Genomic DNA, 233579 nt, shown 5'->3' on the forward strand with positions numbered 1-233579 from the left:
TGCCAAGCAGGTGTTTCTTACCTGCCACAGGTGGATGGGGCGCGCATGCGCATGAGCGATCTGTGAACATTTCTCAAAAGTAAAAGGATATGGGTTGCAGACCATCTTGAGACACCAGCTCCGAGGCCGGGTGGTTTGTTTCAGGTAGAAGAAGACCACGGGGGCCAGAGTAGGGTAGGGCAGGTTCTCCCCGCCGCTCGCCGACGCTTCCTCCCCGGCTGTAGAAATCCCATCAGGCGCTGGGGACGCCGGCTCCACCACCACCTCGCCGCGATCCCCGCCTCCTATCCCGACCCCGGACAGGTCGTTGAGCCGGATGAAAGTCCTCGGCAGAGAGGAGCGACCCTCCGAGCCCCTGGCGTCGGGGACCCCGGAGAGATTTCCCCCATCCTCGGCCATCATTCACCTCCTGCAGACAATAAGCGATCATGAACATACGATCAGATACAGTAAATATAGCTGACAGCCATGGAAATATTTAAGTGTCTGCATCAGCTCAAACGCACTATTAAGATTCGAGAAAATACGAAGGCTGCGTTTGAACCTGACCTTTTCTATTTCGAAATAAAATTTACCAACTTTGCATGTAGTGAAAACATCGCGCTGCAATTAAATGCAAATACTGTAGAAAGCGGCAAGTATGGAGTAATGGTGATGGAAGGTTTAGGCTATTTTAGGAAAATATGCGCACACCTCATCGAATTTATTTATTTAATTTGCATTAAAAAATTAGATGGTCGTATGTTTTGTAAAAGCATCCGGATTCACTTGGTAACCATACATATGCTGCCGTAAGCTGTTAAATAGAACGGAGCCTCCAAAAACTGACGAGGGGCTCGCATTCCCTTTCATCAAAAACAATGCCAAAATCTCAAAATCATCAACAGTAAGCTGCGACTGTCCTAATTCTTTTCCAAACTTCGGCTTCATCAATTAACTATCCACAAAACATCCATTTCGAAGTGATTTGATGCAATCATTTCTCTAAATGAGTGCAGGAGCATCTTTCCGTTGGATTTATTACCTGTAATGGACTCGGTATGCGCCCAAAGCGCGCTCAGTCATCGCATGATCAGTTTTTGCCGTGGCTGTAAAGTCCACACCAGCCTGAAGAAAAAAAAATACCCCGATTATAAGGAGAGACGAAGGGGGAAGCGATAAAGAAGAGAGGAGCAAGGGGGGAGAAGGGAGAGAGAGGAGAGGGTCTTGTGGGCTTGGTGCGTCTGGTGGATCGTATAGTTTCCAGGTGGTGCGCTGCTGCGCGGCTCCGTCTCAACAGACACGGTGCGCCCAGGCCCCGGTCTCCGATGTCCAAGCCTCTCCAGGGGCTCAACAACACTTCATAACTACCCCCCGTTAAATATATATATGAAAAAGCAACAGAGAGATGATTCTAGTTTTGCTGCTTTCAGCCTCAGGTAAAATATTAACGCCGCGCACAAACTTCTTGATGTTTTCCTCCTCCTCCGGAGCTGATGGACAAGCCCTCCCGAAAAAGGAGAAATAACAACAATTAGCAATCTTGTTGTTTCCCCGCGTTTTCCTCCGCTGTTCCCACCTTCAAATTAAGAATCCAGTACTTTTCATCCACAGGCAGTTTTCAGCGCATATCCCGCATCAGTGTTTTAAAGATCCATGGAGATGCTGCTGCACATCCTGTCGCTGAGCGCAAACAGGCGTCAAAGAGGCAACCTTTGATATTTTCTAAATATCACACAGACAACCCCTCTCCATTGCTGGATTCATGAACGACCGGGCGCCCCTGCTCTCACTCTTGTCTCCTCTAGACTGTAGTCTATTCGGTCGGTTCCGTCCATCAGCAAAGCTCACACAGCTGGATGGGGGATCCTAACTTCTCACTCCCCGCCCAACGAGCGCCCGCTCTGCACCAATCACAGCGGGGCCTGAGTTGGAACTCCCTCCTTACTGGCTGGGCTACATGTCAATCTATGTTGTACAGCAGGGAGGAGGGGGTGAAACAGCTGGAATCTTATTGTCAGTTATCAGCCAATGAGAAGCGAGAGAGCGATGCTATCCAGCAGTTTTGCTGTGTGATTGGTACAGAGGTTTATTATGAGGAATTTTGAGTGGGAAAGTTGCCAGATTATCCAATTAAGCAGAGAATTAACAGTTAGTATTAACTTTCAGTCATTATAGATATTCGACAGTAGTAAGGGAAAAGCTTCGTCATTTTTATGTACTCATAGAAAACTGAAATGTAATATTATTAATAAAGAGATTAGTATTTTTAATTTAGGTTCCCAGATATGGGGACCCTGGGCCCTGGAGGAGTGCTCTGCAACGCAGGTGGCCACTAGGGGAAGATGTTTGCCCAGGCTTTTCTGCTATTTACACACACACACACACACACACACACACACACACACACACAGAGAGAGAGAGAGAGAGAGAGAGAGAGGAGAGAGAGAGAGAGAGAGAGAGAGAGAGAGAGAGAGAGAGAGAGAGAGAGAGAGAGAGAGAGCGAGAGAGAGAGAGAGAAAGAGAGAGTATCCACAACTAGTTTAGCGAGTAATTCAGCCTGAGGCAGAGCAAAGAGTTGTGCTCTGTAGTTTTTAAGTGACATAATGTCTCTGAATTAGAACGCTGTTCCCTGTTGCACCTGTCTTTTTATTTTGTTCTTTCTTATCTTAAAGAAAAAAGGTAGCGGTACTGCTGCACATGCACACAAACATACAGTCTCAGCAAATTACTCACCGCATCACAGTGGCATAGTTTATTTTCATTACAGTGTGTGATCATTGATCTGAACACAGGACCAAATCAATGAGGAAGACCAATTTCTTTCTTCATAGAATCTGTCGCAGCTAGCGCTTGTGTGCAGAAGCAGATATTAATCACCTGAGCTGTTCGCACGGCTCGTTGTGAGAGCATGAAGACTGAGAATCACATGAACACACATGATCTGAAAAAAATAAAACAAAACACCTGCATGTGCACACAGGAGGAGGAGACAAAGAGAGAAAAAGTGGATGCATAACAGCAGGGCAGCAGGGTAGCTGGGTGGTGGTGGGGGGCACTCAGGTTTAATCTGGCCTTTGATCTTTATAGAAAAATAGCAAAAGAAACTAAATAAAAATTGGTCTAAAAATGCATGACATGGATCACTTTTTATGCTGTTGTTTTGGGGTTTTTTTTTGTGAGGTAAACAAATGTTCTTTAAAAGATCCCTAATCATTAATTTGATTTTTCATAATCTGAGCACAGCAGGCACTTTGCACAGCAAACACAGGATTCTTGTACCAAATTTGCATCTCAACAATACAATAAAATACAATAGGCATTTGCTGCAGGCCTGTGCCCCATGATTAAGTTTCAGTTTTGGCTTTGTCAATAGACCTTGTTTAGGCTGATTACTTAATCGTGTTCCATCTTAACAAAGAAGCCATTAAAACATATTGATCCAGCATTGCTTGTTCCTATTAGGCAGGAATGGGGTACTTCTATGAATACATGAGAGAAAAAGTAGAACGCAGTTAAGAACAGATTCTGGATGAAGCATAACTAAAAGTATAATTACAGCATTCATTAATAATAAGCAATACAATTATGTATCTATTATTCATAAAATAGAATAAAGCAGTGGCAATTCAACGCTGAGTGCTCATGAACACTACCCTAAGGCGTCCTTTTATGAGTGGTTGATGAATGATGTTTGTTAGTGCTGGCCAGTTCGAGCTAAGACCCCAATTTATCAGAGTGAGTGATCTTAGCTCTCCGAGGGAAAACTTACTCTCGGGGCCACTCTGCAGGCCTCCTGGCCAGCAGCACTGTTTACACCCAGCCCATACATTACTGCTCACCTTCAGCTGACGGTGACAGACCTTCCTGACAGAGAAAGCACGATACAGAAGAGGTGAATAAATCAGTGACTCGCCTCTCTTCAGACAGGAGGCTCCAATCCGAGCTTATAACATTTTATGAAAACATCTGATCCACAGAGAAATATTTGTGCCTGGGGGAAGAAGTGATATCACAGTTGACACAGGAACAAATGATTGTACGTTACTGAAGATACTAGGTAATGCAATGTAGGTAGGTTGACAGACACTAAGATTACACTGTTATTGTCTTTGTTTTTGTTAGCATTGTGAGTAGCTCTGGGAACCCACAGTTGGTATGTTTTTCTGTCATTAACCACCTTTACACATTTCCATTGTTTGTCATTTGGCACACTCTTCTCCAAAGCAACGTACAAGTGAGATACAGTCCAGTCACAGGATTTTGTACAGACATTCATGTACTGATTTATGTGATCCTCTGAAGGTTTATCTGTGATGTCACTATGAGGTTGATTTTTTTTTTTAAGTGAATTATCTCAACATCTATTGACACACACACTCACACATCAACCTGGAGCTTTCACAAAGCTTTCCTGATTGTCACTGATCTTCGCAGGAGGCAGGGGTTTCCCTGTCTTAGAAAGACTACAAGCATTGATGTCAGCGAATGACACTGAATCCAAACCAGGATCTCTGACCTGAATCCCCTAAGGTATGCCATGGAAGAGAGTACAGGAACAAGCGGCTAAAGAACCATAAACTGATTGTTATTTTGAATGATCTGTTTCATAATTACTAATTATCATACAATGACGCACTGTTGTTGGAATGTGTGTGTGACTGCTCTCTATCCGTTTTATCGAACCCTCATTAGTCCTCCCCCCTACAGGCTCTAGGACTGAGAATTGTCCAGAAGAAGTAATTACAATATTGATCATTCAGTCATCCTATCTGTCCTCCTTCCAATATTGTTCTTACAGTTAACCCTTTACACTACAGGAGAGGAAACTGTGCCGTCACTTAACATGTTACTATACCTCCACCATATACAGGACCTGACTTCCCTTTGCAGATCAGAATCCAAGAAACAGGCTCATTCTCTTCATCCTGTCAAACAGAGACATTAAAAACAAATGGTTAGTGGTGTTGTTGTCACGAAGAGAACCAGCATAAAGCCAATGATTCATGGGAGGTCACAATCCATTAAAAAGGAATGTGAAGCAGACCTCTTTTTGTTTCTTTTTAAAGTGATGCAGTGAAGTTGATGCGAGGGTGAAGTCAAGTTTAATGTCACACTAAAAGCATTCATCTGTCATGCTTAACTATTGCAACATGACTGCTTAGTAACAAACTGGGAATAGTGATATAAATATCAGTTTAGGAGAATCAATAACATGATAATTAGAATTGGTTGTTTAAATCCCCAAAGGTGCCAAAGGACATTTCATGGTTGCATTTCAGCAAGCTTTTGTAGCCTCATAGCAACGAGAATCTACATTTAAAAAGGTAGTCAAAGAACATTTGAGCTTCTGTCTACAGCAGAGCTTTCTCACCACAAATAATGACAAATGTAGTATTGTGGTGCATCAGAAATGGCTGGAAGTTGCAAACACAACATTTTACATGCTGAGATATGTAGTAAGTAGGTCTACACTTTCCAAAGCAGGGGAAGATATCAACAAAGCAAAATGGAAATAAGGACAAAAACAGTTCAATTTAACTGAGTGTTGACATATGTAAAGCTGGTTCTATTTAATCAATAAAATCAGCTGAGGTTGAATATGATCTCTCTGGTCACTGTGAAATCCAGGAAGTTGTTATGCACATATGCTGTTTAACTTTGTGGTATTCGTTTTCTGGACAAGCAAGCCCATTCCTGTATTTAGTGCCAGCGATCCTGCACTCATTTAAAGCTAGCAGTAGATAATGTTTTTGATTTGGAACTTGAAAAATAGTTTAGTATTGTAACTATTTTTCGACAAAAAAAAAAAAAAAAAAAATATTATTATCAAGTCAAAAGTGCTTTACCAGTACTGTGTGGGTGTGGTTTGGATTTAAATGACACTGCAGGCAACTCAAGCAAACGACCCCACAACTGGCATTATGCTCTGATTCAAATGTTACTCAACTCTGATTGGAAATAAAGTTAGTGACATCGTGTTTTCCAGCTGAGCCCCGCCTACATGAATCCAGTTACAAAAACGAAGAACAAAAACAGAAATACAGAAGGAACCACAACTGACTCCATCACTCATAATAAGCAGTCAACTGACAGCTGTCTCTGACTCGACTGACAGGACGTCTGCCTGGCTCCACCCATCAAGAGTATGCTGGAAATGGAAAATGGGGAGTAGGGAACGAGGTGTGGGCAAACTCTGGTAAAGAGGCCTGGCAATGTTGTATCTGTCAACACAGGGGCTTGGGGACAGAGACAAATCAATATGTTGCACAACACCAACCACTGCCCATCTCCACCTAACAGGATCTGGATGCCACCAAAATACAGGTGACCTAGAGACAATATTACTTAACTGCTAAAGTTCAGAAGTTGCTCTGCTTGTGGTGTTTGTAGCTGTCACCAAACAGCGTGCATTACCACCTCCGAGATCCTGGTTTATAAAATGGACTTAGGATCAATTTTGATCTCAAATAGAAATTAAGCCACAAATAAGTAGTTCTTTAAGCTTACTTTGATGTGGAAATGATTTAATCTCAAGGCAAACCTTTGACTTTACTGAAGGGATTTCCTGCTGGTTTTGTAGGGGTATTACAGATCTTGGTGTGAGCAGTTCCATGCAGGAACTATTTCCTTTCCATCCAGCAGATGAATGCAAGTGCTCTCAATGCATTAAAGAAAAAACTATTCTGGTCCTTCCAGCAGTTTGGGTTTAGTGGTTATTTCAAGGCCACAGTGGCAAACTGTCTTCATTCACTTCCCACTTTATTCACATCTTAACTAATTAAGACTTACTTCTGGATTATGATAAGTTCCATTATAAAGATAGAGATAAACCACTGAATTAGACTACATCACAAGAGCACATCAGAAAGTTATGGCAAATGGTCTGAGCTGTTTCTCTCAGCCTTTTGAAGTTATGAACATTTCACAAGATTTGTGCCTACAGAGGCCATCTTCTCTCCAGAATTTTGCTTTATATGAAAAGTGAGGCACAATAAAGGTTCAGGTAAAAACTGAAGATGTGTGTTTGCATTCACAGGGGCTGCAAACTCCTTTCCTCTGACTGAAGGTTGTGTGTGTGGCCCAAAACTCAACCTCAACTCCTCTTGGGACTTTCTCACTTTGTAAACTAAGTTGCGTTGTGTAGTTGCTTTGATTGTATGATACTGACACGGATGTGTTTATACTGGAGGCACACTGTATCCTGCAATACTGCAAAATGACATGCTGGGAATAAGACCAAACTCTCATTGCACAATCAGACAAAATGTTCTGGTGGAAACTACCAGCTGACGCTGACAAAGCTAATTCAGCTAACACTTCCAAGTAAAGTACTAGTACATTAAAACTGTACTTAATAATCTTACTAGAGTAAAGGTATGCAGTTAGTTTCCACCAATGGTGTGCACAGCAATGTGACTCAGAACATTGCATACATGCAATCCATTCTAGAATGGAACTCTAACAGTCTATATCTACTGTGTACATTCACTCAGAACCAACACACTCGCTTCACCCTCAGCAGTCGAACAAAGAAAACGTGTGTGTCTTCAGAGGAAATTATCTGATCGACCAAAGAAATCTTACTTCTAAAACCTATCCTGCGTCTCACGTGCTCGTTGTCAGTATCATCCACCACCATGGAGAGAAGAGACAGCCAACCCAGCTGGGTGAGATGTTCAAACCAGGAGACACTTTACACATTTTAGTCACTACTGCTCTTGGAGAGAAACTTCCTCTTGTTTAACTGTTTGTTCATAGTTTTTTTCCTCAAAAGCTTCAGCTGTTAAAACTGATTTAATTAATGATTAATGATTTGATGAATGAGATTATGCTGTATTTCATAGTAGTTTGTAGTTCATAATGTAAAGTCTTTTCACATACAAACTCTTTCGCTTTTGGTGTCACTGTCAAATAAATGGACAAAAAAACAAACACCAACACTTTTCTTAATCTGTGAAATGAAGATGTTTTCATGTATTTCTTCAAATGTATTTCACACAGGCGGACATCATGGAAATGGAGGACATTTCCTTTGATGAGGAAAATAAAAAATTAAAGGCTGAGCTCCAAGAGGCCAAAGACGAGATCAGACGCAAAGAAAACAAAATCAGCTCTCTTCAGCGCAACCTCTCTGCTCTAGAGGAAAATTACTACACAGCTATCAAGAAAGAGCGTGAGAAGGCAGAGCATGAACTGAAAAAGAAAGAAGAGGAGATCTTCTATGTAAGAAAGAGGCTCCACGCTCAGAGCAAAGAAACAGAGAGGGTGAGAGCATCTCTTGATGAATGGAAAAAGTCCACCAAACTGAACAGTGTGGAAGAAAAGTGGCAGAGGAAAGTCAGCCAGCTTGAGGAACTCCTCCTACAGAAAGATAAGCTGGTCAGGCAGGCTGATAACAAAAGAAGAGCCCGTGCTAAGGCTCACATTGATACCTTGGCCCAGCTGGGTGTCACAGAGTCAGCTTTGAAACAGAGCAGACAGACCTGTGAGGCTTTGGAGCAGAAGATCCAAAGTCAGTTGGCTGGAAGTAATGTGAGCCACCAGAAGAAGCTCTTAGAGCAAGAGAAGGGCTTCAAGAAAGAGCTTGAAGAAAAAGTGAGGAGTTTCCAGAGACAACTGGAAGAAAAAGAAAAGACCTTCCAGAAAGAGATGGAAGAAAAAGAAAAGACCTTCCAGAAAGAGATGGAAGAAAAAGAAAAGACCTTCCAGAAAGAGCTTTCCCAGGCAAACCAGAGCTTTAAGAAGGAGCTCTCAGACAGTCAGCTTCAGTCCTCAAAGGAGCTCTTCCTATTGTCTGAGACTTGGGAGATAAGAGCCCAGCAGTGGAAACAAGAAAAGAGAGATCTGGAGGAGACGCTGCTGGTGAAAGAGAACATACTGAAGCACAAAGAAGCAGAGGGGGTGAAAGCATCTCTGGATGAGTGGAAAAAGTCCACTGAACTGAAAAGCGTGGAAGAAAAGTGGCAGAGGAAAGTCAGCCAGCTTGAGGAACTCCTCCTACAGAAAGATAAGCTGGTCAGGCAGGCTGATAACAAAAGAAGAGCTCATGCTCAGGCTCACACTGACACTTTGGCCCAGCTGGTCGTCACACAGTCAGCTCTGAAACAGAGCAGACAGACATGTGAGGCTTTGGAGCAGAAGATCCAAAGTCAGATGGCTAAAAATAATGTGAGCCACCAGAAGAAGCTCTTAGGGCAAGAGAAGGGCTTCAAGAAAAAACTGGAAGCAAAAGAGCGACATTTCCAGAGAGAGCTGGAAGAAAAAGAAAAGACCTTCCAGAAAGAGATGGAAGAAAAAGAAAAGACCTTCCAGAAAGAGATGGAAGAAAAAGAAAAGACCTTCCAGAAAGAGCTTTCCCAGGCAAACCAGAGCTTTAAGAAGGAGCTCTCAGACAGTCAGCTTCAGTCCTCAAAGGAGCTCTTCCTATTGTCTGAGACTTGGGAGAGAAGAGCCCAGCAGTGGAAACAAGAAAAGAGAGATCTGGAGGAGACGCTGCTGGTGAAAGAGAACATACTGAAGCACAAAGAAGCAGAGGGGGTGAAAGCATCTCTTGATGAGTGGAAAAAGTCCACTAAACTGAAAAGCGTGGAAGAAAAGTGGCAGAGGAAAGTCAGCCAGCTTGAGGAAGTCCTCCAAGAGAAAGATAAGCTGGTCAGCAGAGCTGATGACAAAAGAGCCCGTGCTAAGGCTCACACTGACACTTTGGCCCAGCTGGACGCCACACAGTCAGCTCTGAAACAGAGCAGACAGACATGTGAGGCTTTGGAGCAGAAGATCCAAAGTCAGTTGGCTGAAAGTAATGTGAGCCACCAGAAGAAGCTCTTAGAGCAAGAGAAGGGCTTCAAGAAAGTGCTGGAAGAAAAAGAAAGGAGCTTCCAGAAACAGTTTTCCCAGGCAAAACAGAGCTTTGAGAAGGAGCTCTCAGACAGTCAGCTTCAGTCCACAAAGGAGCTCTTTCTATTGTCTGAGACTTGGGAGAGAAGGGCCCAGCAGTGGAAACAAGAAAAGAGAGATCTGGAGGAGATGCTGCTGGTGAAAGAGAAAATATGGAACAATGAAGAAGCAGAGAGGAAAAAGGAGCTCCAGCACCTCACAAAGCCCTTCCAGCTTCAGGTAAGCAGTCACATCTCATCTTTTTGATTCTAACAGTATTTTTCATTGGACTTGTGGACGTGAAATAAAACACATTGTTTTTCTCTTTACAGCAACTGACAAAAGCAAAGGCAGAAAAGAAGCAGAAGAAGAACTTCTGGAGCTGCAGGCTGCAGAAATAGAACAGCAGCAAAGGCAGTTTTTCTGCTACTTGTCCTTTTCAGGACGACTCGCCTCCCTCAACTCACCCCACCTCCTCTTCTCACCCCTAACCCATCTCCTCGTCCTCTTTCCCAATCCCAACTCCCTCTACCCTTCCTCATCTTTCTTCAACCTTTATGAATTTCTTTAAAGCATTCATCAAAATAAAAATGGAAAAAAAATCTTATTTATCTATGTGTCTTTCTGAGTAGACACATAAATGTCACATGATACGGCAGCAGATTTGTTTTCAGTTTCTCATCATAACACAGTCAGGAATGAAAATTTACTCACTTACCACAAATTTATGACCAGCTATTTTTGGAGGGCAGGATCTCGACTTTTCTTACTGCCGGTTTTTCAGGGATCAGTTTTCTCTTGCAGGTCAATTGTTGTTGAGTGCTAATTATCATGGAATAATGTAAGAATGTATGGGTAGTAAGGCTGAATGGTGATGCCATCTCCAAAGCACAGCTGTTGATCCTTAGTTTTACAGGTATTTCTTCACAAATTGAACACTATTTCAAAACTTAAAATGTTAACCGAATAGTTGTGCTGCTCTTAAAGTTTATGGTTCACATCTTTTCCAGTTGATCGATAAACAGTCCTGATATGCCAACTTTTGGTTGCAGTTATTCCCCTTTCTGTCCTTACTGGTCATAAAGAGATCACGTTCAAGTTTCAATGTAAGAGATGTGCACATCTGTGCACATCACACACTGTGCAAGTTTAGATAAAGCGAGTTAGACAAATGGATATCTTTACAGTTACAGCCGTTTTCTCTCAACCTTTCTCTCTCTCTTTCCCTGGACACTGATTCCTCGTAATGATCACAATGGGGGCGTCTTACTAAACAGACTGTAACTTAATAGCCATTTGATTTGATCTCAAACCACTGAAGCCTCTTATTAGCTTATGAACTTCAGAATCTTTGAACAGAATCAGGACTGTGGGTTTTGTCCTCTAACTCTTCCATTACAAGAAAAGGACCTCTTACAGATGGCAGGAATGATTTCAGAGACCATTAACTCCTTAGGACAGTGTATTCTCTAACCAAAGCTAAGTTGAAGATGTCTGAATATACAATGTATTATTTTAATTTTTTTTTCATGCAGGAAAAAAGATGTCCATGTCCTAAACAAAACCAGAAAACAACTTCTTTTAGTCATGCCTTGAAATGTTCATGTATCAGAAATTTTGTCAAGGTAATCTAAAAATTCAGGGATTTTGATGGTCTGCTCTGTACTTGGGACATCGACTGTATGTCTGTCCATCCTGGGTGAAAAATCCCTCCTCCGTGGTGCTGAGTCTGCTGTCTTCGTCCTTCGGGTTTGTGACATCCATTTCTTTGACTCTGTTTATTAAGTAGGAATTACAAGAATAACAGTTAAGGGTGCACAATATCAGTTACGTATCGATCGCTATGGCTGATAAATACAGCCACTCATACAAAGGAAATTTTTTTCAATGACTTAACAAGCACGACACCTCCACACTCCAAAACAGAAGCTGGTGGTAAGCACCTTTAAAATTCTGGTAATCAACACAGAGACGAAGAACAAGATGAAGAGTGGAAGCTGTTACAGCTGTGAAGCTGTCTATAGATTTAAAATGCAATGTCATCAAAGTCTCTGCTGTTGTATTGGTCAGGTGTCCCAATACTTTTGTCTATATAGTGTAGTTCTTAGTTGAAACTGCTCACAACAAGGTCTGTGCATTACCTTGAGTAACCAGGTCATGATTTCTGGAAAGAGACATTACTCTGAGTTTTTCAGGTGTATGTACGTATGTATGCATGCACATATGCATGTGTGTACTGGTGCACTGAGCATCCCAAGTGAATTGCTAGTGAATACCACTAAATTCAAGAGAATTCAGATATTTCAAAATACATACATACTGTTACTCTGCTCCACCTTACCGCAGCTGTGACACACTCCCAAGCTGTGCGTTTGGCTTTGTTTGTCAACCCACTATTCAGTCTATCAAATAACAAACACACTCTCCTTTCGGTCTCTTCTAATGCCACATTATATGATGACCCCTGGACTGGAGCAGGGCTGACCCTGATTTGTATGTGGACTAAGACAGATTGCTACTGGATTTGTGAAATGGCCAACACGTATATGTGACTAAATGTGAGTTAAAGTGTCTTAAATCTTATTTTGATTTAATCTGGATATGAGACAAGTGACAATAAGTGACAATTGTGAATAAGGCCTTTGATAATTGAGGTTTGGTAAAACACATACTGTCATACAATATAATCAAAGCAAATCAGAAATGTAGGAAATATGAAAACAGCACTTATAATAGACAGGATGCAGGTGTTAATATATCCTGATGGTGTCGTAGCTGAACTGTGGCCTCGTGACCCATGCACAACCTGTACAGACAACAAACAAAAACTCACGGCAAGCTTCTGGACAGAACAGGACTGGTCTGGCAACCAGGCCCAAGAGGTGATTGCCTCTCGTCTCCCTTCTCTATTTATCTGCTGCATGATAAATAGAAGAAAATGAGCATGTCAGTTTATTTTAGCCCACATGCAATCCAAAACAATACAGTAATACAGTGTGACTCATGTGTGTGTGTGGGCATGTTATGGGAGCCCAAAGAGGGTCAACAACAATATCAGTCATTTATAAACAAAAATCACTTCTAATTGAAAAATGTTAAACACTAGTCTCTAGACTATACAAAGCTTGAAGCTTTTCCATTCCTCCTTGCCCACCTAAAAATCACACAATTTCAGCGATACTGATTCACATGTTGGTAACCTTGGTTACAGAGCAGAGCAGCTTGGAGAGGAACATTTTCAACACTTCATAAATTATATGCCTGTAATGACATGGAGGCAGAAAAAAAAAGGAGGAGGAAAGAAGGAATGAGAGGAGACTGGAAGGGCAAGAGGAACATGGTGCATCAGGAGAGATAGACATGAAATAAAGAAATAAAAGGAAAGAGAAAGATGCAGAATGAGACAGACATAGGATGGAGAAGCAGCGAGGAGTAGCTGGAGGATGACCGGGAGGAGTGCAAACAGAAGGAGAACAGGTTTAGGAAGAAGAATAAGCAGTCGAACAAGAAGCAGTTGGGCAACATTGTGCCATGATGACTAATAGATAGGTGCTGAGACGGGAAATCCACACTCTACTTTTGTTTTCTCTTTGATTCCCACCCCCTTCCGCTCTCTGAGCCTAATTAAAACTGCCTTTTTTTTCTTTTTTTTTTACAAAAGTAAATTGACAACAAGAAGTTGCTATTGCAACACAACAAAACACAGACAGAACTGAGAAAAAGTTGAGACGAACAAGAGGGAGAAACAGAAGGGGCCCTCAGCGCTTCCCTCTTTGCCTCTGCCTTTCATCTTTTTCCTCTTTGAGCGTCCTCCAGCTCTGTCAGCGTCGGCTCCCACAGAGCTCTCTGCGCTCCCACTGGGGACCTTCGCGAGTCAGCTCAGGACGAGCTGCGGTCCCTGGGGTGAGGCAGGCTTGGGCACGGCCCCACTCTGATGCTTGTGCTACTAATATCTAAGGGAACAATAGGTTTAACACGTGTGTACTGAGACAGCCCTGCATTATTATTGTTAGTATTATCATGTTATTAAAAATACCTATGCAAATTAAAAGTGTATGCGCAGGAGTGCTGAAACATGTTGTGGATATATCATGTTTACACCACGCAATATTGTGTTATGTTCTGCATAATCCAATTGATGACTGTCACTGCACACAAATAAACTGAATATTATTGGAGATTGTGAATATAACATCCTATGAGTGGAATATGCGCCGGGGTTACACAGCTACAATATTATGGATTCTGATAATTACTCTATTATCCATTATCTGTGGATATTGTGTACCATTTACAGCACACAATTGAATCACAAAGCAAAATAGAAGACTAGGTGTGTAAACACAGTCATAACTACACTAATCCATGTGAAAAGTCAGGGGGATCAGTGTTAGGGACATAGACAGACTAAATTTTGCAGCAATCCACCCAGTATTTGTACAGATATTTGACTCAAAACTGCAAATATTGACCTCATAGTGGCACTAGCAGAAACATCAGGATCATCAGGACACATCATCTGGCAACCATGAATATTTGTGCACTCTTTTGTGCAAATCCATTCAGTAGATGCTGAGATATTTGTTTGGATATGTGTAGACTTTGTCTTGCTGGCATCACAAAAGGAAATGTCAGAGATGATCGTAAGTCGATAGACTTCCTCTTCTGGGGACCATGAATGTTCTATTCTATTGTTGTTATTCAGTTGTTGTTATCATAATTCAATAAACAACAAAAATATAAACCGAATGGCGTCTCTGGAAGAAAAGTTAGCTGGGTGAAAAAATCAGTAAGCATCATCCTGGAGGGACCAGAATATTTCATCCTGGGCCAAAGTGTTGAACCGACAGTGACATCCCTAGACTGATAGATATATTCTAGTTTTACATATTTGTGTGATTATCTTGTTCTGGCCCATCTGGAGCACTGCAACAAGTCACGAATGCAACACAACGTAAAGCAGCTAAAGCCATTCATGTCCACAGCCAGCTGCTAACTGATGCTGTCTCATAGGCTGCATGAGAATTCACGCTGCAAGTATGAGCCATTCAGACTGATGGTCATAGCATGGCTATGTGGGTTAAAAGCTGGCTGTGCCTATTCACACAGGAAAAGGAAAAGCGATCACAGCCATGGATCACTCCCACAGGGCGAATGTATTGACAGACAGACTAACCCTGGACACCCATTTTTCATGCACAAAACACACACAAACTTGCTAAGAAACACATTTGATCTACTGAATGCTGTCTTTGTTGACACTTTCTTCTCCTCTCTGTCATTCACACAAGACTTCAAACTTTTAGAACATGCACTACTTTCCAACATCTACTTTGTTAGTTTTGTCAAGACATCTGTCCGAACAGAGTCCCTTTCGGATTCCTTCATTACTGGGACAGTACGGATAAGGTGCCCTGACATTTGTGTGTGGGGGCATGTGTGTGTTCTGAAAGTCTGACCTCAAAAATGATCTACAGCTGCTACCTGCCAATTTCACCTGACATGCAGTCTGTTCACCTGTCTATCATATGTCCACACACGCCCACACAGTTAGCAGAGAGATGAATACACACAGATGGCCATTAATAGACACAAATACATACACAGACACACACGGATACGCACAGGACAGGCAGGGGAAAGCATCCGAGTACAAGAGATGACAACACAGAGTCTCAAAGAAGTACAGTGCATACAAACTCGCACACAGAAGCTGAGAAGAAACAGAAAACACACTCTGCGATCATGTAAGCACAATTTCTCTGCTTCACCTCAGCTTCACAAACAGGCCAATTACTCTTCATCGTGAAAGAAAGGAAAACAAGACCAAAGTGTTTACGTACCGTACATGATTGAAAAGCCTCTCGGTGGCCTGCCCCACAGTGCCGAGTTTTGAGCGAACGCTCATGTTTCCAGTGCACACATCAGAAATGGCAGACAGCCTTTTTGAATGTCTGCTACCCAGTGAAGATTAAATAAAAGACCGGGGCCTTCACATCTGTCTCAAGCCATTTCCCCAACCGAAATGAGCGCCTGAAAGGAAGATCAATATTTCCATTCTCGTGATGGCTTGGGTGGGTGTTTTGAATTATTTGAATGATGGAAAAGTGTAAGGGCTAGGGAGGAGAGTGTGTGTGTGTGTGTGTGTGTGTGAGTGAGAGAGAGAGAACCATGAAGAGAAGGGGGGGGACTGCTTGCTTCAACACAGCATCTTTGTTGTCTGCGGACATAGAAAAATGTTATAATTCTTCTGTAATTAAGCTTCCATATGTCTTGCCATTTCACCAGCTTCCTGTTATTAAACTGCAGCAATACCTAATTTATTTCTGACATCTGTCACTTTTTCTGTTGTGTTGACTTGGGCCTCTATTAAATGATGTGACCTAGCCAAGCTGCTGCTGAAAAATTAGCTAAGCTTTAGATAAGCTTTCTAGCTAGTCGTGGTTTCTGCAAAGTTAACGTATATCACAAGCCGGGTGCCATCTGTGCCATTATATTCAAGCAAAGGTAAACAGCTTAGCAGCAGATTTCTCCAGACTTTGAGAACTTAGGATAAATGGATACAAGTAAGAGAAAAATGCTTTGTTTTGGGGTGAACTGTCCCTTTAATATCAGAGCTATTTCACTCATTCATTCATTCATTTTCTATACCGTTTATCCGGCAGGGTCACGGGGTGAGAGGCGGGGATCACCCTGGACTGGTCGCCAGTCAATCACAGGGCTCACACACAAAGACATACAACCACATACACAACTAGGGGCAATGTAGAGTAGCCAATTAACCTAAAACCCACGCAGGCACAAGGAGAACATGCAAACTCCACACAGAAGGGCCCAGACCGGGATTCGAACCTGGAACCCTCTTGTTATGAGGTGAGAGTGCTAACCACTGCACCACCGTGCCACCCCCAGACCTATTTATTACCTCAAATCTTAATGGAAAATGTAAAACTGGATAAGTGTACAGTAACAAGCAAAATATCAGGCCATACAGGCATATAGCTTGTATGCAGTCGCACATTCTCTCTCAAAAATAGCTCTAGGCTAATACGAGGCTATTTTAAGTTCAGTTTTGTGGCCCATATTCTCTATTAAATGACATGGCAATTTTGGGGGTAATAAACAGCATTCTGCAGTAAGGTTATCAAACCAGTTGGTGTGTATCACTGCATCTAGACCCCACTCTATAAGCTGAAACTTAGCAGAAACCTGGCTTACTGTGTATATCTGTGACATGGCCCAAATACTAATAGGCCAAAGTACTCCACAAACCACTACACAGTGTTAATCAAGTGTGGGCCCTATGTACCACATTGCAACTAACAGTGAAACTGAAACAGGCTGAAATTTACCTAAAAAGCACCTTGCTTCACCTAGGCCATATTTCTCTATCATTTCTATTTCCAGAACTTTGTGTGACCAACAAATCTAGCCAATATAGCTAAATATTTTCATCTAGTTTTATGGTAAGAAGACCTGCTGGCAGACGCTGGGCTCCATTTGCCTGATCATGGGGCATGGGATAACATGGGGATTTGTCTTCTTCGGATCATGGATACACACTGCTAAAGGCCTGTTGGTTTTAAGATATTTTCTCAAGAACCATGCACTCATCAGTTGGCATGTAATGTCACAAGGTCCCTAACATTTTTATCTACACTCACAGCACCATGAGTTTACTTTTGCAGTTTTATCTGCTGGTTGGTCCACCACTTTAGTCCAGACTGAAAAATCTCACACAATAATTGGTCCCTTGGGATAAAGCCTGCTAACCGTACTGATGCCCTCACCCCTTCCAACTCCAACATTGTGGTGACTTTTTACTATGAAATTTCAACAGCTTTGCAGAGCTGCTAGCATGGCTGGTTGTCTGTCTGTCTGTCTGTCTATCAGTGACAGCTGAACACGTACAGGAAATGTGGAGAGAGACAGCATGACAGGCAGCAAAGGGCCCAGGCTCAGCTCCAGCAGGGGCCTTTCAGGCTGCCATCAGTGGTGCAGATGAGCAACCAGGGCACCCCAAGCCAGTTACTCTTATGTTCAGAATCATCCTCTGGGGACCACACATATATATGTATATGACAGATCGGACAAAGTTGTAAAGGTTTAGGCTGCTGTTGCGGTATAATGGGCAGAATCTGATTTTAAACCATAATTTTGTGTAAATGTGGCCTTCTCACCCCAAACAGAAAAAAAAATGTGTCTGGCAGAGTTCAGATGGGTGTCCAGAGTTCATGCGGGTTTCCTTTCATTCCTACATCTCAAGCTCAAGCAGTATTATGTAAATGAGGCTGTTTCATTCATCATGGGACTGTGATGAAATTGGCCAGACAGGAATGTCCTCTGGACACAGATCAGAGGAACAGAGGGGAGTGGTACCCGGGGAACAGATGTAGTGTCGTAGGTGGGAGAACATTTCCATAAGCCTGTAACACACACACACACACTCCAGGACCTATGCCATCAGATAGAAGGACTGAATCAAGGTATACTTGGATGCCTGAGTGTGTGAGTCACTTTACTTCAGAAATATGGAGGGTGTAACCTGCTCCTCAGTGGGTTTTCTGAGCGGGTCTCAACTGTCAGAGCGGTCACGCTTCATTAACCTGAGAGAGGGATACAGAGATATGTGAGTGTGTGTGTGTTTGTGTGTGTGTGTGTGTTGTCAATTTGGCCGGCCTTCGGCTTTTTATTTTTATTTTTTCAACCGTCTGGAGAGAGTTACAGCCACAATAGCGAGAAGCCACGCAAGTGTTCGTTCTCTGCTGCAAAATGTCCAGAAGAAAAATGATCTGCAGCTTTTATCCATGTTCTTTGTGGTCACAGCGCTGTTTAGAGTTTAGATGTCTCATCAAAAAGGAATTTCACTTCCACTTTATCAATCTTATTTCAAGGGGCCAGGGGCCTGTAAAGTAGCTTGCAGATGTGACATGCCTACTGAGGTTTAAGCCTTGGTTTCTGTCATTAAATATAACAAATATTATGCAATGGTTTGGCCGTGAAAATAACTGCTTGTGTAACTTGGTAGAACAGTGCAAAAGAATTTAAAGGACAATTTCAGTTTATTTACTAGGCACACTGTTAGTCTGTCAGTGTGTGAGTTAGTCATCTCTAAATGTTTCTGATCTCTTATAATGTGTTTTGCTGCCACGCAGGAAATAAACTGGTGATAAGTGACCCAGCTGAAAGCTTCTCCTGATGTCTTTACTCCAGAAATGGACCGGGGACTGAAATGTCTGTCATGTTACAAAGATAAAACCTATCAGCGACTGCTGTGATGAAGAGCTAAAACAGACAAAAAGACACAGTCTGAAACGCGCTGATTGCCAGTAAAACTAATTCTGACTGCTTCAGTGAGCTTGACAAAGTGTGAGAGTATGCGACTGAGAGACAAACTCCACCTTCACGTCTCACCTACGTTCGTCAGCTGGTGGTGCTGCACGTGTAATTTATGGGCAATATCATCTTTTAAGGTGTCACTATATAACTGTGCTAATGTGTTATGTTGTGTTTGCAGCTTGTTCCACTGCCCCCAAGTGGCTGATCACCCAGGCAGCTGGGTGACAGACCCCCACCTTTACATCCTCTTTCAGTTTAGAGGAGGCTGACAGAAAGAGGGCTCTTTGCTCTTTTGCTATGGAGACACTGATCTCTGTATGCACTTGGCACTTTTGCATGTGCTTAAATAAAGTTACAAGAACTGCAGATTGTGTTTTGACAGGCTACTGACTTCCATGACACAAACCTCCACTGAACCCTATGCAATGAAGTGAATGTATCTGTGGAAGCTACAGTATGGGTCATCTCATGACAGAGGCCATCCACAGCTGACAGCCAGTCAATGGAAATGCAGCAGTAATCAAATCATCAATACACCGCGCGCTATTTGCAGGATATCATGGTTGTTATTTGCATGTGTATGAGCAGAGATTAATGCAATAAATCACAGACGGGTTCAGATTTAATGAGAAGCTGTTTGCTTCAGTGCAATTCAGTGCCCTCATATGGATCATACTCCGTCGATTTATGTGTATGCTCTCTTTATGCAGGTACCACTCATTCTCCTGCAACACCCTTCTTCTGGCCAGTATACTCTTAGAAAATTTAAATGGAGCAGTTTCTTCAGTTTTTTGTTTTTAAGCATTCATCCATCCATCTATCTCCTTTATCTTTAGCAAGAGCCTAAAGTCGTACTAACAGACGTATTCAGGTGTGTTGGGACACTAATATTTCCCGCTAGCACTGAAAACATAGTTTAGTAAGTTTTCAGTCAAACAGTAGAGGACAAATTGAAACTAACTTAAAGATGGCTCCAGAAAAAGTCATAGATCACAGCTACAATTTGTAATCCAGCCAGTAGTTGAGACATTTGATTCGAAACCACGAATGTCAACCCCATAGTGGCAACATAGATGGCCAAATTTATTCGAGTAAATAGGCTGGGCATAGGCTGAGTGTCTGAGCAAAATTTTGTGCCAAATTTTGAAGGTAGATTACAGGAAAAGTGTAAAATTTGATCTTCTGGAGGGGCTACATGAAAAGTAAGGGGATCATCAAAGTCAGTAAGATTCATCCTCTGATGACCATGAATGTCTATAGAGGTTTTTAACAACAGTTCATCCAGTTGTTGAGATAACTAAATCTGGTGCCAGCCCTCATGTGATGCCAATAGCTTGAAAAAAAAACAACAACAAAAAACTGTTTGTTCCCTGTCCATATTTTTTTGATACCCCATCACTTTGCTCCAATGTCACTGCTCCATCTTACCATATCTAAGCTTTAATCCTTACTCTTATGAGTGGGTGTGAGGCTGTTGAAGGATAAGGACATTTGGCGAATGCTGAGGGTCTATATTGGTCTTCCATTCAGCTATAGCAGCACTGAATCATGAACCACCATATGCTAACAATAATCATCTTTCTAGGCATTTGTCATACAGAATCTCTTCATATCGTTTCCATCAGAGACCTGGTTGCAATTTTGTCAGCAGTGTAGGAAGAACTCTGGCTCTGAGATGATTTGCTCCTGATAAGGAATGGGAATTGCATCCAAGGTTACGGTACATTAACTTCACTACAATTAAAATTAATTCAGCAATGAAAAGTTTAAAAGAATGCCAAGTCATGTAACAGTAACAGTTATATTCCTTTGGCTGCTTGAATTTTGATTAATTTGATGGCTCTTTCTTTCCGTCTTTCCTGGTTACTCAAGCATTTTGTGCTTGCTCAGGGATTTACCTTCTCAGGGTTTGGTCACGAAAGCATATACAACTCCAAATTTTTCTAATCAGTTAATTCAGTGCAATAGCCACAAAGTGATTTCCTTTAAGTGAAGTAAATTTGTGCTGTGCTTTTACACTCAACTTTGAAATCGATCAGTGGCATAAGTTCACCAAACCCTCTTAACAGTGCTGACACTTGAAAAAGTAGAGTCCAAAACAGTACTTTTCCAACTGAAGGGGGCAGAGTTTAATATATGGCCAATCAGAATTGAGAAATATTGAAACAAAATGATATTTGTGTTGTTGGCTGCTTATGTTTCATTCAAATCTGACCAACTAATCTGAAGCAGATTACCTGACTTTCTGACTTATAAACTAATAGATGATATATGAGGGTGTTTGTTTTTCAGACTTTTACTTTAATTGCCACTTACTGAGAATTTAGCTGTAGAAAGCTCTCAAGACTTGATAAAGACGGCTAATATTCATCAAACCGTGATTGTCCCGTCTATTCGCGTCTTCAGCCATAGACTGGACACCTCCACACCTCACCCCTGCCAAAGCACCTTGACTCTGAACCATGACACAGCAAAAGTGCCCACCGTGACACTGTCCCACAGTGCACTTCACCTTGGTGCTGGAGCCAGAACAACAGATGGACGGAGCCTGTTGACATTTGACCAGCACTATTCTCCTTCCTTTTTGTTTTTATAAACTGTCAAATCCTGCAGTTTACATGTGTCCACAAATGTCATCAAATGTCGGGGAAATGTCAAGGGCTCGGACATGAAGACGGGTATGGATACTTGGAGTCTGTGCGAGTCTGTGTATGTGTGTGTATGTGTGTGCGGGCAGGTCATGAATGCAAGTTACAACAGTGACTTCAGTTTACCTCTGCTGACCGCATGAAAAAATAGACCATTTTAACAGATTTTATTCTTTTCACCATAAAGTCAAACTACACTAAAGAATACCATAAAGACTATACTGATACATTCAGTTACCCGTCACCTTGAAGGGTAATTTACGTTAAATGACCAATCTACAGCAACTTGGTTCAGCAAATGGCAAACCAATATTGATCACACAAGACTTCAGTGATGACAGATTCTACCTTTCAACAATATTGACAATGATTATAAGGACAAAATAAACTGCAATAAGCATATAATTAACAATTGTCTTGCCCATGTTTCTCTCGCCAAGCATGACGCAAAACTGTGACACCGAGCAAGAGGGAAGAGGAAGGAACCGGGGAGGAAAACGGGGAACTGTGGAGTTGGGCTGAGGGGAAGGAGGAATTTAATGAGCATCCCTCTCTCTCTCTGCTTTCATCTAACTAGGCTAACATGATGAACTAGTCGTCCTGTTCCCCCTCAGCCTCCATCGCTCTAGTTACCTCCCTATTCACCACACAAACCGGGTCTGGCAACACATGATAAATCAATGGGAAGTGCAGAAGAGAGGGAGATGGAGAGCGAGTTCACTCTGTTGTGCTGATGAAACGCTGATTAGTTCTCTCGTGTTTCTTTCCCCACTTTTTTCCTCTTTTTTCCTTGTGTTTTTGCCCATCAGCAGCTGTAAATGACATCTACTTTTACTGTCCTTTAAAAAAAAAAAGAAAAAAAAAAGAAAGTGAATCATAACCTGGATGACTCACAGCTACAGCTGGAGTACTCTATTCCAGTCTAGCCCTGTTAGGAATTTGTTTTTCATCTAATAACAATAAAACACAAAGATTGATGGACTTCAGTTTTACGGTGGATGAGAAAATATGGGGTCAATTTCCTCTCTTGATAGAGTAAAATTTCATAACACACATATGACTCACTCAATTAGTGCCTTGCAGTAAAAGTGCAGGCAAGTTTTATTTTTATTTATGTTTTAATTTAACTTACCTAATATAAACATCTAACCCAGGTTTTCAGAGGGACTAAACTTTAATGAATAGCACCTCTAATTAGCTGGCTGCGAATGCAAAGAGCTGGCTGATGATGATCGAGTAACTCTAGCTAAATGACCTTGGTGCATATGACCTAAAATGCCAATGTACTTTAATTCAATGCCTTTCTAACATACTTTCTAACAGACTAGTGGTATGCTCGCTGAAGCTAATTTGTGCCAGGGAAAAAAAAGAAAAAAAAGCTAGGAATGAAAAAAATAATGTTCTGATCATTTATGTATGATCACAGTAACTCGTGTAATTTACTAAGGTTCATCTTCTTCAAATTTTGACACAAATGAATAGTTTGGCATCTTGGGAAATAAGCTTATACCCTTTCTTGCTGAGTTGGAAGATTGATCCCTCTCTCATATCTGTCTGCTAAATACTGCAACAGTCAGCAAATATTTATCTTAGCTTAGCATGGCATAAAAACTAGAAAAGGCTTGTCTGTCATTGTTCAAACATAACGAGTGTGAAAAAATGTCAAGAGTCCAGGAAGTCACTGTTCTTTTGTGCAACTCTGTCAGAACTCTAATATTCATAATCAGGTTTACATTAGCATATAAAGACATGAAACTAAGAGTTGTGTTTCCATTACTACAAAACAGCCCTTAATATATACTGAGGGAACTAACCCCCCACCCCCCACTGAATCCACCATGTTGCATGTTTCTACAGTAGTGGAGAACAAACAAACCAAAAACTAGCAGAGGCCCGTTCGCATTTTTGCTACCTGAAGGACCTCGTAGGTTCTTCTGTGTGTTTAAAAAGGGAGCCATCCCATGGGGTATTTAGTTCCTAACTAAGCTAAACTGACCCTAACTAGCTTTACCATGAGCCTTTTCCAATCTGCTATCAATATGCATACTGTAAATTCAAAAACTTTTTAATGATGTTGTAAAGGCTTTGGAGCTGAGGTGTCATAAACTGGAGATCTTCTTATGTAACCGAGGGTGAAATAATACACCATTAAGGAGGAAAATATTAATTCCTTTACCTGCACAAACACATCAGCGGGTTTCTCCGGTGCACCTGTCGCAGTCGGCGACAGCTGTCTCCAGCTGTCATATATGTTGATTTGGGGGTCACAGGCAGATGACCCACTCTGTCTGTGATGATGATGATGTGTTGGTGAGGACGTGTAGTAAAAAAGAAAAATACACTTGTGTGAGAAACACTAGTCTTCCTGGTATAATTTAAGGACTGGTGTAGCGGCTCTGAAATGGTTTTTATACTCTCATGAGGAAAACGGAATCTCTCCTTACACTGTTTAATAATATCTCTACTGGAGCAGTAGTTTATATCCGCTGGGCAGCTTTATGGTGCAGTGTAGCAGCTGGAAAAAGGCAACACAACAACAGAAGGGTGGTGATAACGTTCACACAAAGTGACTGAACGGGGGCAATAAAACAAGTTACAGGAGCTCCCATCTCTAAAGGAAGACAGCTAGTATTCTACACAGCGCTAACACCATAATAACCTAAAGTAATAATAAACCATACTTTTCTTTGGCAACTGACCTCATTTTTTTTTTCTTTTGCCCGTTTCACTCTAAATACAGTAACTGACCTATTGACTCTCTTCTTTCATTTGCCCCATTCTCCTCATCTTCCTCTCTGTCTTCTCACATACATATTCTGTCTCTGGTGTCACCTGCACACAGTGCAGAGGGAAGGGAAGTGACCCGAGCTGCTACTAACCCGCATATCATGAGCTGTCCGATTCAGTATTAGTGTTCATGAGGGAGGCATGAAAAATCACACGGATGCACACCGATTTTTCTTTCCACAGACATTTTAAATCGGGATTTCTTCACCTTAGGGGGAAAAACACTTAGAAAACTACTTAGCAAAATAACAGAGTATATAAAATAATGAGCTAAAAGTAATAGATAAATCTGCTGAAACAGGATAGACTAAAAGTGATGCATAAATGTTATGAAACTAAACCAAACAATGACAGCTCAATTGTATGAAAATATTGTGGCATCCCTTAATATATTCAGATTTTTATATTACCAATAACTACGTAACATCCAGTTTGACATTAATTCAAATGAACACATTTGGAACACAACCGGTGGTTATCTTATCTGACAGGGCTGTGAGTGCGTCTTACAAAAAAACGGTTGGGAATCACTGGCTTATAACACCTACAGGACACATGGCAAAACGCTGCAACACACGAGCAAAGGCCACGCCGGTGTTTTTCATCTGGACTGTGACGATAACTCTATTACCTGTCCACCTCCACCCAGGAAGTCCGCTGGCCCAACAGCGTCTGGCTGGATGCACTCCGCTGCTCCTGACCGCCTTCTGACATGCTGCTGCGGCGGATACAGTCCTGAGCCACGACCCAACACTGGTGCACTCCCACCTCTCCACCTCTGTCATGTGGATGCAGTGCTGGCAAAACATTAAGACAGAGTTTAAGACGGGGGGGGGGGGGGGGGGGGGGGGCAGACAGACAGACGGAGAGGTTAGGACAATGAGAAACAGGGACATATAAACACACTGTCTTAGTGCTGTGTACTGTATGGTGCTGTAAAGTGGCAATGGGTGGTTTTATAGCTGTTTATAGCTGTTTATGCTGTGTCTGTTTCCGTCTGTCTAGCCCCCCCTCTGCTGCCTGCTGAGAAAGTGATGATGAATGTGAATAGACAGATCTTTCTTCACCTTCAGCACCACCTCCCATAATAACAGCCTGGGCATTCTGACAAACTGCGCTTCTGAACAGGTCTCAACAAACAATCACAGCAATACAACAACAGTTTTAAAGACTGCTGATTTAAGGGATGGAAAATGCTGTCTAAAAAAAAAAAATCTCAACAAAATCAATATCTAGAGGCACAGGCAAAAATCCCATCAAACTTTTATATCTTGATGGCTAATTAAGGAGGATTAAGGAAGTGAGAAGACAATTCTACTCCAATAATGAGCAAAATCAGCATCCAGTAGTTCCAGTTTTTTGATGATCAGCTCAAAGTGTTGCTGGCCACAGCTTTGGACCAGACACCAGACTAAGGGATTATGGTGCTTTAAAGATGCACTAGTTGACACACATTTGACCTATTGTTACTACGAAATATATACAGTAACAACAGGCTGACAATGGTTGCTCATAGTGATCCACAGGTTACAACAAATGTTTAGCTAATTAAACAAGTAATTAGCAAACAGTCTGTTCTTCTGTGATCACTATTGAAAATTCAGGGGAATTCAGAGGCGACTGTGATGAGACTGAGATTGCTGTGGCAGGCATGGGAAAACAACACCACTGAGGACCTGTGGAGTGGACTATTGTAGCTTATTTGTTAAACCTAACCGCAATAGAAACTGCAATGTAACCTGTATAATCTATAATGAAAAGCAGTCATGAACAGTGATTTCTTCCTCCTCTACTTAAGTCTTGAAATGTAATAGAATAATATATTACATTACTGTTGGAACTGTTACTACAATATCAGTCAGGACATTTTATTGCATTATTGATCAAGTTATTACTTTATTTGCTTTTTTTTATTATGGAGTGCAAATTTTAGTGCGTTTTCAGTGAATTATTACTTTATTAGGTGCTACAGGGAGCATAAGCGAGACTTACAAGATCCTCCAATCATGGTGTCTGAAACCACACTGAGCACATCACATATCGCAAGGCACAAAATGCTCATTTTCATTCCAGAGGCACCACGTCTGTTGGCTCAGGCTGATTCTGCGTGGCACCGTGCCATCGCTGCTAAAACAAAGAGGTGGCGAACATGTCCTCTTTGCGAATGAGCACTCTTGCAGCCATGGCCGATCAACAGCATCATGCATCATTTGTATTGGGAAAGAATGGTACATTATGACATTTTGGATTCCAAGGAGGCTCTCCCTCCCTCTTTTGTCTCTATTTTGTGTGTGGTCTGAGTGTAATCACAAGGCCTGGATAGATGAGCAGCAGTATTGATTTTCCTCTTGGAGTTTCTTGGGCTTATCAGAAAGGCACTGGCAGTTATACCTACGTACTTATTCTGACTCGAACAGTGCCACACACACACACACAAATCAAAAACCCACTAGTGTGATAACAGACCATTGACATATGACCTCAATGCATCTTTGCAAATAATTAAAAAAAAAATCAGAAAAGCTTTTAAGAAGAGACAAACTTTCTAATTGAAGTTAAGAAAGTTGTGTTTGGGAAGACAAAACCAGAACAGAGAGGAATATTTAAGATGCATCTGGTCTTTGAGCTTGGTGACAGAACCCCCCCCCCCCTCCGCCTCTGAATGTTCCTCCGCTCTCCAAGTTAGTGTGTCGCTGTTCTCAGCCCCCTGTGGCCTCATTATCACACAGACAGACTGAAACACAGCAGCCACATCTGATAGCAAGCTCAATTGTGCACACACAACCTTAGATAGCCTTACTTTACAGAAACTTTCATCCAAAACACATTAGGATTGTTGAGCGCACACACACACACTCACACAAACTTGTGGCATGACTAAACAATGTTCCAATCCAAAACCAAAATGATGAAAATAAACACACAAACACACACACAGAGCAATAAACACATCATACAGACATATTCAAAAATGTACAACACTTCACTCCTCCAATACACAAAGAAGAATGTTGAACTTGGTAACTTAGACTTCCTCATCTACAAAACGTAGTTGTGGTGTACCTCAAGGGTCGATACTGGGCCCAGTACCTTTTCACATGCTGGTCAGTTCATTTTTAGCAGTCTGTCCTGTGTGTATTTTTGGATACTCACAAATCTACATTTGTTTGTTGAGTTCTGAGACATTTTAAACATCTCCAGCTCCACACAGATCAGTGAAGACATGCTAAGTTTAAATGCGGGTGGAAAAACAGGGACATCTGGGCTTTCCGTGAATTTGTGTGCAATTTTAAATTGGGAAGAAGACATAATATCTCACCAATCCTTGATTAGAGCACACACTCTGTTCTTCTGCTGGAAATACAGCCAGTCCAGAAAGCAAATGCCAATGTAGCGCAGATCACAGATGCAGAACATACAAGTGCAATCCAAATCAAACTTGGAGAAAGTTACTCATGCCTTTATTTTATCTCATCTTGATTATTTTAACTCTCCATATTCAGCACTTTGTAAATAAAAACAAAAAAAAAAGTCAATTAGTCAAAAGCAGCTCCTTGGGCTTTAAACACAAAAACTGGGCTCTCACGACAGCCACGATAGTCTAAAATTGAAAATACACCTATAATACCAATCACCTATGAGGTAGCGTATGTATTTACTCTACTGCTTTATTTTATCTGTTCATCTCACACACTAAGGTTTGTACAATTTGATTTGCAAAAATGTGACTAAGTTTTGATCATCTCATCTATCTTTCTTACTGTATAATTTCATTCTTTTGCTCAAGTATGATGCTTGCTGTTTGTATGTTGCTATGAAAAGTGCTAAACAAACAAAGTTATTAATATCTTCACTTATCTGTGACATGAAGATTAAAGCTTCATTATTAGCAGGCCAACAGGTTCGTCTGGGTCAACCGCTAATCTCAGTGCTAATTAAAATTTTGCTTGTGAAGCTCATCAAAACAATTAGTGCAGAACAATAATGAGAGGAGTGACAGAATAAAAAAGGAAGGGGGAGGGGTTGACAAATGGTGCATATACATTTGTGTGAGAAGAAGCAGCGAAGCAGAGGCACTGGAAGGGAACAACACGAGTGAATCCGTGACCAGAAGATAGAGTGGTCCCAACCTGTTAGAAGATGATAGGGTGAGACACAGGGGGAGGGAAGGGGGGAGGGTGAGAATGTGGGGGAATCTGGTGGAAACGCATAAAAAAGAAGCCCAAAAAAGTGCCGAAAAGTGACCGTTCACAATCTGACAGCTAGGTTAAGAAAAGAGATGTCGGATCTAAAACGAAACAGAGTGATCCCTCTCTGTCTCTGTGCCTCATATTCTTCCTCCTGGCCCTGTTTCCTGCTTTTCCACTCTTGGCAATTTCTACTTCTTCTTGTTCTTCCACAGAAGCAGTTGCCTGCCAAAATGACTTCCTTCATTCTTGAGGCGACAAGGCCCCTGCCATATCTGAAAGGGAGAGGAGGGAAGAGGAGGTTGGCAGACAAACGTAAAGAGAGAGAGAAAGAAAGAGGAGGGGAAAGCAAAAGTAAACAAGTGCAGATGGTCTAGGTGTCGTTGCCATACGTTGGTGGATGGGATGTCGATTTGTTTCACCTCTCGAGCAAGGTGAAGGATAACAAGGCTGCCGTTGTGTCATCACGGAAACATCAGGTTTGCTACGTTTCCCTTCCCGTCTTTTCTTCTCCTCCACTTCCAGAGCCCTGAGCAGGACCCTCCGAGACAAACTCCCTCGCCTCAGCATCAGCAGTCCATCTGTCTCTGGCTCTCTTTTTCGCATACACACACACACACACACACACACACTCCCATGTGCCTCTTCTCGCTACAACACACAGTGACACAGAGTTTACATTACCTTCATCCAGCCTGCTGAGGAAAGAGACGAGGAAATGAAAACACAACTGATGAGTGTGAAACAGTATGAAAAGTATTTTTCTGGGGCACATTTACTCCATTCCTGTTGAAGGTTTCACATCTCTGACAAAGAGAAAGGACATGTTATAGAATGTCACTAAAATACCCTACGTTATGTTATTATATATTATAAATTCTTAAAGCTTCAAAAAACAACTTTAAACAAAAAAAGAGATACCTGTGCTAAAAAAGAAACAGCCACAGCTTATAAGAGAAATATTTTTATTTCTCAGTGTTGTGCGTATACAGGCTGTGCATTGTTTGCTGTCTAAACCTTAAAGTAAAAGCCATGAAGACACGAGTCCACAGCAGTGGAGAAGGATCCTCTCCCATTGAACGCTAGATAAGACAATGAACAAGGGGTTCGCGAGCAGACGGTGCCAGGGGATAGTAACAGAGCAGCTTGTTCAAAGTGACGTTACTACAAATGAAACATGCACAAGTGACACAACTTCAACAGCGCATGAACATACAAACCTACTAACCACCCTTTTCTGCACAATAAACACACACACAAGCAGGCTTCCTCTGTCAGATCCATGTGACATGAATGTGGGAGCTGGAACACAGCGCTAGGAGAGGACAACGGGGCAGACTGGTTCATCAGCCAAATATTCTCGGTCCAATTCTTCCAAGTGGTCTTAGCTTATGGTCTAGTAAGAGTCTGTAGTTTACTTTTGGGCTAACAGTCAAGCCAGGACATTTTGTACAAGTGCTGCATATTTTGAGTCGGCTGCCACCACTACTGTAAATATTTCTTTGTAAGGACTTTCGTACACCTGAATTTCAGTGTGGCGCCACTGGTCAACTGCCTCTGACAGCCTGCTAAAAATATTGAACTTCAATGATCATCAACTGACGGCACGCGGGCCACATCTGGCCGGCCAAAGCCTCCCATGCGGCCCCGTAGAAGAGGATGAGTCTGTCAGTTAGCTTACAAACTCCAGGCAACAAGCCAGCATGTAAATTTATAGTTTACCTGATCTACGGCAACTCTCCATCCTCTCTGCTCTGTGGATCCACCATCAAAACGATTAGTTACCAATCCGACCATCCCATGGGAACTGACAGCAGCGCAATAGTCGGACTACAGGAGGTAACTGCCAGAGAATCGCTAAGATTGTTTATGGGATTTATTTTTATTAGTTAACCGTATTTAGTAGTATTTTGGTATTAGTATATTTTATACTATATTTAGTATTAGTATTTTGGTTTGCTTCCTGAGAAGTGTGGTTTTTGTTTTTTGTTAAGACAAGAACTCATTCATTGGTTGAACTGCTGGTTTTGTACTGAGTATGGACTGCCATCTTGGTGGAGGTCTGAGAACATTTTCTCGTCAGGTATCTACTTACTGTTATGGATTTTCCCTGTTCCTTTTTTTTTTACAAGCCCATTCATACTCATGTAGGCTAAAAAGAACATTAAAAAAAATAATTTGTAAATTGTAAAAATAATTGGGCCTAAATAAATGTATTATAAATATTTGAAAGTCCAGGGGTGGACTTTGGAAAATGGCTTTAGCTGATACTCGAGGTAATACTGAGCTGGTCTTGGAGTTACAGGGCTGGAATGAAGGACAGAAGTCCCAGTTATCTCATGGAACTTTAACTATTCCTACCAATGTAGTGGACTCTTTAAGCATTGGCATTCCTCAATGGCAAAGCCAGACTCACTAGCCAAAAACAGCAAAATCAAGATAAGCTGAGGCTACGGACTGGAAGAGTGCAGCCTATGAAGATTCCAGCCTTCTTGTTAAACTTCTGTCAGTCAGATCTTCGGTCGTCAATCCGCCCGCGTCTCCGTGGTCCCGTCCAGAAGGAGCCTGCGCAGTTCCTGGGGGTCAGTGACAGGAAGAGAACAGGTGAAGTCCTGGCAGACGTAGGCCGTGGGGACACCTCCCTGCTGGGACATGGAGGAGAGGACAGGCAGACGCTGGGACAGGAAACCGTCTGCGCTGTCGTCAATGAGCATCAAGACCTGTCGGAAGGAAAAGGAGTCAGTTTAATATGTCAAAAATAAACACCTCCTAATTTGCTTATTTACTCTTACATTACTGAGCTCTATAGCTGCAAAAAGAATGTAAAGAGACAAAAACGCAAGTGATCCTTGATCACCAATCAGTCAATAAAATTAAAAACTTAATTTCTTTAAATTTGATATTTTTTCACATTAGAAAGATTTCAGATTAGTGTATCTGACCTATGAGAATAGTTATAAGTCATAATGTCAAAGTGTTTCCTGTAAAAAAAAACAGAGGTGCAACGCATTAATACTGTCAACAGGCTCACTGGGATTGCGAGACACTGGACTGTCAGTCTGATGTTTGTCTGTATGCCTGCAGTCCAGTCACCACAGTTAATATTCACATCTTTAAAAGGATTTGGATCAGTGGAGCATCTCAGTGAGGGAGCGATCCGTTTAGATGGTGATGATTCTCTATTGTTCAATAACACGACAATTAAGTGTCATATGCAAATGAACGGCCTCTTAAAAGAACGTTCACACCAGTGTCCACACAAACATCTTTGCTCCTGCTGATGACGGGGTGTGCACAATGGTTGGTGCTTGTGGACAGGCAGCAGAGCGAAGTTAAAGAGGGCTGCCTCGTCCGTCCCTGAGGCAGCTTCCTGTCAAACACGTGTCATTTCCTCCTGGCCCTGCACCACCCCTGGTTCACAACGGAGCAAGGGATGACAGTATAAACAACGAGGCGCTGACAGAAGAGATAAAAAGGAAGGAGAGGAAGAAGAGACAGAATAAGGAGGGAGTTCAGATTCATCTCAGGTGGAGTTTGGCCTGAGAACACGTCATATGTGTTAGTTTACGGTGGACTGATGGCCCATCAAAATGCATCAGAGGGTAAACAAATGCTGAGGACTGTAGGCTTGACTGATTATAGGAGCTAGACACTGCTTGCAGTATACATACTCTTCAAGCTATCTTCCAGCAAAGAATTCAGGCACTTGATTTAATCAAATATTCTGTGTGCCAGTTTAAAAAAAGAAAAAAAAAGTCATATTCGCACCAGTATCAAAAAAAATTATGATACTGAGTGTATAGCTACATGTGAGGCCCTCAGACTGCATAAAATATCTTAACAATGAGAAAAATGCCGATCAGTGCTTCACAGAGCTCAAGATGGTGTCCTCAAGCTCTTTGGTTTGACCACAAGATATTCAGTTTAGTGTCACAGAGAAGTAAAGAAACCACATTTAAGAAATAAGAGTCTGAGAAGGTTGATTTTTTTTCTTATAAAACTACCCAAACCAATTATACATATAGCCATATACACACAACTAAAAGCGCCGCGCCATCAGGTGGCCTCGCCTTCACCCTGAATCTACACTCAGCCATCTGACAGCGCTGTCCATTACAGCAGACACTCCTCCTCTGTCCCCTGTAGGACTGCCAGCCTGCGTTCACCCCTCGCCATCATGTAGAACTCTTTATGTCCTCTCCATCCTGCCTCAATGAGTCTCGTGTTCTCATTCAGAGCCTCTTTCTGTGCGCCCCAAGTGCTCTGCTCAGCCATTTAGACGCTCATTTGTGCCGGTAGCCATCTGCACTACCAATGCCAAGAAACTATCGGTGAGTTACGCTGCCCGTCTCCTGCCATTGCAAACCGTCTCCACAGCATTGAGGTATGTCTATCTCTATTACTAAGTGTGCTGCCTAATGAATAGAAGTCCTCCTTATGGAATGATGGAGTGAAGCTGTTTCTATCTCACCTTATTCTGTACAGAGATGCTGCAACACCTGTTAGCCACAGCTCAGAGCATAAATGACACAAAAACACAGAAACTATGGATTCACAGAGGGGCTGTAGAGGCTTGGCTGTAAACGTTTTTAGGGAGCTGAGATACACACAGACACACACACACAAACACACACAGGGGAAGACTGGCAAGAGGTTGTGATGGAATGTGGTCATAACGGTGTAACTGTTGCTATGGAGACAGGAGGAGGATTTCCCCGCAAAGCTGAACCTTCTCCTCTCTTGTCCTGACTCTTCTTCTTGCTTGTCAGCCTCATGCAGTCCCCTCTCTGGGCCCAGACCACATCCAGCCGCTCGCCCCCATCTTGAAGGTCATGTCGTCTGTGTCACAACAACACTGTCCGCACACACCCCTGGGGACTGGACAAGACAGGGTTGTGTGTGTGTGTGTGTGTTGGATTGATGGAGAAAGTGAGCAGCAGTGAGAGACAGGGAGACAGATTACGTGTGAATGTATATACAAGGTTTTTGAATGTGACGCAAGTGTGTGGTCTTGTATTCTGTGTTCTGCAAAAACTGTATGTATGTATGTATGTATGTATGTATGTATGTGTGTGTGTGTGTGTGTGTGTGTAGCTGTAACAGACAGCACAGTTGGCTGCACATGAGAGCACAGTCAAACTCCCACAGGGTTAATCCCTTCATACACTGGGCAACCCTGAAACAAACACGCGCACACACACACACGCATGCAAGCACACATGTACATGCGCATATATCCATGCACACACACACCCGTTAAATGTCCCTACACTGACAGCTCCCTCCCACTCTTCTTCTCTCACTCTGCCAAACAAGTCGAGCTCAGACACTTTAAAAGAACACAGTGTACCTGTGTTGACAGTAACACACACACACACACACACACACACAAATACAGTCTGAATGTTTTCCCTCTATTCAGTTTCTGGCCAACCAGCGTTGTGGAGCGAGGTGGAGCCAAGAATCACCATGAACGCTTTGGAGGGCTGCTGTCATACCTGAGGAGGAGCGATGACGGTGGCTGTGAAAGGTACTGCATGCAGCCAAGCATGACAAGATTTACTTCCTCCCTCTCGCGGCATGCGCGCGCACACACACACACACTGACAAAGGGACCCACTCAGTCATCATAACAACCTGGCATCTGGATCGCCGCCCCAGGACAGAAACAGACACACACGTTCACACTCAGACACATAATGTTGCAGCAATGGAGGGAGGTGGTGCGAAGACGCTGCCAAGTCGTCGGTCGACACCAACTTCACCATCGGCTTCACTCTCTCAACTGAGCATTCGCCGGGAGAGGAGAGGATGGGGAGGAGGGTGAGGTGAAAGCACAGGAGAAAAAGTGTGAAGGAGAAATTTGGAACATTTAAACAATCAGGCTGAGGCTGCCCTCTTATTAGACACCACACATCTGCCTTTCAGTCCACACTTGTGATTCAACAGTTATTATTCACTATAAGCAAACCACATCAATATCATTATTATTATTTTATTTCTAAGTATTAATTTACTGCTGTATCTGACATTAAGAGATGAGGGTCCTGCTGACTGTGGGTGAGCTTCAGCATCCAATGTGTGACAGCATGGCCTGGAGGCCTAACCACAATAGAAACTGATTTTAATTTACTGAATATACAGACAGGTGGTGAATTAAATTTTAATTAATTTTCAAATCTCAATCTCTAATGATCAACTATGATTTCTGAAGCAATGCTTTTACACTGAAAAGGTTTTTACACTTAAAGCAAAAGCTCAACACCATCACGGGTGGAGCTCCGTTCTCTCACGCTGCTGGCATGCACACTCGACTGATTTTTTTACTATATTTATCAGCTCAACTGATCTGAACTAAATTACCTCCAAAATGCATGTCTAAATTGGATTCTGTTGCGACAAAAGGTGGTTATGGCTGCAGAAATTTGACAGAATAAAAGAAAGGATTAGTTTGTTGTGTATATGTGAACTGCTGCAGCTATACAACAGTACTGTGCGATCCTACTGGGACTTCATAAAAATCATATTTTGTATTGGAAAACTGATGTATACCACCAATCGATCATCAATCATCAACTGAGAAACTGTTTACTGAAACTATAACCACCAGTGAATATGTATGAAACGCAGTGAATTCACTACCTGATAAAAACATGAAACCTGAAGTTAAAATCATGCTAAAAACCAATTTGATCAATACTGATTGTCAACATTGTCCACAACGACCCAACAGAAATATTAAAAAATGAATAGCCATGATGGGATTAAAATGCACTAAATACAAAAGTGATGACAGTGAAAATAATATAACCATTAGAGTGAGATGAATCTAGACATTCCTAACACTTGCATGCGCAGTTTACTTCCTAAGAGTGAAACATCCTTGCACACAACCTATCAAACGCATGACTCACTGCAGCCCAGACTCTTTAAGTCACCTTGTTATCAGACTCAAGTTGTTCCAAACAAAATTACGAATGCAATTGCTGTTGAAATCATCTCTATCTTTCACGTAAACAAACAAAACCAAAATCAAAATTATGTTTTCACATGCCAAAAACCCTTCTCATATGCTATTATAATTACAAACACACAGAGATATGCTCATGTGTCTTCCGACCTGAGCGAGAGTGACTGGGCGAGACTGTTCCGACCCTCTCCACTAAATCACTACTGTCTGCGGTGAGATGTGAGGAAGCCTTGGTGCCTCAGGAGAATTTACGGCTTCTCTCCTCAATCAGGCTCTGACACCGACAACATACTCCATCAGCTTCTGTTGCATTTAAGACGAAGAGGGATTCTCATTTGCTCGAGTCATAAAAATCATGTCAAGTTAAAAAAGTTCAGGAGATCAAGTCTGACATATGAGCTCCATATATCTTCAAATATCCTGGATGGTAAAATCTGTAAGTAAATATAATGCCTTTAGGTACTACAGTGAATACAGAATTAACCAGTTAGCAGTGATGTTGTTAGCCAATGCCAATTCAATGTTTTGTTTTTTGTTTTCACTTGCCTGGTTGCGCGAGTTGGTGAGAAATCTATCAAAAAACAACAAATTTTTACTCTTATGTGGCTTGCTCTCAAACTGCACAACACATAGGTGGAGTAACTGAACTCCTTTTTTACAAGATAATCAAAATGTTAAAAATAAACAAATGTTCCATTCATGAAGTGAATGTGCTTCAACTCTTAAATGTAATTTAATACATAAGCGTGCGTACATGCAATAAGCGTGTCAGAACTGTACTGTGCATGTACAACAGAGATTCAGACTGAAGCAAGATGGCTCACTCTTTGGTTATTTCCATCATCAGCTCTAAAAAAAAAAAATCTGCCTGAGTGGTACAGTGAGCTGCTGGATTTACTCTTTAAGACAAGCAATCCTTATGGTTAAGCCCTGGGTAGACCATATAACACTTTCCAGCGAGTAGCGTGGTAGAAAATGCCCACGTCAGGCGCTTCAGAGGCCTTTAGCTTAGACACAAAAAAGTTTAGTGTTTAGAAGAATGAAGAAGAAGAAAAAAGATAATTCACACACACATTAATCACTGTAGTTCAACTTTCTTATCCAAAAACTGAGGAAGAATTCAAATTTTAGTTCAGTTTCCTATCTAAATCATTCAGCTGGAGACTAGTAGCAGTATTTATCTTGTGACGTCAATACGCCAAAAGTGCAGGGCCACTACTGAAATGAGGCCTGGAAATGTTTTGCTGATATTAGTCCATATCGACACCTGCGACAGCCGCAAAAATCCTGCAGCAGTCTGACTGGAATAGACCTATCAATCTATATTGTTATTGACTACTACAACAAAACAAGACCACTTACTTGTGATTGATTTAGTCATTTGAAGCAACAAAAGACATTTTAGTTAATGAATTTCTTGCTTGGACCTTGTTCCTTGTGGTCACATTTCTACAGTCAGGGTCAACAGTGAACAGTAATGACCCCTAAGAACGACTATCAAGTGTCCGTATGTGTGAGATTAAACAGTGCTGGACTCCATGAGAGGTGTTTCATTAGCTCTCAGTCACTCAGCGGGTCTGACGTCCGAATGGGACATAAGACCAGAAATTCTGCTTTCTTTCCAACTCTTCACAGGAACTTGAACTTAGACAAGTAGAGAAAATGAGTCTTATGTCACGAGGATGATCAGCTGTAACACAAGTACTGTTACATCACACTGTAAAGTCGTCCGCGTGCTAGCCCACATTTTATTTCATGCTACAGTAAGGTATATGTACACAGGCATATGCTGTCTTGTAATGACGGTACAATGCAAACCAGTGAGTAAATGATGCTTCATTTACGGAGGGAGATAAAAATAACCGAGAAGTGTGAGAAGAGAGAACAGACGCTGGAGGAAACGTAGAGAAAGTGAGAGCTGTGCCACGAAAATATTTACTCCAGTATCACAGACCGGCCCACAGATTAATTATAATAATAATAAAAAAGAAAAAAAAAATTCATTTTGCAGTTTTGGGGAAAGACAACTGCAGTTTCATGCGAACAACTCCAAACATCTGTAATAGTCTAACTATAAATAATTTCCCATGTACTGGCTTCAACTATTTAGTCACAAATTTACAGATGAATGACATAAAACTGTAAACAGCACATTTTTCTGAACAACACAGCAATAACAGTTCAAAGTGTGGTCATTCTACGCAGATTCCTGTTTTGGTGCTCTCTGTTGCACCAAACAAGATTTTATCAAGCATTTTTATAAGAAAATAATGAAATATAATGAAGCAGATGCTTGTTGCCAAGGTCGTTCCAGGGCTCTTCAATAACAACTTCACTTCAAAGTAAACATGGCTAGTTTTACATGAACATTTACACAGTCTACAACACAGTGTACATTTACATTTAGTGAGTCATTACAATAGCAGTAAAGCTATGGTTATTTAATTAAAATTAAGAATCAAATAATAAAATTAAACAACTGAACTGGATTTTTCTAATAAAATGATGGCATTTTAAATCCCCTTATGACCCCTTATAGCATTGCTGAAAGTGCTGCAGGATACTCATAAACATTATGTGGAGGATACTCATAATACATTAAAAAGACACAGCCAATGCTTCATATTTTCAAATGCAGAAATCTGACAGACTGGAACATTTTTTTCAATAAAACCAAGTAAAAGACTAAATTTGGTGGCAACAGGTGTCATTATTGTAAAATAACTGACGGCTCTCAAATAATTCTTTCACCTCTTTAGCTCGATAAAGCATATAATAACAATGTAAGTTACAGCATTAAACTGCAACTTGCATCATTTGAAAACTGAAATCAATAAAATTGTGATTTTTATTTTATCTTTTAAGCCAAACTGGTTGCATCCTCAGAGATATACAGTAAATTCAAAGGTAACAGGAGGGAGCCTCAGTCAAGGTTTTCTTGTTTCACCAGGAGACACTTTTTGGGGATTTGGCTCTAGACTGAAATCAAAGGCATGCTGCCTACACTCTGGGATCAAGTATAATTACGCGGGGTTATTTTAGTCAACATGTCTGTTTGCAGTTAAAATGACATTTATCCTGCATTATGAATTGAAGTTTTACAGTGTTTTTAAGAGGTTTTATTTTGTAGCAATTTGGAAACTGGAAACATTTCTATTCCCAAGAAACACAGTGTCTAAATGGGAGTACTGCAAACCACAATTGTTTTTAAGTTCTCTGCAATCAGAAAATCAATAAAACTTGGAATGCTGTTTTAGTTTTCCTTTTTTGTCATTTAATTCTGAATTAATCAAGGAAAAAAAAAGATCCTTTCAAGAATATCAAAATTTTTCTATTCTCCTTCTTTAAAGGAGAGATCGGATGAGGAAGATGGAGAGGATGAGCTTTAGCCAATGGCCACAGTAAGAGCAACAACCACAGGAGCAGAATTAGCACAGCCAACACTGACTTCCATGATGAAGCAGATGATGGACAACATTAAAACAGGATGTGACAGTATACACGGGCAAACAGTCAGGAAGAGCATTTTTTACATTTATTCTGAGTATAAATAATTTGACGTAGTTGGACCATACTCACTGAACTACATGTACAATATCTGTATGTTGTTCAGAGAAAAACTGATGTGGGATCTTCTTCAGTGAACTGTCTTCCAGTGTGTGGAAATGTGCAAATTGAGTCCTGGCACTGTTAATGAACAAAATGCTCAGAACTGCTTTCCCTACTTTCGACTGCCAATAAGATTCTGGCTTAAGCGTTTCCCCTTTTTATGGCCACACAAACTGTTTAGTTAGAACAGTTTTGTAAAGTGTACTTTTAAAAAGCTTACAGGAAAGTTTGAGACCATGTTTTAAAGTTCAACAATCTTCCCTCACTTGTTAGAATCTGTACCCCAAATAGACAACGTATCCAGGGACAACAAAAATATTATGAAATAAATTGTAAAATTGAATTCTAAAAGCACTGAGTTTGGAAACAGAAATTAATTTCTTAAAAATAATTGAAATGTTAATATCATATATACTATTTTTTGGGAAAAAAAACCCTAAAATTCCATTTAAAATAAAAGTGAGTCCCCCCCTTTTGTAAAAACGCTCCTTCACACTATGGTTAATGTACAACACTACAAAGACTACATATTTAATCTTAATCTCATCTCAGTTTCATTGATTTTTGTAAATACAGGCCCGCACTAAATTTGACAGACACATGTCTCAAGGTCTCTGGGACAGGAGGAATAAAAAACTGGGAAAGTTGTGTACTGTTCACACAACCTGGCCCGAAGTTCACCACTTTGTCACGACAGTATAAATGATATTACTACTTGGGCTCAGGTAAACTTCTTCAAACTGTTGTGGTAAACACAGTTTTCTTATAAATGACTGCTTTCTTTTTTTATTTACATTTTACACTGCATCCCAGCTTTTTAGGGATCAGGGTTGTATATCAGAAGAAAACATTCACAGCCTATACAGATAAAGAGAGTGACAGAGGGTGGAAAACACATAAGCATCTGCAACTGTGTGTGCATGCATGTGCACAGGCAACTTATCTGTTCAGAATGGGTTTTATTTACCAAGCTGAGATGTGGATAAACATGGAGTGTCAAGCAGAACCACAGCAAACATACAGACAGGATACAACCACAGGGAGAGGATTATATCTCCAACAACACAACACAGCTAAAGCTGTCCACACTCTGCTGGATCCTGAGTGTACATGCACCTCCCCCATAGCTTTATGGATGTACCAGCACATGCTGGAATTACCAGACAGAAGGATGAATTGGGGGTGGGTTCAATGGATGATATGTAAAATGTCAGATTAACAAATCTCAGAAGAATGGAGTGAGATAAATGTTGGACTCCATGTGAAAGTGACTGTTAAAGCATAATGGCATGCAGAAAAAGAGAGGGAAAAAAAAGTGGGAGAAGGAGGTGAGTGGCAATCTGAATGCGTAACAATCTGCCTGGGAGACACTTTCCTGCAACAGGGACCATCTGAGACCTCTCCCACAGCTGTCAATCAACCCGGGTTCTGCTCCCTGACTGGTCATTGGGCTTAGCGGATCATTTGGAGAAATCAAAAGGAGAATCAATTCCAAGAACACAATACATAAGGACAAATACACACACATACAGCGGCTGATGAGAGAACAGAGGGATTGTGAGGGAGGCGAGAGGGGAGCTGTGGGGTAATGAGGCAGCGGACTGAAGTGAGGGAGGTCAAAGGTCACTGAGGAAGACTCTGGCTCTAATCCTCCTCTGGACTGTGTTGCTACAAGAGCTAGTTAGCTTCTGATTAAGCTCTCAATCTCCACTCTTCTCCTTCGTTCCCACCCTCCTCGTGCCCTCCCTCGTCACCCAGCTGACTCTTCCCCTTGTCTCTGAGGTCTTGTTAGGGATTCATTCCCCTCCACAGGCGCTTTCAAAAGCAAGCCTCTCTCCTCTTAAAGGCCATGCCGCTCCCTTCTTTCCCACTCTGTCCCCCTCTCTTCCTCCTCCTCACTAGGGAAAGTGATCAAGAAAGCTGCAGAAGGGCACAGAAGCAGGACTAAATGGGAAACTTATCTACTAACACTTAACTCCCTCCAGGAGTTCTAAATCCAACAAAAATCCCTGTAACCATATGTCTGGATATGGTTGTCACAACAAGCATATTGTGTTGTTTATTTATTTTGTTTTTTACTTAATTTATTTGCGCTTCAAGTTTATACTTTGTGTGCAATTGTAAGGCTGACAGTCATCTGCATTGTCACAACCAATTTTACTGCAATTATACAACTATCAAACTATCTCAAATTATCAAATTATCTTTATTCGATTGATTCGGGATTGCGAAGTCCTTATTTTAACAAGTAAAAGCACTTCAGTTGTTGTAAAGTGGAAAACAAATTTATTATTATTATTACAGTTTTATTATTGTTTTCACTATTACTATTATTGTCAGTTGCTTCAGTGTCTTCATGTGAGTGTGATTCGGATGTGACCCTTCTAGTTTAGACACGGGGCCACAACGTCTGCTCTCTGCGGCCCTAAGAATCTTTCACTAACACCAGCCACAGACACTTTCCTCTTTTCCCAACACTCTCTCGAGAGCACTTAACTCACTGAAGTCTACTCGAGAGAGACAGAGACAGAGCCAGTGAAACTACCTGCTCCCTCGGATGGCTTCTTGGGGCAAAAGCACAGTTGACGGTGATTAATAAGCAGGGCTGACAAAAAGGGATTCAGGCTAACAACAATGGGAATTATAGTCCTTGTAAAATATTATTCAACTCATAAAAGACCACACACATAAATCTTGCACCGACAGGAATTCATACTTTGAAGCACCGTTTGAACAGCTTTGCTTCTGCCCAGATGCTTCATTGCTTTATTACCAGAACAACCTTGAGAACAGAGAAAAACGTGTTCTATTAATGTGAATCGTTAGGCTTATTGCTGAATGGTTTTCATTTTGTGTAAATGCGTTCCACAGAGCGCCAGCAGAGGAAAGGAGAAGTAAAAAACCGAAAAGAAATGCAGGGGGTTCTTGAGAATGTAGTGCCATTTGTTAGCATTGGTAAAAATTTTAAGGTTGTTAATTCAACTTGGGGAAAAAAAAAAAAATCTCCCAACATGCAGCCAAGGCAAAAATATAGCTGCTTATTTTTAATGGAGACGCCATTAACGACAGCAGGTTTTTAAGGTTAGGCTTAATTTTTTTTCCAGGAAAAATGCTCACGATCAAAAGAAGAAGACGATGAAGAAGAACAATAATGACACCCACACCCACCTCAAAACTACATCTGGTGAGCCACAGTTATGGCTTAAAGTACAAATAGCAATGCTAATACAAACATAACAGCACCCAGTCACACTCACAAGAACAAGCCAATGTAGTCTGATAAAGTCCTTTCAAACGCTTCATGTGCTGAGAAAATGTGTAAACAGACTGAATTATGTCGCCTTGCTAGTGAACATAGAAGGAAAAAAAAACCATGAGGCAACACGAAGTCGTCGATAATTTGTTGTTTCTCATTGCTCCCGGTATCATTCTGAAATGTAATGAAAATCAGCCAGCAAGCCCGCCAGTCTCAGCAGATTTAAATTAATTTGCCATATTTAGCTTTAGGTCTGTGATCACAGTCGTGCTGCCACTTCTCCAGTAGACATTTTGACTTGTGTTTCGTTTAACATCAAAAATGCTCTGTTCTTCTATTCAAATGTTCCCAGTAAGCCATGGCAGTGTGACAGTGAACCAACATACACAACACCTGAAGCTTTGGCTGTTAAATTCAGCCATCGTTTTTGCCATTTACACTGGGCCTTTCTATCATACGTAGAAATGTACTCTGTAAAAACTCCTGACATCCTAACTGGGGGAGCACAGTATAAAAAAAGCCCCCTTCAGTCCTCATCCGATATTGATGTAAACACAGCATATTATTGCACTGGTACTGTTTGACAGCAATGTAGTTTATTTTTGCCTAGCAACACTTCCTGCCCTTTGGCCAGTGTTTCTCCCATAATGATACAGGCTTGGCAGGAGGCCAGGCCAAAAGAAAACTTTTTCTACTACCGGAAAGATGACACAAAATGTCCAGTCATTCCTTTAGTTTGTTTCTGCTCCCTGTTCTTTCCGGTCTGTGCTACGTGTTTCTGCCGTCATTGGCGCTGCAGAAGTGTCTGCTACAAGGCTCCGCAACATACTGCAACCGGCTAGTCCATGTCACATGTATTTACTGTACCGCTGCAACGTTGTTTCAATAATTAGCCTGTTCAGACATTAGTCTCACTCAGTGTTAAGCTAACTGGCTAACCCAGCTAGCTTGACCCTGTAGTATTATAATGGACAATTCGTTACATTACTGTAAGTGCAATTTAAAAAAAAAAACAAACAAAGGTAGCAGAAAATCTATCTAAATCTATAGTTGTGCTTCTCACACAATTCCAGAGCCTTTACAATCAACAAACCATGACCCAATGCTAATCAAGCCATACTTCTATGTAACAGAAAAATTAACCAGAATTTATTGCAGCAATTACAATCAACAGTGATGTTTCAGTATGAGTGTCAGGGCCATAATTGATTCCAGCAAGTAAAAAGTGCGGCAGAAGCTCTGAGTGGCTGGGTGAATTGAGAAGCACAGAGTCTCGAGTTCAATTTAAATAGTAAATAAATTAAATGAAGCGAAGAATGTGTGTGTGTGTGTGTGTGTGTGTGTGTGTATTTAGAAGCGAGAGCTGGGCTCTGAGCACCTCATTCAGCACAATCAGAGCACGCTGGCCTCAAACCAGGAAAACAGGAGAGGAGTAATGAGATTTAAATTAGACATGTTCTCTGCTGCAACATGGAGCTCCATCCCCTCACTGACTCTTCCTTTTACCTCTTCTGTTTATCTCATTTAACATCCCTCCACCTCTTCTCACTCTTAAAGCGTACATAATTCACCCTCTTGACTCCATCATACACTTTATCCTTCATCTTTCTCTAATACTGACTCCCATCCTACACCAGTCTAATTGGTTTTCTTCCAGTTCATTTTATCCATTATTTAAATGTCAATCTTCTTCCTGCTGCCCTCTGGGTGTCTGTTTGTATCTTTTTTAATTACTATCAGGACATAATGGAAAAGTACTTTTTGACAACTAAATCTTTCAGAGTATAAAATGTTAATGGTCAGAAGCACCAATTACAATTTCCCAGATCCCTTGGTGATGTCTTCAAATACCTTATTTTGTGCACAAAAACCCCAGAAGAAAAACCTCATATTTGAGAAGATTAAACCCACAAATGTTGAAAGCAGACTGTCCAATCACAGCTTAGCAACCACAAACGCACACAACAAATACTTTAGACGTCCATACCTGCTAACGCAATGAACCAGAGGTATGAAGAGGTATGAAAATTTCATGTCACTGTTAAAATGTGCGAAAAATAAACAAACAGTTCCTCAACAGCTGGATTTTAAATGAACAAACTACATGTGACTGAACTACATGTGCGATGGGCAACGCATACGGCAGCAGTATGCGTAGTGTAGTGTTCGTACCAGAATAGGCAACGCTGAAAGGTTCAGTTTACATTGTTGGCAAGCTACTGGCAAGTTATCCAAACAAATTACGTTTTCTTCATTCTGAAGTCCTCACGTCATGCACAGAGTTAAAAGTTAGCTTGTGTGTGTGTGTGTGTGTGTGTGTCTGGTAGCTGGTGCAGGCAGGGCTGCTATTCCCCTGGGATGTTTGTGTCTCATCCCCAAGGATGTGTGTACTGTACGTGTGCGTGTGTGTGTGTGTGTGTGTGCTTAGTCTTGTGCTGCATCATCACATCTCAGCCCAGCCAAGATAGTTGCTGTTCTCACAACATCTGGAAAAAAACACACACACACACTCTCCCTCCTCGGTCTCATTTACTCTTACTCTCCTCCTCCATCTCACTGTGAGACTCTATGAAGGCTCATTAGAACTAAATCTGGATCTGTCATGTCACTCACAGACCAGTCTAGAAGTAGAAGCAGTAGTAGTAGTAGCAGAAGTAGTTTTTTTTTTCTTTTATTGGCTGGCTTCTGGACACACACACTTCTGGATACTAAACACTCACACAAACAGCATTGTTTGGTTTTAATATTCAAGCTTCTAAAATAAAAATACATCTGAAGTCTGCTTTTTGTTGAAATACTGATTTCAAAAATTCTGAACATGAGTTTTAGTAATAAAGAAACGCCATTGCTCCCTATCTGTGACACACAGTCCATTTCTAGATTAACTGAGAATCTCTTTCTCAATTAGTATCTTATTGACTCTGGTGGTTAAAGAGCAGTATGTTTCTCTGGTCACTACCATCTCTTTTCTCATCACTTCACCGTATGAGGCCTTTAAAACCCCATTCCTCTTGCATCCTCAGCTTTACTGTTACTGCACTCATTAGCAGAGGCAGGCCGACACCCTCAATCAGCCTCAAGCCTTATTAGTTTCAATTTGATCCACAAACTAGCTAACTGGAATATGACAATTAGACTCAAGCAGATGTACACAAACATATGTACATAGCTGCAAGTTTATCTTTAATTTTATATTTGCACCAGAAATCAAATGTGCCAAAATATTTGGCCATTTTCTTACAGGCTACAACAATGCCCTCCCCCTTCAGAGAATCCCATGTGATTAACCTGACACTAACATGGCCCAGCATGTGACTGGTCCTGGCTGGTTGTGATAACGTACAACACCCTTAATAATAGATCCGTCCGGATAAAGGCTCTATCTGGTCACTGTCCCTGCAGGGTTCTGGAATGTCCTGATGTTACTGCAGAAACAGCCTGATACTGCACAACTCATCTATATTTCATTAGGGGTGTGTGTGTGTGTGTGTGTGAGTGTGTGTGCACGAAAAAGGGAGAGGGGGAGACAGATGGAGTGTGTCACTGGACAATCACTGCTTTAATATACTGATCTCATTTGGGTTATAGGCTGGTCAAATAAACAAAAGTCAAGAAGTCTTCGTGAGGCTGCACGCTTTAACGCTTCATTGATGAATTCTACATTAAACAGTCATAAGAGAAGCACAATGTCAAACACTGATGAATCTAGTTTACTCAGAGGTATCATTCTCATCCTTCCCTTACTGTACAGAACACTTAATAAAAGTCAACACAAGTCTGAATCTCAGTTAAACCGGGCATATTTTGCTCTTGTGTTGAGTTTTAGTGAGCTGCACTAGCCTCTTGGCAAGATTGTGTGACGTGTGCTGGATGAAGGGACTCTGACTTAGGAGTACATTCGTAGCCTCAGACCTATTTCCATACTCTGTTTAATCGCTGCGCTGGCAATGGATAAAGGAGGACAGTGGATTGCATGTGCCAGTCAGCGATGAAGTGACAGGTGCACTAAATTTATACAGACAAAACATTAACGGCATCACATTCTAAATACACTGACAGCTTCGCAGCTATAACAGCCTCCACTCTTCTGGGAAAGTTTTCAACAAGATTTTGGAGTGTTTCTGTGAGAATTTTTGCACATTCACACAGCAGGGCATTTGTGAGGTCAGACACTGATGTTGGACCAAAAGGCCTGACTCACAATCTCTGCTCCCGTTCATCCCAAAGGTGTTGGATGGGGTCGAGGTAAGGGCTCTGTGTGGGCCAGTCAAGTTCCTCTACATCAAACCAACCATGTCTTTATGGAGCTTTGCTTTGTGCACTGGGACTTCTTCCCCAAACTGCTGACATAAAGTTGGAAGCATTGCATTGTCTTGGTATGTCTTGGTATGCTGGAATAGCATTAAGATTTCCCTTCACTGGAAGGGACTCAGAATGAAGATTGTAAATCAAGGTAAAAAGGTGAGCTTGGCTTTCTCTAAAGGTTAACATCTGCCTACCAGAACCTCTAAAGCTCACTAATTAACACATCATATGGCGCTCATTTAATTTCATCCATAGGAAAGCCAAAGTGTAAAAAAGTGTTGTGATTTTAAAGGAAGTGAAATGCAGGACTATCTTGTCCACAAGTCTTGCTACTTAAGAAACAGAAGTGCGTGAGGGAAAAGTAAATCCTCTCCAAATATTAAACAATGGATGTAATTTCTGTTAGAAATACTTTCACATGAACCCAGTAGTTAGAGTACATGATGAAGGTGAGGACTTTAGGAGGTCTTGGGACTTTGTTGCTCTCAAGGGGAGCACTTACAGGCTGCAGATATTATAATCAACAGCAATAATGTCAGTGTGTGCATTTAAATACATAAAAACTTTCATGAAAGAAGCAGACAGAATTCTAAGCAGACCGCCTGCTGTCACTATATTCATGTTTATTGAGAGAGTGGTATCTTTCTATTTGCCAAACTCCCTGCAAGAAACATAAACAAGCAAACTTTCCGAAATGTTGAATTATTCCTTTAAACTACAAGCGCTTGTTGATGAGAATCAAAGAATTCTCTTGAAAGTTGAAGTTCGGGTTCAGGAAGCAAAATATGACAGCCTTGGCTATTCATACAGAGATCTAAGTCTGACTCAGACTGACAGCTGACGAAATCATAACTAACAGCCTGCGTTCGCTGTGACAGGAACACAAACACGCACGAAGATTCTCTTCTACTGCAGAGTTAAGATTTAGACCCACTAGGCATCTCAATGTTACGAGTCGGCTTTAAAGTCTGCCTGAGAAAAACAGCAGGAAAATTAATACACTGAGGAGGGGAGGAGAGGAGCTAAAGTCTGACCTTTAAAGAACCAAACTCCTCAGGCGCTGTTGTAGTTTGGTCCCGCTCTGCATCTGTGCCTGCGCGTGTTTGTCTCAAAGGTTACTGCGAACCTGCTGCCACTGTTAAGGTACTGACGTTGGAGTAAATTAGCGCACTTCTATGTCCTGCAACTTGATCTTTGCTCTTCAGGTTTGCTTTAGGGACTGATGACACATACGTTTGCAGAGGCGATGCGTCACTCTTTCACACACTCTTACCTTGTGTGGGAGGAAGAGGGAGTTGACTATTGCTAGAAGGCTCGCAGTGTCCGGGGAATCCCTCTGGCCGCAGATCACAATCTAAAGCAAAACAAATGAAAAGTATGGAAGACAGTGGGGGGGCGGGGGGGATATGAAAGAAAGGCATGAAGGGAGAGGACAGAGAGATAATGAGATGAAAGAGTATGAACAGAGTGAAATAAGAGGGGAAAGGTGACACAAAAGAGGAGTGGAGAGGGGGAGGAAGTGATAGAGGTCAGTAATGTATTTGTAGCAGTAACAAGGGAGGCAGGTGTTTTCTCTGGGACTGCCTCACCTATCCTCACCCCTGTGCTCGTTACCCTCTGCCTGTAGCCGCGACTCATCCTCCACAGGTCACATGTGACCGACAGGAGGCTAACTACCCCCCTCCCACTGTGACTCTGCTGCCGTTATTTCATACATGCTGCTTCGATTGCACAGCACACGCCTTCAGCTAAAAGTTTTCTTAGCGTGGTCGAGAAACTTTGTGCTGTGCTTTGCTAGTATGCTGGTTTCAGTGGTTTGAGGCTAACTGAGGGTGTTAATAATTCAAAACCGATTACATAACTGAGGCTGAAGAGCTCAAATAACCCATTAAATGTATGACGGCTGTTAAAAACAGGGGAAAAAGATTTCTGAGAGTCAGTGTGTCTGGGGATTAAGTGTGCATGTATGCAGAGAGCTGAGACGACTGTCCCCACATGAACAGGCTTAACCCAGCAGAGGTCACAAAAAAAAAAAAAAAAAAAAACCCTATCAACTCATTATCTTCTTGTTTTCAGTTGGCGTCTTGGAGTCTCTAGCTAATGCTACAGAATCAGAGTTTGTTCAGTTGCTGTGTATTGTTTGTCACAGCTGCAACTTACATAAAAAGCAAAAAGTAGTAGATGGATAACCTGTTTAAGCGTGTAGTGCTGGGCCATGAGAGCCCTGACCATTTCAGGCAGCGCTATGGGGACCCGGGTCAGACGGTCAGAAAAGGCTGCGAGCAGCCGTTGGGACCTCTGGAGCCACTCCTGTCTTCCGGTGTAGTGGGACAGGCGCAGGAGACTGGACGCAGACACAGAGTTAGCACTGGGCTCGGCTCCATCCTGATCTGACACACACACACACACACACACACACAGAAAGATACACAACATTTATTTACAAGGTTTCAGCAGTTACAGTCTCGCACCTTGATTTCCTCCAGGCGTGGCTCTATGACATCACTTCTACAATGCATTTTTATGTCATTATCTGCATGGCTTCATACCACACTGCAAGGGATTTAGAAGCGGAGTGTTTTGTTTGCTCGATTTTGTTGACTTCCTCAGATTTCATCAATTTGGTCATGTTTTACTTGATTTTTGAGCTTCTAAGGCAGCTCTATAGTTAAGTGGTTTCTTTATTTATGTAATATACCATGAGGAGTCTGCTCAGGGTGGTGATGTGGCTTGACAATGCTTCCATCAAATAAAAAAAAATGCTAAGCATATATTTCAAGGAGAGCAGAGCGGAAAGTCACTACTGGTACACTTCTGAAATGCTCTGCGGCGAGCCTGGTGGAATCAAAAGTATTGTCTTTGGCGGCCACGCAGCATCCAGGATACCCGACGGAATCAGTAGGCTGGCAGCAAACGATACTGAATCTACCTTTATGAAGAGGCAAAACATTTCAAAAAGCAACTTATTGTCTGTTATAATTTGTCAAACCAACAGGAAAGATGGCAAGCTATTAAGTTATAACACAGACCATATTTTCCCCCATGCCAGAGTGTGGTGTGATCTGATGGGACTAACGGATGACCTCACGGCTTAGTCCTGTTAAGTGATTGGTCCTTATCTCTTATCAGTGTCCAATGAGAGCCTGGAGGTGATCTTCTCATAACCCATGACCTCGCTGCATGTCTGTATCTCAGCGATGCTCTGATGTCTGCGTCTGTGAGTGAGTGTGTTGAGTCTGTCTGTGAGACTCTTTCAAGTCAAACTGCCATACGCTGCACATAAAATCACATACGGATGATCGTGAACACCCACGCATGACTGAACTGCAGAAATAATGTGATTTTATCCTGTATGTATGTTTCAGCTCTCTCTTGGCCCTGTGGCAAGGAAACTTCAACACACACACAAACACACACACACACACAGTTAAGCGAGCAAGTCCACGTTCCACATTTCACATATCTCTCTTCTTAAGAGCCCCACGGAAAGGAGGTCATATATCCATGGCACATATATATCCAAACATACACACACACACACACTGACACAGAAAAAGCCACAAAATAAATAACAAATAAAAAATGACAGAATAGCCCAGAAACGCACACACCCACACAGGGACAAAAGTTCTCTAAAGTAAATAAACAAATACAAAATCAATAATCACTAAAGTATATTTTTTAAACTCAACTCATCATGAAATGTTCAAAATGTCTTTATGTTTTTGCAGTTCAGACATGACACGTATCACAGTGAAATAAATATACACTATCAAACAAGGATTAAAGATTATTTCTTTGATAATGTCTGTTTTGAGTTTTGAACATTTTTGGATGTATAAAACACCATCTGATGCTTTTGAACTGAAGTGACCCACAGCTCTTTTGGATTTTAGTCAAGTGAGAATTCATCAAAGTCCAATTTAGCCACTAGGGACATAAAAATATTTTAACAAGCACAGCTGATTCCTTTGAATAAAAGTTAAACAGATAGTCTATGTGGTCCTAACCCAACTTATCCAAAACAAACAGACACAGGGAATGTGGCAGGGCTGTAAGAATGTAGAGTGGCAGTGTGGTGGGGTAATCCGTCTTGCTGTGACAGGCGTCCACACTGCAGCGGCTGTAGCGTCACTAATGGGCTTCAACCCTACACGGCACCAACACCATAATGGCACAGTCAATCCTCTCGGATGAGAAACCTCTCACATGTCAGCTCTCATAAACACACACAGATGTAGGTGTAACGGCTGTCGCGTGCACACACACACACACACCCACGAGCTGAAAAGCGCATGCAACCATCATCTACGATCTGTCAACAGTTCTTAACAAGAATAACTATTAGCTCCCCCCGTTCCCCCGCCCATCTGTGGTGTCTGAACTACTCGCACCATCGATCTGTCATAAGCAAAAGAGCCTGTGTGTGCCATTATTTTATAGGTGAGAGAAAATATCAAGCTGTGGCATCTGGGGCAAAGCTGACAACCTTACAGATAAAATTCTCATTTCAAAATTTTTGTTATTTGTTTGTTTGTTTGTTTTTTTATGAGGAAGTTAAAAGTTATGAAGACTTGGATTTGTGCTTGTGTCAAGCTTGGCAGTCTGACCAAACAGCTTAGGAAGTCTTACCCTCTGGATAACATCTGCACCCTCACAAATGTGTGTCTAACCACATTACAACAAAAAGAAAGAACAAATTCAATCATTTAATAGAGCTTAAATAATGAGTTTTCTTTGGTAACTCTTGCTACTCTATACAGACAAAAATATTGGGACAACTGATCATTACACCAATGGGGACTTGGATGACATCATATTCTAAGTGCATGGACATTGGTGTGGAGTTGGTCCGTGCTTATTGGCTGTGGGTCACGAGAAGTAAGGGAGCTAGACCAACCAATGAAATAAAAAAGCCCCACTTTTGTCTATATAATGTGCCTGGATTTATGCACCTTAGAGGTCAAGTGGGTACAACATACTTGCTTCCCTTAGACTCAAAACCTGCAAAGCCCTGAATTTAAAAGAAGCAAACATGTAACCTGCAATGGAAAGAAGAGAGGCCCAGTTTGAAATCTATCAGGATGGTGGAAAAGAGCAGCCTACCTGACAGCCCATGATATAGTATAAGAAAGATATCATCCTGAGCACAGATGAAAAGAGAATAAGAATTAAAATACAAATGGGTTAAGCAAAGCTGTAAAAATAAATAGTGGCTGTCAGACAGAGTATCTCGAGAGCGAAAACAAAAGGAAACAGGCAATGACTAGATCCAGACTGGAAACTCTGGGCTGACAGATCAAAGGTAAATGTCTGCATGTCTACAAGGCGTCAGCTTCTCTGAACTGCCAGCGGCCATCGGTGGAAGGAGTGGACTGCCAGCTGAAGAACAGCCGCATGCACTTCAAGGTCATACCCGTTTATATTTTTATCCCATCAATCCTGTGGTCCAAAAACATTATTTTGACCAGACTTTGTGAAGTAATGCAGCTCTGCAATATTAAATAACAAACTGAATAAAAGTAGTTATTTCAACATTATTTTGGTTCACGGTTATGATATTCTCATTGCTTTGACACATTGCTTTTTCACAAATATAATGATATCAACGACCAAGGTTGTCGCGATTCCAAAAATTCATACAAACGAGCTTTCAGTTTTAATCATCAAAATCAAACCCAACACCCAACCCAATGGCAATTCTCCAAGTATTTTTCTCTTACTGCCACACAAGTTTGAAGAGAACAAAAAAAAAAAACAACAGTTAAAAGACCACACAGCGAGTCAGCTGGTGCCGTCACAGACACAAAGTCCAAAAGCCCCAGCAACAGAGACGCTGGGTTTATTTTCTTTTTCAGAGAATCCTGATTGATTTGTTTGAGAACTGTGTTTCTTCAAGAATGATTTGAGAAGAGGGATGGGTATTTTTTGGATGAACTCTGGATTCCTTATATTTAGTAAATATTATTTAAACCCAAAAAGCTACCAGGATAAGGTCAACCGTTTGTTGTATTGAAAAAAAAAAGGAAAAGAAAAAAAAAAGAATGTTGTTGCATAGTTTGCCCAACAGAGAGCGCTGACAAGCTTATTTTTTTGAATGTAAAATGTCAGATGTCCTGCCACACTGCCAGACTATGGAATTTATCCTCCACATTCCACTACAAAAAGTTTATTTTCGTGGCTTGATTTGTTATTTATTATTTATTATTAGATTACAGTTTTTCTTTAGTTTGTGTAGTATGTGGAACTATAGCTGGAGTTTTATTACACAACCTAGTGTTGTATGACAGTCAAATGAATCTTGAAGATCCTGAAACCGAAACATAGGACAAACTGAATTACTCATTTGACGGTAGTGCAAGAGGAAAGGTTAGGGAATCACCAAAGTTATACTTTCTTATTAAGTATGTTTATGTGAATACCAAAGTTAATGGCAATCGAGTCTAACCAACAGCTGCGACAATTCATTCAAAGCTGTAGCTGTCAACTTCATCATGGTGCTAGGGGAAAATTCTGAGATCATCACAGTCTGTAGGAGTTATCCTCCGGGGAACATGAATGTGTGTACAAAATTTCACGACAATCCATTCAGTTGTTACTGTCCTGTCCTGAATGGCTGTCCTGAGTCATAGTCCTTTCCAGATATGTCAGTCTGGACCAAAGTAGTGAACCAGTGACCAGCAGTCTGATCTACATTGCCATCCAAAATTAACAATAATGTTTTACTAACATTCCAGTGTTGTTGTCTGTGGTAAGATTCCTCATACCTGAGCTGAAGGTTTTAGAGCGGCAAAGGGCACACAGGAAAAAGTGGTCAGTAAAAAAGAAAAATTAAGAGCCAGGATGTAGTGAAGATGTAAGTGAGGAAAAAAACAGGCAGAGACAGAAGGTGGATTTCAGACTCCGACTACACATTGTCCATGCTGTTTCACTCTGTCAAAGGCAGGCAGACTAAGAGACAGAATGGAGACAGATATGACAGGTGTGGCGATCAAAGCAGCTGAAAAACCAGAGCATCAGTCTTTGAGTGCACTCATGGCAGAGAAGTTCAACTATCCACCTCAAGCGAAGTGCTCGAGGTGAGGTCAGTATTCTCTTCCTCTCGTCTTTTATCCTCTACCTACTCATCCGTCCATCTATCCTTGCCTGTCTCCTCTCCTGTTCTTCAGCTGTAGCAAACTGGCAACGGAAGCCTCTGTCTCGTTGAGCTCTGCGTCCGTCAATGAATTGAAAGACACAAAAGGCATGCGGCAATACTTTTTCACCTGTCCATCCATCCTTCCATGCATCTCTCCACAAGAGCCACCTGTATAATTTGATGGTTATGTCGGTCTGTCTGTCAGCCACATTGTTGCAGACTGAAATGTCCCAACTATTGGATGGCCTGTCACGAAATTTTGCTGGGAGATTTGTTGAGATTATGCCTGGCCACTTTGGCGGCCCCTCAGACTTTTCTCTAGCGTCACAATGAGGTCGATTTGTAGTGTTGACTCTTAACCACCAATGAATGGATTGCCAAAAATTTAATGTAGACATTTGTGTCCCCTCACAGGCTGAACAGTTATAACTTTAATAGTGAAAATTTGATTTTAAGAGGTGAGCCTACGAGCTAGAACAGGGGTCGGCAACCTATGGCTCGTGAGCCAGATGTGGCTCTTTTGATGACTGCATCTGGCTTGCAGACAAATTTTAGCTGACATTTCTTAACACAATGAGTAATGAATAATTCTACTGTCGTTTTAAAGTAAAACATCCATCTTCTACCGCTTATCCCGTTCTGGGCGGCGGGTGGCTGGAGTCTGTCAATCACAGGGCGGTACAGGGGGCTCGACACCAAAACTCTATTTTCATTGGATAATACGGTAGCCTACGACACGGGTCGTTGTAAGGTCAAGAAGTAAACTTCCCTCCTTTTAATCAGGTAGTCAGCTAGCTAGTTTATGTGAATGAAGATTTGGAAAGACTTGCACGACGGCGAGCAGAGCTGGCGAGTAAACACAGGTGGACTACTGGACAAGTGGAAAAAACTTGGACCCGAAGACCTGATTGTCAAAGACTGGAACGCGTTCCCGGTCGCGTACTTGACCACGTTTGGCTCTGCGTATGTGAGCAGTCTTTCTCACATCTGAAAAACATAAAGACTAAGCTACCATTAACGGACGGAAGCCTCAACGCCTGCATGAAGCGTAACCTCACCACGTATCAACCAGACTACAAGGCCATCAGCAAAACCATGCAGCCCCAGAAGTCGCATTAATGGTAAGAAGTATTTCATTTAGAGACGCGTTATACTTTAAAAACGTTGGTCTTACTTTCACGCATTAAGTTGTATTCAGTATTGATAAATATTATATGGCTCTCACTGAAATAAATTTTAAAATATTTGGCTTTCATGGCTCTCCCAGCCAAAAAGGTTCCCGACCTCTGAGCTAGAACATCGCAATGAGTTTCGAAGTCAGTTTTGTTCCAGTATTCAGCATACGCAAGTGTGATGTGGAAACCAGAAGCCCAAGAGAATGAGCTTTACAGTCGTGTAGGAGACATGTTGTGTGGAAATGAAAGGTAATTACACATTCACAGATTTGTGGAATTTTAACTGAGGGAGAAGAAATCCATTTCATTTTAAGGTTAATTACACTTTTTTGTAATTAACATATTAAAAAAGTAGAATTTTTGATATGCATCTACAACCATGTTTGCAGGGAATCTTTAACAAAAGAAAATTTAACAAAAGAAAATTGAAATTCTCAGGGACTCAACAATAAAACTGATAATTAGCAATACGGATGAGACGGAGGGCATGGTAAATATTATAGCAGCTAAATATGAGCATGTTAACATATTGTTACCATACTAACATGTTACTGTAAACGTGTTAGCACAACTTTAGCATTTAGCTGAAGTACAACTGTGCCTACACTCTTGCAGAGTGCGGCTCGTCTTGTTTGTTTGACGACCGCCACTTCACAAATGATTATATGTGATTTAATCTTCTCTATTAGTATAGACTGATTAAATAGAATCACACACATTTCACATTATGATGTCACTGAATGCCACACAGAGGGCTCAGTATCAAAATTAGCTAAAGAAAATTATTTTTCTCAAAACAGGCTAACTTTCAATGCCTGTAGCTGAGTATAAGTAGCTGAAATAATTAATGTGAGGGGAATTGTTTGTTTGAAGATCTGGACTGATAGAGAGATATTTATTAATACATCAGCGTATCCATCCCTTACCCTCTTTGAGCTGCAGCAGCACAGTGTTGTCACCGGGGTCGCTGCAGAAGTAGCCGCCGCCCTGGTCGTCCCAGAACAGCTCGTCCTGCCTGAGCTGCAGCTCCTCGGCCCACTTCAACCACTCCGCCTGAAGCGTGGACTCATACAGGTCCAGCAAGCCGCAAATGATGAAGGCGTAGTCGTCGAGGAAACCAGAGATAGGCGGCGATCTGGAGGAAAGACCAGGAGCAGAGAGATGAGAAGAAAAGAAAAAAAAATCAGAAAAGCGAGAGAAGAGTGAGAACGAGGACCGTTTTCATTAAGAATTTATTGAGAGATAAGTGTGAGAAGTGTAGTGATGGGTTTCTGCTGGTGAACTAGTTCAGCTTATTGTTGTTTTTCCCCCTACCTCATCTTTTATATACCAAATGCTTGTTTACAGTGCCTAAATAAAATCAAGCTTTGCTTTCAGTCAAGCCAGTACAGAAGCCCAGAAGTATTGGCTTAAAAGAGACTATAAAAAAAAGAGTCAGAAGGACTCATGTGTGACAGTGCAGGGCTACATTACGATACACATCACGGGATGAGTATAATCTCTCCCTAAAGCATTTTTCCTTTTGTAAAATTACTCATCTAACTTCCCTGTACTCGTCACACTGAAGAAGGCACCAGAGACATACAAGTGTGAACACACTGTCTTTGAAGTTTTGAGAAAAACAGGACAGTAATTAGACAAATGTCCTCAACGTTAAACGCCCCTCTAGGCTAATGTACAGCCTTTCCTTTCACCTGTCTCTCCCTCATTCAGGTAACTTGTGCAGCCTCTAAGATGTTTATCCCACAGCATCTTTTCATTTACTTACTTTACTCCACTCTGAAATCCTCTCTACCCCTAGAGCTGTTTACCATACAAATATGTCTCAGATTTACAACCTATTCTGTGTCGCTAGGTTCTCACACCCAAACAACAGGATCCCCTCTGGGCTCCCACTCCACCACCCTCCCCCAATTCCCACAGTAGCACCCCGTCTGGGTGAGTGCCCGAGGATGGATGGTGACAGGAAGCCAGATAGTGCTGCGTCAGGTGAAGCTGGCGGCTGGTGGTCAAGAGGCTGAAAACAGGAGGAGGCTTTGGAGGAGATGAAGTGCATGAGAACTATTAGAGGTCATGTGGAGGTGAGAAGGCATATCTGAGCCAGACAGACAGACACAGGCTGACTCATAAGTTGAAAGGAGACAGAAAACACTCTTGTCCTGGACAGGACGGGGCCATGTAATGTAAACCCAAAGGCGAGTAATGTATTTGGTATTTGAAGTCATGACAGACAAGCTGCGGTGACCGTAGAGCTTCTGCAGCAACGCTGATGGACCTGTGACTCAAATTTTAACGCAACGGTGGCAGTAGGCCTGTCACGATAATTATGTTAGTGACTTACTGTTTGTATCTTGTATTATTGTATGTCTCTTACTGACTTATTGCTCAGTAAGAGACTTGGCCATAGTTACAAGAATGTCAAGAACATTTTAGCCAACATGATGCCATAATAAACAGCAGGGGTTTTCCTACCATTACAAAACTCGGCCACAGCACCTAAGCATTGTTTTTTTTCCACATATTATTTTTTACTTTGGTTTGGTGTGGTTTTATCATTTATCAACATTTTAATAGTATCTAAACATTAAAACTTCTTTGAAAGGGTGCGCTTACATCTTCTGCTGTTACATTATCATAATATCAGTGCCATAAGAAAAAGTCATGGCATTAATATTGTTTAGGCCAAAGCTCAACTGATAAATCAATGGAGAGGTTTAGGGAGGAAGCTGTAATGAGCCCAACCCAACCAGTTAGTCTTTATCCATGAAGTCTTTTCTTTTGTAAAACTGACCTATATAGACCTATATTTCTGAAGATGGCATCCTCTGCTGGGTCATCCTGTACTAGTCCCATTACTGCCTCCATGTGGTCGGAGAGCAGAAAACCCATCACACCTGTAGCTGGTGAGAATTGTGGTCGCAACAACAAGTTTAGGTTTTAGGAGATCAAGAGGAAAACTTTTCTACCTTTGGTAGTCGCCAAGCTCATCACAACTCTTTTCTTATAAGAGAGCTGTCACACAGCGACCTGTCCTCTGACTGAGGTGACTCTTGCCATGGGGATGACAACTCGAGACGAGACTTGAAGAGGTCTACACTGACACACAGCACTGCAAAAGCCTTTCAGAAATACTCAACAGCCTTTTCATTCACACCTTCAAACAGCGCATGTTAAATGACTCATTTTCTAAAGAGCAGAGATAAAACGCCTTGTCAGTCTCCAGTATCATAGCACTCAGAGACAGTTTTATAATAATAGCTCCATAATGGTTCTCTCATACACTAGCTACTTCACTTCCCCCTGAATAATGCTCAGAGGGAGAAACCAATCGGGGCGATACGGTTCACGTCAACGCATCGACTCCCATCATTTTTACAACAGCTGTGACCTTTATGTTGGAGAATAATTTAATATGGCTGCTCGTGCTACAGAATGTACTGTTTGACTATTACACTGCGCCATTACATATGAATTAACACATAATAATGTCACATAGAAAAATAACAGAGGAGGTGAACAAGAGAAAGAAAGATGGGAAACAAAGAGAGGAACTAGTAGATTTCCCTACTCGACTCATTAATCAGAAAACATAGCCAGTGTTTGTTTTCCTGTGACATTCTGCAGACCCTTACAATTCAACTCACATTCCAGTACCTCTTCTCTAATTGCTCTTTGTGGACCTTCGCGTGTCGTGACACCTAATACTTCATCTTCTGCTTTATGTCACTGCATTTCTCTTCTCAAACCACTTACTGCATCTCTTCAGACCACACAACAGACTGCGAAGGCAGTGTTATGACTGAATTCGTATTGTGTATAAAGTAAGTGTAAATGTAAGGCAGGGATGCGTAACAAAAGAGCATGATTACTACACCACGGGAATACAGCTTGGTTTGATCAGGTCTGCTGTCTACTGGGGCTAGTAGTATTTGACACGCTCTCATAATTGCTGTTATGGAATAGGTCTAGTGATGTTATATGTCATTTCAATTGTCAACAGATCCAAAGAAAAGACAACATCCAACAATGAATTGATCCAACTGACAAGTACTGTGTGTTTATCTAAAGTCTGGTAGTACATCACACAACATACATCACTGAGCAATATCATTGCACAGGGTGACATGTTCCTTCACTATCATTAACAAACACACACACACACACATACACACACACAGTGGTTTATGTAGACTCAATCCAACCTCTTGGTGCTGTACATACTCGCTAAGATATCAAATGTATATTAACTCACATCCCAACAAATTCACTGCTATTCAAAACACTACTATGTGATGTGAGATTGGTCTGCAGAAAAGTTTTCATATTTCTATTTATGTGTTATGTCAAAGCCACATCCCATAATAATGTTTGAAACAGAAGTGTACTTCCAACTTGGTGGCAACAGTTTGGTGAAGGCCTTTTCCTGTTTCAACATGACAATCCCCCCCATGCACAAAGCCACATCCATAAAGAAATGGTTATTCCAGTTAGCTTGTGGATGAACTGGAATGCCAACATCAGTGGCTGACCTCAGAGATGCTCTTGTGGGCCAATGGGAGCAAAACCCTGCAAACAGGTTCCAAAATTTTGCAAAAAGCATTCACAGAATAATGGAGTCTGTTCTAAAACTACAATACTGCTTTTGGCTTTAAAATAACGCGTTCGACAATCACATGTAGTTGAAATGTTCAGATTTCTTTATACTTTGTGCAGCCGTTCCCACACTTTCCAGCACAAACAAGGGTTTGTTATAATAGAAGAACTGTGTATTTAACATACTGTGTTGACAAATCTAGTCAGAATGAGTCAACATCACCAGTGCCCCAACAGGACTTCGCCATTGTTTCACTGTACCCATTCTCAGGCCCCTCTTCTGGTCCCCAGAGACAGGAGTCAGACTCAATCATCCAGTGCCTTGAAGGGGGCCACAGAAAATGTATGGCATCAGCACCTCCACAAAGCCAATTAACCCAGTTAGTCTCACCTACCATTCCTCCTGGTAAATTAGTCCATGGCCCATTTGTGTTTTAACCATGTACAGAAACTAAACCAGGCTTGAGAAAAGCGCCTTGGTAAGCAATCTCAATGCTGATACCGTCCTGGATTGGACAATTATGAATGAGACCGAAGCTGTGGAACGAGGCCAGGGTGTTTCGGCACGAGCGTGTGCATGTTCATTCGCATGTTTAAAACTGTATGCATTTCATCATGCATGTTGTGGGTCTCCTGGCATATTTTCCTGCTGATTCGGTGGCATTTAACACTCGCTCATTCCCAAGTAACTAGGGCACGGGGCTGGCCAATGGAACGAGGGCACCTGCAGTGTACAATCTACAAAGTAGTCTGTGTTTATGTGAGTACGTGTGTTTACAATATGCACAGTCCCAGTCGGTGCCACCAGCCAATCAGGGAGTGTATGTTATTGGTGGCTATGTGAAGTCACCTGACTTCTTTTGTGTCATGTAAATGAGAAGGAATATTTTGTTAACACAGCTACATTTCAGCTGGAGGAAACTGATTTCCCATTTGGAGTTTTACCAAAACTTTACCTAAAACCACAGTTTACATAAATAATTCTCCATAGTTGAATCACTATGCTAGAAATCAAACACATACAGTCAGGATCGACATATTCTCTAAGTACAGAACCTCTCCTCTCACTGTGCTGTCAGTCCAAAACATCTGACCAGGAATAAACTCTCTAATGTCACTCCACAGCTGGCAGCTGTAATCCACTTTAGATACATCCAATCTTGTTTCAAATATACAGCATAATAGGGACTAGAAGAGAAATCTAATTGCTGACCTGTACATGTAAATGCAGTTTTACAGTAACCAAGTTACTGCAGTGCATGTGAACATGTTCTGATTTCCTGCTATAATCTGATTTTATTCCAGCAGCCTTGGTTCCTGTTTGTGCAGTACAACTGAACTAAAAGTGGAACTCTCTCTCACCAAGTTTGCTATGTTTTTTCCTTCACCCTTGGATTTAAGTGAATATTTATACATGAATTACTGTCCCAGTGTTAGAAAGGGACAAACACAACACAACAGCATAAATGTTCATTCTAATTGTAGTACTTGGTAGACGAAGGATACAAAAGATCCCTTGCTGGGTTATGACTATTGGTGACACTATGGACCAGTGTTTTGCTGAGTGGGTCCATAATTTGTTTGTATGTTGCTGATAAAGACAAACTTGCACTGCCAATGGTTGGACAAGTGGCAGTCATGTGCCAGGAAAATTATCACTGCACTGGCACAATCAAAATCAAAAGCGGAACACTACAAGCTAGGAAATATAGATTTAAAAAAAGCACTTAACCTTTAGATGGGGAAATACTGAATGTAAACAGAACTTTGTTGGTTTAGAAGAAAAACCCTGACCTGAGGGGGTTTACTTGAGGAAATTCTGTACTAAGAAGACTCCAACTGTTATCAACTTCATCTGTTTCAGACTACTGAAGACACACTTTAGCTTCAGCTAAACCTTAGAACGAATTTTCAGACAGAATGAGGTTATTATACTCCATTACTTATATTGAAATTTCTTTTCTTTGGGAAAAGATTTCTTTGCAGCAAGTAGGGAGAAGAATGGGGCTAAAGATACGCTTAGAAACATGCTTTAAAGACCCTGGAAAAGTATTGTTTATATTTATTAAGAGCTTAAAGCTCAAAACTATCTTCTTACATCTGTTGAACCTCCATCTCGTCTCCACGGTAACAGGATCGGAGGATTGTCTTCCGCTCAGCATCCCACAGGTGCTTCTTCAGGAAGTTGCCCGTCTGCACCGCCCTCTCCAGCAGCACCTTGTCCCCAAGCACAGCTCCAACACGAGCATAGGCCGAAAGCATCAGACCTGAGGAGAGCAGAGAAGAAGTGACGTGAGATGATTACGTATAAAATGACCATTGCTCATCTTAAAACACCACACCCTCTCGAGTTCCAGATTCGTTATTTTTCACACTCTTTGAAGCCTCCTTCTTCCCCCTCTATAGCCATTCCTTCCTCCGTCTTTCCCTCCACTCCTCTTTCATGTGGTGTATCAAAGCTTGGCGAGTGCACAGCCTGGTCTTCAAAGTGCTGCAGCGGAGGACAGGTGATTAACGGAGAGGCTTCTTCATTAGAGAGAAGGGGAGCCTTGCGTCTAATTGGAAAGTTCTCAGGATCTCAGAGCCTCATTACCTCACTAACACACTCTGTCTTGAGTTGCCAGTCCTACGAGCTAAATTTTTGGTTGAGTGAGTGCGTTCGTGTATGTGTGGTGGCCTTTTAGTTCTTGTAATTAATCACAAGTCAGACAATATGCTTGACAATGTTGAGGGGTGTCTAAATTGGCCTCATATTAATGCAAAGTGACAACTAGTGTCTCTATAATAATCTACACCCATTTTCATACTAATATGATAAATGTTGGTGAGAACACTTGAATGTATAAGTCTGACCATCAACTTCTACACTAGAATATGCCTAAGGTTAGTTGACGGTTTGTTCTAATTTAGAGAAGAAGAAGCACATGGCTGTTAGGTGCTTCCGCAGGTGACGGAGCTCGACACAGCACCTGATGTGGATCACTGTCAACGCACTTCCTGAATGTGGTATGGTTGTTTTGGCTCTGCAAAAAACTGGACAGCACTACGATGTCATGGAGCACAAGATCGAAGCTTTAATTTCCAGTTACAGAGGACTTTAGGGGATCTAGGGATAGAAGACGTTGAATGCCATACAGATCGTAAAGCAAATTTGTGATTTTGAGCTTTATAAATTATAAAGATTTGATGATTGGATGAACAAGAAAAGGTTGTAGAAGGGTTTTATTCAGCCTGTGTCTAAGTATCAAATCCATATATTGCGTGTTAGCAAGTTATGTAATACTTACTTTCACACAACATATATACTTTGTGTTTAGAGTCCATGGAGAAATCAACACTCACCTGGAATGAAACATGAATGCCTTTAGTCCTGTTTAGAGCATTAGCCTCTTGTGGCCAAAATTAGCATTACAAAAACAAAAACACTTCAAAAAGATACAGACAAAACTTTGTTTTTTGCCTGTTTCTACAAGAAAAATACAAAAGAAACTTTATCCTGGAAGGATTATCCTGGAAAAGAAATAACCTGTTTCAACTGCTCTAAAACCATAAACAAAGAACAGAATTCAGACCAGACTTTGAAAGTGAATCATGAGAGTTCTTTTCACGTCACTCTTTTCACTTGCCACAGCGTTACACAGAACATTAATACTTTTATTCTGACTAGCATGAGATGAAGTCAGCATAATAAGACCTTACCATTCCAAGAGGCCAACATCTTGGTGTCCAGGTGTGGACGAGGCCGACTCTTCCTTACTTCTGCCATTTTGGCTCTGGCGGAGGACAGGAGCTCGTTGACTTTCTCAACGCTGATGCCAAAGTGAGCAGCCGTTAACTCGGCCGAATAACGCACGATCAGCACATTCTGGCCCTGCAGCTCTCCGTGGGGGTCCTGGCAATGCACAGTACAGGGAATAAGAGGGAGTTCAGAAATGAACTCATACTGATGGCAACAGATGTCACGTTAATGCCTTAATGGACCTCGTTTGCCACCTTAAACTGCTGTCAGAATTATATAAATCAAGTGATTAAAGAGTCTACACTACCTCTTTGATCAACATCATTATAACCGACTTTTTGATTTATTTGTCCACATGTAACTCCAGATTGACTGAGTTTACTTAAGAGTAATTTTTCAGTCCATCCATCCACATTATCACATCTGCATAACTGCACTCTAATACCTGTTCTAAAGCGACATTGCCTTGCACTTTCACGCCATAGTGGTGCATGAAGATGTCTGCCACCGTGGCAGATCCAGTGGCACCCTCCACCACATCTGGCAACAGTTCCCGAACTTCTGAGGCTGTCCAGACACAGAAAGCCCCTTCACGCTTTTCTGGTCCCCCCGATGGTGGGACAGAGTCTGCATCCTCTGCACTGTAGAAACCTCCAGACTGTGTCGCACAAAAGACAGGAACAGAGAAAACAGAAGGAAGAGAGAGAACTGCTATTTAATGGCAAGCTGATCTGAAATAAATATAGGGCTTATGAGGCATGTAATGCATATAGAGCAGATGTCACAGTAAACATCATGGACAGTTAAATGGTACTTCAGTGACGATCTAATTGCATGCAAATGCAACTTATGCCAAAAAAGCCTTTTATAGATCATATCAGTTCAGATAAGAACATAATTTTCAATTCAACTCTTGGTACCTGAAGGCAGTGGAACAGAGGAAAAAAGTCTCAACCTACAGACCATCAATCTAAAGAAATGGCTTCAGCAGGTCTACAATGTCATGAGAGGATCTTTTAGCTGGTCTCTCAATTATATTTACCCGTCAGGCTAACTGGTAGTTCACTAGTGAGATACTGCTGGTAGACAACAGCTGGTGAATTTGGCCTATTAGCTTATGCTCTGGAATTTTTGCTCTGCACATGTAGGTAGCAGATATAAATATACTATTTTGATAGTGAAAGTTATTGTTTGAGCAGCATTTTTACTTTTTACATTATGAGAACTCTACGTGGCTGAGGCAAGACCCCAGCCATTGCAGCACAGAAGAACCCATACAGTCTATAGTAAATTATCTTTGCAGCGTTAACTCATTAGTGTATAATTATATAATAAATCTTGGGGAATATAATGATTACAGCCACTGTGGTTTTCATTGTGTGCCCCATTCGCTGCTATCGACTCATTAATCAAAAGGAAAAAAAGGTTGACCCTCAGAGGAGAGCAAGGGGGTTTAAGAGGCTATTTGTCAACTGGGGCTCACCCCTTGCCCTCGAGGATGTACGAACACACTGATCTGCACAGGGGCACACACACCCGCAACACACACTTATTAACTCCTGGCAGAATTTATAGTTAATGTTCATGCTTTTACAGACATTGTGACCTAACAATCTGCAGTTTATATTACTCTGTCTTTAAAATTACTTTCTTTTGTCAACATGCATTCCCAAACACTACATTAATACTAACCTCAACTTAGATTCGAAACCCAAACCTTAACCTTATCCTAACTTTTATATCTTCTTAATGCTTTAAACGTCAGAATAGTTTGGAATATTCCACCCTTGGTGCCCCAGTGAGGACATCTAGTCCCCATTAAACCAGTAACAGAAGCCCCAACAAGGCTGTAGATGATTCACCTTGTCACTCAGGTCCCTGGAGACGTAGAGCAGTATGTCCTTGGCCACATCTGCAAAGAGCTGCTCGCCTGATACCTGCAAAAGCACGGAAATATAGCACACACCTGCTTAGAATCATGATTCAACCATAAAATAACCTTAAAGACACGGTCACGTGATTCATATGCAGGATAGTTACTACAGAATTCAGCACAAATGCTGAGGTGGTTGCTCATTAAACACAAGCACATATGTGTGGACAGTATGTGTCTGTATTTTAATTTGCCTGCCTGCTTGCATAATTAACTTTTTGATTCTTTCTCTGATCACATGTAAAAAATAGGCCGGCCCAGCACATACTTGTGAGAAAGCTAAAAACTATGGCATTCAGAATTCACCTCTTATGGCTGACTGCAGCTCAGTGCAGTGAAAACAGGCTCAAACCAATGTGAATCTATCTCATCCTTTTTAGAAATACAAGCAGACTTGTACGTGAAAACTGCTACATACCGAAAACAAAAGCCTCACAAATTACCCAACTGTGATGCGTGTGTGCGTTAGCAGCTTCATTGTCATTATGAGCCTTTTTACTATGCAGCAAATGTGTGCCGAGTCTCACATCAATGACGTTCTCTGAATGAGTTATATGGCATATAAATTGGCCATAAATTACTTCAATATGAGAGACACAATGATGGAGGGATAGTCTGTGGGCAACACAAAAAGACACACACACACACACACACACACACACCTGGGAAGCAGTTATGTAGGCTACAGCCAGTTGAGCCTGGTCGTACAGCATCTTTTCAAAGTGGGGAACATGCCAGGAGGAATCTGTAGAGTAACGGTGAAAACCCTACAGAAGAGAGACATAAAGATGGAAACAGGACACACTTAACGAATACTACATTGTTCTTGCAACATAAGCGGCTCTCCTTTCATCTAACTTGCTAAGGACATCTGACCTGAACTGAGAGAACAGAACACAAAAATCATTACGTTCATACTTGTACTAATCACATACTCTGATGATAATATTAATTAACTTATTAATAATTTTATCAATAGAGAAAACTGTGAAAATGCTTAGTTTAACTTCTCAGAGCCCAAAATTACGATTTCAAATTGCTTCTCAGTTCAAACGAGTGAGAACCTTTGCCACATGGTCGTGGATGCCACCCAGGGCCATCATGCGAAGTGTGTGCAAGGCCATCTGAAGAGCCTCCACTCCTTCTGTGGTGGAGGGATTCACAAACCAGTAAGACATAAGGAACATCAGATTCACTATGAAAGGAAAGAAAGACAAACAGAGACAGAGTCAGACAAATAGCGTTCAATGACACGCCCCACTGCGGTTCCTGCTGATTCTACCTGGTGTGGGGAACTTGGGAGCGTCTCTAAAGCCACCATACTCGTCTTCATAGGAATTTGCTAATTGCTGAAAGCAGCGATTAGCAACATCCGGGGCCAGAGGAGGACTCTCTTCTGCGTTTGCAGCGACAGCAGTGCCTTTCTTCAGAGCTTCAAGGATCCTCTCTCCACTGGACTCCAAAGCAGGACGGTTATTCTGCCACTGAGGATCATAGGTCACGCTTGTCACTTATAGGAATGATGAAGTCAATTCACAAGCACTACAACTACAACCTGAATATGGACCTCTACAACTTTAAATCTTGCACTACAAACATGCAAAACACTCATTTATGACTTAGATTTGGATTTTATTTACTCTGTCTTTGGATATACTGAGAGAAAAACAGGGCTTGACGACTGCAGCAATTATATGTATTGATATGCATCGTTTAAAAGGGTCAAAACAGAGTGCGACTGAAAACATAAACCACAACTTTTAAAGCTGTAAGACTCAGGAAGAAAATTCTACAAGTGTTTAAGCCAAGTCCTGTTCTACCTGTTCAATGATTCTGTTGAGAACTGTTTTGAACCCCGGTCTTAAGCCTTGGTCCCTGGGAGGGAAGTAGGTTCCTCCAATGAAAGGTCGAAGATCAGGGGTCAACCACACACTCATGGGCCAACCTCCACCTCCACTTGTTGCCTGTAGATGTTAGGAACCAAAAGTCATGACGGAGGACTAGCAAAGAAAAAACTAAAAGAGGCCTGTTGTAGAAAATCGAAAAACGAGCACACACCTGTACAAAGGTCATGTAGACCTTATCCACATCAGGTCTCTCTTCTCGGTCCAACTTGATGCAGACAAAGTTGTCACTCATGATTTTGCCAATTTCCTCATCTTCAAAAGACTCTCTCTCCATAACATGGCACCAATGGCAAGTCGAGTACCCCACTGACCGCCAAAGAGAGAGATTCACAGAAAACATTCAGGGACAAGCAAACCAAACGAGACTCAGAGTAAAGTGGCCCCAAAATGACAAAATGAATTTTAATACTGAGTGTGTGAGCAGCTTCTTACCTGATAAAAAGATGGGTTTGTCTTCATTTTTTGCTTTGTCGAAAGCCTCTTGACCCCAGGGATACCTGAAACAAATATGAAATTAGTTTATAATATGAGACTACATCAGCTTTCAGGGATGTGTAGTTTAAGGCACTCACCAGTCAACAGGGTTGTGTGCATGTTGTAGCAGGTAGGGCGACATCTCCTTGGCTAACCTGTTGGTGTGTCTGCGAGTGGGGGATGATGGCCCTTCACCCCCTGACGCCATGCTCATGAAGACAGAAGAACTGGACACACAAACATATTAAAATCTTTAGTCACTGATTGACAGAAACATTGTAAAGAAAAGTAGGGAATTAAGAGAAAAAACAGGCTGCTACATGAGATTGTTACATTGTTCTTGTGTTAAAATTTTTCATCCGTAGTCCTTTTGCTAATTGGATATGGATACCCTGATGGCCGTGTTATTAAGCTTCAGTAATGTTAAACACTATGAGTTGGTATTCGGAATTCCAGCGCTGAGAAAGGACGTGTGCAGAAGGCCACTAATATCTCACTTAAAGGATCTTTTGTACCACAGCTTTTGTCATGTCATGGCACGGAAAAAAAACATTTGTAATAAATAATGCTTGACTGGACTGCACCCATCGTTAATTAATATTATTATTAGTAGTAAAAACTCAGATTTTTCTGCCCTTGTTAAGTCAAACTGTGCAGTCAAAAGGTGTATCGTAGTGCTGCAACAAACCTAGAAAGGGTCAACATTTAATGCTGGTTTAATACTAACTAATTAAAACAATCCTTGTTTAGACAACTGAAGACTAACTGAAGCTGACGCTTAACTTTACGACGTTTGTCAGTCCTAAGTTAATTAAACCAGCATGCATATTATTAAACCGAAATGTTATCACACTGCCAGCTACAGCTCCCGATAATGAAGAAGCTTGTTACAGCTGCAGTAGCTGTCAACCAATATAGCTCTTATCCAATGGACAAACACGTCGACTCCCTTTTGAATATTCCATAATTTAGTGCGATTCTGCTTATAGGCAAATGTCATTCCTCGGGAAGCATGGCTGAACATATTCCAACATGTTAGACCATTTCTTAACATTCGGCCGAAATGGTTTTTACCCTGATCTATGTGATTATTTAAATGCATCCCAAGAGCACATAGCTTAAATGTACTGTTAGCAAAGGGTGGCCGTGGAGTTACCAGTCAAATACTTAGAAAAGCAAACATAATATTAGACATACGTGCTACTTGGGGTTAATATAATCATACCGATTTAAAATAAGAGGAATTCGGACCTTCACAAATGTCTTTACTCACAGATGAATGGCTCGTGGGAACAGTTAACGTGAGGTATACGTTTATTTGCGTGATTTTATAATGGAGTTTCGCTTTACTTTTCTACATATCCCAAATTACACGCAAAATCGTGACAGCAACTACCACTCTGCACGCCACATAACACTTACCAGCATTTTATATGCCAGGAGTGTTCTTGCTAAATTAACTCTCGGGGTGTTTGTTGCAACTTGTCAGAGTAACGCACAATTAGCATTAGCATTAGCGTTAGCAGTTTATTAGCCGTGCTAGCTTTACCTGAGGGAGTAGGCCGGCAGGGGACGGTGGAGGAGCGGTGACCCGTTGCTTGGTGGGTGGTGAATTTGTCTGAAGCACCTTCTGTTTCCCCCTGAGCTCTGATGCCGACTGTCCGCTCCACAAAACGCTGCAGTTAAAAGGCGTGCAGGCTCTACGCGGCTATTTTTGAACGCCAACTGACGCCATGCGAGTCTAATCATTCTAATCCACGAGGTGCGTCGCTTGGTTCATTTAGCAAGCTAACGTGATGTATTTGGTGACACAGACTAGCCAAAACTTTCCGGCATGGGATTAACACTTTATTGCACTACCATAAATGTGCACATGGTGGCGCGCCAGCGGGCTGGGACATTTCAAACTTATAAAAATGTGTGTTTATCTGGTAAATACATCATAGGTTCGTTGAGGTGTAAAAGTTAAAGACAGTAAGAAGATAGTTATTATTTTTTTAAGCATGAAACAGGACGTGTTTCCACTATGCTCTCACACATGTTTTGAGATATTGAGCTTCACAATTGTTGGGACAAACTCGTCGCGTGTGACCAAGTCTGAGGCGATAATGTTCATGGGCGTCTTGACTGCTTGGTCCTTCACCCAGTGCAGCAGTCTTGGCAGACTTCTCTGTATGACGTTGGTGAAGTTGTCACAACAGCGAAGGATGTACTTGAGTATGCTGGCATCATCTGGCAGTGTCAAGTTTAAGCCACAGACAAGGAAACCTGCAGAAAATCATTTTTAAAATGGCGCTTCTCATGAATCATAATGCAGAGGATTATGCGTGAATAATTTGTATTATGTGACTTGTGCGTTGTTACTCAATAGACATTATTTTGTGAGTAGACCATTCACAGTTATTAGCCCTGATTGCCAAAGTAGAAACCCCTTATTGTTTGCAACATATATACAATCCATTGAGCTGTAGGAAAACAGAAAACTCACCTTTGAAAGGTCTTGGTGTATTTTTCAGTTTCTCAGTGAGGTTTGATTCAACTGTTACGGGGTCCATACTATTGCCATAGTAATAGGTTATTTTACTCCATAACTGATTGTCCTGATTGGCCTTATGGTCATATGAAACAATGACGTTTCTGCCTGTGTCCCAGCAAAGCTTAAGGGTAGGGGTGTCCTGCAGTGATAAATTGAAACATTTTGTTTTGAAAGCCATAGTAGACTACATTAGGTAATTATAGACCTGTTTTTACTTGATTTTCATGTAAAAATTCAGTATACTTTACATTTCTAGGGAAAAGTTTGGCTCCAAACAAGGTCTTGATAAAGTTGATCAGATGGCTGTGGAGTTGCATTTCAATATCTTTGTCAAACCCTTTGAAGTGGGATAAAGCCAGGATGAGGATCTCCTTGGGGTGCCTCACTGCCCACTCATTTATGACCTTGAGAACAGTCTGATCACAATGCAAGAACAGTAGTAGTTAATGCAGTTGGCTTCAAATAAAGATGTGCTCTACCTCTTTTTTTACACATTTTAATTTGGTTTTTCTCATCTAAAAGGAAAAAACGACTTGGCTTTAGTGGATCATTTAAACTTTCAATTGCTCTAAATAAAAAGTGAACGTATTATTATTAGTATTATTAACTAAATGTATTCAGAGCTGTACTTATGTCATTTTATGTCATGAGTTCATAACCCCCAACATCAAAATGTAAGCCTCTAAAACGCCGTAAAAAATGATTGTTGTTATTGCTGTAATCTTTACCTTCACATCAGTGTGTGTGCACAGACCATGGTAGAAGTACAGCCTGGTAGGGTCAGTGTCATTTGGCTTGCGAGCAACCCTCAGGTCAAAGTAGCGAACTCCTGCATCCAGCTGCTTTGTGATGGGCTCATCCTGCAGTACAAGTGACTACAACAGTTAAAACAAAGTCTCCCCTCTCTGTTTCTTATGCACAAGTAGACTGGGTGCTGACTGAGGTTTTAAACACTCTTTACCTGAGTGATCGCCCATCTGCGTAATATCATACGTGCGCAGTAGATCTTGCTGAGTCTTTTCAGGTTATCAGGCTCTACTATATAGGAGTTGATGTCTAAGTCATAACTCATTGTGTCATGGCTGCCTAGAAATTACCAAACACAGAAGCATCTATAAAACTGTTGCTGTTCAGGGAAGATTTCTAACAAATATTCAGGACACACAGAGGAATTATAACATTGGTGGTCAATTACATTAATTTATCCAGTAAATACTTTCCATTAAAACTAATTGCTAAACTACTGCCATTCTCATTAGCCAAGTTGTGCTTTCTGTATAGGGCTAATAAGCAAATGGTAGCATGCTAACATGCTAAGCTAACTGCTTAACATTAGCATATTAGCATTGTGACTGTTAGCATGTTAGTAGGCTGATGTTGGTACAGCTCAAAGCAAACAGACCTGTTAGCATTTCTGTAAACTGAAAAAAGAATTATTGATTAAATTAAAATATATAACATTATAATATATATATAATTTAAGTACATTCATAAGGCAGCTTGCATTATTTCAGTCCATCAGCAATGTAAGGAATTACTTTATTTCAGCTACCTGGTATGGTCAGATCAAAGAGAGGAATCGTGTGAAGTCCAGGTGGTAGCTGCGACATCCAGTCACAGTAGCTTTTGATTTCTCCACTCCTTTTGCTATTTTCTGCAGACATTGTCATCTCAAATTCTACGTAAAACAAGTAAAAGTCAACCCTTGGTCTCTTACAAGTGAAGTAGTTTGGAGCTATGAATAAATAATCATAAAAAAAGTAAAGATATGAGAGTCAAAAGTTCAGAGGAACTCCACTTACCCTATCACAGCTGCCTGACTAGTAACCACTGTAAGCGAAAAAAAATGCATCTAATGTAGTCAAACAGGTTACTGTCATCAGGAAGGCCACACTATCAGGAAATCTAAAAATACAATCAGCTTAGAATGCTCACTGGACAAAATATGCAGTTGGTGAAACTTCCTCATACCAATATGTATAAGTGTTGAATAAATGCAACACAGTCAAATTCTGTTTTTGTGACAGTCAGTCAGGTCAAGTTGTCTTAAGTAAACCATGTTGACTAAAATGACAGCCAACTAAAGTCAACCAACTGAACTGCTTCAAGTGCAACATTTAGAAACAATCAGACATAGAGAAAAACTTGACAAAGTCTTGAAACCAGATTGGTGGGTCTCAAGAATGTTGCTTGTGGCAAAAAGAAAATGTTTTAGAAAGAGAACAGAAGAAGAGAGACAGATCTGTAATAAAAAGAACCTCCCCCTCCCCAGAAAAAAAAGTAGGGACAGTGAACTTGGAGGTGAATGGAACAGTTGCAAGGCATTAAGAATTAAGCACACAATCTTTTTGCCGTGTTGACTGTTAAATATATCATCCTATATGAGGTTATTGCACTTTAAAGCAAAGCTATGTCAGTGAGACAAATTAATCGAAGCTAAAAGGTTCACACTAACTCAGCTTATAGAGAGAAGTGCACTGTTTACTTAAAGGTACCCATTAATGGGACTTCCCTATATACACCTACAACCAGTTGTTATCATACATCTGAAGTTCTGCATTGTAGTCATGATAAACCCTGTGCTAGCTGCATTCACTGAAGGAAGGCCATGAGATAAGGTTGTAACCTCTGAGAGCTAGAGGGCCCCTTTGACCGTGGTCATACCAAGGAGGGTATGTTTTTGCTTGTTTGCCTGTTTGTCGGCAAGATTTTAGAAAAATTACTGACCTGATTTACATGAAACCTGGTGGAAACTTGGTTAAATTTTCAAACAAATCCCGATGTGGATATTCAAATCAAACAGACTCATTCAGCTCTTTATGACAGACAGAGCGGAGGAGACAGAGATAGCAATGTAACCTGGTAGCTATGTTTTTATACTATAGTCCCACATCACGCTTTGTGCACTGTTGTTGACTGGGGGCTACAAGCCCACTACCCAAAGGCTGATACCCATAAACATCCCCAACAAAGCAAAAGAAGAAGAAGAAAATGCAGGTACATGCAGGGACTCCAATCACCACGCACTTCTTGTAGGTCACAAGTGATGTTTGAGATACCATCACTTCAGCTATGCACAACTGTATCCTGAGATAATTCTAAAACTTTTGAAAGTATATCCACACAATTAAGTTGACCAAAAGTCAAGAATGAACTCTTTACAGCAGACACATTAAATTCTGATAAAAATATAATTAAAAACAAAAAAAACAAAAAACACTTTCATAACTGTTTTGTTGTGGCCACTAGCTTAAAGCACACAAAGTTTGGATAGATCTTGCTGTGTAACTCTCATTCAGTCAGTTGAGTGCAAGTTTTGTATGTAGCATGTTACCACTGAAGACTGTGTTCCTATGGGTTGTCATCCTAAATGAGATGGAATAGTAGCCTTAACAGAGATTTAGAGTCATATGTGTTTGCTGTGCAATAAAACAACCGTTAAATTAATTTCACAGTTTTTTATTGGATTTAGGGAAATGGAGTGAGTGGCAAGCCTCACACATCATTGCACTGGCACTGAAATTCTACTATTGAACTATAAAACAATATTGTTGAAAGGCTCTTGGCCGAGATGCCTTCAGGCTGACTATTTAGCCTTGGCCAGACCCACTGTATTCTGGGCTCTGTTGAAGATGGAATAGTACTGCCTGATGAAGACATCACCCAGGATCCACAGGCTGTTACCTCCGCTGCTGAAGCCAGTACTGCAGCCGTTGTATGGAGACTGCAGGGGGGATTTAGGAGAAGAATTCCAGATGCAGAGTAAGTGTAGTAAGATGAGGAAATGCAAAGTCTGGCAGAAAACAAACACTATCACTTACTTGACGGACATAGGCAGAGGCTGGGAGGGTAAATTCCTGTCCATGGATGTGGAAGGTCACATCTGGCATTTTGGCAATATTGTTGCAGCTGACAATATACTGAAAGTGCAGAGGCGAGGGGAGGCAAGAAAGTGAAAAGAAAAAAGATAACAGAGTATCAAAAGTAGGTTCTGCTGTTCAACTTTAAACTCATTTAACTCGTGTTTTACTCTTTATGATTTGCTTTAGCTTGACCCACACTCCAGCACTTCTTTTTTTCGTTCTTACTTCTCCATTCTGGCTGTAAGCTCCCACCCAACCATTGATGTTGTTGATGCTACTCAGAGGTCCAATGATCAGAGAGGTGCCGGTGTCCACAATAGCCTGGCAACTTTCACTGCAACCCACAATCTGACCATTTATAGTAACACTGTAAGGAATACAAAGAGCAGAATGGATCAGACATATATCAAACGCTGCAATATCAGTTTGGTTTTAATGCATTTCAGAAGACCTTTAATGCTGTGTCCATGGCTGTACCTCTCCACTGTGATCTGCCAGTATAGCTCACTGGAGAGGGGAATCCAGGTGATGGGACCATCGTAGTGGTTAGGGTCCACACCACCAAAGGTCACTACACTGCCTTGAGAGCTACTAAAGAGGAAAGCAAGAACATACTGATGGATAAAAAACTTGTATGTTATCAGTTTGCAGAGATATTTTCCTTTCTTTGTGTAGGATACTGCATAGCTATTCGCCCTTACGAGCTCAGGTACACAGAGAAGAGGTCCTCGTTGACCAGGCCCTCCGCCATCATGTTGTCAAAAACAGGTGTAGCACCAGAAGCAGCCAGGGCTGGGTATGCCAGGCCAAGGATACCATCTGCACTTAAATATTGCATGTAAGTAGCCTCAGTCTGGCTCAGGCCAAAGATCTGGTTCCTCACAGTGAGACCACCCACCTGGCAGAAGAGCACAAAGATGGAACAAAGAATTTAAACTGTCTCAAATTACAGTGGGATCATTGAAGTATATACCCCCTTCATTTTGAGGTTTCTGTTTTTATGACATTCTGGTCCCAACACAGTTTCACTTCAGAGGGATACTACAGTATATGCTTTTATTTCTTACCATGACAGTATCGTATCCAAGGATTCCAGTCATGCTGCCAGTGCCGTATTGGATACTGACAGGACTGCCGTTCTGTTTGTAGGTGCTGCTCAAGCCAGGGTTAAATTTGTTATGGTTGTCTGCAAATGTCCACATGAAAATTTGTTTTACACAGGTAGATGACCTCATGACCTCTCAGGTTCATATCTCTTCATCCAAAGCTAAATATTTGCTCTAACCTTAACTATACTATATGCTCTCTCTCTGTTCTTATTCATGGTCCTTAGGTGTCATCTTCTTGTTTCTTAATATTTATCAGCTTGAATGCTCCCATTGGGCTTTTAATGACATGCACCAACATATATCTTTCATGCAGTCCTGTATTAATTTCTGTAGATGTCAGTCAAGGCGTATAGGAAAATTGTAACCCTAACAACCCTAACATGAAGCTCACAACTAACCAGTGCAAATTGTTAATTTTGAATATATGTCAGAGTAAGAGAAATAAGATGTCAAAACTTCATCTGTCTGTTAAATGAGTTGGGTTTTACATACTGCAGGCTGAACTGCTGCAGTAGATGGAGGGCACCCACAGGTTAGCGGAGCCAGTGTCAAAGATGACTTTGAAGGACTGAGGAGGAGTCCCAATGGAGATGATTCCATAGTAATCCAGCTGGAAATGAAGGAGAAACACTTAGATTGTTCATAAGCAATATGAAACTTTTCTCAAAGTCCCTATTTATCTGTCTGTTCTACCTTTAGTTACTCACATCAGCATCATTTGTCATTGACTCATTGCCCACAGCAAAGCGCTCATCAAACTTGGCCATTGGGTTGTATGGATACTTGAGCCTGTACTCCTCCCACAGACCCTGCTCCTCCAGGATCTCCCTGGCTGTCTTTCCCTTCTCCAGAGGTACACTAGGATTCACCAAAAGGAGCAACTTATCGTTTTGCAGCTACATTTGTATACCTTTGATTGTCTTTTAAAGAAAATTTTCCCCATATGTCCTTCTACTTAAACCTTTTACTATTTGTACAGAAAACATGACAGAGACACAGCAGTTTTCACTTATATTCAGGTTTACATTTGAGCACAGTAAGTAGTAGGAAAAAAAAATTGGACAAGCACGGTTACTGCTGACTTACTGAATGAGGCACTCAGATAGTACCACCATGGCACATGCTGCAAAGACCCACTTCATCGCATCAGCTCTGCTGTCAGTTCTGCAAGAAAATAAATTTCAGTCAAGCAAAGTCAAGCTTGTGCCATCGAGGTCAATCACATTACAGAAGTGTTCACACCGAAATATTGTAATAGCGATTTTGTAGGTATATAATCCTGTAGCATACTCACCTGTAGACTTCAAAACCTGAGCGCCTGCATCCTCTTTTATACAAGTGGGCTAAAATTTTACAATTACACAATGATAAGGCAATGCACATACTCACGCACGCATGCACACACACACAGTGATAAGATAAGTAATGGACAAAATAATCTTCGACCTTAAAACAATGTCAGTTTCGTGATTAAAACTGCAGTATAGTATTATATTTGTGTTCAGGTTGAACATGCTTACCGGGAAATCACAAGGTTTTCTTAGCAAAGTCAAAGGCTGATATAAAATAATGTTCAAGATAAATTGATTGATTGAAGATAAAGTGCTGGTACACATGAAACTGTCAATCTAGTGTTTTATCTTGGTTAATGTTTCACTTTTATGCATATTTATCTATTTCATGCTTTTTATATTTATATACTTTTATATATACTTATTTTTTTTGTATTTAAAACTTTTGCCTTTACACATATCCCAAACTCTGTTACTCAGTTAAATCTGCCTTCTCTCTTTGAAATATCTTCTTTTTCATTTATGCATTATTTTTACAAGCATGGTATGTATTACATACAGTAACAAAATGAGGCCAAACCAAAACTCCATGTCATCAAAATATGAATGCATTGTGCATGGTCCATTCAAGTCAAACATCTTGCATATTTATTTCATTTATCCATTTCATTTTAAACTCACACCATTGTCCGTCACTGTGTTTGCTACTACATTATGATGTGTTTACTCTTAAAAATAATAAGTCTTTTCATTTAGATCACTAATAATGTGAATTACATCTGTGCGGTCGATGAAATATTCATAAAGCTGTGTTTTCTGAACTACATATTCATACAAACACTGTGTACACACCACAGTTATAGTAGGATGCAGTTCCCCAAAATAAAATGTTTGAAGAAACGAAACTTACACCCACATTCAGACCATAAACCACTTGTTTTTATTCTTCTGTACAGTAAAACATGCAGTGTCTTACAAAACTATACCAGCATATAACTCCATTTGCAAACAAGTGCTATTATAAGGAACAACATTTTGTACAAAGAAAGCTGACTGTATCCCGAGGAAACTGTTTAACTTTTACGAATATTACTCTCTGCATGTCGCTCTTCACTCAGTATAACAACTTGGCTTATCAACTATCTGTCTAATGAAAAAACTCAGTGCTAATAATGCTAATAATTGGTCCCTTCTGTGCTAATGAAGTACAGGAGGTAACACAAGTTAGTTTCATGGACTGAATAGTGACAAATTACTACTAATCACAACTTCCTGCTTGTTTTTCTTTGGAAGACTGGCCCTTGGCCAAAGTCCCCATGCGCTGTACAGTGGCTGTCCACTGTTCCTAACACTTATGAAAGGTTAAATGCAAAACAAACTAACTAAAAAATAAATACATAGTAAAAATAATACTAAAAAAATGAGGAGGATCAAGAGAGGATAACTAAAACTCACAAATGGCACAGTTTCAGTTCCCAAATGGTGTCAAACTTAAGCACTATCTTAAATACTCCAGCTATTAAGTATTAAGCTTCCATGAAGTTATGGGGCTTCCAGCAATAGTTTGAATCAACAGAGTTTGCAGTCTGCAGCAGAGTCCAAGATATCCAGACTTTAAGTCCTTATGTGGGTCAAGCAGCAAAAGCAATAACATGACTCTCTCTGGTAAATGTCCACATCTATCAAACTCCACTCTCCTTGTTTAAACAGGCTTTGTTTTAAATGGCAGTGGTTTCCATGTCCAAGCCAAGATACCTCGAATTACATCATCTGTGATTATTTTCTCAGACTTGGCAAAATTCCTTCAGAACCACAAAAGACATCACACAAGTATTTTTTAACAAGCTGAGCGGTAGCCCCCATGATGAGTAAGTTGACCTTCATGCAAACTAAGGGGCCCTTTAACTTTCACTTGCTTGCAAACTACATGAACTCATCAAACAAGTGTTACATCATGCATCACCAAAAGCAACTAATGCACTTTCTAGTTGCAAACCCCTACAGAGATCCACTCAGAGCATCTGCACAGTTATGGTGAGAATAACATCTATGAACTCGTTCACTTCCTGCATAAGCACATGGTTAGTCTTGCTCAGCCTCCGATCCATCAGAGATCCAAGCCTTCCTCTTTACAGGGACTCCTTCAGTGATATGCCTTCTTGCTCCTTCTTCGCTCCAGGGTCTGGTGTAGGTGAATGTAAAGCTTTCTCCTCCACTGCCATATGCAGCAACTCCACCTTGGGTAAATAAGATCCTATGAGCTGCATCAGCTGAATGAGAGCTTCCAGAATGCCAAGCTCTTCTCTTAGGGAACCTGCCAAAGCCAGGAGAACCTGCAGGATACAAACCATAAACCCCAGATGCAAGTTTGTCTGCTTCAGAAGTATGGTTGTTGCTTGATGCCTGAGGCTGAAATGTTACTGCTTCAGACTCAGAATAGGTGCTACGTGTACGAGGAAGGATGCAGATGGACGTAGGGGAGTGGTGAAATGCAGAGGGAGTGAAAGAAAATGATGATGGAAGTGAGATTCGTGGCTTCAGGTGAAGAAGACCTGTTCTCCTGAGTCTAACATCTCCCGTTTCCCATCCTTTTCCTTCCTCCTTTGACTTTAGTGACCCTTCAAATCTTTCTTCACCTTTGTCCTTGTTACTGATCCACCTCTTTCTTCTTCTTGTCTGAGCCTCTTCCAGTTCCATTTCCAGGTTGTGAATGTTCTCAGTAATCTGATTGACCTGATCAAAACGAGAGAGCAGCGCACTGAGACAGGGCAGCAGGCGATCCAAGTAGGGTTGAACGTCAAACCCAGGCTCAGGCACCAACAAATCATCAGATTTCATAGAGAGAGCAGAGGACAGGGGGCGGGGGGATGAAAATGAGGAGGATAGGGAAGGAGAGTTGGAAGAGGGGAGGGTGGAAAACAAGGTGGAGAGACAGGATTCCTGTGAGGACCTAGAAGGAGGAATGTCCATTCCTTCAAACTTCACCCTGTGCCTGAACTAGAAAACAAAAGAAATGAGAAATCAGCGATATGTGTTGACTATGGGAGTTTCTCATTTACTCTTTCAGTGACATGCACCACAACTAAGGCACTACCTCTTTAGCTTTGGTGAGTCCCATCCACAGTTTGAGTCTCTTGATGAAGAACTCCACCATCTCATAGTCCTGAGGTTCAATGGTTGGGCGGTACAACTCTGCCTGTTCTGACCTTGAAGACAGAGTAGTAGTTGGTGATGAATCCTATTTAATTCAATATTTACTCTCAAAAATTCTTGCACAAAGCACATTTTGGCAAAAGTACTGATCTATTCGTTCTTTTGAGGTCAGTCAGCAGCTTCATGTCCTTTCATTGTGTGGATGTTTTGAAGCAACATTTGCAGTATGCTGTCTGTAGGTCTCCCACTTTGATCTAGACTAAAATATCCCAAGAATATTTGATGGATTTCTATAGCATATTCATTGTACCCAGAGAATGAACCTTAATAAATTTAGTGATCCCCTGACATTCCATCTAATATCAGTAAGTCAAAATATTCATTTATAAAGTGAAATATAGTTTGTCAACATCTACTGGATAGATTTTGTACACATTCATGGCTCCCAAAAGATGTGATCCAGTGACTTTGGTAAAACCTTTGGTGATCACCTTTCCTCAAGGTTGACCTTGTGGTTTTTAAAAACTATTGGATGAATTGCCACAAAAGTTCATGTTCTCCACAGGATGAATTCAATTACTTTGGTGACCCTCTTATTTCACATAGCTCCTCCACCAAGTCAAAATTGAGAGCTCAGGGAGAATCTAGGTCAAGCTTGCTCAGACTTGTTGCAAAGTAGAGCCATATCACAGAACTAAAATTCTTATTTCATGCTGTATGGAAAGTGTCCATCCATCCATTTTCTATACTGCTTATCCGTCAGGGTCGCGGGGGAGCTGGAACCTATCCCAGCTGACTACGGGCGAGAGGCGGGGTACACCCTGGACTGGTCACCAGTCAATCGCAGGGCCAACACACAAAGACAGACAACCACACACTCTCACATTCACACCTAGGGGCAATTTAGAGTAGAGCAAAATTTGAACCTGGAACATCTGACACAAGGATGGACACTGGAAGTTGAGGTTATATCAAATTTTTAACATTGCAGAGTTGCAGGAATTTTTACCCACATAACAACACATTGTGTACCTGTATGTGCGGATGAGAACAGCTCCACAAAGTCTGGCCAAGAGCCAAATAGCTCCCCCCATCAGTAGTAGCCCATAGACAGGGCCCAGGACTGGGTGGACCCTGCATAATCTTCGGAGAGCCATCCGGCCACGCAGAATGGACAGCACAGAGACACCAGTCTGTTGCACTGACAGGAAACCTTCCACTGAATGGGAGAAAAGCTGAAACAAAGGCAGAGGCACATCAAATACATTTTTCTTTATGAATATTCGATACTGCTGAACTGATCTTACTGTGTGTCCAAGGTGAGTGCAGAGCAGCAGCAGCAACAGCAGTAGGACAGTCAGAGCCCACAGCTCCCTCCAGACTCGCTGTAGGACTCGGCCTAACACCACCCATCGCCGCACAAACCTCAAGGTCCCCAGTAGCTGGAACACATGGAAGTCAATTGATATTCAGTGGAGAGGGAAAACTGTGGACCAATAGAGATTTTTATAGTGATGAATCAGAGCTCTCATTTACCTTAAGAACAAGTAGAGTGAGCAGGATGGCTGCACACTGAGAACACCTCTGTGCCAGAACAGCAGCACTGTGGAAGTGGATGAAGTTGTCTGGGTGGGACTGAAGCTAAATGGCACAAACATGGGACTGTAAAATCATAAAAGCAACACAAAGAATAATATTTTTCTATTTTTTTCTATGCAATTGTAATTAATGAATATAGGATTTGTGTTTTGGCTTAGATACACCCATGAGCTGCAACATTAAAAACACCTGCTTGATTTTGTAGGTCCTTCTTTTGCTGCCAAAACATCTTTGTCCTGTCATGGGAAGGGACACAGAACTTCTGGGGGTCTACATTGTCAGACCATCACTGGTTAAATTTGGACTCATTAATGCATAACTAGGGCCTGCTCAGATAACAAGGCAATCACACTGGATATTAAATTTTTATTTCTTACCTTGGAAACACAGGAAGTGGCTTGGAACAGGAAGCAGAACTGCAGGATAGACGTTGTCAGGGACAGCAAGGCCAAGAAAAGCTGGAACCAGTGTCTCCATTGACGCAGGCAGTGGGCACGCTCATTAGCCATGGACCACAGTTCTCCAAACAAGATGAGGAGAGCAGAGATGAGAAGAAGAGCCTGTCATATGAAACAATTGGATTTTATCACTGAAAATATTTTTCAATTCTGTGCTCGAGAATACACATTGCTTCTAATTTTGATTCTTCATGCATTTGAAAGCCTTGCAGGATTTATTACCGCAAGTGCCACCTGGAGGTCCATTCCAGAGAGGGATGAAGGGATGAGGAGTAGATGTACGTAAAGAAAAGGTGTGACTCTCTGTTCCTGAGCCCACTCCAGCTGTATGGACACACACACAAATAAACCAGACTCTCTGTGGGAGTGTGTGAAGTCAACGGAGAGAGTTTTAATCCTGGGATGAAAATGAGATTAAAAAAAAAACAAAAACCACACAATTAGAAACTATCAAGTTAAAATCAGTATTTTAAAGGAAATTTTTAACATATCAATTTTTTAATGTATAGAAGTCAATACAACATCCCTGTGTTTCTGAAAGAGTAGATTTCAGTTGAGAAATAAGATGATACAAAACAATGTGTTTGATACAAGACCAAAGATTCATGTGTTCTCAGAGGAAGTAACATTTCTTTGTTTTATGGAAAGTTTTAATAAGGTTTTTATTTCCTAAGAGTAAGTCAGTCTTTTCTTGCTCTCAGATGAGTCAATAACTGAAGAATTCTTAATAAACACACACTCAGCATTTCTTGAGAAGAAGCAGCAGAAGACGGCTGGAACAAATCCACTTACTGTGTCTTCCTCCAGTCTGCCATGCGCAGGTCAGTTAGAAGCTGGTGTGTTTTTACAATGCTGTCTCCCAGGAAGACGCTTGTCAGATGACTGAGAGTGTGTGTGTACTGCAGCCGTGGCAATCCAACAAGGCCCAACGTGGGGTTCTGGTGTAGGTGTGGAACCAAGGTGTGGATCATCCACTGCTCTGCATCTGACCAGCTGGATGAACAGTGGATAAACATAAGCTTAGGATTGTGTGTGTGTGTTAGCAAAAAATTATATGACTATTTTTCAGATGACACCAAATTGATAATAAGTTGGCTACATTAAGTGAGTTGACATCATGCACATCAAAAAATGTTTAAAGAGTTAACTCCTACAGGCTGAACTAGAATAAAAGTTTAGTGCAGTCTGTCGTTCTTTATTAAAACAAAAGATGTTACAGATGTTACAATTCCACATGTTTAACAACCAGAAAAAACAGACTTGTTTAATGTTAAATCTAATATGTAAGAAAGTGGAGCTGCTGACCCAGACCTCAGACCCATCCAGGGTTGTGTCACTTTGCCAAGTTATCGAGCTTTAATAGTATAACATCTTAGGCCTTTTGGCTTTATTAAGTATACATAGTTTTAATATATGCAGTCATACATAGAGTTCAATATATTTCTCAATTATCTAATGATCAGATAAAGGTTATATGTAAAACAGCAGTGGTTATGTGTTTTTTTTGTTAGTAGGACTGAACAGCATGCAGGTAATGTATAATGTGATTATTCTGACTGATATTATGTACAATATGAGTCCCACTTTTAGTGGGAGTGGTCATCATTTCATTTTCAGTTTTTTTTTCCAATGAAAATAAATAAATAAATGATGATTATGTCATTTTTACTGGGTCTCGAACAAATTATCCCTTAGATCTAGAGAATAGCATTTTTAGGCTGGGGCACCACAATGCTTTATTTATAATGGTATGTTGTGACATATTTTATCTTTATCAGAAAATTTGCAGCTACTGTGATTTGGATATTGCACTTACCAAAGTACAATTTTAATAATATTTCACTAAGTTTTCACTCCAGTTAGTAGCATTATGCAGGATTTGAAAATTAGTGGTGTACTGGTAGTGCTGTTCTCATGTGCTAAATACATCAGAGATCTACATTTTCATAGAACACGTCTATGTGCAGAACTAAATTCACTGTTGGGTTGATGAAAATCATCTAAAGCAAATAGTAACATCTCAAAAAGACACACTGGGTAAACAAGAAACTTTTTTTTCCAGGCTTAAAAATTATTGTAATGCAGTAATCACTAATGTTGGACAATGCAAGTTGTGTGTGTGCACCTGATGAGTGAAAACATCATAAGAGTCAGAGTTAGAGTCCTATACTTAAAGTTTTCTCCCCAGATCGTGCAATGTGTGTCTGCGTTGAGTACGCTGTCGTGTTTTGACAGCAGGAAGCTGAGTGTTGTCCTTACTCTCTGAGTGAGGTGAGGTTACGGACCCCTAGGGGTGCTGTGTGAAGTCGTCGTCTGACAGCGGAGTGCAGCAGCCTGCCCTGCTTCTGTTCTGAGCTGTCCTGGTAGTTCACCATCAGCAACAGCAACAGAAACAGCAGCTGGCACACACAGTGCTATAGGAGAGATGTAGAAGACAATTCACAAATGAAACGGGTACAAATTGCCACAAAATTTTAAAGTTTGTTTGTTCATTCTTACCCTCATAAGTGATCGAAGAGCCCTGACTTTGCGGGCCTCCTCTTTAGCCTGCAGCAGCCCGTAGCCACACGGTGGCCGAACCTTCCTGCTGTGTTCTCCAAATGTCCTCACCACGGTGATCTCCTGAGCCAGCTGGTCCTCCACCTCTGGGTCCACAGGCCTCCACAGTGCTGTGCAGATCAAGGCCTGCACACACACCTGACGGAAATTAAAGAGGTTATCCCCCAAGACTCTGCAAATTCTTCCACAACAGACAGTTCTGTAGCAATCTAGCTAAGTGTGCATTCAAAAAAATCCACTTCTATGTGAAGTTTGCATGTTCTCCCTGTGCCTGCGTGGGTTTTCTCCGGGTACTCCGGCTTCCTCCCACAATACCAAAACCCTGCACATTAGGTTAATCGGCTACTCTAAATTGCCCCTAGGTGTGACCCTGAGTGTGTGGTTGTTTGTCTTTGTGTGTTGGCCCTGCGATTGACTGGCGACCAGTCCAGGGTGAACCCCGCCTCTCGCCCGTAGTCAGCTGGGATAGGCTCCAGCTCCCCCACGACCCTGACGGATAAGCGATATAGAAAATGGATGGATGGATGTTTCTACTCACCTTGAGAGGCTCCAGAAGCAGAGCAGAGGTGAGAAAGGCAGAGAAAGCTGATACCAGCCACATGAATACTGCTGTTTTGGACAAGAAGCTGCCGTAGAGTCCGACCACAGCCAGGCAGGCTCCTAGCACTGCAGCCACCAGGGGGTAAACCACACACACTGCCCATGGAGGGAGCAGCCAGCTGGGCTGACCTCGAGCGACGCCTGGGATTGAGCAACAGATATCCCAAACACTAATCAGATCACCAGATGTGAATAAAAAGACACCCAGTATTTACTAGGGGTTTTCATCCCATATAGTCCAGTTGCCAGGGGACACATGGTGTCACACCGCGGTGAGATATTGTCTTGTTTTGGGTTTTTTGTCTCGTCATTTCCTGTTTTATTTTGAAGTGTAACTCTCCTCTTGTTTCAGGTCACTTGCCCTTCCTCATGTCTCCAGTCTGATTGTCTTCCCGATTACCTGATTGTTTCCACCTGGTTCCCATTACCCTCATATGTTCAAATAGTCTGCGTTTCCCTTGTCTTGTGCCAGTTTTTTGTTACGTAAATTATCATAGCCAGGTTTTGTTTCTTCGTTTCTTTGTTAATGTTTCATAGCCGTGTGTTCTCTTCTAGAGAAGAACTCGCGTCAGGTTATTTACATAGCCTCTTTGTTTTACCACTCTGCCAAGAGGTATTACCTCAGACTTCTTTAATAAAGGCTGATCTTGTGAACTCGAGTCCTGCTCTGAGCCCCAGCTTGACGCATGGTAAGATTGTAGAGTAGCTTATCTATAGCAATAGAAATTCATATTTAAAAAATACATCTACATATTCATCCAGTTCTACCTTAAGGATTGGTTACCGGCATCTCATAAAAATTGGTTAATTGGTTAGTGAGTGGAGCAGAAACTGTTTTCTCGAGTTACATTGTTCAAGTGGATAATTTAACATTATGAATAACTACGTTTGAAATACACAAACTAGCAAAAAGCAATGGATCATTTGCCGTAATAATTAACTTAAAGTAGAGGCTAACTGGTAAATATGGCTTAGTTGGCTTAAATTAATGGATGGCTGAAACTACTGAAATACTTTGTTAAACATATCCTAATGGATAAACTGTTTAAATAAATGGCTAAAAGTAAGTGATTGAAACAGACAAGCAAACATAGTACTAAGAAATTCCCTAACTCTAACAATTAAACATCAAAACATTAATGTAACTGTATCTATTTTTACATAATTAACAGTGTTAAATAACATCCAGTTTAAAATTCAGTTCCATCCTCACAATTGCAAAATCACATGTCAGGTGGATGAAGGGATATTTGAGTTCATGCTGCAGAGCTGCATGGGCACATCTGAGTCACATCTGGTCTAGTACCTATGCGCGTGGTGGAGGGCGAGCGTGTGGAGTCCGGAGAAGGACTCGGCAGGAAGGTGCTGGCCACGGAGTCTACGGATAGCACAGAGGGACATTTGTAGAGTTCTGGTTCTGGCTGGTGGATTTCTGCACCATACAGGGACTTATCCTCACTCTGCTCTGTCCAGCTGCTGCAGGAGGTGCTCCGGCTAAATTAGCACACAATCACAGTAGGATACACTCAGCAACACAGAAGTGCACGACATGGCATTTGCATGGTTCACAGAAGCGATCCCTACGTGTGTGACAGCGAGGAGGAGTCTCTGGGGGAATCCCGGCCGCTGTCTGAGTTGCTGTTAGTTATATCTGCTGTGTCCTCTGCTGCTGCTGCTATAGACATCAGCAGATCCTCCTCTGGTTTTGAATACAAAATACACAATCAGATCAGCACACAGACTGTATCTATTCACATATTTATAAGGGTCTACGCTTTTCTTAGACTACTATTAGTTATAAGCAACAAGGAATGCCATCATTAGGAATGAAGTGGTCGCTTTCAACCTTCAGAGGATAGGCTGGAAATATTTTCATTTTTGGAGTTTATTTGAAAAGTTTCTCACCAGACAGTGTCAGAAAGGTTGTCAGATTGTGGTTATGAGCTTGCACTGAGTGGGCATTCATGGCAAAGACCTTTTGGCCTAGTGTATCATGGGACTGTTGGGAAGTGGAGATGTCTTTTGAAAGGGGAGAGAGAAGAGCGGAGGTGGAGGGTGAGGCCAGGCGAAGCTGTGTGAGGGCCTTTTTTCTCTTCAGCTGGCGTATCGGGCCAAGAGAAGGTGAAGTCCTGCACACGTTTGTGGCTGGGGTTGGACTGATGAGGTATGAGCCCACTGGTGGATTGAGGAGGCTGTCACAGGACGGCCATGTCCTTATGCCCTCCTCTCGACATGCTCCATCTGTCTGTGGAACCAAGCCAGACGCTGCCCAAAAATCTAGGATGCTGGAGTCAAATGCTTTGCTCTCCAGAAAAAAAGAAAACAGAAGAACACTTAATGAGAAGGGAGGAAAATAGTAATGTGTGTTCACATCTGTTTTTATGTGTGTGCTCTCACAGATGAAGGACTGTCCCTGACTGGGCCAGAGGACTCTGGCAGAGACATGAAGGAAGGTCTGGAGAACTCTGATTGACCGAGGTGGACGTCCATCTCCACAGAGTGACAAACAGGAGAAGGAGGAACTGACATGTCCACGGCTGCCTGGGTCACACACACACAGTATTCCTTGGTATACCATCAGATACATGGGAAACACTTAAGTTGTGTCCACACTGAGATAAGACTGTTTGACAAGCAAATCAAGCTTGGACGCAAGTCAAATACATCACGATAGTGACCTTTAATCAGTAACACAAGAAGGCAGGTGTAAGAACAAAAAAGAACAGACAAGACTAAAACTCCATCTATGCACCTTTTTAAAAACATTAACACAAGAATATGTTATGACAATTTATATCCAAACGATTTATGTCATATGAGGACAGAGTTTCATTTAGCAGTAAAATGTTTCATGAAAGTAAAATGACTTTCCGCTGTACTAAGTTACCTGACTGTGAGCTTTCCTGAACAGGAAACAGAGGAAACACTGGAGAGGAAAAACCAGTACAGCAACAGTCATCCCAACAGCAACCGTCTCCATGTTAACCAGTAGTCGGGCTGACACCGGTCCACTTGTGGCGAAGGGACACAAATCAGTATTATGTTATCAACTGTGTTTAAAATCTAATTGTGGAAATTGAATTGAAAGGACACATAATGTCCAACTGAATTAGCCAAAAATATTCTAAACCATTACATGCTTTAATTATGGGTTCATACTGAGGCCTATAAACCGTACTACCTGTGGCCCTTGGTGCCAACAGCCCCATACCACAGAGCGCCCAGTGCCAGGTACAGGTGCAGCATGAGGGCACTGCATGTGACCCTCTGACCCCTGGTGAAACGGCTGTGGGCAGGGCGTTCCCACAGCGACAGCCACAGGTGGCGCTCAACCATCCCAAACATCAGCTGAGAGGCGAAGACACGTCGGAACTGAGAAAGCTCCTCGGGACCTCGGGAGAAAGAAGTCATTATAAAACAGTCAGTATAAAACAAAAAAGTGGATGTAGCTGAAGGTGTGCATGGTGGTTGTGCTTGTGTAGTGTTGTTACGGGTCAAGCCGTAGTGGTGATGGTTTGATAAATAATCTAATCTGTGAAACATCTTCCAGCCCTAACCCTGACAAATGAGAACAAGAATGCCAAGAAAGTGTAAAGATACTTCCTTGTTTCCACTGCAGAATGAAATGTTTAAGGAGGAAGTTGATAGTTACTGAAAACAAACTGCATACCATAAAATCCATTGTGAATTAAAATCTAACTGCGGGAATAAACTATGAGAATAAATATTAACTAATAAAAAGCTTGGCATAGTTTTTGTTCCAGTAAAAAGAAAGTCTTAGAAGCTTACATGAGGCTAGAACTTCCTTCTCCACAGAGCCGTTCTTCTGATTCTCCACAGAAAGCCAGTCCTCCAGCAGGAAGAAGAACATGTGGTCTGTCTGGGGGTCCCAAACCACCACATGCTGAACGTACCAGGATGGGTCCAAACCTATATGTACATACAGTATGTGATATTCAGACTGCTTACAATTTGCAAGCATCACACCTGCATGTAGCCACAGGAGCTGTATATATGTCAATACACACACATACTTATGTCAGTTTGTATTCATGTATGTATTCAACACATCAGATTCACAACTAATTAAATTTGATTTTTAACTTTTTTTTTTTTTTTTTCAACTCTTCTTCTTCGTACCGGTATTGTCGTGCCAAATGCAAATTTTCCAAATTTCTCCCAGGTTGTCATCTGTTTCCAGGTGAAACTGGTCCAGGCTGCCACGCTGAAAAGCTCCATCCCTCTGCAGATGTCGAGATCCACTCTTGTTCACACCGTACAGACTGATGCCAACATGTGCTGTGGTGCCTGATGGGTCATACTTCTATCATTAATCATTCCCATGTATTTAAAGGTTTCATAAATTTCAAAATACATTCAGTACTTGTACTAGTACTTGTTGACTTGTCTCTGTCTGACCTGCTCCTCTCCTCCAGCCAGTCTTGACCAGCACTCTGTAGTGGTACAGCCCTGGTCGGCCACACAGAGGGACCTGGCTCAGTCTCAAGTTGTCCAAGTGGTCCAGTTTATGGGCAATGAGCGCCACCAGCAGGTGAATCAGAACCAGGACAGCACACACAATCCCCACCACCATGTTTTGCACGGGACCTCCTGACTGCACATGGATGGAGGAAGAAGAGCCTATTGAAGAATATCTTCTTTCCAATGTTGACTTTGCATTCAAAGAATGGATTAGATATATTTATTTGTCAAACTATTCTAAATAATACATATAAGTGTGCTTTGTGTTCTCATATACCGGTGGCAGCAGAACAACAGCCCCAGGATGAACAAACAAACTGGCCCCAAACATGGTGAGGTGGTGGGTAAGACAGTGTGCTGTGTGAAGTGTGCTGCCCTCTAGTGGCTGCAGACCCTCACTGCTCCAGCGCCTGTGCTTCACACTGTAGTACTGGCACAGGGAGCTGAAGACGCACACTGACACATGGACCGGACCACCGTCGCCCAGAGATGAGGACAGGCTGACAGAGAGAGTCTTGGCTGTCCTGTTTAACCTGTTATACAAGAATATTCAGTTTTTAAAATACTTGTTAGTTTGGCAAAGCGAGCAATCAAACTGAGTTACAGAAAGGAGCTGTGACTCACAGTGGAGACAGAAAGATGGATTCCAATGTGGAGGTGGTTGGAGCAGAGAGAGTGAGAGTCCTCTCTCTCACAAGGGAATCCTCAGATGCATTAGTCCCTGGCAGTGTAGAACTCACTTCAATCTTGACATGTCCCAGACTCACTGGAGTAGCTCCTACATATGCATAATGTATTTTAAAACTGCTTTTTAATTTATAATTCATGCAAAAAAAAACCCAAAAACCATCACAGACATACAGTAAAGCTAATTAATAATTATGCAGGCGCTGCATGATCGAGCGTAAAGATACAGTAGCTCACTCTCATTATTCAACAAATGACTGCACACATCCTGAAATGTCGTGTACACCAAAACCTCCCAGAACTGTGGCGGCCATTGTCAGTCCCTCATGAAAATCTATTCATACTCAATGTTACCTTCTTCAAGACTAATAACAAGTTTTTATCTGTCAGTTTTTAAATTTTTTTTTTAAGTTTTAAATGATTAATTAAATGTAGTCTGATTTTTGATGTGTAAACATTTAAAGCCATTTTGTGTCTGCCCGTGATAAAGTGTCTGACTTTTGCTGCCCAGTGGTAGTAAATTTCCACTGTAATCAGCCCTTTTCGTTCTTCAAACCAAAACTGATAGCAGCTTAGATCAATATATTTATAATAGCAATCTATCAAAATGCAGCGTTAAAAATAAAGGACGATGTGAACGAGGGCACTCAAGATGATTCACCTACAGAGAACTATCACCAAGCTCCCCTTGCCTTCACAAAGCTTTAGAGTAAGTTTCAGGTCGTTGTTCAGCCGTTCAACCCACAACTTTACTGTATTGGTTCATGACATTCCCACAGCGTAGATTCAAACTGTAGCAGATAGTGAAAAGACTCTAAAAGCCTACTGTTCACTATCTACTCAGCAACAAACAGCTCAGATAAATTTAGCAAATAGCTGGTGAACACATTGGAGCATTTAGCAGCTGAAGAGACATATTTTTCTCAGAAGTTGGCGAAGCCCAGAAATAGAACTTAATAAAAGCAGTGAATACTAGACTTATATTTGCCATTTTATCAGAAATTAAAATGAAGGATAATGTTGCTCTGCGTCTGCTGGAGGTGTAAGCAACTGCTCACTATATTGACTATATCTTAGTGTTGTGTTCACAGCCTGTTCCCACTGACCACCGAGTCGTCAGATCAGTTACTGCAGGTTTGAAGGTGTGAATTGTAAGATAGTGGATTCTGATTCTGACTCTTAAGCCACTGAAATGCTATCGAGGATGCCAAAATCACATAAAAATGCCACAGACGGTGGCGTTAAACATTTAAATTGAAAGTAGCATTAATTAATTTTTTGGCCATTTGGGGCAATGAAAAAATATCTAGACATACAGTACACTGACATATTAACACCTTGCCACAAAAGTTCTGGCAAATCTGTTAGCAAACAGCTGTCAAAACAGTAAATTTGCAGTCCATTGAAACAAAAAAATGAACAATGGCATTGTCATTTGAGCTATTGTTTAAAATAGAAGTTACTGCAACTATCTGAAACAGAGAATAGGTCTAAATAATGTACAGTACCTGGGTCCAAGCTGAAGTTGAAGGAGATATATAAACCTGCATTTCCTGCAAGTCCATCCACAGCTTTGACTGTGAGGTTCAACTTTCCTTCACTGGGGAGAGTTACAGTGAGACATGTCCCATTCCCAGCTTCATCTGCCCTCTCATCTACACCCCCACTGTCTGGTCCCACAGGGTACTTGTTGGGCAGAGTGACCCTTATAGCCTGTTCAGAGTGCAGATCCTGGATGGGTATGGGTTTGCCTTGAGGTGTGGAGAGCTCCATGGCAACCAAAGCAGTGGAAATTGGAGGGTCAGCTTCAGCTAGCAAAGGGCTGGAAGCCAATTCTGCATCCACGTCAAACAGCACCTGCACCACATCAGACACCAGACTCTTTAGGTGAGCAGTAAGGGAGGTGGGGATATGAAACTGACATGGGAGAGAACTCTTTGATTCGTCAGTTGATGATGATTGAGAGGGGATTATCTGGTTTTGGTTGGACTGGTAAGTGCAGAGGAGGTCGGAGAGTTCTCCTTGGAAGCCCAGTGCATTGATATAAGGTGTGGAAAACAAAAGGGGTTCCTCTCTAAGAGCATGTGAATGTATCAGAGCACGCATTAGAGTCCCAGCATGACCCAGTGCTGACAGGGTGAGTGTGGAAGCTGATTGCAGAGTGCTTGAGTAGGCTAGATGAGAACTGGAAGCACTGATGGACTCAGACATAGCAGCCAGAGTGTTACCTGAAAATACAGAGAACACAAAATATTCACCTTTTACCAATCAACTTCTGTAAAGGTCACAATCAGCACAAGACTGTTTCATGCAGGTGATGGCGTTTCATTAACACCTATAATGTTGAGGATGTTCCTTCCTGTTTCAACAGCTGACAAAACACCAGGACTCATCTGTTCTTCCAGTACATGGATCATCTTCCCCACAACTTCCAGAACCTTTTCATGGCAGTTTTCACATACCAGTTCACTCGGAACAGCCTTGGGAAAACAGAGATGAAGACATTTCTCAACAGAATAAATACATAAAAAGTGTACGATGGTGAGAATTTTACTGTAAAAGGAAAAGGGTGGCACGGTGGTGCAGTGGTTAGCACTGTCGCCTCATAGAATCCCGGTCTGGGCCCTTCTATGTCGAGTTTGCATGTTCTCCCTGTGCCTGCGTGGGTTTTCTACGGGTACTCCGGCTTCCTCCCACAATACCAAAAACATGCACATTAGGTTAATTGGCTACTCTAAATTGCCCCTAGGTGTGAGTGTGAGAGTGTGTGGTTGTCTGTCTTTGTGTGTTGGCCCTGCGATTGACTGGCGACCAGTCCAGGGTGAACCCCGCCTCTCGCCCGTAGTCAGCTGGGATAGGCTCCAGCTCCCCCGTGACCCTGACGGATAAGCGATATAGAAAATGGATGGATGGATGTAAAAGGATAAGCTCTATAAATGTAAACATTTTTTTGTGGTCTTTTTGTGTGTATGCATGAGTAACTGTGGGCATCCATGAGAGTATTCCCCATTCAAAATATTCTGCAGCTGTGTCCTCTTTTCATTTTCATTATTACTGATATATATTTATGAGCTGAGAATGACAAGGAAACAAACAATTACTTACAGTACAGAGTGACAACGCAGAGCTGATCTGATCAACATCCAGCAAGGAGGACACAGGTAGAGAGGCAAGGACCTGGGTCACATTTTTCCGGATCTCTTTTCTGTCCATGTGCCCCATGGCAGTCCGTCCAGACTCCATCTGTGGACAGATGAGTCAAACTCATTAGTCCACATTTTGAGCTATTCAAACCTGTTGAACTTTTATTGCCTGTTATCCACAACCAGTCTGAAGTGTCCTTCCATGCACTTGCAAATGAGATATATTGCTAACACACTACCTGATTGAGGTGACTGGTGAGGGCAATGGAATAAGGGATGATCTCTTGAGGGTTGCCACGTTGGACTAAAGTCCACAGTTCTGTCTGGCTCTTGTTTCTGAGCCACTGACCCGTATCTTCATTCCTCACAGGAATTTGAACTGTTAATGTTCTGTAGATGACCAGACGAGATATTTGGCATGATGTTTACTGATCTAAATAATTTTTCTAACCTTTGAGTGAAAAATTGCAACAGTTGTTGAGCATAACAACAAACAGGATTGTAAAGTTCATTTTGTTTGGCTATCAAATCCTGGTAGCTATACCTGTTTAGAGCAATGACCTTAGACCCTTGATGGTTCTCTACCAGCACTGTAACTATGATAACTGACATGCTTCTTTCTTGCCCAGGACTTCCCATTGGAACCAGGCTACTAAATGTTGAACGAGTACCCCTAGGGAGAGAAATTAAGACATATAACATAAAAAATGTAAGTATGCCAAAAAAAAAATCCAAACCTTCCACTCAGGTCAGGATCACACTTCCTTATATATATATATACATATATATTAACTGTAAGTTGAGACCTGTATTCACCTATACAGAGTGAGTAGGGGGCAGAGGGGGCCAACCGGCTGGCATGGTGCTACCTGTAAGGTGTAGATCAGCTGAGAGCCCATGCTTTCATCATCCTGCCACCCTGCCAAAAGAGAACAGATGTTCTGATGAAACACAGACAAATTGTTGGAAAAAAAGTATTTACTCTGTTTACATTACTTTTGACCTGTCAAGTCAATATGTTTGCCACCTTTTTGTCATCCAAATATATTGACACAAACTAACTCATAATGTAGAGTATTACCTGAGCAGTTGTAGGTGATTATGGTCTCCAGCAAACGTATATCTGGCTCTGGAATGAGATCACACAGCCCTCCGTGTGGTGGATTGTCAAGTAGTATTGTCATGCTGGCACTGCCCCACTGTCCTCTGTCAGGCTGGGAAACACTAAGAGTGAAGGTATAACTCTGTCCCGGCTGTAGGAGACCTGAACACATCTTCAGGTTCGGAGAGTGTCTCACTGCAGAGGTCGAGACCTTGTTAAGGTCAAGGGCCATGCCAGTCTGGTCTACAGCACTCCATTTGTACTGTGAGAAGACACTGATGTGAATCATAATAATACTGAATGTCTTCTTCCCTGTGTGTATTTGTGTACTTCTTGTCTGCAAACATTAATTTAGCGACCTTATTGAACACCGCCAAGATTGAATATAGATTAAACTGTTCAATCACAAATTAATTCTCTGAGCAGATAAACACCAAAATGAAAAACATAATCATTAACAGACTGTTAGTTTTTCTCTCCACTTATACTTCCATTACATTTTCACACCATTTAGCAGATTTTTTTTTTTCACAAAAAATTATGAAATTTGAGTTAGACTTTAAATGTAAGGTGAGAATAATAGCAGAACCATTACCTGAGCCTGATCATCACACTGTCCACATTGTCCTGAGAGGATGATGTGGGAAGTGTAACTAATGTGGTGGACAGAGGACAGGGGTACGCAGGATACACATTCCACCATCACAGGAAGCACAGGAGCTTCACACACAGTCACCTAAGAGAAGAGAAAGAGGTATGGGTGATCAGGGCTTTGTTCAACTGAATTCATTGATGTTCCTAAGGTAAATTTTTCCAGAATTGTAAAAAAAGGTCTCTCTATTTATTTGCAAAAGACACTTAACATGCATTTGCATAGCTTTTCTCAACTGAACTCCTAAACAAGAAAAAGAACAGTGAACAGCGATAAAGCATGCTTTTGAATGAGAATAGAGTAAGACTGTAGGTAATACTCACTGTCTGGTTGACAGAGACAGGTCTTCTCCCTGCTTTGTGTACAGTAAGAGTAAAAACGTGGACTGTGCCCGGGTGCAGCTGTGTACTGAGTACAGTCATCCTACTGCTGTTACTCCCAATGGGCTGCTTGACCGAATGAGACTCTGTGGAGTTCTGTAAGTACAAACGCTCAGGTGTTAGTCACACCTACATAGTTCTCAAGCAGGAAGATGACTGCAAAGAATTAATGTTACTGTTTTTGATGTTTTCAAAATGTTGTATTCATTTCTTATCAAGTACTTCCTGAATTAACAATTATCAATTAATATAGCTTTCACACTGAGGTTACTGAACATCAAGAGGCCTTTACCAATATCATGAAGGTCCAGTCATATTGCAGTGTATCATCCACTCCTGGCTCCATGTCTAGGTCTTGGGACTCTGATCCATCCAGGACAAGATCACTGAGGCTTGACCATAGTCTGTGTGAGCCTCCCTTGATGACTGCTACCAGCGGGGAGTGTACCACAGAGATGGCAGTTTTTCGTTGGACTTGTAGAGGGGTTCCCTGGAGTGAAACAGTGAATACCAGGCAATACTGTCCCACATCAAGATTATGCTTTGGGATAAAGAGAATTGGTAAAGATGCATCTACCCGACCTCCTAGAATGACTTTGTTTCCAGAGAATTTAGGGTTAGCATTGGTACAATTGGATTCTTTGAGTATCTCCCACAGATATGTAGTTTTGTGAGCAGAGCAGTTAAAATCAACGCTTGCTTCAAAATAACTTGGTCTTGACCTGAGGATAATAGACTGGTTCTGGACAAGATAAGCTTGTGGACTGTAACACTGGGGCTCCTCGACCTCCAAGTATAGCTGTGTGGACACATTGCTGACACTGTTGAGAACGTTGACTAAAATACTGTATTTCCCTGAAATACAGTAAGTATGATTGACTGTGCTCAAGTCTGTCACCAGTTCTTCAGTGGAGTCGCCAAAGTCCCAGAGGAACCTGAGGTTGCTCCCTCCATTCACTTTTGCAGAAAACATGACAGGAAGTCCAGCGAATATTCTTTCCGAATAACAGAATAACTTGACTTTCTTAACAGGCCACTGAACGATTGCAGTTTCATTTACCACCTTAGAGCAGATTCCATTGCTGGCTAGCACGCTAACAGACAATGAACCACTTACTGATGGAGTAAAGATCACTTCTTGTCCTATGAGCAATGTGGGTTCAAACCCCACCATGTGAAATATCCAGCTGTAGTTGACTGGAAGTCCACTTTGAATTTCCGCCTTGAACCGGATTCCTTTCAGAGCCTCCAGAACAGCAGAACAACAGTTCACAAGTCGCAAACCTTGAATATCCGCATTGACCAGAAGACTGGAAGATGCCTCTACAGTACTGACTTGGTTCCAAGCTTTCACTGTGACTAGATGGGTCCCTGCTGGAAGGCTTGATGTGGTGAACTGCCCTTCGAGAATATCCTGACTATAAATCCAGTCTTTGTTTTGAAATGTTATAACAAATCTTCCATTGCTCCCACTAGAAATTGTTGGAATAAAAGTAACTTGTTCCTTGGTGCACAAAGAAGTCTTGGTGATGTTCAGCATTAGGTCGTTGATTGCATCCTGGACTATGACACTGTGTGAAACCATCTGCCAATTTATCCCATTAGAGACATTCAAAGATATTTCATAGATGCCTGCATGTGGAAAAGAGTACATAAACGTCTGCTTAGTTACATTAAAAAGCCTGCTTTCAGCACCTCTGATGTTCCAGTTCCAGTGCAGATCACTACCTTTCTGAGTAAGCCCATGGAGTTGAACCTCAGAACTTGTGGGAACAAAAATTGGATGCATCTTTCCTTCAATTTCAAAGTCCACCTCTTGGATTTCTTCCTGAACATTAAACTCTTTGGTGACATTGCTATGATTGAGGACATTCTGAACTAAAACTTCAACCTGACAAAGACCCAAAGTTGTAAAAGTGTGGAGAAGAAAGGGTTCATGTGTCAGCAGGGGTGAAAGGTCAGATTTCACATACCAAAGGTAATTTAGGTCTGACCCAGCAATAACAGACACAGAGATATTCACTACTTTTCCTAATGCCACAATGTTTGATTGTGTTGCAATGTGTGCACCTGTTACACGCTCTACTGCCTGTAAAAAGAGAACGGTGGTGGCCTCACCTAACTTGTTAGAAGCTTGCAGATGAATTGAAATGTTGCCAGGAGTTTCAGCTAACGTATGAAAAAGCTCTCCATCAACAGTAATTTGTTGGTTTATTCCGTTCTGTGTAGCAAGCCAGTGATAAGTGACATTGGAGCCTTTAGTGACTGAAGCAATAAACAGCAGTTCCTCTTGAGTGGGTACATATTTCATGTTTGTCAGGCTCTGACATTCAATATGAAGACCCTCTAATCTTTCAAAGACCTCAATTAAAATAACTGCCTCCTTTCTACTTACCAAGTTCTGTGCTATAACCCTAACTTGATATACTCCTTGTTTCAAGAAGATAAATTTGAACTGATTAGTCCCCTGTTTGGTTGAGGTCAAACCGTCCACAGTCCAGGAGTAGTTGGTGCTACTGACAGCACTACTAACTGCTGAGATAAGAGTTTCCTCTCCTACTACAGCGTAAGGCTGATGGGTGTGAAGTGAAAGTTCTGAAACAGGAAGTAAAACATTCACTTTAAGGGCCACAGAATCACGACTAACAGCGTTAAATGCTGTGGCGATGACTGTGAATTGACCCATCGAGGTAAAGACATGTGACACATTTTGTTTCTGCACCACCGGAGAGCCATCTCCAAAGTCCCACACTACTGATACATTGCTACCAACACAACTAGCAACCCAAAATGATGCTGATGTATTGACCGTCAGTGTGTCACTTTGACTATCACATGCCACAGACAGCTTACTTATAGGGTTTTGAATGATAATACTAACATTTGCTCTTTGCTTGCTGACCATGTTACTTGCCAAGACTGATACTTCTTCAACACCTTCATCTTTAAAGATTAAACACTTTTGAGTGCCTTCTGTCCTAGCAATGAGACTTGAGGGGCTGCTAAACCACTGTATTTGGTAACCTGTCATCTGTTTAGGGAAAATTAACACCCTGAAGCACACCTCTTCTCCTATTGCCACTATTTCCTGTGGTGACTGCACCGTCATGTTCGTTATTGCTTTTTCGACACAAATAGTTGTATTTAATTTTACAGATGTAACCAAACTAAACACAGTCAGGCTACAGTGAAAAATTCCTTGACTTTGAAACTTGTGCATGGCTGTTGACTGCCCCTTCACCACAGTTAGGGGTGATCCATCTCCAAACAGCCAATGTAAAGTCAGAGTGGATATGTTTCCATTCACCAGAGCAGTAAGCTTTATGTCTCTTCCACTCATGACACATTTTGTAGGGAGAACTCCACTTACAACCAATCTGTAGACCTCTACGCTGATAGACTGATGAGCTTGGCTGGCAGAATTCGAGACTGTTACATCTACTGTATAGTTCCCTGGTGACTTATAGATGTGGGATATTGAACCATTTGTAAGGTTTCCTTCCATGCAACCATCACCAAAGTTAAAAAACCACACGAGACTTGTACCAGTGGTCACTGTAGCTCTGAAATCTGTAGCATAACTTAGTTCACTGGGTCCACTGCAGCTGACAGTTAATCCAGAGATTTTCTCCATGACTTCCACCATGAGCCAGGTGGTTAGGGCAGATAAGGAGTTGTTTGCACAAACTGTGATGTTATAAATCCCTGCAGATTCAAAGGTGTGGCTGATTTTACTGTGGATATCTTGGACAGATTCAGAGCCATCGCCAAAGTCACATGTGTAGGTGACAGCGTCGGTGGAGGGCTCTGCGAAAGCATCCAGAATGAAGGTCTGTTTGACAAGGGGTACGGGAGGGGAAGAAGAAATGAGGAGGTGATTTAATTGAGGCCGGATGCTTATCTTCATGGATGCGTCAGTGTTGTCATATTGGTTGGAGACTTGGACATGAAGTGTGTAGTCACCTGCAAAAAACATATAAGAACATGGATTTCACCTCGATAGGCTGAATAGTAAGTACAAACTAAACTATAAACAACACCTTTCACATTATACACAATCATTTGATTATTTGACCCATTGTAGGTAGAAAAACATCAATTAGCACAGCTTCACTAGCTTTTGTGTGTGTTTACCTGGGACTGAATAGGTATAGTTCACTGAGTTCTCGACATAGACTTGCTTTTCTTCTCTTTCCATAAGCCCTTCCATGGTCTGACAGGGAGCAGATTGGGTGTGAATCACCTTGCTATTTCCATCTCCAAAATCCCATCTATGTGACAAATATAAATTTATAATAACCACACAAAAATCAATTTTACAAGGAGTTAGTCTTTGTTGTAAAATCAAGAGAATACAGTTTGACATCCTGGTAATTTTCACTCAGATGTTTGAGGGCTATTCTTGAAAAATGCAATGTCTTACATGAAAGTGACTGGCAGGGAGATGTCCACTTTGACCCTGAGGGCGTAGTGGTGTGTAGCATTCACAGCTACAACATTCCTGAATAGGAACTCTGGCTTAGCCAATGCAGTCATTTCATCGGCATTCAGGAGGATTTGTTGGCTCTGGGAGCTCACTGGGTTGGAAGCTGTTACCTAGCAGAAAGATAAGCTCTTTTTATTCTTTATTTTATCTCAAAATTTAACTTAGCAATAAATTATGAAGTTGAATTCTTCAGCTTTCAACCACAGAGTCAAATAAAGTATTTTACCTTGAGCTTATACTTGGCAGGCTTCTTGAACACTACACTGTAAGATTCTCCTTCATGGGCAAACTTCTCCAGGTTGTCAACCACCCACATGAATTTTACAGAGGAACCACTCTCCAATTTGGCTATAAATGACTATGATGTAAAAGAAAAAAATCAAAAACTTATCAATATATAACCAAACTCATTTTAATTTATATATCTGTCAAAGAAATCTGAACAATGAGTCGTTTTTAGCAGCTTTGAGGTGTAAGCACAAGCAGTGCTTCACTGTCTAAGTGTTCACAAGTGATACATTTGACTGGTTGCAGTAGGTGAGTAAGTAATCTCCAAAATTACTGGGATCCCACTTTTTGGGTCATGAATGTACAAAAATCTAATTTCATTCCTTTGGATAGTTGTTGGGATTTTTCAGTCTGGACTGACCAGCCACTGTCATCGGTAAGGCTAAGGTCGCTAGAAATATTTGGTCAAATAAGCAGGATGTACGTGTTGTGAAGTCCTTTTTGAATTCTCACCCGTGGGATTTCTATGGGCATCCTCAGGCATCCATGTGGCTCAACACTAAGTCCAGTCACTGCTTCATAACCACAAACCATCAAACTCACACTCTGAGAGCTTACTGCATCCATCACACTGATGTTCAGTGTTTTAACCCCCACTGAAGGCAACACCAGAGTCACAGAGGAGAACCAGTCATCACTGGACCGTCTTTCACAGACAGGCCTAGAGCGAGCCACCTCTTCAGGGCAATAGGGAAGGAAGGGGACTCCTGTTTGAAGAACTGGAGCTGACCACGAGCTCCTGGCTTTCTGGCCAGACAGGACCTTGACAACAATGAGTGTTGGGACATTGATTTGGACATGAATCTGGTTCTTTTCATCTGGCACAGGATGGATGATATGAAGCCCAAATTTAGATCTCAGATTCTCAGTAGGTCTATTTGTTAGGGTCCAAGTATTTGAGGCTGTAGTTGTCTGTGTGTTGGTGAGGTCAAAGTTATCATCATGCTCTGTACCTCTGTGAAGATTGTCCATGTACAGCATCCTCAGATCACATACCACCTCATCCACCCACTGGCCTCCTTGGGGAAGAGAGGTGAGGCCTCCCTCCCACCAGCCTCCCCATGCTGTCCTCCTAAAGGACATGTAACTCTGGCGCCAAGGGGAGTTTAGAGAGGCTTCACTGTTCAGGCAATGCAGAAATGTTCCAGAGTCACGAGTGTGTTGTATAGCCACAATATCATCAGGGTAGACCATGATCGCTCGATCTGGAAGAAGAACCTGTTAAGAATAAACAGGAATATGCGTGACAAATCTATTTTGTATTCAATAGTCATGGGTCCATAAAGGCAGCAGAAGAACTCAAAAACCTGGAACAGAAGTCAGCTCACGTTTATAGTTTTCAGTTCAGAGGTAGGGTTTATTCTCAGTGGCATGTCCGCCACCAGGTGGTAGAATGGTGGTAATGCAAGGTATCGAGGAGGTAAAACAAAGCCACGCGCCCCTGCTGCAGAGTCGTAAGGGCTGCAGGGACTGGTGGTGTCCACACAGGCCTCCATCAGGTGGCACCAGTACTGACCCATGCTGCAGCCACCTGTAGTGTTACACAGTGGTAGTGCCGAGCAGCAGCTGAATGGATTAAGGAGAGAGCTGCAACCTGAGGAGGAAAGATGAGATTATTACTGATAGTATCAAACAGGAGGTTTCAGAAAAACCTCACAGCAACTATTGCACTGTACCTGGAGGAACCAGGTGGTGGTTGGGATTGCAGTAGGGTCGGAGGATTTGGACACGTGCCAGAGAGGACACAGGGCTAGGCTGGACCACGAGTTTTACTGATACCAACTGACCAGCATGACTGAACCACATCCCTGGGAACAGCTGCATCTGTGGGTGTTGAAGGAGTATAAAAATACGAAAACACACATTTTGAAATTCAGATAAAAAAATGCACTAGACAGTGATGATATGCATTTGTGTCAATTACCACCTCTTTAAGCAGGCAAACATATACAGTCATTAAATCAATTGTCAAACTTTTTAGTTTCAACATACTCCCAAGCTCAAATAATCATTGTATGTTCAAAATGTTTTCATTTTAATTAAGCCATGCATGGTAGTTAATATCAAGTCTAAATTAGTTTAAGCCATTTATCCAGTATTTTTAGCTAACTACCATTACGTTTACCATTACCATTACCTTTTTCTATCTGTTGTCTGCTTTTAGCTGGTGATTTAAAGTGTTATTCAACATATTTTGCAAGCTATTAGGCAAGCACAGAAAAAGTGTAAGTAGCTTCTAAGGGACAAGTGAGGAATAATATAGTCAAAGACACTTGAACAGGCACAAAAAGAGTAACTAACAATTAAGTAATTAGTAATACATGAGTTGGTACCAGTTTGTGCTATTCAGTGGTTGATTCACAGATTCTCATATTATGATTTATTTATCATTAGTTAACTACTCCTAAGTCTTTTCATGTACCCCGTGATAACTGCAGAAATATAAATATAAAGTCATACAATTGCCTCTGGTTGGAATCGCTGTTTTTGACCGCTGGTTCCCAACCTTTATATTTTCTGACTCTGTACGGCCAACTTGCAACCCCTCGTTAGAGATTTCAAGGTGATTTATTCAAGAAAGGAGTGATGTTCTTTTGTAAGATTGTATTGATGTTTTAGACCTAAAAACTTTACTAACCTCCACTGTGAGTTGTCCAATGTCTGGAACATTGGGAATGGGGTGTATCTGAGTCTGAGAATAGATGCCGGTCATGAGAACCAATCCAGTCAGGTAGCTGTCCACAGATGGTAAAGACTCTGTATGAACAGGGATTACCAAAGATAACATCGTCACAACAAATTTCTTATTGTGTTATACATGAAGGCACAATAAAGCTGACCCTGCAAGTTTCACTCTCTATCTCTGGCATCAACACGTGAAGAATGTTTTTCATGTGCCTCTGGGTCTTACCAGTCACTACTTTTTCACAGAGGAAGAGGTATCGTCCAGCACACTGAGCTTTCCTCCACTGTCCCCGTGTTCCCAAGGCCATCTGAGTACACAGTCCCTGACTGTCACTGCCTTTGGCCCACCATGCAGGACTTCTTGACTCCACTACCCCAGCCTGGTCAGACCCTTCTCCCCCTGATCCCTTCAGCCATACCCACACAGTGGTTTTTCTAATCCAACACAAATATAAAGGGAGAAGGACATATTAACATATTTAAGTATATACAGAGACACTAAAGAAGACATATTTAAAGTCTGTTGTCTGTGCTCACAGTGGAAAGGAGCTGTGGATGAAATTTTGCAGTTCAAGGCTTTCAGCAGATGCCAGATCTCCTCCCTGAGTGTCTCTGCAGAAATCGTGTGCCTCAGGCCATGAAGATATCACCTCAGAGAGCCAATAGCATCGCCAGCTAGCCAGGTGGATCCGACTACCTTTTGGACATGGAATGTCCTCTGGAAGGCAAATAACCACAGAGTCAGTTAGCTGACTGACTTCAAGACCAAGTCATGTTCAGAGAGTCAGTTTGTACAATTAAACTGGTTGGGTTGATAAATCACACAATGAGCTCATTATCAAGAGTCACATGAGTTTAACAGGTAGACCCAACAGACATCACAGGGCACATGTTCCACATGTTATTTCACCTGTAATGTTTAATTCTGGGATTATGTTATTAATACCCAGTTTACAGTTGTTACACACCTGTTGGTCTCCCTGGGAAATCTGGGCTAAACATATCAGTAGTACAAACAATAATGTGATAGACACCTGACTGACTGTTGAAATGTTGCAGAGCCAAAAACCATAAAAGTTTTAAGTGGGCAGAATTACCTTCAGAGAAAACTGTAAGACAATATTTTCAAAGTAATCAAACGCTACTACACTGAGCCAACCAATTAGCACAGCTGTTAAATTAACATGAGCTGAACTGTGGTGGAGTAGACACATGAAAACAGAAAAAAACAAAATCAACCATCTTTTACCCCAAAGTTTATATTTTTCTGACTTAAGTTTTTTTTTTTAAATTGAACAATATGAGAAGGAGTTATAACAATGTCTGATGATGGTCAAAAGCCAAAAAGTGTGCATGTTGCAAGGGAACCACTAAGTTATCATATGCATTACACATTACCTGCTGCAAACATAACCACCACCACCCCGCTCTTCATTCCACTCTATTTAACCCACATTATCACTCATTCCAATCGTGGATGATTTTACATACCAGTCAGAAGGCCAAGTTAGTTAGTTAATAATCTTCTGAAACTTCTCACCTTCAGCTGCAGTGATCAAAACCACACAAAGAATCCACAGTCTCTTCATTTGTGATGCGGCTGTCATCTTGTGGAGCTCATCATATCCTCCTGCAGGAAAAACTTACTCTGCATAATCCCCACTGGAGCTGAAACCAGTGCACTCACATTAGTGAACTTCTTTTCTTCATTTTTATCTGGTCACTGCCCCTCATTTTCAGTATTTTTGCACAAGCTGAACATTTTGCCTTCCACTCAGTCCCTCTTCCTTATCTTAAACCAGACTCTGTGTCCTGTGCACACTTTCTCATTTCCCTCCGCTGACACCCCCCCTCCCCTTGCCTTGCAGGAACACGATGAGTTATGGCGGTGTCGTTGTTTTAAAGGCCTCTTCTGCTCCCTGCGAACGCCTGGGTGACTTCTACTTTGTCTCTCAGCAACAGCTATAGAAGCAGAGTGGACAGAGGAGGCCGGCGCTGCTCATTACCATGTTGTAAAACCCCTGGAACTCAATAGAAATAGTCCGACTCACTCAGGCAGGATCTGCTAAGGGTCCTGACAGAAACAAGTCTCAGAGACCAAAGAGTCAATGTAGTGTCAGCGTTGCTGGCCAGTAAAAGATTGCTTTTAATGTATTTTAGAAATTAAGGGGATCAGGGCTATCTTTTGCTGGGTTGTCAAAGCCACCCCACCCCGCTAAATAGGAAGACGTTTCAATTAAACTTAAACTTTTTTTTTTCTCCTGCTGCATTGTGCCGACTGCCCATTGTCTACTAACACCAAGACCTCATCACCAACCAAACAATGGCTCTGTGACGCACATGCAGAGGAAACAGAGCTACTTATAAAAGAAAAGATGCCATCTGGGTTGCCTGGAGAGGGAACAGATAAAGCAAGGGGCTGTGATAAGACAACTAAAGCTGAGAATTTTCAGTCCATTACTATGGAGACTATTGTATTTCTCTTTGTGAGAGAAAAATATTCCCCTCACAGGAGCAGCAGATTCAACAGGAGGAATTGTTCTGGTTGCACTGAACAGCATGTGTGGTGTGCATTTATTCTAGTACTGAACTCAATTAGAATTGTTAGGTAGTCAGCTTCAGTACTTCATTTTATGCTATACTGTATATCCATTATGTTTCAGAGGAAAATACACTGTTTACTCCCCGTCTTTGTTATTTTAGAGGTTAGGCTACATGCCAGCAGCTCTGCGGTGTTGAGCAAATGTCACACTAACATGCTGGATGGAAAGGCACAAAACTACTGAACTCTTTTCTCAGCGGGTATGTGACTAACTGTACCAAATCCAGTCCATCCAATAGTTTAGCAAGACTTTTCACTCAGATGTCAGTCTGAAGATTGTGTCAAAGGAAAAGGCAGGAGCGGTAATTTAGCAGTATAGTTCAGTCTGTATCAAAGTGGCAGACTGACCAACACATTGACTCTGCCATGTTTTAGAGCCATGCTGCTGACATAGCTACAGAGAGAGTTACCAAAAGCTACCAAAAATTTCACCTGTTTTTTTAAAATGTGTTCACTTCTGCAGGGGATACGCATTCAAAACCAACTCTACTTTGACTTCAATACGAAACATCTGATTTGAGGGTTACCTGAGCTTTTTTATGAAGGCTGGAGTGTGCCCTCTTAAATGATGACTTAACACTAATAATCATACATACTTTAACATTTACCTTTTAGTGCCATATGAACAGTGTGACACCTACAATTCTAACCCACCAGTTAGCCCTCAGTAAGTTTTGTATTGAACACAGATTGTAAGTAACATAACAACTCAAGAGAAAAACCTGAATAAATTGTTCGAAATGCCTCACAATATCAAATCAAAGATCAAATATGTGATAAGTCCAGTGTAATAATTTCCTAAAATTGGATCACAATTGAATGGTTCACTTAAACATTTAATACAGTTTATTCAAATGATTTTGTCTGTTATTTCGTAGTTACTTTCCATGTTAAGTTGAAAACATCAGATCAAGGAGTACAAGGAGTAATCATTACTAATTTACCCGCTTGTACTTTAATCTTACCGATTTATTAACTCGCCTTATTACATCACTAAATGATTCACTATTGTGGCTAATTTCCATTTCATCTTCCCTGAGAATTCCTTTGGTTGTAGCCTACTGTACACTAACACATGTGCTTATGAAAGCCTATCACACACAGTAATAATATAAATACACATATATATTATAGCCTAATGTAAATAAACTCATTCTTACTCATATACTTTGCTTTGAAACTACCAAACCCACCCCACAGTGCACTTTGTTCATGTCATGGTCCACTCCTCTGAATCTTTTCTCTTACTGAATAATCTTGTTATCTCCTCAAATGGGCCTCTTGTTTTCTTGAGATAACAAGATAAATGAACTCATTATCATGAGAAAATCAGGTTTGTCACCTCAAACAATAAAATAATTTACTCAGGATCTCAAGATAAGAGAGTTTAAAAAAAAATATTGAAAGCACATCTGTTCTTGGCTCCAGTTGAAATTATTTGAATAAATAGTAATTTCAGTCTGAATGAATTCTTTCACAATTTAGTGGTTCATTTATATATTTTACAGTGTTTATTCATATTATTATTTGTTTCATGTTTTTATTACCTCATTATTGATCTTGTTTTGATTCATTTGACGTAATAACTAATTGCCTGATCAGTCCACTGTTTTTTTATATGATCAGCTAATTCGCTGATCATAACTCAGCACTTTGGAGGTCCAGCTGCAGACTCCAGGCTCCGGTCTGTTGTAGCAGTTGAAAACGCTAGAGGGCACCAGTGCGACATTAAACTGAATGTGTTCCATAACACCAATACGATGAGGAAGAACAGCAATCAGGAAAATGAAGGAAGCAGCTGATGGTGGTATAGACAAGGTAAGACTGATATTAAACGAAGAAAACGTAATGTTATATCCACTTAATGTTGCCATAACTTATCTAAGAACAAGGAGACGCTAGATCAGCAACGCTAAATTTACTGTTTACGTATAGGTTTGAGCTGAATATTAGCGAAAACCTTCCTGCTGTGGGGTCGCGGATTAGCCCTAATACGTGACGTTACTGTGGTGTTTAACGGAGAGTCAGTAAACAGGCAAACATTTTCAGGCAGTCGCAAGGACAGCATTTATTCAGTAACGTTGCACCAAGTCATAGGTAAACACGTTGGACTCCTCCATCCTTCTTCTTTCGGTGCACCACCATGTTGGGAGACTGTTTAGAAAAGCGTATTGCAATTAGCTTATTATTCCGTATCATATGGATGTGAGTGTGCCGAATTTTCCAGAAGACTTTATTTAGTCGAAAATAGGCTATGATTGGCTGCTTGTGTATTTTAGTCGACAAATAAATAAATATTAAATTATGAAACATTTTGAAGGGAGTTTGTATAGTGGGATTCTCTTAAGGTGGCGCAGCAGCGTGGCTCCTAAATAAACTCATGAGTAACGCCTACACGTAGTTCAATGACAGCCGCAGGGTCGGATGTTACAGTTGTCAAAATGAGTTTTTAAATGGTCGCTTATGAAGGTCATTTTTATGGCATGACTTCACAAAAAGGACCCAGCAACATTTAAGCCTCATTCAAGAGCGGAATTGTTTTCTTTTCAGTTTAAAATATCTCTGTTGTTGGGTACTAAGTCAGGGTGTAGGTACTGCACGCGTCTTAAAGTGATCACTTTTCAAATAAGTATTTGGTGTCTAGTTCATTTTGTCTGTTTGTCTCACATTTTCCAGCAGGTTCTATGCTTCAGCTAAGGACCCCTGCAGAAGAGCAAAGAAGTTGTGAAATTTCCCAGCTCAGACAAGCTGTTTTACAAAACAATGACAGACTACTTGATGAGATGCTCTGTCAAGAAATCTACAAGAAGGTCATCAACTGCAGAGGTGGCTGGGGCATTGCAGGCACTCCCCTACATGCTGCAGTGTCGAAAGGCCATCTCAGCTGTCTGCAGGTTCTGCTAGCCCACGGTGCCCTGGTAGACTGCGTGGATGTCAAGGCTCAGACGCCTCTCTTTGCAGCCGTTCGTGGAAAATACCTGGACTGCGTCTTAGCTCTCCTCAGAGCTGGCGCCAACCCCAACGGGAGCTCGTCCAACAACGGTTCCCCTGTGCTCACTGCTGCTCGGGAGGGTAATGTGGAGATATTAAAGGAACTGCTCAAACATGGCGCAGAGGTGAATTCTCGCTCCAAAGTCTTGCTCTGGACGTCCAGCGCCAGGGTGTCCAGCGGGCCGCTGTACCTGGCTGCCGTTTACGGACACATGGAGTGTTTCAAACTGCTGCTCCTCTATGGAGCAGACCCAGATTACAACTGCACAGATGCAAAACTGCTGAGTTCTATCAAGCAGCCCAAAACTGTGCTGGAGATGTGCCTCAGGCATGGCTGTGGCGTGGAGTACATCCAGCTTCTGATCGACTTTGGTGCTAACGTCTACCTCCCCACGCTGATCATCGAGAAGTCCACCAAGCAGAACGAGGCTGTGGAGCTGCTTCTGCAGGAAAGAGGTGCTCACAATAACATGCGGGTCATTTCAACAGGTTGAATCACAGCTAAATAAGACTGAAAAATACTGCATATTTGTTGAACGTGTACAATATTGTTGAGACTCAAAATAACTTTTTAAGTAAATTTGGACTATAATGGTCTAAAATTTTTGAATAATTTCTTTCAAGATACAACACTACCTGTTCAGGATTGTCCTCGATTTAAAAATCATGACAAAGTCTGCAGTAAGTCTTTTGCTGGTTGTTCCATCGGTTTAATCCAATAGTAAAGAAAAGACGATTGGATTAAAAATCATGGTGAAGGAGCTGATGTTTACAAAGTAGTCTAGTGATATGTTAAGCAAGTCAGTATGTGCTTTTTTTGCCTCTGACCGATCTTGTTAGATAAAGTAAATTAAGAAGAATTTATGTATTATTTTGAGTGACGATAACTTTTTTTTCTTGTCTTCTCCAGGAAATCCAAAGGCCTTGACATCCCAGTGCCGACTCGCTGTCCGAAGATACCTCAGAAAGATCAACAAGATCCACTGTATCGAGCAGCTGGAAATGCCAACAAGTCTCATTAACTTCCTACAACACAAGCAAGTCCCAGCGACTGTTCTGTAGCCCAGCGAGCCTCCGACACATGAAGTACGTTTTCATTTGAACTAAAGCTTTCGCTTGATTTGTAGACTATGGGCTACGTTTATCTTTTTTTTTTTTTTTTTAAGGACTGTTCATGTGCTGTTCTCTTAAGATTGATTATTAAGTCAGAACATTAAATGTGTGTCTAAGTGGTGTGTGGTTTTGTTTTATTATTAGTACGTACCCAACAGCTATTGGCAGTCTTCTGAAGGAAGATGTTTATTGGAGTTACATTCTTTGTCACATGTTCATCACGTTTTTTCTTTTAGAAGAGCTGTTTGCTCTTATGAAAACTAAAAGGCTTGTCTCTGTATTTCGAAATACATGCACAAGATCCTCCAGAGAACCACGGCCAGTACGTGGAAAGCTGCTCGTACAGAGTGACATTTTGCTATTGACGGTCTAGAGCTGAACGTGATGGGAATAGTGTCAGTTCATCAGCTGTTTGCATAAAACAGAGTATTAGGTATTAATCAACAGGAATGAATCCTCTAGTGATTATGAATGGCTGTAGCAAATTGAATTCAGTAATTGAGATATTACAGTGTGGACCCAAGCAGCAGACTGACCAGCAGTATTAATAGTACTTAATACTGATTAGTTTATCTAGCTAGATTTAAAATAAGTTGATATGTTGTGGCTTATTTATGCTAAATGCCTGACTAAATTCTTGGGACTCCATGAGTCAAAGTTTAAGTTTATTCCTTACAACTTCTAGACAACAGAAAGAATAATTTCAAGATAAAAACACAGGGGCTTATTTATGGGTTTCATCGTGGCATCTGAAAACATTTATTTATTTTAGAAATTAATATGTATTATGTGTTTCTAGAAAAGGCAGACAGATGGACAAAACATACCGCAGACCTTTAAAAAACAAAAACAACCACGACAAACAAGTTGAACAAAGCTGAGAATCACTTGGTTGTTTAATCATATAAATACTTCACATTATTCAGCGTTAACTTCACCTGCATTGAAATAATTAGACATGGCCTACAACATGGTTCTTCAGACTGACCTGTAGGTGGCAGGAGACTGTGCCCTGAGAAGGAGAGGCACTCTACATTGAGCTGTATAACAGGATAAAGTAAACTATGCCAAGTATGACTTCTGACTTAGCGGATCCTCATAAAAGTCCAAACTGTGTAGGCATGTCGCCATTACCACACAGTACCAGGATGTCCTTTCAGTGATAAAGATAAAGCAGGAGTCTGAATGGAGTAAGCAAAGCCTAAAAATTCCTCAGTGGTCCCATAAATGACCAAATCAAGTATCGTCATCACTAGGAATACACAAACCAGTTGCAGTTAACTACAAAATAACATTCATTTAACTTTTAGAACTGACGATTTCTGTTTTTAAAATAACGTTTTTGAAAAAGAACTCAAAAAGCTGTCCCTTAACGTGAACTAAATTCATTCCTAAATGAGGTATCTGCCATTTGAAAAAAACTGACAGCTGCTCTTGAATGAATGCGAGCATGAGAACAAAAACTTGAGTCCAGCCATCCTCGCGACTCATATTACAAAATTTCTGTATCATTTCTGAATTTCAAGTAGCAACGATTCAAACAAAATGCATGAACGGCGTTTAGAATAAAACACTTCATTTGGTCCCCTTTTGTTAAAAGCTGACGTCAGCTGGACTGTGATGACGTCCTGGCCTGTCTGGTTCTGCTGGCCTCAGCCCAGCCCCACATCGAGTGACATCATCACTATGAAGCCCAGGATGGAGGTCCAGGATGCCAGCTTCCCGTTTCCACTGGTGACACCATGTTAGAGCAAAGAAATGGGACATTAGTCATACTGAAAGACTCCTTATTTTGGTTCACTTTTTAATCTGGCTGTAATAACACCCCCCTCCCTTTTTAAATCTACTTTAACTGCAACATTTTCTTCTCACCTGACTTGAGCTTCGGGTATGATGTCATCCACCACCACGTAAACCATCGCCCCAGCAGCAAATGCCAACGCATATGGCAACAAAGGCTCTGCCAAGACAACGGCGAATGCGCCCAGCAACCCAGCAATAGGCTCCACCATGCCGCTCAGCTGACCGTACCTGACAGACAACATGGCAGTCGGGTGAGAGCGTCCCAATTTAAAGTGGATGCACTGAGGCCGAGCTTTACTGCAAAGAGTTGTTTGATTAGTGTACTGTCTGACACAGTGTTTAGACACAAACACATGTTTACCAGAAGGCGGTCCATGTTGAGACCCCTGAACCCCGGAGCGGCAGGCTCACAGCCAAGCCTTCTGGGAAGTTCTGGATACCGATACCAACGGCCAGATTTCTGAGGGGACACAAAAATCCAAAACAAACAGAGAAAACATGTCAGGACATAGCTCTGTATGGGGAACATTAACAACCGAGGTAGGCTGTTGATGGCCCACGCGGAGCGTGGTAGATTTTGTGATTTATTCTTGTTATCAGCAAAGCACGTGTTCAGGTTTAGTTTGCCTCTGCATATTAATGAAACACAGACCGTCAAAAACCATGAGAAGGACATCACACCCGATCAGGAGGAAAACAAAACAAACAACCTTGAGCCAGCAGCTCTGTGAGGCTAAGCAAAAAGGTGCTATGAGCTAACAGTCATGTTGATGGTTCTCAGACAAATCAATGACTTGGCAAATTAATGGGGGGGGGGACTTCTTCCTGGAAATGCTGAATTTATGGGATTTATTTATTTATTTAACTGATAACTGATAATTTACATCAGTTATTGTAATTTTGAAAAAAACAAAAACAACAACAACTAAACAGTGTCCAAAGAGGACTTTAATTCTGGATCATTTGCAAAAGAGGGCACACCCCCAACTACTAAACTCCTGTCTTTGCAGTACCATGATGTGACCACTAGATGTCAGCAGACACAACACAGCACCAGTCAACTGCCATATTCTGTCCAGCTGTGAGACAACTGGACATGGTTACCTGAGCTAACAGCATGTGCTCAGGCCAGCTACTACCATGAGCAGAGATAACTAAAGAGAAGTTGTCAGATAAATGTCTTCCAAAAACAGATGCTAAATAAGAGCAAAAACTAAAGGCTGATGACTAAAATGAGGACTGAAATGATAAAATAGAAAGTTCAGATCCCAAATGCATCAGTTGACTTAACGTCTCTCACTGTTACACTTGGCGCACTTGCAAGTGCATCTGAGGTGTGCCTCTTCAGCCGTGCAAAAGCAACATGCAAGCATGCTGTTTCAACTTTCTCCGGTGTTGCAACTGATAAATGCACCTTGCTTACTCAGAAAGGGGAAGATAACCACTTGTCCATTGCTGCTTGATTGTTTCTGCAGCTTTGCTCTCGCTAGGTGAGTTACTGCTTCCTCTAAATAGTTTGTGCTTTTTGAATGTTTGTTACTTGGAAATCATTACAGCAGATCAACAGAGGAGCGATTAGCGGAACCTGACAAGTACTCTGAGGCACTGTTTCATTCACAGCAATGGCATGGTGCTGGAACTGACAGGTAGGCCCCCTTCGCTGCTAAAAGGCAAAGGTATGTCTTAATGTATGTTTTCACTCCAGGGCAGTTTGAATAAATCCTGTAACATCTCAAACAGAGAATCGCAGAATAATAACAAGAACTTTACTTATATAGCGCCTTTGAAAAAACAGGTTTCCGAAGTGCTTAACAATCATTAAAAAAAAAAAAAAAAAAAAGACAAATTGTACAATGAATAGAAGGCAATAAACAAAATACAAATAGACAAATGATGAAGGTTTAGAATCACAGCATAGAAAAATATTTTAATACATTTTGCCAGCATGGTTGAAGGTCCCATTCAACCTTTCAGAAATTTGTAAAACTGCAGCCTGCATTCAGCTCCCTGCTACGTTACTCTGGACTCAACTCAGCCCAAGTGCTGGGTGGTTACAGAGACCAAATCTTAAACAGCGGACATATCAGCGAGGCTGTGGCCACTGTAGAGAGGCTGGGCTGTGCACCAGGTGGACTCACCCTGGTGTTAAATGTTAAATGTTTCTCTTCACGGGAACAGCACTGTTTCAGCAGACAGGAAATAGCTGATGATGTTTTCTGAACATCAGATTAGTTGGGCAAGGACTTATTTATTAGATTTAATGACAAACATTCCAACACTTGTGTGCCAAAATGGCAACTTTCATATCCCAATCTGATACGAAAAGGTTCACATTAAATTTGAGGTTTTGAGAAATTACAAAAGACTGAATTGGTGACATAGTTAGCATACAGTATACATTTGACACGGGCAGGTGCACAGACACGCAAGTGACAAAACCAAAAAAATGACAATCTGGTACCACTAGATTGTCATGGGTGGTCAGACAGGGACCTCCAACCAAACACCTGCCACCAGCCAAATAACTGCCAACTCAGTGTGCACTGCAGTGTAACCAGCAGATGTCAGCAGCAAATATCACAGCACCAGACTGCTGTCATATTTTGTCCACAATTATGGGCACAGGTGGATATCCTGCCCATGTGACCGAATCATTTCAGGATGCCCTTACACTCCATCATGATACCATTACCTGTTACCAGTAACCCTGTTTACCTGTGGAATGCTCCAAACAGGTGTTTTGGAACAGTTTTAGTTGACCATGTCCTAACTTGCTGGTATCAAATTCTCAATATGCCTATATTGACAAAAATCAATAAAGTTGATAAGGTACAACATTAAATGTGTTGTATTGTTTATGTCAAAAAGCAAATTATCACATTCAGTTTTATTTCTCTTTTTAGGGGCAGCCTAATTACTTTGGAGTCACAGATGTATAATGTTTATCATGTTTCTCTTGGTTCTAGAGAAGATTATGTTCAATTAAAATTCTCTCCAATGGGTCCATAATGAGAAACAACTTTGCATAATCAGATTCTGAATAATCAAACTGAGTTGAGGTGGTGGTAAAATAGGACCAAGGTTCCACATGAGCCGACCAGATATCTAACTACCGCCGCTCTCTGCACCACTATGATAAAACCGCTAGATGTCAGGAGCGCACAACAACAGCACCACGTTCTTAATGTGACCTTAAATACGCTAAACCTTTATCTAATTACAACCATATTAACATTCTGCCCAAATTTAATTGTGTCAAGGATTATAGTGGGGGAAAAAAACACCATATTAATCTTATAACTACCAACAGTTCCAGGTTTGGAAAACCAATTGGGGCACTTCTAAGCACATGATCCTGGTGGGATTCATAATTTTGCATCCAGTTGTGGTGCTGTACAGAATCTCTGTGTTTTTTATTTTTTAAATATTCAACAGCATGTGCACCAATACTGACACTGAGAACAAAAGAAATAATTAAATATACTCAGGTTTGCCAGATCAGTAAATTTTGTATGACTTAATCAACTTCATTTCTCACTTGGCATTGTGGATAAAGGTGTACTGCATGGATCTTTGTCTTTGCCTTGATACCATTCTTACCTGGCGCTTTCAAAAGTAGCAGATGAAGTCTTTCCAATGGCTCCAAATCCAACCCCCACAGCCAAACCCTCTGCAAATAAAGACCACAGACAAATGATACTTGTTAGTGTGTGTCTTCTGTCTTTCGACATAAACACTCTGTTGCATCATAAAAAAAAACCCAACACTTTGAGAAAGAGAAAAGAAAGATGTCGACAATGTGTGGCCAATAAGAACAGAAGCAAATAAATATGTGTCTGAATATATCAAGAGGATGTGCAGAATAAAAAAACTAACCATGGGACTGGAATAACCTGTGATTTACTGCACGGAGCACATGGAGGCTTTGGCCTGCTCTTACACACAGAAGAGTGTGAATGATACATCAGCTCAAATAATTCTGTTCATAACTGAGAGTAAATATTGTTAGCTTATGCTCCTATAAGTGTGCTACTATAGAGTACTACAACAAGAAAGCTGCACTAAGAGGGATTTCCACAGTTGTGAGCACTGTATAGAGCCTGTCTATGTTCCCTCTGTGCACACAGCAGCATCCCTCTCCTCAGACATCCCATTTGTCTCATTTGAAATACCTGTCATGCATAGTTAAAGCAAACACCGTTCAAATTGAAAGTGAAAAGGTCACAGGGCTTGATGTATCTATGAGTGTATTTGTGTGTCTGAGAAGTGTAAGTGTGTGTGTGTGTGAGTGAGTGAGTGAGTGAATGTCTTTTGGAGTACATGCAAACAGATCCACAGGCTATTTTGCATTTATTACGGCTACTTCATACGCTACTGAACACTCCTGTCATGCCATTCGCAGCTCAGTTATACACTAACCAAAGCCAATTTACATGGATTTGATTGGTTAATCACCCAACTTACCAAATCCTAAAACACTGAAAATATTTCCTCCCCAATATTTTTTATGTCATTTTTTTTTCTAACCTAATAGCTCATTTTGAATTTTGCATTTCCCTCCACTTTAACATTCAGACACGACATCACATTTTATCATAACACACAGCTGTAGAGCTAAGCCTGAAATGTCCAACTGTCACTCACGAAAGATCTCCTTCAAAGCCCTTCTCTCCATTCCTGTGTATTCTTCATCTCTCTCTGTCTTTCTTTAACTCTATTTCTCTGTCTCCCTGCAAAATTAATAGCCTACATCAAGTGACGTTACCTTAAACAAGGACAAGTGACAAAGATAAAGATAAGGCAAAGAGAGGACGGAAGTAAGAAGATCCAAACGGAGGAGGGAGGAAGAAAACAAAGAGTGGAAAAAGAGATATGTATCCTAATGCCCCTGCAGCTGCACACTTCATGAGCCCAGAGGACACTTCATCATAATCTAACGCCTGTCATTACCTCTGATAACAATGCACACCACTTCTAATCAAATTCCCACCCGCCCATTACAGGCTGACATACTGTAGCCTGTAATGGGCAAAAGAACCCTTCAGTTACGCTGTGGGTCCCCTTTACTATTCATCTCAATCCTGTGGTACCGTCTGAAATGCCACGGGGCCAGTAGAAACTCTGTCAGCACTGAAAAACCATCAACTGATTCTGAATAAAACATGAGCTGAGAGAGTTTCAGTGTTTGGCACAGCTTGTGCAACGCTCGGGGGAAAACTTGAAGTTGCTTAAATCTTAACTGATTTAGTCATTTTCCTTGTCTTCAAGTTCTAAATGTGGTCACACGTTCAATATGGCTGTCCTTTTATACTGTTCCTTCCATTTCTGAAAATGATGCTACTCTGTGTTGGACATGCAGACCTGAATGCACATCAGTCAGAAAAATATCATGTGCTCTTTTGGATCAAGAATAACAGTTTTCCGACCGCTTAACTTTCCGAGCACTTAATGCCCACGCACCTGCCAGGTTTTCGTCATGAGACTCATGATTTAGTCTCTATGTGACATCTCATGGCTGTCGCATGAATATCTCATGGACTGTTAGAATATTATGCAACAGGGAAAGCACGAAATGTGCATGGGAGCAGAGAGAAGGGCAACGGTTCTGCAGCAAAGAAACATATATTTGATTTGACACTAATATGACTTCAGAGTCCTGTCAATGTCCAAGCACCAGAATCCTTTCTTTGTCATTTTTTCTGTCCCTTTTGAGTGAATGCTTAGGGGAAGTCTACAAAGAATGCTACATTTTTCAGTCACGTTACATTACATTTATTTGGCATTGGGTTTTATCAAATGTGACTTAGCTTTTTAATAGCCTCGCTGGCAGCACGGCTCATCATTGGGATGGCAATGCTAGTCTAATGGTCTCCCATTTCAGTCCTGACTGAAATATCACAACATGTATTGGATGGATGTCATCAGCTCCTGTACGGACATGCACGGTCCCCAGAGGACGAATCATACTGACTTTGGTGGTTCTCTGACTTTTCCTGTAGCGTCACCATCAGGGTTTTCCTTTTCAGTGATGCAACTCAGCTGTGGTTTGAAAGATTGTCATGGAATTTGGCCAGATACTCATGTTCAGGTCATCCCCCGACTTTACGTGATCCCCTGACTTCTCATTTAGCACCGTCATCAGGTTTAAATTTTAATTTGTTCAATGCTGTTATGGCAAAGTATCTGCTTGACATTTCAGCCTCAGCTGGGCTTTGCGTTTAATGCTGATTCTCAAAAACTAATATGCTGAGGGGAGTGTCTTAGGATGCATTCAGACCACTTTTACTTTTAAGTGAAGAACCCCCCCCACCTCCCCCCCACATTCATTTATATGAAGTCACTCTGTTGATGAGCAAACACACATAAGATGAATGGGGCTTCTCTAGAGTTCATAAATCTGATCTGGTTTTGCTGCTGTACAGTGTTTTCTTCTGATAAACTTTCAAATTCAGGTATCTGCCACTCAAACTAAACTTTCTGGATAATATTTCATTGCCTCACCCGCGCCTGAGGAAACTCATCCCCACCAATGCAGACCCTTATATGGTTTAAAAGCAGGATTCTTTTCAGCCTCAATGCCTGGCTCTTCTTGTTTCTTTTCCATTTTAAACCTTCCTTCTGACAGGAGTTAGATTATCCAATCAGCTTCCATTATGGTCAAGCCTGCAAAAGGTTTTGGTGAAATTTGAAAGGTGTGCACTTCCAACACCTCTGCAAGCCTGTGCAAGCTATACGGTCACCCCAGCCAATCTTTTCCATTTATTTTCTGACAACCACAAAACCAGCCTTGGAGGGAAGGATCACTGCAAATCAAATTCGTATAAATACAAAGCTGATCTGAGTGACCTTCTTATTCTTTAATGGCCTTTCCCCATTGTTCCACGGCGAACAAAGCCTCGCCGATACATTGGGTTTTCCATTAATTTCTCACCCAACCATATTGCGGTCACCATGTGGTTTGGTTGTTAAAAAGAAAAGGTTTGACAGGGAATTCAAACAATAACCGATTCCTGAAGTGTTACTAATGTGTCAGAAAGCATTTTCAAAGCAACACGCACGCAAGTCTCAGCGGAGAAATACTGGGGTGAAATTAGATATATTGTGTATTGTCACCTGTATGTCTTTTGACTTGTGAATGTGTTTCTGCCTCTCAGTCCTATCCAATTCGTACTTAATGTTCTATGCTCTTTAAAGCGAGTCTGGTGATACTGCTGCACACAGCGCATTGTCACAGCAGTCACTCATTTCCATCGCACTCTCCTTTAATCTCCTCTACTCACCCGTCTACATGCTTTTTTCCACTGAGCTCGCAATTACTGTGTCTCCTCTCTCCCAGCTCCCTCTCCGCCTTTTTTTTTTCATTTGTCTTTGGGTGAGATGTTTCTTTAACCACATCAAAGTCTCCTCTCATTGATCTTTATGCTGTTGTTTTTATATACTGCAGTCATCCGGGATAACAAGGTTATATTTTAAAAATGCACAATAATGTATATGGGTTCATATAATACAAATGATTGACTGAAAACCATGAGGAAATCCCGAGCAAGACCACAACCACAAAAGAAATGCTAACTCTGCTTCGGCACTGACGGAAAACCTTCTGTAAAATTCATGTATCATGTAAAATGCATTTTGTAAACTTTACATATTCTCCACTTCAGGCCTCTGTCACGGGCTTCTATTAGAGACAGGCTTTACTCCCATTTTCTTTTTTTTTGTTCTTTGACAAAATTTTAGTAAGATATCCCCCTGTTTTCTGTCGTGCTACTGTTTAAATTTGCTGTTCAAACTGCCTCCATATTTGTTGGGATTGTGGATTTTTTCTTATGTGGCATTTTCCTTCCAGTGGCACGGTGGTGCAGTGGTTAGCACGCACATCTCACAGCAAGAGGGTTCGAATCTCGGTCTGGGCCCTTCTGTGTGGAGTTTGCATGTTCTACCTGTTCTTGTGTGGGTTTTCTCCGGGTACTCCGGCTTCCTCCCACAGTCCTAAAAACATGCATATTAGGTTAACTGGCTACTCTACATTGCCCATAGGGGTAAGCGTGTGAGTGTCTGTCTTTGTGTGTAATGCCCTGAGACTGACTGACGACCAGTCCAGGGTGTACCCCGCCTCTCGCCTGTAGTCAGCTGAGATAGGCTGCAGCCCCCCTGCGACTGTGATGGAAGAAGTGGTATAGAATGGATGGACAGATGCTTTTTCCTCATCTTCCCTTCTGTTATTATTAAAAAACAAAAACAAAAACAAACAAACAAAAAAACAAACAAACACAAAAACACCCCACAAAAAAACTAATTTGAAAAATTCCCAGTTTTATGTAGGAGCTATTCATCTGCAGCTAGTTTAGTTAAGGTAAGTATAGAAAAGTGATTTTCCTATAGAAGACAATAAACTGCATAGTCATCCTCACCAGGGCAAGAATAGAAAAAAATGTCAATGTCCATATAGTTCCACATGTTTCTGAATAAACTTTGTTTCCAGTAAGTTTATGATATTCCTGCTTCTGTCTTATTAAGCTTAGATGAACTCCTAACAGTGGCTGCCGACAACTGCTCCATCCATCACACTAACAGGGATCAACTCTAATGGCGGGGAGAAAGGATGGCCATCAATCTCCTGCTCAGTTTGATAGACCATCGCCAAATTTCTGTCATGGCTCTGGCTCTGCAGTGCCACGGGGCATTCGGCGCCTCTTTGAAGATCGGTACATTAATATGCAGCTGTCGTTTGTGTTGTTCAAGAGGAAGAGCAATGCACCAGCACCATCAGGGGTGAGAGGTCAAAAAAATAAGTGCACTTATCACACCCTGGGAAAAAGTACTCAAAAAAATCAGTTTTTTTTTCCTCTAGCACCTACTAATGCAGCAAATTACACTTCAGTATGAGTATTAAAGCTGAATCAAGACTCTTATGTAAAATAGAGCACTTTCATCAGCCTGAATCACAAAATGGGGTTATACAATGGAGTCATGAAGAGGAAAGATGTGAGGTCCTCTGTGTTTGACGCTGAAGGTAAATTACATGATTACTGGGTGAAGAAGCACTTCAAAGGAGACAAACAGGTCCCTCTTATGGCAATCTGGGGCTGGAAAATTACACTTAAGTTCAGAAAACAACTCAATGGTTCCCACTGTGTCTAGCTCAAAAATAAAAAAAGCACAGTAAATATTATTTTTTTTAATATATTTTTCTGAGTAATCAAATTGATATATTGTGATTTCTTAAGTATTTAAATAAGAGTAGACACTGGTGCTTATTTGAACAGACACAAACTCAAGCAAAATGCCACCAACAACCTTCGGAGAGCATCACTAAAATCAAAGTTCTGATGTTTCAAAAGTCTGGTTTACAAATCAAGAAAGTCCATTTGTATTTAAAATTTTACAGCTGTCTAATATGTCAAACCGCAACCGCCAGAAAGCTACAACACACCCACAGCATCACATGCTCTCTTAGTAGTAGTACTTCATAAATCTCTTGTGCTCCTCTCTGAGCTGCTGTCAGCGTATTTTTAACTTTAGGTTAAATTTGACTGGGCGTCCTTGCAGTGATTCTGAGGCTTTTGATGAATATGGCCCCTGATCTGACAAAAAAAAAAAAAATGAATCCATTAGATTCCTCCAGCAGCAGAACATGTTACAGAGAATACTCAGTTAGGGGGGCAGTGGTAAGCTTAAGTGCATATTGCAAATATGAAATGTACTGAGAATCACGAGTCGCTTCCATGTTGTGAACAGCTGTTGCTATTGTTCACAAAAACTATCTGCACGAAGAACAGATGAGGCACTGTCTAGAGCTCACTATTTGAATGAGATCATTATTCTGTATTTTTTGTTTTTTTTTTCCCAATGTAGATCTTTGATGTTGAAACAGACTCCACATTCTATCCCCGGGGTGCATTCAAACACCTCAAAGAACAGGGTGATTATTTGTCATGCACTAAAAACATGTCATCATTCAGCTTCCATTCCCTCAGCTTGATTAGAGATGAAATCCCTTTATGTCTTAACTAAGAAGTCTGCGGGTGCAAATCAGTAACAGAGAGACTGTTTTGAGAACATTGGAGAATAACATGTTCAAAAAACATTTTCAATTTAAATCAACCTTCGTAATGAATGATGGCTTTCAGTTTTTATGCTGCCAAATGTTAGCTTGAATTTCATTATAAGTATAAATGAGTATAAATAATTGTACACCCTGGGCTTGACAGCTTATAGTGCAATAAAATAACTTTATGTGCAAGTAAAACTATTAAAAACAACTAATTATGTCATGTTCATGTTGGTTCCACGTCACATTTGGTGTCTGTGATTTGTTAACAGTTCCAAAACAAGGTCATTTCCCCTCCAAACATCTTTTAAATAATCTTTTCAGGCCCAAAGAAATTCTATTATCCAATATTTCTCACATAAGATGAAAGATTGGAGAACTTAGAGAGAAATTAATACAAATTTGCAAAAATTTCTTTCCCGTCCCATTAATCATCTCACAACTTGTTGGATTTATCTGGTGATGTAATTTATAGATATCTCTATCTCTCCATATATACATGTATAATATCAGTCATAGAGGTCTTTTTTTCTGGTCAAGAGTTATTTTCACTTTTGATAGCTTAGGCACATTCTGCTGATAATACTTCTGTACTTTCACACAGGGGTTAAGTGAAGCAGCTTTTTCACAATGTTGTATTGGTATCTGTAACAACTTAAGCTTAGCACGGGTGATAGAAAGTCATTCCATCACAGACCAACGCAACTTACCAGATCTTTTAGTGAACCTGAGCCACCCGGTCAATCGCAGATTCGAATCACGACTCAATGAGTTATGCGCTCAGTGTGTCTTGTTTTTGTGGTTGAGAGCTGAGACTGCGGGAGGTCTTTTCCATTAAGGTCTCACAGGAGATCTCCGTGGGTAAGTCTCCATCTACAAATGTGTGTATCTATGTTTATGCACACAGGTGGTTGATGTGAATACGTGCCTGGTTATATCCGAATGCACACTGGTGTCTGTATGTTGCATGCATATGTAGCAATTCTGAGAATTAAAGTGTCTGCAATGACCAGCAAACTGCTCTACTCATTAGTGAACCGCAGTTTTACATTAAATTGCATATTTAGCAGCATACTCCTCGGTAACACAGCCACCATTTTCTCACACTACACGTGTCTGTAATTGGCTTTTGATCCTTTAAACAAACTTCCTGGAGAAAACTATCACTCCTAGGTATTAAAATGATTTTCTTGCTACTGAAATAATGAAATCATTCACACATGCATTTTCTCATTATGCTGTTGTGAGCAAATCATTAACTGGCTATAGTTCAATGCTCTATGCAAGATCACTTTTAATCAAGACATCACATGAATGTGGCATAGTAAAAGGCGCAATAATTTCCCAAAAATACCGAAGTTAAATGTATGTAAATCCTGAACTTGTATGTTAAAACCCGGATTACAAAAAAGCTGGGACTCTGTGTTAAACATAAACACATACTGTGGTAATTTGCTAATCCTTTTCGACAATTACTCAATTGAAAACAGCATAAAGACAATATATTTTATGTTTAACTATATCAACTTCATTGATTGTTGTAAATATAAATTTACTCTGAATTTGATGCAACATGTTTCAAACATGTTGGGACAGGGTCAACAAAAGACTGGGAAGGTTGTGTACTGCTCAATAAAACACCTGTTTGGGACATTCCACAGGTCAACAGGTTCATTAGTAACAGGTGAGAGGATCATAATTTTGTACGAAAGGAGCATCCTCGAAATGCTCAGCTGTTCACAGGCGAGGATGGGCTGAGGTTCGTCAAACACGTGATTGTATAAAGGATATTACTACATGGGCTCAGGGACACTTTGTTAAACTGTTCTCAGGAAACACAGCTTGTTTGAAAATGGCTGAATGAATGAATTCTGTTTTAATTCCTGTTTTACCGAAATTTTTGGATGCGGGTTGCAGTTGCGTGATGAAAGTTCACTGAAGGAATATTGATACTTGTTGCATATTTGCAGCACTATGTTAAAATTGATAACAAAGTGATATATGATCTTTAAAAGAAATTAGTGAAAATTGTATTGTCTAACATGTCTAAAATGTATTTCTGTTTCCTTTTTTTAATGAAAGCCCTGAGAGTTATATACACTTAAAAAAACAAATTGGTCAGGGTCATTTCTCTGTTTCACTGCTGTTTATGTTTTTGGTCAGGATTAAATGTTTATTTTTGTAATACTCATAAGGCTGAAATGCACTGCTAACCTCTTGCTCTAAACAGGACTAAAAGCATTCATGTTTTATGCTTTGTGAAACCTAATCTATCCTTTCACTCTACACACAAGATTCACATATAGATACATAACTGATTAACACATAATATATCTGGCCAATTTTGGTAAAACCTTGTGAGTGGGCTTTACAGGCCCATATCAGCAACAATACCCAGCCCAAGGTCTGTAATATGATGACAAAACAAGTCCCCATAAACCTGTAGTCAACGTGAAACTCATTAAATCGTGCTTGTCACTGTGGTCTTACTGTTTGCCCCTAGAAACGGCAACAACGAATGTTAACTGTTTCCTTGTTGTTTTTTCAAATGAGTAGAATCATCTTTATTTCGTGACTCTAATGTTTACTTTTTGAGCTGTTGTTTCATCATGGGCCGAAAAACAACACGTTCAAATACTGAATTCGGCTCTTCGTTGGTTGTCATCTTTGATGTATGACTGACACATCATTAGTCTAATTAGATCATTAGATTTGACAGAATGGTGACCTGCTGGCATCTCTGTGTTCAATATTCTAGGAGATACCTGTCTATTTGACATGAATTAAATAAAAAAAGGAATGTAAAAAGAATAAAAAGGTTGTTTACATTCAGTGAGCATTTCAGCCTGTGAATTAAATGTGAATTTAAACTACATTTGTTGTCTACACATATTTCACTGTTAGAGCTCATGTATCGATGGCTAAATTCATGCGCCTCACCTGCTCTCTGCCTTGAACACACATAAAAACAAACCTTGCTTTGTCATTCATGGGGTTGTTATGACAACTTGCAGTTCAGCTTGTCATTGCTATGGGATCTCTCCTTTACCTTCGCAGCTGTACAGTGTGGTTTACATGTTGCTATGGCACCTTTAGCCACATGCAGTTGTGCTAAGCTGCTGTGTGGCATCTTCAGGTCACGTGCAATATTCATTGATTTCTTGATTTTCTTTCTTTCTTTCTTTCTTCAATACACGCAAGACCCCCCTGATGATCTTGACAGTAAACCAGTCCTCCTCATATTTTGGATTTGACTGACTGATTGATTGATTGATTGATTGCTCGATGACTAATCACTTTTCATCTTTTTTTTTTTTTTACTTTCAATGTTGTATGGCGCAGTACATTTGGTAGAGACCACATCACATGCTGTAACTCTTCTGTGGCTGTAAGTGGTCTTCTCTTCTTGCTCTGTTTCAGTACAGCCACAAGCTTAACTTTCTAGCACCAGATCCTTGTACCCTGGCACCACATGAACAACAACAACAAGGCAAAGAGACAAAACGTGGGTGTGGCATTTTGTAAAGGAGGCTTATGTCGCCCATAAAGCAGATGATGTTGCTTATATAGACATTCATTAGAAGACATATTATGTGCAATATTATGTGAGGTAACTTTGAGTGAACAGTAGTGAAGTGCATTCAAGTAATTCAATTTAAATTCACTTGCAAACCTTTTCAGTGACACTGACACATCCCCTTGACTGTTACTGGAGACAGCCCTAAGGCTCATTCTGACCTGGGATGTTGTGGATGGTGATGGCAAGGATGAGGAGAAGAATTCGCCGCCAGCTGCTTCCTGTTCGTCTAACAACGTCCTGTTGTTTACTTTCTGTTTCCTGTACATCTGAGCTGGCCGAATGAGGTCCTCTTCTCCTCTGGTACACATCTCCATTGTCTATTTTATCTGCAGGACAGACAAGAATAACGTTGAAGACAAAATGATGCAATCCGTCTTTTAACACTCATACACGCAGCGGCTAATGACACAGAGTCTTTCAGCAACTTTTTCAAACAGACAATCCACAAATCATTGACAGTTTTGGGGAGAAACTAGCACAATTGTGCTGAGGTGTGAAAGTGGATTACTTCTTTCACTTCTTTTTATTTATTTATTTATTTTTTTCAAAAACTACTTCCATAGCTTCTGAGTTTACAGCCTAGCGCACACTACAAATGCCTGTGTGAAGCTGCATGTCGTTATCCCCAGCTCCATGACAACAAAATAGGGGATACACGCAAAAGGCAAAAATGGTTCGTGGAGAGATTGGGGAGATAGTGATGGAGGAGTGAGGCAGCCAGGATGAGGCTCTAACAGCAGGCTTTACAGGATCCAACTCACACAGGAAAAACAAGCTCTGACAGGCCAGCAGGGAGCTCTGATGCCAAACAATTGCAACAGATAACAGCTGAGTTATAACCCAAATAAGAAATCTTGATACTTCGCCCTGTGCATTGCCAAATTTATTGCTTTTTTTGTTTTTTTTTTTGTTTTTTTTTAGCATTCCTGTCTTTTTGATATAATGTGATTGAATGTAAATTTTATCAAAGTTACTGTTTTCTGGGGGGGAGGGGGTTTGAAAAATTGAATCAATTTCTTAATTGACCACAATGATATATGATCATCATGGTGATACACTGCAGACTCTGTGATCTTTACCCCTTACCTCCCTGCAACCTATTCCTCCTGTTCATCTGCCTCCATTTTTCTCTCTCCTCCCTCCCTCCCTCCCTCCCTTCATCTATTTGTCTCTCTCTCTCTCTCTCATATGCATTCTCAAACACAAACAATTGACCTCTATTAATGCATTCCAGTGTCTCATTTTGCCATGTAAGCGGCTGTAAATTGGAATTATCTAACGTGCAAAGGTCAAATGATGTTGACTATTGCTCGGGGTGCTCTGGTTACGCCATCAGTTAGTGGATGTTTTCAAAGGCCAAAAACCCTGAATCAATTTCTATCTAATTGAACTTCCCAAACCATGTCGCCATAACAAAGGGCTGTGTGTACATACACTGCAACAGCACCTGCTACAAGTGTAACCCTGATGTCCCATCCACACCTACAAGCCAAAAGCAACAGATTTAACAAACAAGTTAGAATAGAATGGACACAGATATGAACATTTTTAAGATGAAGATAAGATGCAATGCTCACTTTTTGTTAAGACTGACAGAGAGGTATTGAACCTCAACCAAATAATTTACATTTTTCACTTAGTGATGTCCATCCCATGATGCTGTTGATTGAAGTAAAACACAAACTAAAGCCTCAGAAATCACTTCAACAATCACCTTTCTGACACATCCTCATTAGGAAGCGAACACACTACTTTATCTTTCGCACAGGTAATAATTACAGCAGGGGTGTACTGGATTTGATTTAGACTTTCCAGCACAAGGTCTTCATACTGTATTATTTAGAAATCAGGGTTGGCAATAAGCATGGGTGAAAAGCCAGACAGTATTAACTGTCTGACAAAAGCTAAAATGCACCATAAAAGGCTACACACGTCAGCGGGCAGATTTAATAACTTAATTTCAACAGTCCAGTCTTCAGTCAGACTGAAGAATCCTAAAACTGGCATGTCATGGTGGAATAGAAAAGGACCTTCCCCAAACTTCTGCCACAAAGTTGCAAGCATAGTATTGTCCAAAATGTCCAAAAAGATTTCCCTTCACTGGAAGTAAGGGGCCGAGCCCAACCCACGAAAAACAGCAGCATCCCAATACTTTTGTCTATATAATGTATATAAGCAAGAAAGAAGGCGGCAACAAATTCAGCGCAATCTATTCCATTTTGCACAAATTCTTCCTAAAACACTGGGCAAAACTAATACTGTGGTTCTCAGTACGCAATCATGTGTTCTCTTCTTCAAGGAGTATTTAATGCAAAATGTAACCACCAAAATTAAGATCAATAACCACAAAACAGCACAAGAGCCCCTGTGTTAGCGAGGTAACCTGTCATATTGTGCTGTCTCTCATCCACTGCACGCTTGGATACAGTTCTATCATTATCAACCTTAAGAAAGGGCAAGAAGAATAGAAAACCGACATTTAGATGGAAGACATCGAGGGCAGAATGAAAATAATCACTCCATTTATCCATCCATTTTCTAAACCGCTTATGGTAGGTTAAAAAAAGTCAGGGGTGGGGGTGGGGGGGGTGAATATGTGTGCAAATTTACATGAAAATACATCCAATAGTTGTTGAAAGATTTTATTAAAAAATGAATCTCATGGTAGTAGAAAAGTCAGGGAATCACAAAACTTTTTCTACGTGTCAAGAAGATTTTTTTTTGTCTTTCATTTTCCATTTGTTTGTTCATTTACTGAATCTAACAAACAGCTCATCAAGAGTTTATTAAGGAAAAAAATAGAGAATAAGATAAAGAAAAGGTGTGTGTGTGAGCACTAATTATTCTTGTAGACTACAAATTGCACTTGAAGAGTCCAACATGAGGATGTGCATGGGAATACATATATATGTACTTGACCATAGGCAGGACAACACCATACTGAATTGCCTTCCCAATGGCAGTGGTTTGGAGTGCAGGTTTGAAAAGTCCTTAGCACATATACTGTCAGATTAGATGGCTGTGCACCAAACCGTGACAAAGCTGGTGGAACAACTGTGAAACAGAAAGACCAAGTATGATAGCAACACTATATAAGAGTTACATTCAGTAAGTCTAACGTGACAACTGCTAGGTTGAGACCACGATCAAGACGAAATGACTCTCACTGGGTTTGAATATCAATGCTAGTAGGTTGCAATAGGAAAAGTCAGTATTGTATTAATTTACAGCCTGTTCTTTCTTACTCACTCTTGCACAGTTATTTTAAATGTGGATGAATGCATATTTGGAGCCCCAGTGAGTACATATAGGACTTGGATGGTGCACAATGTAATGAAACAACATGTCATCCAGTGCAAAGATGAGGCTCACTGAAGTGGTTTTAATTAGTTTTTGGACTACAGTGGGCCTCTACAGCGCAAGATAAAGCATTGGATACAAAGGCAATACTGGATAGTAGATTCAGTTCATTGTTGCGTTTGCTCTTTCTACAGTCTATGTTGGTAACCAAAAACTCCTGAATATCAGGGAGAATTTTGTTTTTTATTGAAAACCTTCCTGTACATCTTCTATCAGTTGTGAGACACTCTCAGTTTTCTCTTATTCTTTCTTTCTTTCTATTTGTAGAACACCATCTGGCAGGACTCTCTGAATATCATTTTTTCAGGTTATTAAAGGCTTTGATGTTCCTGTAGCCTTTAGCTTTGGGACTGTATATGGCCACCAGTGTTGATTTCAAGCATTGCAGTCTCAAAATAAGAAAAAAAGAAAAGAAAGTATGATTAGCAAATGGATGTTTTTGCAGCCACTATGTATTTTCTTTCTTATTTGTGCAGAATTTGTCCTTTTAATGCGAATGCGGCTTTTGAATTGAATTATCCTGTTTGTTTGTTTGCCTCCTCCTTGGCTTGGTCAGACAGTCTTTATAAGAGGACTCTCTTGAGGGTCTGGTTCTACTGGGACGTGCTTTAAGATGCGTCTTCTTGTGTGGGTCTGATGACTTATCAGAAACATCAAATAATAATGTTTATTTCTTGGAGGGAGGGAGCAAATATTCTGCTTGAACAGTTTTTGTAATGTTCAGTTTGTAACATGTTCTGCAGGTTCAACCAGTGCAATCATGGTCTTGATCAACCCAGCACCTGCTGAGGAGCTTGATTGTGCTGAAGCACCAGAGGGTCAGTTTAATAATTGTTACTTGTGTTATAATGATGCATATAAATACAGATACTGATTAATTAGAAGATAATCCACTGATCATTTTCCTTTCAGATATTTCAGAAGTGACACTCAATGATGAAGGAGCTTCGGCCACAATACAGTGGACTGAGCAGCACCCGCATGTACGAAGATCTTCCACAGTGTAAAAAGGAACCGCTTCATGTGGCAGTTGGTGTTGCATGTGTTTGGCCACTATGCCAACAGCCTGGCATCACAGCAAGAGCGAGTTCTCCAGCTGGCCACCGACTTTGGTGGGTCAAGTATAGTCACACAGCCCACCGCTGTTGCCAGCCGAAACGTCAAGCTTGGGGTAGAAGCTGACTCATTGTGCCCACCACCTTCCTTCTTGCATCTTCTCCAAGGAGGATAGATGTTCCATAGCTGAGGTGACGGGGAAAATGGTGAATGTGTTTGAAAAGTTCAATCTGGCTGCATCCGAAGCAGTCAGACTGTCTAACGATTGGCTTTGCTTATGCTTGATTGATAGAAGACATTTTTCTTAAGTCTCAAATTTCTGGAGCTTCGAAATATGAAATTTGATAGTGCATGGCCGCTGAATTCTAAATGTATTTTGAAATGGTAAATGGTTAAGTTAAATTAAATTGGTGAGTGCCTGCTCCAGAAACATATCCTCACTTGTATTCACATGTGCACACGTGGACACAAATTCATGCATCCTTGCATTTGACCTTTGAGTTACAAATTTGATAGTATAGTATGTGACTACTTAATTTCAGCTGTCTTTTGAAATGGAAAATGGCTTAGCAAAGAGGTGGGGGCAAAACAAACCTTTCCGAATCAGTGAGGGGTTTTCAAAATGCCAAAGAAAATGATTATCAACTTTCACCCAAGGGATACACTGTATGTGGACCTAGAACTACAAATTAAAACAAAAAAATAAACTAAAAAAAATGTGACATTTCTCACACAGAATATATACAAGAAAATTCAAATAATGGAGGACACACTCAGACGTTTAGGCACTTTAAGACTAAAAATTGCTGCATTTTTGAAGGAAGGAATCATCACGAGATCAGAAATACTGACTGATCAGTTCCACGATTTTACCTTTAGTAAAAAATACATATGACGTCTTTGATATAAATTCCCTACATTGTGACTTTATATCAGCATTTTAAGTTAGAATAATTTTATTTAATTGTGATCATACTATATCATTATATATATCTACCACGCAGCTCGTATGTGACACATTTGACAATGCACATATAGCTTTCAATCACAAGAAACCTGGAAGGGAACAAGTACTAGCCAATCACATGTAGAGTGGGGCAGGTATCTTCCAAATGTGCCCACACTTTGTCAGCTTCACAATGACAAAAACAAATCAGAAGCTAGAAGGACTTAGACCAAGGTAAACATGAGGGACCTGCAGAGTTAGATGGAGCAGATTGCAACTGCCTAAAAATTGAAGATACAAATATTTAATGACTATGCAGACATATACTGTATATATGGTAATAGTTAACTGTGTAAAAACCGTAAATATATTTTTGTTAAGATAATATAAGGTAAGATAAGATAAGATAAGAACTTTATTGATCCTGCAGGAAATTGCTGTGCCAGGGTTGCAGTACAAAGAGGCAAACGAAAGTGTCAAGTAATCACACAAAATATAAAATAACAGAGTAGTATAAAAATAACTGAGTACTACATAAAAAAATAACAGAGTATATACATGACAGAGATAACGGCAGATAAGGTGCAGAATGGAACGGAAAAGGTGCAGATACATGAATAGACCTAACCTTTAAACCTTGCAGTAGCTTTGATTTACGCCAAATTGAATTTTCTCATGCCATCTTTAAGAGCCTGTCTGTCTGGATTGACACACACACACACACACACGCACATACACCTCATTAGAGCAGATTCTTCAGTCTCCTCCAAACACCTGGCAGAGTAGAATGTTACTGTGAGTGACAGGTGGGTGGAAACTCTTCACAGATATGATTAGTGCTCTGCAGTCTCCCACTAGTGTCTCTGACCTTGGAAAGCGAAAGTAAAACTGGCTTTAGAAGTGTTACATTTTCATGCATGTTTGGAACATTTACCTATTGTTTTCATAAGCAATTCAAAGCATTTTGTAACCAACGTCTACCTCCATCCTCACTCACTTTTACCCACGTGTCTCCTCCACCTATGCTCTCTTTGCCCCCCCTCTCTCTGTCTCATCTCTAACCTGCAGCCTGACAAGCTGCATCCTCCCCTCACCTCCATTCCCTCTGTATGTGCATGCTGGTTGCAAATAAACTCCTTCATCCCTCTGATGTGCGGTACTGGCCTGCTGACCCTATATCATTCTTCTTTTCACTCCACTGCTCCTCAGTAATCACGCTCCTCGTCCTTGTCCTTCTGCCCCTCATCTTCATCTGTGTCACGGATCACCTACGCAGCTCTGTCCTCAGTCTCAATGGCTCTGCCTTGGTAAACACCACCAATGGGAATAATGCCAAGGCAAGCGTTACAAATCTGTTTTAAGCTGCTTTATGTCCTAATGTAAGATATGGTCATACTTTTGCTGTCACAAATTCCATTAGAGGTCCAGATCCATATTAAACATATGTTATCATACATATGTGCTAGAGTGTAACACAAAAGTAAAATAAATCAATAAATAAAGATACACTTGTAGTCGTCTTCTACAGTCGGTATAACTTACTTTGTTACAAAAGTATTTACTTTAAGAAGATAGAGTTACAACTTCTTCACAGGTAGGTTTATAAGTGCTTAAAATGTCCTTGTTGAGGTTTAAAAAATAGCTTAGAATTTTTTGAGAAAATCTTCTTTAAGGGAAAATCTTCTTACGTGCTTTCTTGACAAGAGTTAGAAGCTAGGGCATAGCATAAAAGCATACAGCTACCCGGTAAAAGCCCACTTTCCCCATTTACACCTCTGTTTTGATATGAATTGAAGAAACAAACCTAACAATTAGTGAGATTTTATACAAACCAAGTGGATTTATAAATTAGCTTAACAGCATCTTTTAAAGCACAAGGCCTCTTAACTCTAAGTAAGGGAAATCTAAATAATGACAATAGTTTCTTCCACCTTTGCGGTGACAGTTTCTCATTTCAAAATAATAGCGCTCAAATACACAAAGCCAGATGTAGAAAGAGGTGGTTTTCTTGAGCTTGGTGTGGAAGAATTTGACGTTGGCATGTGGTAGTTTTTTAAAACACTCATGGATGTGTCATAAGGAGTTCAAAATTTTAATTAACACTAAAATGTTCTTACATGTGCCTTGATTGCAGTGCCTCATAATGTGTCACAAAGCACTTATTTTTTATTTATATACTGCTTGTAAAGGCTGCTGTAAAGTAATATGTAATTGTATTCTCTTTTTATCGACTGGGGTGGAATGTTTGTGCATGTTTTCTTTCGCATCTGCACAAAACCACGGCTGACTATGGACTATTGGATCTATTGTTTCTTTTTTTTTCCTCTTCAAAGTTACTGGTTGTTCATGTGCCACCCTGGAGTGCATCACATGTGTGTAAGTGCTCTCTCACCCCAGCACATGCCTACTCGACAGCAATCCCTCACACAGCCTCAGTTCCCACCTGTTATCCTTTATCACCTTGGATACTCATTAACAATAGCAGCCCGAGCAGCCGTTGCAACGTTATTTTTTTCCAATAAGATAAGATAATAAACACCAAACAGTGAGTGATTTATTGCTATTAATGTACAGTTACAAATGAGTCCTCTGCTAACCAGCAGCCACTCACACTGACTGCAGTTGCCTTGACAACAACTTGAATATTTGCCACAACTGGAACACTGAATCAGAAAAATGAAAATGTCTTAGGTGACCTCCACCGACAGCAGACTGCTTGAAGCTGTGTGACGATGGTGGTGGGTTAACTCATATCATTTTACTCCTTTCATGTGGATTAGAATTTCTAATTTGCCTGACTGCTCCGAGTCCGAATGACACTGACAATTAAACTCTTCAGTATTGATTACTATGACCTTAACCCTCTGGCATTTGGCTGTTTGTTTGCTGTTATAGCTGCAAAGGGAGGACCAACTCTATGTAATGTCTACGTATTTAGAACATGATATTATTAAAGTCCCTGCTGGTGTAATAGTAAAGTGCCCCAATACTTTTGCCTATATAGTGTATATTATCCCAAATGTTTCCAAAAATGTTCAAAGTTAGTTTTATTCAAAATAAAGGCGGAGTGGAATCCATTTCGTGTATCATACTGAAGTAAACTCTTTTTTTTTTTTACATTGTAAGAGAATGACTGCATTATTTCTTCATTCAAGTTATACAGTCTGACTTTAAGGCCAGAGTTTGTGGATAAAAGCTGTCTGTGGGCGAGGCAGCCTGTGTTTCTTTAAAATTTCAATTGATTTCAGTCACTTCTAATGAAAACACAGATTGATCACATAATGATCAGATACACGGCAGCACTGAAGTCTTTCCTGTGTCAAACAATCTACTGCATCAACAACAAACACACACACATACACAAGCACATTGCTTGACATACAGCAACATCCCAGCTTTTTTTCTCTTTCACTTGTGGTCGTGACTTCATTTTCAGCCACTAACCCCACCTAATCACAACAAGCTGTCTGGGAGCTGCCCAGTATAATCAGAGCACTCTGTTGCTGGCTTCTAAGCATCAAGGATCAAGAGTCACGTTTCATGTTCCTCATCAAGTTTCCTCACCTATAATATTCAAACGTGTCTTGGTATGTTGACATCAATTGTGAACAATTCTGATTCTGTAATCTTAAAAATTTGAAAAACTAATTCAGCACCTGAAACACACACCGCACAGATGAACATGAAAATATGAAAAGTAAAAGCAATGATGTCTTTCTTCTTGACAACCCCCATTTATTGTAGTTAGTAGGGTGGAGGGCACTGATTGCTGACATTATCAACATTAGAGAAGCTAATGGTCCCTTACATGGCCTGGATAGTATTGCTACAGATTCTGTCACACTGAAATGACAATAGACCGACAGGGAACACAGACATTAATACCATCACAGAAAGGGGACAGCAAATAGGCTGTGAGGGAGGAAATCTGAGGTTGGAAGATGAATTTACATGACAGGGTGAAAGAAGGAGAAACTGAGGCAAATAAAGTCAGAACAGAAAATAAGGTACTCTGTCACCCCTAGACTGGTCTCCAGGATCGTGCACAGAGAAATGCTAGAGGAGGAAACAAAAGCTGAAGACAGAGGTGAAGATGAGACAAAGCCACTGTACTGACTAAGAGTCCCGTGACACAGCTAATAAACCAGTGGCAACAAATTTTTTTCAACCTGGCATGAATATCTACTAATTATTGCGAACACAAAGCGCTCCAACATCCATCCAGTGATGGGAACAGCAGCTGGACAAAGCTCGGTCCATGCTGTTTCTGAAGGGCCATTCGTTCACTTTGGGGTCATGTATTGTTCCCAACTCAAACGCTATTCTTGTCTTTTGTGTCCCATTTTCTCCATCTTGGTGTCCAAATCAAACACGCTGATATAATGGAGGCTCGTGAATTTCTACTCTTCCTGGCCAGTGACTTAAATCCCTAATCTGTCATTAGTTTATGGAGCTATTTAAGCCCTGCTGTCAGTGTACAACTCTAAAAACATTAAATTCAGCAATAAGCGGAAGGAATTTTATGCCAATATACGCACATTCACAGTCTAAATTAGCAGTTAATTTAATGAGCCAATTTTGTGAAGTCATGGCTCAGTATGAGCATAACCAAGTCAGATTTATAGAATTAAAACACAATACCGGTGGTTACTGATCCCACTAAGTACCACAAAGAAAAACGCTGTGACAAGTTAAAGTGTCTGCCATCAGCTGGATCAGTTTTTAGTCTTTACGGATGGATTTGAATTGAATGAATAAATAGATAGATAAAATATTAAATTATTGGTGTAGTTAAGCACAATTGAGAATTCAAATTTGTAAATTAAAATGTTTACAAGAAAACAACAGCATTAGAACTATAGAGAATAAAAGGATAATACATGGAGACAAAAAGGAAGTAACATATTTTCAAGATGTAGCAATGTGAAATTCTTTGACCTCAGCAGTGCAGAGTTTAAGAGACAAAGACAGAAAACTGTCAATAAGAAAATACAGATAAACAGATGTGAACACCAAAGGAGACAGTGTGAAGATCAGACATAAACGGTGCTCCCACTGAGATGATGGATACAGACATTCACATATCCAAATATATAAATATACTGCTCTTCCTTGGGAATAATGATGATTTTAGTGGTGTGGCTGTGAATATCTGTAAGAACTTAAAAAAATATGAGGGCTAGTTTGGGTCCTGATCAATAGACAACTGAAGTCCCTGCAGCAGTTTTTGTTGCTGAACATTTTGTTTGACATACTGGAATCTTCATTCCACAGTGTGTTTTTGCATTACACTGCATGATTCTTAGGTTTCCTATCCATGATCTTTGAGTGTACTGTGCTCACTAAAGACTTTAACAGAGGCAGAATAAATAATAAAAGTTGCTGTTGCTTGACATAAACATTTAGAGTTCCGGAAATGGTGAAACTTGTTCACAGATTTCCACCCTGATAAGGCCATACACACCTCAGATAGATTTCCACTTCTTAATATAAAACATCTGACAAAAATAAATAAGTGCTGTGATGTAACGTGATGACGTATGATACCATCAATAATCCGTTTCAGTGTGCATAAACATTCTTCAGGCCAAATGATTCCAACAAGTCGGGATGCTGCGTGCATTCGATATAATGCGATATTTTCCTAATTCTTTCGGACACACACTCAAATGAAAACAGTATAAAAGACAAATAATTTAAATAATATTAAGATTAAATAATTTAATTTAATTTAAGCTCTTACTTCTTCTACTTTGCTTATTTTTGTAAATATCAGCTTATTCTGACTTTGATGCCAGCAACACATTTCAAAAACAAGTTAGGACAAGAGCAACAAAAGACTGGGAAAGTTGCGCACTGCTCAAAAACTCCTGTTTGGAACATACTGCAGGTAAACAGATTCATTGGTAACAGGTAATAGGATCGTGATTGGTTACGGACAGCACCTTGATGGGTCCTCTCTGTAAGGAGCCAAAGCAGTATTTCAGTATTTGGACAAACCCCTCTCGAGCTCGTAGGAGGAAAGAAGAACCCTTTGACCTTCATGCTGACAAGACTGTCAACACTGAAGGCAAGTTTGATTCCACTTTCTTTGCAGTTTGTTCTCATATTTCCTGCTGTAGCAGAAAGGCATATAAATATGACAGGACTCACCAAAATGTGTTCTGAACATATGACAGAACACCTGTCCTTTTACTGCCTCCATATCGGCTTGGAAAATACACAGCAACAATGGGTGGAGACTCATTCACAATGGGGGTTGCAACACCACAGGGGGCAAAAGAACTTCATCACAAGCTGACAGATGCACAGTCCCGACATACCATCACTTCATAAAGTTGTTACAGTGAACACGATAGCAAACTTTGCCTATTTATACATCTAGCAGACACAAAGGAACATGGGGGTCCCAGTGGGTTTCTTCCTTCCTGTTTTGGCCTCTGTTTTCATGATGCTGCAACATGTTTTTTTTGTTACTGAAAACAGCTGCCTGCTACTTTTGCAATAAATTAATAGAGGCTAAAATGCTCCAAACACATGCAGACTCTTTAGGTCTGTCACCTTTCAGATGAACATTTTTCAAATCCTTTTCACATTTGGCATGTATATGATGTAATAATGCTGAATTTATTTTAAAAAATCAGCTGCTGTACTTCTTGTAAATTACGCCAATAACACCCACTCTGATTCCAAAGTGAACTGGAACAGAGAGGAGGCGCGACAGACGAGCAGTGCGTGAGAGACAGACAGTGACAGTATGTGAACGGGAACAGGGAGGAAGAGACAGAGTGACAGCAAGCAGCAACACAGCCCGATGATGAGCTAAACAGAGAGGGAAACTGTGGCAGAAACATCCACGTGTCTGTTGCCCATTGTTGCCAGGCAGCCGTCTGATCCTGCTGAGGATATCATGACAGTGAGTGCAAACACACAAAAACACACACATACAAGAAAAAAATATAAAAAATGTATTAAATTTACTGTACCACCCTGATAAGGCCATACACACCTCAGGTGAAAAAAAAAATCCTCTCTTTTTAAAACTAGAGACAGAAAGAAGACTGAGAAATGTCTTATCACAATCTGTGCTAGAGACCATTAATCCAACAAGACTTCAAAATGACACATCCTTCATGCAGTATTCATGCTTTTAACAATAATATATTGCGGCAAATTACTTTGTGGAAGTGGAATGACAAAAGGCAACTTTCAGTTTAGCAATGTACTTTATTAGCTTATAACAGCTCAAACCAAACATATAAAAAATGTTGCTGGTCTGTGGCAAGGTGGAGATGGTTCAGCTCTAGCATAGTATTTGTTTGCTTCCCACTGACTAAAGAAGAGCAGGGAGTATGCTGCTAATATTTTGAACAGTTTAACCTATTGGTTATGGTGCCTGTTAATTATGTCTTAGTTATTGCTGAACTGTTTTGCCAGTAGCCTTGTTTTCATGATAAAAAAAATCTTTGCTTGAAGACAAATATACTCCAAAACTAAAGAGAAGAGCAGGTCAAGCACAACAGTATGAACATCATCTGTGTTTATGACCGACAAATCCTGGACACTGTAGGGAACACCAGATTTGTTTTAAGCCTTTTTTGAAAATTATTTTCCTACAGAGCTTTAGAAATGTTCATTCCTGCCTGCCTGCCCAGCTGTCTCTGTTTCTGTTTACTCTTTTTTTTTTCTTATTTTTTTTGTTTTTTTCAAAATGCAAATTAATGAGCACAAAAACACACAGACACGAATCTCAGGTATTACTATTGGGCAACATGTTTTTTCAGTGTCATTATCAAGTTTCAAGCTGTTTTATGGAATAAAAACACAAAAGCATGAACTCAGTATTTCACCCTTTGAGCACTTCAAAAGTTGGACCTGAAGCATTGCGCTCTTATCAGAGGCAAACAGATGGACCGTTTTTCACAGTCAACAATTTGACTTGTCGTAGTAGAAAAATTACAGGTGTCAATAATAACATTCACAAATTCACTCCAAGTGTCCAGTGAGCCGTGACGCCGTGACAGTTAGCCTATATGCATAATGCAAGGACCTTGACAATTTACACCTGTAAAATTGCAGACAAGTGAACAGAGACATCAGGGGAGCTCCCTCTTAATAACTTTTCATTAAGTTGGCCCTTCCAATATCGAGAAGGTCCAACAATGTTGTCCAGCATCCCAAAACCAACTGTCTGTTTTTCAACCACACACACAATACAATCATTCATAACAGGTTATATTCACTTTTGTCCACAATTTAAATTTCACCAGCTAACAACATATTAATCAACTACAACCAGCTAATACCACGTCAATACCATGTAAATAGTCAAATAATCACCTTCAACTACTTCATCTTAGCAAACAACAAATCATAATCTCCTGTTTGCTACAGCTCATTAGGCTAACTAGCTCACTAAGCGAACTAGTGTGCTAACAATGTAAAATGAGCATAATGCCTGAGAAAAAAACAACAAAACAAAAAATATCACGGTAAAGCCAGGTATAGTGCCATGCTATCTAGCACGCTACCTGAGAGTTTTTGCTTTACTCTACTGCAACATGCCTAGACTCGCACATGTTCTAACAACTGCCATGGTAAAAACTAATGGTGAATTTGTGCATGCCACCATGATGTTTATCTCACCAGCTTCTAGCTCCAGACATGTTGGGGAAAAAAAATACTTTTTTTACCATTAATAACTTTTTAATCCTGTTTTTTAAAGGGTAATTGTGAACCTCCCGTGCACTATAGGGACAAGAGGAACACAGTGAAGCTGGATAAGTATTTGATAAACTTGCATTTATGTGAGCAACAGGTAGGATTTAATACATGTCTGTGCAAGTGCCATAATGTCTTCATTCACTGATTAATTTAAATCAACTTAAAATATTTTGATTGCCATTTGTAATACGTTCCTAATCTACATTTGAGAATTTTGAGATGTTTTTTGCATCAGGCCAAATGTGTGTTTTCTGTTCAAGAGGCATCCCTGGAGGGACCAGGGGCACTTTCGGAGAAGGTTGTCTTAGCACTTGATGAAACTCTGAACGCACTGGAGAGTGTGAGTTAGTTCACCTTTACTGTCAAAGGTACAGCTCACTGAGGAGAATCCAACATCAAAACTCACACCACAGTCATTAGGTGAGATGCCAACAACAAGCTCAACAGCAATTATGAGTGGGACACTGGTGCATAAAAGCAACATCTCTTTTTGTCTCCATCTCCACTCCTGCTATTGGTGAATGGATAACTCCAATATCCAGTCATCAACACCTCTGTTCAGTACACACAACAAAAAGGCACTGTACTCACCCACATGAGGAAAATTGTTCTTCACATGTAAAAGCTGTGGACTGCCTGATTGATTCTCCTTACTTTTATCTTTATCAATAATGCCTGCAACTTATTTTTTACTTACATTAATTAGCATTATATTGCACTATAGAAAACAACCAATATGAGGTTCCATACAAGTAAATTGTGTTTTCCTGCTCCAGCAACTGGCAATCGACTCAAGTGAACAGGAATTAGAAACAAAGTGGATGCCATAAAAGCTAGGCTTCCAGCAAGCACTATCAAGACTATATTTATTCATTCATAGCTGATAAGAATACGTGGACAAGAAAAATACCCTTTAACCATTTAATCTCAACGCAAATCTGTGAGTTAGAAATATATTCATTGAAACAACTCAGTTGGAGAGTTAGTTTTTTCAATCTTTCTGTTTTCCTTGATAACTTCCCATTGGTGGGCTGTCAAAACAATCATCATTATTACTATTGAAAATGCTTCCAGTGTTCTCAAAGAGACCAATTATAATTAGAAACTGAAGAAAGTTTCAGTTTTGGAAGAACATATCATCTGTGCCACAATATGAAGAAACAAGAAGAAAGAAAAGAAAAGAGAAAAGGAAAAGATTTTATCAATTAGCCTCTCAGTGAGATAAACAGTTGTGGACCCACAGGCTCTTCATGTTGGACAACCTGCTGATTCAGTGGCTGCAAAGAAACCCACTGAGCTGAGGAACTATAAAGACAGAGAGATTTCACAAAGATTTCCTCAACTAATTAACTGCTGCAGTTTCCACTCCATCCAAGTTCTCGAGATTGACAGACTCTGAAAAAGGAATAGGAATCCCAGAAGGAAAACAGTAAATTCTGCATCTCTCATCTAATCTGCATGTGACAGCCTAAGAGAGAGAGAGAGAGAGAAAGAGAGAAAGAAATAAAGAAAGGAAGAGAGGCAAAACAAGGAGGTGAGTGACATAAATAAAACAGGAAGAGATGCACATTTGTTCAAACGCCAAGCACAGTCACTGAGACTTTTGACTGTTTACCCCTTTGGTCTCACTCTATAGGGAACATCTATTTCTCTCTCACCTTGATCCCAGCTTCCTCCCTCTGTCCTCTGAGGTTTAATAGAAGACAAGGTAACTGTGTCCATAAAAAAGCAATTGGCTGCAATGAAACACACTGAAAGGAACAGAAGGCAAAGAGTTTTGGCTGGAAGGCTGTAAGTATGAAGCTCAGAGCAGCTTAGAGGTTCACTGATAATGGCTTTCAAAAGAAGAATTGTTACTTTTGTCAGTAGTACTGTGTTCTTTTGGTAACACACAGTAAATAGTTCAATTTTTATCTTCAAAATTACGTGACAAGAACAAGAAGTGAGTCCAGTGGAAATCAGTGCTAATGTTAGTAAGCTGGACAAACCAGTGTCCAGCTTTCAAGTAAAAGCTTGTTAACCTGCTGGATTGCCAGCTTCCTCTTTCTTAGTGGAATGCATACTCCCAATGTGCTGTGCGATCTCCCAAAGGCTGAATGTTGCTAAAAGAAAATTAATATTTGATAGCAATGTTGAAAAAGCAAATGTCACTGAACCAAAGACTTGATGCCATTTTAGCAAATATGTCCAAACATAGTTTTATTCACTTTTGAGAAACAGAAAATATGCACAATGGGACAGCCACCAGAGTATCTCAAGCCTTATGAGTTTACATTTTATTCAAATGTCAGTTCTACTTATAATACTGTGGAATACTTCATATTCTATATGCTACAAAAATAATATGACTATAACTTCTTGACTTTCCTTTAAAAAGGGGGATAATGGACATATTTCCTTTTATTGTTTTATTATCAGCTCAGAAAAGCCCTAAAGACAGTCACCAACTGGGTTCACTGTAAAGAAAACAGAATCCTTCATCTAATGTCAAAGACACTAAGAACCCAGCAGGGAATTTATTACTGAGCAAGCCTTTAACAAGCTTTCCCTCCTTCTTTAGATACTTTACTACATTTTTCTGCACTAACCTAACGCATTGGACAGCGTGAACATATGAAAAACGTGGCTGTGAACAGTTATGGTTCCTCTGATGAGATCAGTTCCCTTTGACCATAAAGCCAGGGGTTTCAGTCACTTTCAGCACACTTCCCTCTGATGCACTTACCCTCAGTGCTGAACTGTTTAATGGTACCCATTAAAACTAATCTGACGACACCCACAACGCTCCAAACTAAAGGTACCAGCCTTTAGGTGTTCTTTTTTCTTGTTTGCATCAAGCTCTTTGAGAGCGTTCTATATCCTGACCTGAGTGTAGACACATCATCATATTTAAGTTTTTAAATGCAATGCCTTTTCCACTGTTCATGACACAATTACTGGTGTTGTGTACAGATACAGACTTGTGCACAGTACAACGCTGTTCTCTGTGTGCCCATACCACAGCTAGGGGAAAAACGCTGCCCTCAAAACAACATCCTGTTACAAGTATTTCAAAGGGACTTCCTAACAACATTGGCAAAAAATTCACTTTGAGAAAAGTTACATTTAGTCACTCCTCACAACAGTAATTTCCATATGTGGGAATTCTAATCCACATGTGGAAAACAAGGAAATTACAAATTAACATATGTAATTCAAATGTGAAAATGTACACTGCTCATGGGGAAATTTTCATTTGTGCAATAAGAAGACTGCTACTGAAATTTAATTCAACACTTTAGCCCAAAAACTACATGAAATATACGAACTGAGAATAACTACATGTGAACATTACACATCAGGAAAAACTCAACAGTCATTTAATTAATTATATAATTTAGGTCTGGCAAGGACAGTATGGGTCCGAACTCTGATCAGATGGGTTGGTTATGTTATTGGCCACTAGCCTCAATCAAAGCTCTGACAAGCAAACATCTCACCCTAATTATGTGTTTCAGCTAACCTTCTAAAGAGAACTTGCCTAGCTACAATACAGTATTGTCCATTGGACTCTTTCAGCATTATCCATCACAAGTATCCTAAACAGCACTTTCCATTAAAAGAAGCATAAAACCCATAGTGAAAAATTCTCATTATCTGCCCTCCCTCCAGTCATCGAAAACAAAGCCAAAATGTGTGTGCAAGCATGTTCGCAAGTGCAGTTATTTGGCTTCAACACACTGGGATTCTGCTGCATGTGCTGTTTGCAAACACTTTTTTGTCATTTTTCCCCTCTTTTCAGAACTTTTCTTCTTTCCAAAAGAAGAAGAAAAAAAATATCCATGGGCAACGGTGATATTTTGATGAATGCTGACATTCTGTACTGGGATAAAATCTTTCATGCTGTGGATAGAATCTAACAAGAGCATTTTTTTGTTCCGTCGTGTCAGAGTATTTCCCAATGCACAGATGTATGATGCGGTTGGTAAAATGCATTAAGAGTTTCCTCTGATCACAACTATGGAATCATCTCCTCCTTCTAAAAGATAGGTCATGTAGTTGGCTGCAGTGTTTGCCCAAAGGCCTGAAAAAAAAAAAGACTAAAAAATAAATAATACGTTAGGTGACATACTATGCATCATATTTGCTGCTTACTATGTACTGCGAAATTCCAATCCAATCCCATTTGTCATTTTATTTAGTAAAATTCAGTCTGAAGATGTAAATAAACAGACTGCCAAAAGGCACACTTTGATTCCTTCTAATGCTGACTGAATTATTTAGGACATCATGCATTAAGTATTAGAGGGAACTAGAATAGTTTTGAGTGTGCATGTGTGTACGTGTGAATCCATGCATCTTTGAGTGGGCACATGCTTACAAGGAGCTTCTTGCCACTTCAAATACCTGGAGAACAGCAGGAGGGAAAGCACTGATGTATTAAACATATCTCATGACTTGTAGAGTCAAAGGGATAGCCTGTATCTACTAAAGTTGGCATGCTGCATGCTTGCTTCACAACATGGATATTCTGTAATTTAATATTATTGTTCATCATCCTGCCATAAAATCCTACATGGATTAAATTCACACGCTGCCTCAGAAAATTGTGGATCACAGTTCATGTCTGTGAGTTTTGAATCTCTAAACTGTACTATACTACTGTAATAAATCGCTAAATACATATTTGATTCAATACGACAACAGTGTGTTTAAATTTACTATGTAATTATGAATATTTTATGTAACTCCGTTAAATATAGATAAATATAATCACTAAAATATTCTCAAAACTATCTACTCCAGGCTGATGGCATGGACTGTATGAAGGACATCACTCAAAGTCGGGCTGGATTCCAATCCATATTCTCTCCAATCTGGTCAGGTGATGCTGTGGGTTTCGTGTCTAACACTGAATCCAAGCAGATTTGCTATTAACTCTGAACATAACAGCATCATAAACACCACAGCAGAAAAAATGTGTTCTATGAGGTGTGAACTATAAGGTGTCTGTTCTATTTGGGGTTGGTTGTGTGGCTGAGTCAGCTGCATTTTGTATTTGGTCTCTTGTTTTATTTTAATCAATATATTAACATGGGGTTGTGTCAAAGGATGATGATGCACAACTTGAATACATCATGTGTACGCATGGTCTGAGGTATGCATGGACATGTGAGGCATTTTTTATGCATCATTTGTATTCCTGCACACAAGTGTAATGTTCCAGTCATGTGTTTTTATATGTTACTTAGTGCTGTGGTGTAAATGAGGCTGGTCTTTAAAGCATGATCTCAATGTCATAAAAAAATGCTCTACAAGTAAATCAAATTTATCACCTGTTTCAATTAGGGTTTAATAATTCAAAGTCTGAATCCATAACTCAAGGATAAACATATTAAGTTATTTATAAACTTCAATAAACATATTTGATTTTTTTTCTTGAGGGCTAAGCTTTAAAAGTTGAGGCACCTGAATGTAATCTATATAGACAAAAGTATCCAGACACATCTTCATGGGGCTGTTTATAAGGGGTTGGGCTCAGTTCCTTACTTCCAGTGAAGGGAAATGTTAATGCTTCTGACATTTTAGACAATGTTGGTGCTATGGTTCCACCTTTTTGGCAACAGGTTGAAGAAGACCCTTTTCTATGCCCCAGTGCACAAAGCAAGGTCCATAAAAACATGGTTGGATGAGTTTGGTGTGGAAGAACTTGACTGGCCCACACAGAGCCCTGACCTCAACCCCATCCAACACCTTTGGGATGAACTGGAACAGAGATTGTGAGCCAGGTCTGTCTTTGTAGTGAAAATGCAATTTAAATGTTTGCTTTAAGTGGCTAACATCCCTCTCAGCAGATCAAAACAGTGTAATGAAAAAAATGGCAATACATACCATCCACATTCATATACCACACATCTGGAGGATCCAAAGGATGGAATTTTTGAATTGTTTATCTTCTGTGATGGCTGAAAAAGCAGCAACTCAGAGGACACTTAAAATGCCCAATTTCTATCAAGATGAAGTCAAGGACAAGAGGAAATAGTCCCCAAAGTCCCCAAAGTCCCCAAAATGAATCAAGAATCTTCAGATTTAAGAGAGAGTCCAACCACCGGCAATCTTGAATAATTGAAAAGGGCAGGCAGTTTTCATTTTTTTTTTTTTTTTGGAAAGGATCACAGAAGGACATTGAAAGACAGAGAGGGAATATAGTGTGTGAGTTTATCTAAATGTACTAATGTTGCATTAATGTCAAAGGATTTGATTTCAGATTCTGACTGAGTTTCTATACATGATGCAAAAGAGATGTTCAATGAGATGGTGTGTGTGTGTGTGTGTGTGTGTGTAAGACTCGTATCAGACTGATGGCATTTTGCAAGGTCAATCTCAAGCTTGGAGCAGGTCCACTGAGCATTGACTGACACTGACCTGGTGTACGGTGTCTATGTCGTGAAGGACAGAAATGTCTGTCTTCTATCTACTTAAAGTCATGTCGATATCTTGAACCTTGCTAGGACAAAATAGAGAGATGCTATGCAAATACTGCAAAAACTGGTGTGTTTTGTGAATACTGAATTCATCTCCTACCCAAATACCCAAGCAAAACACCCAACATTCCGATAAAGGCCTTGAACATTGGCACTGAGCCTCATACAAACTGTAAGCCTAATTCAGGGTGACTATAACACTCTGTGGTAAGGAGTGCTCAACATGATGCAATTTCATCTCCTCACATTTCTTCCTTCCTCGCTATGGGGTGAATTAAGTGAGAATTCAGCCTGCGGGTTTAAACCAATAATGACAGTATGAGCCAAGTTCTGTAATCACCTCCTCCTCTGGGGCTGTTCTCATACCAAGCAGAAAAAACAGGGACTCTGGCACTGATGGTGAGCTGTCTGAAATACTGTTTTGTTTTGTATTCTTATATGGATAGGATTAGGTCAATAAAAAACCAGGTTCAAATTAACAGCAGCTAGTATTTTCCTACTGCATGGAAGCAGGTCTCAGATGCAGTTGTGTAGGTTAACGTTAGTAGCTCTGATTTGGGGAGGTTAAGACCAAAGCAACTCAAATGTTTCTGTGCTCAAACCTGTGTGAATTACACCAGGAGAACATTTGCTTAGGTGGCTGTGGTTACTTATTTATTGTTGTCTATGGTGTGAACACAACAATAGCCTAGCTTGTTAGCCTTAGTTAGCTTGGAAGTTTTGTGCTAGGTAGGATAATTTCAGTAACTAGTTCACCTCAGGTCCACACTTGCTCCATCTGCCCATTTTTGGGAAGAATGTTGGGTGGAGTATGGCAAAGCCAAGATGGCAAAGGCTGTAGCCACTCACACTGAGTTCATATACAGTGGCTCAGAAATCCATCATTGACATCACGGTGGCCCCGTCCAGTATATAATCTATGGTCGGAACGGACAGAAAAGATTTACGCACACTATTACGTGTGGATTGTAAAATATTTGTGAAGAATGTGGCTTCAGGAGAATGTTTATTTAAGAAACCCATACAGGGTTCTTCCTTATGGAAAATTTTCAACATAGAGAGTGAAAGTCACAGTGATGAAATCTGCCAGTAGTCAGCAGTCGGTCAGTGAAAACCCGCTGGTTTGAAAAAGAATATGAATTTGGAGAAGTAAAGCACACAAGAACGCAAAGCTTGTACTGTCTGTGCTGTTTTCTTAAGGATGAGAGAAGCAGTAAAGTTCAATAATACAACTGTAATAATAATCCTTGCTCTGGTATGTTTGAAAAATAATAACCAAGGTAAGGGCAGTTAACCAATATTGCTAAGTTTAATAAAGGAGTGATTGCTCTCTCATTTGTATCATTGTTTGTTTTGCACAACAGGTGTTATCAATTTCTTTTTTCTTTTGTTACTTGTTTTTTAAACTATGTCTCTACTGTATCTTCTTGACGGGCCAACATGAAATAATGGTAGCATGAGACTTTAAAAAATAAATAAATAAATTATACACCATCTTGATGTATAAAACTGCATAATAGAGTGAGATGCAAAGGCACTGGAAAAACTGATCTTATTTATATACAATATGTGTATGTGTGCTCTTTTCTGTTTGCCGAGTTGGCCTAGTCGACTTTGGACGCCCTCAGGAAAACAAAAGGGGTGCACTGAAATCGTGACTGATCCGCAGAAGGTCATCTGAAATATATATTCAATTTTTGGTCTTGAGAGCCGCAGGAAACTTCAGGAACCATAACCGTAAACAATCAGGGAAGCTGGGACTGGTGGCTTTGTTTGACTGTCCTGAAAAGACAGCACTCTCAAAAACCACATTATTTATTTTCAAATATTTTCAAACAATAGATTTTGGGAATATTATTTTATTTGTAGCTTATCAGCACAATGCCACTCTATCTGCTCATGAATATGCATCTTATTCATTTGAATGCATTTCATTTTTGTTTTCCAAGGGTTTCTCTCTCCTTTTGTCCTGTTTTTCAGTTGAGCACCACAAGCTCCTAACTCACACATCCATGAAAATAACATCAAGGCAACTCGAGGCCTTTCTCAGAATTTTCTTCAGACCTAACATTCAGCAGCTCTACCTGACAACAGTACATACATCAGTCGTCAGTCAAACTCCCTCGAGATTTAAAACAATGAGAAAATGTCATGATCGTCATGATAAAATCTCAGGATTAATGTGAGGTCACTGTGACAATAATAGAAATGAAGAGGAGGAGTGATTCAGATGAAATGACTGCAGTGACAGACGCAGTCACAAAGGAATTAACAGTCCTCCAAAAAAACCTCGGTCTCATGTTTAATTAGCAATGCTCGAGATGCTATCTAACAGTCAATTCTGTTTGCACGAATTAACCCGGGAACAAGCCCTTTTCACAACAGGCAGCTCTGGGTGTCATCAGTAAAAGCACAGGTGTTACAAACATTAATGATGCCATTTAATGCTTTTCACATTTCAGAGCCCTGACTCACTGAGGTGGCTTACTGGACATTTTGTTGGAACGGAGCCATCGTTAATGTTATTAGTTCCACTTGTGCTTTTCCCACTGTGACATGTCAAAATATCCACAGAGGAAAAATGGGTCCATTACTTTACATTACTAAAGACAACGCTAAAGGAAAAAGCTTCTTGCATGCAATTTTTCTGCTCATGCACTCAATATTAAAAACCCATCTCAGAATCACTAAACACAGTGAATGCAACCTAAAACATCAATTATTATTTATTCAAGAGGTAGTGTTGAGATGTGTTTGTTTGGGATGATCAGGGCTCACGAAGTGGCTTGAGTCATCATCCTCCTAAGAAGATAATGCATACCTGTGGTTATTGGTAAGTCAGACCTGTTATCCACCCACTTCTATACATAATGATTAAAAAAAATGAAATTTGAGCTGATTGAGTTTTTCTCATACTTGCTTTTTTTTCCTTTTAACTTTCCCTTTTAGATTGAAACTGTTATTAAATTAGACATGTTCTTGGCCTTGGAACTTCTTTCTCATCTGATATTATTTTGCCTCAAAGAAAGCCATCATCATATTAAATCTGCAGGATAGAGCGTCAAAGCATTGGGACCGTTTGGCATTGGCACTGTTTGGTTCAATCCAACTGAACTCTGAGGTGTTTGGCCATTTGGTTTGGTTAGTTTGGGGTGAAAGCAGTTACCTGAACTCCAGTGCAAACTAAAAAACTAAAAAAAAAAACATTTCTGGCATGAAAATAACAGCTAAACTATCACTAAAACCAACTGGATATTGTGAAGAGGTGAGGAAGTGGTCCTATTGTAAGTAAAAGCTTGTGTCCTACTCTGTGTTCTTTGCATATACTCATTAAAAGTCAGTGAAATGTAACAATAACTCCCCCTGGGATGTTTCTCTTGTATCCCGTTTTCCACATGGTCTTCACTTACAGCCTTGACCAATAATTTTCATAATCAATCATTTCTCTGTGAAGCTACACAGACCATATATACAGCATATACAGACCCATAACATGCAGCATCACTTGCTGTCAATTAGTGGACCCACGAGGGTCCATGTAGCTTTAATGATGTAGAAACTATCCATTTCAGTTCACAGCTTTTACTATTTGCAGTGCTAAACCTTGTGTATACTCTTGTTTGAATCAATATTGTGTATGACAGAAACACTTGGATTTAATGTGCTCACTGAGAGATAGTCAGTAAGTAAAACATATCTATAATGCTACCACACAGCAAGACGAGGAAACACTGATTTATCTGTCAAACAAACAAAACTGAACAAATCCAAACATCAGTTTTCCTTATGTTGCACTTTTAAGTCTAGGGTTCCACTCAATTTGTTTTCCTACATGTATTTGTTATTGTATTTTTCCACCATCTGTCTTCTTTTGTCAGTAAGATATGTATGCAGTTTGAATGTAATTAGCCTTCATGCCTTAATCTTTTTTTGGATTTGCTGGGACATTTATTAGCTCCTCAGCTTTATTGGGTCACAAGCACCAAATGAGTCTTGGTTCTTATTTGAAAACATTATGTTCTGCAGCATGTGTACTGTGTGAGAAAATTGCATGTAGGAAAGTGAAAGGTGAAAGTGTCACAAATCCATGAAAACACACTGGGGATAATTTCTGAGGAGCTATACAGATTGGAACAGCAAAGTTAGGAGAGCACCCTACAAGTATTACAGATGAAAAGATGAGGCAAATTAAGAAAATAGAAAACAGAAAAATCAGAGAGTGAAAAGAAGCCATCAGAGAAGCAGGTTTAAATGGTAGCCAAAAGGAGCCCATCTTCATGCATTTTTTTTTTACTTGTGGTGATAAAATGCCTGAAGAATGATTTTCACATCAGATCAGTTTCATACAAAGTGAGACAACAGTGGCTACAGCTGTTTGTATGGTTTTTGTGACAGTTGATGTGGGTATATGAAGGGAGGCTTGCCTGAGAAACGTCCAGCTCTACCTATCCTGATGGTCATCTCCTCATCCAGGAGCTGGAATGAGGGCTCCTCTGCTTTCTCTTTGGCCTGCTTGGATTCGGGGGGCAGAGTCAAGGCTATGTGGGGGTCAGCACCTACACCCTGTGGATGACAGAAAGAGACAGAAAGGGCTCAAATCCATTTTCAAATACACAAATTGAAAATTCTCTTATTTTCTAAAAACAAGCCGGTATGCAACTGAGAAAATGAGCTGCTGTCCCCAAACCATTTGAACCCTTCCATTTGCTTTCTGTAACAGCAAATACAGCAAAGCACCAGGTGTGTGGTGTATCGGTACCACCTTAAAGCTAGACAATAAAGGGACCCTTCTAGAGACGGGGACCTTAAGATCAGGTAATAAATCAAGCCCTTATCATGCCAGTTGAAATTAAGCTTTAGCCTGATTTCCTATAATCTCATACATAATTACAGTTAATTACCACAAATGAACTGCCAATCAGTAAGCACAGGCGCTGCTGGTGATGTATGGCCCCAGGGCACTTGCCTGTTTTGCGTGGTTGGTAATCCAGCCTTGCACATACATGCACATACAACTTCATAGTCAATCGCATAACCCATATTTTTGACAGCATCTGCCATATACCAATGCAGATAATCCAGTAAGTGGTGTGCTTGCAAGTTGGAAGGATCACTGATGTCTGCATAAGAGGAAAAAAATGTAATTTGACTGCTGGACAACCTCGATGAAATAAAATCAATTTCAAGCCACTTGGTTAAGCGCTTTACCAGAACACGGCAAGACGGCGTGGATGTTTTACTGGGCGTCTGCAGTTCACAGTAAAATATGTTTTATATCAAAGGAGTTAGTGAACGACTGATGGTAAATTAATATTCACTGCATAAAGCAAACAATGAAAGGGGAAATTTGAATATCAAAAACAAACGTCGAGAGCTCAGGAATGCACTGCTTTATACGGACAACTGGACACATTTGTGTGAAGCTGTTTGAGGAAGCAGAAAGTTCAATCAACATAAGAGGCTCTAAATCAATCCTCTAAAAACTGCTTCTTTACTCATCTGAACTGTTTATTACAGTGACGTGACAATAATCAGACATTTTAATCAGGTCTTTATTATCTGCAATGTTATTTTGTTACTTGAGTTTCAGTGATGGGGGATGTTCGCATGCAAAACAAGGTTACCAACGTAGCTTTGTCTAAAGTGAATCCTCCCATTTACTTTGAAAATGGAAGAAACTAATTAAAGACAACAGCTTTGTAAAAAATGATTTTCACAAAACCGGAGGAGACAGTTTGAAATCACTTTGCACGAATAAAGAAAGCACACTGCTTGAACTAACTTCATCAGCCTCTTTTTTAAATTTATTTTGATGAGGTGTTTTAAAAGTTTGTTAAACTCCTTAGCAGAAGAAAGTAATATAGTTAATGATCAGTAACAACATGCTGCACTTATTTCAGAACAAAGACAGAACTTCAGCAAAACATCCTTTAAAAAAAAAAATCATGAATTAACGTCAGACACCACCTGAGGCCAACAACTACGCACAAGTTGGTGCAATGATTCAGCATCACCGACAGAAGTGGATTTGACTGAGTGGTCTTTTTCTTTGAGGGAAATTTGAATCTGAGGAAAACAAAGAGCCCACATATTCATTAGCAGACATCATTTCTCATTAGATGAGAAATGTCTAAAAATGAGGGCGAAAATGAATTACTTCATCCCCTTCATTGCCACAAAACGTCCCTTCCTCTCCCCGGTTTGTGTCACAGGTGGTTTAAAAGCAGATGAAGTACTGGAAAAGCTTGTGTGTGTGTCAGAACGGACAATCGCAAACAAACACCAATTAATATTGAGTTTTATTATGTAAATGTTATTTATTTTTCAATTGTCCAGACTTCCACAGTGGTACCTTTCTCTTTTTTTTTCATGTGTGAATTTTACAGTTGCAATAGCAGCAAAACACATGAATGACTGGATAAGAACTTTAGAGTTTCCATCATTAAAGTTTTTTTTTTCTCCAACATCTAGAGTTTCTCGTGCACGGAAACAGAGTGATTTACATTAATTACAAATCTAAAAGACAAAATACTTTTGCATATAGATTCCCTCCAAGTCAAGTTTGATATACGGTCCTTTGGCAGCAATAACAGCCCTGAGTAGGTGTGGATTTGTGCATCTGCGCTGCAAATTTTTTAGTTTTTTTTTTCGTTTTCAAGTCTAGCTCCAACTTTCCATCGTGATATCTCAGCTATAGGTCACTCCACAGCATTGACATTCTTTGGGGAGGTTTGGAACATGAGAGACAACGAATTTCAGCATTATAATGGTAAATGGTAAATGGTAAAAAAAAAAAATATATAATGGTAAATAACAATTCTGATTCCCAAGAATTTGCATAATTTTGAAGGCATTACGTTGAGAGTCATATCATGAAAACATCAACCTATACTTCCTCAAGATTTGGTTATCATCCCATTACCTACCTTACCATATTGCTATATGATTACTCAATAGTTTTGCCTTGTTGTCATCTTAAAATATTTCTTTATCACCATTTGATTTGGTCCCTTATCATCCTGTTACATACATTTCAGTCTAAAATGAACCTCTAATCTTTTACCCCTTTATTATCACAGCAGCACCCGCTATTACACCATGTTGTTACCAAGTTAATGTTACATGGTAATAATTACTTATTTCTCCACTTCACTGAAAAAACCCAGGTAAATCTACTTTGATTCAATGTTGTAAGGCAATAAAACATGCAGGGACAGTAAGTTTGTGTCACAGGCGCTGTACAACATTCACGAACATGAAAAATAATGATGTGGGAAAAAAATTCAATTTGTTGTGGGAACATTTTCGCTGAACCATGAATTTATTTCAATCTGTATTTGTCATTCTTGCTCTTTGGTTATTACCCACGCCACTGGAAATGAGGCGTATGAGAAGGATGCAGCCCAGAACACTGCATGGAAGAAAAAAAGTGGTGGCGGTGGTGGGTGGGTGGGTGGTAGGTTCTCAGGCATCTCAGGCATAAGCTAATGAGGGAGGTGGTGCGTGACATTTGGGGATGCTGTCGTGTCATTGCTAGGCTGAATACACTGATTGCAGTCTGTATGTGTGGGAGTGGGTATCCATCATTTCAACCATCAAAACACCGCGATTTTACATAATTTCTTTTTTTTTTTTTTTATGAGTTAATGAGAAGACCGTATAAGTTGTTTTCAATCTTACATGTATTTTACAATCTGCAGCAAGTGGTTTCAACATTTAAAGACTTCAGTTATTATTATCCATCTTCTGCTGTTTTGTATGCATCTTGGATTCAGAGCAAAATATACCATCTCCAGCAAGTCACTGTGCACTCTGTGTTGATATATGCAAAGACATGTCTGAGTAAGTGTGTATTCAGGTTAAAGTGTGTGCGAATGTGTGTGGTGTGACAGGACAGTTCACGTAAATCTAAAGGGGTCATTATTAATCCCTGGTGGCCTTCGGTGACGACCTGCGATACAATCTCATCAGCAGGTTAAAGCTCACTATAAAAACACTCCCCAGCAGCAGTCTGGCTCCGGTGATCTCTGAAAGTCACCTCGCTTCCCCTCCCTTTGGTACACACTTTCAGATGTGAACCATTTGATCACCTTACTTCAAACCCTGCAGGTGCAACTGGCAGGCTACCATGCGAAGATGTTTGATGACACCACTTAACATGACAGAAAGCAATGTGGCTATTTATGAATATTACCAAGAGAAAAGCTGTTTATTACTCACTCTAAATCCCTTCCAGCAAAGCATAAGGAAAAAATAAAAGTGCATGAAACAGCACCATGAAAGGAAAATGGGAAAGCAAAAAAAAAATCCTTATACATTACCCATAATTTACATATTTTACTTGTTCTTGAATGTATTTTAGGTTTTCCAGTTTTAGGCTCATTTAAATTTCCAATTAAAATACACCTCCAGAGACTTGAAACGAGCTTGAGATCAGCAATCCATCATGACGATTTGTCAACCTTATATGCTAGTCCTTTTTTAACCAAATATTTCAAGAAACTATGGAACCACAGAAACTAAACCCAGGAACCAAACAGGAAGCTAAAAAAGCTTTCTTCTTGTTTGCATTTACACCACCTCTGAAGAACATGATGATCAGGTAAATGAAATCAATGGCAGATTCAAAACCAGTGTTTGTAGTTTTCACTTGCAAGGACACAACACAGTCTTTCTTATGATCTGTATTTGAATTGAATGTAATGAATAAATACAAAGGAGAGATACACAGGTGGAAAAGAATATCTGAAAATTTCAGAATAGCTTTCTCCAAAGATAATCTGCTATGCTTCTGATGTTAGATGGTGATTTATTTCAGCTTTAGAACTGCAACTTACTGCAGTGAAACACTTACAAAGTATTATCTTTTTATCCTTTCAGCTGGTTTTCTGTTGGGGTTTGCCAGAGTGGATCAGTGGTTTCCATCTTACTGGCATAACCAGACCCTGGAATGGAAATCAGATTTTTTTTTCTTTATGCTGACAACAACCGTCCCTTTCATCCAGGCTTGGGAGCGGGATCAAGAAAGCCATGGACTGTGCATCTAGAGAGGCTGGGCAGCAACCCGGGGTCCATGGTCTTTCCCAAGGGCACTTCGACATATGAACAAGAGGAAGTGAGGACCGAACCGCCAAGTCTGTGATCAACAACCTGCTCTAACTCCTAAGCCACATCTGCCCTATAAACAAAGCATTATAGTAGCATTATCTCCTTCATCTGCATTCGTCCCTCATCCTAATATTGATGGTAGGGGAACTAAAGTAATGCCTTATTTTGTAAATGAAGCTGATCTATGGTCAACTGGCTCTTTGTTTGAGCTTCCTGAGCTCCTCAAAAGGTTCTTGGACACCTGTTAAAGTACATGCAGTGGAAATGCCCTACTATTATCACAGTTCAACAAATCAAAATATATGCATTTTACTGTTAAATACTATAATTTTAAATAATTTCAGAACCAAAATACCAAACAAGTCACTCAGACAAACCTTTATCTGGGCCTTTAAACTTACTGTCACCAAGATCACAGTTTTGGACTGTGATCTGGAAAATTTGATTTTGGTAGTGAAGGCTCCCTGACTCCAAATCAATGCATTTTCATTATTTGCATGAATTGTACTTATTTTGTCTTGAGATAAACTGGCATTCCTGCTGAAGGCACTCTGTATTAGCCAGCTGATAAAAGCTGAAAATATGGCTTTTTAAGGTTAAAGAAATAATTCCTGTGTATTTACACCTTTGAGGAAAGTGTGGTTTACACTCACCAATTGCTCTGTGTATTCATCCGCTCCACAAAGCATGAAGAACCTGCTGATATGTAAAGTACAGATCTTCATGTGCTGGAACAGGGCTGTATATGAAAGGACTGCAGCTATCTGAGGTTTACCCGATTCATTCCGTGTCATTCCCAGCTGCAGCAGGGGACACATGACTGAGGACTTGTCACAGTTTGATGAGGAAGGCAAGAGGTGAAAAGAAAAGAAGTCGAAAGTTGCAGCTGTTCCTTCCATCAAGAACACACACTGCCGCACATTTCCACACACTCAAGCCCACAGTGCACACATACACCGACACTCTCTCAACTACCTGTGTGCTCTGATTTTTAGACCTCAGCTATCTCCAGTTCAGACTATTGACCGAGCACAGTCTATCTGATCATGGAGACCAACTATCTCAAGTAGAGCTTAACCAAACTTTTGCTCAGACATCAAGTAAAAAAAACTTTTTAAAGTTCTTCTGCAACTGAAATGTCTGTCTTTTCTGACTTACATTTCAGTTGCAGAAGAAACTTTTACAGTGTCGCTCCTGCCACATGGTCAACTGAGTGAGCTGCATGTGTTAGATGACAGCCTAAAGTAGAAACCAGGACATGGAAAACAAGTTGACCAATGAGAAACAGTGTAAACAAACCACTTAATTCATGATTATGGATGTAAATGGGAAGTACAATGATATGAAAAGGAACAATATTAAATACCTTCAAGGGGAATGTGGTTTATGTTTACGTATGTATGTACAACCAATCTCAATCCAAAGGAAATAGCTAAAAATTTGCAATAGGGAGTTGGATCATAAATCAGTCAGCTTGTTTGACCTGCAGATCCTCACTATGTGTTGTTGGGACTGAAGAGGTGAGCACATCAGCTCCTCCGCAAGTGCCAACTACAATTACTCATAACACCAATCTGGAGGTCAGTTCATCAAGACATTTGTGTATCTCACAATTCCAAGCACAATTCCAACTTAACAAGTATTACCTGTGCAGCCAACAAAAAACCCCACACTCAGATATGTTGTTGCACAGGAATATGAACGAGGGCACTATAGTGTCAAGCTGATACAAGAGATAACACCCCGCTTCTAAAAACATTCAATAGCACACCGAATCTGTGGCTGAAAAAAAAAAAGCCTCAAACAAATACACAATTACTTTCTTTCAGGTAGTGTTTGCTCACAACATAGTGCTAGGTTGTTTTGGGGAATTATTTAGGCTTTTCTAAGGCTTCAGATGGGCCGTAGAAGTTGGTCAGCATAGAGAGAAACTATTACATTGTTGGTTTGGTCTTTATATGAAATTTGTTGGAAGCAACAGAAGTACAGTGTATCACCCTTTAATTCATTCTCAGTCACAGCTATGTGCCATGGTGTTGTTACCATGCAAACATCTTAGATCCAGATTTGACAAGTCAGTGTGCTTCCTGCATTTCATGACCGTCACAGCTCACATTTAACTCAAAATTAAATAACTATAACTATAAAAATTAAATAACTGAAACTCAAACTACAGTGACAAAAGAATAGATCCCAACTCCTTTGGGGAGTCTATACTATGAACTAAAACCGCCACGACTGTCATCCCTATAATGATGCTATTTTTGAAAAGGAACATTTTCACAGGTGCTTTGCAGGTGTCGCATTAACAAACATGAACAGCTGCAGAAAAACTAACTACATCTAATGATGCACAATTTGCAAATCTGTATGTTTAGCTATGTACTTACATGTTTTCAGCAGAGAACCTCCGACAGGGTCACTGAGGGTCTGTAATCTCACTTTGCCAGATCTCTCATTTGCCAAGCTTACAAAGTAGGAGAGTTTTAATCAGAAAAATTGGAGACATTTGGAACCTGAGCTATTTTATTAGCTGTGTTTGATAATTCCCACCTTTGAAAATGACACCTCTGGTCAGTCTTCTATTCAAGCTGGAACAAGATCTGCAGTTATTTTATTCATTTTAACAGCTCAGTGTGTCATTGCCCTTTTCAAACCAACTTTTATACTGAATCTGAATGGTAGTCTAAATAAAGCACTTCTGAAAATTCCCACCTTTCAGCTGTTAGAGAGGTCACCAGGACTGTTATTAGAAGAGCCCCAGACACCGTAATCACCACAGAAATTCGACTCGTCATTCATAAAGCTGTTAAAATAAATGCACCACTGTCACAAATGTATTAAGAGTAGAAAGCTGCAATGCATTTCCCTCTTTCGCCTTTTTAATGAATTCATTTGCATCTAAATAAATGTTTAACGGTGTTTTGTTTCTCCTGGAAAATTACCAGTCACTCTGTCACCCTCTTCACTGCTGGACATTTTAGCCAACGATGTTGGCCACAGAGACACGACAGTTCAATGGCCTTTTCTACTCAGGAGTATACACAAAGCTCATTTTGGAATGTTTCAGGAAACTGCAACAAATTCAACTTCAAAACAAATCTGTGGTCAGTTATGTATCACCCATTTAGCTTCACTCCTAAAACGATCAGCCCAATGGCAAAGATGGTTCAGTAAACCTTAAAATTGAGAGGTCAACCCTTTTGGGATGGCTTAAACTGCCATTAAGACAAAGACAGAGCAGTTAGCGACCAGGCGAGGAGGATAAATGACTCTCCTTTGTAGCTCAGTGCTTCAGTGACTCAGTGTGTCTTTCTCCATAGATCACAGGAATGCTAAAAAAAAAAAAAGTGGACAGACCCAGCATACACCAGCTCAGAACTTCTGCTGATGAACATCTATTTCATCTGCATCTATTTATGTGCATTAGGGGTGTTCATGTCCACATGCAATCAGTCTTCTCAAGTTCTAACTTAACAAAGATTCCAAGATTCAAAAAGCCTTAGTCACTGATGGCTTTACAAGTCTTCAATAACCTGTTGCCGTTGCATGTCTTAAAGTTAAATTGCCTTGGTGGAACTTGGCAGATAATAAATGAAGGGAGATGAAAGAATTTAGAGATTGCTAGTCGCAGTGGGCTGCCATGTCAGGTGTCCAGTGAGCAACTGGGGGGTTAAGTGCATTGCTCAAAGGTACATCAACTGACTAATTGGGGGGGGGGGGGGATTATTATTAACCCTCAGAGTGGAATCGAACTGGTGACCCTCCAGTCACAACCTGCTTCTCAAACCTCTAGGCCATGGCTGCCCGGCTACTACACTACATAAATGTATAATTAGCAGCTTTACAAAGTAAGATAACCTCCACCAAGGAAGCACTCAGTGCTCAATACAAAACCAACAAATAAACTAATGAATGATTCTTTAACTCAACCCCCCCCCCCCCGGAAAACCTCCACTTCAGGATCTCAGGGGGCGACCAAAATACTGGTTTGAGACTCAATACAACAGTTGACTAATGAAAATAAAGGGACACCTCTTGCATCTAACAGACAACTTCTGCCATTCCCTGACTTCTCCACAGTTACCTCCTGTAGTCTGACCAGTACAGTGTTGTCCAGCCTGGGAGCTGGGTGGGTTGATGGTGGGTCCACAGAGCAGAAAGGACAGAGAATAATCAGATTCTGCAGAATGGGTAAGCTATGAGTTACAGATTATTTGGCTTTGGATTTACAGGGAGTGGCGAGATAATTGATGGGCTGGGCCTCAAAGATAAGTAACATTAGATGTGCACATTTTCTGAATTCATCAATATTCTGTGGGACGGATATGAATGATGCACCAGTTGAAGATCACTGCTGTAGGGTAATATGGGTAGTGAATAATACAAAATATGTTCATCATGTTAATGTTTAACTGCACCCATCAACTTTGTAAGAAGGTATCTGGTGTCTAAAACATGTAACAGAAAGAAAAGATCACACAAATTTGAAAGAGCTTATCTACAGCTTGCTAGCTTTGTGACAGTTAATTTGGGTCAGTTTGTGATCTTAAAAATAGAAGTGTAATTTGTCCCTGCAAATACTTTGGGAAATTAGCACAGTGTGATGCTGTGACTGTAAACATATTAATAATGCAATGATTCTCTTGTTAAAGACTCCCCAAGAGCTGATAAAAACAGATTTGTCTTCAGCATGCTGGAGGTGTTTTCCCCAAAGGCTATTTAAATCAGCACTGACATCTAAATGTCATGGTGCACAAGGAAATACACACACACACACACACACACACACACACACACACTCACAGTCCTTATGTTTCTCCATTTGTCGCTGCATAAGTCTCTACTTTGAGAAGAATTTTTCAGTACTCTAGAACAATTACAGTCACAACTTTATATAATACTACCCCATGGGACTGGTCTTCTTGAATACAGTTTAACAACTTAAAGTCTGTGTAAAACAAATACATGCGATAGGTTAGAAACAGAATTACTTTGCGATAATTCAATCAGTGTTCAGCAAACAAGTAAATTACACTTTGCTGAACATTAGCTTTCTGTTGCCTAAATACATCTGTGTATCCACATGTGCTGATTCTCCATAGAATTAATGAAAAGGGTTGGAGAGACAGAATCTACACAGCACTGATGACGGGACCCAGAGCACATCTGTATTCATCCACAACATGAGCAGTCAGTCACATGAAGCTTATGGATGTACATCACATCTGCATGTACACAGGTATGTTGGTTATATACTCATATCAGGAAGAACACAGAAAGCAACTTCTTGTGCCACTCTTCCTGGCCCTACAGTTAATGAGACTGTATTTGACTTTATTAGACCTCATTTGACACCCCACATCCCAACATACACACAAACACACACACACACTGACTAAATACTTCTGAAGTGGACATGTCATGACTGATCAATCCTTAACCAATGATGACATGTGACCATGTGTGTGTGTGTGTGTGTGTGTGTGCATGGGGGCAGACATCCTGCCAGATAAAATGTTGTCTCCTGGTTTGGCACCCAGCTCTTAATTAACGAGTTATTAAGCTGGTGGAAACTAAAGTATTGGGTTGACATTAACAACACCCAACACACACACATTTACAAGGGCACACACCAGCGTGTGTGCACTAAGGTGTGGATCCTGTTGACATCTGAGTGGGGATGGCGATAATGATGATGATGTCAAACTGACATCCGGTAAAGCAACTGGCCTAGAGACATAATGAAAGATCCACATTTCACAGGTTTGAAGAGATACCCCACCAAACAGCTGCAAAACTGCCACAGTGTATATGATGCTCAAAAGACATATTTTTAACAAAGTATTCTTCAAGGTTTCAGCAGAGGTTCTTACTTACTTCACTGTGAAGAATAAAATAAGACAGGCCTGTGCTGACTGCTGATCGGATCGTATATTGAAAACTGAAGGGATAAGGAATGATTAGATGCTCCCAAGCATGTGCTAAACTAACATACATGGAAGAAATCCTACAAAGTGTTCCTTTCTGAAAATATATTTTTGCAAGTAAGCCCAACAAGGCAATCTGATCTCTCAGTAAAATATCTCCAGTATGTATAGTATAGTACAGTATCGTATGGTATGATGGTATGGTGATATATATGGTGATTCTGTGAAGTCCCACAAATCTCATGTTTTACCAGTAGAAATCTCTTAATCAGGCCGTCATTGTTTCGTAGGTATAAAGGAAAATGTCCGTCATACAATTGTGTGTGGCAGCCTAGAAGTGTCATTAAAACTGCTTCTGTGTGAGTGATTGATATCCTGCTGGGGAGAAAACAGTGGCAGCACTCTACAGCAGGAGCAGTACCTGGGCTCTCAACTCATTCAGTCCTCACATCAAACCATGCACCAAAGTGAAGTCATTCATGCTAATGAATTAATTATTAATGCTACAATCAGTATTGGCACCTGTGAGAACCAAGTTTCTTTTTGAAATCTACTTCATAATGTCTTTGAGGCAGAGAGAAAATTATAAAGACTTACATCATTTTACTTTCAGCAAAACATTCTTCCAGTACTGGTATGTCTGATTTGTTTAGTTTCCCACACATTATATCTCTCTGTATATGTCACTTTCATGTGTAAGGCTTAGGAAGCATTGCAGCAAAGTGTTATGCTGTTGGGGGTGTTTTGTATGAGGTATTGATGAAACCCAGGTGGACTGGTTTGAGTAACAAATGGGCTTTAGGGTTTATTAACTACACAACAGTTTGTTATGTTATGAGGCAGGAATTTTTACAATTCTTAAGAAGATGTCATAGCTTCAAATCAGTTGAAACACCTTGAAACAATCACTTGGGCAACAGTAGTATTAAGGCCAGGCTATTCTCGAAAGAAAGCAGTTTGTATGAAAAATTGTTCAGCCATGTCTATATCTGTATAGTGTGTGTAATGTTTATACTCCAAGGTTGGGCAAGGTGCAATAGTTGTTCAAATGGAGACAATGGTGAACATATTAAGACAATTTCTTCTTCAAGATATTCGTGTTGCTGCAATGTTAAGTCTCCAGCTCTATTTCTAGCACTGAAAATAGTTTCACTGCTTGACCCCTGAAGTATACCAAATTCTTGACAACCGAGCAAGATGTGCATGTTTAACAAGTTGGATATGCTTGGTGCGAAGTTTTAAATAAACAAAGAACGCAATTTGGATAGGTTAAATTCAATACAAACAGGTAGAAGAAGGCTATAAAAAGGAAAAGACAGGCATGAAAGACAAAGATTGAACGTTGAGACATTCTCTCTAAAATGCAGTGCTGTCAAGCAGTTACATCTCTTTGATCTGCCACTTAAAACCTTTCAAATCATTGCATTCAGAAAGTTTGAGAGTTGTTTGAAGAAGCTTGAGAAAGCACGAAACGATGAAATCAAAGGAAGTACAGCCTTTTAACAAACACACACATCAAATGAACCATACACACACCAGAAACCAGGTTGACAAAGGTAATTAGTGGAATGCCGGCTTGGATTTAATTAATGAGTTTAAGCAGACTGTGTTTGTATATGGCAGCAAATCTTGGGGGTTCAATACCAACCCCACTCACATATCCATCTGTTGTGCATGTACTCTGTGTTTTTGTGCAAAACATGTAAATATGTATGAAAGAGGGACTTGACTTGGCTCAATTTAATATACTGAAATGGTTCTTCAAGTTGCATATTTATGCTATTGTTTGACAAAGAGGTCTATCGCTGCAACTGAATTTTTTTCCATCATGCTAAGAGCAACCGCATTCTGAAAAATTACCTTCTGCATCATTTCCTGTGCATCCTTCATGCATGTAATGTCAGTGGGAATAGTGAATAGTGAAAAGCTATTGCAGAAATGCAAACCTAACACAAACCATAAAAAATATAGAATACTGGTCAGTGAGTCACAAATAAATCTGAAGATTTAGGCACAGGAAGTCATTTTACTCTCTGATCATAACTTTTGGTTTTAAGATAGAAATTTTCAAGAAGCTCTTTAAAATTTTAAAGTCTTCCTCACCATCAGGTCCCAGCCCTTATAATCATAGTTAAGATAAGACGGGACTTCAAAGGGAATGTGTCTACAATGCAGATGCAGAGGACCATTTTCACACACACGCACAAAGAATGAGAAATAAAAACACACAACGGTGAATAATGGCCTCAGAGGAAAAAAGATAAAGAAACTGAAACAGCAAAAGCAAGAGTACACACCGAGAGGTTTTTAACAGTTGTAAAGTGTGCACTGATACAGTTGCAGCCACAGGCACTGATACTTGCACGATTTGTAATTTTGCAAATTATAGTTAAATTAATTTAGGCAACATAATAAGCTGTGGTTCTATTCCTTCTCTCCATACTTGGAAAAGCTAATGTATGTGTTATGTCTTCATGCATGAAACAGAAAAAAAACAGTTTTTAAATCTCAGCACAAAATCATCAAACATGAGATCTGGAGATGTGCTAATCTGTATTCTAGAAATGATCATGTCCAGCTTTAGGTTCATTTATCCATTTTATTTTTTAACATTTATTTAGTTACTTAGAGTGCTGGTGACATTTTGTCTGCACTGGCCAGCAGCAGCTGGGAGCATATTTGATTAGCCTATTGGTCAGTTCTAGAGTCATAAATTAAAGAGTCAGGGCGCTCCTGGAATCCATTTAGAGATAATTGCAGGTGACGGTTGGTTCCAGTGCTGAGTTTTGCAGGTGTGAGGTGATTAAGTGTGGTAAGAAGCATCATGCTGGACAGGACATGAAAAGTGTCTTCTAAATTTCAAAGATTTTTTAATAAAATTTCCTTCCCTTTTTTTTTAATTGCACATTGGCTGCTTGCAGGGACAACAAAGCATTAATAAGGTAGGATGTGTTAGTTAGACCACTGAAAGGAAGTGCGCGTCAATATTCAGATGGTGCTGTAGATTACTAGCACAGCGTTTAGGAGTACACTACATGTTTAGCTACATTTCCCTGTAACGTTTGGATAACACAGGTATTTTCAAAACCATGTTACTTTTCCAACTGTGAGCTATAGATTTTATTGTCTCTTGTAGAACCCAGACTGGTGTCATCTAATGCACACCTGCAATTTATTCATATAGCATCAATATTGTGTATGAATTCAACCCCTCTATCAGTGATTGTTGGTCTGGGCCGTTCCTATGAGGGAAAGTACACAAACTGCACTGATATTCGAACAGACACAAACACAGTGGTGGTGGATCATGACAAAACAAATACCGTATGAAAGCAAAATGACTGGCTGACAATGAAACAGAGCAACTTGACATGTTTATGCATGACTCAGGCTGCATCTCTATTGCACATCCCCTCAGCAAGAGTTTACTATTCTAAGAAAGAGAGTGTTGACAAGATTCCTGTGTCTCTGAAGATTTGTACTGAAGACCGACATCAGCTCGCTCGCCGAGATGACAAAAAAAATGCAAAATCGAGAGGGATTTCAATACAAGTTATACGATAAAATAAGATTTGTACTTGCCAAATAAAAGCTGCTGTACACTGTTGCTGAAGTGATATGTCAGCAATGGAAAAATAACTATTTTCTGCTTGCAAATCAATAAGTAACGGGATTATCAACATTTTACATTCTTTTATAACATATAATGACTATGGAGACAACAATAGAGGGCAGAGTGGAAAACAGGGAGGGAGACAAAACATTTTCAAACAATACCAACTCATTTTTGAACTACCACCAAACCTTCACATTTGATAGCCTTTTCATGTGTCGCGACCTGCCATTAACTGTGACATGTAGCAGCAGATTCAGAGGAGAGGAAAAAAAAAAGTTCTCTATTTTTTTACTGTTTCTATTTTTGCACCAACCTATTAGACAACGCTGTCTTCTGTTTTTTTTTCACATCCTTACATTTGAAGGAACAGAAAGAAAAACATCATTGAGTGAACTCACATTACTTCATGTTCTCCTCCTTGGGAAAAAAAAGACGTGTCAACTTGTTGAGAGGTTTGAGTTTCGTCTATCTACAATAATGCACACATAAGAGTTTCATTCATTCACAATCCCATTCTCTTTCTCTTTTGTTGACAATTTCTGCACTCTCTCATTCACACTACATCAACATTTATTTTCCATATAATCAATGTTATGTTTAGAAATCCAGCCAACAAATAGCAGTTATTGTTTTCACAATGTAAACAGAGAAAAGGCTTTACATACAAAGCAAGAGCCCACAGAGAATGCCAAAATTTGAATCTCCACTGGAAGTAAACAGAAATAATTTTATCTTTGTTTTTCACAATAATCAGGGTAATTACAAAAGACTTTTCGATTTTAATATGGCTAATTATTGCCTGTAGAATAGAGTTCAGAACAATCTTTAAGAAGCTTGTTGATTTCTATGTGTCATAATGTACTTGGTGTTCTGTTAAATGAACCTTCATTCTGCCAGGGCAATAGAAAAAGATATGACAGATCTTGCCTCTGTCACATAATTATTTTCTAAGTTGATCCCATTCTGTCAGAGCCCGTTCTACATTTCCTCTCCTGTCTTCGCCAACAGCTCATCTGCTTTCCGATCAATTACAAGGAATATTTTGAACAAAAGAATATGACTTCAAAAACTACCAGCAAACTGAATTTAGCACAGAATAGCCTTAAAAATCTTTATAATGAACAATAATGCGTTGCTGCCAACATGCATTTACATTTTACTTCCTTTTAGTAGCGTTTACAAAAGACACTAAATAAACACTTATTCCAAAAAATAGCACAAATAAACATCGGCAGCTTATCCAGGTGTTCGTATTGTTCCTTTGTATTGAACTTTGTTGCCTTATTTTGTTTGGTTGCTGCCTTGTTAGATCTTGTTTTTTTTCTTTTTTCTTTCCTGTTCTGTCCGATAAAAGACGAAATGTAAAATAAATTAAACGAAGCTTAAACTGTAAAACGGAGAAAATGAGAGAATGAGCAACTTCAGAACTGAAAGTTGGACTCTTGAGGTCACAAATACAAGCTTTTCAGACATGAAAAGCTTGTAATACTACAGTCTGTGTATACTACAGTCTCTAAGCATCATCAGTGCATGTTGATGTTTGGCCTTGTCATCTTTTTCCTCTCATAACTTAGACAAATGCTGACATCTATCTTTGCTCATGGGGTCTAGCCCACTTCTGCTTTTTTGCGTTCTCTGCCTTTGAACCACATTTGGTTCATTGATATGATGAACAGGTCATTACACAGATCAATTCATAGATCGATAAATAGATATGACATCTTGTCATGTCTTGTCAGGAATTACTGCCATGTAAGAAGTGGAAAAAAAGGAATGGACAGAATACAGGAGACATGATCCATATCCTTACTATTCCATTAAATGTAACTATAATTATTAATAATATTAATATTCCCACAATGCGCTTCATGATTTTTTAATGGCTCGCATCAGATCTAGTCCAGTGAATTATGACTGAATTGCTTTACAGGCCTGCCTTTTTGTCATCTTACTATAAACATTTTAAGGGCTCATGAACGGATATCACGGATACGCTCTACCAAAAAATCTCTAGCTTGCACCAACATCATTAGACAACCCAAGACAATTGTATAATTACGGATTTAGTGGCGTGAGACTTAAAAGTGCTGTCATTATAAAGCTGTATCCATTGATTTTGGATTTAATAACACTGAATGGTTGAATTTCTCTGATATACATGTGCCTACACATTTAGCAATCTCAGTCAGTCACAATCAGTTCCACCGTTTACTTTTGTTACACACTATCAGCACTGTATTCATGCATTCAAAAAAAAGTGTAATCACAAAGAATTGGAGGTTTTACTGACACTGGGTCAGTTTTAAATATCACACTGAGAAATGTAACAAGAAGAATCAGCCAGCGTGCTATGAGATCTTTGCAAGGTAACAAACATGCTTTACCGTGCCTCACCTTGTCGAAAACTGTTTGCAACATGTGCAGCATAAACTCTGATTATTTTTGACAGTTACCTGATGGGAAAAAGACCAGTCATTGACAGGCTTCTTTATTAAAACCGCATGAGTCTGTTTGGCTGCACTGAAAACAAAATTAACCCTTCCTTTTCTGTTGTATGTCTGACAAAATAACAGCATGAGGAGTGTTTGCTGTCCCCAAAACTTGAAAACCTGTTCATGTTAAACCACCCCAACAGAAACTCTCCAACTCTCTCTCCTTTGCATGTAGTGGTTACTTCATTCATACCTTCACAGTAAACCATGTCTCTGAGAGCGCCTGACAGCTTATCAGGACTAGCACGCTGCCTTATAAATCCTGCTCCCGAGTGGTGTCTATTGTCCCTGCACTAAGCCGTCAGTGAGTCTCTCTGGACTGGACTGAGCCACTCAGCGACCTGCTGGACATCTTGTCTGATTAAAGATAACAAGTTCCAAAGAAGGACATGGGGCAAGTACTCCCTGAGTGAAGAGGCCTTGAGGACAGCTTTCATCTGATAATACCTTACCATCAAAGCACTGCCAACAGCATCCACTCAGAACATCTGTGTGGGCAGAAAGGTTCCTTTTCATGGCTAAAGAGAAATACAGCCTACCAAAGGGAACCTCTATCCTACAGTGATGTATGGAGTAGTCTCAAAGGCATGCAAACTGGGTTTAAGTACTGTTGAGTCACACCAATGGAGTGTACTGCTTTACCACATAAAAACATGCGCCGGGTGCTAAATTTTGATACGTGAATGGTATATCTTAAGCTAAGTAGCTACTTGCTAAGGGCGAGAAAAACAATCCTGTCCAGATGTCACTTTGCTTTAATCTCACCGCTGTCTGGAAGCAAACAGTTTTGCATAAGCAGTGTATCTAAATGACAGCAACAGTACTGAGTGGCAATATTTGTGGCAGAAAAATAACTGTCAAGACTGCCAACACCTCGAAACTAATGAAGCTCTTAATGGCGTTCAACGCTAACCACAGCCAAGAGGCCAGTCAACTACTTCACTTCAAGGGACACCTGAAACAGTTTTAATTGTTACAATAAAATGCTGACCACATCACATTGGAAGAGGATGGAGGAATGTTTGGAATAATGTTTTAAATTTTATATTATTCTAGTATTTACTACTTCACACAAATTTTAAAGATGCAGTGTATAAGACACCTTATCACCTGTCAAAGGCCAATCCAAACACAAAGGAGGCGCTATATTTGCTGCCCCCTATACTTTTTGCTGTAATTATTTATGGCTACCAGCTGCTGTAAGTTAGCTCAGTTAGCCATGCAGCTATTGGCCCTATATAGCTGGCTCAAATCTGCCTGGACTGATCAAATCTGCAAGGTGCACTGATCCAGCATTGGTGTTTGTACCGTAGGCAATGGATTGCACCAAGGTGATTCACGATGATTCGACCGAGACAGTGGGGATGACAAAGACATGGCAGATGGGGACAAGTGAGGCGTAAAGCTGGAGAGCAGTGAGAGGTAGCTTGGTCATCTGGAAAAGCAGCATAAGATGCTTTTGGTGAGTTTTATTTTGTATCTGTTGAGTTTTGAAGTGTATTTTGAGTTAACAAGGCAGTTAAGTTTGTTTTAGTTAAACTATGTTTGTATTTTTCTGTTTAGTAAGGAACATAGGTGCAAAAATATTTGGTTTCATGACATTTAGTTTATGTTGTCTATTTCTTAGGGGAAAAAAATGTGTGTTTGGGAAGAGAGTTTGTGAAATGCAGCACACTTGCTGCTCACATATCTCCCATATGATACTCTGGGGGAAGGCCTTAGCTACACTATATAGACAAAAGAATCCAGCCACATCTAATTACGGAGCTGTTTTCACGGTTTGGGCTATAGCCAACAGAAACATGCCAAAACATTGTGGAAAGTCTTCCCAGAAGTGGAAGTTGTTGTAACTGCAAAGCTGTCTATGTATTTAGAATGTGATGCCATTGAAATTTCTGTTGGTGTAACTGTCAGGTGCCCCAATACTTTTATCCATATAGCGTACACTATCACTTATAAACTATTGAGATTATATTATGCAATATTACCAGACGGGGCTGGCTGGTTAGCATGCTAATTTCAATAGCCATCTCTGCAAAACAATCCATCGTTTTTCTACTTTGTGAAATGTTTTAAACAAAAATTCTTACAAACATATTACATGCTACCCTTTTCAGAGACTATATTACAACAAATCTGATACCTTGGTCTCTCTAATTAACACTGACACTGACACATATACACTGTCTCTTCTTTGTCAAGTCTTATAAATAAATGGTAATGAAAGGATATTTCTGCAGAAATGTATTCAACTTTTCTCTAAAGGATAAATTTCCATCCTCTTCAATATTCATCAAGGAAGATAAGACCTAAATAAATTTGAATTCTGAAAATAGCTGCCTGAAAGAAAATGGACTGAGTGGGTGGTGTCTGCAATTACAATAATAGATGGTGGAATGAAATAGTAGGCGGTTTTTGTCATTGAAGAGGGTGTCATGAGTAGGTCTGAGTGGAATGTATATGGAGAATTCTTTTAAAATCATGCATCATTAAATCAAATTGCATCAAGTTGTTTTATTTATTCACACACATCTCTGCATTTTATATTGCTTCAAAATGTTTATCCTGCATGGAATTAATATTTATTACTGAAACGAGGCATCAATTGGATGTGCTCTTTGTAATTATGTGCCATAGTGGGATTGGAAAGTGAGGCTGCTTTGTCTAGTGTTGATACGTCGGAAACAGACACAAAAAATAATTTCTTTCTGTTGATTGACTAATTGATTAAAGTCATTAATTAGAAATTTGAAGACCAGCCAAAAAATGACAAAAAATTGTTTCCAGCTGTTCAGTTGTGACAATTTGTTGTAAACTGAATATCTTTGGGTTTTGGATAGCTGGTTGGACAAAATAAGACAAGGATTCGCCGCTGTGAGTCTCAGGAAGTTGCGCTGATTTTATTCTCACTATTTTTTGAAATCTAATAGACCAAATGATTTCTCAAGTAATTAAAACAATATTTAATACTATCCAATTCATATTAAATATGATTGTTATTAAAAAAAATGTTGATTTTGGGAGCATCACTATGTGAGTTTTCATACTTTTAAAACAAATTAAGATTCATTCTTAAAGGCTTTGCTATATGCAGAAAGGAGAAATAACAGTTTCATGGGGGTGGCATGAGTAAGGGATTAGAATGATTAGGTTACTAAGAGTGGACACAATGTTTTTCACTCTATGTGGGTAGCAGAAGGCTCAGTCAGGTTCAGGTTGTACAGAATTTGTCATTCGATCGAACTTGGAAGAACTGAGATAACAAACATTGTCCAGGGATCTTTACCAAAACTTTTGAGAAATGTGCAACATAAAGTGAAACAGTTACTTAGTGTTACTTTTGGTGCAGAAAATACTGCTGCTGAAAGAGGTATTTTAAACTGATGAAGCCTGAATCCAGCAATATTTCATCCAGGAACATCCCTAATTATAAATAAGTGTTGAATATAAGCAATTATTACATGCCACCAACGTGCTGGATTCACCCTCCGGTATGGAAGCGATTTGCAGCACAACAATCCAACACCAAAGAGGGGCAATGGATTTGAAATGACGTTTCCATGGTGACATGCTATCCACTGAGACGTGAGAGAGAATACTCATGTAACAAGGGTTATGGAGATGGTATCACCATGCATCCACACACACAAACACAATCAAGAAGCCCGTCTCGTTTTTATATCTCAGTCTCAAGTGTTTTCAGCTAAGAGCCCAGGTTTCTCTCTCCTTATTTCAGTTCCTCTCTCTCTCTTACTCTTTCTCTCTCACTCACTTACACACATACACATACATAGAGTTACCACAGGCACCTCCACTGTGATTCACTTGGGGCCACTGAGTTTGGAAGGTGACATTTCAAAGGGAAATGATTATTCAGTGCTAATCCGGACAGTCGCCAGCACAGCAGGAAAAACACACGTACCCAACAAACACACACACACACACACTGTGGCTAACGTGCCCCTTGTCATGTGATATTCAGCATGGAGCATGAGTTCTGTGTCCATGTGGTGAATAAATGAGGTGGAGAACCGCTGTTGGCTGCATGAATCACGGACTCCGCCGAATTGTTGCTACCTGCAAAGCCTGTCAGGATCTAACCGCTGGCTAAATACTGCTGCTACAGTAGACACACACACACATACACACATACATTAACTGCAAACATCAGGCATCACTGCCATCACCCAGTGGGGGCAAATCATCCACTTCCTGTATAATCAGTCAAGGTTGCTTTTGTTACAAGGTTGAAGAACACCCTCGATAGCTGACACATCTGCTCATCTGCATGTAGTACACTGAAGTCATGAGAAATTCATCTGATTGTTCAGTGTATCTATTGGACAACACACTATGGAGTAGACAGAAGCACACATTGTATAACAAGTTCAAGATCTACAATGCTCAACATAAGGGGTTTCTGAAATTATCCCAACAAAACTTTTCCACACTGACAAACGTCAGTGCGCACACCTGTAGCATTTACTCAGTTGTTCTGAAAAACTAAGTAACAAAAAGAAATGAAGAGAAGCTTTATATGTTTCCTTGTTGAAAGAACCATGCATGATCCTTTATAGACAAAAAGCATCCAGACACTCTTCTTTCTGGGGCTGTTTCTCAGGGGTTGGACTCAGCCCCTGACTTCCAGTGAAGGGAAATCTTAATGCTTCAGCACATCAAGACATTTTAGACAATGCTATGCTTCCAACTTTGTAGCAACAGTTTGGGGAAGAACCTTTTCAATTCCAGCATGACTGTGCCCCAGTGCACAAAACAAAGTCCATAAAGATGTGGTTGGGTGAGTTTGGTGTGGAAGAACTTGACTGGCCCCATCCAAGACCTTTGGGATGAACTGGAGATTGCAAGCCAGGCCATCAGTGTCTGACCTCACAAATGCTTTTCTGCATGAATGGGCAAATATTCCCACAGAAACACTCTGAAATCTTGTGGAAAGCCTTCAAAGAGCGGAAGCTGTTGTGATGTCATGTGATGTCATTAAAGTCCCTGCTGGTGTAATAGTCAGATGGCCCAATACTTTTGTCTGTATAGTGCACAACATTACCTCTAACACAGTACAAAGGCTTATACGTCAAGTCACATTTTTCTGTCCTTCAAGCAGAATTAGATCTTTATTTGCAGTTGATACAATTTGGGGTGAAGCGCTTCATTACAGGACAATTAGTCTAGTATAATTACATGTCTCGCTCTCACACACCCACACGTGTCTACACAAATACACATTTTCCAAATGTGAAAACACGGGACTCATTTAACAGCCTATATGTGCCTCATAAACAAATCATACTTGAACTGTCAAGCTGAGAGATTCTGACCTCGTATATCAAATATTAATACGAGATAAAGTTTCACATAATAACATAACATCACAGGTGGCAGCCTCCTGGTGCGCTTCTTTACACAAGCAATGAAACAGCACATCATCATTCAATACAGCTCTAATGGTCTTGATTGTTTCCTGATGATATAGTTATTAGTACATTAACAAGCACTGGCTATATTTAAAGAGAACAATTTTTCTTAATTATCTCAATTCTGAGTGTGTAGTCCAGCAATTTATTACACTGACACTTTTAATAGCACACGCGGGCCACTTACGGGGTATATCTATTACATTTTAATCACCGAACACAATATATACCAATCACAAAATGAGTAAGTTACAACATAAAGTGAAAACTGAGCTTTAGAAGCATAACTTGTCAATGATAACTTGCTGTTTTTACTGACTTCCTTCAAGACTGTCAATGAAAATGAGGATTGCAAAGTGGCAAATCACTTCAAACAAATACCTTCCACTAATCACCATCTCTTGTTTCTCTCCATCTTTCCCTCCTCCCTCTATCAAGCCCATCGCACTCTCTCTCTCTCTCTCACACACACACACACACACACACACACACAAGCACAGCAGGAGAGATGACCCTCTCTCATGGTGCCAGCATGCTGAGAGGTGGTCTTGATGTGGGACAAAAGGCCATTACTGAAGCACTGACCAGCAGCATCCTCTGCTGACGCATCCCCTGACGCTGACAGCAGCAGGACACATTCCACTAAGCTTTCTGCTACTCATTTTTTGCTTTAGGGTATTTTTAAGCTCACGCACCTGCGAGTGCAAATCACCTGTAGACTTATTGTGTTATAGTGGATTCAAGGGTCAAGTAAATAATAGGGTAGGATAATTGAGGTTCAATTTGTGAGGCTCAGATTTGTATGAACATTTCGTTTTCTGCTTAAGAAAGAAGGTACAACTGGTGCAGGGGTATTAAACGGTGTTGATTTCCTTGCATCTCTTGTAAGAGTGAACACACTTCAAGGTGTTAAACTGAATTGTGTATCACATGCAAACTAAAAAGAAGGGAATTCAAACTCACTTAGTGAATCTGATGACTTTAGACTATAGCTGTAACTAACAATTATTACTTTATCAATTAATTTTGTTGTCTTTGAAATGACACAAAATAGTCTCAATTCCCATCAATGAAATCTTTAAATTGCTTTTTTTTATTTTATGAACAATCAAAATACACACAATGATCACATATGAGGCAGAAAGGCATCAAATTTTGAGACGTTCTTCAGAAAGTGAAACATAAATTCACACCCCTGAAGAAGAAATTACTGTATTTTATCAAGCATCTTTTAAACTTACAGCTGAATATTTCAATATTTCAAATCACAAACACTACTCGAGCAGCTCCTAAAGCTAACTAAATTAAGTTCGCCAACATAAAATGAAGGCTAGACAGTCCATGTGGTGAAGCCTTCTTTGCGTCCAAGATGTGACAGCCTAAATGTTGTGTTGCCTGACCAATAAACGATCGACGCTCCCCTCAGCGCACTGACAGCTGTGCTTGAACCTGTGTCTTTAAGGCTCTGTAATCAGGCTGCGGTACAAGAAGTCCCAGCCACTGATTGCATAATTAGCTGCTGCCATAGCAAATCAGATGCTAATTACATGCAGGCTGAAGGCAAACTGAATGAAAGGAGCATCAAACCCACACCGGCAAACATGCAAAAGCAAAACATACATACACAGTAACGCAGAGGATGAACCTACTGTGCATTTCGTAAAGTATTGGATACATTTAATGCAGACATACAATATCTTTTAAAGGTGCAACATGTAGCATATTTGTTCTCACATAAGTATTGGTTCTTCTTTGACACAAGGGTACGAGTTCAAATTTTAAATTTTCTTCTGAGCAATATAAAACAGACTATGTATTTTTGTGGCTCCAGTTTAAGACATCAACATCTGTTTACTTGTCTTTGGGAGTACATCTCTGAAAAAAGTTGCATATATGATGTTTGTATGGCGACCTCACTCTGCGTAGATTGAAGACTAAAAAATATTTTAAAAATATACATGGAGGTATGGAGCTTTGAGCTTATCAGACACAAGCTTGCTCTTCATGTTTGCTCACGACCAAACTGAGTTCTACTGTGGGTAACTTTGACAAGGAAGAAGAATGTGTGGAACAAAAAAGACAATGTATGTGTTTCTGCTGCAGCAATTTCAATCATCGTGAACACCCTGAAGAAGGCTGTTTGAGCAGTTACACAAGGCTTGTCACTCAGCTTGTTCCTTTGACATCTACTGTCTAATGTTTTTAAAAAATTTACCACGAAATAGCCATTAGAATAAAGGTTTTTATCCTTTTATCCAGAAGAATTTGGGCTCAAGGCATAGCCAGGGATGGCTTAAGGAAACACTAAGCTTTGGGGCTGGTTGGATGCTGTTACTTACTGCCTTGAGGCGTTAAGCCATACTTTCCCTGGAGTACTGAGAAGCGTAGGCCGAGGCTGAGGCTGTATTAAATGGTGTGTGTGAAATACAGTATGTCAGGTAAGCTACTAGAGAGCTGTGGGGTGAAGTGCAAAAAGCTGATTGTGCTACACATGCGTTTCTACTGTGGGAGTGCAGAGACACAGAGAGTGGTATGGGCAAATCTTCACATGTACGTGTTTTCGGGGTGTGTACACAATGAGTATATGCTGATTGTTCAAATGCATTGGTGGGATTACTGAATATGTTATTTTGTTGTTATGTTATGTTTCAAAAGGGGGACTTGGAGCATATTGTCTGACTCTTAATCACAGATGTAGCCAATGCATTTTAAACTGTGATACAAATACATTGTGCCTGTTGAGAAAAAGTTTCAGGTTTGTTGTTGTTGTGGGGATTGGTCTGTAACCGCTTTGCTCACTGGACTCACTTTTTTTCCTTTTTTTTTCTTTTTTTTTGCTGATAATGTTATGAGAAGGCAATGCATAACTCAGTGGTGTCCTCAATATTATAGTAGCTATAGTCTCTCGATATTGACAGCTACACTGTCTTCATCAAATGCCCTGATGTAGACAGACATGCTTCCATTGTAACTTTTGCAAATGCCACAACCAGCTGCATGAGCTCACACTTATGGCATATGAATGCAACCCAAAGTGACTCATAGCCAATTTCATTCGCACTTAAATACGCGGATAGCATTTGATTGTGTAGCGGGTCGTTCCGTCAAAATGTCCAACTCTGAATGTGCAGGTGTAAAAAGCTTATGGTTTTGGTAAACAGCCAAATGCTTGTCCCAGTTTTTCATACATTTCATGGCCCAAATGCACAGAGACTGATGAATGACACCTTTCCTAATTTCAGCTTCACACCTCTAACCATGGCTGTGCAATACAAAGACTAATCCATTATGTTGTTGTGGTTGGGCAACAGGGATTTTGTTGGCCTTGGTGCACTCATCAAATTGTACACTGAGGTACATTTTCAAGTAGATGTACTGTGTGCATTTGTGCTGTGTATTGCAACTTTGGCAAGCAGCACTGCCCGCAGCTAACAGTAAAATTAGAAAGAAAAGCTTGGCCTGATGAAAGCAGTCTCCCCTGTTTATACAAATACAGCATCTACATCAGGTGAAAAAAAAAAACAAATTGGATCACACACTCACACAGTTATGGAGCATGCCTAGACAACTGGTGGCTCGCAGGCCTCTTCTGCCTCAGAGGCAATCTGTGAAACTGTGAGAGCCCAGCATATAAAAATCTGATATATGACAAAATATCTAAACTACATATACAAATGTCTCTGGCCATGTATGCCTTGCATTGGATGCTAATAGATGTTTCATCATCACATACAAACACTGATTTATTTTTTTACTGCATGCATTTCCTTTTTTTCAAAACTTTCCATTACAAAAAACTACAAGGAAGTTTGAAATTGGCTGCTGAAATCTACATTTCCTGGCCTTAAAATCAGGCCCAATTAAATCTGTAACTGAGTCGCCCTGGTATAAACTCATCAACACATGCTGCGTTACAAAATAGAAGAGCTGCCAGGGGTCTCCCCAACTTTCCTGACATTGATTAAGATGATGAAGAATGCTGGCAACACAAACATTCAGTCATCAGAAAACTGAAACAAAATAACGACGTGAATTAGCTGCAAAATAATGGAAGTTGTATGTTGTGCCATAAAACAATCTTCCTACATAACATCACATTATGTAAAATATCAGGTTGAGTTTCTCTGAAACACTAATATTCTGAAGTTACTACAATAATAATTACAGTTTATACTTGTGTTGTATATGCTAGACGAAAGACCTGGACATGCAGTCTGTGGAGGAACAGAGATAATGATAGGTGGGTGTGGGGGGAAGAACAGGACTAGAATAGAAGCTCCGGAGTGGAAGAGCTGGAGGTGGCCCACCTGATCGATGGAGACACAGCAACAGGGAATAACTGCAGGACACGCTGACACTCAGTCGACACACACACACACGCATAATAAATGGATTAGCTCAACATGACTGGGCAGGTAGTCAATGCGTGACTGTACAATACCCTAAGTGATATTTTAATCAGCCATTTCAACACCTCAGAAGGTGGCATTAAAACTAAAGCGCCAATTTTATCTTCTTCAATACAGATTTGGAAAAAATAATAGGGGTTTTGGTTGAGGAAGTTATTTATGACATTTTTGTTAAAAATAAACTGGCACTGCTGGTGCCTCTGTAATTTGTACTTGATTCAATTCATCTTTTACATGAAAAAAATGGCCTCAAAAGATCAGAATAACAAACAACACATCTTCTCTTCTCTTACATACAGGTCTTTGAAAGCCACTGGCTCTTGAAAGAATATGAGTACAATCATGATGAGGCAGGGCTTTTTGGTTCCTGATTGATTTCTATATTTTGTCCTTGTGAGTAAAAACACTTTCTGATTGTGGGGCAACACAACAAGAAATTCTTTCTATTGAGAAATAAAAACAATAATAAGCAACAATTTTCCTGATGGACATGTAGCCAAATATGACACTGTTTTAAAACTCATGTGTTTTCAGATGTTTTAAAATGCCTCTGAGGAAGATCCAGCATCCCACTGACCAAGATAGCATATCAGTGTTTCAACAGCATCGGTCATTAAGCATACACACACACAGAGCGGAACTGTGCAACCCAGCCAGACGCCACAGATAAGGGAAACATCACTTATTCACGGGCCAACATAAAGCTCTTCAACACAGAGGAGAGTACAAACGAACCAGAGAGAGATGACGTGTACTCATTAAATGCTCACTGTGCTCCACCACGCACAACGCTGGAAGCCGGGACACAAATGACGTATTAGGGGGCAGAGGAGAGTAATGACAGTTCAGAGGCACAATTATGCTGGCTTCACTTCAAAAAAACAGGTGGCAGAGTGAGTCAAAGAGCAAGAGCCAGAGACAACACTGAGCATACACAGGAAGAAGATGAAAGTCTCCTTGGCCAATGAAAAACATGAATAAATATATGGCCTACAAAAGAATGAAAATAAATAAAATAATACAAAAAATAAGCACCGACTACAGAGAGGGTTTTCAAGCTGTTTTGATACTTTGTGTGTGTGTGTGTGTGCTGCTCTTGCAAAAGCCTTGACCAAAAGAGTGATGAATTGGAATATTATTGGTAGCAGGTTTGTGACAGGTGCACTCACAGTTTTCTACTTGTGCCATTCATCTTGGTTAGAAACTGTCAACGTGACTTAATTTGACTAATGGGATATGCAAATGTGTACGCATGTGAGTGTATGTGCATGAGTGTGCATTAGTAAGAAACACAGATAAGGACAAATTCCTGTAAATAACAAAGGCATTTTAATTTTCACAAAAAGAGAAGCATATTCAAGTCATCTAAATTAAACAACAAAATATGGCTTTTGTAACCGCCATCCAGAACAATAAAGAGGACAACATAATTTGTCACTGCCTCCCAAAACCATCACAAATGACTGCTGCAAAAAATGTAACTGTTTTTTGTTAAATTTTGGTTTGGTTTAGGCACAGAGATGATTTGTTTAGGGTTTAGGGAAGATCACTGATTTGGTTCAAATGAACACCTGGAGCCCATTTACACTAAAACTGGACGTAAAGAAAAAGAGCTTCAGCAAACCTCTCGACTGTGGCAAACAGCAGGTAAGCTGAGCTGACACACACACACTCACACACACACACACACTTCCTAAATCTGAACAACACAATGTGTTACTGATTTTACCCGTCAAAGTCTGTTCTCAGGTCTTGTGGCGAATTTCTGCATAACTGAAAAAAAAAGTGTAAAGTGATGTCACTTGAGTCAGGATTGGTTGGCCGTGAAGACTACAAGTTAGAAAATTAAGCAAATCCTGTGTGTGTGTTTGGTTACTGCTCCTCATCTGTGTTTGAGGCTAACAATCTCCAGAATTGTTGGCGGTGGAAGTGCACTGAGGGTAATGTAGGCCCAAGGTCTTGAGGAGAAGACAGTGTGGAATGAGAGAGACAGTCTCATAGGAATGCAGTGCAGTGGTCATGATTAAAAGAAACAACATGAAGGACACAGTGGATTCCCATCTCAAACTCCATTGTTTTGTTGACCTATTCAACCAGCCCGCCCTCCACCATCTCCTGACTGCCGTGTGTCCTGTAACAAAGTCAGAATTTTTTGCTCTAGATGGACAAGAGTTAGAACTCCTGTAGCGTATTAATGGGATGGTCATTCCAACTGAAACAAATGTTGTTTTGGAGCATTATCAACTTTTTCTGTTGGTTTTCTTGACATTGAATGTCTCACAGTGTTGCCTAACATCATATGTCTCTCCAAGTGCAAAACAGAGACAAAAAGGAAAGCAAAACAAGAAACCAGTGCTATAAATTATACATAATCTAATTTGTTTGTTACTGAACAAAAGGCAAGCAAACCTGGGGAAAGCCATTGCAGCTGTGTCTGATTCTTTTATGTCATACAGTTATCTAAAAATTCTTTTATTTGCATTACAGTGTGTGCTGCCGATGCTGAGAACAGCTCTGTGCTGCTCTGTGTGCGCACACAATGGTACTAGTCTTATTCCCACTAGAGCCTTTCATGTTAAATATGAATACACTCGTAATATTACAAGCCTGTGTGAAGAACAGAGCTCATCAAATTGTTTATCAAAGCACAATTTAGTTTAACAGTAAGCCAGATGCATCAGACATTCAGCCAGCTGCAGTGTCTCTTAGTGCCCTTATCTGTCATGCTGCAAGACTCCCAGTGTCATTTAAAAGTCTAATGGGAAACGGGAGGGCTCATTGCAGTATGAGGGAGACAACAAGTATGCTAAACATCCAGACAGTGATACTAGATTACTCCCTTCATATCACAGAGTTGTCAAAATAAAAAATAGCCTATATAAGGTTTTTGTTTTGTTTTTTTTTTGTGAATCCACAAGTTTTCTCAGTCTAAACTCCAAAGTGGTGTTCCTCTAGACATGAACTGAGGTGATTCACATTCTCCTTAATGGGGAAATTTTACAGTTCTGGGATGGGGAAAGAAAATAAACACCTGAACAAACAACCCAGCAGTCAAATTTGCTTACTGCCTGAACAGGTGCACCATGTAACCTTTCAGGGACCTGTATTGCCACTCTAGGAATCTATTCAGATTTTTTTGAAATCGGTTGAGTCATTGATCACAGGAGTCAGTTTACCAGTCAGTATTACTTGGACTATGAAAACATATGTATAAAGTTTTCTGTGACTCCGGTGAGCTTTAATGTGCTTTCACCCCCCCCCCCAAAAAAAAGATCGAGCCTCTAAGAGTGTAACCATTCTTAAAAAAAATCTGTCTTGCTATGTCAGAGGTTGGTTTGGCTTTTTATGTGCAAGTATTTTAATAGCAGACTCCCCAAAGTCAGCTAAAACAACAAGAACAGCGATTTATTGAACGGAAATACATTTTAGCTATTTGCAAACCAAATTCAACTTTTCTTTTTTCTTCTTACATAAAAAACATTGTTTGGTGCTCTGAGAGGTGTTATAATACCCAATACAGCAAGATGTTCCCCAAAAACAGAGAGAGAGAGAGAGAGAGAGAGAGAGAGAGAGAGATCCATGCTCAGCTATTAAAAGACAAACTGAGCAACAAACAGAACAGAGCAAAATACTTAAATCAGGACTCTGCTTAATTAAACTCCCTCTATTTTTGCCTCAGACAATCACTATCAATCAAAGCTCAGTGAATCGTCACCAGGTTGAAGGAGCGTGTCAATCACAACAAGAAAGGTTTGGGGGGGAAAAAATAAAAAACGGGACCAGAATTTTAAATTATGCAGTGACACAAGTGCACAGTGAACAAGCAGGAGGCTCATTTCCATTACATCTTATTATGTATGCAAAATAATGTAATAAAGTCAGCTAAGCTCTTTTGTGTGGAGGTATAATAAGGCACAGTGTATTGTCAGAACAAGAATAAGACGGGGATCCTCTGAGGTAGAGGAAACCTGTGTGACAGCAGAAGTGGGAGGAAAGTAACAAGGCCATTTTCAGCAGTCTTCTACAAATTGTGTCTGTGAGAGAGCACTCCAAACACACAAAGAGTTTGTGTGTTTGTGCTCCGTTGAAGCAGGCTCCCCAGATGGCTGTAATGTGTGTGCAATAACACTTCTTCCAGAGGGCCAGGCTTCTTGTGTACGGCTCCATCAGGCCTTGACTAAGAACTTCTAAAATGCTAGCAAATTATGAAATCAGACTGCATCATACCAAAGAAACAGACAGACATATCTTCTAGAGTCAGAAACATTGCTGTCTTACAAAAAGAGTCTGACCCTGGCAGATAAACAAGGCTCTAACTTTGAATTTTTACTGTGAATCGCACTTTGAGCAGCAGAACGGACTCCAAATACCCCCAACTCAGAGAGGATCCTGGTAACAACTCAGGAGTCCTGCCGACAGCTTCTGAGCAGGTGAAGAGTATCTTGATGTAAGACAGGTCAGGTATGAGTCAAAGATGATGGTCATTTGACTTGAATGTCCCAGTTTAAATGCAGAATCATTCACTTTTGTTTTGATTCCTGAATGGGAGGGGGTCAAAAATCAATCGCCCAACAAGAGTGCTGATATTGGAAAATTCTGCAAAACTCTGAATACCACTTTTGATTAAAAAAAAAAAACAAAGTTGTTTTTCAATCAAACGATAGCAAAATGATAGCCCATGGCATCTATGCTATGGTTAAAGTAAGGAAAGATAACCCTGGAAAATAAACTATGGTTAAGGAATGTGTAAGGTTAGACAACGAGAACACTTACTTAAGATTACACTGTTAATAATGATTTCAGATCTCTGCAAGGAAATGCAAATGAACATGCAGATCCATTACCGAGGCCACCCTGTACATCCTTACTTCCTGCTTCACTACATCACATTATGAACACAATTACAAGGTATACTGTGATATGTGTACTGACTCATGTTTTCCTGAGCTGTTATCCTGAGTGAGTACGGCAGCTTGCAAATGAAGGATTGTTTTAAACTTCCCACGTATGGCTGAATGTTGACTATTAGTTTTCAGTTTTTTGTCCAAAAAATATAAGTTTATGTTCATACTGTGCAGTTGCTTCAGACTTTGTCCCAGTTAGTGCCATTTTTTCTATTTTGATATAATATCTGGCTAAATATCTAGCTGGTACAAAGTCCTAGCTTTGACCATTGTGTTCATACGGTCCTTTCTTGGTTATTGTCCTAATTTGGGCAGTCAACCAAAATGATGGTGTGAAAGTTTCAGAGGTTAGAGAAACTACTCAAAACAAGCTTGGCGTTAGTCACAGTTTTACAGTCCCAGTTACAGAGTCCCAGCAGCCGAGACTTTCACACTGGGTAACCATGACTAAAAATCCCAGTCAGTCACTCCAGTAAGACAGCTATTCCACATAGTAAACAGTAAAGATGTCAAGTGTTTGCTATGCTTCTGTGCATGTGTCTGGTCATTGTTACTGCTGTCCATTCGGCTAAAAAGCTCCTGTATACTGTGTACAGGAAACCAAGATGTGGTGATATACTGTATACCAAGCCACAACGCTCCCTGGCTGTCAGCAATTCCCTTGTTTCCCATCATTATTTGTTGTTATGGTGATGGATGGGAGAGAGAAGATTATAATGTGAGAAAGTAGCGCTATATTTCAATCGAGTGAGAGCAGACACATTGCACACTCATATACATGCAAACACTATCTTCACACAAACTATCTAAGGAGTACAAGTGAGATTTTGAAAAAAATTAATGGAAATAGAGCGGAGTCAACCTGTTCCTGTACTTCTCTCTGTCTCTTTCATACCCTTCTTGCCCTCTTTACCATCCTTTTTACTCTATCTGTTCTTCCAAAGTACAGTACTCTTGTTTCCTCGTTAATCTTGCAACAGCTTGGACCCTTATCATCGGTCCTCTCTGTGACTTCAACCAAAGGACGAATGGAAACCTCAGCATGGGTTATGTGAACGATGAGAATTCAGAAATGCACTAAATTGACTTTTCCACTTTCTTTACAGAAAAACTGTCACAGCCATAACTTCCACCTTTCATCAATACCAGACTCCCACTGGGCACATGTCGAGATCAATTTATCTGGCTGCAAAACAGCATAATATGCAATACTATGGCTCTCTCCAGAAAATAATGGCCGTTCTTTGTGTGGTGTCAAACTTGTACTTTTAGGTGAGTGACCCTTGATTCAGTTGAAAGAAACCCTACAAAAAATACTTGAACATTACAAAATAAAGGGACAATTCCCAATCAAAAGAAAGACACGCAACAGGTGTTATACTGTACAAAACGTACACAGAAAAAGAAGTCATTATTAAAATTTAAGTAAATATTAAGGCTAATATGCCTGCAATATTGCATTGCAGGCAATAATGTATTATTTGCCCTCTTTGGGCACAGAAACAATTTGTAAAAATAAGATTAACATATTGTTAGATTTGAAGTTGATATCCTCTCTCTCAGAAAACAAATGCTGGTATCAAAAAGAATGGCACATTGTGTTTTTAAGTCCGCCTGACAAATATCACTACGGCATTCACTCTCTTTGAGCTCTACCAACTCCTGAGGGAAATATCTGACTATTTAGCTGCAAAATGCTGTGCCATTCTTTACCAGGTAAATGTATAAACAAGGAAGGGATTTCCATGAAAATCCGACATTGATGAAGCAAAGCAACAAAGCAATCAAAGGGAAAGGGAAACATGGAAATGTACAATATGGGACAGTGCTAAACATTTGCTTTTTACTACTACTACTACCACTACTTCGAGAAGGTGATCTGCATTTCCTCATCACAAAGGCATTTTTAGTGTGCCACTGAGACTGGCACCACTGTTAAACAACTGTTGGTGTGCACTCACTGTCTTGGCACAATTAACCTGGTGCATTGTGCTAATGCAACAGTAATTGCAATGCTAAAACACAGTGTCCAAAATCTATGAAAGCAGCTACCCTGAGAACAAATTGTTTGGTAAATTGTACCAGTTTCCTCTCCTTTATCCAGTACTAAAACTAATTACTCAAAAATGACACTGCCAGGTGGAAAGATTTATGAATTTCAATATGCCTGCTCATACTTGGGTTTAGAAACAAAAACTATTCAACCACTGGAATTTAAAGATAAAAAACCAACTAACGGACAAAATTAGCATATTTCAGACATTTTAAGACATTCATTTAATGTCATTCAAATTGCCTTAGTGTGAGGGGTAGAAAGACAGATATATGAGAAGAAAGAGGGTCACAGGACTGGTACTAAAATGTCTTTCTGGAACCATTACACAGTGTCTTGGTAACCTGTTTTCATCACCAGGCTCAGAAGCTCTTTCAGGTCCTTTGCCAGTCCTGTTCCCTCTCTCATCCTTATCACTCCCATCCCTCTCTCCCTGTCAAACCCAGCTCTCCCTCTCTGTCCATCTTGCCCTTCCTCAATCGTTCTTCCCATTCAGTTCCACTGTTTGTTGAGGAGGCAGTAAAAGTGGCACCAGCAGCTGTCCAAACACTGATGGCCCCCTGCTGTTTGCGTGCATGGAAGACCCCCCTATGTTCCCCGTTGATTTCGTGCAAGCTATTATCACAGCCTGACATCTCCACTACTGTCACCATGGCACCAAGGAAAGAAAGGGCTGAGGAAAAAGAAGATGAGGAAGAAGAAGAAGGACGACTCAAGAGAGGTGGAATATGAGGTGAAAAGCGGGCTGCAGGCAGCTGACGTGGAACTACAAGATAAAAGAACAAAGCAAAGATGAAAGCTGAAAAGAGATCCAGTGGGGAATTCAAAAGAAAGAAATGACACAGAAAAGATGAGGGGAATGAGGGATAAAATGATGTTACATCATGTCATTAAAGAAAAACAGGAGTCAAAGAAGATATGCAACTTCAGTGAGCGTGTCTGAGACCAAATAGCACAAATATAACTGCCAATGAAAAAATATTAAAAAAGACTAGTCCTGCACATTATTAATAGCTGTTGCAAATCTGCAGAGACATTGTACATTTTAACTATCACTGCCAGAAGCTAAGGTTCTATTTTTTCTTCAGGGCTAAATATAAAAAAAAAGGCACCGAGTCATGGTAAAGTAAGGTTCTAAAAATGATATTCTGGATCAATGTATTTTGGATCTGACAGAAAGAGTCACGGAAGAGCTATACTAGAGCTCCACTACAGCCTCAGTACGTACAAGTTTGTAATTGTTGATACCAAATATAACACATACTGTATGGTACAACCCAGTCACAGCCAAAACAAGCTTCTCCCTCACTTTCTTGGATGTCAGGGTTACATGTGACGGGGTCCACTCCAAATAACCAGTGACGACCTGCAGAACCTTACTGAATAGTTCAGATATTGTCAACTCAAAAGGCCTGAAGTGGCCGCAAAAAAAGGCGTAGCACTCTGAAAAAGGGGTGGCCTCGAGGTGGCCGCATGCTCTCACATACCCTCTCTTCCCTTACTATGAACAGTTGAAAGGAGCTGGAGTTCAGAGAGAAAACACAATATGGACACCGGTCTACCTTCACACAGGCAAAAGAACTTGTTTGACTTCGGAATCATAAGTCTTATTAAATATGCTGCTGAAATCAACTGAAATAAAAACAAAGAAAAAAAGAAAAGAATGTTTATAAGGATCCATCTAAGAACACACATGAACAAGCCTGAAAGAAAAACATAAAAGGGATTTAGTATAAGAATACGAAAATGAGGCCTGAACGAGGCTCACCGTGTCTGCTCTTCCATTGCTCACCACCCCTTCTGAGCAATTACAACAAGCTTACAAGAAAAGCACATTCTCAAGAAATACTGTTTCTCCACATCTTCCTCAAGTCAAAAAATACTCCTGAGTGCATTACTATGCAGCAGCATATTGCAACAGTATATCAAGCACTGGCTTCAGCATCTTAATCTAAGCACCAACTGGTTTTGAGGCAGTAGGCTTCCAGTCTACAAACCTATCGAGGGTAGTGGAAGCCAGAAAACTCTGTCTTTCTATGATGTTAGGTGTATTATTAACATGATATCAGTACTTCATGGTATGTTAAGTCATTACACCCATAGTGTATTCATCACCAGTTAAATTTAACACTTAACAGTCCCCTCTATTGTATAAACTTTCAACGCAGTACTTGCCTGCTGTGAATTCATCTGACCAGCATGTGCCCCGAAAGCTTTAAGCCTGGAGAAATGAAACCCATTTGACACTTTTGGCTCGAGAGTCTAAATGCTTCAAGAATGCCTTGTCTGCCCATCTCTTTTCAAAGCATTCCCTCTGTTTCAAACTACATCTAGAGTGCAGTTACTGAACAGCGGTATGTTGTTGGCCATGAAGGTCAGCTGCCCAATTAGCCCCTGCTGAGCTGAGGGGAGAGGCTGGAAATGACTGGGTTAAATCTTAAAGGTTACCTTTAAGGCAGACTTTGAGTGCAGCTGTTGGATCTCTGTTCGTTGTTTCAGAGAGAAGAGTTCTTTGGTCTGACTTAAGAGAAACTTTTATCATAATCTCTTTAGTGATAAACATTTCTAGTGCTGTCAGTGCTCACCAGGTAAGAAAGCTTGAAATTACTGAAGTGGTATCAACCACGCAAAAGCTGCAAAGTCCCACACATCACCGAATATTTGCATAAAATGATCTATGTACGCTTAGTATATACTGGGTGTAAATGTACAAATGCACTAAAAGAAATAATCGATGCGCCTCATTTAACATACATCATTTGATGGTCCTGTGGTGCACTGCAGGCATTAGATCTGAAACACCAACACCACAGATGCTCTTTCACATGCAGTAATCATACGGTATACTTATGGTGACACGGAGGACCTACGTTTAAAAGGATCGGAATGAAAACTGAACAGGCAACCACATATCGTGTTTATTATTCACACAGTATCAATATTTATGTTTTTAAACATCACAATTATCATCACCACTGGCATGCTGTGGCACCCCTAATTTCAAGGGAATTCAAATTAAACTTTCGATTTTTTCTGTTCAGAACACATAAACATGAGTGCACCTCAGAACTAGTAAACATGAGTTTGTCTGACTTCTGACTGAAGCAGAATGATAATCAGTAGGATGTTACCCGCACCCAGCACTAATCCCTTACTAAGCCTGAGGTCGTTATAGTTGTAGCCAAAATACTGAAACTGTACAAAAACCACAAACATGTATACTTCATGTATGTGTGCACCAGCTTGTTTATGTATGTATAGATGGGATGCACTTCCTGAGCCTTCTCTCTCCTTTGTCCTCAACAGACTGCTGTATGTGTGTCCCTGTATGTGTGTGTGCACGCATTGAGTTTATATACGAGTGTGTGTCATTTTGCATGAGTGTGCGTGACGGTGATGTGTCAGCCGCTCCTTCATATGTAATTCGCGTCACTGCTGCTGTCCCGGTGTGACTGCAGGAGCTTAAGGCAACATCTGCTCTCTGCAGCTCCGGCTGTAGTGGCTGCATCACGTTGCTGTCTGTCTCAGTCCCATCTCTTGCTTTCTTCGTTCTGTTACACTCGAGTCTCAAGAAGTTTTCTGAGATTTAATCATCAGATATTGCTGACATGTGGGAAATTATAATTGTTTATTTTAGAAATGGAAAAAGATAATTATTAAATCTTTGAGGTTTAGCTTTTTGTAATTCAAGGTTTGTACTTTCAGTACCCTTATTTAACTTTCTCGCTCACCGACTAATGTATCATTTATCAAAGTATACTAAGTTAAGCACAGCTGCACAGATTATCTTGTTCAAAAATATAATGACCTTGCTTCATTTTTCATAACAAGCTAAACATAAGACATTGAACTGATGCTGGAGAACCCAAAACGGTAGTCAAAACCAGTTAGGTTGAGTCCGAGGCAAGTTCAAGCTGCTACAGAACCAGGTCAAGACCAAACAAACAAAAAGTAACACAAGGCAACAAGACTAAAAAAGAGTATACAGCCATGTTGGTGGCTGTGTGAGGTTGTACTTAGGCACAACTCTGCTTTGAGCTCATGTAAGCGTGCTAACATACTCGTAACAGCAATGGTAACGTGTTGATGTTTAGAAGGCATAATATTCACCATGTCTTAATCATTATTAGCTTTTATTATGATCTACAGATACGTGAAATGTAAGAATCACCAAAATCATTAGCAATCATCATCTGAGCCCTATGAATGTCTGAAACAAATTTCACAGCCATCCATCCAACTGCTGTTGAGGTTTTTCAGTCTGAACCAAAGTGGTGGACCAACCTATCAATAGACAGACCTCCAGCTGAGGAGCAGCTACAATAAACTGGGCAACAACACATTGTACACCTAGCCTAATGTCCAAATGGAGGACAAATTTGTACTGCATTTTGATGACTGAGATTGCAGAGTAAATCAGACACACGAACACAAGTACAGAGGAGGTATAGGAGCATGGGGGTAGAGTAAGAAAGAAAAAAAGCATCATAACCATGGAATAAGGATCAAAACATCTCAGAGTATGAGAGAAGATGGAGATTTAAAAAAAAAAAAAGTTGACTGAGAAATGAGACTGAGATCTGACTTGAGTGCAAAGCCTTGGTAGTATGTAAACATCAAGAGGCCACATGAAGCTCATCCCTTCTTCAGAACTCAAGTAAAGCACTTTGTCTCAAGCTGTTACCTCTTTCAGACATTGACTTCTATTGTGTGGAAGTCAATGTGACAGTCACACCATAATTCACCAAGACAGCTTTTGTAATAACTGTGAGTAATAGTTCAGTGTCTGGATCCTTCATTCCCTAGAATTTTACTTGAAAGTAATTTCTGAAGAAGTCTTAAAAAGGAACATGTAATTGCATAGTAATCACAGCTAAAACTGATGAAAAAAAGACTGACTTTGAACGGAACCTTGTAATTTGAATTTGCATGCAAAAAGTCGAGATCTCAATTTATCCAATTATGAGTTCAGACGTCTGAAGTACTTTTAAGTCATTTTTGTTTTACAAATCAAAAATGACCATCAAAGACCATTTCACATCTTTAATTGCACTAAGTAGAAATATGACTTCGCAGAACATTTTTCTCATACATTATTACATAAATCGTGGGCTCATTCCTCTAATGGGGTCATCACGGAAATGTTTCATGCCCTGTCCTTACATCCTTTTGTTTTCTCGACATATCAGGTTCTTATTGTTCCTGTTTAAATTACCGTAATCTCCCTGAAGGTAAATATCTCCTCTCCTCGCATGTATCTACGTGTCCTTCTTCTTCTCTGTATAATAATTAAATGTCTGTGGATGGTCGACACAATTTACCAACCTATGCATAGACACACATACAGTATGTGCACCTGCTACAATCAGTGCTCACACATCACAACAAACACTAAAATGCGTGGTATTTATGAGGGTCTTTGGATCATGTTCTTACCAGCAGGGGCATTGCCAGGTCAGCAAAGTAAACAAAGGCTGCCCCAAGAGCGAATCCTACAGCCACAGGTAGGAAAGCATATGAGCCGTACTTCCCAGAATCCTCCGCCATGTCAATTGCTGGTGCCAACAATGACCAATAAGAAGCTGCCAACATTACCTGAAAGAGGGGAAAGACAGAAAGAAGGAAAACTTTTTATGAATTGCTGTGCAGCCCAATAATAAATAAGATTACAAATATTACGGTCACATAGAGACCTGCTGTATCATTCAGCATCGTCTCACATCCCTCAAACACACGGATCTAGAATGATCTAATATGTCATCACTAATTATGCACAATTTTAACTGTGAAGAGGTCACATAAAAAAATAAAATACACAAATTTAATGATTCAGTTTGACAGTCATGCTTTTAAAATATCTCATCCACTGGGATATAATCAAAAACCACTCATATGGACAGATTCGTTCTTAAATAGCACAACTGGGTGATTAAGGAGAACTTTATTTATAAATTTATAAATTTTGTCATATTTCAATTTTTTCTCTGAGGTCTGAGAAAAATTTGCAAGTGGTTAAGATCAGTCATACCAGTCAGGTGCAAATAATCTGTGTGTTGCCACAGGGTGAAAACACTTGCATGACTTGACAATTACAAACCCTTAATCTGAATTAAATGTGACTTTATAAAAATAACACTCAAATTATGTAAAATAAATAAATATATATATTAGACTCAAAAACTGAATTCTGTTCCATCATCATATTCATCGTGGTAGTTTGCTGAGTTTTTTCGTTTACTGTTATGATTTTAGGATTTTATTGGCATATTTTGGCTTGGTTTCTTATACAGTTGTTAAGAACATGATCACACAGTACACAGTAACATCACCTGTTGTAGGCTACAATATTGTCTTGTCCAAACATGGGCTGCTTCACCTGTTGTCACATTACAGTGCTGCTCTTATGGCGTGTTGTTGGCAATATATTCTAATTGTTTTTGTTCTTCTAACATCACTACAGACACATCACATTATAACAAATGTTCATCTGCTGATTCCAAAAAGCAGGGCATGACTCTCATCAGCATGCAACATTCTTCCTTCTCTTTAGTAATATTTGCATGAATGAAAATTACCCAGAAACAGGGTGGAAACAGGTAGTCTTATGTAGCAATTTGGGGCCATCAATTGTGTCAGTTCTGATCAAATCTCACGAACAGCAGCAAGTCGCACTCATCAAGTTGTAATGAACAATTAAAGAAAGTTTGAGAGAGTTTGAACCTGACTTAGATGATTCATAACAAGCAAACTTAAAAAAAGGTTTAGCATAAGAATACAAAATGCTCTTGCATGAGACTAAATGTTTGCCAGATCGTACTTCTTAGGACCAGTGTGCTGAGACAAAAGCGAGAAACCCAAAACTTTTGTGATACAAAAAAAACTAAAAAAAAACACTGCCAATGAATATTAACATTTACTGCCCTCAAAACTACATATCCATGTTTGAATAAATGGGGTTCGTCATTCTGCGCAACTGTCCAACGGATTCAGCACCTTTCTTGGTAATCCACCATGATCTGTTGCTCCAGAGCCTGGTCTGTTTGTATCAGCTGTCCAAACAGAGAGGTGAAAGGTCTGCATGTCTGAACACACACTTGTGAGCCTTTTCAAGCTGATGTATGCGCACAAAGTATCCACAGCTTCTGTATATCTAAGCTCTGAAGGTTGCCACATGCCAGTTTTTATTCTGTCAGGGTCCTCACCGCTCCTCTCAGTGCTGCCTCCTGACATCGTGTCAGTGCTGGAAATGTGAAACACGAGTCTACGTTCAGCCCTGCCAATCAAAAGTAATGGAGGCATTTTGTACGGCTGCAATCAGCAACCAGCCCTCAAAAGCAATATGCACGCCACCAGCATCAAGCCTAGTCAGCTTTGTCAATCAGACGGTGTATGAGAATGCCAAAGTTGACTCCATCTCATTTGGTCTGGCTCAAAATCGAACTCTGGGAGCAGAAACATGTGAATTAGGATAAACTAGACAGTTTTATTTTCGTCTTGTCCATGCATTCTACAATCAAAGACAAATGATCCATTCATCGCTTTCCGAGATGATCGTACCCTGTTTTTCATCTACAATGAAACCTATTTAGATGCTCAAAAACAGAATTCCTAAGTCACTGGCCCCAGTGAGGCCCCATGTGGGTTTCATGTTGGTAATCTAAATCAGTGATGCAAACGTCACATATTCTCAGTCATAAATTATCTTTCCAACTTAACCCCCATTGGGCTACACAAGGCAACAAGTGAGAAGAGGGAACAGCGTTACACAGGTAGGTACCTCCCAAATCTAAACATACTGTGTGGTCCTAAGTGTGTGGTCCCGATAATAATAAATAACATCGCATTCTAAATACATAGATTAAATTAATATGGAGCTACATAAGGTATCCATATATTTTATGTCCACTACATACAAAAAGTGGTATGTTTTAGTTGCTATACATGTTTCTGTGTAACCTGCAAACTCGTTAGAGGCTTTCTTCATTTTCACACTTTTCTTCATATCTAGCCACACCAACAGCATAACCAATAATCACAGAATACAACACACACTTGGGAGATTATTTTTATCTTCTACACCAGCTCTCTTCATATTAACTTTCCATCATCCACCAATCAAGGGTGCAATTCTGCAATCTGGGGGAACATCATGTACTTCTGTGCCAGGTGGTGAGTTGTCTACACTTTAATTAGGAACAATCCACAGCGAACAAAAGATTAGTTTGACACACTTCTGCTATAACTGACAAGCCTCAAAGGTGAACAAACCAGACTGATGACATTCCAACACATCATGTGTCACGCCTGTGAATTGATGCTTTGGGTTTCTTAGCGGATTGGCTTAGAAATGGGACAAATATCACTCACATCATGTCTTTGGATAATTTATATCATGGAAAAATGTCCTAAGATCAATTTTCACATCAAGTCACTTATATAGCAATTCTTAAGGGGAACGGTAAATTAAAATAAATTTACAAGGCCTCTACATCCAATTATCTTTAAAATTGATAGCATGGACAGCAGATATTCCAATGCATGTGACAATAGTTTTCACTACTTAGATAATGGTTCAACATTTTGGGACTTGCACTTTTTAATTTTGAACAGTGAGATGAGAAGATACTTCTCTAATGTCTCTTCAGTATGAAACTAAAGTATGGGACAATTTCATAAATACCCATAAAAGCACTATTTGTCATTTTTATACTTTTGTTTTTGTGCAGTTTCAGTACAAAGAATGGACAAAAAAACAAAAACACAAAAATAGGAAAGAGCTCAACTTTCTCTGAACATAGCCCTTGCCTGCTTTTACAAAATTATGTATAAGTGTGTCTACTTTTGTTTACCGCTTGCTCCATTTTCTGTTAATTTATTACCAGCATTCTTTCTTCTTAAATTTCCATTTCACTACCAGCAGAGTTCTTTCGTTCTTTCTTTCTTTCTTTCTGATTTGCTTCCAAAGCCAAGAAGCCAAACCCCAGATCCATTCGGCAATCTCTAGTGTCATTCATTAAGTAAGAATCCAACCCAGCCTCAAGGCTATTGAAACACCTGTCTAACTGTGATGCCAGTACCCAATTACTGCTTTGTTAGCTCACTCAGGGCCAATTACTAAGCCTTTTCCAGCTAGTTTTAGATGTAGACATAAAGCTTTCTGCTCCAGAAATATTATAATATAACCATGCAAACAGAGGTGGAGAACATCAGAATATACCTGCTTTAGCATAGGCACCTCAGAGAAGCTTGTGCAAAAACTCCAACTGAGGGTTGTTATCATTACTGCTATTTTTACTTTACCTTCATATTTTGACCTGATTGCTTTTGACAAAACTTGCCTGATTTCATTCAACTGGAAAATAACACTTTCAGACACTTGCAAAGCCATGTAAAAAATATGACATACATAGACAGACATACATAGAAACACACAGGATCCTTTTCAGATACAAATTTGTGTTGCACTTTACATCTGGGAAACAAACCACAAGTACAAGAGCCTAAGTCATGGAGAAAGAACCTCCAACTTTTTTTTGGCAACATTTTGAGGATGATAATTGGTGAGTAAATTGGCCCACTGACTATTCATCGAAAATCACCTTTTCTATTTTTTATTGAAGTGTCTCAAGAACTGGCCCTGCGATTGACTGGCGACCAGTCCAGGGTGTACCCTGCCTCTCGCCCGTAGTCAGCTGGGATGGGCTCCAGCTCCCCCGCGACCCGGACGGATAAGCGGTATAGAAAATGGATGGATAGATGTCTCAAGAACTATTGGATCGAATTCCATTTAATTATGCTCACACATCATAGTCCCCAGAGGATGCTGCCCAGTGACTGTGGCGACTTTTCAGGATAAGCCTTTCAAGATAGTATTAGAATAGTGTATAACTTGTAGATTTGAGATCACCAAACTTGTTCAGGCTAATCTTTATATACAGCATGTCACATTCAGATTATAATGGACTGAGAATATTTTTTCCATTTTAATTATGATTGTCTGGATAAACAGGAAGACAGACATCATAAAGTTCTACCTTAATCAAACTCAGAATCTCAAAAATGCTTTTCTAGACACCATAGGGTGCTCAGGTCTTGCAACCCTTTAGGGCAAACTAATGCAGTCTAGATGCTTGTGGCAGCATAACCAATCCTACAATTAGTGATTACTCTTCTCTACTTGGAGCTCTCACGTGAGTGATGAACAATCTTCACAACCAACACTGAGTCATCTGATGGTTCCACAACTGCATGTTTTTACATACAGTGGACTGTACATATGATGTACATGGTCCCTCAGTTGAAATTTATTATAAGACATCTATAATAGATTAGTGTAAAAAACTGTGTTAAATCTGTTAGTGTATGTTATATACTAAAACATATATGCCATTCAAAAAGGGAGAGAATTTTGATGAGAGCTGTCACAATTCTGAGCAGATGTTAATGCAGACACCTTCGAATCAAAGCTTAAAGTCAACATTTAAACATTGCAATCAATGATTTATTTCAAATAAAAAGTGTCGGAGCATAAAGCAAAAACAAAATTGTCCAAATATTCAATGGCTGCACTCTATGTGGAGAGTAAAGAGAAGAAAAAAGAACAATTGATCCCACTAAAGAAAGTATCGGCTGAGCATGCTTGTGTGTTAGGTTGACATGATGTTTTCAACTGTTATCTTGGAGCCACAGTCTTAAAAAAAGTAAATGAAATTACTTACTTAAAGCAAGCTCACAAAATAAAAATGAGCATGAGGATAGTGCTGATGAGTTCTGTCACTGGGCAAAGCAATAATGTCTATAGGCAAGTCATTGGCTTCTGAATGCTTGAGTTCTTCCAGTTTCTAAAATAACTGCAATATTTCTTCACCAGTGGTGGTTAGCGGCTCTATCACCTGATTACAGCCTGTGGCAAATGGAGAAATAAGATGGGTAGAGAGTTTGATTGATTGCCAAGATAAAGAAAGGCACAACTCAATACCTGCCCTACACACAAGTCCTACTTTTCAAAACGATCACTGGCCGGCTCCCTTCATTGTGGGAGCAAGGCAGACATGCATGTTTTCATCTCACCATCTACAGCATTTCTGTGTGGACCCCCACCAGGTTTCCAGATAAAGATAAAGACTAAACTGAGCTTCAAAGTGGTACTTAAATGATCCTCTCAACATGTGTCTATTGCCAGTCCCACTGGTCCTTTTCAAGGGCCTGCATTCCCTTCCCGATGTAAAATGTCCCACTAAAGAGAAGCTGCTTCCATTCATTTTCCCTCTCTGATCACTCCATTTTCTTTCCTGACATATCTTCTATTCCATCCATTATGTCCCTGTCTATCCAGAAGCTTATAATGTTCAAAGTTGTCCACTTTCTCCCACTTAATCTCCAAGCTTCATCGATCCCATATTGGTTCCTGTGTCTCTCTCTCCATATGCCACCATCATTCATCATTTAATTTAAGCATCTTCAATTTCTCATTTCCCCAGATGTCTCGCTGATGTGGAAAATTCCACAGTGTGCTTATTTTATGTTTGGCTGAAGGGATTTAACAAATTTAAATGTTCCTTAATTTTTTTGTTTGTTTGTTTGTTTGTTTTTTTAAAGGAAAACCACTTCTGCAGAAAGGCTGTTGCGTAATCAATGGGCAGAAATCTGGCTGTTTCATTCCAGACAATTACACACTGAAACTACATATTCAGTGATAACCTCTAATAAACCATTCTGGAGATGAAACACCAAAACTCCACGCACAGACACAGCTGTGCATTGAGCTAAATGCTAATATCAGCATGCTAACAGGTTCTAATGACAGTGTTAAGGCAACATTATGCAACTATTTCACCTTAAATCAACAACAAGGAACTTTTAACCCAACAGTTATGAATCTGTTATGTAAGATCCAATTGTACTTTTGCCAGATCCAACTTAATATTGATGCCTCTATACGCAAGTAAGACTGTGTGTGCCTCTGTCTTATTATTTATGCCTGTCCCCATGTCCGTTTCTTTGCAACATCAGACTTACAGTACGTGCACCAGAAGAGCATCTGTCAACCTTTGTGACTCGACAAATTAAGAGATTTAACAGCATTCAAATACGATCATGAATTGGCCCTCTTACTGTTAGACAGATTCGTAACATTGGAAATGTGGATAACTAGCTTTCTCATCTGTGAGTGAGTAACACTGAACAGCACAACCTCACACGTGATTAACTATGGGTGCTCAGCTTAATCGAAGAAGGAACTAACTTAATATTCTTAGTACAACATCCTGGTAAAGCCAAGAGGACCAACGAGGACGCTGACAGAGGAAGCTTAGAAGAAAAAAAAAAGGGTGAAACAAGCATCAACGCTTTCGGTTGTCGGCAAGTGAATTGCACTCCTGTCAGGGTGCTAAGTTGCAGCAAAAACAATACTTGTATAACATCGTTTGAACATCCTGATGTTAAGCAGGTAAAATGTTAACCATATGAACTATCTTAGTTTAGTGTGTCAGGATGCTAACACAAAGTAAAACTGAGACTGATGGGAGTGCAACTGATTCAGTAGGTATTTGAACATAAATCAAAATGGCAAATTCAAAATTTAGACATGATGATGGTGGTGTGAGATGAAAAGTTAAGGGACCACTGAAGTTGCTGTCAACATGATAACTCGATGATGGGGTTACGGGAGAAGTCATTTTTTACTAAAGCTACTGGGATTCATCCTCTGTGGACCATGAATTCATGTCCGAAATGTAGTGCTACTTCATCAAATCATCCAACTTGAGACACAGATAAATTAAAACATTAGAAGTCATTAATGTTGATCCTCTGGGTATCATGAACGTCATTACAGTATTGCCTGGCAATCAATCCAACAGTTATTCTGGACCAAAGGGTGGCTCTCAGGATAAGTAGAAACACATGAGAACTGATTAATGTTGAGAACTTTCATGAGACAGTCAGTGCTTGTAAGAACAGATTTAACTCACCTATCTCTGAAGTCTCTCCTGAAACAAGTAGTGCTGTATTGATCAGTTCAAAAGGTTCATCTTCAATCTGCTACAGCATATTGAAAGTGAACAGCACTGATACCACTATCAGATGCCTGAATGGCAAATCACAACAGCTAAACAGATAAAAGCATGAGCAAAACTTTATCTAATTATATTTAAAGCTTCTGACAGCTATGCAGCCTATTACTCATTTAAATCCTGTAATTTCATAGATGCAGTACGGGATTAGCTTTAGATCTCCAGTAATGTTACATTAGAAAAACTTGTTTGTGTTCCATAGAACAAGGAAAAGAAGCCGATTTCTGCACAGTGCTGGGGATGAAAAAATGCACAAGACGTAGGATTCTCTCAATAATTCACTAGGCTACATGTTTACAATCGGGGAGAAAAAAAATCTTTAAAGTAAGCTATGATTAAGACTACTGCATATGATAAAATACTGGCATTCAAATGAGCCAGAGCCCACCAAATCTTTTCTCCCGACCCTTATGTGTTGCTCTGGCTGGCTACTCCATATCCTTACAGAAAGCACTGAAAGGACCAATCTTAAAATTCTTAAAACGAAGGCTTACATTCTACTGACATCATCTATACCTTAGAGGACATTCGACCTTGTTAGTCATCCTCCTGTGCCTCTACGTGGCTAGGATTGCACAGGGGACAACATACAGGGATAAGGAAAGAGATTAGTCTGAAGCTATTTGGTTGAAAATGGAAAGACAAGAGCACTCTGACAGACATTAACCATTGATGGAGAAAAGCCTGAGATGGTATCCTGCAGATCTGGCTTTTTATTGAACCTAAGCTTTGCAGAAACTCAGACTGAGGCTCTCATTTCTGCTTCCATATATTATTTTCCTGCAGCATTGAGCGGATCTGAATGTATTTGTAAGTTATCATTCATCAAGTGAAAATACTACATATTGCTGTTGGGGTTTGGCTGCTAGACATATTGAGCAGTTAATTTTTTAGTTTTATCCTGTAACGGGTTATATTTTACAGTCTTGTTCCATAATTTATCACAAATACATTCAATAGATGAATCATTAGTTGCAGCACTACTTTGGTTTGACTTACCCGTAAGGTATCTAAGAAATCAATTAAAAATGTAAAGAACGTTTTTCCACAATTAGAATAACATATTCCTACCAGAAAGGGTTACTGATATCTGTGCATATATTACGGCTCTATGGGGCATACTACCTAAGGATTTGCAATCCTTTTTAACTGCCTAACAGTTAAACTGCATTTCTTGTTTTCTATGGGATCAAACGAAGATACTGTGGTGCTGTGGGAATGGAAGACAAGCAGCACCACTAACAGTAGCATGCTTGGTCTCATGCAATATGTAATTTAAGGCGTTCCGGTTTAGAGGCGCAAGTAAATACATACAGTGCAACACAAACAGCTTCTGTGCCTGATTTATTATTACGAATTAATGACTGCTTTAGAATAAACTGTATCTTAGCACCTAGGAAAAGCAGGTGTAAAATTAGCAAAACTGTTTAATCAAACACATAAATGAGGAGACTAAATCTTGATAAACAGCAAGTAAACAGACCAAAGAACTCATCAGCGACACACAGTGTGAGGGAGCTGTGAGGCATCCCTCAGCTGGTAAAGCAATTTGTGCCAGATAGATAGCAAGAGTATTTTTACTATCGTTATCATTATTATCATTCCAATAATTGCAAACAATAATTAGTTACTAATAAGTATGAAGATTGTAACCAATCAGCCACAATATTAAAACCACTGACAAGTGAACTAAATAACAATTAACATTACAATGCAATGTGTTGCACTGCATTACAATGCAATATCGAAATATTTAATCTAATTTAATTTTAAGTTACTTTATTAATCCCAAGCTGGAAAATTACTTCTCTGCATTTAACCCATCACTGATTGAAACACACACACATGCAACATGCAGTGGAACACACAGGAGCTGTGGGCTGCATCAAGCGCCCGGGGAGCATATATTGGGGTTTAAGTACCTTTCTCAATCGCACATCAGCCATATATATATATATATCAGTAAATGAGCTTCACTGGACTGCTGGACTGTACCAAGTTTAACTGAGGAGAAGGGTGATCTCATTTTTTAAATTGGTTTCTTGTTTGTTTTTAGCTTATTTATGTTTTGTTTCAGCTGTATCAATAATGTCAGTACTAAATATTAAATATCCCTTCTTCAGTCTTCATTTACTGTTCTAACTGTGCTGTCAAATGGTATCTTTGTGAGGCTTCTTTTTCCACCACACACGATACATATTGCAGCAAATTAGAACATGCAACATGATGACTTCAACATCACACATTTTATTAATGTATTTATTCATAATTATTATTATTATTATTATTTTTAAACCAGGATGGTCCAATTTAGGCTCAAAATATCCTCTTCTGGGAAGTCTTGGTCAAAGCAGCAGCAGAAGAAACATTTTCACATTAATAAATAAATAAATAATTTTTTTAAAATCACATAAAAAATTAATTTCACATGCTAGAACACATATAATGCATCAAAGCAGCACAAGGGAAAAATAAGAGAGGCATACAGGCTTACGTTAAGAAAGGATTATGTAAAGCAGTTTCCTTCAGGCTGTTTGTAAGACCTTTAAAGGTTTTCCAAGGAGGGCATGCTTTCAAGGTAATGGCGTTTTGCAACTCATTCCATGTGTAAGGTTTATAAACTACATCAGCAGCAACCAAACAGTCTGTTAATTCCAATACAAAGTAACCTTTCTTTGGCTGTGTGGCTTTCTGCGTGAATTTGTGTTTCTCCCGGCCTTTAATGGCTAACATCAAATTTGTTCTATTCGCAAATGACTGAAGTAGCCGAGAAGGCCTGTGACTTGTTTACATCAATAATCAACCAAAAGCTTTCCAAATTATTTTTCATAATTTCAAATTTAACCAATTGGATTCATAACTTTAGCTCCCATTTAGCCTTCCTCTTGTGTGAGAAGCAGCAGAAAAAAACTTTCCAGACAACATAACCAGCCATTAGATCATATTTATCAGGAGTTTATGCAAATTACGCTGGGAACCCACAGCAGGAATCTCTCTTCAATACATTTAAAGCATGTCTATAATAAAGTGTGGTCACATTCTGTGTCAAGTAATACAAAAAGACAGAAACACAAGAAGCTAATAATACTTTTATTATTATATCACACAGAGGTGTCTACCAAGTACAACGGCACAGCAGAATCCTTGCAGCTAAAGTCAGCTGAGCCGTGGGAGACTTGTGATAGGCCTATATGTCAAATTAAATTCTGCTAAGAAATAATCAAATCACGCAGGCACCAACGCTTTGCCTTCCTCTCCACTCAGAACAGAGAAAATTTAAGAAATAAAAGCATTACACAATCTGAGAAACATTAACAAATTGTTCTCTGACACTCTAAACCTGAGGAGGCGGCGATCACCTGTTAAGGAACAGATCAAATAGTACATGTTCCTACTGAGAGTCGAGGAAAATCTAAATGCTGTTCAAGCTGCTGGTTGAAAAGCCTGCCAACAATCCATATTCATGAGAAAGCTTGACATTGTAATTCTACAGCACTGTGACGTAGATGCATCAAAGCCCACAATGTCATATCTTTCACAGATCACCTCCAATATCACTGAAGAAATCTACAGCACTTCACAAGGATCTGAGGAAAACTGAGCCTGGTATAAATGGAATATAAATGCAGGATATACTGTAAATACAGTATGAGATGAACTATGGCGCTAAAACTTAAAGGAAAAGTCACATATTACAAAACCACTCCAGTGAAAGTAAAGTAAAAAACAAAAAAAGATTAACTGTGCAGGTTAATAGTATGTCATTACTTGCCACCACTGAGAAAATATATGCCAATGCATGCACTGTGTTTCCATACTTTGACTGCCCAGTGAGCACGCAAAAGTTCTTTTAGCAGAACGGTCACAAAAAAGTTCTTGTAGGTCAAATACATTAGCATTCCAGGCATTCAGCTGATAAACATCAGAGCGCTGATGAATACTATGCGAGCACAACAGCAGAAAAGCTTTAAATTTAAGCGAAAATCACAAGTTGCAATATGACAACAAAAGATGTCACATATTTTTTTATTTTCTTGTAACACAAAGCTGAGGCTGATGCCATTTTTGGGGCAGTCGTGGATCAGCGGTTAGGGTGTCGGACCCGTAACCGGTGGATCGCTGGTTCGATTCCCCGTCCCGGTGTCCATGGCTGAGGTACCCTTGAGCAAGGTACCTAACCCCCACTGCTCCCCGGGCGCTGCACGCGGTCGCCCACTGCCCCGGGTTTGCTGTGTGTGTGCACGTCACTTGGGTGGGTTAAATGCAGAGCACGAATTTCGTTGGAGTGAGTTCCCTCCAATGACAAAATATGTCACTTTAATCTTTAATCTTTTTAATCTTTTGTTGTAAATTTCATCATAAACCAAAGTACTGGACAAAGTAAAATTTCGACTTGATGATCATCTTGAAGGGAACATGAACATCTTAACCAAGTTTCACGGCAAGCCATCGACTGGTTGTTCCCATACTTCACTCTGAAATGTGCCATGAGGCACTAAATGTAAAGTCTGAGAAGCACCAGTCAATAGGTTAGCTCCTCTAGCAACTATAAATGTCCATTTAACAGCTGCTGCGATATATCATACTGACATGACTATTCCTAAAGCCATGCCACTGCAGGGCTAAAATACCCCATAGAAATTTAATTTGTGATTCTTTAGAACAAAGGTTCACATTCCCATCATTGCTCAGTTTAACATTCCTACAGTTTCACAGTTGTCAATAATTATCCTGCTGACAATCAAACATCTCCCCTGATGCAATTTGGGATTAAATGCATCTCAAAAAGTGCATGTCCAAAGGTGGATGAGTGGACATTTTTTTTGGAATGTGTCATTTTTTTTTCTTGTAAAGATTTTCTCAGGCCTTCATCCACATAATTATTTCTCTAACCTTTAGGCAGCCAGCTGCCACCTAGCCTCTCGACTCGGCTGTAAAGGTGCTAACCTGAGAGGAGAGCGTTGAACGGAGATTACAGAGCAAATGTCATGGGAAGAGGAGTAAAATCTAACAGCCAGGGTCTAGAAGCCAAGCTGCCATTCTCACTGCACTGAGCTCATGCTATCGGGGATATGAATTATAGTTAAACACGGCATACAGTATCTCTGAATACTAATGCGATCAGTGACATTCAGCCAATTTTCCATCTGAAGCATGTAAGACCGCAGGCTGGTTTAGTATGCTATAAGCGGCATACAGCCTGCAGCTTTCCAACATCCAAGGATAAAGTAATCACACGGCATATTTAAAGCAGCGTGGAAAGAAATGTCTGAGCGAGATGACGAAGACAGTGTTTCCCCCGATTCTGTCACTTTGTTGGTTTTACCCTCATGCTAACAGTGCATCTTACAAGGAGTGACCATGAGTCATTTTCTTTGATCTTTTGATCTGCTCAGTCATGCAAATAACTATAGATATCTTACTTATTCACGCAAGGATAATAAGAACGTATTATTTTACAAATGTAGGGGAAAAAAAACTTACTGATTAGTGAACAAATGCTGCACTGTTTGTTTGAAAAGAACTATTTTGGAAAGCTGCAAGATTTCTTCTGATTTTATCAAGAATAAATTGGTCACTATAGCCACTTTTTTATTACACCAAAATTAGTGTGTATATGCAGGTTTTTTAAATGTTGGTAAACCCACTAAAAACAGGCAAATAAGTTCCCTTCCCCATTCAACACTGACTGAAAGATGTTCGAGTGCTGCTGTTTCCGCAAGTACATCCAGGACTAAGACGAAACATAAGATCATTGTGTCAGAAGTGGTGAGAATTAGCATGGCCGCCCAAGTGTCATGTTTCCATCAAGCGGATCTAGAGTCAATAAATGAAGAAAAGCAGATAGCAAATTGGGAAAGTAATAAGCAAGTGTGACTGGCTGAGAGGAAACTAAGCGCCTCCAGCCCCACGATTTATACTCCACACCACCCAGCCCTCCACGTGAGGCATGCTGCACCTCCCGTACTTGAAAACAACACATTTTCCCCTCGATGACCTTGTGCCCCATCTCTCTGCTTCTGCATTCCTTCTTCACCACTGCACCTTATCCGATCATTACAGCTTCCGCACTGCTTTGTCCCCATAGCCACTCAGCAATTCAATCATCAAAGTGACACTTATGATGGACACTTACGATGGAAGGATGTTCTGGAAAAAACATTTCATATTCCACAGTTTCTCCACAGAGAATGAGCAGAGCCTTGATAGTTAACTAAAGCCGTGTAACACTGAAATCATCCCAGTTCTTTGAGGAACATTGGCAAAACTTTGAGGAACATAAACAAACCTTAATGTTCCACTTAGCTTGAAATACCACACAACGGAACATGAAACACAATAGGAATATCTGTGGTGTCCTTATTGTTTATAAATGTGGATGCATGCATGAGGACAAGAAAAAAACTATAAACCTAACTTTAAGGGCTCATTTGCTTCTTTTCTAAGGAAAGTAGCTATTCTTTATTACATTCCCAATACTGCATCCTGATATTCCCGATAACTACTCTCTCCCCGTCAGGACACTCATTCACCTCACACACATCGTGCATCTGGCAGCAGCATGACAACAGAACTAGAGCCCATATGGACAAATGCCTGCACCTCTGCTACAGCCTCGATAGGCCTGTTTTCAACCTCTGTGCACGGAATACCGAAAATCACCAAAGGGCCTTTTGGAGAACGTGTGGGCTGAATTCTGTGAAATATGGCACCTTAAGAAAATCCCACATGGTATAATTACATAACATGCTGTTTGTTGGCAAATTGCTCTCGTTCACACTGGCTTACAAGCCTTTGTGCATTACACAGGCCATTTGTTTTGTTTCAGCACACGAATTACTTTATAAAAATTTCAGTCTTATTCATATGAGTGGATAGTCAGCCAGTCGGAGCCAGAGAATGACATGCATTAGGGAAATTTATGGATAAGTCAGTCTTTCATTGCTTCAGTCTCAGCTGTTGAAGTAATTGCTGAGAAAGTGCCCCTGCAGCTTTGTTTTTGCATTTAAGAGTTTAAGTTTGCTTTTGCAGCAGCAGCAGCAACAGTCTATACACACCTACAGGATAAGAAGGAGTGTACAATAGCACGGTAAGGTTCCATAGTTATTACGCAACTAACAATCATCTAAAAATCACGTTTGACTGAGGGTCGAGAAGACGACTTTCTGACAGCAGTGCGTGTTACACATACTGTGGAGCCTCCTACAAGCAGAAGGCCAGTGAGTTTCTATCAAAATTTAATGACACTTGCAATGGTGTGGATCCAACAAATTCTGACAACTGCTCCGGATTCAGTAACTTGTTGCAGTAAGAATGAATTGAAAAAATATCACGGCTTAGTAGAAATATTAGGCGGGACACTAAAACATGTGGGGTTTTTTTATTAACTAGAACTGATAAAAATAGCTCACTGCTATCACTTATTCAAACCACCTTGTGATAAGAATGTGTTTCAATCAATCTGCTATGAAGTCAAAGAATGAACCTTCAAGCTCAACTAATGAAAGTAACCTTCACATAAACAACATTCCACTTATATTTTTGGCTTCCACTACTTCAACACAGTGCTGCATTGTTTCCTGAGGTCTGTATTAATGTGCATTCTTGCGATGTTTTGTCAGTGCTGTTGGTCTCCTCTCATCGCCCATTTGTGTGTCATGTAGACTCAGCCACAACATCAAGAATCATGCCTCCATAATGCGTGTGTTGAGGCTATCGCGCTAATTAATTCGGTGTCTTCATTTATGCTCGGACGAGTGATTTTATTTATTTAACTGGCAGCGACACTGAAAAAGAAAACACTCATTTTCTTTATCACGTGGCAGAGAACTTGTCGGGTATGTGTGGTATTACAGCTCTAATGGACGATAAAAACACAGTAGTGAAACCCCACTTAGTTTTTCGGTGCACATTAAACCTAAATTTCAAAAACTCATTTTCAGTAGAGGTTTTGCGGGTGGAGTGGTGCTGTGCTAAATCCTGGAGGAGATATAATTCCTATCCCGTGGCTGTAATACATCTGAATGGAGTAAATATGCACTTTTCTCAGATCTCATCTGAGAGATAAACAACCTCTCTGAGCCGGCAAGGAACCATTTACTACTCCAAGACAGGAACCAAAAAACTTTGGAACTCATATTTGCTGGATTATATTTCTGCTCCTGGCTTGTTGAGAAGTAAAAATGAAATTTCTAACTGTACAAAACTGAGCCTACTGCCACCAGGACAGGAAACATTTCAAGTAGCACAACACATTTATATTGGCCACTACTTTTTGAAGGAAACATAATATCAGTCAGATTATGTTCAATGGCTACAACACATTCCAAGGCAGCAGGTAGTGTGATTTTACACAGCAGTGAAAACATATCAGCCAATGAAAATTGTTTATACATGACTGTAATTTGAAAAAAAAAAAAAAACAGCTCAGGGTGCCTTCATAAATTGTCTGTGCAGGAACTGAAAAATGCTCTTAGATAATAATTTAAAGAAACAGTCGACTGGGCTTAAATGTTGCCCATTAAAGTCCCTACCAGGTGCTGCTTTTTTACTTCTATGCAAGGATAAACAGAGCCATTACCTAAAACATGGCAAGAGAGATGGGACTGGAAGGAGAGGAAGAAGGAAGGAGGAAGATTTCAGAAACAAAAAGAAAAAAACAACAAATGACCAGAAGTTGTTATTCTTTCCACTGTGTTCTTGAGCAGCATGATGTGATTTTCTGCTGTGACAAAGACCTGCATGCCATTTTCTGCATGTGTGTGTGTCCATCTGTATCTGAATCTGCGTGTGTGCCTGTGTGTGTTCGTGCGTGTTGGTTTCAGGGCGTGTGAGTTAGGGGGACAGCAGATGTAGAGGATGAGAACAAAATGGCATCTGAATCACATGAGATACAGAAAGCACAACGCATGCAGGTCATGGAACACCCACCCAGCACGACAGTGAAACACACACACACACACACATCTACACGCGTCATTAATTTTCCATGTTAGATTTAAAAGTATTGTGCAGGACCTGAGCATAGCTGTCCTACAGGGATGTGTGTATTTTGTGGCAGAGGTTCACTTGGAGTGCACACGAGGCCTGCATCGATAATTCTGATTACCTCCTGTGTCCTTCCTCAGCCATCGTGTTACCTGAGCTCACCGTCCTCAACAAACTGACACCAAATAACCCGACAGTAGCTGACGGTTAGCTGGGGCTTCATCTGATCGGCCAAACGATGTGAATGAATGACCCACGGGAGTGTAATGAATTGAAAATTAAGACAAAAACAGTGATACCGACATGCACAGACTCGTGTCGTGATTAACCCACCTCCACCAACCCAGTGGTGCTGCATCCGAACTCACTCCAACTGAGAAGTGTTTACCAGAGGTCGTGTCCTTATTGGGGATAATACATTTTCCCCTCAAACCAAACTCTCTAAATTAAAACTCTAAACAGCAGGTTGCTTCTGTCAACAGACTGCGCTCAACATGGTGCATTCAGGCGCTGCTCTTAATTTACAAGCATTCCATTCACATCCGACTTTCAAAGACTTTATGCTGGACTTGGTTAATTGTTTATTAAGTTTATTAATATCTATGTTAATAGTGTTCTTTATATTCCAAATTGTTGTAGATTTGTTCAGCACCCAGATTTTTTTTTTTTTTTTTTTTTTTTTTGAACAGAGGCTCAAAAAGCTCCATCTGCTAGGCCAAATATTTTCATGCTGAGTGTGAATGCATCATGCAATTAATTAAAGGATTTTTCACATTTATCTCATATTAGGTAGTCCTTTGCAATGTGTTTATCATGCATGTCCATATCATGATGGAGATAAAAATACAATGTACTGGTCAACACGAGTGCGCACTGTGCTGCTGGGTGACAACATAGCATCACAACATACGAATGCATGTGCAGATATCATTTCGATAAGACTGCATCAGACCAGTCTCTCATGAGCTGAGACCAAGTCTGCTGTATTGCATCATAGCAGGAACCAATAGCTGTTGGTAATCCTCTCACTTTCCAACCTGTTGCTTACCTTACTAACATGTATTCTGTGTATTTGTCTTCATTTTGTCATTTTAGGGCAAATAATGTTCTTTTTCATCACTTATTGATCGTGTATTGTCTCAGGAAGTTTATGACTTAGCTTTTTTGATTTGCTACCAGCTGGCTACTATATAAAGATGTGGTTAACCAACCAATGTGTTTATTTGTTATGCTTTGTACAATGAGCAAAAGAAAATTATGGAGAACAGGGGCAAGAAAAAGGTGATTTAAAGAATGACATTCCAGGAAAACTAACCCAGGAGTGAAACAGTACCACTCATTAATGCTGTTTAACATTCCCTTCCACAGTATCCGTCTCTGTTACTTAAACTAACTCCTACTATCTGTTTGACCTTGTTTCACTGTCCATCTACAGAAAAAAGTAATCTCAAGGTTGCTTAGTAATAAAAAATGCCTACAATGGCATAAAAAGTGAGAGACGATCTGTTCCCTTCCTCTTAGCATGTCCACCCAACCCCTTAAGGTATTTTTTTTCTCAGAAACAGATATGGCTAAATATTTGAGTTTGTTCAGCATAAAAGCCACATGGAGCTGGAATCTTGCCTATTGGCATAGCCAGATCTCAGGGGTACAACATCAGTGTCTGGTGAGGACTGCTGTTTGCAGACAACAAGGACAAAATTGGACAAGTCTTTTTTTTTTCCATCGCCAGAAATGAATGTGTCTCTATCCATCCTCTAGCGCTACAGGCAGTTTCTTACCATTTTTTCTAACCCACAAATAAGCAAGCACAAACACACACACACACTCTTACAGAAATACAAACCAAACTGAAGCCAAGACAGAGGGGTTATTCAGCAAAAATGGAGCTAAGTACATAAAAAAGGGCCTAAATGAACTTTTTAGTCAATCTGCCAATAGCTGGTAAACTGAAAAAATGTACCGGCCAAACTATTTTTCAACTGGCCATAAACTGCAGCTTCACAAATGTGAAAATGTGTTTTTCTTTTAATTCCTTTCATAATTTACTGTTAGTAATTTTGAGGTTTCTAAAATTGATTAGATGTTACATGTACATAATGATGTACATAAAATCCATTCATTAATAACACTAATCCACAATGAAAATAATCATTAGTTGCAGTCTTGTACAAAACAGTACAAAATGAGCTTCACATGGGTTTTTATTTTCTTTTGCACTCAATACTTTTACTTTCAATACCTGAAGTACATTTGTCAACAGTAAAATTGTCAACACAGGATTCATCAGTATGTTATTACTTTTACTGAGCAAAGGAGCTGAGAACCTCCTCCACAACTGTGTCTATCAAGGTAAACAAACACTTAAAATATATGAATTAATATTGCACAGCCAGAGCTGAACAGCACTTGTGTATTACCGGGCGTAACAAGCGTACAAGCGTAAAGCAAAGAACATGGGTTGAACATACATAGCATGCCAGCAATAGTGCCCAGAGATGATGCAAAATAGAATGTGGTTAAGTCCACCCATGTGTTCTAGTAATGAGACTTAACAGTGATGAAGGGCTATTCCAGCAACCTGCAGCTGACCCGGATGTATTTATTTATTTATTTTTTTATTGTCAACACGCATTTGGAAAGCAGCAACTTGTAATTGTGTATCCTGCATGTATGCCAAAAGCTACTAATAATTTAGAGTATCTACAGGATTATTGGGGCCAAAAACTTACATTTCACATGCAGGGATGAGAATGAAAAAAATGCCATTAAAATTAATTACTAGAAAAGCATATTATGCCAACAAGAAGCTGTAAAACTGCACAGGCTCCGCCAATTTGTATCAATAATTCATGGTATTCATGCTGAGTGGCTAAGTTAATCCAAAAATATATTTCAGAAAGGCATGTTACTCAGAAACTGGAAGAGATTGCAGCAAATGATGGACAGAAATTCCCCTCAGCTCTTCTCTGTCAATATCATATTTCATTTGAATATGTAAGAGCATCAGTGTAGCCTGGGACATAATTAAAAAGCTGTTAAGATCGAGACAGAGATAAGGGAGATATGGAGTGATTGAGATTATATCTTTTCCGTCATTCTCAAGAAAGTGTGGACAATCTCTCATCATATGGTATTAGTCTTATCGACTCACTCATCTGGGTTGTAATTATCAACAAAGTCAGGATCACGACGAGGAATCGCAATTAATTTTTCAATGGCATTAAAAAAGATGTTATTTCTATGAAAAAACATAGATAAAGCCCCCGAACGTGACTTGCAAAGCACCAATCAGCAGACAGACAAAGTTAGCAATAAGATGGTGGATATACTGGAACACTCAGCGGGAGACCAAAACAGAGTTACAAGAGAGAGTACGAGAACAGTACTTGTTAGGTGGCCAGAAAACACATCCCTATATTTGTTTATGTCTTGTTATGTTCCGGTAAAGAGAAAAAAAAAAGAAAAAAACATTCAACACTAGTTCGCATTCAACACAACGTGTAGATATTTGTATATCACTTCACTCTTCGACAAACTTTTACAAAGTTAAAAAAGCCAGGCAGCTCCTAGAGGATGAATCATACAAGTGATGCGTCACAGGATAACTTTCACAAATTGAATAAGCTTACAAATTTTACAATTTCACCAGGGATCATTCTGAGACTTGACACTTCTGTGCCAGTTTTCATTTGCTACTGATATCTGGCTCCAAGACACTTGAAAAACATTGGCCATGAAATGCTTCACCCCCAGGAAATCAAAAAGTGTAATTGTAATAGTCAGATAGTGGGGTTTAGGGGATGTATTTTCTATTACAGGAAAATACCTCTTCAGACATGATAAGGCCAAGAATTCCTTCAGGGGGATACTTATCTTTTGTAAATTAACGTGGCATCTGGAAGTCTCAGGTTTTGGCTGTCTCTTGCAGAATCCCAGTCTGCCACAGCGAAACATGCAAACCACATTATCTTCCAACCTGTTCTGTAAGTGCTTTTGATATTGTATCTTTGAAAATCATCCATAAGCCATAATAAATGCACCTAAACCCCAGATATGTTTTACGTTTCCACTGCAGACAGTACCTTTAAATGTAGGTAGGGTTGTTTCGGGGGTAATCCTTTTTACCTGTCCAGCAGTACGGAAAAAACGACTTTTTGAAACTGCAGCATTTATTAACAGCCTACATAAGACTACATTACAACCAGAATGACCACATACAAACTGGTCACCTTTTCCTTTGCTCTGTTCATACCCAAGATCACTTTTCTGACACTCACATTCATTTTGATCTGTGGATGTTTATTACAACAAGTAGACAAGATGTGTTTGAGGAAACACTGCAGGCAGCAAGACTAAAGACTGCTGGGAAAAAAAACGGGAGAGTGTGGGGAAATTCAGCATCAGAGCACAGACGGCGAAACGACTCCGTTGTACTGAGTAACCAGTCAGTGGTGTGCTTTTTTAACTCCACCTTTTAGTATCACATCAGTGTGCCTGGGTACCTCAAGAGAGGGTTAACAAAAAACATGGAACAGAATGGAGTGGTTTTATTGGTACCATTCACAAAATAACCATTATAATGGGTAATGAACTGAACTGGAGTGCTTGGTGGAAACAAGGCTTGTGTATGTGTGTGTGTGTATGTGTGTGTGTGTGTATGTGTGTGTGAGTGTGGTTTAGTTCAAAAGAAACTCACCCCAGCTGCAAAGCCTAAACTTCCATCCAAGATGCGCTTCTGAAAAAGGCAGACCAGACAAAGAGATTGAATAACTCTTAATCTGAGTAGCAAAAATAGTACATGCCTTAAGAGTCATATCAAAAAGCAAAGCCATTCCTCCCCTCTCTGCACAGGGTTCCGTCTCACGCGTGTCTGACTAGCTTGTCTACACAGGCCTCACAAGTTCATTTTCTTACATTTTCTACACATAACTAGAGTGACTGTGTGTTGAACCATGGATGCTGCCAAAGCACAATTGACCTACACTCATTACTGTGCACAGTTGGAGCTGCTCTGCTAAGGTGCTGCTTATACTGCTTAAGTTGTGTAGATGTTGATTAACATGAAGAGTTTGGGAAATAGGCTTATTTTCTGTCTTGCCGAGAGTGAGATGAGAAGATCAATATCCCTCTCATGTTTGTCCATTAAATTACATAGTTATAGCAAAGAAATGATTCGCTTAGCATAAAGATTGGAAGGACTGAGAAACAGCCAGCGTGGCTCTGTGTAAAGATAACAAAATCCAACTACCAGTATCTCTACAGCTCACTTGGCAGAAGTAAATTGGCAAAACTATTATTTTTTCCTTTGTACAACCAAAGTGGGGACAAAGTAAGTGGGTCTCACATGTGTGAGAGTGGCATCATCTCATTAAACCCTTCCCAGTGGCTAAGCATATCTGCCAAAATCCCATCTATTTCTTTAAATGTGTAAAGCATTAACACAAGCTACCATTCTGCTTTTTAATACCTGCTGGCTGGAGAAGACAAACACCAGGGCAGCTCCAGCAGCAGTGAGACCCCAGGTGAACAGAGTTCCCAGGAGGGCCTGGGTCATAGGGCTGTAGCCTTCCAGCATGGTGCCAGACCTGGACAAACAACATACATACACTCAAGTATATGCCGTGGCACATTCACATTACACTGGAAGATGTGGCACATGATGTCTTGTTCTTATCTTTCCAGAAAGACCTTGATAACTGGAGGAAACTAGAATGGGTGGATTAGAGTCACTGAAAGGCTTTTAAATACACAACAAGACTAAAGCAAATATTGTCCCAATCCAGGAGCAAATATTTATAATGAATTCAACATGTGAAAGAAACAAAAAAGTGATGCTGGTAGAAAGTTTATTTCTCTGATGCCCATACATATAGGCAAGAATTACAAGAGAACAAACAACAGATTCAAAAAACAGAGGTACGTGTACTTGTGCTGACTTACCATCAGTCAACTTGTGTCATGAAGCTGTTTCAATAGTAGTCTGTCACACACCCACTGTGTTTGTTTCAGCACGCAGCAGAACAAATCAAGCTCAAACTCTGTTTGCTCAGGACATTAACATCCTGGACTGTTTCATTTGCATATGTGTTGCCAAACCTAATGGTTGTCCCATCATTTTCTAATTAGAATAACATACAGCCTAAAATATGAGTTTTTCATACAATAAATGCAATGCATAGTAGGTGTTGTGAATACAAAGATCAGTCTGTCGGCCATGTTTTTCATACTGCAGTATCTGCCTAATGTTTGCTAAGAAGATGAGCTAACATTGGATGACACAAGCTTGTGATCACATTAGACCAAGTAAATGGTTCAGTCTTATATCTTCTGAATTCAGCTTTCAAATTTGTCTGAAGAAATAAATGTGTTATTCATTCTGTCAAAAACTTCATCTTCATCATCACTTCAAAACTCACTTTATAGTAGCTTAAACTGGCATTTTTGAAATGTTTCCAGTAGTCACAACAACAGGTTGTGACTACTGGAAACATTTAAGTGTTTTTTAAATTATATGCAATCTGTAGGAAAATGCTTTCATGTAATTCGTGGTATAACTAGTCTTCGTGTAATAACACGTAAACACAGCACATCTTGTTTACAGATAACGCTGACTGGCGTGACTAACTTGGAACTAAATGAGAGCCAACCGGCTAACTTTAAATTATCGCTCTCCTTGTAAAAGAACACCATTTAATTTCACTCAAACACTAACTATGCTATAATGAAACAACATACATTCATTCGGCAAAGTTCAATTTTACCGTAAGTTTATAATTTCGTTAACTTATGGCAGTAGTTTTAGGTTGACTCACTTCTTTCCAAAGGCACCTCGATTCCGTTGTATTTACTTCCTACTTCCCGGTACACGTGTTAATGACAGCTAAAGCCCCGCCTGCTCTCGCAGCCTATTGGCCAGTCACTTTGACATCAGCAGCACAGCAGCAGCAGCAGCAGCAGTGGAGGGGACTTCATTAAAAAATGTGATAACAAAAAAGGGAGTGTGGAAAGCTGAGAAAGTTCAGGACTTTTATATATATATGAAACAATGGGCAAAACTGAAGTGCATGACCCTTTTGTTTTCTCATCAAGTGTATTTTAGCTGAATCAAATCTGAAATTAGCCTTCTGAAAACTGTGAGGATCTAATAAAAATATTAAATAATTGCAGACAAAAATAGTAAAGTATTTCAAATAGCTTTATATATTTATGAACTCATGCACACATGCACCAATCTCCTCAGAGACCTGAGGGAGTGTTGCATGTGTAGGTCTATGTGTGCTTTGGCAGTAGAGAATACAGAATGCAAAGCATTAAATGTATATAATTTGGAGCACATTCAAATATGCTATGTGGGGAGCTCCACACAACAACATATTGATATTTAACTTATAAACAACAACTGCAAACACTTCCTTTACTGCAGCAGGAGCCCTTACTCACCTGCTGTGCTGTAGACACTTGTACATACTTGTCCATTTGATGCTACTACAATAAATAGAATTGTTGTACTTTTAACTACAGTCTGTTTATCTGACAGCTTTGGCCGCTGTGTTACTATGTTATCGGCTCATAAAATGTTACATTCTTGCATATAAAACTTTCCCAGACTATTGTATATAAGATATAAAATTGGCATTACCTCGACCATATATAATATCAAAATGCAACTTACAATATTTTTTACAATGCAAATGCCTTGAGCAGCCCATTAAATACTGTGATCAGTAACCTCTGAATATGGCAGATAATTGTGTACAACAGTGGCATTTTTTTTCTGCAATGCATACTTTTAATAGTTATACATAAGTAAAATGCAGTGTTTTGGTTCACATGTGTGTGCATGTGGGGACTTTTCATTGGGTTTTGATAAGTAACAGATTCAAGGGAGGTTGCTGGGAAATTTTCTCTTCAGAGGAATTTTCCTGGATTGCTGTTCTCATTCATCTCTCTACAGTAATTCCCTGGCATGTTGACCTGCGGCCTGTTGACCAATCACCAGCATCTGATTCAGCTCTTCCACTAAGCAATAAATTTCCTGATTTTCTACATAAACAATGGCATAAATTAAATCCACAATACGTAATCTTCATTTACATCACTAGATGAGAAGCAGATGTTGGTATCATGGTCTCCAGTCTGTTGTGGTCCATTGTGTAATATCCTTGAGTAGAAAGGCAGTAACACAACTCAAATTATAGATTCAGAGAATTAAATGCAAACACAAGCGAAAACATGATAGCAACAAGAATACACCACCAAAAATTCAACATATTAGCATAATACCTCTAAAAATCTTTCTTTTTACTTGAGTATCTTTTTACCATTAGGTGTCTAATGGTGAAATTAGGTGTTCAAATAACTGCCACAAAGACCAGTCATTAAGGAACAACAACAACAGCCTACCCTGTACAAACACTACATACATCCACCGGTGCATTTAGATTATGTTACCGCTAATAAAACACAGATGTTCCGATGCAGCTGAGGTTGTTGTTCTAGATGCATTCCCTTAAATGTTTTACATTTCTCCATTGAAATTGCAGGGGGCCAAATTTGTATGAGTCATGAGTGACTCTGGGTTTGTAGCCAGTGTTGCTGGGAAACAAAAAGCTGAAAATAAGCTGATATGCAGAAACAATAAACAAGGTAATAAGACATGTGGGGTTTCCACATTTCTTCTGTGGCTTCCTCTCAGTTCCAAATATGCTGAAAGCATTTGGTGCCGCATGCCATTCCTTCTTTTACTAATAATGCCCTCTTATGAAACCATTTTGTCAAAGTTACAATAACACTCTGGGATTCACATTTTCCTGGAATAATTACATTAGCACATGCAAGCTGCAGATGGTGTCTGTGTTTGATTTGGGGCTTTTTTTTATTCACGCTAGCAGCATGGCTCTATGGATGACAGTGTTGATATGTCAACTGCTCTACTACGTTGGTCCAAACTGAAACATCTCAAAAACTTTTGGATGGATTGCCATGACATTTTGAACAGATATTAATGATCCCCAGGAGACGAACCTTACAGCAACTGGCAATCACCTGACATTAGTTGTGAAACCTATTAGCATGAAACATCTTGGATAGATTGACACGATATACAGATATTCAGTGTCCCCAGAAGTGGAGTCTTGATGACTTTGGTACTCCCCTGACTTTTCCTGTAGAGTCACCAGCAGATCAAATGTTTCACTTATTCAGTAAAAAAACTGTTATATTACCTGGACCAGCACATAATTTTGTACAGGCATTCATAGTCTGCTTATGATGGATCCCAGTGGCTTTGGTGATCCCCTGAATTTTTATCTAGCGCCAACTTGTAGTTCAAATTTGATGCTCAAAAAAGATGGTGAATAATTCAACCAAATACCTGCTACACAATATGATGATAGCAATGTAGCGCGCTGATGTTGTGTTTATGTATGCGTTTATTTCAAAGCACCATTGTCATTCGCCTTGCAGAGCTGTGACCGTGGCTGTAGACTCTTGTACAGATTAGATGTATATTTTCGGTTTCAGACAGTCATCTTTTCAAGGTAAAGGTGCAAGTCAAAAAGTTTCAGTTTCTAAAGTTTCAACATAACAAGTGAGCACGAGAAAGAATTGCACAGTTTAACCCAGCTGCCTAAGAGTGGGAGTAAAAATAATTTCGACTTGACCTCACAATGGTCATGTAATTGGAGAAAAATCTGAGCTGAAACTGAGCCCTTGAAGCTACTTTTCTGATAAACAGTGGAGTAGTATTGAGTTTGACAGTACTAAAAATGTCATCTGTTTGACTTCACATGGCTCAGGCCTTTTGCCTTAGACAGCTCTGTAAGCACGTGGACATGGATGCCAGCGTGTCTGTTTGAACACTGCAGTGAAATACTGCCCATGAAATACGAACCTGTCAAACGTCTCCAAATTTAGCGCCATGAAACAAAGTGTTTCTAGTGATGTTTTTATAGGGGGCTGGAACTGGGGTGGAGAGGTGGTCTTTGTTGTATAAAGTGCTAGTCTCCAGGGGGAAGTTAAGCTAGTCCCTAATCAGGAGTTTAGACTACAAAGGCATTTTTTTTTCGAGGTAATTGGAACCAGTTAAAAGTCAGAGTGAAGGCATGTTGTCGAAAAAATGTGTGGCATCTGACGAATGAACTCTTGGAAAAGGCAATGAAATGAGATAAAATCCTGGATAAAGGCTGAATCGATGGGGACAGCTGACTGCTTTTGATTGAACTTTATTTGCAGTGTTGATGGTGGGTGGTGCAACATGCTGAAGGTTTTCTGGGGGAAGTTCCTGGGGTATTTGAACTATGCGTGTCAGAGTGGCAACAGGATGGAGGTTATCGCTCATCCAGGGTCTTTAATCTTCCTCCTCCCACACCCAGTGTACCCATCTCTCTCTGTCTCCTCTTTCCCATCTTTTTCATCCCTTCCTCTTTGCTTTCTCATCTCCTTTTCACCTTTCACTCTTCCTCTGTCACCTCCTTCTTTTGTGACAGATCTAGTAAGATAAACAAGGTGAATGGTCCTGGAGGAGGATGGGAGGAGCCAAAGAAGCAAACACAGCATCCCATGTCAAATGTCAAAAAAGAAAAGCCCTGAAAAAACACACAGTGGATTTGACTTTCCTGGCGGCAGATTTACTCTGTCTGGGTTGTAAAGGTGGGTGGCCTGAAGGAAAAGATTGTCTTATTATCTGTATGTGTGTGTTTATGTGTGTGTGTGTGTGTGTGTGTGTAGGTTTAGTTGTATGACCCCCCACTGAACTGTAAAGGAGAACAGGAGACAGAAAAATATGGGGGGGGGGGGGGTAGGCAGGGGGTGAAGTAAACAGAAGCGAAGGGAAGAAGGGAGGAAGAAAGAGTGGAGAGAAGAAGTTATGAAAACAAAAGTATTGTAGCAGATGGGGCCAGAATTTACCTTGGAAACAGCATTACAGCAGAAAAACTGGGGGAGCTATCGGGGGTGGGCTGGAGTTTGTCACAATCTCTGGAGACTGATGAACAGGGGGCGGGCAGCAGTGGGAGGGGGGGGGTCCCTGCTCTCAGCAGCAGACACACTCCTCACACATTGTGGAGGAAGAAATATAAGAGGGCTCCCACGGAGAAAGAGCAGTCAGGCAAGTGTCCGAGCAACCGCTCCTGTTAATTTCCACTGCTGTGCGGCACCGCGTGTGTTTATGTGAGTGTGTGCTTGTGAAAAAGTGGTGCACGTGTGTATCTGAGACAAGCGTATAGTCTCTCCACCACAAAGGAATAAAGTCTGACAGGTTTTTTTTTTCTTTTTTTTTCCCCAAAGATAAAAGGAAGTAACGATTGACTGATTGGGGGGGGGGGGAGTTGAAGAGCTGCTGAAGCCTGGCTGTTCTTGAACCTGGAAACGGTGTTTGATTTTCAGGTTTTTCGGTTGAGTTGTTTCCTCCACTCCGTCCGTGTACCACTTATTTCCACCAAGGGGAGTCAAAAGGTGACTCTTGAACTGCTTGAAGAGGAATTTCTACAGAGGCCGACAATTCCTCTGAGTAATTTTGGATTTCTATTCTCTTTTTTAGTTCAGTTGTTTCATGTGCCAAGACAGAATGGACACCGCACGTTTGCCAGATGTAGACTACAATCAGACCTATGTGGATGATCATTTTTACTTTGAGGACAATATTAATGGCTTTGGCATCACTATGGCTATACTCTACTTGGTGGTTTGCATCGTGGGACTAGCCGGGAACTCCCTCGTCATTTTAGCCATTTTGAAATTGGACAAAATGTCGTCTTCCACAACTGTGTACATTTTCAACCTGGCGCTGGCCGATGGACTCTTCATGATTGGTCTTCCATTCATAGCGAGCCAGAACTTTCAGAATCAATGGATGTTTGGCGACATAACGTGCAAAGTTGTCATGGTGCTGGATGGCATCAACCAGTTCACCAGCGTCTTTTGTCTGACAGTGATGAGCATCGACCGCTACATGGCCCTGGCCAACCCTGTCCGGTTTGCCCGCTGGAGAAAGCCACGCTGTGCCAAGATTGTTTCAGCGTTCTTGTGGCTGTTCTCGCTCCTCACCATCCTTCCCATGGCGCTTCACTTCTCAGCTGATAAAGGCTTGTGTGTGCCAGACATTATTTCAGATGCCTGGTGGCTCAGCATCTTGTCTTACACCTTCGTCATGGGGTTTGCTTTGCCATTCATGGTCATGACAGCATTCTACACGGGACTGCTGCTCACCCTGAGGTCCCAGCGGCTCAGAGCGACAACGCTGAACCACGAGAGCCACCGTCTAGAGCAACAGGTTACCAAAATGGTGGTCGCAGTGGTGGTAGTATTTGGGATGTGCTGGCTGCCATTTTACACGTTCAACTTCTGTTCCCTGTATCAAACTGGCCTCGTCCAGACCTTCGCCAGAGCTTTTGAGTTTGTAGTCCTGCTGTCATACTCATGGAGCTGTGCTAACCCAATTCTCTATGCCTGCCTCTCTGACACGTTCAGGAGACACTTCCACACCCTCCTCTGCCCCGTCGCCAAGTCATCTCCCAGCATGCAGTGCGACACTGAACGGTATGACTTAAATGATACAGGTGTTCGGGATGTGACTATTCTGGCATGAAGAGAAGATGAAAAACTGACCTACCATTTTATTCCGTGCACTGCATGATACTTTTCTTTAATGTTATTTACTCATTTGATGGTTTGTAGAAATGTGATAAATCCTGACTTTGTTTTAAATTTCTTCACTCAACTTGGAATGTTTTGATAAAAGCATTATTTGTCCCAAAGAATAAAGTGGGACATATTTTTTTGCTGAGGTGATCCGATTTGCTGTCCTTCTGAGTGTGCGGTGTGCGGATGTGTGTGTTAATGAGTTGTGTTCATCAGTGTCTCAAAAGCAAGCGTTTGATCAGGGTTTACATTTTGGGTTTTCACCATCTTGTGCTGACCACACATTTTACAGGCTGTCAATCTTCCTGTCCAGCTGAAAAGCTTATCCTTTATTTTCCCAGTGGAAATGAAAAAGATTTTGTATTTTCCTATTTCTGAGGAAAAGTTTCTTTACCAGATCAAGAAGCCAAAAAGGAAGAATTATGCTTATCAACAATTCAATTTGACCTTTCATAACTCTCTTCACGTGAAAAATCCCCTGTCTTGATAGAGTACAGACCCACCTCCTGCTCTGCCTGACTTAATGCTGTTGTATAATTTGTCATCTAATAACTCAGACTGCTGAGCTGACCTGTTCTGCTCCATCTCCTCTTATAGTGCGTTTCACCAGGATAATGAAAAGAGATGCGAGAGGGATAAAGTGTAGACAGGTAGAGTGTAAATAGAAAAACATGAGCTACATGCCTGTGGTCAAACAGCAACACAAAGACGCACACAGACAGCTTCTCCACTTCCACAGCTGGATTATGTCTTGGTGGCTTTAAGTGTAGCTGTCAGATGTGTGTGTGTGTGTGTGTGTTCCTGGGTGGCCATGTGTAAGAGCCTGTACACATGCAGGTTGGGAACCACGTGCTGAAGGTTTACTGCTGTTTGCTACAGAGGATTTCCAAAAGGGACCAAAAAGGAAATGAGAAGGGTAAACTGTGAGCATATTTATGCACTCCACTCATTATGAAGTGAACGGAAAACCTGCCAGCACTTCACATGTGTGACAGTGAATGTCTTAATCTCTTCCTAAATTGCTCTAAAATGGATTCTTTCACTAGAGTTGATTTGTTTTTCTGCTCTTAGCTGAAAACCTGTGTCTAAAAGTGAGAAATGCAAAAATGACCCTTGGGTCTAAAAAAAAAAAGAAAAAAATGTTGACATTGTGACAGAAAGGGTCTCATAAGATCACACAGAGGCATGTAATGCATCGGTTTTGGCTGAAAATCACAGGAATGTAGTAACTTTCATGTATTAGCAGTTTCACGCTTCCCAGTGATGTTGCTTTGGATTTAAGACCCCGTGTCAACCGGATTTATATGCATCGTGGGTGACTAGATTTAAAACTGAGGAGAAAACACATAAATCAAGTATAAACACACCCAAGAGCCACAGCAACTGACCAATCAACGAACGGGAAATGCATACAAGGAAATTTTTTGGAAGCAGAGGAAAAGTAAACAGAAGCCAGGGAGCATAAACACCCTAGTCGAGAGTGGAAAACGATAATCTGTTTTGTATGTTGTTGTTGTTTTTAAACTTTGTTGTTTTTAAATTCTGTTTATACTGCATCTAAACTCACACACAAACAAAAAACACATGTTTTGTAAAGCCAGCTGTGACACAAGTTCCACTGAGGCTGCTCACCAAGACGTGGGGCTGGCTCTTCACTTATATAGTCACTCTGTATGAGCATATTTCAGATGCTATCGCTATATTGACTGTAAATAAAAACATTTGCTTGTATTTATAGTTCTTCGTGTATTATTTGCATTCCTGCAGCCACATTTCCGTGCAAAGGAATGTGCTTGTCAGTGTGTTTCAGTAATCATTTCATGTGGAAGAACAATAAACGCACTTATGACCTCCGCTATGAGGCTTGCCAGCAATCTTACATCCACTTTCTGACAGTTCTTAAAGTCACAGAAGAAGAGAAACATATGATAGTACAGTTCTCAGATTGTACTTCATTAGCACAGCTATTTCTATTTTGTGGTACATCATACTAACATGAAAAAGTAACCACGTCAGTGCATTTACTCAAATATTGTATTAAATTACAATTTGAGGTGGAGTATTTCTTCTTCTTCTTCTTCTTCTTCTTCTTCTTCTTCTAATAATTCACATTTCAGGGAAAACTACTGAAGTACTTTTAACTGACAGCTAATTTCACACATTAAGATTTTACATACAAAACTATATGATGATCAGTTTAAAAAATGATGCATTGAGTTACATCAACAGAGTATAAAATATTAAAATTCTTCTCCACGTGGACTGACAACATGAACGTGCTCCTCAACTGATAATGCATCAATAATAATACAAAAAAAAGCATAATGCTTTAAAATGGGGCTTTTCTTTCAGAGAGAAGTGAAGATCAGAGAAAACGACAAAAGATTTATCCAGATTTGTTTAACAGAACTTCTTTCACAGCTGGTTAATCATCTCACAAACCCCCAGATTTATCCTGCAACTCTTGGAAAATATAGAAATCCTCTGGAGAATTTTGAGATTTCCAAGACACCATGGCCCTTTTCTGTAAATTTAATGCGCTGTGTCTTCCTGATTGCCGTCTTTGACGCTTTCCTCAGAGGGGATTCTGTGACCTGGAAAGACTCCTGCTAGCTGATAAGTGTCTCCCGGCTCGTTTTTTTTTTTTTTTTTTTTTTTTTTTGAAAGACCCAATAAACTCCTGCCACAGCAAGTTTTTAAAACACTCAAGGCAAAGAAGAATATGACGGACAGTAAGAACAGACCAAGTTCAGCATCAGTCCCAAGGTGTAAAACACTCATAAATAGATTATAGCACTCAGCTAAAATAAACTAGATAGTTTTGACATGATATCATTGTGCCGAATAAATTATTTTGTAGCAATGAGCAGCTTATGGTGTCTTCTCAAGTGTTGGTGTGCTTACATGGGTTTCCAGTATCTGTCTGGAATATGAATGTTTGCTGTTGTTGGTCAATAAATTTGTATGTACTTTGCTTTTGCCTGAGAAAGATAGAGAAATAAAACGCTGAATCTGACTTAATTGCTCAAACGTTAGATAAACAGCAAAATGGCCCTCAAATAAATCACAACTCACTTGTCGTTTCCACTTAATTTAGCTGAGGGTGTCACTGAGTCCGTGGTCATGTGCTCTGTCTTTGAACATCGGGGTGGGGGTGGGGATGGGGTGAGGCTGTGGAGTTCAGGAAGCAGGTGGAGTTCAGGACACGTGTACTCTGTCACAATCCCGTTGGCTGCACTACAGCTGGATTGTGAACCCAGAGAAGATGGGTTGAGATGCAGTTGTTTTGATGGCCACTAGATGCTGGCTTTTTATCTGATTTTATCTGTATGTCGTGGTCCTCATTATTATTATTATTATTTTTACCTGAAACCTTTAATGGCCCCATTCAAAAAATATGCATTTCTTTCTATGGCTCAAAGAACTATATACAACTGACTATTTGCACAGATATGACTCCATTAAGACTTACAAGTAACAAAGAGTCAAATATTGTATTATGGGGAGACAACAAAACAGTTTTTATACTCTTTTCTTTCATTTATACATCATCACTGCCTTTTTTTTTTAGACAGAAGGAGACAGTATTGTGTTGACATTTCAATCTGGATACAGACACTGAGTAGAAGTTTAAGGAATTTAATCAAAATGATCAGTGTTATTCTGCCTAAAGTTAGCTTTCTTTAATCATTGTTATCAGCTCAGCATATGAAGTGTTAACCGGTGATCTTTGGAGGCCGTAGTTGATGGATTTTTTTCCCTTAGTTGTTTCCACCTCTCTCCAGGATTTATGTCAGGCCAAGCTAACTGGCAACTTGATGTACAATTTATTTCCAAAGAAAAGAATTCTTAAAACTACGGCAATAGATTTGATAGATTTGAGATGTGTAAATGAAACAGGAGGGTTTTTACTGGATGATTTAGTGCGTTTTTAACACATAGTGTAAAAACAACCATCTCTTTTGACCAAAGCAGGAAAATAGTAGCCAAAGACCGCAGGGCTGCACTGTTTAATTCACTAAACCTGTGTTAAAATGTTCAGTTAACCACTACTGATGTGATGAATGATACAAAGGTGACAATCTATCATTACACCGCATCCAAAGGGTTACAATAATCAAAAGGTCTCAGGTGTGTGTTTGCATGTGTCCTGTATGTGTGTGTTGGTCCTAATTAAAGCGCTGGCAGACTGGAGTTATTTTCATTGGTCTTCTCTGGTCTGACTGAACCAACCTTCACCCTCTTCTTCTAATTAAGACCAGATGCAAACTGCCTGAGAGGTTTCTCAGTAAAGAATATTGATGGGACCCCCGAGAGCGAGAGTGTGTTTGTGTGCATGTGTGTGTTAATGTGTGTATTTGTCCATGACATGATTAGAGGAACAGATCAATAAAGGTCAATTAGACAATTTACATATTCCACTCACTGTCAGGCATTTCTGGCTCGTGTCTCTTTTTCCATTTCCTCCTCCTCTTCGTCCCTCATTCCTGTCATTCCCTCACCACATTTCCCAACAATGGAATTATCTTTTTAAACCTCTAATCCTCATTTCATTCTGATTGTGCAACTTGACCCGTGGGGAGGCGACGGCGGACAGCAGTGTTCCTGGAAAGCACGGGAATGTGAAAATAAAAACTGTGTTTACGGTTTACGGCCATGAAACTGTTCTGCATTTTAAAAATTGCTTTGACATCTGCCCAGTGGAGATGGATCCAGCCTTAGTAGAAGCAGAAGCACAGTGCATGTACAGATGCCGCTTTCGTTCATTGTGCAGAGGCTCACTTGCTCCAGGTCTCCCATGCTCCTTCCAGAAACAGAAATAGGAAAAATGAAGATTTGTGAATCTGGTAATTAGTCTGCTGAGAGAAGCCTTATAATGCACCAATTTGTTTATGGTTCACTGATGATTATTTAGTAATCATATTCGCCTTGTATTGCAGTGCTAATGCAATAGAAGCTGAGTGCATGATGGTTATTTGAAGAGGCTTATTTTAAATTACTCAGATTATGGGCAGAGTGTGCAGATATGTTATTTTATGTAGATATCATGGTCATGCATGTTCATTTCAAATGCATCCATTACTTCTATTTTCATATTTCTGTCTGTAATGTTCATCTTGCGTCCATATATCAAACACAAGGTTATTTACTCATCATAACACCCCAACAATGACCTCAGCCATAAGAGCATCACTTGTGTTTGAAGTTAGCGATGAAATGGATATTCAAGTACACACATCCCTTTTCAAAGCCATGTTTGTCATCAAACTAGATTTTCTCAATGAATAATAATGATATTTTATTAATGAATAAGATGAATGCCCCACTCATCTTCTGATTGTTGTCTTAAAATAATCCTCATTCTTGAATACCAATTGCATTGTTTACATTCGAACCAGATCTCATGTGCATATTGACAAAGCTCTGAGGCAAGCCCAACTCAATTCAGATAAAAGCTGCATTGCCAACTATGTGATTGTTGCAGCTCTGAGTGTGAACCCAAACATATATATATATGTATATATATATATGTGTGTGTGTATATATAACTGGGCCTGTTTTACACAGACTTCTGGCTTTGGAGCTGAGTGATCCTATGAAGGGGTTATTTTCAGACCGGGTTGCAAAGTGAGTCATTTCTGCACTCATTTCAGCAGTAGGAATAACTGACGTGTTTGTTAATGAATCCAGACAATGGTGCTGCTGTAGCATGGAAATATTTATCACAAAGACTAAATCAATGTTTCAGCAATGTAGAACAATATAACCACTGGGTGAGTGTGAGGCTGCCATCCACTCTGTTAGTTATATTTACTTAAAGGTAGGGTTGGTAAGGTATTCTATAAGTATTTTTTTGTTGTTGTTGTAGTTGTTGAACTTCTCTCAAGGTCCTGACTGCAACTGATAAATCAAATTCTCCTACACAGAAAGAAATGAGGTGTCACAGGCCTGTAACAAGTCTGTCCAATCATTTCATTCCGTTCAATTGAAACAATTGGACAGCCTACCTGCCTGCCTGCTCTCTGTCTGTGCCCTCATTGGACGTGATTGCCCTCCAGCAAGACTATAGATATGGTTGACAATGACAATGACACTGACGCCCCGTGCTGTGTCAGCCGTGGCGAGGTTAGTTTTGGGTTGGATATTCGAGGGATTCGAGGAGAGTCAGTGGACATATCACTGTGGGCGTTTTTGTACACTTTTTACGTAAGCTAAAAGCACATCTTTCCACTTTCCATTCTGCATTTTAAACCATTCATCTCAATTAATGTGCCTCTCAGGAAGGAAACAACGTAATCTATGTTCTCACTGGAAACCATCCAGGACCGTGCAAAGGGCAGTACACAAGACCAAATGAGGTTTATCAATGAGCTGTTTTTAGGTGCTATGGGGATTCGATGGTAGGCTGACTCTCACAGTGATAAGGCTGTTTTGTTTAATTCTGCCCCTGAAGACTCCATATAGGCTCTTCAGTCTATGCTAAATACAAAAATAGCTGCTGAAAACATTTCTGTGTTGCTGCACTTGACCTGCTGCTGCATCCTGGAGATGTCTTCCACTTTTCTGTCTGGCAGAGGGTACAGAGAATATCCAAATAAGATGGAAAACAATCGTAATCTATGAAAGCCTGAGTTATTTTTCTCTGCTGTTGTCATCCTGTAATGCCTTTCTCTTTCAGGGTTCTCATGGCTTATAGTGATCATACTGAGGACTATTCACATTAAACTGAAAACACAGCTCACAGCTTTCCATGCAAGAGAGACTGTCACTTGAAGAGATGACTGTTACACGCTTCAGTTCGATGAGGGTCAGGATTATTGATCAGTCACTTCAACGATCAACAGTCAGCTGATGCTCAAATGGCTTTCTAGCTTGTCAGAAATTTTGTTCTGGTGTCTTGCGGTTGGAGCAGTTTCACATGTTGCTTCTGTCAAACGATCTCTTCTAAACTGTAGCAGGTTTTGCAGGTGAAAATGTTGCCTAGAGACTGCTTTGATATAAAGAAGGGATACTGTCTGCATTTTCCAGCTGCCTTCAGTTCACAGTAAACCATAAAAGTGACCAGGGGTTACATGCTCACATTCTGAGTGAGCTCCACACCTTGGCCATTCAACTGGTCTGTACAAAGTGAACATAAACGTAGCTGTTTCTGGCCGTTCAGAGAGGCAGTTTAAACCTGTAATGTGAGTCAACACAACTCGCAAGACTCACCACACAAATCATCTCATACGGTTGACCATACTCCATTTTGCAGCATTATAAAGTGAGCTTCTGAATGTGTTATTGTGTAATAAAAATTATGTAAAATTGATGTAGGAATGATTTGTCTGCCAAGCATTAAAGAATACTAAAATGCACCAAAAGAATTTTTCAGCCTGTAAATCTTCTTCGATTGCCTCTTTTCAGACATTTTCAGAATCAGCACAAACACGTACAAAATTTAGACAATTTGAGAGACAAAGAGAGATGGAGACACGAAGGGAGCCATGGCTTTGCATGCTGGTTCAGGCCATTATATCAACAGCTATTCAGCATCAAAATATTTGCTATGTGCTTTCAGAGAGCATTGGAAAGATTTCAGATATTGATTGGACTGTTAAATATTATAGCAGTAACGTGACACTGCCATGTCCCGCCAGTCCCTCATTCAACTTGTCTAACCTCAGAGGTATTTCATGACAGCAGAGTGTGCCAACGGCTTTGATATTCGCTGTGTTAAAATAACACTCGAAGTAGGGCAAACTTTTTTGGTGTCATTTGTCATTTGCTACCTGACAGAGCTCAAATACTGCAGTGGCTGACTTAAAGTTGTTTTTTTGTTGTTGTTGTTGTTGTTGTTGAAGACAAGGAAAGTCAAAGTAATTTGATCGTATTTCTTAGGTCCATCAATAAAATCAACTCTCTGTTTTTGAAGTGCATGCAGACTTACTTTTTCTTTCTAGTATTTCATTTGGAGTCCTCAGCCCTCATTTTATATGAACGCAGCAGAACTGCATGCTTCATCCTGTCAGCCGTTTACCTCGGCTCTGCCTGTGTGTACGTCTAAATGTTGCCCCACCTGCCACAAAATTCTTTTTGTGTTAAGACTTGAATCCAGTGGATTGGAGAGGTGTAAGAAGGTTGATGACTCACCTCTGTGCATTGATAAGTGGAAATTGTATGAATTATTAGTTGGCCTCTAAGCGTAGCTTTGTAGTGCTCTACATGCCTTCCTTGTAGCTAATGATTTTTTTTTTTTTTTTACATCAAAAAATTCTCTTTGGTAACTCACTATGTTGTTCAGAATACAAGGAGACATATGACTGACTAAGGGAAACCTTTTGCTTTAGGTCATAATCTTAATAACTAGACTTTTTCTGCTGATGTTGTTGTACCAATTGAGCTTTTGCTCACCTCCTTCACAGTCTTGACAAAATGTTCAGTGGATGTGATAATAAATCACTTTGAATTTGTATATATTTTACCAGTGTGAGTGTTTCTTTGCTTATTTTTTCTTACCATTTTCTATTGAAGAGGAACAATATCACAACAGAAATACTACAAGTACAAGCCCTGCATTTAAAATTTTCCTTCAGTGAAAGTACTTTTTTTTTCAGATTATGCAAACTAAAAAGGAGGAAGAACCACTGTAACCATTCAGTTCATGTTATTTGGGGTTTTTTTTCAGCCAGAAAAAAAGGACATTATTCTTCTGAGAATGAATTCAAATAAAATAAAAGGGGATAACAGTAACACACAAAGGTATAATATGACTGTAATATGTCAGCCAGGTCCTCTTTGTTGTAATAATGACTGTTTCCACACAAATTTTCAGTTATTAGAATAAGGCTTCAAATGGTTTTAAAAGCTCCAATCCTTTTATTAATCTTGTATTCACTGCCAGTTAAGCAGATTCTGATGTTTGTGCTTCTTCACAACCTTCCAGTTTTGGATTATGTATGTACTCCATCAGAGCACTGGCATATGCTTGTTATTCAGCTAAGTGGTCCTTCATGTCAATGCACCTAACATGCGACCACGCAAGCCTTCAAATCATGTGTTCACTGGCACATTCAGCTCACAGTCCAAGCACAGTGATAATACAGCAGCACGTAATACACTTGTCATCATAGGATGATTCATTTTCTCAGAAATGTTTGTGCAGAGCCTTGGAGGTTTGTGCCTCAGACATATTTCAGCATTCATGATATCATCATATGCTCTCTGGGTGAGTTGAGATTTCTTATGTAAGCTCACAACTTGTTTATGGAGGGTGAAGACAGTGATGTTTAATATGTAATTGTGAATTAATGCCTGAAATATACTTATTGCTAATATCTCCACATAAATATGTTCATTATGAGTAATTTTAGTTCATCATCTGTATCTCACTGTTCTATCACCACATGCTGCCACTATTGCACACAGATACAACGTTACAGTTTCAGTGCATATAACACTCAGATATTCCTTTTGATTCTTTCAGTGCTTTCAGTTAGCTCCGACAACATTTCCTCTTTGTCAGCAGCTCTTCATTAAATGAAGCCACATTCAGTTAAAAAAATAAAGGACCCAAACTGCAGACACAGAACACAAGGGGAAGTATAATGAATAATAAGGAAACTTAAACAAACTTATTGGGGTAGTAACCAAAAAACACAAGGTGAAACACAACAAGCAGGACGAGGTAACAAATGCACAGAACACACAGGAAATGCAAAGGAACTGACAAACTTATGTGGAAGCACAAAGACTACATACATGAAGGATGACAAATGAGCCACAGACAGGAAATGTGAAGGTTAAAAGACAGAGAATATATAAAATAGGAACTGACTAAAGTAAAAACACCAGATCATGACAAATGATGTACAATCCCGCGAATTGTGTTTTATTATAACTCATTTTCAAGTCTCATGAGTGTCTTCAGTACAAGTCAATTTTATTTGTGTAGCCCAGAATCACAATCCACAAATTTGGGGATTTCACAATCTTCCCAGCATGTAACCCTTACACCCTTGATTCAAATAAGAAAAAACTTCCACACAAAAAAAAAATAATAAAATAAAATAAAATAAAAATATTGGGAGCAGAAGTAGAAGAAACCTCCAGAAGAGCAACAGTGGAAGGCTGGGCAACGAGACGTGCGATAGATGTTGTGTGTATAGAATAGCTGTTTGCTTGCCTGTTACAGTGGATCATCAATAACCCTGACCTGTGTCACTTAGTGGTGTGAGGGTGTCCTCTCCAGGGACACATTCAGAGACTAAATTTAATCCAGAGTATTTTGTCCATTCGCAAAGCCATAACCATGTCTAGAGGGAGAGGTATGCAACCATCATTCCCTGCCTCTAGGTGATTGGCCGCCCCGTCACGCCGAGGTCCCTGTGGTCGCTGCTCTTGAGCCAGGCTCTCTTCTGTTCTGCGTGGCGTGGTATGAACTCCCCTCTGATAGCATGGTACCGGAATGTGACACCTGGCATTTATGTGAAGGTAAGCATTTAAGAATACATATGCTTCTGTATGATCACTTACAAACCATATGAGCTGCACGGGCACCATCTTCCAGAATTAATAATATAATAATAAACTTACAAATAAATAAATAAATACATAAAAACATTTACATGGCACTTATAAGTTCATTAAACATTAAAAAGCATGAAGTAAAATCCAGTAAACAGCTTAAACAAACAGTAAACAGTAATTTTAGTCAAATTTTAGTCAACAAAACCTTAAGATGTTTTAGTTTTTGCTGGTGACATTTTTAGTTTAGGGCAATCTTTGTTGTGTTCAGTAACCATGGTTTCCAGTGTGATTGCTTGCGGAAAAAGTACTGCTGCAATGTCAGTCTGTTCTGAGGTAATACAACGGACTGACTTAGCTAATCCAGTAATCATTTCCAGCTTCTACTGGCTGAATAGGGCTTCTCTCTCTCATTCCTTCTCACCTGGCTTAACCACAGCCACGAGTGCTCTGCGCTGTCAGAGAGTCAGCTGTTGTAGTGATATATTTTCAGTGGAGGATTCAAGAATGCAGACACTGACATGTGGGATAAACAAAATAAACTTTAATTCATTTTCCAAACAACAAAAGAAACATAAGCAGGCAAACAAAAAGACAAGTGGGAGTCCAGGTTAAAAAAAAGGTTGAATCCAAAGAATCCAGTGATGCTGGGAACACAGAGAAGGCAGGGAACTCTGACAAACTCAGAGCACAAACATTGGAAACACAGAGAATTCAGAGAGGCACAGCAAATACAGGGAACACAGGGACTGCAGGACATTCAGAGAGACGCAAAAGATTCAGGGAACAACAGAAACACAGAAGAAACCGACAACAGACACAAGGAGAGTGCAGGTATATAAAAGGAAGGTGACAAGGCACAGGTGAAACAAATTAGGGGAGGAGCAAACAATCAGAAAGAAGTCCTCCTTCCTACTAAAATAAAATGACTAAAATAAAGCAGGAAACTAACTAAACAGAAGCTTCACTAAAAGACACTCGGCATAATGAGTGTGACCCTGCAGATGCACACATGCAGATTTATGATTCCATGGTAGCAGAATATATTGTTCAGGAGTATAAGGTAAACCTATGTAGAGCGAACTGTAACTGTAAACTGAACTTTTAGTGTTGTGCACAGACTGACCACTGCCCTATGTAATTCTCTCAGGGGGTTGGGTAAAGGGATTCCCAGTAGTCTTGTATGCCTTATGTATATTAGTTCTTATGTATTAGGCTAACATCAAGCAGGTATAGGAGAGTTGAGTGGTATTGTTTAAATGTAAGGGTATTTATTAGTCATTTGGGTTTGGTTGTGTAAATATTTCTAAAGTCCATATATATTTTTATTTATTATGTTAATATTTATTGTATATTTATGAGGGTAGATAATTCAGTGAGCTCTGTAAATGGTATGTGCTGGCCTATGATTCAAGCGTACAGTCTTATGTAAGGCTGTCAGTCTGTGTGTGATGAGGAGGCTGTAAGGTGTCGGGCAGTTTGTGCTCATCGTGCTATCAAGAAGTAAATGCTTGAAGATGAAACGTCACCCTGTGACTAGTGCTTCTCCTTATTTGCCTCTTTTGGTTGCCTGGGCAAATTAAGGTTATGCTTTACTCAGTTACAGTCAGGTTTTCATTGTGAAAATTATACAAGTTGTATTATATGAATATTTCTTCACAGTTTTCATTTTCGCAACTAACTCTGATTGGCAAGTTGAAATCCAATTATGTGAATGTTAGCCGATAAACGTGGGTTTTGTAAGGCTATTAAAAGGAAGATATTCTCCTCTGGCAGATCGTTCCACATTTGGATGCCCTAAAAGCAAAAGCTTGGCCAGTTAAGTATTAAATCCAGCTATGGGAACAGCCAGCAGACTCTTTGCTGAAGACCTTAGACTGTGTGCAGGCTGAAAAGGCAAGAGCTGATAAAGAGTGAGATACAATCTGAGGCCAGACCATGAAGTGCTTTATCGGTAACAAGTAGGATCTTAAAATCAATTCTAAGGACCTTAGTCTAGATGCTGCACACAGTTTGATACCTGTGAATTGTTTTGTGAGTAATGGTATTTAAAAGACTAATACGGCAATGAAAAAGACTCAGAAGAGATGAAGAGCAACTACAAAGAGATGTAAAACTATAATAAACAGATGCAAAGACGCTGCATTAAGCTGAACAATGACTTAAAGGAGACGCAAAGCAAACAACAAAGAGGTTCAAAAAACATCAACAAAACAACTATAATTGACACAGCTGTGTCTTTTACACATCTGTGCACTGAGTCTCGTCCTGGTGTTCACAAAAATGAAATCATTTCAACTCTGAGGCAAAAACACAAAACACAGCCCGTTTTGACATACTGAAAATCACATTTTTTTCCCTCAAAACCGAGCAACAGAAACGTTGCCTCCTTCAGTGGTTTTGTGGCTGTTACAATGGTTGAAACTAGACGTATTCAAAGAAATGTTCAGAGCTCCATGGCCTTGAGGACGACTCATTATGGCTTAGTATGCTGTGCGATACAGTTAATGTGCAGTACCTTTGCACGTGATCTCAGAACTGGAGGGATCAGATGATGTTTATGATGTTATGTGCTGCAGCTCTGCGCTGGGACTCAAGGTGTTAAACAGCAGATAGATCACGTCACAATGAATGCTTAGTTTCTCTCTTGGAAAAGTGTACGGTCAGTGTGCCAGGGGCCATGAAAAGTATGTGAAGCCGGCTGAGAAGAGGGCAGAAGAACAGCTCATGACAGGATAACAGGAGAGAGGCATTGGGCTGCAGAAGGAGAAAGAGGCGTATCTGGGATGACACTTTCCTCTAGCTGCTCAGCAACACCTTGTCCACACAACGAAAACAATATGTCAGTAGCACAACATCAGCAGCTGCCCCCCTCCCCCAGCTTGACTCTGGAGCTGAAATGGGAACTGAGCATATAGTCGGCTTCAAGACAGCTTTGTGCTGCTGACTTGTTGCTTTTTCTATGTAGGAAAGAAGTAAGTAAGGAATGTGAGAAACTGTCTGATCTCAGTCTTTTCAACCTTATCTTAAGTGGACCTTTGCCCTTCAAACTAGGCTACATATTGACTTAAACATGTGTCAGAGTTGAAGGCCAAAAGGAAAGTTGTTGACCAGAGACATTCAAGGCTAATGTGTGTGTTTTTGTTAAGTGGAGGACAAAGGGAATGTTTGTGATTCATTAAACTGTGTGGAAGTTATTCAAAAGCACAATATTCTTTTCGAAACATCCTTGTATCCTGTTTAGACACGTTATCCAACAAACAGCACTTGTTTCGCTGTTCCAGCTTTGACAGTTTTCATTTATTTTGTTCATTCTCTTTCAGCAGGATTCTTGGTGGGGAGCAATAAGATTAACTTTAAAAACTGGCATTTTTGTTCATCTATATAGCTAATTGACTAATTTAAGTAAAGCTGTTTTAAATGCTGCAAAATTAGTTTTATAGCCTGAAACAAACTCTATATACTGCTGCTTCTCAAAATCCTCAACCTCTTTTCCCACTAACCATGTTGATTAGAGCTTTAAGGGAAGGTTACCTCCTGCACACCTGTCTTGGAAACACTTTACCCTCCTCCCATAAGCGTTTGCGGCTCGAGTCCTCTACAAGTCTCTCTTGTAGTCATTTCATGGAGTCGTTGCTGGCCGCTTGACAACCTCACCGTTCAGACAGAACACCAGCTGACTTTTAGACCCAGCATGATTGTATATCAAGACAATGGAAAGACACAATTAGGGTCGACACAAATTCTCCCAGGGTGGGAATAAAATCTGTACTTGGCTTTATGAGTCTGCTCTATAGTGTAAATGTACAAAAGTGAGATGAAACATATCGGAGGGCCATTTTGTCTGTTGTCAGTTAGCTTGCACAGTCAGTATATTGTTTGTTTGTTAGCAAATAAGTTGCCCCGTGGTCAAATTCGTGTGAAATATACAAAAAATATTGAGGTTGATTTTATTTCTTGACTGACTGTTTCCCCGTTTTTAGCAATCAAGCCTATTTCCTAAAATGTCAAACACTAATCCTTTAATGATGTTAAGAGGCTGCAGTGCTAATGTTCTTTAACCACTGTGGCCTTGCTGATCACTCAAAAATAAAAAAAAATAAAACAGCTTGCAGGTGTGAATGTGGTCCTCAGTGACACACAAACTCACCCAGCTCATATCGTGGACCTCAAATCTCAGAACAGCAAGCGCGCACCCAAATCAATAAACCTCCTCACTGTGCACTGATTCAGGCCCACATGGATGGGGATTTTTTGCACAGAATAACTGAAGACATGAACCCTTTGAAAAACCCTTTTAATGGGCTTCCCCCTCTGAGCAGTTTCAGTCCATCCTATCATTTTGGGCATAAATAGGACTATTAATCTTTGATAGCACAACAGCTGGTAGTAATAATAGCAGCACTTTTGTGTTGCTATGTTGAGAGAAGTGGCGGGACATTTTCTCATGGAGGACTGCACTGAGAGAGGTCGTGGAAGATAATGACCATCCGCACTTGCATGATAACTCCTCCTTTATAAAAGACGGAAGAGGGACTGGTGGTTTGGCTTCATCCTTCAGATCTGAGTGTCATCAGTGTTGGCTGACAAGAATGTGCGCCATTGACTGAAAGCTGCACGAGGAAGGCCTGGATAGCACTCGGAATAACTGCAGTGGAAACTGAATTGGAAAGAGACAATTTATTCTGTGTAGCTTTGGGTTACTGTTTCCTTTTTCTGCACTGGAAGAATCGAGAAAAGAAATGTTTGT

At 40.2% G+C, this 233579-nt stretch overlaps 8 protein-coding genes across 14 annotated transcripts; 3 read left to right on the forward strand and 5 right to left on the reverse strand.

Annotated features, from left to right (window-relative positions):
- Positions 1-7464: 7464 nt before the first annotated feature.
- On the forward strand, positions 7465-10074 carry LOC124053090 (trichohyalin-like; the record flags this gene model as incomplete). The annotated part of the gene is made up of 2 exons (XM_046378053.1): positions 7465-7649; positions 7984-10074. Coding segments are annotated over exons 1-2 (2121 nt in total), but the record flags the coding sequence as incomplete, so codon positions are not given.
- A 19690-nt stretch (positions 10075-29764) lies between these two features.
- spata20 (spermatogenesis associated 20) lies at positions 29765-69687 on the reverse strand. Of its 3 annotated transcripts, XM_046376856.1 has the most exons (17): positions 69465-69687; positions 68014-68142; positions 67874-67938; positions 67593-67747; positions 67355-67498; positions 66817-67018; positions 66599-66729; positions 66197-66301; positions 65464-65538; positions 64047-64259; positions 63562-63754; positions 61961-62129; positions 56196-56404; positions 49147-49346; positions 48230-48310; positions 47991-48102; positions 31403-31536 (listed from the first exon to the last, which is right to left on the reverse strand). In XM_046376856.1, the coding sequence occupies exons 1-16, from the start codon at positions 69662-69664 to the stop codon at positions 48010-48012; spliced, it is 2364 nt and encodes a 787-aa protein (XP_046232812.1). In that variant the 5' UTR covers positions 69665-69687; the 3' UTR covers positions 31403-31536; positions 47991-48009. The 3 variants fall into 3 exon arrangements, with proteins under 3 accessions (XP_046232811.1, XP_046232812.1, XP_046232813.1); XM_046376855.1 differs by lacking the exon at positions 47991-48102 and having other exon boundaries at positions 29765-31536; XM_046376857.1 differs by lacking the exons at positions 31403-31536; positions 47991-48102; positions 48230-48310 and having other exon boundaries at positions 49182-49341.
- Positions 69688-69750: 63 nt separating this feature from the next.
- LOC124052511 (PI-PLC X domain-containing protein 1-like) lies at positions 69751-72292 on the reverse strand. Its single transcript, XM_046376858.1, has 7 exons — positions 72254-72292; positions 72004-72129; positions 71413-71537; positions 71180-71311; positions 70700-70867; positions 70404-70590; positions 69751-70183 (listed from the first exon to the last, which is right to left on the reverse strand). Exons 2-7 carry the CDS (start codon positions 72119-72121, stop codon positions 69948-69950), a joined length of 966 nt encoding a protein of 321 aa, XP_046232814.1. The 5' UTR covers positions 72122-72129; positions 72254-72292; the 3' UTR covers positions 69751-69947.
- A 1329-nt stretch (positions 72293-73621) lies between these two features.
- LOC124052574 (pepsin A-like) lies at positions 73622-76957 on the reverse strand. Its single transcript, XM_046376988.1, is given in 10 exon segments — positions 73622-74175; positions 74273-74371; positions 74540-74681; positions 74792-74905; positions 74995-75212; positions 75382-75500; positions 75916-76033; positions 76131-76281; positions 76510-76587; positions 76718-76957. Coding segments are annotated over 10 exon segments (1266 nt in total). The 5' UTR covers positions 76807-76957; the 3' UTR covers positions 73622-74037.
- A 293-nt stretch (positions 76958-77250) lies between these two features.
- Positions 77251-104795, reverse strand: pkd1b (polycystic kidney disease 1b). Its single transcript, XM_046377940.1, has 41 exons — positions 104530-104795; positions 103527-103707; positions 103216-103424; positions 102943-103061; positions 101981-102128; positions 101633-101898; positions 100758-101522; positions 100243-100374; positions 99954-100126; positions 99665-99801; positions 95823-99493; positions 95474-95626; positions 95094-95234; positions 94478-94760; positions 94213-94315; positions 93941-94069; positions 93636-93786; positions 93359-93496; positions 92589-92733; positions 91762-92481; positions 90191-90344; positions 89844-90099; positions 89504-89699; positions 89225-89392; positions 88874-89014; positions 88266-88476; positions 87972-88095; positions 87482-87625; positions 86990-87389; positions 86669-86783; positions 86391-86578; positions 85023-85225; positions 84425-84622; positions 84185-84339; positions 82718-82918; positions 82148-82322; positions 81811-82027; positions 81176-81319; positions 80901-81087; positions 79810-79921; positions 77251-79712 (listed from the first exon to the last, which is right to left on the reverse strand). Exons 1-41 carry the CDS (start codon positions 104594-104596, stop codon positions 78798-78800), a joined length of 12435 nt encoding a protein of 4144 aa, XP_046233896.1. The 5' UTR covers positions 104597-104795; the 3' UTR covers positions 77251-78797.
- Positions 104796-107252: 2457 nt separating this feature from the next.
- Positions 107253-109817, forward strand: LOC124053191 (ankyrin repeat and SOCS box protein 12-like). 3 transcript variants are annotated; one of them, XM_046378200.1, is made up of 3 exons: positions 107253-107409; positions 108268-109038; positions 109493-109817. In XM_046378200.1, exons 2-3 carry the CDS (start codon positions 108276-108278, stop codon positions 109642-109644), a joined length of 915 nt encoding a protein of 304 aa, XP_046234156.1. In that variant the 5' UTR covers positions 107253-107409; positions 108268-108275; the 3' UTR covers positions 109645-109817. The 3 variants fall into 3 exon arrangements, with proteins under 3 accessions (XP_046234156.1, XP_046234158.1, XP_046234157.1); XM_046378202.1 differs by having other exon boundaries at positions 107336-107409; positions 108271-109038; XM_046378201.1 differs by lacking the exon at positions 107253-107409 and adding an exon at positions 107427-107688.
- Positions 109818-110573: 756 nt separating this feature from the next.
- On the reverse strand, positions 110574-212608 carry LOC124053190 (zinc transporter ZIP11-like). Of its 3 annotated transcripts, none has more exons than XM_046378199.1 (10): positions 212497-212608; positions 211152-211269; positions 210381-210419; positions 189057-189215; positions 150125-150242; positions 125288-125455; positions 115099-115168; positions 111860-111958; positions 111568-111726; positions 110574-111426 (listed from the first exon to the last, which is right to left on the reverse strand). In XM_046378199.1, exons 2-10 carry the CDS (start codon positions 211257-211259, stop codon positions 111348-111350), a joined length of 999 nt encoding a protein of 332 aa, XP_046234155.1. In that variant the 5' UTR covers positions 211260-211269; positions 212497-212608; the 3' UTR covers positions 110574-111347. The 3 variants fall into 3 exon arrangements, with proteins under 3 accessions (XP_046234155.1, XP_046234153.1, XP_046234154.1); XM_046378197.1 differs by having other exon boundaries at positions 150104-150242; XM_046378198.1 differs by lacking the exon at positions 212497-212608 and adding an exon at positions 211625-212084 and having other exon boundaries at positions 150104-150242.
- A 4132-nt stretch (positions 212609-216740) lies between these two features.
- On the forward strand, positions 216741-220186 carry LOC124053176 (somatostatin receptor type 5). Its single transcript, XM_046378176.1, has one exon. It carries the CDS (start codon positions 217236-217238, stop codon positions 218268-218270), a length of 1035 nt encoding a protein of 344 aa, XP_046234132.1. The 5' UTR covers positions 216741-217235; the 3' UTR covers positions 218271-220186.
- The last annotated feature ends 13393 nt before the right edge of the window (positions 220187-233579 follow it).

This window comes from Scatophagus argus, chromosome 21, assembly GCF_020382885.2.
Source record: "Scatophagus argus isolate fScaArg1 chromosome 21, fScaArg1.pri, whole genome shotgun sequence".
Lineage (NCBI taxonomy): Eukaryota > Metazoa > Chordata > Actinopteri > Scatophagidae > Scatophagus > Scatophagus argus.

Bases quoted from the DNA above. Each gene is read 5' to 3' on its own strand.
- spata20 (XM_046376855.1), bottom strand. From the start codon at position 69,664: ATGATTAGACTCGCATGGCGTCAGTTGGCGTTCAAAAATAGCCGCGTA. The intron at 68,143-69,464 runs GTAAAGCTAGCA...TTGTGTGTCCAG, and splicing joins CTGCCGGCCTACTCCCTCAG to TTCTTCTGTCTTCATGAGCA. The intron at 64,260-65,463 runs GTGAATCATCTA...TGTGCGACACAG, and splicing joins CCAGGGACCTGAGTGACAAG to TCTGGAGGTTTCTACAGTGC.
- LOC124052511 (XM_046376858.1), bottom strand. From the start codon at position 72,121: ATGACAATGTCTGCAGAAAATAGCAAAAGGAGTGGAGAAATCAAAAGC. The intron at 71,312-71,412 runs GTAAAGAGTGTT...CTTGTACTGCAG, and splicing joins GCAGATGGGCGATCACTCAG to GATGAGCCCATCACAAAGCA. The intron at 70,184-70,403 runs GTGAGTTTTCTG...GATTTTCTGCAG, and splicing joins TACACCAAGACCTTTCAAAG to GTTTCCTTGTCTGTGGCTTA.
- pkd1b (XM_046377940.1), bottom strand. From the start codon at position 104,596: ATGACAGCCGCATCACAAATGAAGAGACTGTGGATTCTTTGTGTGGTT. The intron at 93,497-93,635 runs GTAGTGTGTTAG...ATCTGTCCACAG, and splicing joins TCACCAGTCACCTCAATCAG to ATGGAGTCTGGACGGACTGC. The intron at 79,922-80,900 runs GTACACAATGTG...TCTGTCTTCAAG, and splicing joins GTTCTCATCCGCACATACAG to GTCAGAACAGGCAGAGTTGT.
- LOC124053191 (XM_046378200.1), top strand. From the start codon at position 108,276: ATGCTTCAGCTAAGGACCCCTGCAGAAGAGCAAAGAAGTTGTGAAATT. The intron at 109,039-109,492 runs GTGCTCACAATA...TGTCTTCTCCAG, and splicing joins GCTGCTTCTGCAGGAAAGAG to GAAATCCAAAGGCCTTGACA.
- LOC124053190 (XM_046378197.1), bottom strand. From the start codon at position 211,259: ATGCTGGAAGGCTACAGCCCTATGACCCAGGCCCTCCTGGGAACTCTG. The intron at 210,420-211,151 runs GTATTAAAAAGC...TGCCTTTTTCAG, and splicing joins TTGTCTTCTCCAGCCAGCAG to AAGCGCATCTTGGATGGAAG. The intron at 150,243-189,056 runs GTAAGAACATGA...TGTCATCCACAG, and splicing joins ACCTGGCAATGCCCCTGCTG to GGTGTAGGTGCTGACCCCCA.
- LOC124053176 (XM_046378176.1), top strand. From the start codon at position 217,236: ATGTGCCAAGACAGAATGGACACCGCACGTTTGCCAGATGTAGACTAC.